Below are 249,552 nucleotides of genomic sequence, written 5' to 3'. Positions count from 1 at the left end.
GCGGTGGGTGGAATCGCGATTCACCTGCAGCTATTAACTACCGTAGTTAAATGCCGCTGTCAAACTCTGACAACGGCATTTGACTAGCACTTCCGGCCATCCGGCCGGAAATGCGTGCATCGCTGACCATTGTCACGTGATTTTGGGTCAGCGATGCATCAGCATGACAACCAGAGGTCTATTGAAGACCTCTATGGTTGTTGATGCTGGATTGCTGTGAGCACCATCCTGTGGTCAGCACTCATAGCAATGCAACAATTCTACTACATAGGAGCGATCTGAGCTTTGCTCCTATGTAGCAGAGGCGATCGAGTTGTGGCAGCTTCTAGCCTCCCATGGAGACTATTGAAGCATGGCAAAAGTTAAAAAAAAAGTTTTAAAAAATTAAAAAAAAAAATATAAAAGTATAAATCACCCACCTTTCAAAATAAAACAATAAAATAAAAAATATATACACATATTTGGTATTGCCGCTTTCAGACACACCTGATCTATCAATGAAAAAAAAAAGATTAACCTGATCGCATAAACGGCGTAGCGAGAAAACAATTTGAAACGCCAGAATTACGTGGGTTTTTTTGTCGCCGCAACATTGAATTAAATTGCAATAACGGGCGATCAAAAGAACATATCTGCTGTAAGGAGGCAACAATCCAGCAGCAAGACCACTTAGGACTGGCAAAATGTGAGGACCCTTGACGCGGGTTGCCAGCTTACGTATTGAGGCCCCAATATAAACTAATACCTTACATACGTTGATATGTGTTTTTTTGCACTTTATTTTGCAGGGTGCAGTCGGACCAAGATGGCTCTGTAAACTGTTGGCCTCTGTTTGCACAGCATGCATTTTGTACCACTGGGCGGCCCGCATATATGTGTGTTAGCAATAGGCCGTAAACCAGATGCTCTGCATTGCCTGTGTGAACAACGCCACATACAGAATATTATCTTTTTGTGCACTAATACGAAACAGCCAACACTGGATTGAAAGTGGTTGTTTCATCGGTATTTTTTGCACCTGTGTGTTTGCCATCATTAATCGGGTCCGCTGCACCCTGCTGGTGCATTCATTTGGAGGCTTCAGCAGGTAAACATCTCTGCTTTTTTCGCTTGTATGTACAAACAGCTGCGATGGCCACATTTAGTGTTGTCGTTATCTTACAATCATGTTGGTTTTTGATACCTGGTTCATTCAACGTATAGACATGGAGATAAGATATTGCCCAGAGCAGGCGCCATTTACCATACACGGATTATATCTCCTGTCAGCATGTCATTTATGGCTGATATTGTAATATGGATAGATTCACAATATGGAGAAAAGTATTGGGCCACCCGCATCAGTCATTGCATTCTGGCTTCCCCGTTGATCCACCTGGTGTATAACATTCAGCCCTGTTGCACCCCGGTGTATAACATCCAGCGCCACTGTCGCCCCCAACCCCCAGAGTATAACATCTAGTCCCATTGCCACCCCCTGGTGTATAATATCCACCATCCACGATGAAATTATTTTCTGACAAGAATTGTGTTACCAAAGAAAGAAACTCCTGCCCAGCTTCATGGTGAATCCTCCTAGATTTATGAATAACAAGATAACGGGGTGTTACCATTCTCCATGTATGCGTCCCCACACTTTGACTCTCAGCACTGATTGGACAATATAGGGGAGAGCACAGTTGTCAGTATTTTCTTGCATTTATAGATTGAATAGCAGAAGAACTGCACAGCTTAGTGAAAAATAACATTATTACTCTGGAAATGTGAGGATGGAAAACTAAAAAAAAATAATAATTAAAAATCAATAACAAAACTGGTTCTGTAAGGCCTATAATGGGGAAATATTTAAAAAAAAATCAACTAGTTGTACATGAAAGAAGTCACACCAGAGAGAAGCCGTACTCATGTTCAGAATATGGAAGGGGCTTTTCACGTAAAATGAATCTTGCAAGGCATGAAAACATTCACACAGGAGAGAATCCAAATTCATGTTCACAACATGGTAAATGCTTTACAGATAAATCCTAATGTACTGTTTTATAAACAAATTGCATCCTATTAATCTCTTAAAGGGGTGTTACAAAAAATTGACCAACGCCTCCATTTAGTGTGAAGAGCTGCAATGACTGCATGGTGTTCAAACAAAAGAGCACAGTAGCCTTTGTAAGGTCCAAAACATGCAAACACTGAATACATGAGATCTGTACTGCATTATTGCTAAATAAAATGTACTTACAAAAATGAAGGTTCTAAGCGCATAAATTGACCAATTCATGTGTGCCCATCAACCCTGGCAAGGTGACATTTCTACAATGAGTCCTATACTAATATTTATCCAACATGCCTTTCCTGGGTTACAAGCCTACATTTTAAATGTGCAGGTAAGAATCAGCACTAATTAAAAGCACCCTTCGGCTGATGGGAAGAGTGCACAGTCAAATCTCCTCCCATCAGCCCAAGGGTGCTTTTAATTAGTGCTGATTCCTACCTGCCCATTTAAAATATAGGCTTGTAGCCCGGGAGACGCATGTTGAATAAATATCGGGATAGGAGTAGTGATGAGTGAGCATGCTCGTCACTACTCGGTGCTCGCCCGACCATAGCTGTGCTCGCAATGCTCAGAGCTTACCGAGTATTTCTGGGGTTGCTCGGTGGGAGTACTGGCCCCCGCCCTGCATGTTTGGTGCTCTTTAGAGAGCCAATCAACATGCAGGGATTGTCTGCAAAACACACGGTAATGCTGCAGCCATGTTGGTTGTGGTATTACGGTGATTGGCTGGTCGCACAGCGTCATCAGGTCTATCTCAGACCTGGCGCTGCCCTGCTCGTCCCGCTCCGGACTCAGGCAGCGTAGGGAGAGCTGCTGCTGAGATAAATTTTATTAGTGTGGGTCTACCATCAGTAATACACAAATCCATCTCAACCAACAGTCCTATTGAGGACTAATCAAGGTGTATATAGATAAAAGTGCTAGGCAGGCAGACTTTGTGTGGGTATATAGGCAGGCAGTGTATGTGGTAGACTGCAGTGCATATAGCAAGAGGGTCCATTCCAGTTCTGTCTGCTGCTGCAGCTGCTATTGCAGATATTTCTATACATAGTCCCAGGTATCAGGGGCCAGGAATATTTTTGGGGGATCTTAATCCTGATTTTCTTTAAAAGCAATGCAGAGCACACCGTTTTTCTGCTCCATTTGCTTGTTGGCACTGCAGAATACAGCCAGATGCTTTCTATATTACATCGTAAAAAATCCAGCTATTTTAAAGAGGGAGTTGGCCGTCACACGGATCACATCCCAGTGAAAATTCTGCCATTTCTGGCCCACTGTTAAATTTTGTTTACAGGCCAGATATTTTACATTGGGTTTCGTCCGCCACGCGGATCACATATCAGTGCGCTCAAAATTGTGCCATTTCAGGCCTCCATTGAATTTTTTTGCTGTGTCTTATCCTAGTTATTGACACCAGTTTGCTGTAAAACAAAAAAATACAGGCCAGATATTTTACACTGGGTTTCGTCCGCCACGTGGATCACATATCAGTGCGCTCAAAATTGTGCCATTTCAGGCCGCCATTGAATTTTTTTGCTGTGTCTTATCCTAGTTATTGACACCAGTTTGCTGTAAAACAAAAAAATACAGGCCAGATATTTTTTTTTTTTTCATAAATCAGACTTTTATTATTTTACAGTCAAATTAGAGTAGTCACACAAAGATTTGTGAAACACAACAAAAACTTGACAATTCTTAAATTTTCTTAATCACATAACACAGCATTTTGGAAATAAACTGATATACAGGGTGGGCCATGTATATGGATACACCTAAATAAAATGGAAATGGTTGGTGATATCAACTTCCTGTTTGTGGCACATTAGTATATGGGAGGGGGGAAACTTTTCAAGATGGGTGGTGACCATGGCGGCCATTTTGAAGTCAGCCATTTTGGATCCTACTTTATTTTTTCCAATGGGAAGAGGGTCATGTGACTCATCAAACTTATTAAGAATTTCACAAGACAAACAAGGGTGTGCTTGGTTTTAATGTAACTTTATTCTTTCATGAGTTATTTACAAGTTTCTCTTGTTTTACAGCCATTGACATGTCGCAGAGGTTAACACGTGAGGAGTGGATAGAAATTGTGTTGATGTCTGGAGAGCGCAGTACCCGGGTCATTGCAAAAGATTTCAATGCAAGACACCCTACGCAAGAAAACTGTCACCATTCCCTTGTTATTCAGGTGTATCCATATAAATGGCCCACCCAAAAAAGGTTGCCTCATCACTGAACATAATGTTCTGTGGAAAGTGAGGGTCCTGTTCCAATTTTTGTTTTGCCCATTCTGCAAATTTAGCATGCCGATCTGGGTCATCCTCGTTGAGATGCTGCAGCAGCTGGATTTTGTAAGGGTGGCATTTGTGAGTAGCTAATATCCGCCGAAGGGATGTTGTAAATAACTCATGAAAGAATAAAGTTACACTAAAACCAAGCACACCATTGTTTTTCATGTGAAATTCTCAATAAGTTTGATGTCCCATGACCCTCTTCCCATTGGAAAATATGAAGTTGGATCCAAAATGGCTGACTTCAAAATGGCCACCATGTTCACCACCCATCTTGAAAAGTTTTCCTCCTCCCATATACTAATGTTCCACAAACAGGAAGTTGATATCACCAACCATTCCCATTTTATTTAGGTGTATCCATATAAATGGCCCACCCTGTAAATGAATACAGGCTAGAGGTAGCTAAGAAAAGGGTGGAGTAGATAGAGAAATTGGGTGATAGCAGAAGGGCATGGTGGGAAGGTGGAGGGGGATCTGGCTTCTCATCTAATATGGGTTGTTTCTGTTGATATGACTACAGGTCACAGTCGGATGGTACCACATTAGGAAGAGTTAGAAAATATGAATTAATTTGTGTCTGCTAAGCACTTTCATTTAACCAGATGGTCAGTTCCTCTCTATAGAGACCCATGGAAGCGCAGTGAGTGCGCGAAACGGCCATCGTCTCCACGCTGCTCACAGGAGCTCCTTGTTCACTCTCCCGGCCATGATGTTTTTATGAGCATTCAATAAAGTCAAGTCAAGCTTCAGATCAGTCAGTGCCCTCCTTCTTTTCTTATGCAATGCACTGACTCTTATGTGATTTCTGGAGGAGCACTCGGCAGCTTGTGGTGGAATTTGGACTGTTTTGCTGTATGGAAGCACTTGATGTGCACAAAGGCTGAGAATCTCCAAGTGGAAGGTAGTGCCGTCCCTCTTTTTTCTTTTGTTAAAGATGGAATGAACATTGGATGGGCATCTGTCCCACCGAGTTAACATCTTGTAACTTCTTTCCTCCGACACTGAGCAGAGCGAGGATCTGAATGTAAATAGGAGACTGCTGGAGTGGTCCCCAGATGTTAGGAGTTTTCTTAACACCTTAGTGACAGCCAATTTGCAGCTTTATGACCGGGCCAATATTCACAATTCTGACCACTGTCACTTTATGAGGTTATAACTCTGGAAAGCTTTAATGGATCCCGCTGATTCTGAGAATGTTTTTTTTTGTGACATCTTGTACTTCATGTTAGTGGCAACATTTCTTCAATATCACTTGCGTTTTATTTATGACAAAAACGGAAATATTACATTTTTTAAATTTTGCAATTTTCAAAATTTTAATTTTTATCCACTTAAATCAGAAATATGTCACACAAAATACTAAATAAATATTTCCCACATGTTAACTTTACATCAGCACAATTTCAGAAATCATTTTTTTTTATAGGAGGCTCTAAGGGTTAAAAGTTAACATGCGATTTCTCATTTTTTTTTTACAACAAAATTTACAAAAACATTTTTTTAGGGACCGCCTCAGATTTGATGTCACTCAGATTTGATGTCACTCAGAAAATACCCAAAAGTGACACCATTCTAAAAACTGCACCCCTCAAGCTGATCAAAACCACATTCAAGAAGTTTATTAACCTTTTACGTGCTTCACAGGAACTGAAGCAATGTGAAAGGAAAATATGAACATTTAACTTTTTTTTCACAAAAATGTTACTTCTGAACCAATTTTTTTTATTTTCACAAGTGTAAAAAGAGAAAATAAACCAGAAAATTTGTTGTGCAATTTCTCCTGAATACGCCAATATCCCATATGTGGTGGTGGGGGGGGAACCACTGTTTGGGCGCACGGGAGAGCTCGGAAGGGAAGGAGCGCCGTTTGACTTTTTCAACGCAGAATTGGCTGGAATTGAGATCAGACGCCATGTCACGTTTAGAGAGCCCCTGATGTGTCTAAAGAGTGGAAACCCCCCACAAGTGACACCATTTTGGAAACTAGACCCCCCCCAAGGAACTTATCTCAATGTGTGGTGAGCACTTTGAACCCCCAAGTGCTTCACAGAAGTTTATAACGTAGAGCCGTGAAAATGAAATATATATTTATATATTTTTTTTACACAAGTAGAATTAGATATACCGGTAATTCGGTTTCTAGGAACCCACCGCGACGGCATATGGAGGTTGCCTCATTGCCCTGATGGGGAACAGGAAACACAGAGGTTAAAAGGCCCTCTCACTTGCCAGTGATTTATAACTGAAAACCATAGCACCGGATTACCTTTTGAATCTCAGATTTTTATCCAGGAATATAGGGAGGGACGGCATACGGAGGAATACCAACTAATTTGGCACTAGGGTGGGACAACGGCCTGGAGTACTTTCCGGCCAAAGACTAGATCTTTATTGGACAATACATCGAATCTATAATGCTTGGAGAAAGTATGTAGTGAAGACCATGACGCTGCCCTGCAGATCTGGTCTGCGGATGCGCCTGCTCTTTCTGCCCAGGAGACTGATGTGGATCTGGTTGAGTGGGCGTGATTTATTTTGAGCGAGATATGCTTCTGCTTGGAGAAGTACCAAAGGATGGTTATCTTAGGGTGGGACTACTGCATGTAATAACTTTCTGCCAAAGGCTAATTGTTCTGAAACAACGTCTAGCTTATAATGTCTAGCAAAGGTACTAAGACTGGTCCAAGTCGCTGCCCTACAGATCTGTTCTGTTGAGGCCCCCCTTTCCCCTTTCTGCCCATAACGTAGCCATAACTCGGGTTGAATGGGCTCTATTAATGTTTGGGGGATCCTTCCGTTGAGATCTATATGCTAAGACTATTGTAGTTTTAATATATATATATATTTAGTCTGGCTGGGATAGCACGCGCCCGGGGTCGCGTGTGCAACAGATATTAAGAGCAACAGGATCAAGTGCTTGGCAGTTAGACAATGACAGTTGGACAGGGCAGGAGACAGGTAAGGTGCATAAGTTTTTCAAACAATCATGCTTCTGGGACAGTCATAATATATTATGCATTGATCATATCAATCTGCTTCTTATTTGTTTTTACTTCTGCTTTCTCACAACTCGCCCGCCCTTTAACACATTCTGGGCACTCTCTCTATTTTTATTATTTATTATTTATTTATATAGCACCATTGATTCCATGGTGCTGTACATGAGAATGGGTTACATACAAGTTACAGATATCACTTACAGGAAACAAACTAACAATGACAGACTGATACAGAGGGGCGAGGACCCTGCCCTTGCGGGCTTACATTCTATAGGATTATGTGGAAGGAGACAGTAGGTTGAGGGTTGCAGGAGCTCCGGTGTTGGTGAGGAGGTAGCTCCGGTGTTGGTGAGGCGGTAGCTCCGGTGTTGGTGAGGCGGTAGCTCCGGTGTTGGTGAGGCGGTAGCTCCGGTGTTGGTGAGACGGTAGCTCCGGTAATGGTGAGGAGGCAGCGGGGTCAGTGCAGGCTGTAGGCTTTCCTGAAGAGATGGGTTTTCAGGTTCTGTCTGAAGGATCTGAATGTGGTTGATAGTCGGACGTGTTGGGGCAGAGAATTCCAGAGGATGGGGATATTCGGGAGAAGTCTTGGAGGCGGTTGGATGAGGAGCGAATTAGTGTGGAGGAGAGAAGGAGGTCTTGGGAGGATCGGAGATATCTTTCCTCACGTAATCGGGAGATTAGTTCAGAGATATATGGAGGAGACAGGTTGTGGATGGCTTTGTAGGTCAGTATTAGTAATTTGAACCGGATACGCTGAGGGAATGGGAGCCAGTGAAGAGATTTGCAGAGGGGGGAAGCGGAGGAGTAGCGAGGAGAGAGATGAATTAGTCGGGCAGCAGAGTTAGGCTAGGTTCCCATTGCGTTAATGGGACCGCGCTAACGGACAGCGTTGCACGGCCAAATTAACGCCGTGCAACGCGTCCATTAGCGCGCCCATTAACAGCAATGGGGACGCGCATCTCTAGCGCATGCCATTTTCGGCACGCGCTAGCGATGTGCCGGTGTTTTGTGGTGCACCGCGGACGCTGCTTGCAGCATCCAAGGCGCGCCCGCGGTCCGTTCCCCGCTCTCGCAGATCAGAGATCTGCGAGAGCGGGGACGTTTAACGTGACCCCTTTACAACACATTGCGTTAGCGCAATCCACTAGCGCTAGGCGCTAAACGGATTGCACTAACGCAATCTGAACCTAGCCTTAAGGATGGACTGGAGAGGTGCAAGGGTGTTAGCAGGGAGGCAGCAGAAAAGGATGTTGCAGTAGTCAAGGCAGGAGATGAGGGCATGCACAAGCATTTTAGTAGATTGACGGTTGAGGAAAGGACGGATTCTGGAGGTATTTTTGAGCTGGAGGCGATAGGAGGTGGAAAGAGCTTGGATGTGCGGTTTGAAGGACAGGGCAGAGTCGAAGGTTAATCTGAGGCAGCGGACTTCCGGTACGGGGGAGAGCATAATGTAATTGATTGTGATAGATAGATCAGGTAAGGACGGTCTATGGGATGGAGGAAAGATGATGAGTTCAGATTTGTCCACATTGAGTTTGAGGAAGCGAGAGGAGAAGGAGGATATGGCCGATAGACACTCTGGGATTCTGGACAGCAGAGCGGTGATGTCTGGGCCAGAGAGGTAGATCTGAGTGTCATCGGCATATAGATGGTACTGGAATCCATAGGACTTTATGAGTTGTCCCAGGCCAAGTGTATAGATTGAGAAGAGTAGGGGTCCTAGAACAGAGCCCTGGGGGACTCCAACAGAGAGAGGGTGGGATGAGGAGGTAGTGTGGGAGTGGGAGACACTGAATGTGCGTAGTATACCACGAAGGTAGAACTACACATGATATGTTCCCTTATTTGGAAGTTTTTTCCATCCGATGACGTGAACGATGTGGACCTAACCAGATTTTTGCATGCCAGGCAACTTCCGCATGGAAAAAATCCATTTTTCTGTTGTCCTATTCCAAAAAGAGTAGGAGTTTTTGGGACATAGTGGCTATGTACCGCCATGTCTCTTATATTTGCACTTCTGCGTGCTGTCATTAGAGGGCGGTCAGACAAATGTTTCTGTAACAATGAATCGGTTAATGAAACCGACCAGTGTTTGTTGATAATGGATCTCATAAGATCCCATTTGTGGTTGTATGTAGATATAAATCTTGGTTGTCCGTCCCACTCTTTTTTCTCCTTACTATGACTCTTTTTCCCCTCAACCAATAACTCATTCCTCTTGGTTATTGGTTGAGGGGAAAAAGAGTCATAGTAAGGAGAAAAAAGAGTGGGACGGACAACCAAGATTTATATCTACATACAACCACAAATGGGATCTTATGAGATCCATTATCAACAAACACTGGTCGGTTTCATTAACCGATTCAGTGTTACGGAAACATTTGTCTGACCGCCCTCTAATGACAGCACGCAGAAGTGCGAATATAAGAGACATGGTGGTACATAGCCACTATGTTGCAAAAACTCCTAGTCTTTTTGGAATAGGACAACAGAAAAACGGATTTTTTCCATGCGGAAGTTGCCTGGCATGCAAAAATCTAGTTGTGTCCACATCATCGGATGGAAAAAACTTCCAAATAAGGGAACATATCACGTGTAGTTCTACCTTCGTGGTATACTATGCAGTCTGCACGTGTGGTTTAATTTACGTGGGACTGACCTCCCGCGAATTGCGAGTACGTGTCCGCGAACATGTGCGAGACATCATGGGAGCCCGTGACGTGGACGATGTGGACAATTTAAAACCAATACCCAGGCACTTCCGCCTATACCACCAATGTAACCCCAAACATCCTAAAATATGGGGGATTGATAGGGTGCGTGCTGGCATTAGAGGTGGTGACTTGAAGCGCAGACTGGCACAATGTGAGTGCCGATGGATAACTTTGCTAAACACCATCTCTCCATTAGGGCTTAACGAACATCTGAGCTTTAGTTCCTTTCTATAATGATTTGTCTCCAGACTTTTCTATTTGTTTTTTGTTTGTGTTGTGTGTTGTATTTTTACTAATTTTTCATGTTTATTTTATTTAGTATTTTCTATTCCTTCCATCACATATGTGCAAATGTGCTGAGTCCTCCGGATATACAAGTGAATCAATATGGCGCAGTATTTGATTGAAGCCTCGTCATTATATCTTTTCATCTTGACCACGTTCATGACTGATACCGTGTGGGGTGTTATAATATGTAGACGTCTTGTTACCCACTTATACATTGATTGTATATGTATTTTTATATAATTGTCATATTTTACATGTCATTGCTTATTTTTTGTAAGTGATATTTATTCTGTCATGGGATTGTAGGGCTATATACGCATTTTTTATGCTTACACTTGGACCACTGAGAGTATTATTATGACTTGATTGTATGTAATTATTACTAGTATTGCCTACATATTATGTTGTTTTTCTCTTTTTTCTTTTTCTTCCCATCACGCTCACTTTTGCGGTATTGAGCACTCCGCACGATTTTCTTCCACCTCATAATTCATTTTTTTATATATTATGCACTTATGGTATGTCACTGATCTCCATAGTGACGAGAGATACGTCTCTATGGCTGCGCCTATGTTATTTCTTGGCATTCCCTAGTGCGCATGTCCTCTGTGGTCTCTGGTCGGGGCATTGTGGGCGGCGCCCTGTAATGACGCTTGCGGTCCAGTGGCGTCATGTACGCGACTGTGAACCGCGGCACCATGTTGGATGCCGCGCGGGATGCAGTTCCTGGCGGGACTGACGGGAGACATGCGCCGCCATTAGGGACACCGGACTCCGGGCACTATATATTTGGCTCCAATACAATGCACTGCCCCGACGAAGCCGACGCGAAATGCGCGTTGGGGCCTTGGCGGTGACCCCTGTGCTCCTGTCCTATGGGTAAGAGATATTGAACCGGATCGAGTATGATAGCAGCCGAATATGGCGATCAGTATCCCACTATGGGAGGTATATGGATGGACTTCTAGTCATCCAGTTTACATAGCGTTTCTTACCTTTACATGCACTATTGGCACTTTATGATTGCTCAACTGACAGGGATTCACAGGGGCTGCCGCCTTGCAGTGACTTTTTCAGTGCTGTCCTTCGGTTCCTCTCTGTGTATATTATGTTTATAATGATTTATTGTCTACATGAATTTGCATTTGACGGTTTTGTTAATAAAGATATGTATTTATACTTTTTCTAAATGGGACTCATACTCCGTATTTTTCTCTGGTGTTTTCTATATACTGTTGGAGTGTCCTTTAATGAGTTTTGATCTTGGTTATTTTTCTAAACACAGTACTATTAGGATGTGTAAAAGACCAAGTACATTGGTGTCCATTGTGGGATGGTTTTATTATATACATATACAGTACAGACCAAAAGTTTGGACACACCTTCTCATTTAAAGATTTTTCTGTATTTTCATGACTATGAAAATTGTAAATTAACACTGAAGGCATCAAAACTATGAATTGACACATGTGGAATTATATACTTAACAAAAAAAGTGTGAAACAACTGAAATTATGTCTTATATTCTAGGTTCTTCAAAGTAGCCACCTTTTGCTTTGATGACTGCTTTGCACACTCCTGGCATTCTCTTGATGAGCTTCAAGAGGTAGTCACTGGGAATGGTTTTCACTTCACAGGTGTGCCCTGTCAGGTTTAATAAGTGGGATTTCTTGTCTTATAAATGGTGTTGGGACCATCAGTTGTGTTGAGCAGAAGTCTGGTGGATACACAGCTGATAATCCTACTGAATAGACTGTTAGAATTTGTATTATGGCAAGAAAAAGGCAGCTAAGTAAAGAAAAACGAGTGGCCATCATTACTTTAAGAAATGAAGGTCAGTCAGTCTGAAAAATTAAGAAAACCTTGAAAGTGTCCCCAAGTGCAGTGGCAAAAACCATCAAGCGCTACAAACAAACTGGCTCAAATGAGGACCGCCCCAGGAAAGGAAGACCAAGAGTCACCTCTGCTTCTGAGGATAAGTTTATCCGAGTCACCAGCCTCAGAAATCGCAGTTTAACAGCAGCTCAGATTAGAGACCAGGTCAATGCCACACAGAGTTCTAGCAGCAGACACATCTCTACAACAACTGTTAAGAAACTTTGTGCAGCAGGCATTCATGGTAATATAGCTGCTAGGAAACCACTGCTAAGGACAGGCAACAAGCAGAAGAGACTTGTTTGGGCTAAAGAACACAAGGAATGGACATTAGACCAGTGGAAATCTGTGCTTTGGTCTGATGAGTCCAAATTTGAGATCTTTGGTTCTAACCACCGTGTCTTTGTGCGACACAGAGAAGGTGAACGGATGGACTCTACATGCCTGGTTCCCACCGTGAAGCATGGAGGAGGAGGTGTGATGGTGTGGGAGGGCTTTGCTGATGACACTGTTGGGGATTTATTCAAAATTGAAGGCATACTGAACCAGCATGGCTACCACAACATCTTGCAGTGGCATGCTATTCCATCCGGTTTGCGTTTAGTTGGACCATCATTTATTTTTCAACAGGACAAAAACCCCAAACACACCTCCAGGCTGTGTAAGGGCTATTTGACCTAGGAGAGTGATGGGGTGCTACGCCATATCTGAACCCAATTGAGATGGTTTGGGGTGAGCTGGACCACAGAGTGAAGGCAAAAGAGCCAACAAGTGCTAAGCATCTCTGGGAACTCCTTCAAAATTGTTGGAAGACCATTTCCGGTGGCTACCTCTTGAAGCTCATCAAGAGAATGCCAAGGGTGTGCAAAGCAGTCATCAAAACAAAAGGTGGCTTTGAAGAACCTAGAACAGGGGTCCCCAACTCCAGGCCTCGAGGGCCGCCAACAGTGCAGGTTTTCAGGATTTCTTTAGTATTGCATCGGTGGTAATGTGATCATCTGCACAGGTGATGATTCCAACCCCTGTGCAATACTAAGGAAATCCTGAAAACCTGCACTGTTGGCGGCCCTCGAGGCCTGGAGTTGGGGACCACTGACCTAGAATATAAGACATATTTTCAGTTGTTTCACACTTTTTTGTTAAGTATATAATTCCACATGTTAATTCATAGTTTTGATGCCTTCAGTGTGAATGTACAATTTTCATAGTCATGAAAATACAGAAAAATCTTTAAATGAGGTGTCCAAACTTTTGGTCTGTACTGTATGTGTCTCACTGACATATATATATATAGAGAGAGAGAGACAGTATATATGTTTTAACGAATATTTGAGACCATGGATTCACTGTATGTCCGTTTTGCAAACCTGCGAGAAAATCTCGCAGTACGGATGCCATACGGAGGATGACATGCGCAAAATACGCTGACACACCCTGCCTACGGAACGGATGACATACGGATCACTATTTTGGGAACATTTCTGCGTATTATGGCTGTAAAAAACGGACCGTATTTTTATACGCTGAGTGTGACACCGGCCTAAATCTCCGTGCACTAAAGAAATACTCGGACACCCGAGCGTGCTCTGGAAAACCTGAGCAACGAGTATATTCGCTCATCACTAGATATGATAAAAATATTGTTCAATTTAGCGTGAGCTCTGCATTACTGCAGTACCTTTAATATCCCAATTCCTCACCTTTGCTGAGAAAATATCTTTGCAATCTCTCCGTCTTATGTAAATAACCCCGGTCCGATGGGCGGGGCCTATTCACCGTCTCTAACCCCCGCTCCTCGGCGTGCTGGACATAACAAGATCTGTGAATAGCACAGATCCCGTACAGTTTCTGTGCGTGCACATTGAATTGGCTTCTAGCGCCTGCGCAGTATGCTTTGACCAACTGTGGGCAAAGCATAAAATCGTTATTGCGCATGCGCCAGCTTTTTACCCTATACTCTGTGCCCCGGAAGTATTGCTGTGGAAATCTTGTGTTCCTGGACTTTGCATGGAAAGACTTTTGGGGCACAGAACGTCATGGAAAATGCCGGCGCATGCACAATGAGTTTTATGCTTTGCCCACTGTTGGGCAAAACATACTGCGCACGCGCAAGAGGACATGTCAATGCACAGGCGCAGGAAAACAACGCCAACACAGTAAATAAAAATTAATGCGTAGAGCAAGGCAGGAGGTGGGAAGAGATGGCGAATAGGCCCCGCCCATTGGACCGGACAGGGTAATTTACATAGGATGCCGGAGAGATTGCAAAGGTATTTTCATAGCAAAGGTGGGGAATCAGGGGATATGAAAGGTACTGTGGTAATGCAGACCTCACGCTAAATTGAACAATATTTTTATCTCATATCAAAATAAAGGGTGAGATTCCTTTTAATGGCATCTGATGTTTTCCTTTTATACATATCTGTAAACTCTCGACATAATGCTTGCACTCCTTGTGAGGGGCTCAAGACTTTTATTGATCACAAAGTCTTAGTTTGAAATATGCAAAATAGGCTTGCTTGACAAATGTGCTTTTTGTTCTTTGCCAGGAAATGGTGAAACTTCCAAAGACATACTGATAGGGAATTTAGATTGTGAGCGGTATGGAATTAATAGTGTAAGGGGGACGACGCACCGCGGGTACCTGCTCGCCGGGGCCAGAATGGTCGAGGCTGCATCTCCTGTTTTCGGAGGGAAGCAATAGCCAGCCAGACTTTCCATCTGACCGAGGGGGACGGGGAGATAAAAGTTGAAAGCGCACACAGCAGAGCAGTTTGGCGACAAACCAGGGCAGCGCGCTCTGCTTCCCGTTCCCTCACGAGTATCGGTGCTGTGGCAGCCCCCATCGACTGCAAAGGGACCGCACCAGAGAAAGAGAGAAGCCAGGAGTGCTGCAGCAAACCAGAGAGAGAAGGCTTTGCGCAGGGAAGACGTGTGTTCAGCAGCAGTCAGGAGGAGCACCAGCAGTGCGCAGGCCAGCATCCTACCAGAGAACAAGGCGCCGTATGGTCCCTGAGTACAGCGCACGCGCCACATAAGAGTGATCATAAACTAGACAGACACTTGCACCCTGACTTTACCAGTATTTATTTGCCGAGCCACGTTGGGCTCAACAGGACTGTGGCCCGTACCCCTGTCAGTCACTGCAGCAGGGACCAGTGAGTGCTCCGGTCCCAGAGCATTCGTATAGCATAGGCCTGCACCCAAGCACCGCTGACAGAGACTGTGAGGAGAGTCGTGTAGGGGCCACATCGGGCTCAGACAGTGCCATGGCCGACGCTTCTCCGGCCACAACATGGACTAGGGGCTCAGTGGAAGGTACCAGACACCGACCACTGCCGCCAGAAGACGGATCCTCGTTACCAGCAGGACCTTCTTGGACAAGCACCGCACCAGCTGTTGTCGGCGATACTGACTTTCAAGCAGCATCTGGAGTCGGTGAAACTTCTGGCACGATAAGTGGACAAAGGAACTGCCGTTACTGAATCTGTTTTTCAACCCTGCATATCCTTCGCCATTGAACTGTTCAATCTGCCATTTAACTGTTTATTTCCCCATTTAAACTGTTTGCCTCCCTGTGTGGAGTATCCCCAGTTAAAGTAAAATTATTAACCCTTGCTCTGCCTCCTGTCCATCACTGCATCCTGCTCACAATGGTGCTATATAAGTGAGTAAAATAGATAAACTGTCACAGATAACAAAAGGAATCAGAGGTGTTTACACACTTACGACGAGAAGCAGCAGAGACAGACATGATGTGCAAGAAAGGAAATAAGTGTGTAAATAAAATAAATTAATGTAAACCCTTGTTAACAGAGTTTGGGATACATTTCACTATTTAGAGTGGCACACAACATCTCGCCACACTACCTCAAGTGTAACTGGATAGCCTAGATAAATAACAACCTGTAACCGAGGTCGACCTCCACCCTCCCAAACTCAAAGGCAGTTTTCTCTTGTCCAATCGGAGAGCAGTAATGTTACCTGCTATCCAGTTTTGAGTAGTCAGATTAAGATAAAACGTAGAGAGAAACACTAACGTGATAGAAGAAAACTGACCGCAGTTTTGAAATCAGAATGCTTATTTTAGTCTAAATCAGCAGAAAAATCGAACACAACAAAAATTATGTTCAAAATTGTTCCTCAGTGAATTAGTACAACTTCAGTACCACTTTGGTCTATATACACTAAGTCCATGTACAGTGGGTACGAAAAGTATTCAGACCCCTTTAAATTTTTCACTCTTTCATTGCAGCCATTTGGTAAATTCAAAAACGTTCATTTTTTCTCACTAATGTACACTCTACATTCCATCTTGACAGAACCCCCCCCCCAAAAAAATGTCGAATTTTTTGCAAATTTATGAAAAAAAACCCTCAAATATCCCATGGTCATAAGTATTCAGACCCTTTGCTCAGTATTGAGGAGAAGCACTTTTTGAGCTAGTACAGCCATGAGTCTTCTTGGGAATGATACAAGTTTTTCACACCGGGATTTGGGGATCCTCTGCCATTCTTCCTTGCAGATCCTCTCCAGTTTCCGTCAGGTTGGATGGTGAACGTCGGTGGACGCCATTTTCAGGTCTCTCCAGAGATGCTCAGTTGGGTTTAGGTCAGGGCTTTGGCTGGGCCGGTCAAGAATGGTCACAGAGTTGTTCTGAAGCCACCCCTTTGTTATTTTAGCTGTGTGCTTAGGGTCATTGTCTTGTTGGAAGGTGAACCTTTGGCCAAGTCTGAGGTCCAGAGCACTCTGGAAGAGGTTTTCATCCAGGATATCTCTGTACTTGGCCGCATTCATGTTTCCTTCAAAGACAACCAGTCGTCCTGTCCCTGCAGCTGAGAAACACCCCCATAGCATGATGCTGCCACCACGTTTCACTGTTGGAATTGTATTGGGCAGGTGATAAGCAGTGCCTGGTTTTCTCCACACATACCGCTTAGAATTATCACCAAAAAGTTCTTTGTCTCATCAGACTAGAGAATCTTATTTCTCATAGTCTGGGAGTCATTCATGTGTTTTTTAGTAAACTCTATGCGGCTTTCATATGTCTTGCACTGAGAAGATTCCGTCGGGCCACTCTGCCATAAAGGCCTGACTAGTGGAGGGCTGCAGTGATAGGTGACTTTGTGGAACTTTCTCCCATCTCCCTACTGCATCTCTGAAGCTCCGCCACAGTGCTCTTGGGGTTCTTTACCTCTCTCACCAAGGCTCTTCTCCCACGATTGCTCAGTTTGGCTGGACGGCCAGGTCTAGGAAGACTTCTGGGGGTCCCAAACTTCTTCCATTTAAGGATTATGGAGGCCACTGTGCTCTTAGGAACCTTGAGTACTGCAGAAATTCTTTTGCAACCTTGGCCAGATCTGCGCCTTGCCACAATTCTGTCTCTGAGCTTCTTGGCCAGTTCCTTTGACCTCATGATTCTCATTTGGTCTGACATGCATTGTGAGCTGTTAGGTCTTATATAGACAGGTGTGCGCCGCTCCAAATCAAGTCCTATCAGTGTAATTACACACAGCTGGACTCCAATGAAGGAGAACCATCTGAAGGAGGATCACAAGGAAATGGACAGCATGTGACTTACATATGAGAGTCTGAGCAAAGGGTCTGCATACTTATGACCATGTGATATCTTAGCTTTTCTTTTTTAATAAATTTTCAAACATTTCTACATTTGTTTTTTTCAGTCAAGATGAGGTGCAGAGTGTACATTAATGTGAAAAAATGAATTTTTTTGAATTTGCCAAATGGTTGCAATAAAACAAAGATTGAAAAATGTAAAGGGGTCTGAATACTTTCCGTACCCACTGTATATTATGGTTTGTGCCTGCATCTGTCCAATTTGTTCATGTAGCTATATCTATAATAATTATGGTATACAATATCCCATATTGAGTTCTACAGGTTGTAAATGTAGAATTATCCAAGCACACACTCTGGAGGGTATGCATCTCATTCACTGATCACGCCTATATACTGACAGACATACAGTATACCTAGAATATCTAACAGTACAGTCTACTGTAATATATTTAAATACATAAAGAACGGGCAACTTATTTGTGTAAATTATGCGAGTCCAAGGATGGTAAAACTAAAGATAGAGCCCCAGTGCTTTCCACAACCTAAATGTCCCTATGAGTGGTCTCTGGCCACTTCATGACTCCGAAGACCCCCAAATACCTTAACGTGTGCAAAGGTAAAGAATGTTGGCCAGCTGGTTCTCCACCTGGTTTATAATGGTACACTCTCCACTGAGAAACAACTAATATGATACAATGGCCTAGTGGTCTTTGATATTCGGCAGTTGCGTTTCCACTCCAGTATGACCAATCAATCATACAAGTATAATATCCATTCACCAAATATATACCTGTGATCACAGGACAGAGTGTGTGTGTGTGTGTGTGTGTGTGTGTGTGTGTGTGTGTGTGTGTGTGTGTGTGTGTGTGTGTGTGTGTGTGTGTGTGTGTGTGTGTGTGTGTTTAGGGACATTCTCATTTAATACTATAATGCAAATGTATGTATTGTAGGAGTTTCATTCTTAGACCTTATCTCACATTGTCCACAGACATCCCCTGGTACAATGAAGATCTTACAGAGAATTCTATGATGAAATAACCAGATCCCGATACATTTAAGAACTCCCAGACCATAACATAGCCATCATACTTCCAAGTATTTTTCAAGGGTTTTTTGATTTTTAATATAAAATTTGATGATCAAAGCTTATTTTTTCACTTATAAATAGTGTAAACAAAAGAAAAGATTTAAGTCCTACAAGGGGACGTGAACATGCAATCCTGTTATTGCCCAGGTAGCACTGCTCTTCCTCTATAAAATTTCTTACATGGCAAATTCACAATTTCGCAAGGTATATAAGCAACTAAACGACAGGGATTGCACATAACTGGGATCCTAAGGCTGGGTTCACATTGTGTTTGATCCTCACATTAGTAGCTGCATTGGGGCTTATGTCTGAAGCCTTGGAAAACAGGACTTGGGCGTATATGCAAACAGGTCCATTGACTGATGATATTAAGTATGACAACAAAATGCAGTCAAACAAGTCTTGGAGTCCACCTCAAATTATGGGTGAAAAATAATGTGTAACAGAGCATGCAGGAAACCACGACAAAGCCAATGACGCGGTGACCAAACGCAATGTGAACCCAACCTATCTGTTCCAGATGTGCTCACTCCATCCCCTCATCTTATACTCTCTACTTAATCTGTGATGCAATATACATGACTTCACCCCAAAAGACATATACAACGTGATGTTATTTCATGGTCATTTCAACAAACTGAGTCGCAGCTTTCAGCAAATGTATTTTGCTTCCGTTCTAGATTCACAGCCATAAGGGCAGTACTGCTTTTTGCCACAGAAGAAGAGTGGGAATCCATTTGTCTGCACTGTATATAAAAACTTCATAGCTGCAAGTCTCCACCAACTAATTTAGAGATGACAACAAATTATATATAGAACCTGCAAAGGAAAAAAACTGTTGAAAAATGCAGGATGCAAAATAGTGTTATTTCTCATATACACACGACAAGGTTTTCAAGCAGTGATAAATACCATTTAGACATTTCTTTTTGAACAAAAAAAGTGTTTTCTGTTCAATTTCATTATATTTTTAGGATATTTTAATAAAAATACTGATATGTCCACATGTTAGAAAAACAAGTTCCCCAGAGTATCCTTACTTTTCCTTTATGCTACTTAAGATTTCCCTGCATTGTAGGTGAGATTCTGAATACATTAATAAGAAGCAAGGTTCATGGTAACAATTGAGCTGTACTGCTTTGAAAGTTATACATTTTTTTCTTTTTCATCTCCACAATTGTGTTCCTGTATGGATGACACTTATAGATAACCATGAGTAAATACAATTTGGCCATTTGGTAGATTCAGGCTAATTTCACCAATAAATGAAAACTCTCAATGTCCATAGATATCAAAGCAATAAGAAATCAAAACACCTTATCTCCCAAGTGACTTTTCTGATGATCCCGAAGTTTGGCTTTAGCAATAAAACATTTCCCACATTCTGAACACGAATACGGCTTTTCTCCTGTGTGTATTCTCTTATGTGTGACAAGATCAGATTTTTGTGTAAAACATTTTCCACATTCAGAACATGAATACGGCTTCTCTCCAGTGTGAATTCTTTGATGTTTAATAAGATCTGATTGAACTGTAAAGCATTTCCCACATTCTGTACATAAATAAGGCTTCTCTCCTGTGTGAAATCTCCGATGTTTAACAAGACTTTGCTTTTGTGCAAAACATTTCCCACATTCTGAACAAGAATACGGCTTCTCTCCTGTGTGACTTCTCTGATGTATGATAAGACTTGATTCACTAAGAAAACACTTCCCACATTCTGAACATGAATGCAGCTTCTCCCCTGTGTGCATTCTCTGGTGTCTAACACAATCTGATTTATGTGTAAAACGTTTTCCACATTCTGAACATGAATACGGCTTCTCTCCTGTGTGACTTCTCTCATGTGTAAAAAGACTGGATTTATAGGTAAAACACTTCCCACATGATGAGCATGAAAACGGCTTTGCTCCTTTGTGAATTAGCTCATGTTTAGCAACATCCGCTTTATCTAAAAAGCATTTCCCACATTCTGAACATGAATACGGCTTCTCTCCAGTGTGCCTTCTGTGATGTCTAAGTAGATTTGATTTATTTGTGAAGAACTTCCCACATAGTGAGCATGAAAATGGCTTCTCTCCCGTGTGAATTCTCTCGTGTATAACAAGATGTGATTTCTTTAAAAAACACTTCTCACATTGTGAGCAACAGTATGGCTTCTCCCCTGTGTAAATTCTTCTGTGAACGGCGCTTTTTGTGGAATGTTCAGCATGCCGAAATCTCTGACTTGCTTTTAGACTTGGACTTGTGGTAACAAACAGAGATTGATCAGAAGAAGTTTCCTCATTATCCAGGGAATTATATGATATATCTGTACTATGAAATCCTGGGAGGAAAATTAGTTTATCACTTGAAGAGCGTTGTTTCATATCTTCACCTTCCGCTTTATAATCAGGTAACATTGCATTTTCTTCAGAATTCTTACTATCATTTTCTGTTAGGAGTCAAAACAAATGGTGAAAATTTTTGAAGCACACAGTAGAAAAAAAGTTGCAACATTCCTTTTAGGCTGGAATCACACATTCTGTTTTTGAGGCATTTATTTTCAGGAAAAGCCAGAAGTGGATCTATCAGGAAGAAGTCAAAATCATTCCCGTTCAATCCATTTCAAGGTTTGGCTCAAATAATGCATTAAAATTACCACTAAAATTGGATCTATTCTACACCCAGTCACCACTTTTATTACATACACCTTGACTTGATAAAAGTTGTATGAGCTGTATGTGAGCTCTGTGTCTTTCAGTTATATAGGCTGGATATGATCAGTGTGTGTGTGTGTATATCCAAGTGATACAGACTGGGTGTGATCTCTGTGTTTCTCTCCCATTAATATATAAGATCCCCGAGACTGTAGATCTTTTATCCTCTTTCCACATTGTGGATTTCTGTGTACAACTAACGCACTATCCCTGCTGCGATCTCTTTCACTGAGAGAAGAGAGCAGAGAACCATCAGGCGCAGGAGCTCGAAGGATTTGTAACATTTTTGCAAAGCTTCCAGACTATTTGCACCAAAAAATGGTATAACATTTCTAATGAAGGCCATTTAGACTAGGCTATTCATACTATAACAATAGAGTATGCCAAGGTATACATAACGTTTAGAATGTTTAGGCGCATGTGTACAAGTAGCTGAATGTGCATGTCTTGAGAATTTTTCTGCAGATTTCACTTTTTGCATTTCCTAGGAACTATCAGACACAGAATGTCTCAATATATATATGGATACCGCTGTATGGAATGCTGGAGTTTTACCTGCTATTCTGCAATTTATTTTCTTGGAATGTACTGATATGTACAGTCATGGCCAAAAGTATTGACACCCCTGCAGTTCTGTCAGATAATACTCAGTTTCTTCCTGAAAATGATTGCAATCACAAATTCTTTGGTATTCTGATCTTCATTTAATTTGTCTTAAATGAAAAAACACAAAAATAATTGTCCTAAAGCCAAATTGGATATAATTCCACACCAAACATAAAAAGGGGGTGGACAAAAGTATTCACACTGTTCGAAAAATCCTGTGATGCTTCTGTAATTAGTGTAATTAACAGCACCTGTAACTTACCTGTGGCACCTAACAGGTGTTGGCAATAACTAAATCACACTTGCAGCCAGTTGACATGGATTAAAGTTGACTCAACCTCTGTCCTGTGTCCTTGTGTGTACCACATTGAGCATGGAGAAAAGAAAGAAGACCAAAGAACTGTCTGAGGACTTGAGAAACCAAATTGTGAGGAAGCATGAGCAATCTCAAGGCTACAAGTCCATCTCCAAAGACCTGAATGTTCCTGTGTCTACCGTGTGCAGTGTCATCAAGAAGTGTAAAGCCCATGGCACTGTGGCTAACCTCCCTAGATGTGGACGGAAAAGAAAAATTGACAAGAGATTTGAACGCAAGATTGTGCGGATGTTGGATAAAGAACCTCAACTAACATCCAAACAAGTTCAAGCTGCCCTGCAGTCCGAGGGTACAACAGTGTCAACCCGTACTATCCGTCGGCGTCTGAATGAAAAGGAACTGTATGGTAGGAGAACCAGGAAGACCCCACTTCTTACCCCGAGACATAAAAAAGCCAGGCTGGAGTTTGCCAAAACTTACCTGAAAAAGCCTAAAATGTTTTGGAAGAATGTTCTCTGGTCAGATGAGACAAAATTAGAGCTTTTTGGGCAAAGGCATCAACATAGAGTTTATAGGAGAAAAAAAGAGGCATTCAACGAAAAGAACACGGTCCCTACAGTCAAACATGGCGGAGGTTCCCTGATGTTTTGGGGTTGCTTTGCTGCCTCTGGCACTGGACTGCTTGACCATGTGCATGGCATTATGAAGTCTGAAGACTACCAACAAATTTTGCAGCACAATGTAGGGCCCAGTATGAGAAAGCTGGGTCTCCCTCAGAGGTCATGGGTCTTCCAGCAGGACAATGACCCAAAACACACTTCAAAAAGCACTAGAAAATGGTTTGAGAGAAAGCACTGGAGACTTCTAAAGTGGCCAGCAATGAGTCCAGACCTGAATCCCATAGAACACCTGTGGAGAGATCTAAAAATGGCAGTTTGGAGAAGGCAGCCTTCAAATATCAGGGACCTGGAGCAGTTTGCCAACGAAGAATGGTCTAAAATTCCAGCAGAGCATTGTAAGAAAGTCATTGATGGTTACCGGAAGGGGTTGGTCGCAGTTATTTTGGCTAAAGGTTGTGCAACCAAGTATTAGGTTGAGGGTGCCAACACTTTTGTCTGGCCCATTTTTGGAGTTTTGTGTGAAATGATAAATGTTTTGCTTTTTGCTTCATTCTCTTTTGTGTTTTTTTCATTTAAGACAAATTAACTGAAGATAATACCAAAGAATTTGTGATTGCAATCATTTTCAGGAAGAAACTGAGTATTATCTGACAGAATTGCAGGGGTGTTAATACTTTTGGCCATGATTGTAGTCTATTGACTGTCAAAGAAAAGCCCACATTAGCTTTGGGCTTGGTTGTTTAAGCCGTTAAAGTTAGTTTTGAATGGAGCCAGAACAGCACAGCTCAGTCTGCTGCATGGTGACCAGACTCTGGTACTGTAGCTCAGGACCTGGAAACATTCGGATGTTAGGTTCCCATCAATCTGATATTGAGAACTTATCCCAGGGATCCTAATGCTAAACTAGAGCACGACAAGGTTCAAGTAACACAGTGAAGAGAATTTCTCTGTGTGTTCACATCTCCTTCAGGTCCTACACCAGTGGTCCCCAACCTTTCTGACCTTGAGAGCCACATCCAGCTATGAGAGAGGTTCGGAAGCCACATTGAGGTCTAAGAGAGGATCATGGGCCACATCCAGCTCCTGTACCTCCCCCCTCACAAAAGCGACACAGAGCCCCCATTACTGGTATAATGACAGCCAAAGCTTGACCATAGAAATCAGTGAGGTAGTACATCAAGATCCACAGTTCCCACGATACCTCCATTCAATATTCTCGCATCAATTACTCCCGCCACATCCACACCACATGTTCCACTTAGCTTCACCTCCTGTCAGTTAGCATCATCCGGTCTCCATCTTACCATAGTTATCTCCAAACCCCAAGGCCAAAATAATCACATTTAGATCTGCTCTTCTGTGCAGGGCTACTCACAAAATTACCCATCTGTAGACCTGCTCTTCATAGTTGTTTGCTAGACCTGGTATTAATGCACCAAGCTGACCGGTAACCACACATCATGGGCTCCCGAGCCACATGTGGCTCCTAAGCCATAGGTCTGGGACCCCTGTCCTACATGATGTGTCACACAGTATCACTTTTTGTGGTCATTATTACATACCTGCGATAACAGCTAGTGGAAGTTCATCCTTTCCATCACTCAGACATGGTTGACCAGAGCTGGTCAGCTCTTCTTCGTCATCCTCCATTTTAATAATAATCAGATCTTCCCCCTGATATATCAGATAATATAATAAATAATAATAATCTTCATTTATATAGCGTCAACATATTCTGCAGCGCTTTACAGTTTAACAGTTTCAAACACAACAGTCATAAGTAACAACGTTAACAATACAATAATTAAAGCGAAATAAGACGACCCTGCTCGTGAGAGCTTACAATCTACAATGAGGTGGGGGAGATACAAAGCACAGGTGTGTATTTACAATGATGTATTTACAATGAGGGTCCAGCCATCTTCAGGGGGTGGGGGATAGATGGAGATAGTGAATGGGCTACACACACACAAACATAAAATAACTGATTAAGGAACGTGATAGGCCGCTCTGAACAAATGTGTTTTGAGCGAGCGCCTAAAACTATGCGAGTTGTGGATGGTCGTAATATCTTGGGGTAGAGCATTCCAGAGGATTGGCGCAGCACGGGAGAAGTGTTGGAGTCAGGAGTGGGAGGTACGGATTAGTGCAGAGGTTAGTCGAAAGTCATTTGCAGAGCGCAGCGGTCGGTTAGGCCAATAGACCGAAATGAGGGAGGAGATGTAAGGGGGTGCCGCACTGTGGAGAGCTTTGTGGGTGAGAACAAGTACTTTGAATTGTATCCTGTAATGAATGGGCAGCCAGTGTAACGACACGTCCGAGTAACGATTAGCTAGATAGATGACCCTGGCTACCGCATTAAGGATAGACTGGAGAGGGGAAAGTTGAGTGAGGGGGAGGCCAATTAATAGAGCGTTGCAGTAGTCCAGGTGGGAGTGGATCAGGGCGACAGTGAGGGTTTTTGTTGTTTCCATGGTGAGAAAAGGGTGGATTCTATAGATGTTCTTTAGGTGTAAATGGCACGAGCGGGCAAGAGATTGTATGTGGGAGGCGAAGGAGAGATCGGAGTCAAACATAACACCCAGACAGCGCGCCTGCTGCCGGGGTGTTATTATGGTGCCACCCACGGAGAGGGAAATGTCAGATTTAGGGAGGTTAGTAGATGGCGGGAGCAGAAGAAGTTCAGTTTTGGAGAGGTTGAGTTTCAGATAGAGAGCTGACATGATGTTGGAGACTGCAGACCGACAGTCAGTGGAGTTCTGTAGTACAGCGGGGGTAACGTCAGGGGATGATGTGTATAGTTGTGTGTCATCAGCATAAAGATGGTACTGAAAGCCAAATCTGCTGATGGTCTGTCCAATTGGGGCCGTGTAGAGGGAGAAGAGAAGGGGGCCAAGGACTGAATCCTGATGTAACCCGACAGTGAGAGGAAGAGGAGAGGAAGTGGAGCAAGAGAACAGAACACTGAAGGAGCGGTCAGAAAGGTAGGAGGAGAACCAGGAGAGAGCAGTGTCCTTAATGCCTAGTGACTGGAGCCTAAAGATTAGGAGAGGGTGGTCAACAGTGTTGATAGCTGCAGAGAGGTCGAGGAGAATGAGCAGAGAGTGGTCACCGTTACACTTGCTGTCAGAAGGTCATTGGTCACCTTGATGAGTGTAGTTTCTGTCGAATGTAGGGGGCGGAAACCGGACTGTGAAGGGTCTAGGAGGGAGTCAGTGGAGAGGTAACGGGTAAGGCGGGAGTAGACTAGGCGCTCCAGGAGTTTTGAGATGAAGGGGAGATTGGAGACCGGTCTGTAGTTGTTTGTGCAGGATAGGTCGAGGGTAGGTTTTTTTTAAGTAATGGAGTAATGATAGAGTGTTTGAAGGTGGAGGGGAAAATGCCAGAGGAGAGGGAGAGATAAAAAATTGTAGTTATGTGAGTTGTGACGACTGGAGAGAGAGACTGGAGGAGGTGTGAGGGAATGGGGTCGCTGGTGCATGTAGTCAAACGAGAAGAGGAGAGGAGCTTGGAGACTTCTTCTGTGATGGGATCGAATGTGGAGAGTGAGCCAGGTGAAATGCAGGGAGGGATGAAAGTCACTGCACTTGATGGCTGGGAGCGGATTTCCTGATGAATATTGTCTATTTTCTCTATAAAGTGGGAGGCCAGGTCATCAGCACAAATGTCTGTGATAGGGTCTTGTGCTTTTGGCCTGAAGAGGGAGTGAAAGGTGTCAAAAAGTTTCTTGGGGTTGTTGGATAGTGAGGAGATCAGGGTGGTGAAGTAGGTCTATTTGGCGAGGTGAAGGGCAGAGTTATAGGTCCTGTAGCGTTTCCATTACTTCAGGTCTTGGGGGACACTCGCTTTGCACGGGAATAACGCATATAGGCACGATTTCTCACACAAATTAAGTCCGTTCCGGTTTATTAAAGCATCATAAACCGCACCGTAAGCCAGGGTACACACAGTCTGTTACTTTAACACGTGTGGCTTTACAAAACATTCGGTAGTCACGTCTTTTCTCTTCATTACATTACATGCATCAACGGAACATATTACACCCCGACAGTCTGTTCCAATGGCAGATACATCTCTGCCATATATCACAGGTTTTATCCCATACCAGGGATTACCTCAGGAGCTTCGGCTCCACACACTGACTCTTGCCAGTGTTAGTTCACAGGGAAACTGCCTCACTGGGATCACCGTCCTTGTGACCAGGGCACTTCAGATAGTCCAGACCCACAGTAGGAACTGTAGCTTCCCCAACACAGAAACCGTCTCAGGCTCTGTAGATGCAGCCTCTCCATGCGCTTCCAGGAAGTCCAATCACAGGCACTTCCAACACACAGGCCATCAGTCCATGATCTTACCAGGTGCTTACAGGACTCCAGTCCATCCGTGGACAATCCAACACTCTGACCATTCCAGGACTCACACTCTTACCAGGTGCTTGCAGGACTCCAGCCCGTCTCAGGACAATCCAGCACCCTCGAGCATTCAGTCCATAGCCTCAGCAGTGCTTCCAGGACTCCAGCCCACTTCAGGACAATCCAACACTCTGACCATTCCAGGACTCACACTCTTACCAGGTGCTTGCAGGACTCCAGCCCGTCTCAGGACAATCCAGCACCCTCGAGCATTCAGTCCATAGCCTCAGCAGTGCTTCCAGGACTCCAGCCCACTTCAGGACAATCCAACACTCTGACCATTCCAGGACTCACACTCTTACCAGGTGCTTGCAGGACTCCAGCCCGTCTCAGGACAATCCAGCACCCTCGAGCATTCAGTCCATAGCCTCAGCAGTGCTTCCAGGACTCCAGCCCACTTCAGGACAATCCAACACTCTGACCATTCCAGGACTCACACTCTTACCAGGTGCTTGCAGGACTCCAGCCCATCCCAGGACAATCCAACACTCTCGAGCATTCAGTCCATAGCCTCAGCAGTGCTTCCAGGACTCCAGCCCACTTCAGGACAATCCAACACTCTGACCATTCCAGGACTCACACTCTTATCAGGTGCTTGCAGGACTCCAGCCCATCCCATGACAATCCAGCACCCTCGAGCATTCAGTCCATAGCCTCAGCAGTGCTTCCAGGACTCCAGCCCACTTCAGGACAATCCAACACTCTGACCATTCCAGGACTCACACTCTTACCAGGTGCTTGCAGGACTCCAGCCCATCCCAGGACAATCCAACACTCTCGAGCATTCAGTCCATAGCCTCAGCAGTGCTTCCAGGACTCCAGCCCACTTCAGGACAATCCAACACTCTGACCATTCCAGGACTCACACTCTTACCAGGTGCTTGCAGGACTCCAGCCCATCCCATGACAATCCAGCACCCTCGAGCATTCAGTCCATAGCCTCAGCAGTGCTTCCAGGACTCCAGCCCACTTCAGGACAATCCAACACTCTGACCATTCCAGGACTCACACTCTTACCAGGTGCTTGCAGGACTCCAGCCCATCCCAGGACAATCCAACACTCTCGAGCATTCAGTCCATAGCTTCAGCAGTGCTTCCAGGACTCCAGCCCACTTCAGGACAATCCAACACCCAGGCTATTGCAGGACTCACGGATCTCAGTATTGGAGAATACCAGGAGACTCCAACACCGCGACCCTCCAAGACCTTGCACATGGACCAAACGGATCCATACACAGGAACCCTGTGACCCACACCCTGGTCACATTATCTACCTGTAACCACTCCCCTGGGTGGGAGTGTGGGTGTGTGGCTAGTTTGACCCTCCTATCTCTCATAACTAGCCCTGCCAATCTCCCATTAGCATTACACAACTACTTGTGGGACTACAGGTCCCAGCACACCAACCAAACTTCAGACTGACAGCACAGAGTGTCTTCCTCTGCAACACACGTACCGGCCATTTACACTCCTGCCGGACTTTGCCTCATCACATTTATGCCTCCAAGCGCATCTTGAAGCGCACACACAGCGCCCCCTGGCTGTAACATGGGTCACCACACCACAGTCCTTAACATAAATTTGAAGTGTATGAAGTCTTCTGGTGTGCGAGTTTTCCTCCATAAGCGTTCAGCACTCCTAGAGCATCGCTGGAGAAATCGGGTTTGCGATGTGAGCCAGGGCTGTTTCACTCTGCGTTTGGAGGTTCTGAGGGTGAGGGGAGCTACTTGGTCAAGGGTGCTTCTAAGAGTGTCATAGTAGTGGTGTACAGCCAGATCAAGACAGGAAAAAGAAGAGATTGGGGACAATGATGAGTGTAGGGAGTCTGAAAGTGTATGAGGGTTAATGGCTTGTAGATTTGTGACTGAATGGTGTGTAGGAGGGTGCTGGGGTGGGCGAGGGATTGTGAGTGTGAAGGAGAGAATGTTGTGGTCAGAGAGGGGAAGCGGTGAGTTATCTAGGTAGGAGATTGATGTAACATTTCAGTACAATTCCAAACATGGGGAGAAGGCTGTATCATGGAACTTGATGGTGTCATTCGTTCACTAACTGACGTCCAACTCAGCAGTGAGACTTAAAAATTACGCTTTTTTTCCCATTGTTTGAATTTTATTTAGTCACTAAACGAACACAAAAAAAGAACACCCTTTATAAGTTTGGTATCGCCATAAGTGTAACCTGGAAAATCATGTTGTCAGGTCATTTTCAATGCACAATGAACGCCGTAAAAACAAGGCCCAAAAAATTGTGACGGAATTGCGTTTTTTAGCCCCCATTTCATAAGGGAATTTTTTTTCTCATTCAAAACTAATTGTTCTTCAAAAAATAAGGCTTCATATGTTTATACTTGTGAGGAGCTGACCACAGACTTTTTCCACAACAGAGCGCCAGTATGTTGATTTTGTTATTGTATTTATTAGATATTTGCTTGCTCGTCGGTTTAAGGTCCACAAATCTCTCGTGGAAAGTGTTGAGCCTCCCAAATCAATGTTTCCATTCAGTGACGGTAAGATCTGTGGGCTGGATCTCTTGTGTAAATAAGGCCTACATTAATTTTTCTGTCCGGCATCTGGTGGGGGCATGTGTGTCTTTTCTTCTCTCTGCAGGGGGCATCTCTAATACACAACCCTGCAGACAGGTCGGAAACTGGGCTTCTGGAATATTCTTCACTTTTTGGGCTGAAAGCAAATATATAAGTTGGTGGGTGTGAACACTTCTGATCCCAGGAAAGGGAGAACAATAAGCCACATGTTTAGTGAGGCAGTTGGTGCAGTGATGCTGAACGGCAAAGCTCTATTGGTGAGGTCCAGTTGACCCTGTATGGATGGCCTATGGAGATTGGAGATGGGTTGACGGCTGGAGCTTGATACACGTGCTACGATCAACTATCGCCTGGATATTAGGAACTATCTTACACGAAGACCACAAAAAGAGGAAAAAATCCTCCAATATTCAAGAAAAAAAAAAAACACGCAGAGAGGCTTACCTGTCTAAATGGTCTGCTGCACCCTGGTAGTGCAATTGTATTGAGGTCCATTTAGACAGGTAAGCCTCTCTGCCTGTGTTTTTTTTTTTTTTCATGTTAGGAACTATCTTAAGGACTGTTGTTGCCAACTGGAGAGAGAAACATGTGCTACGGTTGTGGTATGGAGCAGACTATATCGGCAAGAGATACAAAAGCTGTGGGCCAGCCAAGAGTTGGGAGAAGTGGGTATTGCCAGGTGCGGAGCCAGTGGAATTATTGGCCCCAGGATGGGATCATGAGGGCTGGTGACATTGCATTGTGACCATCTACCTGGAATTGCTGTAATACCATGGATAAATGGAATAAAAATAGTTGCGCTAACCTGTTCGCTAAGGGGTTAAGTATGTCCAGGTCTAATTTACCCCTCCTACAACTATGGCAGCAGTTTAGCTGCGACCAGAGGACAGCAACGACTGGAAGAACTGAAGTCTATTGGAAATTCAAGTCTGTCCACAAACTCATTGGAGCAACGCACTACCGCTGGACTCTGGAGGAGCGGTGTTCTGTGCAGTGAGGGATCACATTTCTCTATCTGCGTCTGATGGACGAGTCTGGGTTTCGTGAATGCTAGAAGAAATTTAACTGACTTCACTGTACTTGCTGTACAGTTTGGTGGAAGAGGATAATGCTATGGGTTCGTTTTTTAAGGGTTGACCTCTGCCCCTTTGATCTAGCGAAGGGAATTCTTAACGCTTCAGCATAAGACATTGTGGCCAATTATAGTCTCCAGGTTTGTTGGAAGAGTTTGGGGAAGGCCCGTTTCTGTTCCCTATGACTGGTCCAAGGACACAAAAGTCATAAAAGAAATGGGTGGGAGGAGTTTGGTGGAAGAACATGACTGGCGGCACAAAGCCCAGACCTCAGCTCCATCCAAAACAATTGGGATGAACTAGAACGGAGAAAACAAATGGTGCTCTGGATGAAAGGTCAAAAATCCCATCAGACGCCTCCAAAATCTTAAAGAAAGCACAGTGAGAGAAAGGTGATAAAGACACCTGATATGAAGCTTGTAGTCTTGGAGATTTTACAGTATTTATAACAGCAACTTGTCAGGAGCCGATAGCGAGGTGAGCGGACAACTGCTGTATAGGAATCAAAGTGCTTGAGACAAGGGGCCTGGAGATTAGGAGTTAGCCTCTCTCCTGGAAGGTAGATTCTGCGCACACTTGGCCAGGAACTCGGGAGATATTAGAGGCTGAGCTCTGTGAAAATGAGCTGTACACTATGTTAGATAAAAGCTCTCATTACAGGAAAATCAGAACAGATAAAAAAAAAACAAGTCAACTGCGGACTTGCCTATATTTATATTGTCTACCTAATAAAAGCAATTTTATAAATTGAGAACAACCTTTTAACGGTTTGTTCTCATCTGGACACTTATAGCATATTCACTGTAACATTTACTGAAAGTCAGAATTAAAAGTTATCATTTCATGTTTAACCACACAGTAAATAGGGAATTCAAAAATAATGGAGGAATTTCAATATTCAAGATTTTTTCCATTCCTCCCCAAAGTTTCAGTTTTCAAAACTATAAGATAAAATAATGGTGCCATAAAAAATTACAACTTATCCTACAAAAAATCCTGGAATGTGGGGATAAAAAATTAATTAGAAAAAAAATTGTTTTTAAAGGAAGATAGTGGCTTTCTCACCCTCTTTTTTTCATTTTTTGATTCCCATTTGCTATTTCCTATAAATTTCCCAGTGTATTCCACTAACAAGAATGTATGACATCTATGACCATGAGACCAGAAATGACACCTCTCCCATAGAGATGTTAGAGGGCTCAGCGCCGTCTACCTGATGATCCTCCGGGATGTTGTGATTCTCCTCCGGACAGTCCTGGAAAGACAGAGGACGGGGACATCTCTCTGGTGGATTTCCTTCTAAAAGTTCATCTGTAGGAAATATAGTGACAGTATAGATTGCATCAAGCAATGAGATGATGGGAGTAGTAGTCGGTGACCACAGAACAGACATGACAATCTCCCCTCCTCACCCTGCTGATCGGCCCACACATCCAGCATCTCTTCTACTTCATCGATAATTTCAACCTTAATATCAATCAGATCTTCACCCTAAGAAGTAAAATGTAAGATGAGCTCAGGTCCCATCACTTCATGGTCAGATGTTGTGGAGGCTTCAGTGTCATCTACCTGATGATCCTCCGGGATGTTGTGATTCTCCTTTGGACAGTCCTGGGAACACAGAGATCTCTCTAAGGAATTTTTCTTTCCGAGTCCATCTATGGAGACACAACCACAGAAAGACATGATTTAGCCTAAATCTTTTAAAAAGTGAAACGCAATGTTAAGAAAACGTAACTGGTGATCGGTTTCATGGGTTTTGATTTTTTTTAAGGTAATTGACAAATATCACCTAAATGGAGAATATTGTGATTTCTACCGTTGAAATAATAAGTTGATTGTCATTGCTCGGTTTCGGTACTCAATCTGTGACCTCTTGTGAGGTCGTTTTCCCTCTCTGCCGATTTACAGCCTGTTCAGTCTCTGTCCAACTGCTGAGAGATCTCTATTCCATGCTTTCCTTTCCATGGTTTGCTTCTAGTCAGGTGTCTCACACTTCCTCATTTGGTTCTGTCCTATCAAATCTTGGGAGGCGTCATTTATACTCACCTGGCATCTGCCATCTTTGCTCACTATACTTCAAGATTGATGGCACCCTTCCGTTTCTTTTAGGTATAGAGTCTGGGAAGATTCTACGTGTTCCGTTTGGTTCTTATTTTCTTCCATCTATCCTGTGTGACTGTGTGGACACATTTATAGGCCTCATCCTCGGGAGAAGAAATCAGAATCTGCGCATGCGCCGCCTCCGGCAGCCATTTTCCCGAAGCCCATTACAGGGAAGTTAATGGGAATGGGGACTCTGTACAGCGTCAACATCTTAGGAAAGCCCAGGGCCCTAAGCCTCGCAGCGCCTGGACATCCCCTCCTTCCAGCCCGAGGCCTGCAATATCCCCCTACTCTTGCTGCTCCAAGCCTCCTAAAGCAGCGGCCCTGCCTCCTATGACCCCGTTCCACCACCACAGACCCCCTCGATAAGCTGCCTTTTGATTATAAGATGCACCACCATTTTCATCCCAAATTTGGTGGAAAAAAAGTATGTTTTATTTTATAATCCTAAAATATGGTATGCCTCTTGGAAAAAGAGGAGAAATGACACAAAAGAGCAAAATAAATAAAATAAAAATACCAGTTCATAACTGGAATTAAAGGGGGTGTATCATCCGAAAAGTACCTATTGTTTAGGTTTTTATGTTAAACATTTTTAACCCCTTAACCCCTGAGTCGGTCTGCACCTTATTGACCAAGCCAAATTTGACAATTCTGACCAGTGTCACTTTGTGGAAATAATTCTGGAACGCTTTAATGAATCCCTTGATTCTGAGAATGTTTTTTCTTGACATATTGTACTTCATGTTAGTAGTAACATTTCTTTGATATGACTTGTGTTTATTTGTGAAACTAACAGAAATTTGGCTTCAATAGTGAACATTTTGCAATTTTTAAACTATTACATTATTACGTCCTTAAATCAGAGAGTCATATCGAACAAAATAATTAATAAATAACATTTCCCACATGTCTACTTTACATCAGCACAATTTTTGAAACATAATTTTTTTTGTTGGGAAGTTATAAGGGTTAAAATTTAACCAGCAATTTCTCATTTTTACAACAAAATTTTCAAAACCATTTTTTTTAGGAACCATCTCACATTTGAAGTCACTTTGAGGGGTTTATATGATAGAAAATACCCAAAAGTGACACCATTCTAAAAACTGCACCCCTCAAGGTGCTCAAAACCACATTCAAGAAGTTTATTAACCCTTCACGTACATCACAGAAACTAAAGCAATGTGGAAGGAAAAAAAATGAACATTTAACTCTTTCACAAAAATGTTACTATAGACCTATTTTTTTATTTTCACAAGGGTAACAGGAGAAAATAGACCACAAAATTTGTTGTGCAATTTTTCCTAAGTACGCCGGTACCCCATGTGAGGGAGAAAACCACTGTTTGGCGCATGGCAGAGCTCGGAAGGGAAGGAGCGCCATTTGACTTTTTGAATGCGAATTTTGCTGGAATCATTAGTTGACACCATCTTACATTTGGACAGCCCCTGATGTGCCTAAACAGTGGAAATCCCCCACAAGTTACCCCATTTTGGAAACTAGACCCATCATGAAATGTATAAAGGTGTGTGATGAGCACCTTGAACCCACAGGTGCTTCACAGACGTTTATGGCGTTTGGGCCGTGAAAAAAAAAAATCTAATTTTTCCCACAAAAATGTTTTTAGCCCCATTCTTTTATTTTGACAAGGGTAAAAGGAGAAACTGAATGCCAAAATGTGTTCTGCAAATTCTCCTGAATACGCAGGCACCCCATATGTGGAGGAAAACTACTGTTTGGGCGCACGGTGAGGCTCAGAACGTTTTGTAACACAGACTTTGATGGCATGGTCTGCGAGTGTCATGTTGCATTTGGAGAGCTCCTGATGTGCCTAAACAGTGGAAACCCCCCACAAGTGACACCATTTTGTAAACCAGACCCCTGAAGGAATTTAACTATGGTTTGGGAACACAGAAGGGAAAGAAAACCGTTTGACTTTTTGAATGCAAAACTGTCTGTAATCATTAGCAGACGCCATGTTGTGTTTGGAAAGCCCCTGATGTGCCACAGATTTTCATTCTTGTGCATTGAAGAACAAATAATTACATTTTTACCACCAACATTTTGTGTTAGCCCCCCAACTTTTACATTTTCACACAGGGAAATGGGTTAAAATGGCACCAAAATTTGTCCCACAATTTCTGCTGAATACAGAAATACCCCATATGTGGCTGTACAGCACTGCTTAGCCATAATATTATTATTTATTTTTACAGCGCCGTTGATTTCATGGCATTTTACATGATGGAGGCTCGGGAGGGACTGAGCGCTAATTGCCTCCTTGAGAGCAGATTTTCTTAGAATAGTTTGCGGACTCCTCATACAGAGCCCCTAAGTGCTAGCAAAGCAGAATCCCCCCTCAAATGACTTATGTAAAGGAGTAGTCATGATTTTGACTCCATGGTGTTTTCCAGAAACGAGCAGCAGTGGATGCTGCAGAGTGAAAATTGTAAACTTCCGTTGTAGTGACCGGTATGCTGTAGTGCTCGGTAGGTTATACCCAGTTGGCCTCTGTTCAGCGGTGTCCAATTTACAGAGATGCACAAAACTGTGGTGGACCGCACTTTTATGCACACTGTGGTGAAGCGCTACCTGAGTGGGTTGGGGAACACTCGCTTGGCACAGGATTTAAGCACTCAGGCACGATTTCTCCACTTAAACAGTCTATTCTGGTTTATTAAACGTCATAAACCACATAACATACAGTCTATTACATTTTATCCATGAACTTATCACGACCACCAGTCTGTTTATGCAGCAGATAAACTTCTCTGCCATATATTACAATCCCCTTGTCCGGGGTTACCTTTCAGGAGCTCCGGCTCCACACACTGACTCCTGCCAGTGCTGGTTCACAGGGGAAAGCTGCCTCACTGGGATCACCGTCCTTGTGACCAGGGCACCTCAGATCGTCCAGACCCACAGTAGGAACTGTAGCTTCCCCAAAACAGAAACCATCTCAGGCTCCGTAGATGCAGCCTCTCCATGTGCTTTCAGGAAGTCCAGTCACAGGCACTTCCAACACACACGCCATCAATCCATGGTCTCACCAGGTGCTTGCAGGACTCCAGTCCATCCCAGTACAATCCAACACCCTGAGCTTTCAGGTCTCACACTCTCACCAGGTGCTTGCAGGACTCCAGTCCAACCCAGGACAATCCAATACCCTGAGCTTTCAGGTCTCACACTCTCACCAGGTGCTTGCAGGACTCCAGTCCATCCCAGGACAATCCAACACCCTGAGCTTTCAGGTCCCACACTCTCACCAGGTGCTTGCAGGACTCCAGTCCATCCCAGGACAATCCAACACCCTGAGCTTTCAGGTCTCACACTCTCACCAGGTGCTTGCAGGACTCCAGTCCATCCCAGGACAATCCAACACCCTGAGCTTTCAGGTCCCACACTCTCACCAGGTGCTTGCAGGACTCCAGTCCATCCCAGGACAATCCAACATTCTGAGCATTCAGGTCCACGGTCTCTCTAGGTGCTACCAGGAAACCTCCACTCACAGGAGCTTCCAACACCGACTGTCCAGGACCTTGCACATGGACCAAACAGATCCATACACTCTGACCATGTGACGAGATCTCAGTCACATTATATGGTTGTAACAACTCCCCTAGATGGGAGTGTGTAAGGTTAGCTAGTCCCGCCCAGCTCACCAGCTAACCCTATAAGCCCACCCTTATAAGTAAACACAACAAACTCTTGTGGAACTATAAGTCCCAGCATAACCGTATCATTTTGGGCTTAAAGCGTAGAGCACCTCTGCGACACATACCGGCCATTTTGTCTCATCACCATAATTATGCCTCCAAGCGCATCCTGAAGCACACACACACCGCCCCCTGGCTGTAACATGGGTCACCGCACCACAACACCTAAAAAGACAGATACCGCCGGATTTCGGGTCAGTACGATTACAACGAAACCTCATTTATATCTTTTTTTATGTTTTGGGGCTTTTACGCAAACTTTTATAGAGAAAATAATTATTTTTGCATCACATTATTCTGAGGGCTATAACTTTTTCATTTTTCTGCTGATGGAGCTGTATGGGGGCTTGTTTTTTTGTGGGACAACATGACGTTTTCAGAGGTACCATTTTTATTTACATTAGTCTTTTTTATCGTGTTTTATTCCATTATTTGTTTGGCAGAATGATGATAAAGCATAGTGTTTTGCCTTGTGTATTTTTTTATGCTGATCACTGAATGGTTTATCTAATTTTATAGGTCGGGTCGTTCTGAACGCGGCGATCCCGAACGTGTACTTTTTATTTTTTATTCATAGAAATATTTATTAATGGATACAATATAGATTTTTTATTATTTTGTGATTTTTTTATGTTTTTCCATTTTTTTTTTTTTTTTTACTTATTCTCTCCATGGGACTTTCACTTTCAGCAGCCTGATTGCTTATGAAGCATAGCAATGCCCGAGCGCTGCCATGCTTTATAAACGGTCAGCGCTGCACTGACATACAAGGTAGATACATCATTCTCTGAACATGGTGTAACAAGTTTGCTAGCTCTGGTGACCCGGATGTTTTCATGACATCGGGTCACTGTGGAAACAATCGGGCTTCCCCCTCCCTCTGCAAACCTGCTAAATACAGGTCCTTCTCAAAAAATTTGCATATAGTGTTAAATTTCATTATTTCCCATAATGTAATGATTACAATTAAACTTTCATATATTATAGATTCATTATCCACCAACTGAAATTTGTCAGGTCTTTTATTGTTTTAATACTGATGATTTTGGCATACAACTCCTGATAACCCAAAAAACCTGTCTCAATAAATTAGCATATCAAGAAAAGGTTCTCTAAACGACCTATTACCCTAATCTTCTGAATCAACTAATTAACTCTAAACACATGCAAAAGATACCTGAGGCTTTTATAAACTCCCTGCCTGGTTCATTACTCAAAACCCCCATCATGGGTAAGACTAGCGACCTGACAGATGTCAAGAAGGCCATCATTGACACCCTCAAGCAAGAGGGTAAGACCCAGAAAGAAATTTCTCAACAAATAGGCTGTTCCCAGAGTGCTGTATCAAGGCACCTCAATGGTAAGTCTGTTGGAAGGAAACAATGTGGCAGAAAACGCTGTACAACGAGAAGAGGAGACCGGACCCTGAGGAAGATTGTGGAGAAGGACCGATTCCAGACCTTGGGGAACCTGAGGAAGCAGTGGACTGAGTCTGGTGTGGAAACATCCAGAGCCACCGTGCACAGGCGTGTGCAGGAAATGGGCTACAGGTGCCGCATTCCCCAGGTAAAGCCACTTTTGAACCATAAACAGCGGCAGAGGCGCCTGACCTGGGCTACAGAGAAGCAGCACTGGACTGTTGCTAAGTGGTCCCAAGTACTTTTTTCTGATGAAAGCAAATTTTGCATGTCATTCGGAAATCAAGGTGCCAGAGTCTGGAGGAAGACTGGGGAGAAGGAAATGCCAAAATGCCTGAAGTCCAGTGTCAAGTACCCACAGTCAGTGATGGTGTGGGGTGCCATGTCAGCTGCTGGTGTTGGTCCACTGTGTTTCATCAAGGGCAGGGTCAATGCAGCTAGCTATCAGGAGATTTTGGAGCACTTCATGCTTCCATCGGCTGAAATGCTTTATGGAGATGAAGATTTCATTTTTCAGCATGACCTGGCACCTGCTCACAGTGCCAAAACCACTGGTAAATGGTTTACTGACCATGGTATTACTGTGCTCAATTGGCCTGCCAACTCTCCTGACCTGAACCCCATAGAGAATCTGTGGGATATTGTGAAGAGAAAGTTGAGAGACGCAAGACCCAACACTCTGGATGAGCTTAAGGCCGCTATTGAAGCATCCTGGGCCTCCATAACATCTCAGCAGTGTCACAGGCTGATTGCCTCCATGCCACGCCGCATTGAAGCAGTCATTTCTGCCAAAGGATTCCCGACCAAGTATTGAGTGCATAACTGAACATTATTATTTGATGGTTTTTTTGTTTGTTATTAAAAAACACTTTTATTTGATTGGATGGGTGAAATATGCTAATTTATTGAGACAGGTTTTTTGGGTTATCAGGAGTTGTATGCCAAAATCATCAGTATTAAAACAATAAAAGACCTGACAAATTTCAGTTGGTGGATAATGAATCTATAATATATGAAAGTTTAATTGTAATCATTACATTATGGTGAATAATGAAATTTAACACTATATGCTAATTTTTTGAGAAGGACCTGTACTATCGATGGCAGCATTTAGCGGGTTAAATTGCTGGGAGCGGTATGGACACTGCTACCGCCAGAGGTGCCGGGTGTCAGCCGTCATATTATCCTGCAGCTTTCACCTGCGCTCCACCTTCTGTGTGTGGGCGATCGCCATGACATATATATACTGCATCGGTTAGAAAGGGATTAATATGATTTTGACAATATTTATTATTATTATTATACTCCCCCTATGTCAAATCAGACCTCCTGTTACTGTTTGTGGGTTGTAACAACATTGACCATTGTTATCGTACAGGCATCACTGCGACGGCCAATTGCTTTCCATGTATCTACTGTCTACCTACAGGGAATAAATATGCATTATCCCTGCTCACCTGGTGGTGTAAGAGGTCGGAGCTCCTCCATCACGTCCTGGTACCGATCCTGGTGTCCTTCTAGATACTCCCACTCCTCCATGGAGAGATAGACAGCGACGTCCTGACACCTTATAGGAACCTGACAACAGCGACACCGTCATCACCCAGAATCCTCCAGTGCTGTATAATGTCCCAGCAGTCACCTCTCCGCTTATCACCCAGAATCCTCCAGTCCTGTATAATGTCCCAGCAGTCACCTCTCCGCTCATCACCCAGAATCATCCAGTGCTGTATAATGTCCTAGCAGTCACCTCTCCGCTCATCACCCAGAATCCTCCAGTCCTGTATAATGTCCCAGCAGTCACCTCTCCGCTCATCACCCAGAATCCTCTAGTGCTGTATAATGTCCCAGCAGTCACCTCTCCACTAATCACCCAGAATCCTCCAGTGCCATCCTGTATAATGTCCCAGCAGTCATCTCCCCGGTCATCACCCAGAATCCTCCAGTGCTGTCCTGTATAATGTCCCAGCAGTCACCTCTCCGCTAATCACCCAGAATCCTCCAGTGCTGTCCTGTATAATGTCCCAGCAGTCACCTCTCCGCTTATCACCCAGAATCCTCCAGTCCTGTATAATGTCCCAGCAGTCACCTCTCCGCTCATCACCCAGAATCCTCCAGTGCTGTATAATGTCCCAGCAGTCACCTCCCCGCTCATCACCCAGAATCCTCCAGTGCTGTATAATGTCCCAGCAGTCACCTCTCCGCTCAGCAGTTCAATAATCTTGTTGCTGAGCTCCAGGATCTTCTTGTTCCTCTCATGTAGCAGGGAGTGCGGGGGAGGCTCTGTGATGGGGCCAGGGCTCCGCCCTCCTGACTCCTGGAGATGGATGATGGGAGTCACACCGTCCCCCGGTGTCTTCCTCACTATTGTGTAATCCTGTGTATGGAGAGAGACACTTAGGGAGAAGCAGAAAAACACTAAATCCCAGCTGTACAATGAAATACAGGTGCAAATCCTACTGATAGAAATGTAGAGGAGTTACCTCTCCGCTCAGCAGGGAGATGATCTCCAAGGCGAAGTGGAATAATCTTCTGGTGGTCTCATTCCTGTCCTCGTCCATCCTTGGGGTCATTCAGGAGGAGGGATGAACACTGGATCAGCTGGAGGGATCTAGTCGTACCAGCATCTTCACGATAAAGGAGAAGATGGAAATCACAGGGGACGATATAACGTGAGATACAGAAGCTCAGTCACTGAACAAGGTGGGATGCGGGTCCTCCGAGCTTTCACCACCTGGATTGTAGGAGGATCACAAGCACAGCAATTAATATAATGGCCACAGGATAAACTATAACTGTGTGATACACGGGGGCTTCCTCTGCAGGTATTGGGATGTTTCCATATCTGTTGTACAAGTGAGTGGAAACAACCAGACACTTAAGAATATGGACTTAATTGAAGATATACACAATGGATGCTTATATCAACATATAAGAATCAATACCTGTCAGCAGTTCTAGAACATTTATGTGGACTTTGATATGACAACGTGTCCACTTTCGCCAATACAGAATTAAATAATGCTTAGGAAAAGAACAGAATCATAAAAGCTAATGAATATTGATTAAACCCGTGCTGAGGGAGGAGAAATTAAGGGTTTACCAATAATCAATATGATAAGTGATAATCTGTATAAGGATGTAGTTTTTCCTCAAAAAGCAGGTTTTCTTCTAGTGACTGTGTAGTCAATCACAAGTAGTCTTTCACCGTGTACTTGTATATCTCTCTGATATATCATTTAGCCACACACAATTAAGATGATCACACGGCTTTAGTGTGACCTGAACAGTTGGCGCCCAACGTGGGGTCAGGACGAGGAGTCCAGATGACTGCAGCCACAGCAGACCTCTTCCAGGGACAAACCACACCTGAGGGTATGTCTAAAGGGGAAACCACAAAGGGGAAATTGTTTATGGGACACCTAATAGAGTGTGGACCATGTGCTGTATAATAACCATTCACTATTCTAACGCTGCACATTTTTAATCTCTATTCCTTTTATTACTGTGAATAAAGCTTATAGTAATAGTCTTTAGTTTGGGATTTTTTGCCTTAGGCTATGTGCACATGTCCGGAATTGCCGCAGAAATTTCTGCGGCAATTCCAGAACACCCTGCCGTGGGAAAAACGCATGCAGAATTAGCATGCATTTTCCTGCTAAACACTAGCGTTTTACAAGCGTAATTAGCCTGTAGAATGCCAACGTTCTCCAAGCGATCTGTAGCATCGCTTGGAAAACTGATTGACAGGTTGGTCACACAAACATAGTGTTTGACAAGTGTGACCAACTTTTTTACTATTGATGCTGCCTATGCTCGGCTAGTCATTTGGCTGTGGAACTGTGTGTGGGACTCTAAGGTAATATGAGGAGGATCTGATTACATGCACTTTACATCTTGTTAGTGGTAGAAGGAAACAGGCAGTATCAGACTGATGATGGGTGTCTGCTTGTTTTAGGTTAATTATAACCTCAGCTCCTGCTATAAATTTTGCTTCTGTGTTTTTTCCTTTCTACAAGATTGCATTATGTCAGGTGGCAGATTTATAATGCGTATGTCCCCATATATTGTATTATTTGTATATATATAAGTAAACTACTCCACTTTGCCTTCCTAGCCTCTGGTTTTGTTTGGTTTGAGGCACCTATTTTAATGTTATGTTGTTCTATTTTATATTTGAAATAAAGAAATTGCTATTTTGTAAATTGTGTTTGAAGGCACTTCTTGATCCTATAATAAGGATTGTTATGTTATACTTTATTTAATTAAATAGATAGTGGCAAACATTAATACTAACTAAAAGAGACATGTGCACGTATTTGGACCATTCCTCAAAAAAATGTGTATTATCCCCTTCATGAACTTGGGATTTTTCGTTTTTCCGTGTTCGTTTTTCACTCCCCTCCTTCCCAGAGCCATAACTTTTTTATTTTTCCGTCAATTTGGCCATGTAAGGGCTTATTTTTTGTGGGACGAGTTATACTTTTGAACGACATCATTGGTTTTAGCATGTCGTGTACTAGAAAACGGTAAAAAATTCCAAGTGCGGTGAAATTGCAAAAAAAGTGCAATCCCACACTTGTTTTTTGTTTAGCTTTTTTGCTAGGTTCACTAAATGCTAAAACTGACCTGCCATTATGATTCTCCAGGTCAGTACGAGTTCATAGACACCTAACATGTCTAGGTTATTTTTTATCTAAGTGGTGAAAAAAAATTCCAAACTTTGCTAAAAAACAAACAAAAAATTGCGCCATTTTCCGATACTCGTAGCGTCTCCATTTTTCGTGATCTGGGGTCGGTTGAGGGCTTATTTTTTGCGTACCGAGCTGGCGTTTTTAATGATAGCATTTTGGTGCAGATACGTTCTTTTGATCGCCCGTTATTGCATTTTAATGCAATGTCGCGGCGACCTAAAAAACGTAATTCTGCCGTTTCGAATTTTTTTCTAGCTACGCCATTTAGGGATCAGGTTAATGCTTTTTTTTAATTGATAGATCGGGCGATTCTGAGCGTGGCGATACCAAATATGTGTAGATTTGACTTTTTTTTTATTGATTTATTTTGATTGGGGCGAAAGGGGGGTGATTTAAACTTTTATATTTTTTTTATTCTTTTCACATTTTTTTTAACTTTTTTTTTTAACTTTTGCCATGCTTCAATAGCCTCCGTGGGAGGCTAGAAGCAGGCACAACGCGATCGGCTCTGCTACATAGCAGCGATCTGCTGATCGCTGCTATGTAGCAGAAATGGAGGTGTGCTGTGAGCGCCGACCACAGGGTGGCGCTCACAGCCACCGGTCATCAGTAACCATAGAGGTCTCTAGGACCTCTATGGTCACCATCCTGACGCATCGCTGACCCCCGATCATGTGACGGGGGTCGGCGATGACGTCATTTCCGGCCGCCCGGCCGGAAGCGGTATATAAAATAAATGCCGCAGTCTGCGATTGACAGCGGCATTTAACTAGTTAATAGGTGCGGGCAGATCGCGATTCTGCCCGCGCCTATTACGGGCACGTCAGCTGTTCAAAAGAGCTGACATGTCCCGGCTTTGATGCGGGCTCACCGCGGAGCCCTGCATCAAAGCAGGGGATCTGACCTCGGACGTACTATCCCGTCCGAGGTCAGATAGGGGTTATAGATAATGTATAATGTGATGACCATAAAAAAATTAAAACAGATGCCGGACCTCAAAGATCACACATATTTTATATATATATATATATATATATATATATATATATATATATATATATATATATATATATATATATATATATATACACATATATATATATATAAAAACACATTGGTGATCATATAGGGAGCCCCCCAAGAGGGTGAACACGGAAAAATATTTTATATAACAGTAACACAAGTGCCAAGGTTATTGAATAAAGTAGCCACAAGTGAATTACAAGTGCCAAAATGTGAGTATATTATAATAAAGATGGGCATAAACTGGTTATAAAAAACTCACTCTATTTAGAAAGCTGACCAAGTGTAACAAAAACAAAACTAATTAGTGCAGATCCATACCAGATCACTCACAGTGTAAAATGTGCAAAAAAGGGGGAAAAGATAGTGAAAAAGATTTGGAGGCAATATACCTTTAAGGTCCGGGATCACAGACACGCGCACACCACGACGCGCGTTTTTGAATTGATTCAGGCTGAATTACAATAATTTTGTAAAGATGAGTGTGCCAAAATTCCTCCAGAGCGTTGTAAAAGGCTAATTGCAAGTTATCCCCAACGCTTGATTGCAATTGTTGCTGCTAAGGGCGGCCCAACCAGTTATTAGGTTTAGGGGCAATTACTTTTTCACACAGGGCCCTGTAGGTTTGGATTTCTTTTTCCCTAATAAAAACCTTCATTTAAAAAACACATTTTGGGTTTACTTGTGTTACCTTTGTCTGATATTTAAATTTGTTTTGTGATCCGAAACAATTAAGTGTGACAAATATGCAAAAGAATAAGAAATCAGAAAGGGGCAAACACTTTTTCACACCACTATATATTTTCAAGTTCAGGACTGATCAAGGAAGAATATACACATTTTTTCATAACTGTGACACCTGCCTTTAAGCCCCAAATCAATAGTGGCCAGATTGCTAACAATAGCCATGCTTAAAATCTATGGAAAGGTAAAATTGCGATAAAAAATATGGCGGCGATCTCGAACTTCTGCTATCATCAGGACTGAAGATATTGTTAATGTTAGGAAATTCATAAAATCTTGAAATGCTAAGAACATCCCACAACCCGGCCCATGTGAGGTCATCAACGGGGGGTGTGGGTGTAACTTAGGTGCTGAAAAAAAGACAAGGCGAATTATGATCTGTGTTCCTGCAGAGATACATGTCGGTGTATGCATGATCCCATTCACTGGACGCTTCCAATCGAAGTGCTCCCCTTCACTAAGATGAATCATCTCTGTGATCAGTTTCTTTTGTTAACCCCTTTACCCCCAAGGGTGGTTTGCACGTTATGGACCGGGCCAATTTTTACAATTCTGACCACTGTCCCTTTATGAGGTTATAACTCTGGAACGCTTTCATGGACCCTGGTGATTCTGACAATGTTTTCTCGTGACACATTGTACTTCATGATAGTGGTAAAATTTCTTTGATATTACCTGCGTTTATTTGTGAAAAAAACGGAAATTTGGCGAAAATTTTGAAAATTTCACAATTTTCCAACTTTGAATTTTTATGCAATTAAATCACAGAGATATGTCACACAAAATACTTAATAAGTAACATTTCCCACATGTCTACTTTACATCAGCACAATTTTGGAACAAAAATTTTTTTTTTGTTAGGGAGTTATAAGGGTTAAAAGTTGACCAGCAATTTCTCATTTTTACAACACCATTTTTTTTTTTAGGGAACACATCTCATTTGAAGTAATTTTGAGGGGTCTATATGATAGAAAATACCCAAGTGTGACACCATTCTAAAAACTGCACCCCTCAAGGTGCTCAAAACCACATTCAAGAAGTTTATTAACCCTTCTGGTGCTTCACAGGAATTTTTAGAATGTTTAAATAAAAATGAACATTTAACTTTTTTTCACAAAAAATTTACTTCAGCTCCAATTTGTTTTATTTTACCAAGGGTAACAGGAGAAAATGGACCCCAAACATTGTTGTACAATTTGTCCTGAGTACGCTGATACCCCATATGTGGCAGTAAACCACTGTTTGGGCGCATGGGAGAGCTCGGAAGGGAAGGAGCGCCATTGGACTTTTCAATGCAAAATTGACTGGAATTGAGATGGGACGCCATGTTGCGTTTGGAGAGCCACTGATGTGCCTAAACATTGAAACCCCCCACAAGTGACACCATTTTGGAAAGTAGACCCCTTAAGGAACTTATCTAGATGTGTGGTGGGCACTTTGACCCACCAACTGCTTCACAGAAGTTTATAATGCAGAACCGTAAAAATAAAAAAATGTTTTTTTTTTTCACAAAAATTATCTTTTCGCCCCCAATTTTTTATTTTCCCAAGGGTAAGAGAAGAAATTGGACCCCAAATGTTGTTGTACAATTTGTCCTGAGTACGCTGATAGCCCATATGTGGGGGTAAACCACTGTTTGGGCGGATGGGAGAGCTCGGAAGGGAAGGAGCGCCGTTTGACTTTTCAATGCAAAATTGACAGGAATTGAGATGGGACGCCATGTTGCGTTTGGAGAGCCACTGATGTGCCTAAACATTGAAACACCCCACAAGTGACACCATTTTGGAAAGTAAACCCCCTAAGAAACTTATCTAGATGTGTGGTGAGCACTTTGACCCACCAAAGGCTTCACAGAAGTTTATAATGCAGAGCCGTAAAAATAAAACAAAATTTTTTTCCCACAAACTTTATTTTTTAGCCCCCAGTTTTGTATTTTCCCGAGGGTAACAGGAGAAATTGGACCCCAAAAGTTGTTGTCCAATTTGTCCTGAGTGCGCTGATACCCCATATGTGGGGGGAAACCACCGTTTGGGCGCATGGGAGGGCTCGGAAGGGAAGGAGCGCCATTTGGAACGCAGACTTAGATGGAATGGTCTGCAGGCGTCACATTGCATTTGCAGAGCCCCTAATGTACCTAAACAGTAGAAACCCCCCCACAAGTGTCACCATTTTGGAATTGAGATGGGACGCCATGTCGCGTTTGGAGAGCCCCTGATGTGCCTAAACAGTGGGAACCCCCCAATTATAACTGAAACCCTAGTGCAAACACACCCCTAACCCTAATCCCAACGGTAACCCTAACCACACCTCTAACCCAGACACACCCCTAACCCTAATCCCAACCCTATTCGCAACCGTAAATGTAATCCAAACCCTAACTTTAGCCCCAACCCTAACTGTAGCCTTAACCCTAGCCCTAACCCTAACACCAACCCTAACCTTAACCCTAGCCCTAACGGGAAAATAGAAATAAATACATTTTTTTAATTTTTTAATTTTTCCCTAATTAAGGGGGTGATGAAGGGGGGTTTGATTTACTTTTATAGCGGGTTTTTTAGTGGATTTTATGATTGGCAGCCGTCACACACTAAAAGACGCTTTTTATTGCAAAAAATTTTTTGCGTTACCACATTTTGAGAGCTATAATTTTTCCATATTTTGGTCCACAGGGTCATGTGAGGTCCTGTTTTTTGCGGGACGAGTTGACGTTTTTATTGGTAACATTTTCGGGCACGTGACATTTTTTTATCGCTTTTTATTCCGATTTTTGTGAGGCAGAATGACCAAAAAACAGCTATTCATGAATTTCTTTTGGGGGAGGCGTTTATACCGTTCTGCGTTTGGTAAAATTAATAAAGCAGTTTTATTCCTCGGGTCAGTACGATCACATCGCGTTGCTGCGGGGGTCTCAGGGAAGCCCGCAGGGAGCCCCCTCCCTGCGCAATGCTTCCCTGTACCGCCGGCACACCTGTTATGAACTGGTGATTCAGAACCACAATGGACCTAGTGGTTAAGAGCACACAAGGTGACCTGATAGTTACTAATAACATAGGACGAGCTCTGAGACGTGGGAACTCTGTTGACCGCAATCCCTAATCCTATCATACCACACTAGAGGTAGCCGTGGAGCGCTCCTGACTAGACCTAGGCGCCTCGGGCAGAGCCCGAGAAACTAGCTAGCCCTGAAGATAGAAAGATAAGCCTACCTTGCCTCAGAGAAATTTCCCAAAGGAAAAGGCAGCCACCCACATATAATGACTGTGAGTAAAGATGAAAATACAAACACAGAGATGAAATAGATTTTAGCAAAGTGAGGCCCGACTTACTGAATCGACCGAGGATAGGAAAGATAGCTTTGCGATCAGCACAAAAACCTACAAACAACCACGCAGAGGGCGCAAAAAGACCCTCTGCACCGACTAACGGTACGGAGGTGCTCCCTCTGCGTCTCAGAGCTTCCAGCAAGCAAGAAAAACCAATATAGCAAGCTGGACAGAAAAAATAGCAAACGAAAGTAACACCAGCAAAACTTAGCTTATGCAGGGTAGACAGGCCACAAGAACGATCCAGGAGAGAGCAAGGCCAACACTGGAACATTGACTGGAGGCCAGGAACAAAGAACTAGGTGGAGTTAAATAGAGCAGCACCTAACGACTTAACCTCGTCACCTGAGGAAGGAAACTCAGAAGCCGCAGCCCCACTCACATCCACCAGAGGAAGCTCATAGACAGAACCAGCCGAAGTACCACTCATGACCACAGGACGGAGCTTGACCACAGAATCCACAACACACACTGCGATCATGTTTTATCGCGGTGTGCCGGGGGTTAATGTGCCGGGAGCGGTCTGTGACCGCTCCTGGCACATAGTGCCGGATGTCAGCTGTGATAGGCAGCTGACACCCGGCCGCGCTCCCCCCGTGAGCGTGGCCGATCGCGCTGGACGTACTATTCCGTCCTTGGGAAGTAGGGCCCACCCCACACGGCGGAATAGTACGTCCAATGACAGAAAGGGGTTAATCCTATTTTATGTAATTGTATATTATTCACTATTATAGCGCCATGTATTCCATGGCGCTTTACATGTGAGGAGGGGTATACATAATAAAAACAAGTACAATAATCTTAAACAATACAAGTCACAACTGGTACAGGAGGAGAGAGGACCCTGCCCGCCAGGGCTCACAGTCTACGCTGTATTGCTTTTTCTCCTTTGTAAAATCTTTAGTATCTTTTTTTTTTATATAAACACTGCCTATTTTTCTGGATTAAATATAAATTATCTATATACATAATTGTCTAAGGCTCACTTCCGTCTGTCTGTCTGTCCTTCTGTCACGGTTATTCGTTCGCTGATTGGTCTCGGCAGCTGCCTGTCATGGCTGCCGCGACCAATCAGCGACGGGCACAGTCCAATTAGTCCTTCCCCTACTCCCCTGCACTCACTGCCCAGCGCCCGCTCCATAATCCCCTCCACTCACCGCTCACACAGGGTTAATGGCAGTGGTAACGGCCCGCGGTGTAACGCACTCTGTTACCGCTGCTATTAACCCTGTGTGTTCCCAACTATTTACTATTGATGCTGCCTATGCAGCATCAATAGTAAAAATAGGTTATGTTAAAATAATAAAAAAAACCTGCTATACTCACCCTCCGCTGCTTTTGCCGCTCCTCGCCACGCTCCCGGGACCGCTCCATTGCAAGCGGCAGCTTCCGCTCCCAGGGCTGGTGTGCGACAAAGACCTGCCGTGACGTCACGGTCATGTGACCGCGACGTCATCATAGGTCCTGCTCACACCAGCCCTGGGACCGGAAGCTGCCGCTTGCAATGGAGCGGTCCCGGGAGCGTGGCGAGGAGCGGGAAAGGCGGCGGATGGTGAGTATAGCAGGACTTCGGAAGGTGAGTATATGTTTATTTTTTTTTTTTAAGTCTCTATACTACGTGGCTCTGTGCTGGGCAATATACTACGTGGCTCTGCTATATACTATGTGGCTGGCCAATATACTACGTGACTGGGCAATATACCGTACTACGTGGCTCTGCTATATACTACGTGGCCACGCAATATACTACGTGACTGGGCAATATACTACGTGGCTGGGCAATATACTACGTGACTGGGCAATATACGACGTTGCTGGGCAATATACTACGTGACTGGGCAATATACTACGTGGCTGGGCAATATACTACGTGGCTGGGCAATATACGACGTGACTGGGCAATATACTACGTGGCTGGGCAATATACTACGTGGCTGTGCAATATACTACGTGACTGGTGCAATATACTACGTGACTGGTGCAATATACTACGTAGCTGGGCAATATACTACGTGGCTGGGCAATATACTACGTGGCTGGGCAATATACTACGTGGACATGCATATTCTAAAATACCCGATGCGTTAGAATCGGGCCACCATCTAGTATAATATAAATAACTATTTTATAAAAACTAAACATTTAATAGTTCTGTTCCTTTTGTTCTGGAAACCGCATCCCGAAGCCATATGCTACCAGAAATGAGGCGTCCAGTCAGCCTGTATAAACGACTGGTGGTGGCAGCGAGTAGTTTGTGGCTATGTGCACACGTAAGAAAAGAGGTGCAGAATTTTCTGCACAAAATCCGCATCTCCTGGCAGAATCCGCAGCTGCGGATTTGCTGCGGTTTTTGTACGGAATTGATGCGGATTTTGTGCAGTTTTTACCACTGCGGATTTCTATTAATGGAGGGGTGCAGAAACGCTGCAGTGACATGCACTTCTTTGAAATCTGCAGCGTTTCTGCGCGGATTTTTCTGCACAGCTTTTTTTTTTTCACATTGATTTACATTGTACTGTAAATCACAGTGCAGATCTGCAGTGTTTCTGTGCAGAAAAAAACGCAGCAGATCTGCACTAAATCTGCATCGTGTGCACACAGCCTGTGGGTTACCTTGGAGTTAGAAGTGTTATGGTAAATATTTATTATTATTTAGACAACTAAATCTACCTATATAGCTTTGTTCATTTAATATTTTTAGTATTCGCTTTAAAAGTATTATTCATAAAAGCAATATCACAGGGTGTTGTATTTTATATAGAGGTGTCTTTGTGTTAAGTTTTCTTTGTACCAGAGGGCATAGGAAACTGGTCAGAAATTCCAAGGATGTCCGTCTGGAGAATGCATCATTTATGACCTTGTTATTCCCAATGAAAATACTTTCTTTATGCAAGAAGCCATTCCCACGTTCCTTATCTCTGTGGTGTAATAAAGACTTATGACTGGGAATATGAGAACCAGACAAGGACTGTACAGGGAGAGACACTGGCCGTGTTATTTTCTTGCCTCCAATGCAATGTATTTATTTACTGAAATTTGAACTAATAATAGCAGATCTGGAGATAGTTTGTATCTCAACCCAAATTAGCTCCCCTTAGAAGGGGCTACTGCAACAGCAGTGACCGTACCAAGGTATATACACTGCTCAAAAAAATAAAGGGAACACTAAAATGCCACCTCCTAGATATCACTGAATGAAATATTCCAGTTGTAAATCTTTATTCATTATATAGTGGAATGTGCCGAGTACAATAAAACATAAAAATGATTAAAGTAAATCACAACTAATATGCCATGGAGGTCTGGAGTTGGAATGATGCTCAAAATCAAAGTGGAAAATCAAATTACAGGCTGATGCAACTTCAGTGGAAATGTCTCAAGACAAGGAAATGATGCTCAGTATTGTGTGTGGCCTCCACGTGTCTGTATGACCTCCCTACAACGCCTGGGCATGCTCCTGATGAGGCGGCGGATGGTCTCCTGAGGGATCTCCTCCCAGACCTGGATTAAAGCATCCGCCAAATCCTGGACAGTCTGTGGTGCAACGTGATGTTGGTGGATGGAGCGAGACATGATGTCCCAGATGTGCTCAATCGGATTCAGGTCTGGAGAACGGGCGGGCCAGTCCATAGCTTCAATGCCTTCATCTTGCAGGAACTGCTGACACACTCCAGCAACATGAGGTCTGGCATTGTCCTGCATTAGGAGGAACCCAGGGCCAACTGCACCAGCATATGGTCTCACAAGGGGTCTGAGGATCTCATCTCGGTACCTAATGGCAGTCAGGCTACCTCTGGCGAGCACATGGAGGGTTGTGTTGTTGTCCAAAGAAATGCCACTCCACACCGTTACTGACCCACTGCCAAACTCCACCGGTCATGCTGGAGGATGTTGCAGGCAGAACGTTCTCCCGAGCGTTTCCAATTTCTGCCACAAGTCCTCATTATGAACCTGCTCTTATCTGTGAAGAGCACAGGATGCCAATGTTGAATCTGCCCATCTTGGTGTTCTTTGGCAAATGTGAATCACCCTGCACACTGTGAGCTGTAAGGACAACACCCACTTGTGGATGTCGGACCCTTAAACCAGCCTTATGGAGTCTGTTTCTCACAGTTTGAGCAGACACATGGATGTTAGTGGCTGCTGGAGGTCATTTTGCCGGGATCTGGCACTGCTCCTCCTTGCATAAAGGAGGAAGTAGCGGTCCTGCTGCTTGGGTGTTGCCATCCTATCGCCCCTCCACATCTCCTGGTATTTGCTCCATGCTCTGGACATGATGCTGACAGACACAGCTACCATTCTTGCCGCAGCTCGCATTAATGTGTCATCCTGGATGAGCTGCACTACCTGCGAAACTTCTGTGGGTTGTAGACACCACCTCATGCTACTGTACTTCTAGGGGTGAGAGCAATGACAATAAGGAAAAGTGACTAAAACAACAGTCAAATGGGATGAGCACAGAGAAATGGTCTGTGGTCCCCCTCCTGCAGAACCACTCCTTTAAAGAGGTTGTCTTGCTAATTGCCGATCATTTCTACCTGTTGTCTGATCCATTTGCACAACAGCAGAAGAAAATGATTCACAATCGGTGTTGCTTCGTAACTGGACAGGGTGATTTCACAGAAGTGATTGACTTGGAGTTAGGCCGGCGTCACACTCAGCGTATAAAAATACGGTCCGTAATTTACGGCCGTAATAGGCAGAAAAGTCCCCAAAATAGTGGTCCGTATCTCCTCCGTAGGCAGGGTGTGGCAGCGTATTTTGCGCATGGCATTCTCCATATGTAATCCGTATGGCATCCGTACTGCGAGATTTTCTCGCAGGCTCGCAAAACCGACATACAATGGATCCATGGGCTCAAAAAATCGTAACATCATATATACTGTCTATTATTATTAAGGAGGCCGATATCTGATTTTACCACCTGATCTCCAAGGTTTTTGCTTCTCCGATATGAAATGAGTGGAGGTTCCCCAAATTCCTTGATATTTGGTAGGCATTTGCCCAACATACCCCAATGTTTTCTGATCACCTCTGCTATAGGCCCACTTTCTTCCGTATACGTCATTACACACGGTATTCTATTCAATGTTTTTTTCTCTATATTTTTCTTAAGTAACTCCCTGGTGGTGTGGAGCGGACATAGTATCTATGCGCAGGCGCAAGTAGAAGGCAGTGGTATCTCGATTCTCACTGGCTGGCTCACTAACACGTGGATATGTGACGTTTTGTCATGCGCAGTAGGTTGTAGGGAACGTTGAGTTCAGCGGTTATACAGTCCTCCATGTGGCTTCATCTGTCCGGCGGGGTAAGCGATATGATCCATTAACATCTTAAGATATGAATCATTATGTATATAAGAGAATAAAGAATATGAACTAAGGAGTTTAAAGCGGTAACATCAGAGGGAATGTGGAAGTAAGAGAAGTCTATTAGAGCACTTTAGCACAATGCACCTTATACATTAAAGAGACACACAGAGCGGTTTTTAGAAATATGATGTAATTTTATTATAATCACTGTAAACACGTGTATGGCTATTGAATATGTAAATGATTGTGGGCTGTATGTATAAAAGGACACAATTTGTTACCACCCACTGCTTGAGAAAGGCTCAGTGTGAGCCGAAACGTCGTATAGAGATGTGGGTCTGAAATAAACTTCACAGTTTTTTCACCTTTTCAAGAATTGGAGTGCTGCCTTTTTTTCTTTGTTTGGTATATATATATATATATATATATATATATATATATATATATATATAATTTTTTTTTTTTTTTCATACAGCGCTAGATAGCTTTAAAGCCGGTAATTCAATTACCTGGTTTACATACAGTAAACCATCTCATATCACCATTTTTTTTGCATATTCCTCACTACTAATGTTAGTAGTGTGTATGTGCAAAATTTCAGCGCTCTATTATATTTAAGGGTTAAATGGCGGAAAAAATTGGTGTGGGCTCCCGCGCAATTTTCTCCGCCAGAGTAGTAAAGCCAGTGACTGAGGGCAAATATTAATAGCCTGGAGAGGGTCCACGGTTATTGGCCCCCCCCCCCCCCCCCCCGGCTAAAAATATCTGTCCCCAGCCACCCCAGAAAAGGCATATCTGGAAGATGCGCCTATTCTGGCACTCGGCCACTCTCTTCCCATTCCCGTGTAGCGGTGGGATATGGGGTAATGAAGGGTTAATGTCATCTTGCTATTGTAAGGTGACACTAAGCCAGATTAATAATAGAGAGTCGTCAATTCTGACACCTATCCATTATTAATCCAATTGTATGAAAGGGTTAAAAAAACCACACATTATTAAAAAGTATTTTAATGAAATAAACACACAGGTTGTTGTAATATTTTATTGTTCTCGCAATCCACCTGAAGATCCTCGCTCTGCAACAAAGGAAAAATAAAAAAAACAACAATATACATACCTTCCGATGATCTGTCACGTCCCACGATGTAAATCCATCTGAAGGGGTTAATTTTTTTTTTTTTTACAGGCAGGAGCTCTGCTATAATGCAGCTGTGCTCCTGCCTGTAAAACCCCAGCGAATGAATAATGTAGGTCAATGACCTGTAGTTACCTTCAGTCGTGGTGATGCGCCCTCTGCTGGTTGTCCTCATATAACCTCGAGGCTGGGAAAATATTCTGAAAAGTCCCCAGGTCCCTACTAACATTAGTAGTGTGGAATATGCAAAAAAAATGGGGACATGAGATGGTTTACTGTATGTAACCAGGGCTCATATCATGTCGGGTTTAGGAAGGAGATAGCAAAAGCCGACAATTGAATTACCGGCTTTAAAGCTATCTAGCGCTGTATGAGATTTTATATATATATATATATATATATATATAATATATTATAACGCTGGGAGCGTCACTCTGTCCGAAGCCTCTATAGACTGCGCAGGCGCAAGCGCCGGCGCAGTCTGGGCCTCACAGAGTGACGCTCCCGGGAGATCACGGTGTGCGTTCACACTGAACGCACACCGCGATCTACAACAAAGAAGCAGGGACCGCCAGGAGGGTGAGTATGAGCTATATTCACCTGTCCCCATTCCATCGCTGAGCGCCGCCATCTTCCCGGTCTTCGGCCTGTGACCTTCAGTTCAGAGGGCGCGGTGACGCGCTTAATGCGCGCCGGCGCCGCCCTCTGACTGAACAGTCACGGCCAGGAGACCGGGAAGATGGCGGCGCCCAGCGCTGGAACGCAGGACAGGTGAATATAGTAAGTGCTGGGGGGCCTGAGCTGGCGGCGATACCAGCACCTGACCCCCACAGCGCGCCGGTGTCCCCGCCTGCTCAGGCCCCCCAGCACTCGGCGCCGAGCGGGTCAGAGGCAGTATGGGGACGCAGGATGGAGCAGCACATAAGGATGGGGACGCAGGATGGAGCAGCACATAAGGATGGGGACGCAGGATGCAGCAGCACATAAGGATGGGGACGCAGGATGGAGCAGCACATAAGGATGGGGACGCAGGATGCAGCAGCACATAAGGATGGGGACGCAGGATGCAGCAGCACATAAGGATGGGGACGCAGGATGGAGCAGCACATAAGGATGGGGACGCAGGATGGAGCAGCACATAAGGATGGGGACGCAGGATGCAGCAGCACATAACAGGATGGGGACGCAGGATGCAGCAGCACATAAGGATGGGGACGCAGGATGCAGCAGCACATAAGGATGGGGACGCAGGATGGAGCAGCACATAAGGATGGGGACGCAGGATGGAGCAGCACATAAGGATGGGGACGCAGGATGGGAGCAGCACATAACAGGATGGGGATGCAGGATGGGAGCAGCACATGAAAGGATGGGGACGCAGGACGGAGCAGCACATAAGGATGGGGACGCAGGACGGAGCAGCACATAAGGATGGGGACGCAGGATGCAGCAGCACATAAGGATGGGGACGCAGGATGCAGCAGCACATAAGGATGGGGACGCAGGATGCAGCAGCACATAAGGATGGGGACGCAGGATGCAGCAGCACATAACAGGATGGGGACGCAGGATGGGAGCAGCGCATGACAGGATGGGGACGCAGGATGGAGCAGCGCATGACAGGATGGGGACGCAGGATGGAGCAGCGCATGACAGGATGGGGACGCAGGATGGGAGCAGCGCATCACAGGATGGGAGCAGCACATCACAGGATGGGGACGCAGGATGGGAGCAGCGCATGACAGGATGGGGACACAGGATGGGAGCAGCGCATGACAGGATGGGGACGCAGGATGGAGCAGCACATGACAGGATGGGGACGCAGGATGGAGCAGCGCATGACAGGATGGGGACGCAGGATGGGAGCAGCGCATGACAGAATGGGGACGCAGGATGGGAGCAGCACATGACAGAATGGAGGCGCAGGATGGAGCAGCACATGACAGGATGGGGACGCAGGATGGAGCAGCGCATGACAGGATGGGGGCGCAGGATGGAGCAGCACATGACAGGATGGGGACGCAGGATGGAGCAGCACATCACAGGATGGGGACGCAGGATGGGAGCAGCGCATCACAGGATGGGAGCAGCGCATCACAGGATGGGGACGCAGGATGGGAGCAGCGCATGACAGGATGGGGACGCAGGATGGGAGCAGCGCATGACAGGATGGGGACGCAGGATGGAGCAGCGCATGACAGGATGGGGATGCAGGATGGGAGCAGCGCATGACAGGATGGGGACGCAGGATGGAGCAGCACATACCAGGATGGAGACCATATACCAATATACCGTATTTTCCGCTTTGTAAGACGCACTTTATTTCCCCCAAATTTGGGGGGGAAATGTGGGTGCGTCTAACAAAGCGGATATACCGCTTACCATTACAGGCTGGGAGGAGGGGGTGTCCGCCGCCGCTACCGCCTGCCGCCGCTGTCGTCCGCCGCCACTGCCGGGGTTGTCCGCTGCTGCCCCGGGTGATGCTGAAGGCTCCGGTGCTGCGGGGGGCTCTGGCGACATATTGTGAAAGACCAGAGCCCCCCGGCAGTTCTTCCATGCGTTCCAGTATGACTAATTCCGGGAAAATGGCCGCCGGAATCTCGGGAGATGAGATTTCAGCGCTGAGATCTCATCTCTCGAGATTCCGGCGGCCATTTTCCCGGAGTTAGTTCCAGTATGACTGACTCCGGGAAAATGGCCGCCGGAATCTCGGGAGATGAGATTTCAGCGCTGAGATCTCATCTCTCGAGATTCCGGCGGCCATTTTCCCGGAATTAGTCATACTGGAACGCATGGAAGAACTGCCGGGGGGCTCTGGTCTTTCACAAAATGTCGCCAGAGCCCCCCGCAGCACCGGAGACAGCCCTACAGCACAGGAGCCCCCTGCAGACCCCTCATCCCAGCCTGCAGCAAAGGAGCCCCCTGCAGACCCCTCATCCCAGCCTGCAGCAAAGGAGCCCCCTGCAGACCCCTCATCCCAGGCTGCAGCACAGGAGCCCCCCTGCAGCACAGGAGCCCCCTGCAGACCCCCTCATCCCAGCCTGCAGCAATGCTCCACTCCTGCCTCCGGCAACGAGCCTGGGACCCTGATCCACCACAACCACAACCCCTGGTAAGTAATAAGACGCATGGATTATAAGACGCCCCACCAATTTATTAAAAAATAGTTTTTTCCTATTTTTCTCCTCAAAATTTGGGGTGCGTCTTATAATCCGGAGCGTCTTACAAAGCGAAAAATACGGTAAATGCTCGCCACCCGGGCGTAGAACGGGTTCAATAGCTAGTGTATATATATATATATATATATCCCTATACTATGTGTACACATTTATATCTATTCTATTCTAACCTGTCAGTGTGATTTTACTGTACACCGCGCTGAATTGCCGGCTTTTCTCTCTAACACCGCTGCATATTTCTCGCAAGTCACACTGCTGCTCCATGTGTAATCCGTATTTTTCTGGCCCCCATAGACTTTCATTGGCGTATTTCTTGCGCAATACGGTGACAAACGCAGCATGCTGCGATTTTCTACGGCCGTAGAAAGCCGTATAATACGGATCAGTAAAATACGGCTGATAGGAGCTGGGGCATAGAGAAGCATTGTATCGTATGCAATCCGTATTTTCAGCACCTCTCTTACGTCCGTAAAACACGGTAGTGTGAGGCCGGCCTTACATTGTGTTGTTTAAGTGTTTCCTTTATTTTTTTGAGCAGTGTATATATTCCATGTATTTGCATCGCAAGTGTATACATCATACGCTCACTGTTAGTTTCCCAATAACCTGCTAATTAGTGAGCGGCCTCCTCCGATAATTGTCTGGAAGATTGGGGTCAGCAGAGGGCTGTGTGAGCTGTTATGGTAAATATTTATACTTATTATTAGACAGTTACATCTCCCTATAAATCTCTGATAATTCTGTATTTAGTATTCGCTCTATAAGTGTTATTGATAATCTCAGTAACATCGGGCGCTGTTTCTATATAGAGGGGTCTGTGTGTTACACAATGCTTTCTTTATAAAAGTCTAGTTAATTAGACAGAGCAAGTGTCAAGGACTTCTGCAGAATCCATAATTTACGACCTTGTTATTCCCAAGTAAAACACCTTCAATCCTAGGTAATGTACGTAGCCATTCCCTTTTTTCTGGGGGTGTAATAAAATACTCGTTGCTTGGAATCTGTGGGCAGACAAGAATTGTACACGGACAGACTCAGGCTGTGTGTATTTTATTATCTCCGATGCATCGAATTTAATTTGGACAAATAACGGCAGATCTGGAGATCGTTTGCATCTCTAATTAGCTCTTCTTGGAAGGCGCTGCCAAGACAGTGACCAAAAAACAAACAGTGGGTGGCTCTGCCCAACCTCTCTGGCTGTGATCTTTGACAATTTGTGGGATCTTACAGAACATCAGTGATCTGGATTAAACAATCATTATGTAATAGATAAACCATTATTTCTTATTTTTAGGGACTCCATAGCGACGGGGTCTGTTCCGCAGGATTGGCGCATAGCAAATGTGGTGCCAATATTCAAAAAGGGCTCTAAAAGTGAACCTGGAAATTATAGGCCAGTAAGTCTAACCTCTATTGTTGGTAAAATATTTGAAGGGTTTCTGAGGGATGTTATTCTGGATTATCTCAATGAGAATAACTGTTTAACTCCATATCAGCATGGGTTTATGAGAAATCGCTCCTGTCAAACCAATCTAATCAGTTTTTATGAAGAGGTAAGCTATAGGCTGGACCACGGTGAGTCATTGGACGTGGTATATCTCGATTTTTTCCAAAGCGTTTGATACCGTGCCGCACAAGAGGTTGGTACACAAAATGAGAATGCTTGGTCTGGGGGAAAATGTGTGTAAATGGGTTAGTAACTGGCTTAGTGATAGAAAGCAGAGGGTGGTTATAAATGGTATAGTCTCTAACTGGGTCGCTGTGACCAGTGGGGACCGCAGGGGTCAGTATTGGGACCTGTTCTCTTCAACATATTCATTAATGATCTGGTAGAAGGTTTACACAGTAAAATATCGATATTTGCAGATGATACAAAACTATGTAAAGCAGTTAATACAAGAGAAGATAGTATTCTGCTACAGATGGATCTGGATAAGTTGGAAACTTGGGCTGAAAGGTGGCAGATGAGGTTTAACAATGATAAATGTAAGGTTATACACATGGGAAGAGGGAATCAATATCACCATTACACACTGAATGGGAAACCACTGGGTAAATCTGACAGGGAGAAGGACTTGGGGATCCTAGTTAATGATAAACTTACCTGGAGCAGCCAGTGCCAGGCAGCAGCTGCCAAGGCAAACAGGATCATGGGGTGCATTAAAAGAGGTCTGGATACACATGATGAGAGCATTATACTGCCTCTGTACAAATCCCTAGTTAGACCGCACATGGAGTACTGTGTCCAGTTTTGGGCACCGGTGCTCAGGAAGGATATAATGGAACTAGAGAGAGTACAAAGGAGGGCAACAAAATTAATAAAGGGGATGGGAGAACTACAATACCCAGATAGATTAGCGAAATTAGGATTATTTAGTCTAGAAAAAAGACGACTGAGGGGCGATGTAATAACCATGTATAAGTATATAAGGGGACAATACAAATATCTCGCTGAGGATCTGTTTATACCAAGGAAGGTGACGGGCACAAGGGGGCATTCTTTGCGTCTGGAGGAGAGAAGGTTTTTCCACCAACATAGAAGAGGTTTCTTTACTGTTAGGGCAGTGAGAATCTGGAATTGCTTGCCTGAGGAGGTGGTGATGGCGAACTCAGTCGAGGGGATCAAGAGAGGCCTGGATGTCTTCCTGGAGCAGAACAATATTGTATCATACAATTATTAGGTTCTGTAGAAGGACGTAGATCTGGGGATTTATTATGATGGAATATAGGCTGAACTGGATGGACAAATGTCTTTTTTCGGCCTTACTAACTATGTTACTATGTTACTATGTTACTATTACAGACACTGAACACTCGCACGGTTCTTGCGAGAATTATGTGCAGTTTTGAGGAATCAGACTCAGTGTTTTTATTATTTTTCATCTGGGACTTTACAGTACGTAAAAGAGTTACATCCCTCCACATTCTCTTGTTTTTATGTCCTTTTTTTTTTGGCAATGATGGTTGCAGTTGGAGAGCGCTGGTATAACCAGCAGAAAAATGAGGTTCTTATTGTCCTCGGTACGATGAGACAGACTGACTCCACGGGCAAAACCAGGCACCAAATGATTGCGGAATTGTTCCAATGTGAAGCAGGGCATAACCAGAACCCTGATGCAGAGGGCGAGTCAGAGACAGAGCAGAGCAGAGCAGAGGGCGAGTCAGAGACAGAGCAGAGGGCGAGTCAGAGACAGAGCAGAGGGCGAGTCAGAGACAGAGCAGAGGGCGAGTCAGAGACAGAGCAGAGGGCGAGTCAGAGACAGAGCAGAGGGCGAGTCAGAGACAGAGCAGAGGGCGAGTCAGAGACAGAGCAGAGGGCGAGTCAGAGACAGAGCAGAGGGCGAGGCTGAGACAGAGCAGAGGGCGAGGCTGAGACAGAGCAGAGGGCGAGGCTGAGACAGAGCAGAGGGCGAGGCTGAGACAGAGCAGAGGGCGAGGCTGAGACAGAGCAGAGGGCGAGGCTGAGACAGAGCAGAGGGCGAGGCTGAGACAGAGCAGAGGGCGAGGCTGAGACAGAGCAGAGGGCGAGGCTGAGACAGAGCAGAGGGCGAGGCTGAGACAGAGCAGAGGGCGAGGCTGAGACAGAGCAGAGGGCGAGGCTGAGACAGAGCAGAGGGCGAGGCTGAGACAGAGCAGAGGGCGAGGCTGAGACAGAGCAGAGGGCGAGGCTGAGACAGAGCAGAGGGCGAGGCTGAGACAGAGCAGAGGGCGAGGCTGAGACAGCGCAGAGGGCGAGGCTGAGACAGCGCAGAGGGCGAGGCTGAGACAGCGCAGAGGGCGAGGCTGAGACAGAGCAGAGGGCGAGGCTGAGACAGAGCAGAGGGCGAGGCTGAGACAGAGCAGAGGGCGAGGCTGAGACAGAGCAGAGGGCGAGGCTGAGACAGAGCAGAGGGCGAGGCTGAGACAGAGCAGAGGGCGAGGCTGAGACAGAGCAGAGGGCGAGGCTGAGACAGAGCAGAGGGCGAGGCTGAGACAGAGCAGAGGGCGAGGCTGAGACAGAGCAGAGGGCGAGGCTGAGACAGAGCAGAGGGCGAGGCTGAGACAGAGCAGAGGGCGAGGCTGAGACAGAGCAGAGGGCGAGGCTGAGACAGAGCAGAGGGCGAGGCTGAGACAGAGCAGAGGGCGAGGCTGAGACAGAGCAGAGGGCGAGGCTGAGACAGAGCAGAGGGCGAGGCTGAGACAGAGCAGAGGGCGAGGCTGAGACAGAGCAGAGGGCGAGGCTGAGACAGAGCAGAGGGCGAGGCTGAGACAGAGCAGAGGGCGAGGCTGAGACAGAGCAGAGGGCGAGGCTGAGACAGAGCAGAGGGCGAGGCTGAGACAGAGCAGAGGGCGAGGCTGAGACAGAGCAGAGGGCGAGGCTGAGACAGAGCAGAGGGCGAGGCTGAGACAGAGCAGAGGGCGAGGCTGAGACAGAGCAGAGGGCGAGGCTGAGACAGAGCAGAGGGCGAGGCTGAGACAGAGCAGAGGGCGAGGCTGAGACAGAGCAGAGGGCGAGGCTGAGACAGAGCAGAGGGCGAGGCTGAGACAGAGCAGAGGGCGAGGCTGAGACAGAGCAGAGCGCGAGGCTGAGACAGAGCAGAGCGCGAGGCTGAGACAGAGCAGAGCGCGAGGCTGAGACAGAGCAGAGCGCGAGGCTGAGACAGAGCAGAGCGCGAGGCTGAGACAGAGCAGAGCGCGAGGCTGAGACAGAGCAGAGCGCGAGGCTGAGACAGAGCAGAGCGCGAGGCTGAGACAGAGCAGAGCGCGAGGCTGAGACAGAGCAGAGCGCGAGGCTGAGACAGAGCAGAGCGCGAGGCTGAGACAGAGCAGAGCGCGAGGCTGAGACAGAGCAGAGCGCGAGGCTGAGACAGAGCAGAGCGCGAGGCTGAGAGAGCAGAGCGCGAGGCTGAGACAGAGCAGAGCGCGAGGCTGAGACAGAGCAGAGCGCGAGGCTGAGACAGAGCAGAGCGCGAGGCTGAGACAGAGCAGAGCGCGAGGCTGAGACAGAGCAGAGCGCGAGGCTGAGACAGAGCAGAGCGCGAGGCTGAGACAGAGCAGAGCGCGAGGCTGAGACAGAGCAGAGCGCGAGGCTGAGACAGAGCAGAGCGCGAGGCTGAGACAGAGCAGAGCGCGAGGCTGAGACAGAGCAGAGCGCGAGGCTGAGACAGAGCAGAGCGCGAGGCTGAGAGAGAGCAGAGCGCGAGTGCAAACTGGGGTTAGCACGAATCCAGAAGGAGACACCCGCCCCACAAAACATTGAGTCCAGTAACGTCTCCACCTTTAAGCCCCATCCTAAGCATTTTCTCTCATGGACCAGGATGGGGCATTTGACATATTTCTGCGGCGGTTTGAAAAGGCCTGCCGGCAGTACTAGCTGTTTAACCTCAGGGCTCAGAGGAATTGCTCTGGATGTGGTTGCCTTTCTCCTTCGAGACAAAGATGGAGGCTATGAGGCCATCAAACTGGCCCCGATTTAAAAAAAAGCACCAGCTGACTCCAGAGGTGTACAAGAAAAAGTAGGAGCTAAACTCCCAGGAGCAGGTGTGCGAAGCGAGTCAGGGGTGGGTCCTACTCCCAATAACCCAGAACAAGCTTCAGGTGGCCTGGGAAGATCCACACCGCGTACATCAGTGCCTCAATGACGTAAATTACGTGGTCACCATCTGGGACTAAGGGTCTATTGAGGACGCAGAATTCAACACACCGCTATCCATATCTCGCAGCTGTGAGCGGGGTTCAGTCCTTACTTGACCATCTTCACAGGTGTCTCAGGAAGTACACAGATAGCCATCCACCAGGCGGACACAGGGAGTCACCCCCCAGTCCAGCAACCCGCATACCGTGTCTCCTTAGAGGTGCAAAAAGACAAAGTCGGAGATACACACAGGGTCAAAATTGTTGGTACCCTTCGTTTAATGCAAAAAACCCACAATGGTCACAGAAATAACTGGAATCTGACAAAAGTAATAATAAATAAAAGATCTATTAAAATGAAGAAATGAAAGTCAGACATTGCTTTTCAGCCATGAGTCCACAGAATTTTGAAAAATAAAACTCCTGAAATCGGCCTGGACAGAAATTATGAAACCCTTGAAAATAATCTGACAAAGGGGACAGGTTAGATCGTGGTGTGTCCACTAACTATCATCACAGGTGTCTACAATCTTAGAATCAGTGAGTGGCCTACTGACTGTGCTGTGTGGTGACATGGTGCGTATCACACTCAACATGGACCAGAGGAAGCAACAGAGAGATGTCTCAGGAGATTAGAAAGAAAATTATAGACAGACATGTTACAGGTAAAAGTTATAAGACATCTCCAAGCAGCTGGATGTTCCTGTGACTACAGCTGCACATATTATTCAGAAATGTAAGATCCATGGGACTGTAGCCGACCTCCCTGGACGTGGCCGTAGGAGGAACATTGATGACAAATCAAAGAGACAGATAATATGAATGGTAACAAAAGAGTCCAGAAAACTTCTAAACAGATCAAAGGTGAATTTCAAGCTGAAGGACCATCAGTGTCAGATCGCACCATCCGTCGTTGTATGAGCCAAAGTGGACTTCATGGGAGACGACCAAGGAGGACACCATTGTTGAAAAAAATCATAAAAAGACAGACTGGAATTTGCCAAACTACATGTTGACAAGCCCCAAAGCTTCTGGGAGAATGTCCTATGGACAAATGAGACAAAAATGGAACTTTTTGGTGAGGCACATCAGCTCTATGTTCACAGACAGAAAAATGAAGAATATCAAGAAAAGAACACTGTGCCTACTGTGAAATATGGAGGAGGCTCTGTTATGTTCTGGGGCTGCTTTGCTGCATCTGGCACAGGGTGTCTAGAATCTGTGCAGGGTACAATGAAATATCGAGACTATCAAGGGATTCTAGAGAGAAATGTGCTGCCCAGTGTCAGAAAGCTTGGTCTCAGTCGCAAGTCATTGGTCTTGCAACAGGATAATGACCAAAAACACACAGCTAAAAACAGCCAAGAATGGCTAAGAGGAAAACATGGACTATTCTGAAGTGTCCTTCTATCAGCCCTGACCGAAATCCTACTGAGCATCTTTGGAAAGAGCTGAAACATGCCGTCTGGAAGAGGCAACCTACAAACATGAGACAACTGGAGCAGTTTGCTCTTGAGGAGTGGGCAAAAGTACCTGTCGGGAGGTGCAGAAGTCTCATTGACAGTTACCGGAATCGTCTGATTGCGGTGATTGCCTCAAAAGGTTGTGCAACAAAATATTAAATTAAGGGAACCATCATTTCTGTCCAGGCCGATTTCATGAGGTTTATTCTTTTCTTAAATTCTGTGGAAGCATGGTGGAAAAGCGATGACTGACCTTCATTTGTTCATTTTCATTGGTCTTTTATTTCTTATTACTTTTGTCAGATTCCAGTTATTTCTGTGACCATTGTGGGTTTTTCTGTCATTAATCGACAGGGACCAACAATTTTGACCACGTGTGTAGATGAAATGCTGTGCCTGGGGGTGATCCAAAAGTGTGTGGGCCTCGTCTGTGGTCCTGGACCCAAAAAAGGACCAAACAACTAAATTCTGTGTGGGCTACAGGAGGCTAAATGCCATCACGGCTCCCGATACATACCCAATGCCGCGCATCGATGAGCTGCCGGATCGCTTAGCCCGTGCCCGGTACTGCACAATCATGGACCTGTGTTCACGTTACCAGCAGATTCCTATGTCTCGAGAAGCACAGGAAAGGTCCACATCCATCACCTCATCTGGGCTGTATGAATCCCTCGTCATGCCCTTTGGCATGGGAAATACACCTGCCACTTTACAGCGATGGGTCAACCAGCTGCTCGAGGGACTAGAGGGGTTTGCCGTTGCTTACCTGGATGACATTGCCGTCTTTAGCCCCGCCAGGAAGGAGCACTTCGGGCACCTGGTGCAGGTTCTCAGACGGGTCCAGGGTCCTGGTTTTACTATAAAGCCGGGAAAGTGTCTGTGATCTTTGAACAACCCCTTTCACATAGACCTTTTAGGGTACATTCCCATGGTCAGTAAACGCTGCGGGTTGGACATTGTGTACTTGTGCGGCGTCCAGATGTTACAGCATAGTGGATGGGATTTCAAGACACCCCATGCCCACTATGCGTGCACTGACACCCGCGGCTCACCCGCAGAGATGGACATGTGGCGCGTCTTTCCAGACTGCAGCATGTCAATTTATATTGTAGAGACGCTCTGTCTCCATAACATAAATCTCACCCGTACAATGTATTGGACGTGGTGATTCCGCACGGTTCAGTGATCACATGTGGATTCACCTGCGCTCAACAGCCGGCAGCAGAGGTGCTGCGTCCAGAGCGCTGCCAATTACATGTGCACACACCCTTAAAGCTGGCTAGGGCAGAGGCCAGGAACTTGGTTATTAAGTCGTTTTCTTTTAGTTGCCTCAAGTTTGTCAGGTGATTGCTGCTTCTTTTCTGTGACGGCTTCTGCCAGGCATCTGTCATCTCCTCAGTTTATTCTAACATCCATGCTACAAGCAGAGATATTTCCAAGTTCAGTCCGCCTTACTGAGACGTTGTCCACACTAACCTCTAAGCAAGTTACCAACTTCTCATGACTGTTCACATCTGACCTCTGCAATCAAGGTCTCGCATCTCTTCCAAGCAATCTATACTTTATTGCTTTCTTGCATTTCATCACTGCCCTGCTAGGACATACCAGACTGCAGTTACTTCTTTGTTACATTGCTCCTATTAACTATTACCCTGCAAGAAGATACTTTTGTTTTTAACATACGAGAAAAATGGTCCTAGTTTCATCAGTGAAAAAAAAAAAGTTTTCCTACCTTCTCCTATCTAGTGGTCCGTGCCAAACACACAGCACTCGGAGCTTTATCAGGATAGTCTGAGGCCTGGAGGCAACAGCAAAAGAAGGTCGTCAAGACGCTGATCCTGAGCGTGATCCAGAAGGATTGGAGGAGCGCAATTCACGAGTGTCTGGTGAAGTAAGGAGAAGCTCGGAGCTTTGGGGTGGAAGGTCCATGAGGGTCAATTAGCAGCCCACCCTCGCTATACTGCAAGGAGAGACCCCCGAGATACACACTGCTCCCTGTAACACTAGATCCCATCGTCACGTCTGCTGCACGTCGGTGTCTGCACTCGCTCTGGTCACATTGGAGGCCGTGCACAATTCTCCTAACGAAGAGTGGGACAATAAATGTGTGACAGCATCAGGCTGCGGAGAAGATGGCCGATCTCACAACAATTCTCCCTCCTGTGTCACCAGCGGACTGTAAAGGGTTAATCGGAGTCTCTCACCACAGACAGTACATAAAGCGCAGAACAGGGACGGATTTATCTCTGCTGCTCCACTCTACACAGGAATCACTGGGATAAGACACATAGATCCTCACAACCAGCAGATATTTGTGTAGGTTCTGTGCCGCCCTCTCCCGGGATCCCCCGCCACCTTCTCCCGGCATCACCCGCCACCTTCTCCCGGGATCACCCGCCGCCCTCTCCCAGCTTCCCCCGCCGCACTCTCCCGGGATCCCCCGCCGCACTCTCCTGGGATCCCCTGCCACCTTCTCCCGGGATCACCCGCCACCTTCTCCCGGGATCACCCGCCGCACTCTCCCAGCTTCCCCCGCCGCACTCTCCCGGGTTCCTTCGCCGCCTTCTCCCGTCGCTCTCTCCCTGGATCCCTGCCACACTCTCCTGGGATCACCCGCCACACTCTCCCGGGATCCCCCGCCGCACTCTCCCGGGTTCCTTCGCCGCCTTCTCCCAGCTTCTCCCGTCGCTCTCTCCCTGGATCCCTGCCACACTCTCCTGGGATCCCCCGCCACACTCTCCCGGGATCCCCCGCCGCACTCCCCCGGGTTCCTTCACCGCACTCTCCCTGGTTCCTTCCCAGCCTTCTCCAGAGATCCCCCGCCACACTCTCCCAGCTTCCCCCGCCGCACTCTCCTTGGTTCCTTCGCAGCCTTCTCCCGTCGCCCTCTCCCTGGATCCCTGCCACACTCTCCCGGGATCCCCCGCGGCACTCCCCCGGGTTCCTTCACCGCACTCTCCCTGGTTCCTTCACAGCCTTCTCCAGAGATCCCCCGCCACACTCTCTCGGGATCCCCCGCCACACTCTCCCAGCTTCCCCCACCGCACTCTCCCGGGTTCCTTCACCGCCTTCTCCCAGCTTCTCCCGTCGCTCTCTCCCTGGATCCCCGCCACACTCTCCAGGGATCCCCGCCACACTCTCCAGGGATCCCCACCACACTCTCCCGGGATCCCCCGCCGCACTCCCCCAGGTTCCTTCACCGCACTCTCCCTGGTTCCTTCGCCGCCCTCTCCCAGGATCCCCCGCCACACTCTCCCGGGGTCCCCCGCCACACTCTCCCGGGGTCCCCCGCCACACTCTCACAGGTTCCTTCGCCATCTTCTCCCAAGATCCCCCACCGCCCTCTCCCGGAACCCCCTGCCACACTCTCCTGGGATCCCCCGCCGCCCTCTCCCGGGATCCCCCACTGCCATTTCCTGGGATCCCCCGCCGCCTTCTCCCAGCTTCCCCCACCGCAATCTCCCGGGATCCCCCGCCACCCTCTTCCAGGATCCCCCACCATCCTCTCTTGGGTTTCCGCGCTTCCCTCTCCCGGGAGCACCTGCCGCCCTCTCCCAGCTTCCCCCGCCGCACTCTCCCAGCTTCTCCCGCCGCTCTCTCCCTGGATCCCTGCCACACTCTCCTGGGATCCCCCGCCACACTCTCCCGGGATCCCCCGCCACACTCTCCCGGGATCCCCACTACACTCTCCCGGGATCCCATGCCGCACTCCCCCGGGTTCCTTCGCCGCCTTCTCCCGAGATCCCCCGCCACACTCTCCCGGGGTCCCCCGCCATCTTTTCCCAAGATCCCCCACCGCCCTCTCCCGGGATCCCCCTCCACACTCTCCCAGGATCCCCCGCCGCACTCTCCCGGGTTCCCCCGCCGCCATTTCCTGGGATCCCCCGCCGCACTCTCCCGCCACCCTCTTCCAGGATCCCCCGCCATCCTCTCTTGGGTTTCCCCACTTCCCTCTCCCGGGATCCTCCGTCACCCTCTCCCAGGATCCCACGCTGCTCTCTCCCGGGATCCCCAATCACCTTCTCCCAGGATCCCCTGCCGCCCTCTCTTGGGTTTCTCCGCTGCCCTCTCCCAGGATCCCCCGCCGCCCTCTTGGGTTTCCCTGCTGCCTTCTCCCGGGATCTCCCATCGCCCTCTCCCGGGGATCCCCCGCCGCCCTCTCCCAGGATCCCACGCTGCTCTCTCCCGGGATCCCCCACCTCCTTCTTCCAGCTTCCCCCACCGCCCTCTCCCGGGATCCCTGGCCGCCCTCTCTTGGGTTTCCCCGCCGCCCTCTCTTGGGTTTCCCCGCCGCCCTCTCTTGGGTTTCCCCGCCGCCCTCTCCTTGGATCCCCCGCCGCCCTCTCTTGGGTTTCCCCGCCGCCCTCTCTTGGGTTTCCCCGCCGCCCTCTCCTTGGATCCCCCGCTGCCCTCTCTTGGGTTTCCCCGCTGCCCTCTCTTGGGTTTCCCCGCCGCCCTCTCTTGGGTTTCCCCGCCGCCCTCTCTTGGGTTTCCCCGCCGCCCTCTCCTTGGATCCCCCGCCGCCCTCTCTTGGGTTTCCCCGCCGCCCTCTCTTGGGTTTCCCCGCCGCCCTCTCCTTGGATCCCCCGCTGCCCTCTCTTGGGTTTCCCCGCTGCCCTCTCTTGGGTTTCCCCGCCGCCCTCTCTTGGGTTTCCCCGCCGCCCTCTCTTGGGTTTCCCCGCCGCCCTCTCCTTGGATCCCCCGCCGCCCTCTCTTGGGTTTCCCCGCCGCCCTCTCTTGGGTTTCCCCGCCGCCCTCTCTTGGGTTTCCCCGCCGCCCTCTCTTGGGTTTCCCCGCCGCCCTCTCTTGGGTTTCCCCGCCGCCCTCTCTTGGGTTTCCCCGCCGCCCTCTCTTGGGTTTCCCCGCCGCCCTCTCTTGGGTTTCCCCGCCGCCCTCTCTTGGGTTTCCCCGCCGCCCTCTCTTGGGTTTCCCCGCCGCCCTCTCTTGGGTTTCCCCGCCGCCCTCTCTTGGGTTTCCCCGCCACCCTCTCTTGGGTTTCCCCGCCGCCCTCTCTTGGGTTTCCCCGCCGCCCTCTCTTGGGTTTCCCCGCCGCCCTCTCTTGGGTTTCCCCGCCGCCCTCTCTTGGGTTTCCCCGCCGCCCTCTCTTGGGTTTCCCCGCCGCCCTCTCTTGGGTTTCCCCGCCGCCCTCTCCCAGGATCCCCAGTGATGAGCCCCAGTTCCCCGGTTCTGGTCGCACTCCCCGTCCGTTGTGTGTGGGATGGGCCGGACGTCACTGGATCAGACCCGTTCTCTGCTCTGCCCTCAGGCCGACGCTCTGACTCCAGATAACCGGAGAAACCACCGACCCCTGTATGACCCCGGCCAATCACAACCACAGGGGCCGCTGCCCTCACACCGACACCTGCAGTCACCGCGGCGACTACACAGGAAGTAACTACTGACCAAATACTGAACGTGTGAGCGCAGAGGAGCAGCGGACACTGAGGGGGCACAGGAATCTCACCGGAATGGCGGGAAATCTGCTGCTGGCTGACACCAGAGAACACGAGCTGCACACAACCAGGACGGAGCTGCTGCACTGAGAGCGGAAGGACCTGTGGTGACGTCACCGTCATGTGATCAGGTGAGGAGTTTAAATAGAGGTAAAGTCTTCCTCCTGCGTTGATCACATGACGCCCCTGAGCCCCGCCCCCCCCCCCCGATCACATGACAATGACGTTCCACAGGTCATTCCCCACTTATCTCCTGAGCTCCGCCCCCTGATCACATGACGGTGACGTCACCCCAGGTTCTTCAGCTCTCAGTGCAGCAGCTCCGTCCTGGTTGTGTGCAGCTCGTGTTCTCTGGTGTCAGCCAGCAGCAGATTTCCCGCCATTCCGGTGAGATTACAGGAGGGTTTGTGGTAAATCTGTGAGAGGAGAGTGTGGGGTGAGATCAGAGCTGTTCCTGTGGAGGCTCCTGCTCCCTGTGACTGCGGCTCCTCAGTGTTGGGGACGGGCAGCATTGTATGGGGGATGTGCAGCGTCTGCTCCTCATCTCACGGCCCCGCTGGAGGTGTAGTTACCACGGTGACCGTCCTCTGCTGGAGGTGTAGTTACCACGGTGACCATCCTCTGCTGGAGGTGTAGTTACCACGGTGACCGTCCTCTGCTGGCGGTGTAGTTACCACGGTGACCGTCCTCTGCTGGCGGTGTAGTTACCACGGTGACCGTCCTCTGCTGGCGGTGTAGTTACCACGGTGACCGTCCTCCTCTGGAGGTGTAGTTACCACGGTGACCGTCCTCCTCTGGCAGTGTAGTTACCACGGTGACCGTCCTCCTCTGGCGGTGTAGTTACCACGGTGACCGTCCTCCTCTGGCGGTGTAGTTACCACGGTGACCGTCCTCTGCTGGCGGTGTAGTTACCACGGCGACCGTCCTCTGCTGGCGGTGTGGTTACCACGGCGACCGTCCTCTGCTGGCGATGTGGTTACCACGGCGACCGTCCTCTGCTGGCGGTGTGGTTACCACGGCGACCGTCCTCTGCTGGCGGTGTGGTTACCACGGCGACCGTCCTCTGCTGGCGGTGTGGTTACCACGGCGACCGTCCTCTGCTGGCGGTGTGGTTACCACGGCGACCGTCCTCTGCTGGCGGTGTGGTTACCACGGCGACCGTCCTCTGCTGGCGGTGTGGTTACCACGGCAACCGTCCTCTGCTGGCGATGTGGTTACCACGGCGACCGTCCTCTGCTGGCGGTGTGGTTACCACGGCGACCGTCCTCTGCTGGCGGTGTGGTTACCACGGCGACCGTCCTCTGCTGGCGGTGTGGTTACCACGGCGACCGTCCTCTGCTGGCGGTGTGGTTACCACGGCGACCGTCCTCTGCTGGCGGTGTGGTTACCACGGCGACCGTCCTCTGCTGGCGGTGTGGTTACCACGGCGACCGTCCTCTGCTGGCGGTGTGGTTACCACGGCGACCGTCCTCTGCTGGCGGTGTGGTTACCACGGCGACCGTCCTCTGCTGGCGGTGTGGTTACCACGGCGACCGTCCTCTGCTGGCGGTGTGGTTACCACGGCGACCGTCCTCTGCTGGCGGTGTGGTTACCACGGCGACCGTCCTCTGCTGGCGGTGTGGTTACCACGGCGACCGTCCTCTGCTGGCGGTGTGGTTACCACGGCAACCGTCCTCTGCTGGCGATGTGGTTACCACGGCGACCGTCCTCTGCTGGCGATGTGGTTACCACGGCGACCGTCCTCTGCTGGCGGTGTGGTTACCACGGCGACCGTCCTCTGCTGTATCGGGGGACACTGAGGACACAGGACAGTTGCAGTGGCCCCCAGTGCACAGACATCCCGTGGGCAGTGAGGTAACCTGTTTTTTGGGGGAATCCTCACTTTGTTTCCATTTTAGGCCTAAAGTGTCCTGAGCTCTGGAGCCGTGAGGAATCTCCGGCGCTCGCCTGCTAGATAGAGGCGGGATGACTCCTGATGTTCCGGACCCGTCTGTGCTCAGCGCCGGCGCCCACATCACATACGTCCGCCCGATGTCGGAGGGTGCAGCACATGTCAGGCAGCGTTTACCTTTCCTGTGTGATTTCTCGTCATTACACATAACTTGGTGACTTCTTCCCTGGGTGGATTGGATGGATGTTACCGACATCTGGGGAGAATTTCGTGTCAATAGCATCTTTACTAATCGGTGCCGTGTCCAATGCTGCCCTCACCGCTGGGTATACATGTGCCTCCTATGTGTACGAGTTTAGATGATGTAACTATGGGGTTAATGGTAATTTATTTAGCAGTGTTATGTGGTGCATAGAAGTGATTCCAGGGTTCCGCCTGCACATTGTTTTCTTTTCGCAGGCGTCGTCCCTTTACTCCTGTGGCTCCAGCGCAGGCGTCGTCCCTTTACTCCTGTGGCTCCAGCGCAGGCGTCGTCCCTTTACTCCTGTGGCTCCAGCGCAGGCGTCGTCCCTTTACTCCTGTGGCTCCAGCGCAGGCGTCGTCCCTTTACTCCTGTGGCTCCAGCGCCGGCGTCGTCCCTTTACTCCTGTGGCTCCAGCGCAGGCGTCGTCCCTTTACTCCTGTGGCTCCAGCGCAGGCGTCGTCCCTTTACTCCTGTGGCTCCAGCGCCGGCGTCGTCCCTTTACTCCTGTGGCTCCAGCGCCGGCGTCGTCCCTTTACTCCTGTGGCTCCAGCGCCGGCGTCGTCCCTTTACTCCTGTGGCTCCAGCGCCGGCGTCGTCCCTTTACTCCTGTGGCTCCAGCGCCGGCGTCGTCCCTTTACTCCTGTGGCTCCAGCGCCGGCGTCGTCCCTTTACTCCTGTGGCTCCAGCGCAGGCGTCGTCCCTTTACTCCTGTGGCTCCAGCGCAGGCGTCGTCCCTTTACTCCTGTGGCTCCAGCGCAGGCGTCGTCCCTTTACTCCTGTGGCTCCAGCGCAGGCGTCGTCCCTTTACTCCTGTGGCTCCAGCGCCGGCGGCGTCCCTTTACTCCTGTGGCTCCAGCGCCGGCGGCGTCCCTTTACTCCTGTGGCTCCAGCGCCGGCGTCGTCCCTTTACTCCTGTGGCTCCAGCGCCGGCGTCGTCCCTTTACTCCTGTGGCTCCAGCGCAGGCGTCGTCCCTTTACTCCTGTGGCTCCAGCGCCGGCGTCGTCCCTTTACTCCTGTGGCTCCAGCGCAGGCGTCGTCCCTTTACTCCTGTGGCTCCAGCGCAGGCGTCGTCCCTTTACTCCTGTGGCTCCAGCGCAGGCGTCGTCCCTTTACTCCTGTGGCTCCAGCGCAGGCGTCGTCCCTTTACTCCTGTGGCTCCAGCGCAGGCGTCGTCCCTTTACTCCTGTGGCTCCAGCGCAGGCGTCGTCCCTTTACTCCTGTGGCTCCAGCGCAGGCCGCTCTCCATGTCTGCTGCAGTTCTAAGCAGAAGGGATTCATGGCGATGCTGGAGAATTTGAGCGACGTGCGATGAACTTTGTGCAAATCCCCCTCATTGGCTGATATTGTTTGACAAGATTTTATTGGTCAGAGAATAATCACATGACCTTGGGCGCGGCCAGGCGGGCTTGACTCTGATGACTTGCGCATATAATGTACTATAGGCAATCTGGAGGGACTGTGGAAGCCTTTATAAAAGCAGAAGCAGGAAATGCAGCAGCGGTTTTGTGAGATCACGGCATAGCCCAGCTTAGCCATAGAACACTGAAGAAGCTGCAGATAGTGTGTGACAGCAGTGAAGAAGACTGCATTTAATATAGGTGGTCCAAGGATTGGAGAAAGAGAGGAGTGTCACTGTCTTATGCCCCTCGCAAGAGTATGAATGTGGAGGAAGCTGAGGACATCATGGACGGACACCTCGCCCATCTCCGTCACAGCCAGATGTTTCACTTAGTATTCCGCACATTCCCTCTTCCTGCTCTGCTGCCATGACAGGCCATTTTTTTCCGATTGCCGACTTTCAGTTCCGCAATTGACATATCTTCTCTGACCCCTAGTGAGATGCCTCGTCCCTTAAGCCGCGGCTTTTCAGGTGCTAAGATATTGCACAATGTCTTTCAGTAATGTGTTATACTGCAGCGGGGTTGGTGCAGTGCGACAGATAGGCAGTGGCCACAGAAAGTTCATAAATGGAGTCTTTATGTTCAGAGCTCACACGTAGAAGTGATGTCCTTCGGATCACACAGGCCAGAACTCAAAACCACCATGCCTTTTGGGTGCGTCAGCCGTCTGGAAGTCCGTGGCTCTGTGTTAGCTCCACACAGACCTGGGTTGCACAGAGCCTCCTGCTCTGCAACTTGCAAACTCCAACACTGACACACCCAAGGCAAAAACTGACAGATTTAAATGGAATTATGGCCATAGAGCCTCTTTCAAAACCCGGAGTGGAGAGATGGCATCGCCCCACTACCAAACCTGCAAATCCCTCTAAAAATAAAATCCCTTAACAGATTTTCCTAAAAATCTGACCGAGTCGCTACTTGGACCCAATCAATTCTTTCTTTTCTTTTGCCTTGTGACTTAAAGGTGTCCTGCTGTGAACCCAAGGCACTCCAGTGGGGTTTAATAGTACTCTGTTCTCATCCTGGGGGACACACATCCGCCCTCGCATATGATCCCCCCTCACAGTGTTCAATAAGAACAGTCAAATTGTTCTTGGATGAGATGGGGCAGAGGAGTTGGAGGATATGACTGAAACGCCCAGCTTTGATGGAGGTCATAGCATTGGCAGCCACGGTGGTAGTGGCACTCGGCAAATCTAGAGGTGAGAATCAGGAGGCGAAACAAGAACATCAGGACATTTCCCACACTGAAGCAGAGTCTGGGATGATGATGATTGTGACAACACAGCATTTTATCTTAATTATCCAGACGTCTATTTTCAGTAAGCCAGGAACCATAGGCTGTTATCTATATGTTGACGTTTGAATTTATTTTGAATTGATTTTGAATTTCTTCACTTGGACAAGAGTCTGAAAATGTTGACTCTTCCTGTAGGTTAAATTGGTGAATGGTCGTGATTTAACTCTTAGATCAGCTCAAACAGATTATTGAACTGTTATCTTTGCATAACAAGGATGCAGGGTGATTGAACAATGTGTGTGCTGGCTTGTTGATTACACATTATGCCCAGGCCATGCCGTTTGTTGACTTGCAAACATTGAAGGATAAACTAAATAATTAAACATTGCGAGTTAATCTCATCACCCCTTCTCCTTGACCTGTGAATAATGACTTGAAGAACAGTTGTGAACTATAAAAAGGGGATATGCCTCTGTAACAAGACATCCAGAGATACAAAGATCCAGAGACGCTTTACAAAACAGCCAGGAACACTACAGGATAGCTGCCAGACCATGGCTCCATCACCAGGGATACAGATTTGACATTCTGAAAGATGTCCGCTAAGGGGACCACAGCCCCGGCTGAATGAATACAAGTTTGCTCCATTGAACCCATGGATATGTTTGGGGAAGTCAGGATTTGGACCCATTGGTGACCTGAGCCCCATTGATACATTTCGGAAAGCCAAGAGTGGGACCCACCGATCACCTGGCTCCATGGAGATGTTCGGAGAAGCCAGGTTGTGACCCTCCGGTCACCTGGCCTTGTACCTCAATGGACTGTCAGCTTCCTAAGCTTATCATTACCTCCTCTCTGTGTGTGCCACTGGTGGGGGTTGTTGGCCCTGGAAGCTCTGAATTCGTAGCTGCTCTTAACTTGGCGGGTCAAAGGAAGGATGAGATTCTGTAATTTTGCACCATCTGGTGTATTTTGCTGGGACTGTTCTATGTGTTATTTGCCTGTTTTGTGGTATAAAAAAATATTGCCACACTGTTTTACCCTCACCCTGTGGTATCTGAGCAGTATTATACACATGGTAAAAGGCGAGCAGGCGTTTGGTGGGATGAACCCTGGTCCATGTGGTTTTGGCAAGTGGACTAAGCACCTGTTGACCCCTGTGTCTCCAAATTTAACTATGTAAGGAGATTTTGACTCTGTTCCAAGTGACTCTACAGGATGTCAGCGTAGGAGTCCACAGCACCAACTGGAAGAACACATTTCTCCATTTTTTTTTAATTTTTTTTTTGGTGTTGTCAAAAGAAAAGAAAAAAGTAACCTCTTCCAGACATGCGCAATACATATACGGCTTTGTGAGAGCTGCGTAAGTACGGCAGCATGATTGCGCAGCCTCCCTCTAAGCGCCGCGGCGATCGTGTGCAGGTGTCAGCTGACAGCCCGCTGCCACGCCGATGATCGGATCTATCATTGTAAAGGAAACAACCTAGGGGATTTTGGCTCCGGTTGGAAGAATACAGATCTGCTCCATTGACCATCGCTGGACCATCTATACGTTTAGAGAAAGCCAGAATTGGGACCTGCTAGTCACCTGGCTCCATGGAGACTGTCACGTTAATATATAAAATGGAGTAGGATTTTTCATTTTCCCCCTGTTATCACACACACACACACACACACACACACACACACACACACACACACACACACACACACACACACACACACACACTGCATGTGGCCCCCGTCGCAGTCCACTGCACTAGGGATATCTGTCTCTGGCTCTTGAAACCTGAAACTCCCCACTGCTGTTCTCCCCCTACTCCTCCTCCTCCAAGCCAGAATTGTGTGCAAGTCTCTATTGTCTAAACTCCATGTGCTTGTTGAAAAGGGGGAAATATTATATAAGCAATAACGCGCCGTCAAGGTATGATAGAGAGATGCCAGAAACATATCCAGAACGTGCGTTAATAGAGCTTCCCAATGGGGCCTCTTGCTGGAGTCTGGTCCCAAGAGAACCAGAGAAATGGATTTCTCATAAACAGAGCGGAATAGCCAGACCACGTTTGGATTCAATAGAAAGCTCATTTCAATATAAGATGAGGGGTGTGTGTGCCGTGATTCTGCTAGGTTCGCAAGCACATCTAGGAGTTTTATACATTTCCGTATCAAAATGTGCACCCTGGCAGCTATGGGAGGGTGCAGGTAAACCAGCCCCTTTAGTGATGTCACAAGCCTGCAGGTATAAGTCACTGCACTCAACCCAGCCTTCTTTCTTGCTTGGGACCTTAATGCATGAAGACCCTTGGTCATGCATTGTGATGTCTGGATCCTTAACCAGCATGCTTAGCCTGCAATGACTTAAGCAAAATGTGAGTTTTTATCTTTCTTTAATCCATGTTTTTTTATAATTGCTGTACATACTTTGTCGCATATTGTAAAATCTATATACCTTTTATTAACACTGCCTAATCTTTTTGGAGTAAACTATAAAACTACTAGTTCGTCTTCATGTTCTGTGCGAATTTTTCACATGCCTGAAGTAACTACGCTACTAATTTGGGTTGGCTCGAACCCCTCTGAGGGGAAATCTGAGCTGGTGGCAGCGAAGTGTATTCTGGGCTAGGTGGGTACCGCTGGCATTGACGGAACTTGGTTTTATAAGCTATTGTCTGGCTGCGGCCGGAGCATTTATAATTCCCTCGCTGCAGCGTGCCTGCTAGTCAGTCCACAGTGAAGCGGCCGGTCCGGCGACTAATTATCCCAGGTATAGTTCCCTGACTGACCTGAGGGTAAGGGGGCGCCGGAGAGCTGCAAGTTCCGAAGCGGAACTGGCAAGCGGGATTTACATAAATCTCTGCAGTTCGTGATATTGTAGCAGCAGTGGGATAACTAAAATAAGCCCCTGCGGTAAATTGATAGGTCAATAACCTTGTTGGTGTTTTCATCACATTGTAGCAGTGTCGGGATAACTAAGATAAGCCCCCCTGCACATGTGATAGCCTTGTGCTGGCCAAAGGTCACCCCCGATCCGTGACATATTGGTGGCAGCACGGTGGGAATCGTTACAGAGACGTTTAGAGAAGTCAGGTTGTGATCTTCGGATCAACTGGCTTTGTACCTTGTATGGACTTAATGGACTGTCATCTTCTAACATTTGTCGTTACCACCTCTCTGTATATACACCGCAGGTGGGGTAGCGACCGGGATCTCTAAAGTAACATAATCTGCCATTATCCCAGGTCAGCGGAAGGGTGAGATCCTGTAATGTGCACCTTCTTGGGGTATTTTGCTGGGACTGTTCGATGTGTTATCTGCCTGTTTTGTGGTTCAATAAAGCATTGCCACCCTGTTTTACCCTCACCCTGTGTTGTCTGGGTAGCATTACACCCCGATTGTTCGGTGGGACGATCCCTGGTTCATGCGGTTTCGGCTAGCGGACCTGGCCGCCCACCGAATCCCTGTGTCTCCACACCTGTGATCCGGCCGAGTCCGTTTTTTAGGATTTCATAAAAGTGCCGTCGGCCGTTTTGTGCGCTTCTGAAAAGAATGATACTCCTGAAATTAGACCAGAGGGAGTCCACAGTAACTCTGCTGCCTCATTATAGTGAATGGATCCATCGGTGGTTCCATCTGAATCACGTCACTCAGAGATTTAGATGGAAACCCCAAAGTAAGTGCTCAGTGTAGAGCGCAGGATAAATGTGATCATAAATGTTATGTAAAATGTTCCCAATGAAATCTTCAACTCAATCCACAAAAAGCAAGTCTCCACTCAGGTCCATCATCTGTTAACGGAAATTTAGGTGGGCTTCCACGTTACTGGTAAAACGAAGGCTCTGGAAAAGCAAAATGGCTCCTCACTCTCCAAAAGAAATTAAGCAAATTCTCCGCTCCCAAATCCAAATGCCCCCCTCCCTTCTGAGCCCCAGTGTGCCTAAACCACATATAGCGCCCACATGTTTGGCATTTCTGTAGTGATGAGAGCCCACCTGAATATACAGGAACGTGTCTCCAGAAGCATGAGCGGGGCATAATGTACTGGTCACTACAACGTACTGGTCAGTGACCACTACAACTTACTGGTCACTACAACCAGGGCCGTATTTAGAGTTTCTGCTGCCCTAGGCACTTTTCGTCCTGCCTCCCCCATTGGTGAGTATAACTCTATCGGCAGTGACTTGGGCTACTTTCACATCAGCGATTTTTGACATTTTGTGGCAGATCCGGCAGTTTTTCCACATCCGTAACGGATCACTTACGGCAACAGTGCGTTCGGCCTCATTCATTCCCTATGGGACTTGCGGAAAAGTGCGGCACTTTTGGTTTTGCCGCATTCCGACAAATGCGGTACTCGCAGCAACAGGAAAAAAAAATGCTGCTAGCAGTGTTTTTTTTGTCTCGCCTCAAGTGCAAAACCTCAAGTGCCGTACATGTCTGCAAGTCCCATAGGGAAAGAATGAGGCCGAACGCAGTGTTGCCGGCCCGTAAGTGATACGTTACGCGGCAGATGCGGAAAAACTGCAGTATCTCTTGTCAGGATTCCCTGACCGCTGCCACCAATTTGTCACGATTTACACCGTGACCGTCACCCCTACGTCACGGATCGGGGTGACTTTAGGCCAATAGACGGCTATCACATGTGCAGGGGGGCTTATCTTAGTTATCCCTCCACTTCACAATGTGATGAAAAAACACACACAAGGCTATTGACCTCTTAATTTACAGCAGGGGCTTATCTTAGGTATCCCACTGCTTTTCAATATACCACGAACTGCAGAGATTTATGTATATCCCGCTTACAGTTCCACTTAACACTTGCAGCTCTCTGGCGCCCCCCTTACTCTCAGGTCAAATTTGGTACTGCACCTGGAGTAATTAGTCGCCAGACAGGCTGCCTGCTATGTACTGGCTATTGGGCACGCTGCAGCGACGCGATACACTACTCCCACTCAGGCAGGAACAATAATTATCATCGCCGCAGTCGCTACAACATCACCCCAAAAGCCTGCCACCAGCTTCGATTAAACGGGTCCGAAGCTAACCCAACACAACAGTAGCGTAATTCCCTTCAGGAGACTTAGGGTACGGTTTAGAACAGGAGAATGAACTAGTATTAAATAATATACCCCATCAAAAGTTTCAGGCAGTGTTTTATCAAAATATTTTACAAAGATGTTACAAATGAGACAATTGCAAATATGTACAAGGTAATTATAACATAAAGGGGATTAAAGGAGAAAAGATAACACTCACATGTTCTCAGTTCATTGCATTGCAGGCAACCATATGTTCCAGTTCATTGGACGTGCTCAGGGCTCTCCAAGAGAAGACAAGAAATCAAGAAGACTGAGCTGGGGATCTTGGCATACAGTTATAGCTTCAGCCTGTGACATCCCAGAAAGGGGTTGGATCACCTCGTCCCTCCTACCTCTTCAGTCTAACTAAACTTTAAACTATTTTCTCTAATTTCTATAACTTCGCTACAAAACATGTCATAGTCATAACAAACCCAGCATTCATCTCGGATTAACGTGGGCATTCTAATGAGATCAAATATGTCCTATCTGGGATACATATTTACAGAGAAATCCCTACTTCTTTACCAGATGGAGTTCAAAGCCTGTGTTTAGAGGGATGGGCAGATCCACCGAGGGAGAGTAAGAATATATATTTTCGTGTTCTTAACGTAAACGGTTTGCATAATATCTTACAAAAACAGAACAAAGAACTTCCATGGATTTCTGGAAACTTCTAGGCACTTCTAAACAGTTCTCTGCTGGAGGAAGATTTGAGCCTAGTCGTAAATACCTTTCGGCCATAAAACTCCCCCCAGTACATTGACATGGCAGCTCTTGGCTGAGTGAAAGGGAAGGGGGGCTTTTTAGCCCACAGCCTGCTAGCAAGAGAAACTACTTATATGATATTTCATACCATATCGTGACACTTGTTCCTACCTGTCCGCAGAGGTTGGCACCCTTTTAAAACGCAATTGGCGCCGCCGCTCCTTGTCCTCTAGCCATGGTCATCATCGCTGCCCCCCTCTTCAGCCTCACCCTGTTGGATGCAGGACGCAGACTTCCCTCAGCAGCCTCTCCTCACTCCCGTAAGCAGCCTCCACCTGCCAGATGCAGCCTCCCCCTGCCAGATGCAGCCACCTCAGCAGCCTCCCCTCTCCTCACCAGCCTCTCATATCCTCCCCTTAGCAGCCTCTCATCTCATCACCAGCCTCGCCTCTCATCTCCTCTCCTCAGCAGCCTCCCCTCTCCTCAGCAGCCTCTCATAACCTCCCCTTATCAGCCTCTCATCTCATCACCAGCCTCGCCTCTCATCTCCTCTCCTCAGCAGCCTCCCCTCTCCTCAGCAGCCTCTCATCTTCTCACCTCAGCAGCCTCCCTTCTCACCAGCCTCCCCTCTCCTCACCAGCCTCTCATCTCCTCAGCAGCCTCCCCGCCTCTCCTCACCAGCCTCTCCTCACCAGTCTCTCCTCACCAGCCTCTTTTCACCAGCCTCTCATCTCCTCTCCTCAGCAGCCTCCCTTCTCCTCAGCAGCCTCCCTTCTCCTCAGCAGCCTCCCTTCTCCTCAGCAACCTCTACTGTCCTCAGCAGCCTCTCCTCACCAGCCTCCCCTCTCCTCACCAGCCTCCCCTCATCTCCTCTCCTCACCAGCCTCTCATCTCCTCACCAGCCTCCCCTCTCCTCACCAGCCTCTCCTCTCATATCCTCTCCTCAGCAGCCTCCCCTCTCCTCAGAAGCCTCCCCTCTCCTCAGCAGCCTCTCATCTCTCCTCTGCAGCCTCTCATATCCTCTCCTCACTCACATCAGTAGACTCCCCTCTCAGCAGCCTCTCCTCAGCAGCCTCTCCTCAGCAGCCTCTCCTCTCCTCAGCAGCCTTTCCTCAGCAGCCTCCCATCTCCTCAGCAGTCTCCCATCTCCTCAGCAGTCTCCCATCTCCTCAGCAGCCTCCCATCTCCTCAGCAGCCTCTCATCTCCTCAGCAGCCTCTCATCTCCTTTCCTCAGCAGCCTCTCATCTCCTCAGCAGCCTCACCTCTCAGCAGCCTCTCATCTACCCACCAGCCTCCCCTCTCATCACCAGCCTCCCCTCTCCTCACCAGCCTCCCCTCTCCTCTCCTCACCAGCCTCTCATCTCCTTTCCTCAGCAGCCTCGCCTTTCCTCAGCAGCCTCTCATCTCAGCAGCCTCCTCTTTCCTCACCAGCCTCCCCTCTCCTCACCAGCCTCCCCTCTCATCTCCTCTCCTCAGCAGCCTCTCATCTGCTCTCCTCACCAGCCTCCTCCTCAGCAGCCTCCCCTCTCATCTCTCAGCAGCTTCCCCTCTCCTCTCCTCAGCAGCCTCTCCTCTCCACAGCAGCCTCCCCTCTCCTCTCCTCAGCAGCCTCCCCTCTCCTGAGCAATCTCTCCTCAGCAGCCTCTCCTCAGCAGCCTCCCTTCTCCTCAGCAGCCTCCCTTCTCCTCAGCAGCCTCCCTTCTCCTCAGCAGCCTCTCCTGTCCTCAGCAGCCTCTCCTCTCCACAGCAGCCTCCCCTCTCCTCTCCTCAGCAGCCTCCCCTCTCCTGAGCAATCTCTCCTCAGCAGCCTCTCCTCAGCAGCCTCTCATCTCCCCTTAGCAGCCTCTCCTCACTCACATCAGTAGACTCCCCTCTCCTCAGCAGCCTCCTCTCTCCTCAGCAGCCAATCATCCCTCTCCTCAGCAGCCTCCCCTCCTCAGCAGCCTCCCCTCTCCTCACCAGCCCCTCCTCACCAGCCTCTTCTCACCAGCCTCTCATCTCCTCTCACCAGCCTCTCATCTCCTCTCCTCACCAGCCTCCCCTTTCCTCACCAGCCTCCCCTCTCTTCACCAGCCTCCCCTCTCATCTCCTCTCCTCAGCAGCCTCTCATCTGCTCTCCTCAGCAGCCTTCCCTCTCCTCAGCAGCTTCTCATCTCCTTCCTCAGCAGCCTCTCATATCCTCCCCTTAGCAGCCTCTCCTCACTCACATCAGTAGACTCCCCTCTCCTCAGCAGCCTCCTCTCTCAGCATCCTCTCATCTCCTCTCCTCAGCAGCCTCTCATATCTCCTCAGCAGCCTCTCATCTCCTCAGCAGCCTCTCATCTCCTCTCCTCACCAGCCTCTCCTCAGCAGCCTCTCCTCTCCTCAGCAACTTCTCCTTAGCAGCCTCTCCTCTCCTCAGCAGCCTCTCCTCTCCTCAGCAGCCTCGCCTCTCCTCAGCAGCCTCGCCTCTAGTCAACAGCCTCGCCTCTCCTCAGCAGCCTCTCCTCACCAGTCTCCCCTCTCATCTCCTCTCCTCACCAGCCTCTCCTCACCAGCCTCCCCTCTCATCTCCCCTCTCCTCAGCAGCCTCCCCTCTCCTCAGCAGCCTCCCCTCTCCTCAGCAGCCTCTCATATCCTCCCCTTAGCAGCCTCTCCTCACTCACATCAGTAGACTCTCCTCTCAGCAGCCTCCCCTCTCCTCAGCAGCCTCCCATCTCCTCAGCAGCCTACCCTCTCCTCCTCACCAGCCTCTCATCTAATCTCCTCAGCAGCCTCTCCTCACTAGCCTCCCCTCTCATTTCCTCTCCTCACCAGCCTCCCATCTCCTCAGCAGCCTCTCATATCCTCCCCTTAGCAGCCTCTCCTCACTCACATCAGTAGGCTCCCCTCTCCTCAGCAGCCTCCTCTCTCCTCAGCAGCCTCTCATCTCCTCTCCTCAGCAGCCTCCCCTCTCACCAGCCTCCCCTCTGATATCCTCTCCTCAGCAGCCTCTCATCTGATCTCCTCACCAGCGTCTCATCTCAGCAGCCTCCCCTCTTCTCAGCAGCCTCTCATCTCCTCTCCTCAGCAGCCTCCCATCTCCTCAGCAACCTCCCCTCTCAGCAGCCTCTCATATCCTCCCCTTAGCAGCCTCTCCTCACTCACATCAGTAGACTCCCGTGTCTCCTCTCTCACCTCACTCCTCTCTGCAGCTTCCCACATATGGGGTATCGGTGAACTCAGGAGAATTTGGAGCTAAAAATGATTTTTGTGGGAAATTTTTTTTTTAATTTTTTTATGTTATAAACTTCTGTGAAGCACCTGGGTGTTCAAGGTACTCAATACACATCTAGATAAGTTCCCTGAGGGGTCTAGTTTCCAAAATGGGGTCACTTGTGGGGGTTTCCACTGTTTAGGCACATCAGGGGCTCTTCAAACGTGAAGTAGTGACCACTAATTATTCCAGCAAATTTCACATTCAAAAAGTCAAATGACGCTCCTTCCCTTCCAAGCCTTGCTGTGCGCCCAAACAGTAGTTTTCCTCCTCATTTTGGGTATTGGCATGCTCAGGAGAAATGGCACAACAAATTGTATGGTCCATAATTAGAAACACCGTGCTACAAGTCCCTAGACAGAATTGCCTCCTACCTCAATTAACCATTGCCTTACGTAACCGCAAACTAATAATAAATCCACATTCATCAGTGCATGTGCAGTATAAATTCCCTATCCATGCTATGCTGAGTGGATAATATAACAAATAATTATTTGATGCTGTTCACGGGATAATCCCTGTATATGTTCTGCACATTTCTGGGTTAACGTACCTTATATATCCCGGAATGTAATTCTGTGTACCTTATTCTAGTAGACCGAATAGATACCAGGCCGGGCCCACTTGATGACCGTACGATTGGCAAAAAGGTGTCTCGTCTTTCCTTGCGGAGCAGGAATAAGTAGTATTCCGAACGGTCCTGGTAATGGACCTGCACCGTTCGGTGCTGGACACAGAGGCAGGAAAGTGTTGCTGTTCCGTGCAGAGTCAGCGACGTCCTGGCTTGTGGCGTCCCTGGTTACACGGAAAAAAGATGGCCGACACAGGTAGGCAGCGTGTGACGTCACGGGCCTACGGAGCCTCACTGAGACTCACTTTTGGTCGTGCGGTCATCAAGTTACATTCCGGGATATATAAGGTACGTTAACCCAGAAATCTTTTTGACGGAACAGGCACAGTCTGTCTGAAATACCAGCAGCACTTGCCCCCTCTCAGGTGTAGCGCCAGTGTGTTTTGAATCGTTAAATTGTATGGTCCATTTTCTCTTGTTCCCCTTGCGAAAGCTAAAAAAAAATAGGTCTAAAGTAAAATATTTGTAAAAGAAACGTAAATGTTTATTTACTTAATAAAAGTTTTTTTATTCGGACTCCCATGACAGCACACGAGAGAGGGGATCCGCCCTTAAGGAACAGGAAACCTACAGATACAAAAGGGCGGCACCTCTCCCCATGCATCAGTTGGTTTCCTGTTCCTGAAGGGACTGGATGCCTATAGAAACTACAGGAGTCCAGGCCGGCCGGGCCGATTCTGGTGGCGAGAGGGTCTCCCACTTCGGCCGGTGCGGGTACCTGAAGTAGTCACGGTGGCCCTGGCAGGGCGGCACGGCGGTGACTAGGCAGCGAGGAGCGGTCGCCAGGGGGTGTCCGGTCTCCGGGGCCAGCGTCTGGTAAGTCGCCCTTCCCGTGGGCTGTGGGTCTCTCTGGAGCAGGGGGGAGCGCGGCGGCATCTGGGGGGCGCCGATCGGATCGTAGCTGGCCGGCCTCGGCGTTCCACGAGAGCTGCAGCGCTGACAGGAAGCGCTGTAAGCTGTGGTGACGTCGGGGGGCGGAGCCGGCGACGTCTTCCGGATCGGTGAGCTCCTGCGCATGCGCGGGGGCTCCAAGATGGCGGCGCCCACCGGAGATCATGCCGCAATCCCTCCGGAGCGACGATTGATTCCCCACAGCTGCGGGGGGGCGGGAAAATTAAACAAACAAGCTGGGCAAGGTGCGCTGACCGAAGGAGGGGCCTTATAAGGCGGCTCCAGCAGCATGTTCCCGGGTTCTGGCTCCAATTTACTGAAAATGGATTCAGATCAGGATCAGCAGGTTGTGCTGCTGGAACAAGCATCCCAGAAACCCAAGGAGAAGGAACATGAAAAAAGGAGCGATGGTTCGGGCCGCAGAAGCTCCTCCAGACAGGGGTCTGGAGGGTCAGCCAAAAAGGATCCCCCTCGTGCTTCGGTATTTCTGGGTGTGAGCAGCCACTGGTAAGTGATCTTCGAGAAAGTTCACTTAGTGACTAGTCTCCCCTCATGTGTTTTATGCAGGGAAGGAAAAACGTCAGTAAGGCGAAGCATAGGGAATGTGCCATCTGCGGGGTTCCCTTGCCTGACTCACACCCTAAAAAACTATGTGACCCCTGTATCCAGCAGACGGTGAGGTTCTGGAAGGAGGGGAGGGGGTATAGCATGTAGATTTTACACTCTAGTCTACCTTACTTATCCCCGTAGGTAGCCGAAGAATCCTCCTCTATTACGGCCAGTCTCAAGGAGATGATTAGAATGGAGGTTAAAGAGTCTTTTAAAAACCTTTCACAGTCAGGAGGTTCTAGGCAGAGAACTGAGTGGGCATCTGATTCGTCTGTGGAAAAGGACAAGTCCGAAGAATCAGACAATTCAGCAGCATCATCCTCCTCTTCGGAAGAAGACGCTGCTCGGTTTTGCCTACCCCTAGAAAGGATAGACAAATTGGTAAAGGCGGTCAGAGGCACAATGGGTATATCGGAACCCAAGCCTCAACTATCCAAAGAACAAATGATGTTCAGTGGATTGGAGCAAAAGAAGCGCAGAGTGTTTCCTTTAAATGAGAAAATACAAGATCTTATTAATAGGGAATGGAGGAAACCTGAGAGAAAAGGCTCCTTACCACCTGCGCAAAAACGCCGATACCCTTTTGATGACCCAGCAGTAGGTAACTGGGAGAAAGCACCCAAGCTGGATGCAGCAATTGCCAAGGTAGCTAAACGATCTTCTCTCCCATTTGAAGATATGGGAACACTTAAAGACCCCCTGGATAGGAAAGTGGATACCTTCCTGAAGGGAACCTGGGAGATGGCAGCTGGCTCCTTAAGACCTGCGGTAGCTTCAACCTGCACGGCAAGGTCAATGATGGTCTGGCTGGACCAGTTGGAGACCCAATTAAAACAAGGGGCCTCTAGAGAGTCCATTCTCTCAGCATTACCTGTAATCCAGGAGGGGGCGGCTTTTTTATCAGACGCCTCAATTGACTCCGTAAAGTTGGCAGCTAGAGCAGCAGGACTTTCTAATGCTGCAAGGAGAGCCCTATGGCTGAAATGCTGGCCGGGGGATATGCAGGCAAAAGCGAAGCTCTGCGCTATCCCTTGTAAAGGCGAATATTTATTTGGGCCTACCCTGGATGAACTCCTGGAGAAAGCAGGAGATGATAAGAAAAAGTTTCCCAACCTGTTCAATCCATACCGTCGTCCCTTCAACAAAAGAAGGTTCAACCGGGGAGGAAAGCGAGCCTTTTCACCAGGGAGAGATCGTCCTAGATGGGAGGATAGGCGAAAGCGAGGTACAGGTCTCATGTTTCGCCGTAACCAGACGGAAAATAAAAAACAAGACCAATGACTGGCAATTCCAGTGGGAGGGAGACTATTGCATTTCTCGGCAGAGTGGTCGAAAATCACAAACAGCGTTTGGATAAAAGACACTGTTTCCCATGGTCTCAAGCTGGAATTTGTTCATATTCCACAGGACAAATTTAGGTTAACACCCTGGCGCTCATCTCCCACTGAACAATTCGCCCTAGAAGAGGAAGTGAGGACTCTCTGTTCCAAAAATGTTTTGGTAGAAGTGCCGTATTCTCAGGCAGGGGAAGGGTTTTACTCTCCCCTGTTCCTAACCCAGAAGCCTGATAAATCTTACAGGACCATTATAAATCTTAAGGGTCTCAATAAGTTTTTGGTGAAACATACTTTCAAAATGGAGTCCATCAATTCGGCAATAAAAATGCTTTTCAACAACTGTTTCATGGTAGTAGTGGATTTGAAAGATGCCTACTATCATGTACCCATTCATGCTGATTTCCAACGATACCTGAGGGTAGCGATACTAATGGGGGGTAGGATTCGACATTTTCAATTCAGAGCGCTCCCCTTTGGGATCACCTCGGCACCTAGGGTGTTTACTAAAATAATTGCGGAAGTTATGGTGCATTTAAGAGAGTCAAATATCCTTATAGTCCCCTACTTAGACGATTTCCTCATTGTAGGTAACTCGGTAGATCATTGTCTGTCACAATGGGAGATTGCTAAAACCAAACTAGAACGGTTGGGTTGGATCATAAACTTTGAAAAATCTAAATTACAGCCCCTAAATGTTCAAAAATTCCTGGGGTTAATGTTGAATTCAGTGACACAGCAGTGTCTCCTCCCTATAGAGAAAATGGACCAAATTCAGAGTTTTGTATTAAGAGCAATCAATACACCTTCCATGACACTTAGGCAAGCAATGTCTCTACTTGGGTCACTCACATCTTGCATCCCAGCAGTTAAGTGGGCTCAGTTCCACACCAGGTCCTTACAAAATGAAGTCCTGTTCCATGACAGAGCCTTAGGAGGCGCATTGAATGGAAAATTGACATTGAGGCCGATAACATTGAATTCCCTTAGATGGTGGCTAGATAAACAAAATTTATCAGCAGGGGTTCCCTGGATGATAGATGTCACCCACGTGATAACCACGGATGCCAGCTCTTCAGGGTGGGAGCCTATATGGGGGACATGGTGGTCCAGGGACAGTGGGAACCCTTCACAACATTTTCATCAAATCAAAGAGAGTTGTTGGCGGTTGAACTCGCTGTTAAAAAATTCCTCGTATATCTGCAGGGCCAGCACGTCAGAATTCTGTCGGACAACAGAGTGGCGGTCGCTTACATAAACCGGCAAGGGGGAACTCGTTCCGAAACTTTAATGCAGATCACGGATCGGTTGTTCCAGGTGGCAGAGCTCAATTTTCTATCTTTGACAGCTCTTCACATCAAAGGAAAAGAAAATGTGGCAGCAGATTTCCTCAGCCGAAATGTGTTAAAACAGGGAGAGTGGTCTCTCAACGAGGACATTTTCAATCTTGTCGTCCGCAGATGGGGTCAACCAGTGGTGGATCTATTCGCCACCAGAAACAACAGAAAAGTAAAACTTTTTTGCTCCCTAAATCCCAGGGAGAATCCCCTGGCGGTAGACGCGTTTCTCATGAAATGGGATTTTCCACTAGCCTATGCTTTCCCACCACTGAACCTGATACCTCTAGTGGTGAGGAAAATCAGGGAGGATCGAGCGAAAGTCATCCTTATCGCCCCCTTTTGGCCCAGAAGAACCTGGTTTGCCTGGCTCAAGACAATGTCTGTAGCGGTCCCCTGGGTACTGCCAGAGATCCCGAACTTGCTTTCGCAGGGACCGATCTCCCATCCACAAGTGACGGGGCTCCATTTGACGGCATGGTGTTTGAACGGTCACTATTAGTGGGAAAAGGCTTCTCTCCAAACTTGGTGGAGACGCTCCTAAAGAGTAGAAAGCAAGTAACTACGAAAATCTACTCTAGGACTTGGAGAAAGTTCTTGTCTTGTTCAAAGTTTAATATCCAAGACGGGGTGCCAGTACAACAAATCCTAGAGTTCCTACAGAAGGGGTTCGAGTTGAAACTCTCTCCTAGTACCCTTAGGGTACAGGTCTCAGCTTTAGGTGCCCTGTTTTCCTGTAATATAGCGAATAACTACTGGATAGCGAGGTTTATGAAGGCAGTTAGTAGATCTACACCACTGCATAAAGACAGAACAGTTCCATGGGATTTAAATTTAGTTCTGTCCTCTCTAACTAAACCCCCCTTTGAACCTCTGCAGGAGGCCTCGATCAAAATGTTGACACTTAAGACAGCCTTCCTGATCGCCATAACCTCAGCTCGCAGGATAGGGGATATACAGGCACTTTCCAGAGCTCCTCCATACACTGAAATCTTGTCAGACAGAGTAGTCCTTAGACCAGACCCAGCATATCTGCCAAAGGTGGCGACACGGTTCCATAGATCACAGGAGATAGTTTTGCCGTCCTTTATTCCTAATCCCTCTAATCCTAAAGAGCAGGAGCTTCATACGTTAGACGTCAGGAGATCTCTTCTTCAGTATATTTCAGCTACTGATAATTGGAAGAAGGATGGGGCACTGCTTCTTTCCTTCCAAGGTCCAAAGAAAGGATTTAGAGTATCGAAATATTTACTGGCTAAATGGATTAGGGAAACTATCTCTCTAGCTTATACAGCAGGTGGGGGGCCAGCTCCGCAGAACCTAAAGGCACATTCCACCCGGGCCATGGCGTCATCCTGGGCAGAAAGATCTGGAGTGTCAGTGGAGCAGATATGTAAGGCGGCCACATGGTCATCCCCTTCCACTTTCTTTAAACACTATCGGTTGGATTTGGGGTCCTCCTCTGATCTTTCCTTTGGGTTAAGGGTGCTACAATCTATAGTCCCTCCCTAAGGTAGCTTACATCTCTGTAAATCTCTCGTGTGCTGTCATGGGAGTCCGAATAAAGCATTAAGCTACTTACTGGTAGCGGCGTTTTTCGGAGGCCCATGACAGCACCCTTAGTTCCCTCCCTATTCACGTGGGGGTAGCACTTCCTGATATGTATATAGCGTAATATGTAAATCTCACGTATGGTGTCTTATTACAATAATGGGTTATTTTGTTTCAAATGTATATAATGTATATATTGTATATTTGTGTACCACTAACCGCGGCAGTCCTCTCAGGCTCTGAAATACAACTGATGCATGGGGAGAGGTGCCGCCCTTTTGTATCTGTAGGTTTCCTGTTCCTTAAGGGCGGATCCCCTCTCTCGTGTGCTGTCATGGGCCTCCGAAAAACGCCGCTACCAGTAAGTAGCTTAATGCTTTTCTCCATCATACATGACGGCACCACGAGAGAGGGGATCCGCCCTTCAAGGATAGGAAACCTTCAACATAAAAGGGGCGGCTCCTCTCTCCACATCAGTTGGTTTCCTGTCCTTGATGGGGAACCCTCAAGATGAAGACTTCTGAAGACAGAAGAGGATGCCTGCGTTGGGTGGCTTTGGGCAGACATTTGTTTGCTGCACCCGTCACCAGGTACCGGTAGTCGCCTCGGGGGCCATGTATATCCATGCCCCCCCTGAGCGAAGCATGGCCACAGCCCGTGAGGCAGTGCCCGGGTGAAGATGGAGCATCGGAGGCCACGACAGTGTATCCTCCCTGATGCTGCAGAACCTGTCACTTTTAAGTCCTCGGGGGCCACAGTCTTTGTACCCTCGCTGTTGACCCATAGTGGCCATGCAGCCTGTAAGGCACATTGGTGCCCGGGCAAGATAGAGACTCCTTGGAGGTACTGATGCCCTCCCTGTTGAGCACATGGTACAGTCACCCCCCTCCCCTCACAGCTTGGACGACATGTGGGGTACCTGCAGATAGCGTGGTGTTTCCTTCAGAGGAATGGATGGAGGTGGCGGTATTGCGGGGGTCATGGCACTGGTGAATACTCGTGAGGCACGCCGGGGGCAGCTGGAGCCGGCGCCACGGTGACCTTCCCCGTTCTCCATGTGGGGGACCAAAAGCCTCCTTGGCCGGCGCTGTATACCGCGCGGGCAGAAGAAGGAAGCGCACGCATGCGCCCAGCACCTGTCGGCACACGGAACCTTAGTGTGTGCAAAGGGGGACATAAAGCATCAGCGCGCACCGGAAGTAGTGGCCGGGTGCGCGCTTAGATGCGTTGACCAGCGGAGGCAGGATCAACCAGGTGATCAGCGAATTAGAACGCGCATCGGATGTGGTTGCCGGGCGCGTGCTCAGGCATGATTGTATTACGCAAGCGTCGCGCTGAGCGGCCAGAGATCAACCAGGTGAATAGTTGATTAAGTGGCGCGCACCGGACGTGACTACCGGCGGCGCGCATAGAAAAAAGCGCAGATGCATTTATCAGCCAACGGAGGCTGGACCACTACAAAGGCAGGATCAGCCAGGTGATTGATTGCATATAACATGCAGGTGCGCACATACACCTGACTGTAGCACAAAGTGATCCATAAAAAAAAAGGGGAGGGGGGGAGGAAGTGAGTCTATTTAAATGAACCAGAAGTGCTGCCCTGTGTCACTAACCAAGCCAGGTTGAGAGTGACTACTCTTGTTACGTGGTGGTGTGTAAGATGGAGAGTTTTTCGCCAGAACATTTAATGCCACATCAAGAGGTGCAGGAGAGGCGGTCTCTCTCAAGTGAGAAGAGCCAGATCCGCCATGGCAGCAGCAGAAGCCGCTCTGACAGCGTACGGACAGATCGCCATACCAAGGAGGGATCCTTGGTCTCATTGGGAGACACGGAGAAAACCAATCAACCTCCGGATCCGGTACCCGTACTTTGAAAGCGTCCGAGTGGTGAGTGAACTGCGAGAAAGTCCAGCACGCTAATGTCTGTTCTCTGTTATCTCCGTCTCTCCCCTCTTTTTTTACATACATTGGGGGGTGGAGTATAGGAGGTCCCCAAAAAGTGTGAATCAAAGGCTAAAAACAAGGAATGTCCCTTATGCAAAAAAGCGTTAAAACCATCCTGGAATAAAAATCTGTGTCAGGATTGCATTAACAAGACGGTAGTGGTGGAAGCACCCTCCTTTACGGAGAGCCTAAGGGTACCGTCACACTATACGATTTACCTACGATCACGACCAGCGATATGACCTGGCCGTGATCGTAGGTAAATCGTAGTGTGGTCGCTGGGGAGCTGTCACACAGACAGCTCTCCAGCGACCAACGATGCCGAGGTCCCTGGGTAACCAGGGTAAACATCGGGTAACTAAGCGCAGGACCGCGCTTAGTTACCCGATGTTTACCCTGGTTACAAGCGTTAAACTAAAAAAAAACAAACAGCACATACTTACATTCTGGTGTCCGTCAGGTCCCTTGCAGTCTGCTTCCCGCACTCACTGACTGCCGGCCGTAAAGTGAAAGTGAAAGCACAGCCGCTGTGCTCTGCTTTCACTTTACGGCCGGCAGTCACAGTGCGGGAAGCAGAGACGGCAAGGGACCTGACGGACACCAGAATGTAAGTATGTGCTGTTTGTTTTTTTTTAGTTTAACGCTTGTAACCAGGGTAAACATCGGGTAACTAAGCGCGGTCCTGCGCTTAGTTACCCGATGTTTACACTGGTTACAAGCGAACGCATCGCTGGATCGCATCGCTAGATCGGTGTCACACACACCGATCTAGCGATGACAGCGGGAGATCCAGCGATGAAAGAAAGTTCCATACGATCTGCTACGACGTACGATTCTCAGCAGGATCCCTGATCGCTGCTGCGTGTCAGACACAGCGATATCGTAACGATATCGCTGGAACGTCACGAATCGTACCGTCGTAGCAATCGAAATGTTATAGTGTGACGGTACCCTAAGATCACTGATCCAATCAGAGGTTTGTAGGTCTGTAAAAGCATTACAGACAGCCGACACAGATGCCAGATCTAGGGTCAGATCCAGCCCCTCAGTAGCATCTCAAAGGGATTCCTCTGAGTCAGAGGAGGACTCAGATACAGCCCGCCGCTCAGATAGTAGGTCAGAGGAGGATTCTTTTCCAGCGGAGGCTACGGATGAGCTTATAAAAGCTGTTCGCTCTACCATGGGGCTGGTAGACGAGAAAGCAAAAAAGACAGCCCAAGAACTTATGTTCAGTGGTCTGCAGAAGAAAAAACGGAGGTCATTCCCTATTAATGAACAGCTACAAGAACTGATTAAAAGGGAATGGCAAAAACCGGAAAAAAGTCCCAGATAATTAACTCTCTAAGGAGAAGATATCCTTTTGAGGAGGAGGCGTCCTCATCTTGGGACAGGGCTCCAAAGATTGATGTGGCAATTTCAAAGGTTGCCAGGAAATCCTCCAAGCCATTCGAGGATTTAGGTTCTCTAAAAGAACCTCTAGACAGTTGCCTAAAAACCGCATGGGAAGCCTCGGCTGGGGCACTAAGGCCAGCTATCGCGGCCACTTGTGTAGCCAGATCCCTTAAAATATGGATAGATAACCTGGAGGATCAGGTAGAACAAAAAGTTCCCAGAGAGACTATCCTAGAGGCAATACCGGCTATGAGAGTAGCGGCAGTATTTCTAGCCGAGGCGTCAGCAGACTCCGCTAGACTGGCAGCAAAGTCAGCAGCTTTAGCCGTGCGGTATGGCTTAAATGCTGGCCAGGAGATACACAGGCAAAGATGAAACTTTACTCTTTGCCATGTGAGGGGAACTTCCTGTTTGGACTGGCATTAGACGAGGTGTTGGAAAAAGCCGGTGGCAAAAAGAAAAACTTTCCAAAGCAGCCATTTCAGCCCTTTCGGCGCTCCTTTCAGAGAGGCCGAAAATTCCGAAGGCAGCAGTTTAGAGACCGAGACAGGAGCAACTTTGACAAGCGATCCAGGGGAGGAAAAGGTTTCTATTTTGGCAAGTCCCCCAGAGACACCAAAAAACCCTCCCAGTGACGGTCCTTCTCAGGTATGAGGGAGGCTCTCTCACTTCCTTCCAGCCTGGGAGAGGATCTCCTCCAGCGCATGGATCGATCCGACAGATTATAGGATCAGGCCTAAAAGTCTCCAAGAAGATATATGCAGACCCCGGTACAGTCCTCCCAAGAGAAACAAGACATTCTGGAAGGGGAAATAATATCACTCCTAGACAAGCACGTCTTGGAAGAAGTTCCAAAGGAGGGAAGGGTTTTACTCCTCCCTTTTTCTCATAAAAAAACGGATAATTCTTGGAGGACAATAATAAATTTTAAAAGGCCTCAGCAAATATCTTATAATTCCATCTTTCAAAATGGAAACCATAAAATCAGCGGTGAAACTTCTGTATCCTCAGTGTAACATGTCAGTCCTAGACCTAAAGGACGCTTACTATCACGTCCCGATCAGACAACAAGATCGTCAGTTCCTGAGGGTGGCGGTTCAGATGGGGTCCCAGTTGCGTCACTTTCAGTACAAGGCTCTGCCCTTTGGGATAGCAACAGCCCCACTGGTATTTAGAAAACTGATTGCAGAGGTCACCGCACATCTCAGAGAAAAAGACACTCTGATAATACCTTACTTAGACGACTTCCTGAGGCCGGCTTCACATTCAGCGTATGAAAATACGGTCCGTATATTACGGCCGTAATACGCTGAAAAGTCCCGAAAATAGTGGTCCGTAGCTCCTCCGTAGGCAGGGTGTGTCAGCGTGTTTTGCGCATGGCATCCTCCGTATGTAATCCGTATGTCATCTGTACTGCGTGTTTTTATCGCAGGCTTGCAAAACCGACATACGGATATACAAGGGATCCATGTGTAAAAAAAAAAAAAAAAAAAAACAACACATATATACTGTGTATATATATATATATATATATATATATATATATATATATATATATATATATATATATATATAATCAGTAGACACATATATGTATATATATTAATATTTCATCCAGCGCGATGTAGCAGAAAGCCGGTAATTCAATTACCGGCTTTTTCTTTCTCCTTCCTAAAACCCGACATGATATGAGACATGGTTACATACAGTAAACCATCTCATATCACCATTTTTTTTTTTTGCATATTCCACACTATTAATGTCAGTAGTGTGTCTATGCAAAATTTGGCCGTTCTAGCTAGTAAATTAAGGGGTTAAATGGCGGAAAAAATTGGCGTGGGCTCCCGCACAATTTTCTCCGCCAGAGTAGTAAAGCCAGTGACTGAGGGCAGATATTAATAGCCTGGAGAGGGTCCACGGTTATTGGCCCTCCCCTGGCTAAAAACATCTGCCCACAGCCACCCCAGAAAAGGCACATCTGGAAGATGCGCCTATTCTGGCACTTGGCCACTCTCTTCCCATTCCCGTGTAGCGGTGGGATATGGGGTAATGAAGGGTTAATGTCACCTTGCTATTGTAAGGTGACATTAAGCCAGATTAATAATGGAGAGGCGTCAATTATGACACCTATCCATTATTAATCCAATACTAGTAAAGGGTTAAAAAAAAATACACAAACACATTATTAAAAATTATTTTTTATTATACGGCCGTAGAAAGCCGTATAATACTGATTAGTTTAATACGGCAGATAGGAGCAGGGGCATAGAGAATAATTGTGCCGTTTGTTTTGCGAGTTTTACGGACATAGTTTCTGCGCTCTTACGTCCGTAAAACTCGCAAGTGTGAAGCCGGCCTGATAGTGGGGAACAACTTTTCTCACTGTCAGGAGCAGGTCAGAATAGTGATGGACACTCTACAGACACTAGGATGGCAACTGAACCTCAAGAAATCCAAACTAGCAATGGTCCAGAATTTCCTGGGGATAACGGTAGACTCCGTGACGCAGGAGTGTCGCCTCCCAGAGGAAAAAGAGGAAAAAATCAAACAGATGATTGTAACAACATTAAAAAAACCGAGATGACTTTAAGAAGAGCCATGTCGGTGTTGGGGTCCCTAACCTCCTGCATACAAGCAGTAAAATGTGCCCAGTTCCATGCAAGAGAACTGCAATGGTGTGTGCTGCAGAATGACCTGGAACTTCAGGGGCAGCTAGAGCAGAAGCTCATCCTCCCGGTCTCTGTACTCCAATCTCTCAGATGGTGGTTACAGATAGTCCTCTCCGAGAGGAGTTCCCTGGACATACACAGCCTCCAAAGTAATCACAACGGACGCCAGTCCATGGGGATGGGGAGCTCACTCAGACACACTATTGGTCCAAGACCCCTGGGCTCAAGAGGAGAAAAATCTATTCTCAAACAAGTGGGAACTCCTAGCAATCGAAAGAGCGCTAAGGAGGTTACTTCCACACTTGACAGGGCATCATGTGAGAGTCCTATCAGACAACCAAACAGCGGTCGCTTACGTGAACCACCAGGGGGGCACCCGTTATCGGTCACTGATGCACATAACCAAAAGACTCATGACTCTAGCCGAGAGGCATTTCCTCTCATTATTGGCCCTGCATATTTGTGGTGTGGACAATATAAAGACAGACTTTTTAAGCAGGAACCACTTAAGGCAAGAAGAATGGTCCCTAAAAAAGTCCATTTTTCAACGGATAGTGCACATGTGGGGAAGACCCAGTGTAGACCTCTCTGCCTCAAAAGCCAACAAAAAAGTTCAGACGTTCTGCTCCCTGAACCCAGCAGACAGACCGTTGGCAGTAGACACCTTCAGTATAGAATGGACGTCAGGTCTCTTGTATGCCTTCACACCGATATGTCTAATCCCAGCAGTTCTGAAGAAGATCAGGGTGGACAAGGCCAGGGTAATTGTAATAGCTCCCTTCTGGCCAAAAAGACCATGGTTTTACTGGCTGAGAGTGATGTCAGTGACGGACCCGTGGGTACTCCCGGAAGACCAGGACCTTCTAACACAGGGTTCCTTCAACCACCCGCAGAATTCCGGGCTTCATTTGACAGCCTGGCATTTGAACGGTCGTTGTTAGAGAAAGGAGGGTTCTCAGCTGGTTTAATATCCACCTTGCTTAGTAGCAGAAAACCAGTAACGACAAAGATCTATGGGAGTATATGGAAGAAACTCCTCTCCAGCTCAGGGCCAATACGGGAAGGGGAGGTCCCGGCAATACTGGAGTTCCTGCAAAAGGGCTTAGATCTGGGATTAGCTGTTAGTACCCTCAAAGTGCACATTTCAGCTTTAGCAGCCTTATTCAACAGTGACCTGGCAAGCAATAGGTGGGTGGTGAGGTTTATCCGAGCCTGTGGTAGAGCTGACTCTGTCCCATCCCCTACTCCTCCACCATGGGATCTAAATTTAGCGTTGACAGCTTTGACAGCCCCTTTGAGCCGTTAAATACAACTTCGGATAAAGTACTAACATTAAAGACCGCTTTGTTAGTGGCACTTACATCGGCCCGTAGGGTGGGGGATTTACACGCGTTGTCAGCTGACCCCCCCCCCCCTTACACACAAATTATGGACGATAGGGTTGTATTAAAATTAGATCCGGCATATCTCCCCAAAGTGGTATCGAGATTCCATAGGGCTCACGATATAACCCTACCCTCTTTCTGTCCTAATCCTAGCAGCAAGAAACAGGAGAGATTCCATTGCCTAGACGTCAGGAGATGTATCCTACAGTATTTAGAGATGACAAAATCCTGGAGGAAACAGAGGGCTTTATTTGTTTCATTCCAGGGGTCAAGGAAGGGCCTTAAAGCTTCAAAACAGACTATAGCTAGATGGGTGAGAGAGGCCATTATTCTAGCATATAGTAGTGCAGGCAGGGTTGTTCCACAGGGTCTGAAAGCCCAGTCCACGAGGGCCATGGCGACGTCGTGGGCGGAGAGAGCAGATGCTACCATCGACCAAATCTGTAAGGCGGCCACTTGGTCCTCTCCGTCTACTTTCTTTAAACATTATAGGCTAGACCTATCTGCTACCTGTAATCTCACATTTGGGAGAAGAGTGTTTACAAGCAGTGATCCCTCCCTAGAAGAGAATACAAATCTCTGTAACTCTCTCGTGGTGCCGTCATGTATGATGGAAAAACACGGGTATTACATACCTGGTAATGTGTTTTTTCATGAGACATGACGGCACCCTTATATTCCCACCCTGTTGATCACGTCATTAGTTGGGTGCATTATTTGTATTGTACACTCCCTCGGGTGTCGGTGATTAGAACCGTATAGGATGTATTATTTATGTGTACACTAACCGGCGGAAAACCTCTCGTACTCCTGTAAAACAACTGATGTGGAGAGAGGAGCCGCCCCTTTTATCTTGAAGGTTTCCTGTCCTTGATGGGCGGATCCCCTCTCTCGTGGTGCCGTCATGTCTCATTAAAAAACACATTACCAGGCATGTAATACCCGTGTTTTCCTTCCACAGTCCAAAAATTCCTGTGAAGAACCTGAAGGGTTAATAAACTTCTTGAATGTGGTATTGAGCACCTTGAGGGGTGCAGTTTTTAGAATGTGGTCACACTTGGGTATTCTCTGTCATATAAGCCCCTCAAAGTGACTTCAAGCGTGAGGTGGTCCCTAAAAACAAAATGGTGTTGTAAAAATCAGAAATTGCTGTTTACCGTTTTTTAAGTTCTAAGGGTTAAAAGTGAATTATTTTTTAGGATGTTATAAGAAGCCAGGCCATTGCGTCTTCAGTTTCTAAACACCAAAGTTGATACTTTCCTAAGAAGAGATCTAGTTTTGTCCGTTTTCTAGGACTTGGTAGATTGTTGGTTTCCATGTATCCACTTATAGCCGTATGGGTGGACACCACTTTGACATTACCGCGCCTGACTTTGCTTCAGAAAGCTTGAAAGTGGATCCCGCAGTGAGTCCTCAGTCACACACGTCTGCTCCGAGCATTTTCCAGGAGTTTTCGTTGCTCAGCATAGCTAGCGAGTTCTGGTTTCAGACTTCGCAGTGCATCATGTGATCTGTCACCCAGGCGTCAATGTTCTCGTGACTTCGCTTCCAGATCTGGAGCCGTCATCAAGGATCGGTCACATTTTGGGGTCATTACGTCTCCTTCACTACTAAATCCATCTAAGTGATCCCGTCTTACCATGTTCTTAACTCAATTTTTTTTTTTTCCAATCTGAATAACCCACCAAGGATGGAGGAGGACAGGGATGAGACCACCAGAAGATTATTCCACTTCGCCCTGGAGATCATCTCCCTGCTGAGCGGAGAGGTAACTCCTCTACATTTCTATCAGCTTTATTGTGTTCTGTGACAAGTCCGACATCCAGAATAGAGAGAAGGATTCTTTACTGTAAGAGCAGTGATTGTGTGGAGCTCTCTGCCCGGAGGAGTTGTCATGGGGATTCCCTATAAGAGCTGTAGAGGGGCCGGGATGTCTGTCCGGAGGGGAATAATATTCCCGGTTATGGCCCCAGATTACTGGAGACTGTTATTGATCCCGGGATTTCTACTGATTGTCAGATCTGAAGTCGGGAAGGAATTCTTCTCCCTAAATGTCTCTCTCCATACACAGGATTACACAATAGTGAGGAAGACACCGGGGGACGGTGTGACTCCCATCATCCATCTCCAGGAGTCAGGAGGGCGGAGCCCGGGCCCCATCACAGAGCCTCCCCCGCACTCCCTGCTACATGAGAGGAACAAGAAGATCCTGGAGCTCAGCAACAAGATGATTGAGCTGCTGAGCGGAGAGGTGACTGCTGGGAGATTATACAGGACTGGAGGATTCTGGGTGATGAGCGGAGAGGTGACTGCTGGGACATTATACAGCACTGGAGGATTCTGGGTGATGAGCGGAGAGGTGACTGCTGGGACATTATACAGCACTGGAGGATTCTGGGTGATGAGCGGAGAGGTGACTGCTGGGACATTATACAGGACTGGAGGATTCTGGGTGATGAGCGGAGAGGTGACTGCTGGGACATTATACAGGACTGGAGGATTCTGGGTGATGAGCGGAGAGGTGACTGCTGGGAGATTATACAGCACTGGAGGATTCTGGGTGATGAGCGGAGAGGTGACTGCTGGGACATTATACAGCACTGGAGGATTCTGGGTGATGAGCGGAGAGGTGACTGCTGGGACATTATACAGCACTGGAGGATTCTGGGTGATGAGCGGAGAGGTGACTGCTGGGACATTATACAGCACTGGAGGATTCTGGGTGATGAGCGGAGAGGTGACTGCTGGGACATTATACAGGACTGGAGGATTCTGGGTGATGAGCGGAGAGGTGACTGCTGGGACATTATACAGGACTGGAGGATTCTGAGTGATGAGCGGAGAGGTGACTGCTGGGACATTATACAGGACTGGAGGATTCTGGGGGATGAGCGGAGAGGTGGCTGCTGGGAGATTATACAGCACTGGAGGATTCTGGGTGATGAGCGGAGAGGTGACTGCTGGGACATTATACAGCACTGGAGGATTCTGGGTGATGAGCGGAGAGGTGACTGCTGGGAGATTATACAGCACTGGAGGATTCTGGGTGATGAGCGGAGAGGTGACTGCTGGGACATTATACAGCACTGGAGGATTCTGGGTGATGAGCGGAGAGGTGACTGCTGGGACATTATACAGCACTGGAGGATTCTGGGTGATGAGCGGAGAGGTGACTGCTGGGACATTATACAGCACTGGAGGATTCTGGGTGATGAGCGGAGAGGTGACTGCTGGGAGATTATACAGCACTGGAGGATTCTGGGTGATGAGCGGAGAGGTGACTGCTGGGACATTATACAGCACTGGAGGATTCTGGGTGATGAGCGGAGAGGTGGCTGCTGGGAGATTATACAGGACTGGAGGATTCTGGGTGATGAGCGGAGAGGAGACTGCTGGGACATTATACAGCACTGGAGGATTCTGGGTGATGAGCGGAGAGGTGACTGCTGGGACATTATACAGCACTGGAGGATTCTGGGTGATGAGCGGAGAGGTGACTGCTGGGACATTACACAGGACTGGAGGATTCTGGGTGATGAGCGGAGAGGTGACTGCTGGGACATTATACAGCACTGGAGGATTCTGGGTGATGAGCGGAGAGGTGACTGCTGGGACATTATACAGGACTGGGGGATTCTGGGTTATGAGCGGAGAGGTGACTGCTGGGACATTATACAGCACTGGAGGATTCTGGGTGATGAGCGGAGAGGTGACTGCTGGGACATTATACAGGACTGGGGGATTCTGGGTTATGAGCGGAGAGGTGACTGCTGGGAGATTATACAGGACTGGAGGATTCTGGGTGATGAGCGGAGAGGTGACTGCTGGGACATTATACAGGACTGGGGGATTCTGGGTTATGAGCGGAGAGGTGACTGCTGGGACATTATACAGCACTGGAGGATTCTGGGTGATGAGCGGAGAGGTGACTGCTGGGACATTATACAGGACTGGAGGATTCTGGGTGATGAGCGGAGAGGTGACTGCTGGGACATTATAGAGGACTGGAGGATTCTGGGTGATGAGCGGAGAGGTGACTGCTGGGACATTATACAGCACTGGAGGATTCTGGGTGATGAGCGGAGAGGTGACTGCTGGGAGATTATACAGCACTGGAGGATTCTGGGTGATGAGCGGAGAGGTGACTGCTGGGACATTATACAGGACTGGAGGATTCTGGGTGATGAGCGGAGAGGTGACTGCTGGGACATTATACAGCACTGGAGGATTCTGGGTGATGAGCGGAGAGGTGACTGCTGGGAGATTATACAGGACTGGAGGATTCTGGGTGATGAGCGGAGAGGTGACTGCTGGGACATTATACAGGACTGGAGGATTCTGGGTGATGAGTGGAGAGGTGACTGCTGGGACATTATACCGCACTGAAGCATTCTGGGTGATGAGCGGAGAGGTGACTGCTGGGAGATTATACAGCACTGGAGGATTCTGGGTGATGAGCGGAGTGGTGACTGCTGGGACATTATACAGCACTGGAGGATTCTGGGTGATGAGCGGAGAGGTGACTGCTGGGACATTATACAGCACTGGAGGATTCTGGGTGATGAGCGGAGAGGAGACTGCTGGGACATTATACAGCACTGGAGGATTCTGGGTGATGAGCGGAGAGGTGACTGCTGGGACATTACACAGGACTGGAGGATTCTGGGTGATGAGCGGAGAGGTGACTGCTGGGAGATTATACAGCACTGGAGGATTCTGGGTGATGAGCGGAGAGGTGACTGCTGGGAGATTATACAGCACTGGAGGATTCTGGGTGATGAGCGGAGAGGTGACTGCTGGGACATTATACAGGACTGGAGGATTCTGGGTGATGAGCGGAGAGGTGACTGCTGGGACATTACACAGCACTGGAGGATTCTGGGTGATGAGCGGAGAGGTGACTGCTGGGACATTATACAGCACTGGAGGATTCTGGGGGATGAGCGGAGAGGTGACTGCTGGGACATTATACAGGACGGCACTGGAGGATTCTGGGTGATGAGCGGAGAGGTGACTGCTGGGAGATTATACAGCACTGGAGGATTCTGGGTGATGAGCAGAGAGGTGACTGCTGGGACATTATACAGGACTGGAGGATTCTGGGTGATGAGCGGAGAGGTGACTGCTGGGAGATTATACAGGACTGGAGGATTCTGGGTGATGGGCGGAGAGGTGACTGCTGGGACATTATACAGCACTGGAGGATTCTGGGTGATGAGCGGAGAGGTGACTGCTGGGACATTATACAGCACTGGAGGATTCTGGGTGATGAGCGGAGAGGTGACTGCTGGGACATTATACAGCACTGGAGGATTCTGGGTGATGAGCGGAGAGGTGACTGCTGGGAGATTATACAGGACTGGAGGATTCTGGGTGATGAGCGGAGAGGTGACTGCTGGGACATTATACAGCACTGGAGGATTCTGGGTGATGAGCGGAGTGGTGACTGCTGGGACATTATACAGCACTGGAGGATCCTGGGTGATGAGCGGAGAGGTGACTGCTGGGACATTATACAGCACTGGAGGATTCTGGGTGATGAGCGGAGAGGAGACTGCTGGGACATTATACAGGACTGGAGGATTCTGGGTGATGAGCGGAGAGGTGACTGCTGGGACATTACACAGGACTGGAGGATTCTGGGTGATGAGCGGAGAGGTGACTGCTGGGAGATTATACAGCACTGGAGGATTCTGGGTGATGAGCGGAGAGGTGACTGCTGGGAGATTATACAGCACTGGAGGATTCTGGGTGATGAGCGGAGAGGTGACTGCTGGGACATTATACAGGACTGGAGGATTCTGGGTGATGAGCGGAGAGGTGACTGCTGGGACATTACACAGGACTGGAGGATTCTGGGTGATGAGCGGAGAGGTGACTGCTGGGAGATTATACAGCACTGGAGGATTCTGGGTGATGAGCGGAGAGGTGACTGCTGGGAGATTATACAGCACTGGAGGATTCTGGGTGATGAGCGGAGAGGTGACTGCTGGGACATTATACAGGACTGGAGGATTCTGGGTGATGAGCGGAGAGGTGACTGCTGGGACATTATACAGCACTGGAGGATTCTGGGGGATGAGCGGAGAGGTGACTGCTGGGACATTATACAGGACGGCACTGGAGGATTCTGGGTGATGAGCGGAGAGGTGACTGCTGGGAGATTATACAGCACTGGAGGATTCTGGGTGATGAGCAGAGAGGTGACTGCTGGGACATTATACAGGACTGGAGGATTCTGGGTGATGAGCGGAGAGGTGACTGCTGGGATATTATACAGGACTGGAGGATTCTGGGTGATGAGAGGAGAGGTGACTGCTGGGAGATTATACAGGACTGGAGGATTCTGGGTGATGAGCAGAGAGGTGACTGCTGGGACATTATACAGGACTGGAGGATTCTGGGTGATGAGAGGAGAGGTGACTGCTGGGAGATTATACAGGACTGGAGGATTCTGGGTGATGGGCGGAGAGGTGACTGCTGGGACATTATACAGCACTGGAGGATTCTGGGTGATGAGCGGAGAGGTGACTGCTGGGACATTATACAGCACTGGAGGATTCTGGGTGATGAGCGGAGAGGTGACTGCTGGGACATTATACAGCACTGGAGGATTCTGGGTGATGAGCGGAGAGGTGACTGCTGGGACATTATACAGCACTGGAGGATTCTGGGTGATGAGCGGAGAGGTGACTGCTGGGACATTATACAGCACTGGAGGATTCTGGGTGATGAGTGGAGAGGTGACTGCTGGGACATTATACAGCACTGGAGGATTCTGGGTGATGAGCGGAGAGGTGACTGCTGGGACATTATACAGGACTGGAGGATTCTGGGTGATGAGTGGAGAGGTGACTGCTGGGACATTATACAGCACTGGAGGATTCTGGGTGATGAGCGGAGAGGTGACTGCTGGGACATTATACAGGACTGGAGGATTCTGGGTGATGAGCGGAGAGGTGACTGCTGGGAGATTATACAGCACTGGAGGATTCTGGGTGATGAGCGGAGAGGTGACTGCTGGGACATTATACAGCACTGGAGGATTCTGGGTGATGAGCGGAGAGGTGGCTGCTGGGACATTATACAGGACAGCACTGGTGGATTCTGGGTGATGAGCGTAGAGGTGACTGCTGGGATATTATACACCACTGGAGGATTCTGGGTAATGAGCGGAGAGGTGACTGCTGGGACATTATACAGCACTGGAGGATTCTGGGTGATGAGCGGAGAGGTGACTGCTGGGACATTATACAGCACTGGTGGATTCTGGGTGATGAGCGGAGAGGTGACTGCTGGGACATTATACAGCACTGGAGGATTCTGGGTGATGAGCGGAGAGGTGACTGCTGGGACATTATACAGCACTGGAGGATTCTGTGTGATGAGCGGAGAGGTGACTGCTGGGACATTATACAGCACTGGAGGATTCTGGGTGATGAGCGGAGAGGTGACTGCTGGGACATTATACAGCACTGGAGGATTCTGTGTGATGAGCGGAGAGGTGACTGCTGGGACATTATACAGCACTGGAGGATTCTGGGTGATGACGGTGTGGCTGTTGTCAGGTTCCTATAAGGTGTCAGGACGTCGCTGTCTATCTCTCCATGGAGGAGTGGGAGTATCTAGAAGGACACCAGGATCGGTACCAGGATGTGATGATGGAGGAGCGCCGGCCTCTTACACCACGAGGTAAGCGATTTTAGTGTGTGTTGTGGGCACAGGCTGCCTTCAATAACTCTTTTCATTTGATACCAAATGTATTGGCAGCATGAATATACCAATCAGTTTGCACCTCCTTCACATTCCACCCCAAAACTTTTTTGACCTTTTGTTACGGTTCACGGGGAGGATACCGTTCTCATCCCCTCCACTCACACCAATTTGTCATGAACCGGGGTTGTTTGGTTGCCCCGGTTCTTTCTGAAGGGGATTTACCTATATCCCTCTTCCCAGTTTCCGGTTTGGAACTGGCAGCTCTCTGGCACCCCCTTACCCTCAGGTCAGAAAGAGTACTACACCTAGGATAATTAGTCGCCAGAAAGGCTGCCTTACTTTGTACTGGCTAATCCGCACACTGCAGTGAGGGCGATCTAACTACTCCCACTCAGGTGGGGACAATAATTATCAACGCCACCTTCAATACAAAGCCTCCTAAGCGCACAGGACAAATCCGCTGCCACCAGCTTCAATTTCTTAATTATCCAACACTGATTAGCGTAATTCACTTCAGAGGACGTGATAGTTAATTATAGAGCAAGGAGAGACAAATCTAGTAATTTTATATTTTACTCCAAAAAAGATAGGCAGTGTTTACAGAAGTATAAAAATATATTATAAAGGAGACAATTATGGTATGTACAGTACAATTACAAATAAAATGGGTTTTAAAGATGAAAAAACACTTACATTTCATTATGTCATCTTCTCATGGCTGACCGTGTGCTGTGCAGGAGGGGACACATCAAGATGCATCACACATCTGTATAGCAGCTAGACCCCGGACAAAAGACACGTGAAGACTGCTGCTTCTCTCACTTATTTCCTAGCCTAAAATCAAGCCACTCCCCCTGTGGTGACCTCACTTAGAGGCTGAATTCGCCCCTTTTTCTTGGAGTTATAGCAAGCATTTTTATGCCTAGCTCGCTATATGAACCTTGTATACGAAAGACACAACGATCAGGATGTGCACCACAGGGGGATTCTTTTAAGTGTAAACACGGCGTAATTACACTACCCGCTTACGGAGAAACTCGCTCCTTGCACTCGTCGGGTTTAGCTTCTATTGGTTTCATTGAGTTATAGATCTCTCGATGGACATCCGGAATATGTAATCCTTATATCTCTAGCCCTGATTTGTGCCAATATATTGACTCTTAAATGAACAATAGAAGCCCATGCTTTTTGTACCAGTTTTAACCAGTATCAGGTGGGAGGGGGGAATGAGTAGTGTAAGGAGACCTGTCTGACGCAGCACGGAGCCATATTAATTCTTAAGGAAGAGGAGAAATGAGGGCTTTAGGATTACACAACCAGGCAGAGGGAGAAAGAGTGGCTCAGAATTCCAACCTTGTGTTGGCAGGCAGAGGAAACTGCAGCTGAGAGCTCTGTATGTGTAAGTGAAGTAATCACAACTTGCCTTTTTCCTGACACCTTCTCCTTTTGGACTGCGCTACGGAGGCAGTACCTCGCGGTACTCCTCCATGAGCACCTTGGTAGGTTGACCCCGGCTGGACAACCTGTCTGCATTGCCATGCTCGCTGCCCTTTTTGGGACACAAATTTCTCGCAAGTTAGCCGCTCAAGCAGCTCCTCGATGCGCGGCATTTGGTGGGCATCAGAGGCTGTGATGGCGTTGAGCCCTCTGTAGTCCACGCTGAACCAGGTGGTCTGATCCTTCTTTCGCATGAGAACTACAGGTGAGGCTCACGCGCTCTTTGGCCGTTCACCCCCAGCTGTAACATCTCGTCGATCTCCTGGCGCATAACCTGCTGCACCTCGTCGGAGATACGATAGGGTGTTTGCCGTAGTGGGGCATGATTCCCAGTGTCCACCTCGAGGACTGCTAACTTAGTCCTTCCAGGTCGGTTGGAGAACACGGCCCGGAAGGGTTCCAGCGTGGTCCGCAACTGCGACCGCTGGGGTTCGGTTAACAAAAGCGCTTACCTCCACGTCCTCGATGGACCCCCCGGCCTTGGCCTGGGCCAGCATGTCCAGGAGGGGGTCTTCCTCCCCATCTTCGGGCAGGCTGCAGATCGGTAGGATGCAGGATTCACGTTCGTGATGAGCCTTCATCATATTGACGTGGAAGGCCTTTCACCTACCCCGAGCGTGGTCAAGCGTGACCACGTAGGTGACTGGGTTGAGCTGTTGGTGGATGACGTACGGGCCTTCCCAGGCTGCCTGAAGCTTATCATTTGGTAGGGGGACCAGAACCCACACCTTTTAACTCACCTGGTAGGTCCGCTCCCGGGCGTTCTGGTTGTACCAGTACTTCTGATCAGCCTGACCCTGCGTCATGTTGTGATGCACCAACTACGCCATGGTCTGCATTTTGTCACCGAAGTGCATGACATACTCCACTATAGACACTTCAGAAGGGTTCGGCTCCTCTTCCCAGGATTTTTTCTTACCAAACCAAGGTGTCCCCAGACTCGCCTGCCGTACGGGAGCTCGAATGGGGAGAACCCCGTCGAGGCCTGCGGAACCTCTCGGTAAGCGAACAGCAGGTGTGGGAGGTACCGCTCCCAGTCGCGCCCTTGGGCCTCAACCAGCATGCGTAGCATCTGTTTGAGGGTACCATTGAAGCGTTCACACAAGCCATTGGTCTGTGGGTGATACGCGCTCGATACCAGGTGCTTCACCTGCATTCTCTTACAAAGAGCCTCCATTAGGCGAGACATAAATTGGGTCCCTTGATTAGTAAGCATCTCCCTGGGAAATCCTACACGTGAAAAGATAGCCAACAGGGCATCCGCCACCTTATCTGCCCTAGTTGACGACAGAGCTACTGCCTCTGGATACCGGGTAGCGTAGTCTACCACAGTAAGGTTATATCGCATTCCAGAGCTGCTGGGGACGGCCAGCGGGCCTACAATGTCCACCGCGATCCTCTGGAAAGGCTCCTCTATCACTGGTAAAGGGATCAGGGGAGCCTTAATAGCAGGCCCTGCCTTCCCCACTCTCTGACAAGTGATACAGGAACGGCAGTAGTTTGACACATCTGTCCCCATCTTAGGCCAATAGAAGTGTTGAGACAGCCGGGCCTTAGTTTTGCTGATCCCCAAGTGTCCAGCGAGTGGGATCTCATGGGCAATCCGTAACAACTCACCCCGGAATTGCTGCGGGACGACCAGCTGTCTTTCCCTCAACCACTCCTTTTGCAATTTTTGCCGGTACAACCTCTCTCGTTCCCAGAAAACCCTCTCCTTATCAGTCACGGAGGTGGGTGTCTCAGCGAGGTGTCTCAAATTTTCCAGGCTCGCATCTCAGTGCAGAGTAGCCTGGAACTCCTGGCTAGGGGCAGCCAGAAGCGACGTCAGGGTCCCTTCCCGACGGAAACCCTCTTGGACCTTCTCTGGGTCCACCTCTGGTTCAGACACAGTGATGACTGAGGAGGGTCCGGAAGGCAGACAGTTATCTGCGTTCCGGGCACTCTGACTGCGGGTGACAGCAGCTACGTAGGCTGTCTCCCCGGGGATTTCTACAGACCCATCAGCCGGCGCTGCTATGGGCTCTACCTCCCCATCCATCCCCAACACTCCAGGGGCTGTGCTACTTATGGGCCAGTTACCTTCCTCGGTGGCACTGGTCAATTTCATGGCATCACCTTCCTCATGGTTCCCATGCATCTCCCCATTTCCCTCAGCACCATCGCTCGCTCCTGTTAGGCTTCTTTCACACTTCAGTTGTGTGGCGTCAGTTAGGTCCGACATCGTGGCGGATCGACGGATCCGTCAAATTTGGTTGAAAAACGGTTCTAACGGATCCGTTTTTTTGACGGATCAGCTGCCCCGATCCGTTTAAAAAACGGATCCGTTAGAACCGTTGCGACCGTTTTTACATCCGTTGTAACCGTTTTTTGACGGATCCGTTTTTTAAAAGGGGAGGATTTCAATGTGATTGGCTACTGGATACTACTGCAAAACTATATATAGCGTGTATTTACACCACATCTTTGAAAGGTTGTAGAGAAAGTGGCAGAAATGGAAGGAGTCCTGGCGAACATTGCAAAGATCTATGCGGATTTTACTTTTGAGGCAAATCAGTTGGCAGTCAGCGTTCGAGAGAGGGAGGAACAAAGACTGCGCATCCTACGGCAGCGGCGGAAGAGAAGGCTGTGGATCCATCCCATCACAGCACAACGTATGACCCGTGGTGTTTATTCCACGCTTTACATGGAACTAAGCGAAAACCCTCAAAAGTTCTTCAATTATGTGAGGATGAGAGCTGAAAATTTTGAGTTTTTATTGGGCTATGTGGAAGACTGTATACGTAGACGAGACACCCAGATGCGATTCTCAATATCACCAGCAGAGCGTCTCATGGTGACTATTCAGTAAGTAATTTTTTTTTTTTAAATGATTCTCATTCATCAGACTTATAACTGTAATGTTGTTTTTTGAATTTTTTTATTAATTATTGTCTTTTCGTTTTGTTAACAGATTCCTTGCAACTGGAGAGTCGTTCTCATCCCTCCATTTTCAGTATCGACTTGGGATATCCACCATCTCGGGGATCATCAGAGATACCTGCCGGGCATTGTGGGAGTGCCTACAAGCGGAATACATCCCAGAGCCATCACAGGAGAGGTGGCTGGAGATCGCCCAAAATTTTCAGCAAATTTGCCAGTTTCCAAATTGTGTTGGAGCAGTTGATGGAAAGCACATACGGATCGTCAAACCTTCAGGCTCTGGATCACAGTTTTATAACTATAAGAAGTACTTCTCTATTGTGTTGATGGCCATAGCCGATGCACAATGCAAGTTCATCGCTGTTGATATCGGTGCGTATGGACGCGCAAATGATTCACAAATCTTTAAAAATTCACCAATGGGGCGCCGTTTATATGGAGAGACATTTGATTTTCCGCCCCCTAGACCTCTCCCTGGAACCACTAGTCCACCATTACCATTTGTTTGTGTTGGAGATGATGCCTTCCAGCTTTCCCCACACTTGCTGAAACCCTTTGGAAGTAGTGGACTGACCCAGAGGAAAAAAATTTACAATTACCGCTTAACCAGAGCACGAAGAGTAGTGGAATGTGCTTTTGGCATCTTAACTGCCAAATGGAGAGTCCTGCTAACTGCAATTAAACTGCAGACTGAAACTGTCGATGATGTGGTCAAAGCGTGCGTTGTCCTGCACAATTTTGTTTTATCAAAAGAACAAGTTTCCCTGGAGGATAATGTTTCTGAAAGCACCTTACGGGATTACCAAAACCCCACTTTTCGCAGTCCAGTAGCAGTCTCCAGAATGCGGGACAGTTTTGCAGACTACTTCATGTCTCCTGCAGGATCAGTTGACTGGCAGTATGAAATGGTGTAAAAAATTTTTTCTTTTTACACTTGTAAAAATACCATTTTTTGTTTGCTTACAAAATCTTTGTACTTTAATGCAGCATTGTATGTTTTGCAACGGTACCCTTTAAACACTGTTATTGTTACTATTGCCATAACCTTGGTGATTTAAAAACTTTACAAAAAAAAAAAGAGAAAGACAATAAAATTGTTTTTAAACCAAAAAACTGTTTATTTATTTACAGATTCTCATAGTTTGGGGTGGAGATAGTAGCGGAGGGGCTGACAGGGCGGACCACGTCGAGAGTGGGGGACAGGACATCACGGGGAGGAACAGAAGTAGAATGGGTGGTGAAAACATGAGTTTGGGCAGAGAGTTGAGGTGCTGATGTGGTGTGTGGGAGGTATGAAGGTGTTGGTGGGATTGGGAACGGAGAAGTTAAAGGGGAAGAATGGAAGGGGGACGGTAAAAACTGGGAAAGACTAAGGGGGGAAGGAACAAATGACGAAGGAGTAGAATGGACGGGAGGAGGACGGACAGGAGGAGGACGGACGGGAGGATAGACGGTGGATTGAGAGGGGAAAGGTGTTGACACATGAAGGGTAGGTGGAGGGGCATGGGACATCGCCTGCGCTAGAGCAGTGTGGCAGCCTTGCATCACATGCATCTGCAGGTCAGGAGTTAGATTTTCCATGTGCCTGAGGACTGACTGAAAAAAACAGTGCCTTGGTGACTGATTTGCATCTGATTGCATCCTATCCAGACGACTGCTGAGTTCAAGTTTGCTTTTGTTAAGCATATTGTACCCAGCAGACGTTTGCTCACTCAAAAGCTTGATGGCACTGTGAAAGGATGCATTCAGCTGCAAAAAGTCAGGCGCATAGCTCCTTTCCTGACCTCTCTGGCGCTGCCGTCCTGACCACAAAGTTGGTCTAGATGTTGCGGCAGTGGCAGAGGGGTAGGGTAAAGGGAACTCTAACTCATCACCTGCAGCTTCAAGTGACGAAGTCCGCCCTGCTGCTCCAGCGCTGGTGGATGAGGCTGAGGGATCAAACGAAAGGGAAGGTGCAGAAACAGAGGGGTCGACGTGGTCCCCGGTGGCGGACTCTTGAGGGATCGCTCCAGAGGGGTGCAACTCTGATGCAGGCTCCCGAGTGCTGCAGAAAGTGCTGTTAAAGAAGAAGAAAAAAAAAAGTAGTATCTTGATATTACAATTGCCCTTGCTGCCAAAAAAATTGAAGGTTACACATTTTTACAGTTTGACTGAAAATATGTGGTGTTGAATATTTACCTTCTGCTCAGCAGCGTCGACCGGAGGAACGACAGGGCTCTGGCATGTTTGTACCTCTAGATCCACTCGGGGCCCGCATCTCCTTATTAAACTCCCTCTTGAAGCGATCCCTGAGTGACCGCCACCGCACGATAATCCTGTTACCTGGAAAGAGAAAGCAAAAATTGGTTACTATACACCACATTAAATCATGCTAACATAAGGTAATGAAGTGTGAATACTTACGCGCTAGATCCTGGGCCCCAGCATCGAGTTCCTCCCAGTTATCCATAACAGCACTGCACACTTCCTCCCATAGCCGTCGGGTGATTAACTGGTCAGCATGGCGGCGGTCCGACATGTTCCACAGCGGCTCCCGACTTTGTACTGCTTCGATGAGGGTGTTCACATCGATGCCCTCCTCTTCATCATCTTGTTCGGGAGCACGCTGTGAAGCCTAACAAAAAGATAAGAATAAAAAGGGAAAGATTACAACACATGAATTTTACATTTTACTAAACACCAAACCAAAAAGGAACTTACTCTTCGGCGACCGCCGCGATTATCATTCCGACGACTATGGGAGGTGCTTTGAGGAACTCTACGTCGAGCCCCGGATTGTGAAGACTAATTTAAAAAAAAAAAATAAAATTAATAATGTTCTTTGATCGAGGCATATGTATTGTGTGCTGTGCTGAATGTTTGTGTTGGGTGTAGTGCATTGTATGTGAGGATCGGTCTGTTCAAAACTTACACTATGCGCTCCCGCTCCTTGTATTTCTCCACCCTGTCCGTCTCCTTCTGTTAGCCCCTCTGCTTCATATTCCTGTGAATACAGAATAAACACATAAAGGCTTAAAATACAATTGCCATTGTTGCACCAAAATAAAAAATTTATGAAGAAAAAAAATTAACACCTCAGTTTGCTGACGATGTGCTGGGGGGCTCTCAGAAGAAGACATTATGATCCTGCGTCTATCTTGGGTTGGCCGGTCCCTTGCTTGGGTCCTCTTGGTCCCTAGAATCTGTAAGCATAAAGGGAGTTCTAAGCTACTATACAAAAGGATAGATAGATAGATGCAGCTTTCAGGACTTTACACTTACATCTGTTTCCAAAACTTGGGGCTTGCGTATAGCTTGGGTCGGTCGGTCCCTTGCTTGGGTCCTCTTGGTCCCTAGAATCTGCAAGCATAAAGAGAGTTCTAAGCTACTATACAAAAGGATAGATGCAGCTTTCAGGACTTTACACTTACAACTTTTAAAAAAAAATGGGGAGCCTGCTTGTGTACGTCTTGGGTCAGTACCTACTACAGTACCTACAGTGCCAACTTATTTTTGATTTCCCCCACCACAAAAGAAAAAAAAAAATTCTACCGTCAAACTTGATGCACAAGCTGCCAAACCCTCTACCTCCTGTTTCCCCACAAAAAAACCCCCCAAAAAATCCCTTTAAAACAACACCAAAACTACTTAGAACTTGATATGCGCAATGCACATGCTGGTAAAACCCACCTAAACAAAGTTTAACCTTATAAAAAATGTTCCTCATTCGAAATTAAAATACCAATCCCCAAAATTGTTAATTATGATTACCCTACAGTTTGTATTTTCTAAAACCAGATAACATATTCTATAGCAAAGATTTGCATTACACATTTGTATATATAACCTTTACTGCATGTTTACCCAATATTACATTTATCTTGAAATGAGACTACTGACAGTTTTGTGAAATTTTTATTACTATATTTTTTTAAATTTTCTTTTTTTTAGGGTACAGTAGGAGCTACACTGCTCTTTATTTGAAATACAAGTACATTATGGAAAACCACAAAGATGCAGAACACATCACACATCATTTATACACACACACAAAACAAATTTTACACCACAGCTATTCAAAATACCAGCATAGTATGAAAAACATATAAACAGGGCAGGCAGGCACACGCACGCACGCACACACAGCCACCTTCTGTCTGTCCCTCGGCACTCTGCTTCTCTGCCCTGTGTAAGCACAGCGGCCGGAAAGCAGAGTGGTGACGTCACCGCTGTGCTCTGCTTTACGGCTGGCTGGCGCTCACAATGCAGAGAAGCACAGCACGGGGACAGACAGCGGAATTTACCTTTTTTTTTTTACTTTTACACTGGTAACCAGGGTAAACATCGGGTTACTAAGCGCGGCTCTGCAGTTAGTTACCCGATGTTTACCCTGGTTACCGGCATCGTTGGTCGCTGGAGAGCGGTCTGTGTGACAGCTCTCCAGCAACCAAACAGCGACGCTGCAGCGATCCGGATCGTTGTCGGTATCGCTGCAGCGTGTGACGGTACCTTTAGTAAATACATCAAAAATCAACATTAACCAATATGGCATTGACAAATGCACATGCAACCAACAAGATGCACACAAACATACCTGCAAGCAGAGTCATAACGCAAGCATAACACATGAACAGGCGTAATATTGACGAAGGCATAATAAGGTGCAGGCACATGAACACATACATACAAAAGCACACAGCAGTACAAAAATACACACACACACCCACACACACACACACACACACGGCCATCAGTCCTCCGGCTGGAGCTTGATGTCTTCACAGTGGCAGGCCTCGGGGTGGATCTGGACTGTAGCAGGGCACTGGCTGTTGCAGGACGACGGCAGGCCTCAGGTTGGATTCAGGTTTTAAAAGCTCTTGCTGTACTCAGTACGTCATACACAAATACACACACACACACACACACACACACACACACACACACACACACACACGCTGGATGTCAGTACTCACATGGCTGTCTCAGGCAGGGTCTGGCTGGCACGGCCTCTCTGGCTGGCTGGCAGGGCCTCTCTGGCTGGCTGGCAGGGCCTGGCTGGCAAGGTCTTGCTTGCAGGGTCTGGCAGTGTGTCTCTGGCTGGCAGGGCCTCTCTGGCTGGCAGGGCCTCTCTGGCTGGCTGGCAAGGTCTTGCTGGCAGGGTCTGGCTGGGTCTCTCTTGCATTGAAGGGTCTGTCTTGCTGGCTGGTACATTTGGGAATGACCTGTCCTTATATAGTTTTTGGGTTGTCTGGGCAAAGTATCCACTTTTTGGAGCATGCTCAATCAAAAAAAGCGGATTGAGGCGACGGATCCGCCAAAAAGCGGATCGCGACGGATCCGTCGCCCATAGGCGCCCATTCTAAAAAAAAAGGCGGACACGACGGATCCGCCGCGGTCCGCCTTTTCGGCGGCGCCAAAAAACGTTACAAAGTCCGTCAATGTCTAGACAACGTCCGCCAAATATCGACGGATCCGTCGCATGGCGGATGGAACGGACGGCCATCCGCCACAATCCGTCTCTAATGCAAGTCAATGGGAAAATAGCGGATCCGCCAAAAAAAAAAGGCGGATCCGCCATTTCACGAAAATGGCGGTTTTTGACTGACGCCGAAAGACTGAAGTGTGAAAGAGGCCTTAGGGGTTCCTTAGCCATCTCACCCCACTGAGTGACATGGCGTTGTTCCGAGGTTCTCCCTGCCTGCAGACTCCTGGATCAGGGTCATAGGGTCCTGCAGGGAAGTGGCTTGTCAGTGCCTGCTGAGAGCAGGTGCTGAGAAGCCTCCTGCACTGTCTGTCAGATCTCTGATATGATACGGTGCTATGCAAAGTGTCAGATCAGCGATCTGACTTTATACAGTGATGTCCCACTCTGGGACAAAGTAAGAAAGAAAAAAAATATATACTGTGTAAAAATATTTTTTTTTAATTCCTAAATAAAAAAAATAAATATTGTTTCAATAAATACATTTCTTTATGTAAATAAAAAACAATAAATGTACACATTTAGTATCGCTGCGTCCGTAATGACCCGACCTATAAAACTGTCCCACTAGTTAACCCCTTCAGTGAACATTGTAAAAAAATTAAAAATAAGAGGCAAAAAACAACGCTTTATCATCATAAATAGTGGAATAACATGCAATCAAAAAGGCGGATATAAATAACCATGGTACCGCTGAAAACACCAACTTGTCCCGCAAAAAAACGAGCCGCCATACAGCATCATCAGCGAAAAAATAAAAAAGTTATAGCCCTCAGAATAAAGCGATGCAAAAAAATTTTTTTTTAGATAAAATAGATTTTATTGTATAAAAGCGCCAAAATATAAAAAAATGATATAAATGAGGTATCGCTGTAATCGTACTGACCCGAAGAATAAAACTGCTTTATCCATTTTACCAAACATAGAACGGTATAAACGCCCTCACCCCAAAAATTTCATGAATAGCTGTTTTTTGTTCATTCTGCCTCCCAAAAATCGTAATAAAAAGCGATCAAAAAATGTCACATGCCCGAAAATGGTACCAATAAAAATGACAACTCGTGCCGCAAAAAACAAGACTTCACATGACTCTGTGGGCCAAAATATGGAAAAATTATAGCTCCCAAAAAGTGGTGATGCCAAAACTATTTTTTGCAATAAAAAGCGTCTTTTAGGCTAGTTTCACATTTGCGTTAGAATCCGAAGCGTTTAATCCGCATCCGCAAGTGCAGGAAAAACGTATATAAACACGTACAAACGCGGCGTTTTTTTAACGCCTGCGGTTAAAAAAAAGCCGCGTTTGTACGCTTTTCTATGCGTTTTTGCCTGCGTTTGCGTTTTTGGTGCACATGGTGACAAATTTTACATGAGAAAAATCTAGACAACCAGACTCCGCCAATGTGACTACAGAGGGCGTGTATTATGGGATTTCTTTATATAGACCCTTGAACAGCTGTAATCTTCATATTTTGCTCCTGTGTCATGATGGATCTTCGCATGGAGAGCTTTTATTTCAACCTGGATTTAAGCATCAAGCTGTTTCTTGCCTGTGCGTTTACTTGGGAGCAAGACCGAAATCACGAAAGATTGAGAAGGAGACGGCGTAGGTGTTTTTGGAGACACCCCATTATTGAATTACGTGAGAGACGTGGAGCCTATCACACATTGTATGGCGAGCTTAATGCCAACCCGGAGAAAATCCAAGAATATACAAGGATGTCGCAAGACTCAATCCGGGATTTGCTTGCTTGTGTCCAAGGAGCCATACGGAGACAGGAGACCCAGCTCCGTAGAGCGATTCCACCCGAGGAACGTCTGCTGGTTACATTAAGGTACGTTACAAATCTAAACCAATGGCAGTGCAAATTTTGGGTGTACTGACATGTATTTTTTGATATTTCCCTTTGTCTTTAGCATAACAACACCATAAATAGAATTGATTGTAATTTCTTTTTATTTATTTTCTTCCAGATTTCTGGCAACCGGAGAGAGTTTATCATCTCTCCACTTCCAATACCGGCTTGGAATATCCACCCTGTCCGGAATAGTTGCGGACACCTGCCGGGCTTTGTGGAATGTACTCCGGGATGAGTTTATACCTCTACCCACCTGGGACATGTGGCTTGAAATTGCAGAAAAATTCTGGAGTGTGTGTGATTTCCCCAACTGTTTAGGAGCGGTGGATGGAAAGCACATCCGCATTATCAAACCAGCCAGAACAGGATCGGAGTATTTCAATTGCAAAAAATATTTTTCTGTTGTGCTCATGGTAATAGCTGATGTGGACTGTCGCTTCATCGCCGTGGACATTGGAGCTTTTGGCCGTGGCAACGATTCCCAGACTTTCAAGAACTCGGATATGGGCCACCGTGTATGGCAAACATTTTAATTTTCCACGGCCACAACCTCTCCCCAACACTCAAGGTCCACCGATGCCTTTTGTTATGGTTGGGGATGAGGCCTTTCAGATGTGTGAAAATGTACTGAAGCCATATTCCAGTCGGGAAGGATCTTTAACTACAGACTGACCAGGGCCCGAAGAACTGTAGAGTGTACCTTTGGGATTCTAGTCTCAAAATGGCGCATTCTTGCATCAGCCATAAATCTAAAAATGGAGACAGTCGATGAGGTGATCAAAGCCTGTGTGGTTCTCCACAATTACATAATGGCTAAGGAGTGACCCAACATTGAACTGGATGAACCAGTTGCACACCCACTGCCCGATTACCAGCATCACCCGCTGCGGTCAACAGCTGAAGTTGGCCACACGCGGGACCAATTTGCCGCCTTTTTTGATTCGGATATTGGACGTGTGTCATGGCAGGACAATGTTGTGTAAATGTCCTGTTGAGATTTTATCTGTACCAGTTATTTTCTTACTTGTTACTAATGTTTCTCGTTAATAAACTTTATATTTTGGTGTCTTGACCGTGTCTCATATGTATTTCCTCTACAAACCGAGGTTGTCCTCACACTAGCAGTATTTGGATCTGTATTTAATATCAGTATTTGTAATCCTAAACCAGGAGTGGGTGATAAAAGCTGAGGTGCTAGATATGCTAATATTATAATTTTCCTCTAATTGTTCCACTCATGGTTTTGGCTTACAAATACTGATATTAAATACAGACCAAATACTGCTAGTGTGAGGACAGCCATGTTGCCTTAAGCTTGGTGACGTCATTGCGTCCTGATTCTGTTCTGCTATGCAGTATCCATTGGACACAGACTGAAGAGACAATGACTGTCATACAAAACAGATCTATACTCATCAAGTCAGGTGTCAGAAATAATGAATTCATGATGCACATATAACAGCCTCATGAATTCACTATTTCTGACACCTGTGCAGGTGAGCATAGATATGCCGTGTGACCACCATCGTCCCTTCACTTTGTGTGTAATAGATTATGTACACAGAAGAGAAAATGGAGGTTATACACGGCAGTTCTCTACTCACCAGGTCAGGTTTTGGACACCTGACCTGTTGAGTATAGTTCTGCATTGTATTTCCACCATTTTCTCTTCAGTCTGCAACACTAGTCACAGACTAAGCAGAAGGAAGAGATTATGGAGAAAATACATGTATAAATGTTTTGGTTCACCTCATAGCTCTATTCTAAAGACACAAAAAGTGTTGTACTTGCTAACTACTGGAGCTATGATGTGGCCAAAAAATAAAGTGTGCGGCGCAGTGTTTTATTTGGCGCACGGTGTGTGTTGCCAGCGGCGAAAGACACAATTAACCAAACATAATTGGGGCAAAAACTTGTATTTATTTTAGAACAACAAAAATATTTATTTAACTGCGCCTGCTTGGGGTAGAGTGATGGAAACAGGGGGTGTGAAGCTGTGAGGGCTGGCTAAGTGTGGACGACGCAGGGGTGGCAGGAGAAAGGGCAATGAAACTTGTGGGGTCTGGTAGTTCGGGGATGGGGCTTGACACATGAGAGGGCTGAGACACACTGGAAGGGTGAGACCCGACATTACAGACACACTGAGAGGTGAGGGGGGAGGAATACTAAGTGTACGCTGTTTTTTATTTTTTCTCCCTTTCTGGGATTGCCGGGTTCTGGTAAGCCTCGGTGGGCTCATATGTCGTGGCATGGTCGTGGTTGATGACCCGTCAGGGTCCGGCTGCACTGTGCCAGAGTCCATAGTGCTCGTAGAACGTGCAGCCATGCCAGAGTCCATAGTGCTCGTAGAGCGTGCAGCCGTGCCAGAGTCCATAGTGCTCGTAGAGCGTGCAGCCGTGCCAGAGTCCATAGTGCTAGTAGAGCGTGCAGCCGTGCCAGAGTCCATAGTGCTCGTAGAGCGTGCAGCCGTGCCAGAGTCCATAGTGCTCGTAGAGCATGCAGCCGTGCCACAGTCCATAGTGCTCGTAGAGCGTGCAGCCGTGCCAGAGTCCATAGTGCTCGTAGAGCGTGCAGCCATGCCAGAGTCCATAGTGCTCGTAGAGCGTGCAGGCGTGCCAGAGTCCATAGTGCTCGTAGAGCATGCAGCCGTGCCAGAGTCCATAGTGCTCGTAGAGCGTGCAGCCGTGCCAGAGTCCATAGTGCTCGTAGAGGGTGCAGCCGTGCCAGAGTCCATAGTGCTCGTAGAGCGTGCAGGCGTGCCAGAGTCCATAGTGCTCGTAGAGCATGCAGCCGTGCCAGAGTCCATAGTGCTCGTAGAGCGTGCAGCCGTGCCAGAGTCCATAGTGCTCGTAGAGGGTGCAGCCATGCCAGAGTCCATAGTGCTCGTAGAGCGTGCAGCTGTGCCAGAGTCCATAGTGCTCGTAGAGCGTGCAGCCGTGCCAGAGTCCATAGTGCTCGTAGAGCGTGCAGCTGTGCCAGAGTCCATAGTGCTCGTAGAGTGTGCAGCCGTGCCAGAGTCCATAGTGCTTGTAGAGCGTGCAGCCATGCCAGAGTCCATAGTGCTCATAGAGGGTGCAGCCGTGCCAGAGTCCATAGTGCTCGTAGAGCGTGCAGCCGTGCCAGAGTCCATAGTGCTCGTAGAGCGGAAGGCCATGCCAGAGTCCATAGCGCTTGTAGAGAGGAAGGCCATGCCTGGGTCCTGCTGCATCGTGGTGGCGGTACGGAAGGCCATGCCAGGGTCCTGCTGCATCGTGGTGGTGGCGGTATGGAAGGCCATGCCAGGGTCCTGCTGCATTGTGGTGGAGGCGGTACAGAAGGCCATGCCAGGGTCCTGCTGCATCGTGGTGGTGGCGGTACAGAAGGCCATGCCAGGGTCCTGCTGCATTGTGGTGGAGGCGGTACGGAAGGTCATGCCAGGGTCCAGCTGCATCGTGGTGGTGGTGGTGGTACGGAAGGCCATGCCAGAGTCCTGCTGGATCGTGGTGGTGGTGGTACAGAAGGCCATGCCAGGGTCCTGCTGCTGCATCGTGGTGGTGGCGGTACGGAAGTCCATGCCAGGGTCCTGCTGCTGCATCGTGGTGTCAGTGAAGGAGGTCCAAGCAGGAGCAGCGGTTGTCACGGTGGTGGCGGTGGGCTGTCCTACAGCATTCGGCATGGTGGTGGTGCTGTACTGGTGTCCGGCAGTGCTAGGAATAGAGGTAGCCGTGCAGTGGGATGCAGCAGAGGTCAGTATTGAGGTTAATCGTGACAGTGAAGGCACAGGTGGATATGCCGCCACTGTCTGCTGAAAATACCGATACTGCTGCATAGCCTGCACGTAAGCTGCATTGCAGGCCTGCATGACGCTAAGCTGGAGATCAGGAGTAACGTGTTCCGACCTGCCCTGTTCAGTTTGGTTAAAGAAATGATGTGCTGACCTCTGGAGGTCGGCTTTTACTTGGTCAAGGCTTTTGGTGACTTCCTGGATACGTGTATTCATGTGGCTAAGGGAAATATGCATTCGGTCACCCAAAGCCTTGAGTCCTTCGTGAAAAACCAAGCTCAAGTGCAAAAACTCAGGCATGAGGGACCTGCTGCTGCCGGGAGGAGCCCAAAAAAAAAGAGGCAGAGGACTGGGAAAGGGGAACACCTGATGGACCAGCTTCCTGGTCTCCAGTTAGTGTGGCAGGCCCACTTGCTGCAGCGCTGCTGGAAGGCTTGGACGGGTCCGTGGCTCTCTGATGAAGGACCACTCCAGAACCTGGGCCAACAGTGCTGCTCCATGTGCTGTGAAAAAAGGAAAAAAAAATTAATACTAAACATTTACTAAACGCCAACTCCTGTGGAATAGAAACATACAGATTATGGCAATACAATACAACCTAATACACCAAAAAAATACTTACGTTCTCTGGGCAAGGACCGGTCTTAAAAATGCCAGAACGCGATGGTATTTGTTCTTTCGAATCCTTGCTCCTGAACCACTGGGAACACGGCTCTCTTGACGCAGGTCTTTGTTGAAGTGGTCCTTCATCGAAAGCCAACGTGTTTTGACTTTCTGCACTGTTGAAAAAACAAAAAGTGATGGTTACACGATGTACTTTTGGCCGTGCTCACACATCTGTGTGTGATGAGAGAAACTCCTGAGAGTTTCTCTCATCACACACAGTTGTGTGATCCCAGCCAAGGTCTCTGCTGATTCACGCTGCATTCTAATACTTACAAAATGCATTTCGGACCCGAGGCGGGGCGTTGTCCCAGCCATCCCACATCTCTTTGGCCACCTCATTCCATAGGCGCCGGATCGTCACGTCCGAGTGCTGTGGAACACACTCCCGTTGTGGGACACCCGGGTCCACCACAACGGGACTCGCTCCTGGACCAGGGAGATGAGGAGGTAATTTTCTATGAGGTCTTCATCCCGTTCTGGAACCTAAAAATTAAATAAAGACATTAATGTTGGATACATTAACATAAGGAAAAGAAAGAAAACAGATGATGAGAAATGGCATGAATAAGGAAAGTCAAGATACAAAAGGAGTGCAGAAGACAAATGTAAAGAAAGGAAGATTCAAGAGTACTAAAGTGAGGATACAGTAAACGGTCAGCCAGGTATACTTACACGCTGCCGCCTTGCCACCCGACCGTGACCCCGCTGCTCCTGCCCAGCCTCTGCCGCAGTAGAAGTGCTCTAAAAAAATGAAAAAAAAATTGTCATATGTGTAGATGTGACAGTGAATACTCACCAATCTGACGAGGTGAGTATTCACTTCACTGACATGTGCGACTTCAGAAGGTCGCGTGACCCCGTTGCTCCTCATCAGAAGAAGAAGACATTCTGATGCATGCAGAAAGAAAGAAATGTCAGAAATCCGGACCTGTAGAGACAGAAAATAGAAAATAAAGGCATTGGCTTTGATATACTCACATTGTTCTGAGTGTAGATTCCTCCAAGTTGCTTTCCTCTGTGTGGTCTGCTTCCCAGTCTGCTGTGTAGTGACCTGGCAATGCCCACTCCCTCCCTTTATCCCCTTGTATGTGGGGGGTGGCTAATCAGTGTCTAGACATGTTTTTCTCTGGTGCAACGCATGCGTTCACGAATGCAAGCAAACGCATGTGCTTGCTGCCACATGCGTTCACATCGACAGCAATGCATTTTTTTGGCGCATTTGTGCCGCTAACAACCGCATACGTTTCTAGGCGGCTAATTGACGCCTACAAAATTACTACATGTAGCGTTTACCGCGCCAAACAGCAGACGACGAAACGACGCATGCGTCGTCAAACGCGGCCAAACGCAACCGATCGCAGACGCACGCGTCCCTAATGTTAAGTATAGGAATACACAACGCATGCGGATTACTGCGGATGGAACGCTGCGGACACAACGGCAAATGTGAAACCGGCCTTAGTGTGTGACGGCTGCCAATCATAAAACCCGCTATAAATAGTAAGTCAAACCCCCCTTCATCACCCCCTTAGTTAGTGAAAAATAATAAAACAATAAAAAATGTATTTATTTCCATTTTCCTGTTAGGGTTGGGGCTAAAGTTAGGGTTAAGGACAAATTGGTCAACAACTTTTGGGGTCCAATTTCTCCTGTTACGCTAGGTTCAGATTGCCTTAGGGCAGTCCGTTTAGCGCTAAGCGCTAGCAGATTGCGCTAATGCAATGACTTTTTCAGGGTCGCGTTTAACGTCCCCGCTAGCACAGATCCCCGATCTGCGAGCGCGGGGAACGGACCCGGGGCGCGCCGTGGACACTGCAAGCAGCGTCTGAGGCGCGCCACAAAACACCGGCACATTGCTAGCGCGTGCCGAAAATGGCACACGCTAGCGATGCGCGTTCCCATTGCTGGCAATGGGCGCGCTAACAGACACGTTGCACGGCGTTTATTTCGCCATGCAACGCTGTTCGTTAGCGCGGTCCCATTAATGCAATCTGAACCTAGCCGGGTAAGGGTAATTGTGAAAATAAAAAATTGGGGGCGAAAAGATCATTTTGTGAACAAAATATGATTTTTTTACTTTTACGGCTCTACATTAGAAACTTCTGTTCCTTAGGGGGTCTACTTTCCAAAATGGTGTCACTTGTGGGGGGTTTCAATGTTTAGGCACATCAGGGGCTCTGCAAACGCAACATGGCGTCCCATCTCAATTCCTCCAAGTCTGCATTGAAAAGTCAAACAGTGCTTCTTCCCTTCCGAGCTCTGCCATGCGCCCAAACAGTGGTTTACCCCCACATATGGGGTATCAGCGTACTCAGGACAAATTGCACAACAACTTTTGGGGTCCATTTTTTTCCTGTTACCCTTGGGGAAAATAAAACAAATTGTATCTGAAGTAAATTTTTTGTGAAAAAAAAAAAAAGTTAAAAATTCCTGTGAAACACCTGAAGGGTTAATAAACTTCTTGAATGTGGTTTTGAGCACCTTGAGGGGTGCAGTTTTTAGAATGGTGTCACTTTTTGGTATATTCTATCATATAGACCCTTCAAAGTGACTTCAAATGTGACGTGGTCCCTAAAAAAAAAAAAATGGTGTTGTAAAAATGAGAAATCGCTGGTCAATATTTGACCCTTATGACTTGTATCCAAAAGGACATTCTTCTAGAAGCTTTGTGGTTTGTCAATATTCCTTTTTGCAAATTCCAGTCCGCCATGTTGTCAGTCACTACGTGGTTGTGTCTCCACAGATGGATCCAGGAGGAGGAATCCCCCAGAGAGATGTCCCCGTCCTCTGTATCCCCAGGACTGTCCGGCGGAGAATCACAACATCCCGGAGGATCATCAGGTAGCCGGCGCTGAGCCCTGTACACGATCTGTATAGGAGGGGTGTGGACGTTTTGTGTGCTTTCAGTCATATATGTGGCAATTTGCTGATTTCTCTTGTGGATTTGTCCACTATTTTGTACTGAGTTGTTGTGTCTGATACATCAGGGGGACGATCTGAGCGATGTAAAAGCAGAGGTTGACGTAGAAGAGAGGCTGCGGCTTGGTCCGCCATGTAGGAGTGAAGCGGAGAGCATTTTATCAGCTGTCGCCACAGGTATGTAGCACTGAATTTATAAGGTGAGTCCGGAGGTTTCTACAATATGGAGGACTTCTCTCTTTGGAGATTTCTCCCTGCACAGTCCCTGGAGCCTGTTGTGAAAGTTCTCTGTGCGCTCCACCATGATGGGGCCGACTTCAGCTCCAAATCAGCTCCCTTCTTAATGTAACCAAGCACTGGCTTTGTTCCTTTTTTTTCTGCGTTTTTTTCACTGTAAAAACGCAAAAAAACGCATACATTAAGCATGCTATTATTAGAATGCAATCTGCAATTTTTGTGCACATGTTGCGTTTTTTTCCGCAGCGGAATCGCATTCCGGATTAAACGCAGCATGTTCATTCTTTGTGTTGCTTATTCGCGGGGATTTCGCACACATAGGAGTGGATTGATCCGCTGTGCCCACCATGCGGGAAGTAAGCGGATCATGTGCGGTTGGTACCCAGGGTGGAGGAGAGGAGACTCCTCCAGGCTTTAGGAACCATATAATTGTTAAAATAAAGAATTAAAATAATAAATCGTGATCTTCTCACCTTCCGGCGTCCCCCGCAGTCTTCCCGCTCCTCGTGATGCTCCCGTTCCTAGCGATGCTTTGCGGTAATAACCTGTGATGACGTTGTGGTCTCGCGTGATGCTACGTCATCTGGGCTCATTGTCGCGAGGCACTACTGGGACCAGAGCGTCACGAGGAGCGGGAAGACTGCGGGGGACGCCGGAAGGTGAGAAGATCACAATTTTTTTTAATTATTTTTAACATTAGATCTGATTCTATTGATTCTGCGTAGGAAGCATCAATAGTAAAAAGTTGCTCACACTTGTCAAACACTATGATTGTGTGACCAACCTGTCAATCAGTTTTCCAAGTGATTCTAAGATCGCTAGGAAAACGCTAGTGTTTAACGGGAAAACGCATGCTAATTCCGCATGTGGTTTTCCCGCGGCATGGAGTTCCGGAATTGGTGCGGAAATTTCCGCAGCAATTCCGGACGGAGGGGAGGCGAAAAAGAAATGTTTGTAAAAAATACATACAGGTGCATCTCACAAAATTAGAATATCATCAAAAAGTGAATCTCATATATAGAGTCATTACACACAGTGATCTATTTCACCTGTTTATTTCTGTTAATGTTGATGATTATGGCTTACAGCCAATGAAAACCCAGAAGGCATTATCTCAGTAAATTAGAATACTTTATAACACCGGCTTGAAAAATGATTGTAAAATCTGAAATGTCTGTTCAGTAAATGCATGCTTGAAATATCATCTTTTTCCCAATTCCAAAACTCTGCAATAAAAAAAAAGTAAATGTATTATTATTCACAGTTCTTCCAACTTTAATAGAATATTAATTAATATTATAACTTTCTTTAATCAATATATGTGTGTGTGTATGTATGTATATGTATGTATATATATATATATATATATATATATATATATATATATATATATATATATATATATATATATATATATATATATATATATATATATATATAACCAGGCAGAAAAAGAAGGCAGCACTCCAATAATTTGTAAAGGTGAAAAAGCTGTGACGTTTATTTCAGACCCACATCTCTCGACGTTTCGGCTCACACTGAGCCTTTCTCGAGGCCTGGCTTATTGGAGTGCTGCCTTCTTTTTCTGCTTGGCATATTATTTGGATGGACATGTGGATGGTCTTATCCAGGAGGCTTGGCACCCACCGGTGAGCATTGTGCTGCTCTCATCTTTTTCCTACCTAGATATATAGATAGATATATAGATAGATAGATAGATAGATAGATAGATAGATATATATAGATATATATTAGTAAAGATCACCTTGAGGTACAGCCTGCCGTGATGCCTTTATGGAACCTAACAATTTATCCTAAATGGACACCAGCTACATCCATTTAAATGCCACTGTTAGAGAGTTAAAGGGAAGGTGCCGCAATTTTGTTTTTGTATTAAAAATAATTGTTTATATAAACAATTATTTTTAATACAAAATTATTTTTTTTACCTTTAATATCTTTTTTATTATAAATTATTTTTGCAGCCACTGGGCACCGCCATTTTGCTTTGCAGCAGTGTAAGAGTCCCAGCGCGACACTTAGGCCGGCTTCACACTCAGCGTATGAAAATACGGTCCGTATATTACGGCCGTAATACGCTGAAAAGTCCCGAAAATAGTGGTCCGTAGCTCCTCCGTAGGCAGGGTGTGTCAGCGTTTTTTGCGCATGGCATCCTCCGTATGTAATCCGTATGGCATCCGTACTGCGTGGTTTTCTCGCAGGCTTGCAAAACCAACATACCGCTATAGAAATGATCCATGTGTCCCAAAAAGAAAAAAAAAATATATATATACTGTCTATATATATATATATATATATATATATATATATATATATATATAATCAGTAGACACATATATGTATATATATTACTATTTTTTCCAGCGCGATATAGTAGAAAGCCGGTAATTCAATTACCGGCTTTTTCTTTCTCCTTCCTAAACCCGACATGATTTGAGACATGGTTTACATACAGTAAACCATGTCTTCTCTCCATTTTTTTTGCAGATTCCACACTACTAATGTCAGTAGTGTGTATCTGCAAAATTTGGCCGTTCTAGCTCTTAAAATAAAGGGTTAAATGGCGGAAAAAATTGGCGTGGGCTCCCGCGCAATTTTCTCCGCCAGAGTAGTAAAGCCAGTGACTGAGGGCAGATATTAATAGCCTGGAGAGGGTCCACGGTTATTGGCCCCCCCCCTGGCTAAAAACATCTGCCCCCAGCCACCCCAGAACAGGCACATCTGGAAGATGCGCCTATTCTGGCACTTGGCCACTCTCTTCCCATTCCCGTGTACCGGTGGGATATGGGGTAATGAAGGGTTAATGCCACCTTGCTATTGTAAGGTGACATTAAGCCTAATTAATAATGGAGAGGCGTCAATTATGACACCTATCCATTATTAATCCAATTGTAGTAAAGGGTTAAATAAAACACAAACACATTATTTAAAATTATTTTAATGAAATAAAAACAATGGTTGTTGGAGTATTTTATTCTACGCCCAATCCAGTCACTGAAGACCCTCGTTCTGTAAGTAAAAAAACATAATAAACCAACAATATACTTACCCTCCGCAGATCTGTAACGTCCAACGATGTAAATCCTTCTGAAGGGGTTAAAACATTTTGCAGCAAGGAGTTCCGCTAATGCAGGCTGCTCCTTGCTGCAAAACCCCGGGGAATGAGTCTAAATATAGATCAATGATCTATATTTAGCTTCATTTGCGGTGAGGCGCCCTCTGCTGGATGTTCATAGATCGTGAGAACTTACCTAGAAAGCCTGGGAGCTTTAACCCTTCATTACCCCATATCCCACCGCTACACGGGAGTGGGAAGAGAGTGGCCAAGTGCCAGAATAGGCGCATCTTCCTGGGGGCAGACCCTCTCCAGGCTATTAATATCTGCCCTCAGTCACTGGCTTTACTACTCTGGCGAAGAAAATTGCGCGGGAGCCCACGCCAATTTTTTCCGCCATTTAACCCTTTATTTTAAGAGCTAGAACGGCCAAATTTTGCAGAAACACACTACTGACATTAGTAGTGTGGAATCTGCAAAAAAAATGGAGAGAAGACATGGTTTACTGTATGTAAACCATGTCTCAAATCATGTCGGGTTTTAGGAAGGAGAAAGAAAAAGCCGGTAATTGAATTACCGGCTTTCAAGCTGTATAGCGCTGGAAAAAATAGTAATATATATACATATATGTGTCTCACTGACATATATATATATATATATATATATATATATACCTATTCTATGTGTACACATTTATTCTACCTATTCTACTGGAAGCTGTCAGTGTGATTTTTTTTTTTTTAAATTCGTTTATTAATTCCAGAATAAACTGCACAATACACACGTTTGCATTTGTCATTATTAGTAACAGTATGAAATACAGATAGGGGTCATGCATTATTATATCTAAAAGTATTACAAAAGTGACAAACTGTGTATGTTAAATCACTGACGTCTTACAAATCACCTAATATACAACATTTAACTACATTAACTTAACAATAGCAATAATGCGCCGCCAAAGGAAAATTAATACAGATTTCACCCCGTAAGTGATGCCCCCCAAACCACGAGCCCAACCTCCACATAGTAGCCAAGCTAATGAGGATTATAAAGTATTATAAGAGGAGTTCCATCTACCCCAAATCTTTTCAAACTTGCCTGGGCATCCTCTATTTTGATATAGTGTACGCTCATACGGGATAATCGAATTCACCAGATCAACCCAGGCTCTGAGAGACGGGCAAGAACCACCCATCCATCGTAATGCTAACACCTTTCGTGCCATAAAAAGTGACTCTCGTAGAAATATTCCGGTGCAATGATCCCAAGCTTCCGCATCCCACACCCCAAATAAGCAGATCAGTGGTTCAAGTGGGACAGGGATCAGTAATAAGGATGTTAAAAAAGACGTCACCTCACTCCAATACTGACGAATAACAGGGCATTTCCAAATCATGTGGATGAAATCCGCATCACCCGAATGGCACCTCAAGCAATCCGACGAGTGGAAGCGGCCCATTTTAAAAAGCCGTACCGGGGTCAAATAAGACTGATGCAGAATATATAATTGAGTCATTTTATTATTAATTGAGGGAGAGACTTTAGTTGGGGACTCCAAAATATCCTCCCATTCTTCTCCCGATACATCAGGAAGAAGTCCCTCCCACTTCCCTTTGACGGAATTTATAGTAGACCCATCTCCCATGGACAACAAATAAGTATATAAGGAGGAAATAAGTCCTTGAGGGCCCTGTGAGTTGAGAATACCTATCAAAGGTAAGGATGAAATAGCTCGATCCCCACCCATACTCCGCATATGTGATTGAAAGGCTGATCTTAGCTGTAAATAACGGAAGAACTGAGACCTCGGAACACTGTGGGTATTCTGTAATTGTACAAAGGATGCAAAGACCCCCTGGTTATATACATCTCCCACCGAGAGAACACCATGCGAGATCCAAAAATTAGTGGATGGATGGTTCAACAGTCCCGGAAAGTAACTATTATTCCATAGAGGCATTTCAGCCACTACATCTACAAATCCAGTAACTTTTTTAATTTGTCTCCATATTGATCGTGCCAGCCGGTGCAACTGTAGCAAACAGGGGGCATTAACTTTCTCTAGTTCTAGAAACCCCAGTGGACAATCAGCCCGGGCACCATGGAGCAAATGACTCTCCGAGTTAGGCAGGGAATTATTAGGCATCCATTTATTTATCGCCTTGGCCTGGCCGGCGAGATAATATAAGTAGAAATCTGGCAAAGCCGCCCCACCCCCCTGCTTCGGCCTCTGTAATGTCGACAATTTAAGTTTGGGCCTAGTTTTCCCCCATATAAAGGATGTAACCAGGGAGTTTAACCTTGCGAAGAAGTGTTTGGGTATGGGCACGGCACTATGTTGAAGGCAATAGTTAAGCTTAGGGAGCAGTATCATTTTAATTAGATTAATTCGGCCGGCAACCGAGAGCGGGAGTTTGTTCCAGGTTGAAAATTTAATTCTAACCAAATCTAATAGTGGGTAGATATTAAGTTGTAGATCTAATTGGCTGTATTTGGACATGTGAATACCTAAATATTTGAAACTGGATACAATGGGGAGCGGCGAGAGAGTTTCGAGGCAGGGTGCCTGGGTATGTGAGAGAGGGAACAAGGCAGATTTATCCCAGTTTATATATAGCCCTGAAAATTTACTGAACTTATCTATAGTCGCAATCACCTGTGGTAACGTTTCCTCTACTTTGTCCATAAATATCACCATATCGTCAGCATAGAGACCGATGGTATCCACTCGATCCGCAATATTTATTCCCTTAATACCATCAGAGGTTCTTATGCGTATTGCCAAGGCCTCTATTGCCAAGGCGAAGAGGGCCGGGGATAAAGGACATCCCTGGCGAGTTCCCCTATAAAGGGAAAAGGGCTCAGAAATGGTATTATTCACAACTATACGTGCCCTGGGCTTGTCAGTGTGATTTTACTGTACACCGCACTGAATTACCGGCTTTTCTCTCTAACAGCGCTGCGTATTTCTCGCAAGTCACACTGCGCTCTTACGTCCGTAAAACTCGCAAGTGTGAAGCCGGCCTTACACTCTGCAAATACGGCAGCCCTGGGCATAGGAGGCTGCGGTCGGGAGGCAACCCCATAGCTACCATTATAAGCTGCTCTCTGCTCTGGTCTGGCCACGCCACCTGGGCTGTCTCCACAGCAGAGGCAGGAGATCGGCGCCATCTTGCTTCAGCCCACAGTGGAGTGTACCTGTGAGCTCCACTGTGACTGAGAGCTGCGCTGTTGGAGGGGCAGCTCCATCTGTCTCCCCTCACACTGTCAGCGGCCGTTCCCTGTCCTCTGCTGCCTGGTGTGTGGCTGTAATCTCTAAAGAGGGTGAAGGAATGCTGGGGTCTGATGTCCTCTATCAGGAGCTGCAGAGAGGTAACAGAGGGGGATGGGGGAGGCTCTGTGCTGCTCCGACCTCTCACTGCAGCTCCTCACAGGACATCAGACCGTGCATCTCTCACTATACTGTGCTGAGCCGTGTATCTAATCCTCTCCTGTGTGATACTGACTGCTGAGCTGTGGATCTAATCCTCTCCTGTGTGATACTGATTATTGAGCGGTGTATCTAATCCTCTCCTGTGTGATACTGTCTGCTGAGCCGTGTATCTAATCCTATCCTGTGTGATACTGTCTGCTGAGCTGTGGATCTAATCCTCTCCTGTGTGATACGGTCTGCTGAGCCGTGGATCTAATCCTCTCCTGTGTGATACTGTCTGCTGAGTTGTGTATCTAATCCTCTCCTGTGTGATACTGCCTGCTGAGCTGTGTATCTAATCCTCCTGTGTGATACTGACTGCTGAGCTGTGGATCTAATCCTCTCCTGTGTGATACTGACTGCTGAGCCGTGTATCTAATCCTCCTGTGTGATACTGACTGCTGAGCCGTGGATCTAATCCTCTCCTGTGTGATACGGTCTGCTGAGCCGTGTATCTAATCCTATCCTGTGTGATACTGTCTGCTGAGCCGTGTATCTAATCCTCTCCTGTGTGATACTGACTGCTGAGCCGTGTATCTAATCCTCTCCTGTGTGATACTGTCTGCTGAGCTGTGGATCTAATCCTCTCCTGTGTGATACTGTCTGCTGAGCCGTGTATCTAATCCTCCTGTGTGATACTGACTGCTGAGCCAAGTATCTAATCCTCTCCTGTGTGATACAGTCTGCTGAGCCGTGTATCTAATCCTCCTGTGTGATACTGACTGCTGAGCCAAGTATCTAATCCTCTCCTGTGTGATACAGTCTGCTGAGCTGTGTATCTAATCCTCTCCTGTGTGATACTGACTGCTGAGCCAAGTATCTAATCCTCTCCTGTGTGATACTGTCTGCTGAGCCGTGTATCTAATCCTCTCCTGTGTGATACTGTCTGCTGGCCCGTGTATCTAATCCTATCCTGTGTGATACTGACTGCTGAGCCGTGTATCTAATCCTCTCCTGTGTGATAGTGTCTGCTGAGCCGTGTATCTAATCCTCTCCTGTGTGATACTGTCTGCTGAGCTGTGTATCTAATCCTATCCTGTGTGATACTGTCTGCTGAGCCGTGTATCTAATCCTCTCCTGTGTGATAGTCTGCTGAACCGTGTATCTAATCCTCTCCTGTGTGATACTGTCTGCTGGCCCATGTATCTAATCCTATCCTGTGTGATACTGTCTGCTGAGCCGTGTATCTAATCCTAGCCTGTGTGATACTGTCTCCTGAGCTGTGTATCTAATCCTCTCCTGTGTGATACTGCCTGCTGAGCCGTGTATCTAATCCTCTCCTGTGTGATACTGCCTGCTGAGCCGTGTATCTAATCCTCTCCTGTGTGATACTGTCTGCTGAGCCGTGTATCTAATCCTCTCCTGTGTGATACTGACTGCTGAGCCGTGTATCTAATCCTATCCTGTGTGATACTGACTGCTGATCCGTGTATCTAATCCTCTCCTGTGTGATACTGTCTGCTGAGCCGTGTATCTAATCCTATCCTGTGTGATACTGTCTGCTGAGCCGTGTATCTAATCCTCTCCTGTGTGATACTGACTGCTGAGCCGTGTATCTAATCCTCTCCTGTGTGATACTGTCTGCTGAGTCGTGTATCTAATCCTATCCTGTGTGATACTGACTGCTGAGCCGTCTATCTAATCCTCTCCTGTGTGATACTGTCTGCTGAGCCGTGTATCTAATCCTCTACTGTGTGATACTGCCTGCTGAGCCGTGTATCTAATCCTCTCCTGTGTGATTCTGCCTGCTGAGCAGTGTATCTAATCCTATCCTGTGTGATACTGACTGCTGAGCCATGTATCTAATCCTCTCCTGTGTGATACTATCTGCTGAGCCGTGTATCTAATCCTCTCCTGTGTGATACTGTCTGCTGAGCCGTGTATCTAATCCTATCCTGTGTGATACTGACTGCTGAGCCGTGTATCTAATCCTCTCCCCCCTGCATATCTTTCCCCATTGCACACACAACTCAATGCGTGCGATAACAGGAGCTGCGGGCGTCATGCTGTATTATGGCATTATGTGACATCTATATGGCGGTATTATGTGATCTGTATGGTGGTATTATGCTTGATCAGTATTGTGAGAATTATATTGTGGTATTGTGTGTGATCTATATGGCGGTATTATGTGAGAACACTGGCAGCATTATGTGTGATCTATATGGCGGTATTATGTGAGAACACTGGCAGCATTATGTGTGATCTATATGGCGGTATTATGTGAGAACACTGGCAGCATTATGTGTGATCTATATGGCGGTATTATGTGAGAACACTGGCAGCATTATGTGTGATCTATATGGCGGTATTATGTGATAACACTGGCAGTATTATGTGTGATCTATATGGCGGTATTATGTGTGATCTATATGGCGGTATTATGTGAGAACACTGGCAGTATTTGTGTGATCTATATGGCGGTATGTGAGAACACTCGGTATTATGTGTGATCTATATGGCGGTATTATGTGAAAACACTGGCGGTATTATGTGTGATCTATATGGCGGTATGTGAGAACACTGGCAGTATTATGTGTGATCTATATGGCGGTATTATGTGAGAACACTGGCAGCATTATGTGTGATCTATATGGCGGTATTATGTGAGAACACTATGGCAGTATTATGTGTGATCTATATGGCGGTATTATGTGAGAACACTGGCAGTATTATGTGTGATCTATATGGCGGTATTATGTGTGATCTATATGGCGGTATTATGTGAGAACACTGGCGGTATTATGTGTGATCTATATGGCGGTATTATGTGAGAACACTGGCAGCATTATGTGTGATCTATATGGCGGTATGTGAAAACACTGGCGGTATTGTGTGTCATCTATATGGCGGTATGTGAGAACACTGGCGGTATTATGTGTGATCTATATGGCGGTATTATGTGAGAACACTGGCAGCATTATGTGTGGTCTATATGGCGGTATTATATGAGAACACTGGCAGCATGTGTGATCTATATGGCGGTATTATATGAGAACACTGGCAGTATTATGTGAGAACAATGGCAGTATTATGTGTGAACTATATGACGGTATTATGTGAGAACACTGGCAGCATTATGTGTGATCTATATGGCGGTATTATGTGAGAACACTATGGCAGTATTATGTGTGATCTATATGGCGGTATTATGTGAGAACACTGGCAGTATTATGTGTGATCTATATGGCGGTATTATGTGAGTACACTATGGCAGTATTATGTGTGATCTATATGGCGGTATTATGTGATCTGTATGGTGGTATTATGCTTGATCAGTATTGTGAGAATTATATTGTGGTATTGTGTGTGATCTATATGGCGGTATTATGTGAGAACACTGGCAGCATTATGTGTGATCTATATGGCGGTATTATGTGAGAACACTGGCAGCATTATGTGTGATCTATATGGCGGTATTATGTGAGAACACTGGCAGCATTATGTGTGATCTATATGGCGGTATTATGTGATAACACTGGCAGTATTATGTGTGATCTATATGGCGGTATTATGTGTGATCTATATGGCGGTATTATGTGAGAACACTGGCAGTATTTGTGTGATCTATATGGCGGTATGTGAGAACACTCGGTATTATGTGTGATCTATATGGCGGTATTATGTGAAAACACTGGCGGTATTATGTGTGATCTATATGGCGGTATGTGAGAACACTGGCAGTATTATGTGTGATCTATATGGCGGTATTATGTGAGAACACTGGCAGCATTATGTGTGATCTATATGGCGGTATTATGTGAGAACACTATGGCAGTATTATGTGTGATCTATATGGCGGTATTATGTGAGAACACTGGCAGTATTATGTGTGATCTATATGGCGGTATTATGTGTGATCTATATGGCGGTATTATGTGAGAACACTGGCGGTATTATGTGTGATCTATATGGCGGTATTATGTGAGAACACTGGCAGCATTATGTGTGATCTATATGGCGGTATGTGAAAACACTGGCGGTATTGTGTGTCATCTATATGGCGGTATGTGAGAACACTGGCGGTATTATGTGTGATCTATATGGCGGTATTATGTGAGAACACTGGCTGCATTATGTGTGGTCTATATGGCGGTATTATATGAGAACACTGGCAGCATGTGTGATCTATATGGCGGTATTATATGAGAACACTGGCAGCATTATGTGTGATCTATATGGCGGTATTATATGAGAACACTGGCAGTATTATGTGAGAACAATGGCAGTATTATGTGTGAACTATATGACGGTATTATGTGAGAACACTGGCAGCATTATGTGTGATCTATATGGCGGTATTATGTGAGAACACTATGGCAGTATTATGTGTGATCTATATGGCGGTATTATGTGAGAACACTGGCAGTATTATGTGTGATCTATATGGCGGTATTATGTGAGTACACTATGGCAGTATTATGTGTGATCTATATGGCGGTATTATGTGATCTGTATGGTGGTATTATGCTTGATCAGTATTGTGAGAATTATATTGTGGTATTGTGTGTGATCTATATGGCGGTATTATGTGAGAACACTGGCAGCATTATGTGTGATCTATATGGCGGTATTATGTGAGAACACTGGCAGCATTATGTGTGATCTATATGGCGGTATTATGTGAGAACACTGGCAGTATTATGTGTGATCTATATGGCGGTATTATGTGTGATCTATATGGCGGTATTATGTGAAAACACTGGCGGTATTATGTGTGATCTGTATGGCGGTATGTGAGAACACTGGCAGTATTATGTGTGATCTATATGGCGGTATTATGTGAGAACACTGGCAGCATTATGTGTGATCTATATGGCGGTATTATGTGAGAACACTATGGCGGTATTATGTGTGATCTATATGGCGGTATTATGTGAGAACACTGGCAGTATTATGTGTGATCTATATGGCGGTATTATGTGTGATCTATATGGCGGTATGTGAGAACACTGGCGGTATTATGTGTGATCTATATGGCGGTATTATGTGAGAACACTGGCAGCATTATGTGTGATCTATATGGCGGTATTATGTGAGAACACTGGCAGCATTATGTGTGATCTATATGGCGGTATTATGTGAGAACACTGGCAGTATTATGTGTGATCTATATGGCGGTATGTGAGAACACTGGCGGTATTGTGTGTCATCTATATGGCGGTATGTGAGAACACTGGCAGCATTATGTGTGGTCTATATGGCGGTATTATATGAGAACACTGGCAGCATTATGTGTGATCTATATGGCGGTATTATATGAGAACACTGGCAGTAGTATGTGAGAACAATGGCAGTATTATGTGTGAACTATATGACGGTATTATGTGAGAACAGTGGCAGCATTATGTGTGATCTATATGGCGGTATTATGTGAGAACACTGGCAGTATTATGTGTGATCTATATGGCGGTATTATGTGTGATCTATATGGCGGTATTATGTGAGAACACTGGCGGTATTATGTGTGATCTATATGGCGGTATTATGTGATCTGTATGGTGGTATTATGCTTGATCAGTATTGTGAGAATTATATTGTGGTATTGTGTGTGATCTATATGGCGGTATTATGTGAGAACACTGGCAGTATTATGTGTGATCTATATGGCGGTATTATGTGTGATCTATATGGCGGTATTATGTGAGAACACTGGCGGTATTATGTGTGATCTATATGGCGGTATTATGTGATCTGTATGGTGGTATTATGCTTGATCAGTATTGTGAGAATTATATTGTGGTATTGTGTGTGATCTATATGGCGGTATTATGTGAGAACACTGGCAGCATTATGTGTGATCTATATGGCGGTATTATGTGAGAACACTGGCAGCATTATGTGTGATCTATATGGCGGTATTATGTGAGAACACTGGCAGTATTATGTGTGATCTATATGGCGGTATTATGTGAGAACACTGGCAGCATTATGTGTGGTCTATATGGCGGTATTATATGAGAACACTGGCAGCATGTGTGATCTATATGGCGGTATTATATGAGAACACTGGCAGCATTATGTGTGATCTATATGGCGGTATTATATGAGAACACTGGCAGTATTATGTGAGAACAATGGCAGTATTATGTGTGAACTATATGACGGTATTATGTGAGAACACTGGCAGCATTATGTGTGATCTATATGGCGGTATTATGTGTGATCTATATGGCGGTATTATGTGAACACTGGCAGTATTTGTGTGATCTATATGGCGGTATGTGAGAACACTCGGTATTATGTGTGATCTATATGGCGGTATTATGTGAAAACACTGGCGGTATTATGTGTGATCTATATGGCGGTATGTGAGAACACTGGCAGTATTATGTGTGATCTATATGGCGGTATTATGTGAGAACACTGGCAGCATTATGTGTGATCTATATGGCGGTATTATGTGAGAACACTATGGCAGTATTATGTGTGATCTATATGGCGGTATTATGTGAGAACACTGGCAGTATTATGTGTGATCTATATGGCGGTATTATGTGTGATCTATATGGCGGTATTATGTGAGAACACTGGCAGCATTATGTGTGATCTATATGGCGGTATTATGTGAGAACACTGGCAGCATTATGTGTGATCTATATGGCGGTATTATATGAGAACACTGGCAGTATTATGTGTGATCTATATGGCGGTATTATGTGAGAACACTGGCAGTATTATGTGTGATCTATATGGCGGTATTGTGTGTCATCTTTATGGCGGTATGTGAGAACACTGGCGGTATTATGTGTGATCTATATGGCGGTATTATGTGAGAACACTGGCAGCATGTGTGATCTATATGGCGGTATTATATGAGAACACTGGCAGCATTATGTGTGATCTATATGGCGGTATTATATGAGAACACTGGCAGTATTATGTGAGAACAATGGCAGTATTATGTGTGAACTATATGACGGTATTATGTGAGAACACTGGCAGCATTATGTGTGATCTATATAGCGGTATTATGTGAGTACACTATGGCAGTATTATGTGTGATCTATATGGCGGTATTATGTGTGATCTATTTGGCGGTATGTGAGAACACTGGCGGTATTATGTGTGATCTATATGGCGGTATTATGTGAGAACACTATGGCAGTATTATGTGTGATCTATATGGCGGTATTATGTGAGAACACTATGGCAGTATTATCTTCAGAAAGCGGACCCATTCTATGGTGGTTCTGGCTGAGCACCTGCACGCGGGTCTGGGGTAAGGCTACTTTCACACTGGCGTTTTTTTTAATACGTCGCAAAGCGTCGTTTAGGGGAAAAAACCGCATCCTGCAAAGTTGTTTGCAGGATGCGTTTTTGCCCCATAGAGTTACATTACCGATGCATTGCAACGTATTGACACATGTCGCAACCGTTGTGCGACGGTTGCGCCGTGTTGTGGCGGACCGCCGGGAGCAAAAAACGTTAAATGTAACGTTTTTTGCTGCCAACGGACTTCTTTTTCCAACCGCGCATGCACGTCCGGAACTCCGCCCCCACCTCCCCGCACCTCACAATGGGGCAGCGGATGCGCCGGAGAAATGCATCCGCTGCACCCGTTGTGCGGCGCAACAAACGCTAGCGTTGGAATCTCGGCCCGAAGCATTGCGACAGGCCGAATTTGACGCTAGTGTGAAAGTAGCCTTATAGAGGGGGCAGCGTGACCTCCAGTTAGGTGCAGTCAGGGGAAGGCTGGTGAGGCAGCTGAAGAGAGGGGTCTCATTTTTATCGTTACTATATGGCTACATTTCCTTCCCAGCGTCACCCCGGACTGCGCCTCTCGCCTCGCTTTCACACATCGCCAGGACAGGATGGAGAAGACAGGATCTGAGGAGGGAATGGGGTCTGCATGCAAAGTCTGGATCAGAACAGGCCATCGAGCAGACGGTCCATCCATGTGTATAAAAGACAGCGCCCTATGTACAATCCCTGGCTGCTCCGTGCACCAAACAGGGGGCCCCTATAGACCAGCACACTGCTCTCCTGAAATACTCTGTGCTGCTGTCACCCTGCTCCCTCCACCACCTATCTCCCAGAATCCTTGCTGCCTGCCATCCTTGGTGACCGTCTACTTGTCAGTATAAGGCTGCTTTCACACTAGCGTCGGTACGGGCCCGTCGGGCTGACGCATGCTGTGAAAGAAATGTCCGACGTGGGCAGCGGTGGCAGTCTTACGACGCTTCCGCTGCCCCATTGTATGGTCTGGGGAGGATGGGGCGGAGTTTCGGCCGTGCATGCGTGGTCGAAAATGGCGGACTCGACGCACAAACGTTACATGTAACTTTATTTGTGGCGGCGGTCCACCAAAACATGACGCAACCGTCGCACGACAGTTACGACGTGTGGCAATACGTCGCAATGCGTCGGTAATGTTGGTGTATGGGGAAAAAACGCATCCTGCAGACAACTTTCTCCTGAAGGACGCATTGCAACGTACAGCCAACAACGCTAGTGTGGAAGTAGCCTAAGGCTGCCGTCCACTATCAGTATCTGGTCAGTATTTTACCTCAGTATTTGTAGCCAAAACCAGGAGTGGGTGATAAATGCAGAAGTGGTGCAGATGTTTCTATTAGACTTTTCCTCTAATTGTTCCACTCCTGGTTTTGGCTACAAATACTGAGGTAAAATACTGACCGAATACTGATAGTGTGACGGCAGCCATACTCTGCAGTCACCAACAAAATGGCTGCTCACTGGGTCCCTGAATCTCATCCTCTCTAAACCCTTAGCAAACACCCAGAAGGGGAGGAGACATCACACAGGTCAGCAGACTCCGCCCATAATTACAGCAGTGCAGTAATGTGAGCTAGTTCTACACTAGGTTTTTCTGAAATTTCAGCAGCTGCTCCCCCTAGTGTTTAAAAGTGGAAATTCCAAAACTTTTCAAATTTTTTTTCATATTTTACTAAATTATAAACAAATGATAATATTTTTTAAGAAAATGTAATCATTAATTCTTTACATTTTTACAATTTCTGAAAAAAAAATTTTTTTTGATGGCACCTTCCCTTTAACCGTTAAAGTGCCACTGCCAATAACCGCAAGCACAGCTAGCCTTCATCACCTCTGTTTCAGGTAGGTGCCGGCTGTATAAAGCAGCTGGAAATCTAACACGTGTAGAGCAGGCTCAGCTCCTGAGCCTGCTCCATATGCCCACGCCTGATATGAGATGCCTATATACAACCCCTGGCAAAAATTCTGGAATCACCGGCCTTGGAGGATGTTCATTCAATTGTTTAATTCTGTAGAAAAAAAGCCGATCACAGACATGGCACAAAACTAAAGTCATTTCAAATGGCAACTTTCTGGCTTTAACCCCTTCATGACCCAGCCTATTTTGACCTTAAAGACCTTGCCGTTTTTTGCAATTCTGACCAGTGTCCCTTTATGAGGTAATAACTCAGGAACGCTTCAACGGATCCTAGCGGTTCTGAGTTTATTTTTTCGTGACATATTGGGCTTCATGTTAGTGGTAAATTTAGGTCAATAAATTCTGCGTTTATTTGTGATAAAGATGGAAATTTGGGGAAAATTTTGAAAACTTCGCAATTTTCACATTTTGAATTTTTATTCTGTTAAACCAGAGAGTTATGTGACACAAAATAGTTAATAAATAACATTTCCCACACATCTACTTTACATCAGCACAATTTTGGAAACAACATTTTTTTTTGTTAGGAAGTTATAAGGGTTAAAATTTGACCAGCGATTTCTCATTTTTACAACGAAATTTACAAAACCATTTTTTTTAGGGACCACCTCACATTTGAAGTCAGTTTGAGGGGTCTATATGGCTGAAAATACCCAAAAGTGACACCATTCTAAAAACTGCACCCCTCAAGGTGCTCAAAACCACATTCAAGAAGTTTATTAACCCTTCAGGTGCTTCACAGCAGCAGAAGCAACATGGAAGGAAAAAATGAACATTTAAGTTTTTAGTCACAAAAATGATCTTTTAGCAACAATTTTTTTATTTTCCCAAGAATAAAAGGAGAAACTGGACCTCAAATATGTTGTCCAATTTATCCTGAGTACGCTGATACCTCATATGTGGGGGTAAACCACTGTTTGGGCACATGGTAAGGCTCGGAAGGGAAGGAGCGCCATTTGACTTTTTAAATGAAAAATTAGCTCCAATCGTTGGCGGACACCATGTCGCGTTTGGAGAGCCCCTGTGTGCCTAAACATTGGAGCTCCCCCACAAGTGACCCCATTTTGGAAACTAGACCCCCCAAGGAACTTATCTAGATGCATATTGAGCACCTTAAACCCCCAGGTGCTTCACAAATTGATCTGTAAAAATGAAAAAGTACTTTTTTTTTTCACAAAATTTCTTTTAGCCTCAATTTGTTCATTTCCACATGGGCAACAGGATAAAATGGATCCTAAAATTTGTTGGGCAATTTCTCCTGAGTACACCAATACCTCACATGTGGAGGTAAACCACTGTTTGGGCGCACGGCAGGGCTCAGAAGGGAAGGAGCGCCATTTGACTTTTTGAATGAAAAATTAGCTCCCAATTGTTAGCGGACACCATGTGGCGTTTGGAGAGCCCCTGTGTGCCTAAACATTGGAGCTCCCTCACAAGTGACCCCATTTTTGAAACTAGACCTCCCATGGAACTAATCTAGATGTGCGGTGACCACTTTAAACCCCCAAATGCTTCACAGAAGTTTATAACACAGAGCCGTGAAAATAAAAAATCATTTTTCTTTTCTCAAAAATTAATTTTTAGCAAGCTATTTTTTATTTTCACAAGAGTAACAGGAGAAATTGGACCCCAAAAGTTATTGTCTAGTTTGTCCTGAGTATGCCGATACCCCATATGTGGGGGGGAACCACTGTTTGGGCGCACGTCGGGGCTCAGAAGGGAAGGAGCGCCATTTCGAATGCAGACTTTGATGGAATGGTCTGTGGGCGTCACATTGCATTTGCAGAGCCCCTGATGTGCCTAAACAGTAGAAACCCCCCACAAATGACCACATTTTGGAAACTAGACCCCCCAAGGAACTTATCTAGATGTGTGGTGAGCACTTTTTACCCCCAAATGCTTCACAGAAGTTTATAACGCAGAGCCGTGAAAATAAAAAAAATCTTTTTTTTTTCTTCAAAAATGATTTTTAGCCCGCAATTTTTTACTTTCACAAGGGTAACAGGAGAAATTGGTTTCCAAAAGTTGTTGTCCAATTTGTCCTGAGTGCGCTGATACCCCATATGTGGGGGGGAACCACCGTTTGGGCGCATGGCAGAGCTCGGAAGGGAAGGAGCGCCATTTGGAATGCAGAGTTAGATGGAATGGTCTGCAGGCGTCACATTGCATTTGCAGAGCCCCTAATGTACCTAAACAGTAGAAGCCCCCCACAAGTGACCCCATATTGGAAACTAGACCCCCAAGGAACTTATCTAGATGTGTTGAGAGAACTTTGAACCCCTAAGTGTTTCACTACAGTTTATAACGCAGAGCCGTGAAAACAAAAAATCATTTTTTTCCCACAAAAAGGGTTTTTTAGCCCCCAAATTTTTATTTTGCCAAGGGTAACAAGAGAAGTTGGACAAAAAAGTTGTTGTCCAATTTGTTCTGAGTACGCTGATACCCCATATGTTGGGGTAAACCCCTGTTTAGGCGCACGGGAGAGCTCGGAAGGAGCTCTGTTTTACTTTTTCAATGCAGAATTGGCTGGAATTGCGATCGGACGCCTAAACAGTGGAAACCCCCAATTCTATCTCCAACCCTAACCCCAACACACCCCTACCCCTAATCCCAACCCTAACCCTAATCCCAATCCTAACCCTACCCCTAATCCCAACCCTAATTTTAGCCCCAACCCTAACCCTGGGATAAACTGGGGCTGGGGGGTGATCAGCGGGGCAGGGGAGGACATCAGCAGGGCAGGGGGGCGATCCACAAGGCAGGGGGGAGATCCGCCGGGCAGGGGGGAGATCTGCCGGGCAGGGGGGAGATCTGCGGTGCAGGGGGGACATCAGCGGGGCAGGGGAGAACATCAGTAGGGCAGGGGGGAGATCTGCGGGGCAGGGGAGGACATCAGCGGGGCAGGGGGTGATCCACAGGGCAGGGGGGAGATCTGCGGGGCAGGGGGGACATCAGCGGGGCAGGGGGACAATCCACAGGGCAGGGGGAGATCTGTGGAGCAGGGGGGACATCAGCGGGGCAGGGGAGAACATCAGTAGGGCAGGGGGGAGATCTGCGGGGCAGGGGAGGACATCAGCGGGGCAGGGGGCAATCCACAGGGCAGGGGGGAGATCTGCGGGGCAGGGGAGAACATCTGCGGGGCAGGGGGGAGATCTGCAGGGCAGGGGAGGACATCAGCAGGGCAGGGGGGAGATCTGCGGGGCAGGGGAGAACATCAGCGGGGCAGGGGGCGATCCACAGGGCAGGGGGACATCAGCGGGGCAGGGGAGGACATCAGCGGGGCAGGGGGCGATCCACAGGGCACGGAGGAGATCTGCGGGGCAGGGGAGGACATCAGCGGGGCAGGGGGCGATCCACAGGGCAGGGGGGAGATCTGCGGGGCAGGGGAGGACATCAGCGGGGCAGGGGGCGATCCACAGGGCAGGGGGGAGATCTGCGGGGCAGGGGAGGACATCAATGGGGCAGGGGAGGACATCAGCGGGGCAGGGGGTGATCCACAGGGCAGGGGGGAGATCTGCGGGGCAGGGGAGGACATCAATGGGGCAGGGGAGGACATCAGCGGGGCAGGGGGTGATCCACAGGGCAGGGGGGAGATCTGCAGGGCAGGGGAGGACATCAATGGGGCAGGGGAGGACATCAGCGGGGCAGGGGGTGATCCACAGGGCAGGGGGGAGATCAGGGGGATCACTGGGGCGGGGGTTGTCAGGTGCGATGCAGCAGAAGGAGGAAATGGAGCCGGCAGCAGCAGGGGGGTGATCTCCGGGGCAGGGGGAATGGGGCGATCACCGGGGGCAGGGAGCGAAGGTCAGGGGCATGAGCAGGAGAAGGTCGGAAGCAGAGGGGAGCACCTGGCCGTGGCGGCAATGACTGCAGCGGCGGCGATCGCTGTATGTGGCAGGGCAGTATACAGGCACCTCGCTGTTCAGCTTCCATGGAAGGCATGAAGCTGGACAGCGAGGCAGCCATGATTTTCTGATGGGTGGTGACAAAGTGGTCACCAGGGCGATCGTAGCCAAGTGGGGGCTAAGCCACCCCCCCTGGGCTAAAGTACAAGTTCCCCTGTCCCTGCAGGTCGGGTGAAATTTCAGTTAACCCTTTCACCCGGCCTGCAGGAATGCGATTCTGCCATGACGCATACGCTGCGTCACAGGTCGGATTGGCACCGACTTTCATGACGCAGCGTATGCGTCATAGGTCAGGAAGGGGTTAAGAAACACTAAAATAAATCAAGAACAAAAAATGTGGTCGTCAGTAATGGTTACTTTTTTTTAGCTGAGCATAGGGACAAAATTATGGAATCACTCAATTCTGAGGAAACAATTATGGAATCACCCTGTAAATTTTCATTCCCCAAACTAACACCTGCATCAAATTAGATCTGCCCGTTGGTCTGCATCTAAATAGGAGTGATCACACCTCGGAGAGCTGCTGCACCAAGTGGACTGACAGGGATCACGGCTCCAACACAAGAGATGTCAATTGAAACAAAGGAGAGGATTATCAAACTCTTAAAAAGAGGGTAAATCATCACACAATGGTGCAAAAGATGTTGGTTGTTCACAGTGAGCTGTGTCTAAAATCTGGACCAAATACAAACAACATGGGAAGGTTGTTAAAGGCAAACATACTGGTAGACCAAGGAAGACATCAAAGCATCAAGATCGGAAACTTCAAGCAATATGTCTCCAAAACAGGAAATGCACAACAAAACAAATGAGGAACGAATGGGAGGAAACTGGATTCAACGTCTGTGACCGAACTGTAAGAAACCGCCTAAAGGAAATGGGATTTACATACAGAAAAGCTAAACAAAAGCCATCATTAATACCTAGAGAGTTATAGAAGGCTAGCACTCGACAGTTCTGAAGGTGACGGTGCAAATGAATGGAACCCGTGGTCCTCTCAGTCATAGAATATAAAATCACTGCACTCGTACGATGAAGATATTCAATTCATGTGAATGCTTTTATTAGATAAATGTTCAGGTGAAGCGATAAGTACAAAACGTTTCGGCCAGCCCGTGGCCTTGATCACTAAATCGCTGAAACAAATAGAACAAAACAGTAGTAAATAACTATGTACAGGACAAAGACAAGATTACATATATACATATATACAGTTCAGAAAACATGTCAATGCTTGTATTGAGGGAATAGAAGCCATCTAGGCTCGAACCATCCATCATTAACAAGGAACAAAAGCAAAGGAACAAGAGAGATGCACAATACATAATTAGATACAGAAGGGACGATAGGGAAAGATAGTCCAGCGTACCCTTAGGTAGTAGATTCTTCCTTTGAATGCGTAAATATTGCTGCTGGGGTGTCAGCCAAGAGAAAAAGGTAAACAACCTGTAACGGGTAATAGGAAAAATGAGCGGGGGTGCTGCATAACAGGTGCTTGTATGACCTCAGGTACAGCCATAGACAGGTGTAGCGTGGCCACCATTGGATGTATGCACCTCATCTTAGTATTGATGCCGTGGTGCAGGGCAGACAGGTATATGTACCAATCGCTGTATGGATAGAAATAAATATAATAAAGATCTCAGTGTGTAGGTAGCCAGTAAATGATCGATGATGATGATAGAAAAAATAGAAAAAAAATATATCTAGCTACCGGTGCGCTATAAGAGACCAGCCAGAGCAACACTTGGATACCTTTGAGGAGTACAGCCAGTACTGTGGGAGAATTTGTGTAGCTGCAGAGAGGGGCAGTGGAGAGTACGTAAGTATCTAAAATGCTACTAGTAACGTGTATGCAGCAGAAAGAAGAGAACACTACCTGCTGGATTGTGGAGCCAGTCAAAGCCAATGTATAGTGAGCTAAACCACCAGAATAGGGGAACCAATGTCACTAGAAAGAGAAAGGGGGGGGGGCATGAATATGGCGCTTGGCTGGTGTTTGTTTAGCACAAAAAACTTATCTGTTGGTAGTCGCTCACATCCGTCCTCAAATGTCCGTGGAGACAGGTGGCCAGGACCAGCGTTGGTGGGCAAGTGGGAAGGGCAGACACTCACAGTGTCACTGCGTGGAGTAGCGCTTGTCTGAAGGAGCCCAAAAGGCACCTATTTATGGCCCTGGGTGGAGATGCGTCCGGAACGAGTGCAGGGACGCCGGCGCATGCGCAATGGCGATTCCAGCCGCTCGCGCGTGCGCAGTAGAAGCGGAGTACATCGGTCAGCCACAGAAAGCCTGGGCCTGCGCAGTGTATGCAAGCCCAGGCCAGCCGATGACCGAACGGAAAACAACGCCCGTCCTGTAGGGACTATAGGGGAAGGGGGGCGCAATAAGCGTTGTAAATAGAACGCCATTGTAGAAGGGCAGAGGACTCACAGGCGCTAGTGTGGTGCCATGAATGTGGGCACTATTTATGAAACGCCGTAGAGATGTCTTTTCCTTTTCTTTTAGTGGGTTCATTTCTTTTCATTTTATTTTATTTAATTTATTTTATTTAGTTTGGACTCCTACCATGCATCTGTATGTTTAATCATGTAACTGCATTTTTTCTGTGTTGTACTGCCCTGTAAACACTGGAATATTTAATGTATCTATATCTACCCATACAGCCATTGATATACACCAGTCTGCCCTGCACCACGGCGACTACGGCATCAATACTAAGATGAGGTGCATACATCCAATGGTGGCCACGCTACACCTGTCTATGGCTGTACCTGAGGTCATACAAGCACCTGTTATGCAGCACCCCCGCTCATTTTTCCTATTACCCGTTACAGGTTGTTTACCTTTTTCTCTTGGCTGACACCCCAGCAGCAATATTTACGCATTCAAAGGAAGAATCTACTACCTAAGGGTACGCTGGACTATCTTTCCCTATCGTCCCTTCTGTATCTAATTATGTATTGTGCATCTCTCTTGTTCCTTTGCTTTTGTTCCTTGTTAATGATGGATGGTTCGAGCCTAGATGGCTTCTATTCCCTCAATACAAGCATTGACATGTTTTCTGAACTGTATATATGTATATATGTAATCTTGTCTTTGTCCTGTACATAGTTATTTACTACTGTTTTGTTCTATTTGTTTCAGCGATTTAGTGATCAAGGCCACGGGTGTTATGAACTGGTGGTTTAGAACAACAATGGACCTGGTGGTTAAGAGCACACAAAATGACCTGATAGTTACTAATAACATAGGACGAGCTCTGAGACGTGGGAACTCTGCTGACCGCAATCCCTAATCCTATCACACAACACTAGAAATAGCCGTGGAGCGCTCCTGACCAGACCTAGGCGCCTCGGCACAGCCTAAGAAACTAGCTAGCCCTGAAGATAGAAAAATAAGCCTACCTTGCCTCAGAGAAATTCCCCAAAGGAAAAGGCAGCCCCCCACATATAATGACTGTGAGTAAAGATGAAAATACAAACACAGAGATGAAATAGATTTTAGCAAAGTGAGGCCCGACTTACTGAATAGACCGAGGATAGGAAAGATAGCTTTGCGGTCAGCACAAAAACCTACAAAAGACCACGCAGAGGGAGCAAAAAGACCCTCCGTACCGGCTAACGGCACGGAGGTGCTCCCTCTGCGTCTCAGAGCTTCCAGCAAGCAAGACAAACCAAAATAGCAAGCTGGACAGAAAAAATTGCAAACAAAAGAAACACAAGCAGAACTTAGCTTATGCAGGGAAGACAGGTCACAAGAACGATCCAGGAGAGAGCAAGACCAACACTGGAACATTGACTGGAGGCCAGGAGCAAGGCACTAGGTGGAGTTAAATAGAGCAGCACCTAACGACTTAACCTCGTCACCTGTGGAAGGAAACTCAGAAGCCGCAGCCCCACTCACATCCACCAGAGGAAGCTCATAGACAGAACCAGCCGAAGTACCACTCATGACCACAGGAGGGAGCTTGACCACAGAATTCACAACACACGGGCTGGCCGAAACGTTTTGTACTTATCGCTTCACCTGAACATTTATCTAATAAAAGCATTCACATGAATTGAATATCTTCATCGTACGAGTGCAGTGATTTTACGTTCTATCATTAACACCTAAACCGAAAAAAACAAGGTTACAATGGGCTAAGGAAAAGCAATGGTGGACTGTGGATGACTGGATGAAAGTCATATTCAGTGATGAATCATGAATCTGCATTGGGCAAGGTGATGATGATGGAACTTTTGTTTGGTGCCGTTCCAATGAGATTTATAAAGATGACTGCCTGAAGAGAACATGCAAATTCCCACAGCCATTGATGATATGGGGCTGCATGTCAGGTAAAGGCACTGGGGAGATGGCGTCATTTCTTATCCCATAAATTGAAAGGATGTTTGGGGATGATGATACAATTTTTCAAGATGATAATGCATCCTGTCATAGAGCAAAAACTGTGCAAACATTCCTGGAAAAAAGACACATAAGGTCAATGTCATGGGCTGCCAATAGTCCGGATCTCAATCCAACTGAAAGTCTTTGATGGAAGTTGAAGAAAATGGTCGATGACAAGAATCCAACCTGCAAAGCTGATCTGGGGACAGCAACCAGAGAAAGATGGAGGCAGATTGGTGAAGAGTCCTGTGTGCCCCTCATTAAGTCCATGTAGAAAAGCCGCGGCGACACCATCACGTGTTTCTCAACGCAAGCAATAAATAGCCAGGTCTTTCACTGGGAAGGAACAACCACGGGAAGTGCAGCATCCAAAAAGGAAAACCACCTATGCCAAAACATGGTATCCATCCACAGACAGCTGTTTTGGGGTATTTGCCCCTCATTAAGTCCATGCGTCACAGCGTTTATAAAAGCCAGAGGTGGGGCAACAAAATACTAGAGATGTGTTGGAGGGTTTTTTTATTTTTCATGATTCCATAATTTTTCCCTCAGAATTGAGTGATTCCATAATTTTTCCCCTCTGCTTGGTTAAAAAAAGTAATCATTACTGACGACCACATTTTTTGTTCTTGATTTCTTTTAGGGTAAGTTCAAACGGACTTTTTTGCTGTGTATTTTTTTGCTGTTTTTTTATGCTAATTTTTATGCAGTGCTCTCAGACAGATCGGTGATCTGACAGTGCTGTGCAAACTGTCAGATCAGCGATCTGTGATGTCCCCCCCTGGGACAAAGTCTAAAAGTTAAAAAAAAAAAAAAAAACCTAAATAAAGAAAAAAAATTATATTATTCCCATAAATACATTTCTTTATCTAAATAAAAAACAAACAAACAATAAAAGTACACATATTTAGTATTGCGGCGTTCGTAACGACCCAACCTATAAAACTGTCCCACTAGTTAACCCCTTCAGTAAACACCGTAAGAAAAAAAAAGGCAAAAACAACGCTTTAATATCATACCGCCGAACAAAAAGTGGAAGAACACGCGACCAAAAAGACAGATATAAATAACCATGGTACCGCTGAAAGCGTCATCTTGTCCCGCAAAAAACAAGCCGCCAAACAGCATCATCAGGAAAAAAAATAAAAAAAGTTATAGTCCTCAGAATAAAGCGATGCAAAAATTATTATTTTTTCTATAAAATAGTTTTTATCGTATGAAAGCGCCAAAACATAAAAAAAATGATATAAATGAGGTATTGCTGTAATCGTACTGACCCGAAGAATAAAACTGCTTTATCAATTTTACCAAACGCGGAACGGTATAAACGCCTCCCCCAAAAGTTCATGAATGACTGGTTTTTGGTCATTCTGCCTCACAAAAATCGGAATAAAAAGCAATAAAAAAAGTCTTGTGCCCAAAAATGTAGCTCTCAAAATGTGGTAACGCCAAAAATATTTTTTGCAATAAAAAGCGTCTTTCAGTGTGTGACGGCTGCCAATCATAAAAATCCGCTAAAAAACCGCTATAAAAGTAAATCAAACCCCCCTTCATCACCCCCTTAGTTAGGGAAAAATTAAAAAAATGTATTTACTTCCATTTGCCCGTTAGGGTTAGGGCTAGGGTTACATTTACGGTTGGGAATAGGGTTGGAATTAGGGTTAAGGGCGTGTCAGGGTTTGAGGGGTGGTTAGGGTTACCGTTGGAATTAGGGTTAGGGGTGTGTTTGGATTAGGGTTTCAGTTATAATTGGGGGGTTTCCACTGTTCAGGCACATCAGGGCTCTCCAAACGCGACATGGCGTCCGATCTCAATTCCAGCCAATTCTGCGTTGAAAAAGTAAAACGGTGCTCCTTCCCTTCCGAGCTCTCCCATGCGCCCAAACAGGAGTTTACCACAACATATGGGGTATCAGCGTACTCAGGACAAATTGTACAACAACTTTTGGGGTCCATTTTCTCCTGTTACCCTTGGTAAAATAAAACAAATTGGAGCTGAAGTAAATTTTTTGTGAAAAAAAGTTAAATGTTCATTTTTATTTAAACCGGGAGCGCACGTGCGCGACCTAAGCACTCTACCCGAGGACCTACTTGACGCCCGCCAAGAAGCAGGGGGAAGAGAGGAAGCAGGTTCTGCAGCAGGACAGTGCGGGGCCGACACAGAGCGGGAGTCCCGCCAGGGACCCCGCAAAGGTCGGGTGTAACACATGAATGTCAAAGTTCTTCAGAGTCACGGGACTAATGTTAGTTGTAGATCTAAAATTACAATTATTATGCAATGTCACCTATATTCCACACCTGAATAAAAATGAAAAATAAAATATCAATGATAAAATGAGTTAAAAAGCATTGGAATGAATAGGTTGTGAATGTATATTTGTCTGTATATCGGGGGATACGAACTCAAAAAGCAGCACATACGGGCTGTAGAGCCCGAATCATGACATGGACCACTGTGCTGCTTTTTGAGGTTGTATCCCCCCATTATACAGACACATATACATTCACAATCTATCTATTCCAATGCTTTTAACTTTGTTATAATACATTTTATCATTGATATTTTATTTTTCATTGTTATTCAGGTGTGGTATAAACGTTATGTTACATAATAATTAATTGTCATTTTAGATCTACAACTAACATTCGTCCCATGACTGCTGAACTTTGACACTGTCATGTACCCGGTTTTGCATTTTTTCCCCCCAAAAGAATACAGTATAAAAGTACAGCCATTCCTGACAGTCACACCAGGTTTCTGTCCTGATGAAGAGGTCCTGCGCGGCCTCGAACTGCGTTGACCCTGTAATCCTGTTTTATGAATACATTAGCAGCACAGGAGTGACCTCTCCCTCCTGATTGTTTCCTTCTCGATGGATCCTCTTCTGATTTAAACTTGTAAAAATGCACTTTTAACTGCATCTGAAACTGAGTGTGTGGTTTCAGCCTAAACAGAATGTTATAAACTTGCCTACTTTTTAATTGGGAAATAATCACTTAATCTATTTTTCATCTTTTCAGAAAATCTCTGTGAGAAAAACTTCATTTTCTCACTGACTGATACAGTAGAAGATGAAAGCATCACACAGCACACCTCTGAAGATAACCTCATTACTCTTAATTTGTATTCAGGACTCCACAATATGGATCTATTAAATAATACTCCTAATCATGTGGAATTTACTCTTGATCAATCAGCGATTATGACCAGTACAGGTGTGAAACGGTGTGGAAAACAGTTCATACAAAGAAGCAGTTACACAGGGGAGAAGCCATACTCCTGTTCAGAATGTGGGAAGCGGTTTAGAGATAAATCAAGTCTTCTTATCCATGTAAGAATTCATACAGGAGAGAAACCATTCTCATGTTCACTCTGCGCAAAGTCTTTCACGGATAAATCAAGTCTTGTTATACATGAAAGAATTCACAAAGGGGAAAAGCCATTTTCATGTTTGCTATGTGGGAAATGCTTTACAGATAAATCAAGTCTTGTTAGACATAGGAGAATACATACAGGAGAGAAGCCATATTCATGTTCAGAATGTGAGAAGTGTTTTACAAATAAATCGCAGCTTGTTAAACATGAGAGAATTCACACAGGAGAGAAACCATATCCATGTTCACTATGTGAAAGGTGCTTTGCAGATAAATCACATCTTGTTAAACATGAGAGAATGCACACAGGGGAGAAGCCATTTTCATGTTCAATATGTGGAAAGTACTTTACAGATAAATCAAGTCTTGTTAGACATGAGAGTAGTCACACAGGAGAGAAGCAGTATTCATGTCAACTATGTGGGAAATGTTTTGCACAAAAATCAAATCTTGTTACACATGAGCGAAGTCACACAGGAGAGAAGCCATTTTCATGTCCAGAATGCGGGAAATGTTTTATAAATAAATCAAGTCTTGTTCGACATGAGAGAAGTCACACAGGAGAGAAGCCATATTCATGTTCAGAATGTGGAAAGGGCTTTACAGATAAATCAAACCTTGTAAAACATGAGCGAATTCACACAGGAGACAGGCCATATTCATGTCCAGAATGTGGAAAGTCTTTTATTACCAAAGCCAGACTTAGGGGCCATCACAGAAGCCACACAGGAGAGAAGCCATACTCATGTTCAGAATGTTGGAAATGTTTTACAAATAAATCCAATCTTGTTAAACATCAGAGACGTCACACAGGAGGAAAGCAGTTTTGATGTTCTTTCTATGGGAAATGATTTACAAGAAATTCAAAATTAAAACGCCCCAAGATTGCGTATTCAAAAACAAAACATTCTTGTTTGAAACACGGAAAATGCTCTAAAAGTAAAGTGTTTGAAAACATCAGGTTATTCACAGACACTAAACATCATTATTTTTTTAGTAAACTTGGGCTGAGGCCACATTATGTGTGTGCACTAGGTTAAACGTACGGTATATGCTGGGGAAAAAGCTCCTGGTGTACACATTTACTTTTTCTTAGGCCATGTTTACCAAACAGAGATTAAAAAAGTCCTTTTGGCCTCAGTTTGGCAATATGTGCCTGCAGAAAATTTATGCCACCAAAAGTGATGAGTGAATATACTCGTTGCTCGGGTGTCCTCCGAGCATTTCAGCGTGCTCGGAGATTTAGTTTTTGTTGATGCAGCTGCATGATTTGTGGCTGCTTAGACAGCTTGAATACATGTGAGGATTCCCTAACAAACAGGCAACCCCCACATGTATTCAGGCTGTCTAGCAGCTGCAAATCATGCAGGTGCGTCGACAAAAACTAAATCTCCGAGCATGCTGATATACTCTGAGGACACCCGAGCATGCTCGCTCATCACTTTCCACCAAGACTGTGACTGTTGATTGATGTATACCTCATGAACTTATTTGTCATACAGTAATCAGCCTAAGCTGGGATCTGCGAAACACCCAAATTATATTTACCTCAGGAAGAAAGAAAGGGCCTCCTCAGCTTTCAAAGCAGCAAAACTGAATTGTCATCATGAACTGGGCTTCCCATTGCTATATTCATAAACCCAGTGTGGAAGAATCTTAGAGAGAAAGTTAGGACACTTAATGTTACTTGAAATTAAAGCACAGTGTCTGCATACTGAGATTCTGGTTTGGCTTTTATCCTAAGTCGCATAACAAGGCTCGTTAAAGGGTCGACATTCACTGTTAGGATCGCTACTTCCAATAGGTGGCACTAGAGTTCTAGTAATCATCTTCTGTGAAGAGACTATTTGCATATATCCCAGAGGAGCATTGCGGCTTTACGTCTCCTCATCTCGGCATGCTTGACATGTCACTCTCCACAAGGAGAAACATTACAACTTGGATCATCTCCACAGAAAGAAATGTCATGTATAATTCTGACCACCTTAACCCCTTTTCTGACCTCGGACGGGATAGTACGTCTGAGGTCAGAAGCCCCGCTTTGATGCGGGCTCCGGCGGTGAGCCCGCATCAAAGCTGCGACATGTCAGCTGTTTTGAACAGCTGACATGTGCCTGTAATAGGCGCGGGCAGAACCGCGATGTGCCCGCACCTATTAACTAGTTAAATGCCGCTGTCAAACACTGACAGCGGCATTTAACTATCGCATCCGGGCGGCCGGAAATGACGGCATCGCCGACCCCCGTCACATGATCGGAGGTCGGCGATGCTTGTACCTTGTAACCATAGAGGTCCTTGAGACCTCTATGGTTACTGATCGCCGGTAGCTGTGAGCGCCACCCTGTGGACGGCGCTCACAGCACACCTGATTTTCTGCTACATAGCAGCGAACATAAGATCGCTGCTATGTAGCAGAGGCGATCGTGCTGTGCCTGCTTCTAGGCTGCTATGGAGGCTATTGAAGCATGGCAAAAGTGGAAAATAAAAGTGAAAGAAATAAAAAAAATATAAAAGTTTAAATCACCCCCCTTTCGCCCCAATCAAAATAAATCAATAAAAAAAATCAAATCTACACATATTTGGTATCGCCGCGTTCAGAATCGCCCGATCTATCAATTTAAAAAAAAGCATTAACCTGATCGCTAAACGGCGTAGCGAGAAAAAAAATTAGAAATGCCAGAATTACGCTTTTTTGGTCGCAGCGACATTGCATAAAAATGCAATAACGGGCGATCAAAAGAACGTAATTGCACCAAAATGCTATCATTAAAAACATCATCTCAGCACGCAAAAAATAAGCCCTCACCCGACCCCAGATCAAGAAAAATGGAGACGCCATGAGTATCGGAAAATGGCGCTTTTTTTTTTTTTTTTTTTTTTTTTGCAAAGTTTGGAATTTTTTTTCACCACTTAGATAAAAAATAACCTAGTCATGCTAGGTGTCTATGAACTCGTAATGACCTGGAGAATCATAATGTCAGGTCAGTTTTAGCATTTAGTGAACCTAGCAAAAAAGCCAAAAAAAAAAACAAGTGTGGGACTGCACTTTTTTTGCAATTTCACCGCACTTGGAATTTTTTTCCTGTTTTCTAGTACACGACATGCTACAACCAATGATGTTGTTCAAAAGTACAACTCGTCCCGCAAAAAATAAGCCCTCACATGGCCAAATTGACGGAAAAGTAAAAAAGTTATGGCTCTGGGAAGGAGGGGAGCGAAAAACGAACACGGAAAAATGAAAAATCCCAAGGTCATGAAGGGGTTAAATCCTAAAGTTAGAATCCGATGCTCCAGATTTGGAACAAATAGAACATTGTTAGATTTCATTCACACATTGCGGTTCTGTTGTAGAATTTTTGGCTACAAGTCCACAATGAGTGACGGCTCCTAAGCATGTTCTAATCATTTGTACCAAAGCTAAAGCATCTGATTCGATTTCCTTCTGTGGATTCTTTAAGTTATTGGAAAATAGGTGTATTTATTGTTTCCAACCTTTCTGTGTTTTCCTTTATTTGTCTCTCTCTGTGAATGTATGACTAGAGTTAATGTGAATGATCGTGCCTTAGATATTACCGAAAGTTACAGCATCATATTCTCTTATGTACACGGTAATAGCCCTGAGTCCTGGCCTTATTACATTTATATGATTAACCCCTAAAAGTAAGCAAAGTTAATGGCGATAATTCAGTTTCACAGCTTTGAAAATAACATGGCTGTTCTTGTTTTTTTGCTTATATCAACAATATTTTCCTCCATTGATCCTGGTCAAGGTTATCCACAGGTATTTATAATTTGGACATCTGGCAAATCCAAGCTGATGCCACCCAAAATATACTCTGTTAATGGATATTTGTATCGATCAAATTTCTCCAACTCAGAATGTGCTGTAATTATCTGGGTTTTGTTTTTGTTGCTTTCCTCTAGCATTCAAATGTATCCCCCATTGTGATGTGTGAATCCATTATTTCATAAGTCCATTTATATTTCCTTTTTCTTTTCAAATTCATTTCTAATTTTGGCTCAAAAAATGAATCCGCAAACTTTGTCACTATAACTGCGAAGTTCTAAAAATAAGACGTCTTAACCTTATCAAAGATATTTGGTCTTTCTTATTAAAATATGAGGTCTAATCCTGCCTAGATTCAGAACTCTCTAAGGTTTTCCAAAGATTAATGGATGTCTCTAAGGCTTTCCGAAGATTAATGGATGTCTCTAAGGCTTTCCGAAGAATTATGGATGGTTATGATACTGAAAAGTTAAGTTCGACAACCAGTTGAATATTCATTATTTTACTATCAGCAAACATCTACATATACACTCACTTAAACCATCAACAAGTAGAGTTTTCAAGAAGCTGCCACTTGACCGAGGACTAAGTAACAAAGATCAACTTGAGGACACAAAACAAAATGTTGAACTTTCTAAGTGTTCCAGAATTTATTTGAGAACTACAGGCAGCATTTATCACTTTGTGATCCTCACCAGTTCAAAAAAGCTGGAAAAATTAAAAAATACATAGGAGGTGTGTCAGAAGAAAACCACTCTTGAAAAATAGGAAAATTTCTTCAGAAAAACTTAGGTCTTCAGAACAATCCTCTAGCAAAGGAAGAAGCAAGCAGTCATTTTTAACACATGACATGAAGACGTTTGGCAAAAAAAATAATTTCAGTTGAAAAGCATGATACTGTTATGGGTGTGGTGCTGAACATTTTTTTTTTAAGACCACTTTAAATGTAATGTACAATTTTATATTTTTTTTTACTATTAAAATTCAATATTGATTCATATTTTGGTCGTCAATTTTCTTCTTATATATGCAATTAATGTTTAAGTTACCTTGATTTAGCCAGAAATTGTAACTTTAATATGCGCATTAAACTTCCCTTTTGATTCATCTACATTTTCTTTTTTTCTGTTTTTTTCCCCTACACCCTGACCTCACTGTAGAGAGATGATCTGCCCACAGTAACACGAAACCTACAGAGTAAAAAAGGAAAACTTCTAAGTGTTGTTATCTCTTCATAAGAGAGACCTACCTCATTTCTACATGTTTTCTTACCTGGGGAAGTTTCTCTAGGGGTTTGGCAAGAGGCATCGCCGGGGAATGCAGCAGGCAGGCCAGGAGTATCATGGTGACGAATCCGGCTCTTCTAGTGCATCTTCATTCTACGGCCGGGATCACACTTGCGAGTGCAATGCGAAAAACTCACACGAGTCTCTCGCATCAATACCCAGCACTGCCGCCGGCACTCGGGACCGGATTGTGTGGCTGCATGTATTTCTATTCAGCTGAACGCTCTGTTCCTGAGAGCCAGCGGCTGTGCCGGGTATTGATGCGAGAGACTCGTGTGAGTTTCTCATATTGTACTTGCAAGTGTGACCCCGGCCTAACACTGTTTTTTATGAAATTGAATGGAATAGAGGGGGTGCCGCTCTGCTTCCGGCTGACTGCCCCCATGTTCTTAAGTTAGGACCAGATGAGATGCAGCATGTGCTGTCAATGGCCATTCTAAGCAGAATGTACTTGTCCTCATCAGATTGCAGGTGCTGGATCGCTTGAGGCTTGACAAACACAAGCATGGGAGACTGGCTCGGAATCCTTGGTCCATTGACGCTAAAAAGGAAAATGTAATTGTGGTTGTTCGCTTCTTGGTCAGAGGTTAGGACCGGATATGGTGCTCCAGCACATGCGTCTGTAATCGTGGCCTTCCACTTCCGTGATTGTGAGTTGGGGCTGGATTTGACATGACATACCAGGGTCACCTGGTGTGATGTCGCGAGGGTGTCACATTCCCCTACAAGACCTGGAGTTAGTCACGTCGGGTAATGAATTGCAGGTCTTCTTTACAGATGGTGGGATTTGTCCCATACTAAATGGATTTAGTTTCTTCTGGTGCTGAAGACGTTAATTGTTAGATAAGGGTAACAACAGTTTATATTCTCTCACTGGACAATTGACCATGTGGCTGAACAAGTTTCAATAACCTTCTGCTATACTCTTTGAAAGTACAGATATACTGTATATTATATCATAAACTGATTGAAAGCATATCAATATCTCAATAATTGGTATTAATTAAAGATCTAACATGCTACACAAATGGCCACGACTCATGTAAATACTTTGTTTTTGGAAAGATATTTCATTTGAGCAATTCATTTCTATTATATGTCAAATTATTCTTACAATGTAAAGACAATCTTCTTATAGTATGGCATGGTGATCCACAGGAATTTACTGAACTTGTAAACTTCTTACACCATAATGAAGTTCATATCAGATTTACAAGCAAAATGGGAGAGAACTAAACAAAATGGCTGAATGTTGAAATTAAAATAATGGATTGTCAGATACACAAATAAGGATATCGAAGAACAATGGCAACAAATTCACTCACATTCTGATAGATATCAGCCACATTACATTAAATATTCTCACCATACAGTCAATGATTGTGATTATTCTGCATCAACAGAAGTGAGAATTTTTTTTAAACCAATCTCAGGAATTAATTGCAAGATTAAGGTTATCTAAAATCAATTCTTCCAGATGGTAATAGTATAGGAGATATACCAGTTCATGGAGGAATCACACCAGAATCGCTGGAAAAAGAATACATGGGCTTGTCAGTTAAATTATGTCTTATGATGACTTGTGAATTTAACAGGAGGACATAGAAGTGCAATGTTAGGGCCAGATGAAGAGAAATTATACGGAAATCATCTGTAGCACACTTTGTGCATCTTCACTCTTTTTCCCATAATACATTGGGATATAAAAAATCACACAATAATGCAGCAGTGGTGCGCGCCACTTATTTTCTTCCAATTCTCGTAAATGTTGGATATTCTCCCATTACATCAAAAATAAATGAGCAGAAACAAGTGCACAAACCAAACACATAGTGGTGTCTTTTACTTGTTGGAAAAAATGCAATAAAAAATAAAATCATTATGAGTCAACACAAATTCTAATAATTTAAAAACAAAAAGTGTTATGTGACTGAATATGATTGCCGTTTGTGCTCAGAAATATTTTACTCCTGAGTTCCCAATTCAGATTCTGATATAAAATGTCTCAATGTAAAGTCTCACTATCATTGTCGTTGGTGGCCAGGACCTCCGGCATCACCAGACCTCTGACCTCACTGTTCTTTGTAGAGTAAAAACTTCTCACTCATTGTAAGATCAGAGACGACTTTTATATTTGAATTTATTTAATGTGCAGGGAATCCAAAAAGTGAAGCCGTTTCTGTCCGGTGACCTTCGTCAGTGTAGCAGATGGCCAGTGGCAGAACGTATCTGCTAACGCTGCAGAAGAGCAGTGAGCACTGCAATGGCCGGAAGCCCCGTGACCCCGGTACTGCCCCTCCGACATGCCTATCTGACATTTTACTGGATTTATAGCAAACCAGCTCCCTGGATCCGCCTGAGCACCGGCCCCAAGTGACAATGAAGACGGCAATGTCATCCCGGGAACAATAGCAAACACATCTAGTTCCTGGAGCAACCAGGTCACCAATTGCTGGAAAATTGTCAGGAGCAGCTCTCACTGTGTGACCGTAGAATTATATGGTTTGTGTAAAAGTGGAGAATATGAGTGAAGTGCCAGAAAAGCGATAAGAAAAAGATGTCTGCATGTTACAATTTCCAGAGACGAGTCATGGGGAGAACACGTGGACATAGTAGTCTGCGACAACAGGAAAATAAAAGGGACAGATAAAGACTAATTGATCAGTATGGTGATATCATCATTATGGTTTACTGGATTGCACTTAGTTATATTCGCTCATCTCCAGTCGATATAAACATGCTGCCCCAATACATGTTTGTTTGTTTGTTTTCTAACATCTTACATTTATCATGCTCCGGCATCTGGAGAGTCGCCAGGACATAATAAGCGACACTCAATTCATGGACAATAACTTCCCTGAAAATCAAATTCATTGGGAAATCCAAACCGGTAAGAGATGTTGAATTTTGCCCGATCTGACCCGTGCTATAAAACAATCCTATCATTTATTGTGCACGATGAATGCCGCATAAAGGGAAAAGTTACAACCTGCTAACTTGCTGTTCTTCATCATCTAACCTCACTAAAATTGAAAAAAATAATCATGTGTCCCAATGCTTCACCAAAACAACTAGTCTGTTACACAAAAAACCATGTCCTCATATAGATCTGTATTCAGAAAAATAAAAAGCAATGACTCTCACAATATGACAACTATGAAAAAAATAGTAATTTTCTTAGGTATGAACATAATGGTATCAGCACACTGAATCCAGTAAACATGTCCATTATTCTGATGGATAAACTCCATAAAAATAACAAAACTATTTCACATTTGTAGATTTTTGTTTATGCCTCCTAACAAAAAAAAGAAATAAAAGGTGACTATAAATTCATATATAAACAAAAAAACAAAGCCTCAATCAGCGTTATCAACAATAAAGAGAAAAATAAAGAAGTTAAAGTTATCAGAACATGAGTGACCGAAAATAAAGATTTTTTTAATTTTTATTTTGCAAAAATAACAAAACATGTAAATATGGTATGAATATGATTACATCGTCCACCAAATAAAGATAACATGACGGTTATACCCAACAGTGACTGGTGTTTAAAGAAAATATTAAAACAAATTCAGAATTTATGTCTTTAATTCATTTTGCCTCCTATAGAATGTAAATGTGATCGAAAAGTTGTACGTACAATAAACTGTTACCAGCAAAAGCTACAGATTTTCATGCAAAAATAAATCTTCATACAACTCCACTAACAGAAAATTGTAAAACTGTATAAAAAGGTGTTTTTTAAGTGCATATTGTACAAAACATAAAACACTTTTAAGATTATACAAATTTACAATCTACATATTAGTACTGACCTACTCAATACAGTTACTGTGTTATTTTTCCAGCACAGCAGATAAGGTCATCTATAAAATGCAAAAAATTACTGTTTTCTTTGCTTCCCTTCCAACAAAGTTCTAATAAAATCGTGCTATAAGTTACATGTAAAAAAGTGATACAATTAACAAATACATCTGACACTTAAAAAGACCCTTTTACAGCTATATTGCCCCAAAAATAAGAAAGGTATGACAAATATAACGTAACAAGTATCAAATAGTCTTCAATATAGGTCAAAACTGGCTCCAGTATATAATGCTAAAAATGTAAAAAGCATTTTTCCACTAACTCACAAAACTAAATTAATAAACCATCCCCAAAATATAATGAGATAAATATACAAAATCAGCTCATCAAATATGGAAATTCTCCCATTGCGCTAAAAACAAATTAGCAGAACCCGGTACATGACTTGCGCCCATAGCGGTGCCGTTTACTGGGTGGAAGACGTAATAAAAAATAAAATAATTTGAGTCATCAAAAATTCCAATAATATTTAAAAAGCAAACCTGTTTTGTGACTAAAAAACAGATCTGCTCATCTCTAATCAGTATATGGGTGGGAGAGGGTAACAGTGATACAAAAGAAATGTATTTAGATGTATTTACATTGTTACATGATATGCATAGGTTTATATTAGATCTCTTGTGACTACAGGTAAATGTTCTTTACCCAATTTAATAAAAAAATCTACTTACCTCCGTATCTTCATTTCATTTTACCAATTAGTGAGATGCTGATGCAATTATCCTTTAAAGAAACTTCTTGAATGTGTCTTCTACTGACATACACACACCAATTAAAGAAATGTCTTTCTCTAATATTTGCTCATTCTTTATTCTCAGTCTAATGTCACTGGATGCTTCTGTAATTAAATGTAAAAAAGAAAAGAACATCAATCAGCAATAAAAAGCTAACACATAATTTAAAATTTTCCATATTTTGTGAACTTGGATGGGATGGCCATGGGGGTGGCATTCACGCCAAATAATGATCATCCCAATAGCGCAATGCAATTTTGTACACCTTTAATATTGTTTAAAATATAAAGAGCCACTGCTTCCAGATGTCTAATACAGTAGCATGTAAATGGAGGTTGTTATAACCCCCATCAAATAATGAATTACACAGGCATATACAAGATGTACAAACCATGGAATGCTTTACAGCATTATTAAATAACACAGTTGAGCACTTTGAAGCAAACACTGCACTTAACAGCCATTAACCAGGTAAACATGGCCATGGCACTAATAGATTTAATAATGTGATAATTGAGTAAATTAGAAGATTTGTCTTTTGACTTCATGAAACTCTCATGAAATGATAAATTGAAAACCTTTCATTCTTTAGTTTACCTCATTACCAGCACAATGGTAGATGGTATCATTGGGCAGGACAGGAAGTTTCCATCCCTTATTGTTGTCTCAGCCCAGCATTACAAAGAGGACTCTATGGTTCTCATTCACCATTCATATGCAAATTAAGTCAACAATAAAGCTAGCATGCCATCTTGGAGACTTTTCTCAGACATTTCTCTCACATGTGATACGTTTACTATTAAGATAGGATCTGAGGGACATTTTCAGGTGTTTCTCATAGACATTGGTTGAGCCGCACCCACAGGCCCCATTCATATGGGGTCTGAGGTCCCAGCATTCTCCCTCCAGAGACTTATGGAGGTCAGTTCATATGTAAATCGAGACAGTAAGTCTCAGCCAATGACAATGTCCGTCTCATTAACAACCCCCTGCTCTTCCCAGATATAACCGGTCTCCTCCTCTCAGTGACATCTACTCCACTCTGGAATTAGTGGTGATCAGTATTGGCCTCTGAGGAGCATCGAGCTGTAGACTTGTTGGTGGACAGGAGGAGCTCAGCATTGACTATCATCTCTTTCCATAGCAGCAGACATCTTCTATCTCCATCTATAAAGGTGAATATATGATAAGTATTGCACAGGATGTAGTAGACGGTATTACTGCAGATCTCTGGGGAATTATACAATGCCGGAACATCATTACAGTGACTGCACACTATTATACAACTGTGTATTTATAGCCAAAGTTTACATGTGGTGATCACAGTATGTTATTATGGGTCTGTACGAAGATTCATTCTATATTCAATACCATATCTCATTTCATTTTATTCAGAATGGCCGCCAACATCAAGGAAGCAAACAAGAACATGGCAAAACACCTTCTTCATCGTATATCAGAGACTTCCAAGGACCTGAAGATGATGGAAGTGACCGACCACTTTGAACTTTTGCTAGAACTTGGCACTGGATCCTTTGGAAATGTACACATGGGAAAGCACAAACATTCAGGTGAGATGATGATGATGGATGATGACTATGAAGATGTTTGAGCCAACAGGGCGGTTTTAGATAAATGTGAAAGATGAAAGTGAAAGCTTCTTGTATCCTGACAAACTGTACTTGTTAACAGTAGTGATGAGCGAGAATACTCGTTACTAGAGACTTCCTGAGCATGCTCTGGTGGTCTGCGAGTATTTCGGCTTGCTCGTAGATTTAGTTTATGATGACGCAGCTGCATGATTTGCGACTGCTAGACAGCTTGAATACATGTGGGGGTTGCTTAACAAACAGAGAATCCCCCACATGTATTGAAGCTGTCTAGCAGCCGCAAATCAAGCAGCTATGTCGATATAAACTAAATCTTTGAACATGCTGAAATACTTGGAGACCACCCGAGCATGCTCAGTAATTCTAGAGTAGCAAGTATACTCGATCATCACTAGTTAACAGTCTTTAAGTATGACCCTAGTTGTATCCTATCCACCACACGTGATGAGAATTCTGCACCTCTACCTTCTAATCTTGTGAATGTTCCTGTGAAAAGTGATTGATCAGGTTTTTGTATCATTTTGACAGTATTATGGAGTACGAGGGTCATACATAGTAATAATTATAATGTTAATTCAACAGGACAGACCGTGGCAATAAAAATGATGTCATAGTAACATACATAGTAACATAGTTAGTAAGGCCGAAAAAAGACATTTGTCCATTAGGTTCAGCCTAGGTCAAAGAAGAAGACTCCAGAATACAACTTCTTCCTGGAATATTGCATTTCACAAACCCTCAGTGGCCACCGGAACATCATCCTTACTCACGACATCTTCTTCCAGACCAGTAGGGATTTTGTGTTTGTTCAGGAAGTGGCACCGGTAGGAAATCTTCAGTCCATCATTAAACCTAAAGTAAGATCTTATGCTGCTGTTTTCCACTTTTACACATTCTAAACATTATTCATACTATCTTAGAACAAATAGTGGTCTTATTGTAGATCTGATGTCTAACATCCCCCTATTTCTACAGAGATATAAACCTCATATTACGGGATGTAGAAGTATGGGACCCCATAGTTAGGCAGGTTTAGGGTGGAGGAGAATGTGTGAGCTGGTAACATCCTCTATGTGAGAGATATTTAATTATTAGTGGAAATCTCACATAATTGAATATAACTAATGAAGAGCAGAGAAGAACTGATGGCAGGAATTATATCTATTAGTAGAAGATATCTACAAGTCCTCTGTCCCCTTATATCAGATACGTTTTCCTGTTCAGCTGTGTGATCTCCTCTGTTGTCTTTCTTAGGTCGGCATGCAGGAGGACATGTTGAAGCGCTGTGTTCCTCAGATCGCCAGTGCTCTGGACTTTATGCACAACAGAGGAATGGTTCATCGGGATATCAAGCCGAATAATATTCTTTTGATGGACACAGAATGTCACTGGATAAAGCTGGCAGACTTTGGCCTCACCAGGCTCCAGGGCACATATGTTCCTTTTGTGCCCTGGTATAAACCCTACTATGCCCCAGAGCACTGCTGCTTAAGACCAGGAGATCAGTTGTTGCTACATCCTAGTCTTGATGTCTGGGCTTTTGGTGTAGTTCTCCATGTTGCTCTTTTTCGACTCTTCCCTTGGCGTGGAGCAGTACGTGGGGATCAATATTATAAAGGGTTTGCCTGGTGGCAGGTGGGAGGGGATCTGTCAAAGGCTCCACAGAAATGGAAGAAAATTTCAGTGGAGGCCAGAGAAATGTTCTGGGAGCTGCTGGAAATAAATGCCGGGCAGAGAGGCTCGGCCATTGACATTCTGAAGTATATGCACCTGCCGTGGAAAGACGAGGTATCTTCAGAGACCAAAGCACCTGATATGTTGTATCTATGACATAAAAACTGAAATATATTTATTTTTTTAATCATTAATGTCTACTAAGCAGACTGTGAAATATTGTAAATTTATAAATAAATGAATAAAACAGACTTGTATCTTAGTAATGAAGAGCGTTTGTCTCGAGTAAAACAGAAAATTATATGTTATGGGTATAAGAATATGGGACGCTCCCAAAATATTTTTACGTCAGTTTTTTCATAAAAGTAACAAAACATAAAAAGCAATATAGAAAATGGATTGTTATGGTCATAATGACTCACGGAATAAAGATAACATGAAAATTAACTCACAGTGAATAATGTTTTAATAAATTAACAAAGTAAATTTGAAGTTTTTTGGTTCATTTTGACCCCTAAAGGTTGTGAAAGGGATCAAAAATCTGCTATTACAAATTGTTACCAATAAAAATTAAAGTTTTATCCTGAACCCCAAATCACATGTTACTATTAATGTTTAGAGGATAATTATTTTGGGGCTTCACAGCCCATTTCTTTCATGGTCACTATTGCTTTGTTTTGGCCTCTGGGTCTGGGTGATATTAGATACTGACTCTGGTGCTGTTTGGTGCCTCTTTCTTTACCAGTACACGGCTTTAAGGAGACTCTTTACGGGGATATAATTCACATGCAGTCTTATTTCTGAGCCGGATTTCCAGGAGCTATGTACATGGAATTTGGTCCAATATATTTAATAATATATATCTTCTTGGGTATTACATATTGTGTAGGCTCTTTGGTATATGAATTTCATTACTGGTAAGTTGATGTAATATCTCCTCCTTGTTTTTTCCGCTCCGTGTCCCAGGACGGTATTTTTCTTTTTTATATGGCACTTTAATTATATTGAATAAAGATTAATTTTAATATTTATTGGTCTTGGATCTCTTCATATCTTACAAGTATTAAACATGTGTGGGAGTTTTTTGTTGTTGGGACTTTGTTGAAATGCCTTCTTTGATTTTGGACAAATTATTTTGACACTTTCTTAGACATGAGGTAGAAAACATTTTGGGTGTGCCTGTAAAAATGGCGCAAGACTGTGACAACATTGCTCAAAGCTGTGACCTGGGAGTCAGAAATGCTTCCAGGGGCGATCCCCGTGATGTCCCTGTGTGGTTTGAGCAGTGTTTTCATCATTTTCAGACGTTTTTAGACCTTAAAGGGACCCCCGGGGGATTGCGGTAAAAATGCTCGGGTTTCCCATAGACTTACATTGGGCTCGTTGTTCTGGCCGAGTATCCGAGTATTACAAATTGCTCGACCCAAGCAACGAGCATTTTAGTGCTCGCTCATTACTAACAGTGTCAAAAACAACATGAAGGACAAATAAGTCATCTATTTCTTTAGTCAACCCCCAGTATATCCCCAGTCATCTCACACTAGTCTTGAATTCGTTGTCTGTAATTTCACCCCCTCTTTTCCTTGTCTGCTTCTCTCACACGGCCCCAACATACAGAATCATCTTGCATCTGTTGTGGTCTTTCGCCATTTAACATCATCAAGGTCTAGCACCAAGTGACAGCGGTCTGCCAGCTGGAAGGTATTACAAACCCTCAAATGAGAAGTGCACATTTATGTATCACCGAGACCAAACCCAATTTATCACATAACTCAGCCAGGGCATACATCATAGTATGCTCACAGGAATATTTCTCTTCTTAAAAACTCTAGAACGAAAACAAACATCAATAGACAACATCAAAAATGGCAAAACTGTTCAAGCACAATTCTCAGGGGATGTTCCTCAACTTTTATCTAAAATCTACAATTAAATTAGTCCATGAGAGAATCAGGGCAGGGGGTACAGTATGCCTTGGTATTGGAGGAGTGTAAGGGGAGGTTACAGTAGGGGCTTCATATGTCTCCATCAGGTGTCCCACCTCTATCTTTCCAACCCCCTATCTTATTTGTCAACACCTTCCTGGGCCTGGTGACTTGCAATTTACTTTTTTCTCCTCAGATCTTTTACTTTATATTACTGTTGGCATTGCAGCTTCTGGTCCCTTCCAATCCTCTACAACAGCAAAGTGATCGTTCAAATCTGGCAAAGGATTGCGAGTTATACCACCTATGCATGCGATTTCTCTCAATCTCTGAACTCCATCTGCAAGAGATTCCCATCGACTTTGTGGTATTAATTCAATAGAAGAGTCATACACTTGTGACACAGATTCTCTCACAAAGTGCGACACAGAGAAGTTCTCCACAGTGTCCCTTGCATGTCTCATTTTTAGACGTACCATGGGATCAGTACAAATACTACATAGTCCTATAGCTTCTCGATTGTCCAGAATTATAGTATCTGCCCCATGATCCCATAATCTGAGACCCCATGCTAACAAATGTTCTCCAGCTTGCTGCCGGCACCTGGTAGCTGACTCTGTTAGCTCCCCTGCTGTTTACCCCTAACATCTTCTGTCATTGCAGCCTCTGCTCCAGGAGCTGCCTGTCCTGCCTGCATTGCATCTTCAGTACGCTGTGTGACTTCTCTCCTGGTTTTTGTTATTACAATTAGTCTGGCATGCCTTTCTACCTCATCTGTCTCTAGTATTTGCTCATTCACTAGTGTCAGTCTAATGTCACTGGATGCTTCTATAATTAAATGTAAATAAAAAGAAGATAAGGAGGTACCAGCTATGGAGATACTATGCTGATGTGACGGTAACATTGCAGATTCATTTCCACTAGATATAAAAACCATAAATTAATGAAGATCATAAAATAAACATCAATCAGCTATAAAAAGCTAACACATGATTTACATTCCTCAATATTTTGTGAACTTGGATGGGATGGCCATGGGAGTGGCATTCACGCCAAATAATGATCTACCCAATAGACCAAAGCAATTTTGTAGATTTTTAATATTGCTTAAATATAGAAAACCACAGCTTGTAGATGTCTAATAGCATGTAAATGGAGGTGGTTATAACCCCCATCAAATAATGAATTACACACGCATATACAAGATGTACAAAGCTGTTGGAGGTATTTTGCCATCCTGAATATATTTAGTATATAATCAATAACTCAAGTTTGGGAAAATGATAAAGATATTTAATGACAAGTAAGATAAGATAGTAATATGACAATTCAAATAATAATATAACAATAAAACCTTTTCTTCAATGTCCTATAGTTAGAGAAAATACCAATACACATATCTATGATTCTTCATGGCAATAATGAGAGAGAGAGAGATGGTCTTGATTCTTTCTCCATTTACACCAAGATTTCACCTCCACTCCCACATACAACCCACAACTCCGTCCCTCTCTTCCGGTATCTTCTGTGGCAAACGTTCAATCATCTTCCGGTAGTGTGAACACTGACATTGGCTGCAGTAATCATCACCTTCCTGCAGATGGCATCCTCCTGCTTGGAAAGAAAGTTCTTGTGTAGGACAGGTCCAACTCCATTTGGGCTGGCTCCAAAATGTCCATTTAATGAACAATGGTTTATCGTTCAAACACCACAGGCATTGTGTATCAATATACATATCCATAGGTCGAAGACAGGATGTCTATCTCATGAGCAGTGGTTTATAATGGAAACCCCCAGGAGCTGTGTACATATGTAGATAATGATGGGTCACACACAGGATAGAGGCTATTCATTCCAGATTTCCACAGTGTACACCTGTATCTCCTATTAGGCTGGAGGCCAATAGTCATTTCATATGTAGATGCACCTTTGCCTCATCACTAAAACAAAGGACATCACACAAAAGAACACAGGCCTGACCGCCTAATAGGTTCACAGTCTGTATCTGGTTTATCTCATCAATAGAGTCCTATTCCGCACTCAGAAATTCAAATTCACTACTGAGAGGCACCGAAGCAGCCATCTGCAGACCGGACATAACTGCAAGAGAAGTATGCTGCCTTCCAGGTGCGATGATCAAGGATGTGACCGATAGGATACCAAAGCTCTTCAGCTCCAAGGACGTCCACCCATTTCTTCTGATACATGTTGGCACCAATGACACGGCAAGGAAGGACCTACCGACAATCTGCAAGGACTTTGAAGAGTTGGGGAAGAAAGTAAAGGAACTGGATGCACAGGTAGTTTTTTCTTCTATCCTTCCAGTAGACGGGCATGGCACCAGGAGATGGAACAGGATCCTTGATGCAAACAACTGGCTAAGACGATGGTGCAGACAACAAGGATTTGGATTCCTGGACCACGGTGTGAATTACTGGTATGATGGACTCCTCGCCAGAGACGGACTACACCTCAACAAACCTGGGAAACACACATTCGCCAGAAGACTCGCTACACTCATCAGGAGGGCGTTAAACTAGAAGAAGAGGGGACGGGAAGAAAAACATTAGACTCGAACAAAGACGACCCAGGAAAACATACTCAGAAGGGAGGTAAGAACATTTCTAAAACAATTCACAGTGAGGTGATTGGAACAAAACAAAATCCTCTAAACTGCATGCTCGCAAACGCCAGAAGCCTGACAAACAAGATGGAAGAACTAGAAGCAGAAATATCTACAGGTAACTTTGACATAGTGGGAATAACCGAGACATGGTTAGATGAAAGCTATGACTGGGCAGTTAACTTACAGGGTTACAGTCTGTTTAGAAAGGATCGTAAAAATCGGAGAGGAGGAGGGGTTTGTCTCTATGTAAAGTCTTGTCTAAAGTCCACTTTAAGGGAGGATATTAGCGAAGGGAATGAGGATGTCGAGTCCATATGGGTTGAAATTCATGGAGGGAAAAATGGTAACAAAATTCTCATTGGGGTCTGTTACAAACCCCCAAATATAACAGAAAGCATGGAAAGTCTACTTCTAAAGCAGATAGATGAAGCTGCAACCCATAATGAGGTCCTGGTTATGGGGGACTTTAACTACCCGGATATTAACTGGGAAACAGAAACCTGTGAAACCCATAAAGGCAACAGGTTTCTGCTAATAACCAAGAAAAATTATCTTTCACAATTGGTGCAGAATCCAACCAGAGGAGCAGCACTTTTAGACCTAATACTATCTAATAGACCTGACAGAATTACAAATCTGCAGGTGGTTGGGCATTTAGGAAATAGCGACCACAATATTGTGCAGTTTCACCTGTCTTTCACTAGGGGGACTTGTCAGGGAGTCACAAAAACATTGAACTTTAGGAAGGCAAAGTTTGAACAGCTTAGAGATGCCCTTAATCTGGTAGACTGGGACAATATCCTCAGAAATGAGAATACAGATAATAAATGGGAAATGTTTAAGAACATCCTAAATAGGCAGTGTAAGCGGTTTATACCTTGTGGGAATAAAAGGACTAGAAATAGGAAAAACCCAATGTGGCTAAACAAAGAAGTAAGACAGGCAATTAACAGTAAAAAGAAAGCATTTGCACTACTAAAGCAGGATGGCACCATTGAAGCTCTAAAAAACTATAGGGAGAAAAATACTTTATCTAAAAAACTAATTAAAGCTGCCAAAAAGGAAACAGAGAAGCACATTGCTAAGGAGAGTAAAACTAATCCCAAACTGTTCTTCAACTATATCAATAGTAAAAGAATAAAAACTGAAAATGTAGGCCCCTTAAAAAATAGTGAGGAAAGAATGGTTGTAGATGACGAGGAAAAAGCTAACATATTAAACACCTTCTTCTCCACGGTATTCACGGTGGAAAATGAAATGCTAGGTGAAATCCCAAGAAACAATGAAAACCCTATATTAAGGGTCACCAATCTAACCCAAGAAGAGGTGCGAAACCGGCTAAATAAGATTAAAATAGATAAATCTCCGGGTCCGGATGGCATACACCCACGAGTACTAAGAGAACTAAGTAATGTAATAGATAAACCATTATTTCTTATTTTTAGTGACTCTATAGCGACAGGGTCTGTTCCGCAGGACTGGCGCATAGCAAATGTGGTGCCAATATTCAAAAAGGGCTCTAAAAGTGAACCTGGAAATTATAGGCCAGTAAGTCTAACCTCTATTGTTGGTAAAATATTTGAAGGGTTTCTGAGGGATGTTATTCTGGATTATCTCAATGAGAATAACTGTTTAACTCCATATCAGCATGGGTTTATGAGAAATCGCTCCTGTCAAACCAATCTAATCAGTTTTTATGAAGAGGTAAGCTATAGACTGGACCACGGTGAGTCATTGGACGTGGTATATCTCGATTTTTCCAAAGCGTTTGATACCGTGCCACACAAGAGGTTGGTACACAAAATGAGAATGCTTGGTCTGGGGGAAAATGTGTGTAAATGGGTTAGTAACTGGCTTAGTGATAGAAAGCAGAGGGTGGTTATAAATGGTATAGTCTCTAACTGGGTCGCTGTGACCAGTGGGGTACCGCAGGGGTCAGTATTGGGACCTGTTCTCTTCAACATATTCATTAATGATCTGGTAGAAGGTTTACACAGTAAAATATCGATATTTGCAGATGATACAAAACTATGTAAAGCAGTTAATACAAGAGAAGATAGTATTCTGCTACAGATGGATCTGGATAAGTTGGAAACTTGGGCTGAAAGGTGGCAGATGAGGTTTAACAATGATAAATGTAAGGTTATACACATGGGAAGAGAGAATCAATATCACCATTACACACTGAACGGGAAACCACTGGGTAAATCTGACAGGGAGAAGGACTTGGGGATCCTAGTTAATGATAAACTTACCTGGAGCAGCCAGTGCCAGGCAGCAGCTGCCAAGACAAACAGGATCATGGGGTGCATTAAAAGAGGTCTGGATACACATGATGAGAGCATTATACTGCCTCTGTACAAATCCCTAGTTAGACCGCACATGGAGTACTGTGTCCAGTTTTGGGCACCGGTGCTCAGGAAGGATATAATGGAACTAGAGAGAGTACAAAGGAGGGCAACAAAATTAATAAAGGGGATGGGAGAACTACAATACCCAGATAGATTAGCGAAATTAGGATTATTTAGTCTAGAAAAAAGACGACTGAGGGGCGATCTAATAACCATGTATAAGTATATAAGGGGACAATACAAATATCTCGCTGAGGATCTGTTTATACCAAGGAAGGTGACGGGCACAAGGGGGCATTCTTTGCGTCTGGAGGAGAGAAGGTTCTTCCACCAACATAGAAGAGGATTCTTTACTGTTAGGGCAGTGAGAATCTGGAATTGCTTGCCTGAGGAGGTGGTGATGGCGAACTCAGTCGAGGGGTTCAAGAGAGGCCTGGATGTCTTCCTGGAGCAGAACAATATTGTATCATACAATTATTAGGTTCTGTAGAAGGACGTAGATCTGGGTATTTATTATGATGGAATATAGGCTGAACTGGATGGACAAATGTCTTTTTTCGGCCTTACTAACTATGTTACTATGTTACTATGTTAATATAGAGTTCAGTGACTTCTATGATACATACATTGTCCATGTTGTCTTCCAACAGAAGCATGGAACACCGCACAGTATTATTACATAACACCGTTGAGCACTTTGAAGCAAACACTGCACTTAACAGCCAATAACCAGGTAAACATGGCCGTGGCCCTAATTGATTTAATAATGCGATTATTGCATAATTTAGAAGATTTGTCTTTTGACTTCATGAACCTCTCATGAAATAATACATTGAAAACAACTCATTCCCGACCTGTGACACAGCGTATGCGTCATGAAAGTCGGTGCCAATCCGACCTGTGACGCATATGGTGTGTCACAGAATGATTGCATCCCTGCAGATCGGGTGAAAGGGTTAACTCCCATTTCACCCGATCTGCAGGGACAGGGGGAGTGGTACTTCAGCCCGGGGGGGGGGTGGCTTCACCACCCCATGGCTATGATCGCTCTGATTGGCAGTTGAAAGTGAAACAGCCAATCAGAGCGATTTGTAATATTTCACCTATGACAACTGGTGAAATATTACAATCCAGCCATGGCCAATGCTACCCTGTGCTCCGATCCCACCACCCCATGCTCCCCCACCCCCTCATACTTACCGAGCCTCCCGCTGTCCGTCTGTCTGCTCCATTGGCGCCGTCTTCTTCCAAAATGGCGGGCGCATACACAGTGCGCCCTCCGAACCCCCCCTTTATCACCCCCATAGGTAGGGACATCAATAAAATAAAGAAAACATATTTACATTTATTTTTCCACTAGGGTTAGGGTTAGAACTAGGGTAAGGGTTAGGACTGGGGTTAGGGCTAGGGTTAGGGTTAGAACTATGGTTAGGGTTAGGGCTGGGGTTAGGGCTAGGGTTAGGGCTAGGGTTAGGGTTAGGGCTAGGGTTAGGGTTAGAACTAGGGTTAGGGTTAGGGCTAGGGTTAGGGTTAGAACTATGGTTAGGGTTAGGGTTAGAACTAGGGTTAGGGTTAGATTGGCCGCTGCGGATTCATAGTAGTTTTCCATCAGGTTTACAGTAGCATGGAAAACCATGGAAAACCAAATCTGCTGTGCCCATGGTGCAGAAAATACAGCGTGGCAAAGATTGTAAGGGCAGGAGCTTTGGGGATAGCTTACCGGTAGCCCCATAGGGATTGACATAGGGATTGTCATCTCCTTTTGATCCGGATGTACATCTGATTAAAGAAACACCTGGTGCTTCTGTGTCCACCTGATGGAATTGGTGAGACCGTTCCTGTTTTTTTGTCTTAAAGCTACAGTTAGCACTTTATGCAGTACCTGTTGTTAACTGTCTATTGTTGATATACATATCTGAGTGCATGGGGATTGCTGTTGTCTCTTAGATGTTTTGACACAGCTTTCATGAACCCAGACTCAGAAATATAGGTTCCGAAATTACGGTCGGTAACTTTTTTACCCTGTCTGGGGCTTATCAGTCTCTGATATCCATTATATATGGTGGAGACGTGGCCCATGTGTCTTATTTGTTCACTTGGGTGACTATTTTTAACTAACTTTATAGTATTAAAAGTTATGTTTTAACTTCCACTTTTTTTGCTTTGTTATGATTTATTATTAGTGGGATCATCTGTATGATTCACACTTAAATACAGATTTTTGCTTTGTTACTAGAGCTATGCATGGACTCTGGGGCAGAGGGTAATTTTATGTCATCCGCTTTTGCCCAGCGTCACGCAATACCCCTGGTGATGCTCACCAAACCAGTAATTGTTAGAGTGGTATATGGGTCAACACTACTACTGGTCACAGAAGGTGAAAAAAGTGTCAGAGAACCTCCAAAAGCAGATGAGTGGAAGCATGTGACCAAAAGAAGCAAGAAGACCATGGAGAAATCACCAACCACACAACTGAAGAACCGATATCAAATCTTTGTAGAGGATGAAGATGGCACACCTAAGAATGAAGCAATACCAGCAAGCAAAAAAGAAAAGGGCACACAGCAACAAGTGACAGCAAAAAGTACAGCCAAGAAGCAACGAAGAGTGGTGGTGGTGGGAGACTCACTACTGAGAGGCACAGAAGCAGCCATCTGCAGACCGGACATAACTGCAAGAGAAGTATGCTGCCTTCCAGGTGCGATGATCAAGGATGTGACCGATAGGATACCAAAGCTCTTCAGCTCCAAGGACGTCCACCCATTTCTTCTGATACATGTTGGCACCAATGACACGGCAAGGAAAGACCTACCGACAATCTGCAAGGACTTTGAAGAGTTGGGGAAGAAAGTAAAGGAACTGGATGCACAGGTAGTTTTTTCTTCTATCCTTCCAGTAGACGGGCATGGCACCAGGAGATGGAACAGGATCCTTGATGCAAACAACTGGCTAAGACGATGGTGCAGACAACAAGGATTTGGATTCCTGGACCATGGTGTGAATTACTGGTATGATGGACTCCTCGCCAGAGACGGACTACACCTCAACAAACCTGGGAAACACACATTCGCCAGAAGACTCGCTACACTCATCAGGAGGGCGTTAAACTAGAAGAAGAGGGGACGGGAAGAAAAACATTAGACTCGAACAAAGACGACCCAGGAAAACATACTCAGAAGGGAGGTAAGAACATTTCTAAAACAATCCACAGTGAGGAGATTGGAACAAAACAAAATCCTCTAAACTGCATGCTCGCAAACGCCAGAAGCCTGACAAACAAGATGGAAGAACTAGAAGCAGAAATATCTACAGGTAACTTTGACATAGTGGGAATAACCGAGACATGGTTAGATGAAAGCTATGACTGGGCAGTTAACTTACAGGGTTACAGTCTGTTTAGAAAGGATCGTAAAAATCGGAGAGGAGGAGGGGTTTGTCTCTATGTAAAGTCTTGTCTAAAGTCCACTTTAAGGGAGGATATTAGCGAAGGGAATGAGGATGTCGAGTCCATATGGGTTGAAATTTATGGAGGGAAAAATGGTAACAAAATTCTCATTGGGGTCTGTTACAAACCCCCAAATATAACAGAAAGCATGGAAAGTCTACTTCTAAAGCAGATAGATGAAGCTGCAACCCATCATGAGGTCCTGGTTATGGGGGACTTTAACTACCCGGATATTAACTGGGAAACAGAAACCTGTGAAACCCATAAAGGCAACAGGTTTCTGCTAATAACCAAGAAAAATTATCTTTCACAATTGGTGCAGAATCCAACCAGAGGAGTAGCACTTTTAGACCTAATACTATCTAATAGACCTGACAGAATAACAAATCTGCAGGTGGTTGGGCATTTAGGAAATAGCGACCACAATATTGTGCAGTTTCACCTGTCTTTCACTAGGGGGACTTGTCAGGGAGTCACAAAAACATTGAACTTTAGGAAGGCAAAGTTTGAACAGCTTAGAGATGCCCTTAATCTGGTAGACTGGGACAATATCCTCAGAAATGAGAATACAGATAATAAATGGGAAATGTTTAAGAACATCCTAAATAGGCAGTGTAAGCGGTTTATACCTTGTGGGAATAAAAGGACTAGAAATAGGAAAAACCCAATGTGGCTAAACAAAGAAGTAAGACAGGCAATTAACAGTAAAAAGAAAGCATTTGCACTACTAAAGCAGGATGGCACCATTGAAGCTCTAAAAAACTATAGGGAGAAAAATACTTTATCTAAAAAACTAATTAAAGCTGCCAAAAAGGAAACAGAGAAGCACATTGCTAAGGAGAGTAAAACTAATCCCAAACTGTTCTTCAACTATATCAATAGTAATAGAATAAAAACTGAAAATGTAGGCCCTTTAAAAAATAGTGAGGAAAGAATGGTTGTAGATGACGAGGAAAAAGCTAACATATTAAACACCTTCTTCTCCACGGTATTCACGGTGGAAAATGAAATGCTAGGTGAAATCCCAAGAAACAATGAAAACCCTATATTAAGGGTCACCAATCTAACCCAAGAAGAGGTGCGAAACCGGCTAAATAAGATTAAAATAGATAAATCTCCGGGTCCGGATGGCATACACCCACGAGTACTAAGAGAACTAAGTAATGTAATAGATAAACCATTATTTCTTATTTTTAGGGACTCTATAGCGACAGGGTCTGTTCCGCAGGATTGGCGCATAGCAAATGTGGTGCCAATATTCAAAAAGGGCTCTAAAAGTGAACCTGGAAATTATAGGCCAGTAAGTCTAACCTCTATTGTTGGTAAAATATTTGAAGGGTTTCTGAGGGATGTTATTCTGGATTATCTCAATGAGAATAACTGTTTAACTCCATATCAGCATGGGTTTATGAGAAATCGCTCCTGTCAAACCAATCTAATCAGTTTTTATGAAGAGGTAAGCTATAGGCTGGACCACGGTGAGTCATTGGACGTGGTATATCTCGATTTTTCCAAAGCGTTTGATACCGTGCCGCACAAGAGGTTGGTACACAAAATGAGAATGCTTGGTCTGGGGGAAAATGTGTGTAAATGGGTTAGTAACTGGCTTAGTGATAGAAAGCAGAGGGTGGTTATAAATGGTATAGTCTCTAACTGGGTCGCTGTGACCAGTGGGGTACCGCAGGGGTCAGTATTGGGACCTGTTCTCTTCAACATATTCATTAATGATCTGGTAGAAGGTTTACACAGTAAAATATCGATATTTGCAGATGATACAAAACTATGTAAAGCAGTTAATACAAGAGAAGATAGTATTCTGCTACAGATGGATCTGGATAAGTTGGAAACTTGGGCTGAAAGGTGGCAGATGAGGTTTAACAATGATAAATGTAAGGTTATACACATGGGAAGAGGGAATCAATATCACCATTACACACTGAACGGGAAACCACTGGGTAAATCTGACAGGGAGAAGGACTTGGGGATCCTAGTTAATGATAAACTTACCTGGAGCAGCCAGTGCCAGGCAGCAGCTGCCAAGGCAAACAGGATCATGGGGTGCATTAAAAGAGGTCTGGATACACATGATGAGAGCATTATACTGCCTCTGTACAAATCCCTAGTTAGACCGCACATGGAGTACTGTGTCCAGTTTTGGGCACCGGTGCTCAGGAAGGATATAATGGAACTAGAGAGAGTACAAAGGAGGGCAACAAAATTAATAAAGGGGATGGGAGAACTACAATACCCAGATAGATTAGCGAAATTAGGATTATTTAATCTAGAAAAAAGACGACTGAGGGGCGATCTAATAACCATGTATAAGTATATAAGGGGACAATACAAATATCTCGCTGAGGATCTGTTTATACCAAGGAAGGTGACGGGCACAAGGGGGCATTCTTTGCGTCTGGAGGAGAGAAGGTTTTTCCACCAACATAGAAGAGGATTCTTTACTGTTAGGGCAGTGAGAATCTGGAATTGCTTGCCTGAGGAGGTGGTGATGGCGAACTCAGTCGAGGGGTTCAAGAGAGGCCTGGATGTCTTCCTGGAGCAGAACAATATTGTATCATACAATTATTAGGTTCTGTAGAAGGACGTAGATCTGGGTATTTATTATGATGGAATATAGGCTGAACTGGATGGACAAATGTCTTTTTTCGGCCTTACTAACTATGTTACCCTCACAGATTACTCACCAAACCATTCCTTTCACTCTTTCTGTGTCTCCATCAAATCAGGAGATAATCTCCCTATTAGTCATTCCTTGGAGAATTGATGAGGTCCTGTTGGGGATACCATGGCTATGCTATCATTCTCCTCATATAGAGTAGTCCTCAGGGAGAATTTTGGGATGGAGTAAATCCTGTGAGGGTAGATGTCAGAGGGAGTGCGTTCAGGTTGCTACAACAGAGGTACCCGCAGATCTTTCCTCTCGGCCCAACCACTATTGGCCCTATGCGGACGTGTTATCCAAAAGGGCTGTGGAGACCCTGTCGCCTCACCACCCCTATGACTGTCCTATTGACTTCTTGCCTGGTGCTGAGTCTCCCCGGGGTTGAGTCTATCCGTTATCTCTCCCGGAGATGGAGGCAATGTCTCAGTACATCCAAGAGAATCTGGCAAGAGGATTCATTAGGAAGTCAGTGTCACCTGCAGGGGCTGGGTTCTTCTTCATGCAGAAGAAGAGTGGAGACTTACGTCCATGCATAGACTACAGGGGTCTTAACGCCATCACCCTTAAGAACAAGTACCCACTACCCCTGATATCTGAGCTTTTTGATAGTCTACGGGGAGCAAGGGTATTTACTAAATTAGATCTGTGGGGTGCTTATAACCTGATTCGCATTCGTGACGGGGATGAATGGAAGATGGCTTTTAACACCAGGGATGGGCACTATGAGTATCTGGTGATGCCCTTCGGGCTCTGTAATGCCCCAGCCATTTTCCAAGACTTTTTGAACGACATCTTCCGGGATATGCTCACCACCTCGGTCATAATCTATCTGGATGATATTCTCATCTACTCTCCAGATATTGACTCCCATCAGAGAGATGTTCGCAAGGTCTTCGACCTCTTACAGGCAAACTCCCTCTACACCAAGTTGGAGAAGTGTGTGTTTGAGTAGGAGTCCTTGCCTTTCCTTGGTTACATCATCTCTGCCCAGGGTTTGGCTATGGATCCTGCCAAGCTACAGGCTGTGATGGACTGGCAGAAACCCCATCCACTTAAAGTGGTGCAGCGCTTTATGGGGTTCATTAATTACTATCGTCAGTTCATCCCACACTTCTCAACTTTGGTTGCTCCCTTGGTTGCCCTCACCAAGAAGGGAGCAAATCCCAAGTTGTGGTCTGAGGATGTCTCCAAGGCTTTCCTCTCGGTTAAGTCACACTTCTCTACTGCTCCCATTCTCCATCGCCCCGATGTAGATAAACCATTTATCATGGAGGTGGATGCCTCGTCCATTGGTGCTGGAGCAGTCCTTTTCCAAAAGGATGCTCAAGGTCGGAAGCATCCTTGCTTCTTCTTCTCCAAGACCTTCACACTGGCAGAGAGGAATTATTCCATCGGGGACAGGGAGTTGCTAGCCATGAAGTTGGCTTTCTCAGAGTGGAGACACCTCTTGGAGGGAGCTCGCTTTCCCTTCCAGGTTTTCACTGACCACAAGAACTTGGTATAGCTACAGTCGGCCCATTGGCTGAATTCTCGCCAGGCTAGATGGTCCCTGTTCTTCTCCTGCTTTCATTTTACTCTTCATTTTCTCTCTGTGGAAAAGAACATTCGCGCCGATGCTCTCTCCTGCTCCGTAGTGTCATCTGAGGAGGAGGAGGAGGAGCCTCGGCTTATTGTTCCTTCTAAGAGCCTGAGAACTGTAGCTTCGGTTTCGCTAGAGTCTGTGCCCCCGGGCAAGACTTTCGTGCCAGTGAATCTGCGATTGGAAGTTCTCGCTTGGGCTCACTCGTCCAGAGTGGGTGGGCATTTTGGGACCAAAAGGACATCTGAGCTTTTGGTGAGAACGTACTGGTGGCCGCATATGGCCCGTGATGTCGGGGACTTTATTCGGGCGTGCGCTTCCTGCACCCAGAATCGGTCTCCTTGGCAACAGCCTGCTGGGTTGCCTTACTCCCTACTGGTGGCAGACAGACCCTGGGAAATGGTTGGGATGGACTTCGTGGTGGGCTTACCCAAGTCTCATAGCTGCACCGTTATCTGGGTTGTCACCGATCATTTTTCTAAAATGGTGCACTTGGTGCCGCTTCCACAGTTACCTTCTGCACGGGCCTTGGCGGCATTGTTCATAAAGCCCATTTTCAGTTTACATGGAATGCCCGATAAAAAGTTTGGACACACCTTCTCATTTAAATATTTTTCTGTATTTTCATGACTATGAAAATTGTACATTCACACTGAAGGCATCAAAACTATGAATTAACATGTGGAATTATATACTTAACAAAAAAGTGTGAAACAACTGAAATTATGTCTTATATTCTAGGTTCTTCAAAGTAGCCACCTTTTGCTTTGATGATTGCTTTGAACACTCTTGGCATTCTCTTGATGAGCTTCAAGAGGTAGTCACCGGGAATGGTCTCCCAACAATCTTGAAGGAGTTCCCAGAGATGCTTAGCACTTGTTGGCCCTTTTGCCTTCACTCTGTGGTCCAGCTCACTCCAAGGAAGCAAACAAGAACATGGCAAAACACCTCCTTCATCATAAGGCTTTCCGAAGATTAATGGATGTCTCTAAGGCTTTCCGAAGAATTATGGATGGTTATGATACTGAAAAGTTAAGTTGGACAACCAGTTGAATATTCATTATTACATATGCACTCACTTAAACCATCAACAAGTAGAGATTTCAAGAAGCTGCCACTTGACCGAGGACTAAGTAACAAAGATCAACTTGAGGACACAAAACAAAATGTTGAACTTTCTAAGTGTTCCAGAATTTATTTGAGAACTACAGGCAGCATTTATCACTTTGTGATCCTCACCAGTTCAAAAAAGCTGGAAAAGTTAAAAAAATACTTTGGAGGTGTGTCAGAAGAAAACCACTCTTGAAAAATAGGAAAATTTCTTCAGAAAAACTTAGGTCTTCAGAACAATCCTCTAGCAAAGGAAGAAGCAAGCAGTCATTTTTAACACATGACATGAAGACGTTTGGCAAAAAAAAATAATTTCAGTTGAAAAGCATGATACTGTTATGGGTGTGGTGCTCAACATATTTTTTTTTAAGACCACTTTAAATGTAATGTACAATTTTATATTTTTTTTACTATTAAAATTCAATATTGATTCATATTTTGGTAGTAAATTTTCTTCTTATATATGAAATTAATATTTAAGTTACCTTGATTTAGCCAGAAATTATAACTTTAACATGCGCGTTAAACTTCCCTTTTGATTCATCTACATTTTCTTTTTTTCTGTTTTTTTCCCCTACACCCTGACCTCACTGTAGAGAGAGATGATCTGCCCACAGTAACACGAAACCTATAGAGTAAAAAAGTAAAACTTTAAAGTGTTATTATCTCTTCATAAGAGAGACCTACCTCATTTGTGCATGTTTTCTTACCTGGGGAAGTTTCTCTAGGGGTTTGGCAAGAGGCATCGCCGGGGAATGCAGCAGGCAGGCCAGGAGTATCATGGTGAAGAATCCGGCTCTTCTAGTGCATCTACATTCTAACGCCGGGATCACACTGGCGAGTGCAATGCGAGAAACTCACACGAGTCTGTCGCATCAATACCCAGCACTGCCGCCGGCACTCGGGCCCGGAATGTGCGGTTGCATGTATTTCAATGAAGACGGAAATGTCATCCCGGGAACAATAGCAAACACTAGGGTTGAGCGACTTTTACTTTTATAGGATCAGGTCGGGTTTCACGAAACCTGACTTTTTCAAAAGTCGGGTCGAGTGAAATCGGCCGATCCTATAAAAAAGTCAGGGTCGGGGTCGGCCGAAACTCGAAACCCAATGCAGTGCATTGGGTTTCCAATGGTTCCCAGGGTCTGAAGGAGAGGAAACTCTCCTTCAGGCCCTGCGATCCATATTTAAGTGTAAAATAAAGAATTAAAATAAAAAATATTGCTATACTCACCCTCGGACGCGCCCTGGTACTAACCGGGAACCTTCCTTCCTTCGAATCAGCGCTTGCAGGACCTTGCGGTGACGTCGCGGCTTGTGATTGATCGCGCGACCGCCCATGTGACCGCTCACGCGACCAATCACAAGCGACGTCACCGCAAGGTCCTGCAAGCGCTGATTCTTAGGAAGGAAGGCTGCCGGAAAGAAGCAGGGCGCGTCCGAGTGTGAGTATATTCCTGGCAGCTTTCCTGGCAGCTTTCCTTCCTAAGAATCAGCGCTTGCAGGACCTTGCGGTGATGTCGCGGCTTGTGATTGGTCGCGGGAGCGGTCACATGGGTGGTCGCGCGACCAATCACAAGCCGCGACGTCACCGCAAGGTCCTGCGAGCACTGATTCGAAGGAAGAAAGGCTGCCGGTTAGTACCAGGGCGCGTCAGAGGGTAAGTATAGCGATATTTTTTATTTCAATTCTTTATTTTACACTTATATATGGATTCCGATACCGATTTCCGATATTGCAAACATATCAGAACTCGGGATCGGAATTCCGATACCAGATTCAGAAGATCGCCGACTTCATGGCCGACCCCACACAGAGGTCGAGTCGGGTTTCATGAAACCCGACTTTGCCAAAAGTCGGTGACTTCTGAAACTGGCCGACCCGTTTCGCTCAACCCTAGCAAACACATCTAGTTCCTGGAGCAACCAGGTCACCAATTGCTGGAAAATTGGCAGGAGCAGCTCTCACTCTGTGACCGTAGAATTATATGGTTTGTGTAAAGGTGGAGAATATGACCGAAGTGCCGGAAAAGTGATAAGAAAAAGATGTCTGTATGTTACAATTTCTAGAGAAATTGCACGGCAAGGAAGGACCTACCGACAATCTGCAAAGACTTTGAAGAGTTGGGGAAGAAAGTAAAGGAACTGGATGCACAGGTAGTTTTTTCTTCTATCCTTCCAGGAGACGGGCTTGGCACCAGGAGATGGAACAGGATCCTTGATGCAAACAACTGGCTAAGACGATGGTGCAGACAACAAGGATTCGGATTCCTGGACCACGGTGTGAATTACTTGTACGATGGACTCCTCGCCAGAGACGGATTACACCTCAACAAACCTGGGAAACACACATTCGCCAGAAGACTCGCTACACTCATCAGGAGGGCGTTAAACTAGAAGAAGAGGGGACGGGAAGAAAAACATTAGACTTGAACAAAGAAGATCCAGGAAAACATACTCAGAAGGGAGGTAAGAACATTTCTAAAACAATCCACAGCGAGGAGATTGGAACAAAACAAAATCCTCTAAACTGCATGCTCGCAAACGCCAGAAGCCTGACAAACAAGATGGAAGAACTAGAAGCAGAAATATCTACAGGTAACTTTGACATAGTGGGAATAACCGAGACATGGTTAGATGAAAGCTATGACTGGGCAGTTAACTTACAGGGTTACAGTCTGTTTAGAAAGGATCGTAAAAATCGGAGAGGAGGAGGGGTTTGTCTCTATGTAAAGTCTTGTCTAAAGTCCACTTTAAGGGAGGATATTAGCGAAGGAAATGAGGATGTCGAGTCCATATGGGTCGAAATTCATGGAGGGAAAAATGGTAACAAAATTCTCATTGGGGTCTGTTACAAACCCCCAAATATAACAGAAACCATGGAAAGTCTACTTCTAAAGCAGATAGATGAAGCTGCAACCCATAATGAGGTCCTGGTTATGGGGGACTTTAACTACCCGGATATTAACTGGGAAACAGAAACCTGTGAAACCCATAAAGGCAACAGGTTTCTGCTAATAACCAAGAAAAATTATCTTTCACAATTGGTGCAGAATCCAACCAGAGGAGCAGCACTTTTAGACCTAATACTATCTAATAGACCTGACAGAATAACAAATCTGCAGGTGGTCGGGCATCTAGGAAATAGCGACCACAATATTGTACAGTTTCACCTGTCTTTCACTAGGGGGACTTGTCAGGGAGTCACAAAAACACTGAACTTTAGGAAGGCAAAGTTTGAACAGCTTAGAGATGCCCTTAATCTGGTAGACTGGGACAATATCCTCAGAAATGAGAATACAGATAATAAATGGGAAATGTTTAAGAACATCCTAAATAGGCAGTGTAAGCGGTTTATACCTTGTGGGAATAAAAGGACTAGAAATAGGAAAAACCCAATGTGGCTAAACAAAGAAGTAAGACAGGCAATTAACAGTAAAAAGAAAGCATTTGCACTACTAAAGCAGGATGGCACCATTGAAGCTCTAAAAAACTATAGGGAGAAAAATACTTTATCTAAAAAACGAATTAAAGCTGCCAAAAAGGAAACAGAGAAGCACATTGCTAAGGAGAGTAAAACTAATCCCAAACTGTTCTTCAACTATATCAATAGTAAAAGAATAAAAACTGAAAATGTAGGCCCCTTAAAAAATAGTGAGGAAAGAATGGTTGTAGATGACGAGGAAAAAGCTAACATATTAAACACCTTCTTCTCCACGGTATTCACGGTGGAAAATGAAATGCTAGGTGAAATCCCAAGAAACAATGAAAACCCTATATTAAGGGTCACCAATCTAACCCAAGAAGAGGTGCGAAACCGGCTAAATAAGATTAAAATAGATAAATCTCCGGGTCCGGATGGCATACACCCACGAGTACTAAGAGAACTAAGTAATGTAATAGATAAACCATTATTTCTTATTTTTAGGGACTCTATAGCGACAGGGTCTGTTCCGCAGGATTGGCGCATAGCAAATGTGGTGCCAATATTCAAAAAGGGCTCTAAAAGTGAACCTGGAAATTATAGGCCAGTAAGTCTAACCTCTATTGTTGGTAAAATATTTGAAGGGTTTCTGAGGGATGTTATTCTGGATTATCTCAATGAGAATAACTGTTTAACTCCATATCAGCATGGGTTTATGAGAAATCGCTCCTGTCAAACCAATCTAATCAGTTTTTATGAAGAGGTAAGCTATAGGCTGGACCACGGTGAGTCATTGGACGTGGTATATCTCGATTTTTCCAAAGCGTTTGATACCGTGCCGCACAAGAGGTTGGTACACAAAATGAGAATGCTTGGTCTGGGGGAAAATGTGTGTAAATGGGTTAGTAACTGGCTTAGTGATAGAAAGCAGAGGGTGGTTATAAATGGTATAGTCTCTAACTGGGTCGCTGTGACCAGTGGGGTACCGCAGGGGTCAGTATTGGGACCTGTTCTCTTCAACATATTCATTAATGATCTGGTAGAAGGTTTACACAGTAAAATATCGATATTTGCAGATGATACAAAACTATGTAAAGCAGTTAATACAAGAGAAGATAGTATTCTGCTACAGATGGATCTGGATAAGTTGGAAACTTGGGCTGAAAGGTGGCAGATGAGGTTTAACAATGATAAATGTAAGGTTATACACATGGGAAGAAGGAATCAATGTCACCATTACACACTGAATGGGAAACCACTGGGTAAATCTGACAGGGAGAAGGACTTGGGGATCCTAGTTAATGATAAACTTACCTGGAGCAGCCAGTGCCAGGCAGCAGCTGCCAAGGCAAACAGGATCATGGGGTGCATTAAAAGAGGTCTGGATACACATGATGAGAGCATTATACTGCCTCTGTACAAATCCCTAGTTAGACCGCACATGGAGTACTGTGTCCAGTTTTGGGCACCGGTGCTCAGGAAGGATATAATGGAACTAGAGAGAGTACAAAGGAGGGCAACAAAATTACTAAAGGGGATGGGAGAACTACAATACCCAGATAGATTAGCGAAATTAGGATTATTTAGTCTAGAAAAAAGACGACTGAGAGGCGATCTAATAACCATGTATAAGTATATAAGGGGACAATACAAATATCTCGCTGAGGATCTGTTTATACCAAGGAAGGTGACGGGCACAAGGGGGCATTCTTTGCGTCTGGAGGAGAGAAGGTTTTTCCACCAACATAGAAGAGGATTCTTTACTGTTAGGGCAGTGAGAATCTGGAATTGCTTGCCTGAGGAGGTGGTGATGGCGAACTCAGTCGAGGGGTTCAAGAGAGGCCTGGATGTCTTCCTGGAGCAGAACAATATTGTATCATACAATTATTAGGTTCTGTAGAAGGACGTAGATCTGGGGATTTATTATGATGGAATATAGGCTGAACTGGATGGACAAATGTCTTTTTTCGGCCTTACTAACTATGTTACTATGTTACTATGTTAGAGATGAGTCATGGGTAGAACACGTGGACATAGTAGTCTGCGACAACAGGAAAATAAAAGGGACAGATAAAGACTAATTGATCAATATGGTGATATTATCATTATGGTTTACTGGATTGCACTTAGTTATATTCGCTCATCTCCAGTCGATATAAACATGCTGCCCCAATACATGTTTGTTTGTTTTGTAACATCTCACATTCATCATGCTCCGGCATCTGGAGAGTCACCAGGACATAATAAGCGACACTCAATTCATGGACAATAACTTCCCTGAAAATCAAATTCATGGGGAAATCCAAACCGGTAAGAGATGTTGAATTTTGCCCGATCTGACCCGTGCTATAAAACAATCCTATCATTTATTGTGCACGATGAATGCCGTATAAAGGGATAAGTTACAACCTGCTAACTTGCTGTTCTTCATCATCTTACCGCACTAAAATTGAAAAAATAATCATGTATCCCAATGCTTCACCAAAACAACTAGTCTGTTACACAAAAAACATGTCCTCATATAGATCTGTATTCAGTAAAATAAAAAGCAATGACTCTCACAATACGACTATAAAAAATAGTAATTTTTAGGTATGAACATAATGGTATCAGCACACTGAATCCAGTAAACATGTCCATTATTCTGCTGGATAAACTCCATAAAAATAACAAAACTATTTCACATTTGTAGATTTTTGTTTATGCCTCCTAACAAAAAAAAAACTAAAAGGTGACTATAAATTCATATATAAACAAAAAACAAAGTCTCAATCAGCGTTATCAGCAATAAAGAGAAAAATAAAGAAGATAAAGTTATCAGAACATGAGTGACCGAAAATAAAGATTTTTTTAATTTTTATTTTGCAAAAATAACAAAACATGTAAATATGGTGTGAATATGATTATATCGTCCACCAAATAAAGATAACACGACAGTTATACCCAACAGTGACTGGTGTTTAAAGAAAATATTAAAACAAATTCAGAATTTATGTCTTTAATTCATTTTGCCTCCTATAGAATGTAAATGTGATCAAAAAGTTGTACGTACAATAAACTGTTACCAGCAAAAGCTACAGATTTTCATGCAAAAATAAATCTTCATACAACTCCACTAACAGAAAATTGTAAAACTGTATAAAAAAGTGTTTAAGTGTATATTATAGAAAACATAAAAAACTTTTAAGATTACACAAATTTACAATCTCCATATTAGTACTGACCTACTCAATACAGTTACTGTTATTTTTGCAGCACAGCAGATAAGGTCGAGTATAAAATGCAAAAAATTAATGTTTTTTTTGTTTCCCTTCCAACAAAGTTATAATAAAATTGTGCTATAAGTTACATGTAAAAAAGTGATACAATTAACAAATACATCTGACACTTAAAAAAACCCTTTTACAGCTATATTGCCCCAAAAATAAGAAAGGTATGACAAATTTATCGTAACAAGTATCAAATAGTCTTCAATATAGGTCAAAACTGGCTCCAGTATATAATGCTTAAATGAAATAATGTAAAAAGCATTTTTCCACTAACTCACAAAACTAAATTAATAAACCATCCCCAAAATATAATGTGATAAATATACAAAATCAGCTCATCAAATATGGAAATTCTCCCATTGCACTAAAAACAAATTAGCAGAACCCGGTACATGACTTGCGCCCATAGCGGTGCCGTTTACTGGGTGGAAGACATGTAATAAAAAATAAAATGATTTGAGTCATAAAAAATTCCAATAATATTTAAAAAACAAACCTGTTTTGTGACTAAAAAACAGATCTGCTCATCTCTAGTCACGATATGGGTGGGAGAGGGTAACAGTGATACAAAATAAATGTATTTAGATGTATTTACATTGTTACATGATATGCATAGGTTTATATTAGATCTCTTGTGACTACAGGTAAATTTTCTTTACCCAAGTTAATAAAAATTCTACTTACCTCCGTATCTTCATGTCATTTTTCCAATTAGTGAGATGCTGATGCAATTATCCTTTATAGAAACTTCTTGATTGTGTCTTCTGTGACATACACACACCTTTTAAAGAAATGTCTTTCTCTAATATTTGCTCATTCACCAGTGTCAGTCTAATGTCACTGGATGCTTCTGTAATTAAATGTAAAAAAAGAAAAGAAGAAAAGGAGGTACCAGCTATGGAGATACTATGCTGATGTGACAGTAACATGGCAGATTCATTTCCAATAGATATAAAAACCATAAATTACTGAAGATCATAAAGAAAATTAACATCAATCAGCAATAAAAAGCTAACACATAATTTAAAATTTTCAATATTTTGTGAACTTGGATGGGATGGCCATGGGGGTGGCATTCACGCCAAATAATGATCAACCCAATACACCACTGTAATTTTGTACACCTTTAATATTGTTTAAAATATAGAGAGACACTGCTTCTAGATGTCTAATAGCATGTAAATGGAGATTGTTATAACCTCCATCAAATAATGAATTACACAGGCATATACAAGATGTACGAAGTATGGAACGCCTTACAGCATTATTAAATAACACAGTTGAGCACTTTGAAGCAAACACTGCACTTAACAGCCATTAACCAGGTAAACATGGCCGTGGCCCTAATAGATTTAATAATGCGATAATTGAGTAATTTAGAAGATTTGTCTTTTGACTTCATGAACCTCTCATGAAATAATACATTGAAAACCTTTCATTCTTTAGGTTACCTCATTACCAGCACAATGGTGGATGGTATCACTGGGCAGGACAGGTAGTTTCCATCCCTTATTGTTGTCTCAGCATTACAAAGAGGACTCTATGGTTCTCATTCACCATTCATATGCAAATTAAGTCCACAATAAAGCTAGCATGCCATCTTGGAGACTTTTCTCAGACATTTCTCTCACATGTGATACGTTTACTATTAAGATAGGATCTGAGGGACATTTTCAGGTTGGTTGAGCCGCACCCACAGGCCCCATTCATATGTAATCTCCCAGCATTCTCCCTCCAGAGACTTATGGAGGTCAGTTCATATGTAAATTGAGACAGTAAGTCTTGGCCAATGACAATGTCCGTCTCATTAACAACCCCCTGCTCTTCCCAGATATAACCGGTCTCCTCCTCTCAGTGACATCTACTCCACTCTGGAATTAGTGGTGATCAGTATTGGCCTCTGAGGAGCATCGAGCTGTAGACTTGTTGGTGGACAGGAGGAGCTCAGCATTGACTATCATCTCTTTCCATAGCAGCAGACATCTTCTATCTCCATCTATAAAGGTGAATATATGATAAGTATTGCACAGGATGTAGTAGACGGTATTACTGCAGATCTCTGGGGAATTATACAATGCCGGAACATCATTACAGTGACTGCACACTATTATACAACTGTGTATTTATAGCCAAAGTTTACACGTGGTGATCACAGTATGTTATTATGGGTCTGTACGAAGATTCATTCTATATTCAATACCATATCTCATTTCATTTTATTCAGAATGGCCGCCAACATCAAGGAAGCAAACAAGAACATGGCAAAACACCTTCTTCATCGTATATCAGAGACTTCCAAGGACCTGAAGATGATGGAAGTGACCGACCACTTTGAGCTTTTGCTAGAACTTGGCACTGGATCCTTTGGAAATGTACACATGGGAAAGCACAAACATTCAGGTGAGATGATGATGATGGATGATGACGATGAAGATGTTTGAGCCATCAGGGCGGTTTTAGATAAATGTGAAAGATGAAAGTGAAGGCTTCTTGTATCCTGACAAACTGTACTTGTTAACAGTAGTGATGAGCGAGAATACTCATTACTAGAGATTTCCTGAGCATGCTCTGGTGGTCTGCGAGTATTTCGGCTTGCTCGTAGATTTAGTTTATGATGACGCAGCTGCATGATTTGCGGCTGCTAGACAGCTTGAATACATGTGGGGGTTGCTTAACAAAGAGAGAATCCCCCACATGTATTAAAGCTGTCTAGCAGCCGCAAATCAAGCAGCTATGTCGATATAAACTAAATCTTTGAACATGCTGAAATACTTGGAGACCACCCGAGCATGCTCAGTAATTCTCGAGTAGCGAGTATACTTGGCCATCACTAGTTAACAGTATTTAGGTATGACTCTAGTTGTATCCTATCCACCACACGTGATGAGAATTCTGCACCTCTACCTTCTAATCTTGTGAATGTTCCTGTGAAAAGTGATTGATCAGGTTTTTGTATAGTTTTGACAGTATTATGGAGTATGATGGTCATACATATTAATAATTATAATGTTAATTCAACAGGACAGACCGTGGCAATAAAAATGATGTCAAAGAAGAAGACTCCAGAAGACAACTTCTTCCTGGAATATTGCATTTCACAAACCCTCAGTGGCCACCGGAACATCATCCTTACTCACGACATCTTCTTCCAGACCAGTAGGGATTTTGTGTTTGTTCAGGAAGTGGCACCGGCAGGAAATCTCCAGTCCATCATTAAACCTAAAGTAAGATCTTATGCTGCTGTTTTCCACTTTTACACATTCTAAACATTATTCATACTATCTTAGAAGAAATAGTGGTCTTATTGTAGATCTGATGTCTAACATCCCCCTATTTCTACAGAGATATAAACCTCATATTACGGGATGTAGAAGTATGGGACCCCATAATTAGGCAGGTTTAGGGTGGAGGAGAATGTGTGAGCTGGTAACATCCTCTATGTGAGAGACATTTACTTATTAGTGGAAATCTCACATAATTGAATATCACTAATGAAGAGCAGAGGAGAACTGATGATGGCAGGAATTATATCTATTAGTAGAAGATATCTACAAGTCCTCTGTCCCTTTATATCAGATACGTTTTCCTGTTCAGCTGTGTGATCTCCTCTGTTGTCTTTCTTAGGTCGGCATGCAGGAGGACATGTTGAAGCGCTGTGTTCCTCAGATCGCCAGTGCTCTGGACTTTATGCACAACAGAGGAATGGTTCATCGGGATATCAAGCCGAATAATATCCTTCTGATGGACACAGAATGTCACTGGATAAAGCTGGCAGACTTTGGCCTCACCAGGCTCCAGGGCACATATGTTCCTTTTGTGCCCTGGTATAAACCCTACTATGCCCCAGAGCACTGCTGCTTAAGACCAGGAGATCAGTTGTTGCTACATCCTAGTCTTGATGTCTGGGCTTTTGGTGTAGTTCTCTATGTTGCTCTTTTTGGACTCTTCCCTTGGCGTGGGGCAGTACGCGGTGATCAATATTATAAAGGGTTTGCCTGGTGGCAGGTGGGAAGGGATCTGTCAAAGGCTCCACAGAAATGGCAGAAAATTTCAGTGGAGGCCAGAGAAATGTTCTGGGAGCTGCTGGAAATAAATGCCGGGCAGAGAGGCTCGGCCATTGACATTCTGAAGTATATGCACCTGCCGTGGAGAGACGAGGCATCTTCAGAGACCAAAACAACCTGATATGACGAATTTATGACATAAAAACTGAAATATGATATTTATTTTTTTAATCATTAATGTCTACCAAGCAGACTGTGAAATATTGTAAATATATAAATAAATGAATAAAGCTGACTTGCATCTTAGTAATGAAGAATGTTTGTCTCGAGTAAAACAGAAAATTATATGTTATGGGTATAAGAATATGGGACGCTCCCAAAATATTTTAAGTCAGTTTTTACATAAAAGTAACATAGTAACATAGTAACATAGTTAGTAAGGCCGAAAAAAGACATTTGTCCATCCAGTTCAGCCTATATTCCATCATAATAAATACCCAGATCTACGTCCTTCTACAGAACCTAATAATTGTATGATACAATATTGTTCTGCTCCAGGAAGACATCCAGGCCTCTCTTGAACCCCTCGACTGAGTTCGCCATCACCACCTCCTCAGGCAAGCAATTCCAGATTCTCACTGCCCTAACAGTAAAGAATCCTCTTCTATGTTGGTGGAAAAACCTTCTCTCCTCCAGACGCAAAGAATGCCCCCTTGTGCCCGTCACCTTCCTTGGTATAAACAGATCCTCAGCGAGATATTTGTATTGTCCCCTTATATACTTATACATGGTTATTAGATCGCCCCTCAGTCGTCTTTTTTCTAGACTAAATAATCCTAATTTCGCTAATCTATCTGGGTATTGTAGTTCTCCCATCCCCTTTATTAATTTTGTTGCCCTCCTTTGTACTCTCTCTAGTTCCATTATATCCTTCCTGAGCACCGGTGCCCAAAACTGGACACAGTACTCCATGTGCGGTCTAACTAGGGATTTGTACAGAGGCAGTATAATGCTCTCATCATGTGTATCCAGACCTCTTTTAATGCACCCCATGATCCTGTTTGCCTTGGCAGCTGCTGCCTGGCACTGGCTGCTCCAGGTAAGTTTATCATTAACTAGGATCCCCAAGTCCTTCTCCCTGTCAGATTTACCCAGTGGTTTCCCGTTCAGTGTGTAATGGTGATATTGATTCCTTCTTCCCATGTGTATAACCTTACATTTATCATTGTTAAACCTCATCTGCCACCTTTCAGCCCAAGTTTCCAACTTATCCAGATCCATCTGTAGCAGAATACTATCTTCTCTTGTATTAACTGCTTTACATAGTTTTGTATCATCTGCAAATATCGATATTTTACTGTGTAAACCTTCTACCAGATCATTAATGAATATGTTGAAGAGAACAGGTCCCAATACTGACCCCTGCGGTACCCCACTGGTCACAGCGACCCAGTTAGAGACTATACCATTTATAACCACCCTCTGCTTTCTATCACTAAGCCAGTTACTAACCCATTTACACACATTTTCCCCCAGACCAAGCATTCTCATTTTGTGTACCAACCTCTTGTGCGGCACGGTATCAAACGCTTTGGAAAAATCGAGATATACCACGTCCAATGACTCACCGTGGTCCAGTCTATAGCTTACCTCTTCATAAAAACTGATTAGATTGGTTTGACAGGAGCGATTTCTCATAAACCCATGCTGATATGGAGTTAAACAGTTATTCTCATTGAGATAATCCAGAATAACATCCCTCAGAAACCCTTCAAATATTTTACCAACAATAGAGGTTAGACTTACTGGCCTATAATTTCCAGGTTCACTTTTAGAGCCCTTTTTGAATATTGGCACCACATTTGCTATGCGCCAATCCTGCGGAACAGACCCTGTCTCTATAGAGTCCCTAAAAATAAGAAATAATGGTTTATCTATTACATTACTTAGTTCTCTTAGTACTCGTGGGTGTATGCCATCCGGACCCGGAGATTTATCTATTTTAATCTTATTTAGCCGGTTTCGCACCTCTTCTTGGGTTAGATTGGTGACCCTTAATATAGGGTTTTCATTGTTTCTTGGGATTTCACCTAGCATTTCATTTTCCACCGTGAATACCGTGGAGAAGAAGGTGTTTAATATGTTAGCTTTTTCCTCGTCATCTACAACCATTCTTTCCTCACTATTTTTTAAGGGGCCTACATTTTCAGTTTTTATTCTTTTACTATTGATATAGTTGAAGAACAGTTTGGGATTAGTTTTACTCTCCTTAGCAATGTGCTTCTCTGTTTCCTTTTTGGCAGCTTTAATTAGTTTTTTAGATAAAGTATTTTTCTCCCTATAGTTTTTTAGAGCTTCAATGGTGCCATCCTGCTTTAGTAGTGCAAATGCTTTCTTTTTACTGTTAATTGCCTGTCTTACTTCTTTGTTTAGCCACATTGGGTTTTTCCTATTTCTAGTCCTTTTATTCCCACAAGGTATAAACCGCTTACACTGCCTATTTAGGATGTTCTTAAACATTTCCCATTTATTATCTGTATTCTCATTTCTGAGGATATTGTCCCAGTCTACCAGATTAAGGGCATCTCTAAGCTGTTCAAACTTTGCCTTCCTAAAGTTCAATGTTTTTGTGACTCCCTGACAAGTCCCCCTAGTGAAAGACAGGTGAAACTGCACAATATTGTGGTCGCTATTTCCTAAATGCCCAACCACCTGCAGATTTGTTATTCTGTCAGGTCTATTAGATAGTATTAGGTCTAAAAGTGCTGCTCCTCTGGTTGGATTCTGCACCAATTGTGAAAGATAATTTTTCTTGGTTATTAGCAGAAACCTGTTGCCTTTATGGGTTTCACAGGTTTCTGTTTCCCAGTTAATATCCGGGTAGTTAAAGTCCCCCATAACCAGGACCTCATTATGGGTTGCAGCTTCATCTATCTGCTTTAGAAGTAGACTTTCCATGCTTTCTGTTATATTTGGGGGTTTGTAACAGACCCCAATGAGAATTTTGTTACCATTTTTCCCTCCATGAATTTCAACCCATATGGACTCGACATCCTCATTCCCTTCGCTAATATCCTCCCTTAAAGTGGACTTTAGACAAGACTTTACATAGAGACAAACCCCTCCTCCTCTCTGATTTTTACGATCCTTTCTAAACAGACTGTAACCCTGTAAGTTAACTGCCCAGTCATAGCTTTCATCTAACCATGTCTCGGTTATTCCCACTATGTCAAAGTTACCTGTAGATATTTCTGCTTCTAGTTCTTCCATCTTGTTTGTCAGGCTTCTGGCGTTTGCGAGCATGCAGTTTAGAGGATTTTGTTTTGTTCCAATCTCCTCACTGTGGATTGTTTTAGAAATGTTCTTACCTCCCTTCTGAGTATGTTTTCCTGGGTCGTCTTTGTTCGAGTCTAATGTTTTTCTTCCCGTCCCCTCTTCTTCTAGTTTAACGCCCTCCTGATGAGTGTAGCGAGTCTTCTGGCGAATGTGTGTTTCCCAGGTTTGTTGAGGTGTAGTCCGTCTCTGGCGAGGAGTCCATCATACCAGTAATTCACACCGTGGTCCAGGAATCCAAATCCTTGTTGTCTGCACCATCGTCTTAGCCAGTTGTTTGCATCAAGGATCCTGTTCCATCTCCTGGTGCCATGCCCGTCTACTGGAAGGATAGAAGAAAAAACTACCTGTGCATCCAGTTCCTTTACTTTCTTCCCCAACTCTTCAAAGTCTTTGCAGATTGTCGGTAGGTCCTTCCTTGCCGTGTCATTGGTGCCAACATGTATCAGAAGAAATGGGTGGACGTCCTTGGAGCTGAAGAGCTTTGGTATCCTATCGGTCACATCCTTGATCATCGCACCTGGAAGGCAGCATACTTCTCTTGCAGTTATGTCCGGTCTGCAGATGGCTGCTTCTGTGCCTCTCAGTAGTGAGTCTCCCACCACCACCACTCTTCGTTGCTTCTTGGCTGTACTTTTTGCTGTCACTTGTTGCTGTGTGCCCTTTTCTTTTTTGCTTGCTGGTATTGCTTCATTCTTAGGTGTGCCATCTTCATCCTCTACAACGATTTGATATCGGTTCTTCAGTTGTGTGGTTGGTGATTTCTCCATGGTCTTCTTGCTTCTTTTGGTCACATGCTTCCACTCATCTGCTTTTGGAGGTTCTCTGACACTTTTTGCACCTTCTGTGACCAGTAGAGATGCTTCTGTTCTGTCTAGAAAGTCTTCATTCTCTTTGATGAGTTTCAAAGTTGCTATTCTTTCTTCCAGACCCCGCACCTTTTCTTCTAAAAGGGCCACTAGTCTACACTTCTGACAGGTGAAATTGGATTCTTCTTCTGGTCGATCTGTGAACATGTAGCACATGCTGCAGCTCACCATGTAGGTTGTCACATCTGCCATGTTGCTCCTAGATCCTGCTGACTTGCTGTGTGTTTTCCTTCTTGTGTAATCTACTCAGCCAAGCTCTCTTGCAATAATGTCCTACAGGCAAAAATTCGCACTTTGAAGTGCCTGAGCACACACCCATCCAACGACTGCAGCAACTTTCTGTTCCTTTGCGTCTTACCTTGAGAGATAAAATTTGGCAGCCACATCCTGGGGATTTGGTAAGAGCTGTCCCTCCATATACTTGTTACATTCCTATGCCATTGGGGTCCACGTTCCTGATAACACCCATTCTGGCAAGGATCTGACACTGCTCTCAACTGCTTTTCTATTCTTAACAAACTTATTCAATTTTGCAAATATTTTTATTCAAAACAATCCCACTTCTGACACCACTTTGTTTTTTAATGGGTTCAAATGATTGTAATGAATAAGAAAATGTTCACACATGAATTGAATAAACTAAAATGAATTTACTTTATAAATGATAAGATTAAACAATAAAGTAAAATAAATACATGTGCACCATAACAAGCAGCATTCATACATTACATTATTATGGTAGAAGTCCATTAGTCTGTATTCATTTCCATCTCTCTCCTCATCTCTCTGTGTCTGTCTCCCTCCCCAAGTCTTCAGTCTTCTCTCTTATATGTTAAAACTCTCCATTGAATCTTCTCTAAAGGCTTTGATCCTCCATGGTATGTCTATTAGAAACTTAACATATGTGTAAGGAAACTATTAAAATAGTATATAATGGCACAAGAGTGCATGCAGTGCCGCACTGACGGACGCCACTAACCACCCAGGCTTGGGTAAGGAAAGCGCAGAGGAAGCGCACGGCGCTGTACAGGCGGTCACAGCAACTAGACGCTGTTATGTGTGTAACGTGCTGTTGGATAAGTCGGGCGCTAGATAGCAAACATACACCTTCCGCGAACAGTCATCCAATAGGGAGGGTATTTAAAGAGCGACTTTCACTCACAACACACACACATATTATCAAGACAATACTAGCGCATGGCCGTGCGGTCATGCGCAGTTTATATAGTTGCAGCACAGGAAGCTGCTACCGAAGTTTTGCCCTTTCAGGACCTTCCTGGAGGACCAATGGAATGTGCTGCAGTACCTGAGCATGTGACCCTCGATCTCCAACGGGAGATCTTGCCCTGGGCATGCTCAGTGTTAGGACTGGCGGAACGCACCAAGACAGATGATATAGATGCGTTCGCAGTCCGGGGTCCACCGTGCAGGTGAAAACCTGCTGCTAGCAATTTGCAGACTATATGGCGGTACACTAAAGTATACACGCGTGGGTTAACCTCACCCAGCGTGAAAGAAGCAATCCTGTTAAGTCACAGGACCGCGGTACCGCACCTAAAGCGTGAGCAAGTAGTCAGCGAACTCAACCCCAACTAGGATTGAAGTCCGATTAGACCCTTGCTGGCACAACGCCGCAACTGGTTGTGTAAGGAAACTGAAAAACAATATTAAGGCAGAAGAGTGCATGCGGTGCCGCACTGACGAACGCCACTAACCACCCAGGCTTGGGTAAGGAAAGCACAGAGGAAGTGCACGGCGCCGTACTGGCGGTCACAGCAACTGGACGCTGTAATGTGTGATTAGTGCTGTAGGATAAGTCGGGCGCTAGATAGCAACCATACACCTTCCGCGAACAGACATTCAATAGGGTAGGGGTATCCAAGGACGACTTGCACTCACAACATACACACATTAACAATTGTAAGACAATACTAGCGCATGGCCGTGCGGTCATGCGCAGTTTATATAGTTGCAGCACAGGAAGTGGCTACAGCACTTTTGCCCTTCCAAGACCTGCCAAGAGGACCAATGGAATGTGCTGCAGAGCCTGAGCACATGACCCTCGATCTCCAACGGGAGATCTTACCCTGGGCATGCTCAGTACGTGCAGACAAGGACTTAGTCCCAGAGAAGTCCGCTCGCTGCTGACCAGCACTGACTTTAATGGCAGAGACTGGAGAAGCAGCAGTAACTCTCAGAGCAGAGTGAGAATGAGCAAGACGCTGGGACCGACGTCTTTGCTGAGCAGACTCCACTGCGGCTGGACAAGAATGGGAGACCGCAGCGGAGGTGGCTCGAGATTCCCCCTGTGCAGAAGCGGGAACTCGACCCCTAACACTCAGTGTGTGAAAATAAGGACTTAGTCCCAGAGAAGCCTGCTCGCCGCAGATCAGTGCAGAGTACAACAGGAGAGCCAGAAAAGGCAGTAGTAACCCTCTGCACAGAATCAGTCCCAGCAAGACGCTGGGAGCGACGCCTCCACTGAGCAGAGCCAACTGCGGCCGAAGCAGAATGGGAGACTGCAGCAGACACGGATCGAGATTCCCCCTGTGCAGGATAAGGAAAGGATAAGGAATGCAGCAGAGGAAACTCGACTCCTAACATACTGGACATACACTATGGAGCATCTTATGGGGCTATCAACCATAATGGAGCAGTGTACGGGGGCATATAATACTATGGAGCAATCGGAGAGGAGGAGGGGTTTGTCTCTATGTAAAGTCTTGTCTAAAGTCCACTTTAAGGGAGGATATTAGCGAAGGGAATGAGGATGTCGAGCACATATGGGTCGAAATTCATGGAGGGAAAAATGGTAACAAAATTCTCATTGGGGTCTGTTACAAACCCCCAAATATAACAGAAAGCATGGAAAGTCTACTTCTGAAGCAGATAGATGAAGCTGCAACCCATAATGAGGTCCTGGTTATGGGGGACTTTAACTACCCGGATATTAACTGGGAAACAGAAACCTGTGAAACCCATAAAGGCAACAGGTTTCTGCTAATAACCAAGAAAAATTGTCTTTCACAATTGGTGCAGAATCCAACCAGAGGAGCAGCACTTTTAGACCTAATACTATCTAATAGACCTGACAGAATAACAAATCTGCAGGTGGTCGGGCATCTAGGAAATAGCGACCACAATATTGTACAGTGTCACCTGTCTTTCACTAAGGGGACTTGTCAGGGAGTTCCAAAAACACTGAACTTTAGGAAGGCAAAGTTTGAACAGCTTAGAGATGCCCTTAATCTGGTAGACTGGGACAATATCCTCAGAAATAAGAATACAGATAATAAATGGAAAATGTTTAAGAACATCCTAAATAGGCAGTGTAAGCGGTTTATACCTTGTGGGAATAAAAGGACTAGAAATAGGAAAAACCCAATATGGCTAAACAAAGAAGTAAGACAGGCAATTAACAGTAAAAAGAAAGCATTTGCACTACTAAAGCAGGATGGCACCATTGAAGCTCTAAAAAACTATAGGGAGAAAAATACTTTATCTAAAAAACGAATTAAAGCTGCCAAAAAGGAAACAGAGAAGCACATTGCTAAGGAGAGTAAAACTAATCCCAAACTGTTCTTCAACTATATCAATAGTAAAAGAATAAAAACTGAAAATGTAGGCCCCTTAAAAAATAGTGAGGAAAGAATGGTTGTAGATGACGAGGAAAAAGCTAACATATTAAACACCTTCTTCTCCACGGTATTCACGGTGGAAAATGAAATGCTAGGTGAAATCCCAAGAAACAATGAAAACCCTATATTAAGGGTCACCAATAGTGTTGAGCGATACCTTCCGATATCGGAAAGTATCGGTATCGGATTGGATCGGCCGATATTCAAAAAATATCGGATATCGCCGATACCGATACCCGATCCCAATGCAAGTCAATGAGACCAAAATATCGGAATTAAAATAAACCCTTTCTTTCCTTGTAGGTTCATTCTACATGAAGGAAAACAACAAAGAATAATGCCGGATGTATTTGGGGAGGTGGCGGAGACATTAAAGTCATAGAGGTTTAGCGCAATCAAATAGAATAGCCTTTTTTTTTTTTTTTTAAAGACGTTCGTAGTGACAAAGATATTGACTATGTAATTTTTTTTTTATTTTGTCAGATCTTGATGTTTCACTATTCCACGCCCTTCCCCTTTTTTGTTTTTACTTTTCCCACACTTTCATCTTCATCATCATCAGCATCTTTGACATCAACTTTCTTCACCTTATTCATCTTCTTCTTCATCTTCTACCTATTTTTTTTTATTACATTCTTCATATTCATTTTATTCAACTATTATTATTCTTCCTATTCTACATATTCATTTTCTTCAACTATTATTATTCTTCCTATTCTACTTCTTCATCATATTCTCATTTGTGACAGGCATTCCCGTAGTTGTTATCTATAAAAGTTTGAAGATTACACCTTCCGTTCTGCCAGTCACAAAAGTTACATTTGTCCGCGTTCAGTTTGGCCTGCAGCATCAGGCTTTATCCAGGGGCACCACGAGGAGGAACGGACTCACCCCCATACACTACTTAGTCTTCTTCTGCATATAATTTAGATAATATCTTTTGCTCTGATATTAAGTGTTATGCTTAATGTTCTTCTGCTCTTTGTTCTGCAGCCTCTTGTTCTTCTGCTTCTCGGTCTTCCATGTCGTCATCTCCAGGGTCGTCGTCTCCAGGGTCGTCGTCTCCGCCGTCGTCGTCTCCGCCGTCGTCGTCGTCATCGGGGAGGTCTTCCGGGTCGTCGACTTTAGGGTCTTCAACTTGGAAATGTAGCAGAAGGTACAAGAAGGCTGAGAAAATGCCAAGAACCAGCTGATGGAACTGGAACTCGGATGGCTATCCGAAGGTTCAAGAGCCTATGGAACTACCGAGGACCAGCTGACGTTACTGGAACCCGGTTACTAAGCAGGAGGTACCCGTGCTAAAAAGCACTACCAAGGACCGCCTGATGTTGGCGGAACTCGGATACCCAGAAGGAGGACATAAGCCAAAGGCTCTGCACGGAACCAGCTGACGTTACTGGAACCAGGATGGGGAGCAGAAGGTACAAGAGCAAAAGACACTGCCGAGAACCAGCTGACGGTACTGGAACCAGGATGGGGAGCAGAAGGTACAAGAGCAAAAGACACTGCCGAGAACCCGCTGACGGTACTGGAACCGGGATGGGTAGCCGAAGGTCCAAGAGCCAATGGAACTACCGAGGACCAGCTGACGTTACTGGAACCCGGTTACTAAGCAGGAGGTACCCGTGCTAAAAAGCACTACCAAGGACCACCTGACGTTGGTGGAACTTGGATACCAGAAGGAGGCACCTAAGCCAAAGGCTCTGCCCGGAACCAGCTGACGGTACTGGAACCAGGATGGGGAGCAGAAGGTACAAGAGCAAAAGACACTGCCGAGAACCAGCTGACGGTGCTGGAACCAGGATGTGGACAAGAAGGTCCACAGGAGAGGAGAGAACAGCTAGGCCTCGAGGCAGCCGCAGTTACCGAACCCCAACAGTCCTACAGGGGGAGCTTGGCCTACTGGCACTACAGAACCAGCCTTGACTACCAATTCACGCAGCCCACATAGGAAGCTCCTAAACTGGAGGCACCCTGGAGTTGGCTAACTCGACCGCAACACGACGGGGCAACGCATAGGTGTCTCAGTGAGTTTGATAGTACCCGGAAACAGCTGACGGTGCTGGAACCAGGCTGGGCACGAGGGAGTACCCGTGACAAAAACACTGCCGAGAACCAGCTGGCGGTGCTGGAACCCGGATGCGTGGCCCCAGTGTGCAATAGCCAATGGCACGACCGAGGACCAGCTGACGGTGCTGGAACCCGGTTACTAAGCTGTAGGTGCCCGCGCTTAAAAGCACTACCAAGGACCGCCTGGCGTTGGCGGAACTCGGATACCCAGGAGGAGGCACCTAAGCCAAAGGCTCGGCCCGGAACCAGCTGACGGTGCTGGAACCAGGTGGTGGACCACAAGGTCCACAGGAGAGGGGAGAACAGCTAGGCCGCGAGGCAGCCGCAGTTACCGAACCCCAACAGTCCTACAGGGGGAGCTTGGCCTACTGGCACTACAGAACCAGCCTTGACTACCAATTCACGCAGCCCACATAGGAAGCTCCTAAACTGGAGGCACCCTGGAGTTGGCTAACTCGACCGCAACACGACGGGGCAACGCATAGGTGTCTCAGTGAGTTTGACAGTACCCGGAAACAGCTGATGGTGCTGGAACCAGGCTGGGCACGAGGGAGTACCCATGACAAAAACACTGCCGAGAACCAGCTGGCGGTGTTGGAACCCGGATGCGTGGCCCCAGTGTGCAAGAGCCAATGGCATGACCGAGGACCAGCTGACGGTGCTGGAACCCGGTTACTAAGCTGTAGGTGCCTGCGCTTAAAAGCACTACCAAGGACCGCCTGGCGTTGGCGGAACTCGGATACCCAGGAGGAGGCACCTAAGCCAAAGGCTCAGCCCGGAACCAGCTGACGGTGCTGGAACCAGGTGGTGGACCACAAGGTCCACAGGAGAGGGGAGAACAGCTAGGCCGCGAGGCAGCCACAGTTACCGAACCCCAACAGTCCTACAGGGGGAGCTTGGCCTACTGGCACTACAGAACCAGCCTTGACTACCAATTCACGCAGCCCACATAGGAAGCTCCTAAACTGGAGGCACCCTGGAGTTGGCTAACTCGACCGCAACACGACGGGGCAACGCATAGGTGTCTCAGTGAGTTTGACAGTACCCGGAAACAGCTGACGGTGCTGGAACCAGGCTGGGCACGAGGGAGTACCCATGACAAAAACACTGCCGAGAACCAGCTGGCGGTGCTGGAACCCGGATGCGTGGCCCCAGTGTGCAAGAGCCAATGGCACGACCGAGGACCAGCTGACGGTGCTGGAACCCGGTTACTAAGCTGTAGGTGCCCGCGCTTAAAAGCACTACCAAGGACCGCCTGGCGTTGGCGGAACTCGGATACCCAGGAGGAGGCACCTAAGCCAAAGGCTCGGCCCGGAACCAGCTGACAGTGCTGGAACCAGGTGGTGGACCCGAAGGTCCACAGTAGAGGGGAGAACAGCTAGGCCGCGAGGCAGCCGCAGTTACCGAACCCCAACAGTCCTACAGGGGGAGCTTGGCCTACTGGCACTACAGAACCAGCCTTGACTACCAATTCAAGCAGCCCACATAGGAAGCTCCTAAACTGGAGGCACCATGGAGTTGGCTAACTCGACCGCAACACGACGGGGCAACACATAGGTGTCTCAGTGAGTTTGACAGTACCCGGAAACAGCTGACGGTGCTGGAACCAGGCTGGGCACGAGGGAGTACCCGTGACAAAAACACTGCCGAGAACCAGCTGGCGGTGCTGGAACCCGGATGCGTGGCCCCAGTGTGCAAGAGCCAATGGCATGACCGAGGACCAGCTGACGGTGCTGGAACCCGGTTACTAAGCTGTAGGTGCCTGCGCTTAAAAGCACTACCAAGGACCGCCTGGCGTTGGCGGAACTCGGATACCCAGGAGGAGGCACCTAAGCCAAAGGCTCAGCCCGGAACCAGCTGACGGTGCTGGAACCAGGTGGTGGACCACAAGGTCCACAGGAGAGGGGAGAACAGCTAGGCCGCGAGGCAGCCACAGTTACCGAACCCCAACAGTCCTACAGGGGGAGCTTGGCCTACTGGCACTACAGAACCAGCCTTGACTACCAATTCACGCAGCCCACATAGGAAGCTCCTAAACTGGAGGCACCCTGGAGTTGGCTAACTCGACCGCAACACGACGGGGCAACGCATAAGTGTCTCAGTGAGTTTGACAGTACCCGGAAACAACTGACGGTGCTGGAACCAGGCTGGGCACGTGGGAGTACCCGTGTCAAAAACACTGCCGAGAACCAGCTGGCGGTGCTGGAACCCGGATGCGTGGCCCCAGTGTGCAAGAGCCAATGGCACGACCGAGGACCAGCTGACGGTGCTGGAACCCGGTTACTAAGCTGTAGGTGCCCGCGCTTAAAAGCACTACCAAGGACCGCCTGGCGTTGGCGGAACTCGGATACCCAGGAGGAGGCACCTAAGCTAAAGGCTCGGCCCGGAACCAGCTGACGGTGCTGGAACCAGGTGGTGGACCACAAGGTCCACAGGAGAGGGGAGAACAACTAGGCCGCGAGGCAGCCGCAGTTACCGAACCCCAACAGTCCTACAGGGGGAGCTTGGCCTACTGGCACTACAGAACCAGCCTTGACTACCAATTCACGCAGCCCACATAGGAAGCTCCTAAACTGGAGGCACCCTGGAGTTGGCTAACTCGACCGCAACACGACGGGGCAACGCATAAGTGTCTCAGTGAGTTTGACAGTACCCGGAAACAACTGACGGTGCTGGAACCAGGCTGGGCACGTGGGAGTACCCGTGTCAAAAACACTGCCGAGAACCAGCTGGCGGTGCTGGAACCCGGATGCGTGGCCCCAGTGTGCAAGAACCAATGGCACAACCGAGGACCAGCTGACGGTGCTGGAACCCGGTTACTAAGCTGTAGGTGCCCGCGCTTAAAAGCACTACCAAGGACCGCCTGGCGTTGGCGGAACTCGGATACACAGGAGGAGGCACCTAAGCTAAAGGCTCGGCCCGGAACCAGCTGACGGTGCTGGAACCAGGTGGTGGACCACAAGGTCCACAGGAGAGGGGAGAACAGCTAGGCCGCGAGGCAGCCGCAGTTACCGAACCCCAACAGTCCTACAGGGGGAGCTTGGCCTACTGGCACTACAGAACCAGTCTTGACTACCAATTCACGCAGCCCACATAGGAAGCTCCTAAACTGGAGGCACCCTGGAGTTGGCTAACTCGACCGCAACACGACAGGGCAACACATAGGTGTCTCAGTGAGTTTGACAGTACCCGGAAACAGCTGACGGTGCTGGAACCAGGCTGGGCACGAGGGAGTACCCGTGACAAAAACACTGCCGAGAACCAGCTGGCGGTGCTGGAACCCGGATGCGTGGCCCCAGTGTGCAAGAGCCAATGGCATGACCGAGGACCAGCTGACGGTGCTGGAACCCGGTTACTAAGCTGTAGGTGCCCGCGCTTAAAAGCACTACCAAGGACCGCCTGGCGTTGGCGGAACTCGGATACCCAGGAGGAGGCACCTAAGCCAAAGGCTCAGCCCGGAACCAGCTGACGGTGCTGGAACCAGGTGGTGGACCACAAGGTCCACAGGAGAGGGGAGAACAGCTAGGCCGCGAGGCAGCCACAGTTACCGAACCCCAACAGTCCTACAGGGGGAGCTTGGCCTACTGGCACTACAGAACCAGCCTTGACTACCAATTCACGCAGCCCACATAGGAAGCTCCTAAACTGGAGGCACCCTGGAGTTGGCTAACTCGACCGCAACACGACGGGGCAACGCATAGGTGTCTCAGTGAGTTTGACAGTACCCGGAAACAGCTGACGGTGCTGGAACCAGGCTGGGCACGAGGGAGTACCCATGACAAAAACACTGCCGAGAACCAGCTGGCGGTGCTGGAACCCGGATGCGTCGCCCCAGTGTGCAAGAGCCAATGGCACGACCGAGGACCAGCTGACGGTGCTGGAACCCGGTTACTAAGCTGTAGGTGCCTGCGCTTAAAAGCACTACCAAGGACCGCCTGGCGTTGGCGGAACTCGGATACCCAGGAGGAGGCACCTAAGCCAAAGGCTCAGCCCGGAACCAGCTGACGGTGCTGGAACCAGGTGGTGGACCACAAGGTCCACAGGAGAGGGGAGAACAGCTAGGCCGCGAGGCAGCCACAGTTACCGAACCCCAACAGTCCTACAGGGGGAGCTTGGCCTACTGGCACTACAGAACCAGCCTTGACTACCAATTCACGCAGCCCACATAGGAAGCTCCTAAACTGGAGGCACCCTGGAGTTGGCTAACTCGACCGCAACAGGACGGGGCAACGCATAGGTGTCTCAGTGAGTTTGACAGTACCCGGAAACAACTGACGGTGCTGGAACCAGGCTGGGCACGTGGGAGTACCCGTGTCAAAAACACTGCCGAGAACCAGCTGGCGGTGCTGGAACCCGGATGCGTGGCCCCAGTGTGCAAGAGCCAATGGCACGACCGAGGACCAGCTGACGGTGCTGGAACCCGGTTACTAAGCTGTAGGTGCCCGCGCTTAAAAGCACTACCAAGGACCGCCTGGCGTTGGCGGAACTCGGATACCCAGGAGGAGGCACCTAAGCCAAAGGCTCGGCCCGGAACCAGCTGACAGTGCTGGAACCAGGTGGTGGACCACAAGGTCCACAGGAGAGGGGAGAACAGCTAGGCCGCGAGGCAGCCGCAGTTACCGAACCCCAACAGTCCTACAGGGGGAGCTTGGCCTACTGGCACTACAGAACCAGCCTTGACTACCAATTCAAGCAGCCCACATAGGAAGCTCCTAAACTGGAGGCACCATGGAGTTGGCTAACTCGACCGCAACACGACGGGGCAACGCATAGGTGTCTCAGTGAGTTTGACAGTACCCGGAAACAGCTGACGGTGCTGGAACCAGGCTGGGCACGAGGGAGTACCCATGACAAAAACACTGCCGAGAACCAGCTGGCGGTGCTGGAACCCGGATGCGTGGCCCCAGTGTGCAAGAGCCAATGGCACGACCGAGGACCAGCTGACGGTGCTGGAACCCGGTTACTAAGCTGTAGGTGCCCGCGCTTAAAATCACTACCAAGGACCGCCTGGCGTTGGCGGAACTCGGATACCCAGGAGGAGGCACCTAAGCCAAAGGCTCGGCCCGGAACCAGCTGACAGTGCTGGAACCAGGTGGTGGACCTGAAGGTCCACAGGAGAGGGGAGAACAGCTAGGCCGCGAGGCAGCCGCAGTTACCGAACCCCAACAGTCCTACAGGGGGAGCTTGGCCTACTGGCACTACAGAACCAGCCTTGACTACCAATTCAAGCAGCCCACATAGGAAGCTCCTAAACTGGAGGCACCATGGAGTTGGCTAACTCGACCGCAACACGACAGGGCAACACATAGGTGTCTCAGTGAGTTTGACAGTACCCGGAAACAGCTGACGGTGCTGGAACCAGGCTGGGCACGAGGGAGTACCCGTGACAAAAACACTGCCGAGAACCAGCTGGCGGTGCTGGAACCCGGATGCGTGGCCCCAGTGTGCAAGAGCCAATGGCATGACCGAGGACCAGCTGACGGTGCTGGAACCCGGTTACTAAGCTGTAGGTGCTGCGCTTAAAAGCACTACCAAGGACCGCCTGGCGTTGGCGGAACTCGGATACCCAGGAGGAGGCACCTAAGCCAAAGGCTCAGCCCGGAACCAGCTGACGGTGCTGGAACCAGGTGGTGGACCACAAGGTCCACAGGAGAGGAGAGAACAGCTAGGCCGCGAGGCAGCCGCAGTTACCGAACCCCAACAGTCCTACAGGGGAAGCTTGGCCTACTGGCACTACAGAACCAGCCTTAACTACCAATTCATGCAGCCCACATAGGAAGCTCCTAAACTGGAGGCACCCTGGAGTTGGCTAACTCGACCGCAACACGACGGGGCAACGCATAAGTGTCTCAGTGAGTTTGACAGTACCCGGAAACAACTGACGGTGCTGGAACCAGGCTGGGCACGTGGGAGTACCCGTGTCAAAAACACTGCCGAGAACCAGCTGGCGGTGCTGGAACCCGGATGCGTGGCCCCAGTGTGCAAGAGCCAATGGCACGACCGAGGACCAGCTGACGGTGCTGGAACCCGGTTACTAAGCTGTAGGTGCCCGCGCTTAAAAGCACTACCAAGGACCGCCTGGCGTTGGCGGAACTCGGATACCCAGGAGGAGGCACCTAAGCCAAAGGCTCGGCCCGGAACCAGCTGACAGTGCTGGAACCAGGTGGTGGACCTGAAGGTCCACAGGAGAGGGGAGAACAGCTAGGCCGCGAGGCAGCCACAGTTACCGAACCCCAACAGTCCTACAGGGGGAGCTTGGCCTACTGGCACTACAGAACCAGCCTTGACTACCAATTCACGCAGCCCACATAGGAAGCTCCTAAACTGGAGGCACCCTGGAGTTGGCTAACTCGACCGCAACACGACGGGGCAACGCATAGGTGTCTCAGTGAGTTTGACAGTACCCGGAAACAGCTGACGGTGCTGGAACCAGGCTGGGCACGAGGGATTACCCATGATAAAAACACTGCCGAGAACCAGCTGGCGGTGCTGGAACCCGGATGCGTCGCCCCAGTGTGCAAGAGCCAATGGCACGACCGAGGACCAGCTGACGGTGCTGGAACCCGGTTACTAAGCTGTAGGTGCCTGCGCTTAAAAGCACTACCAAGGATCGCCTGGCGTTGGCGGAACTCGGATACCCAGGAGGAGGCACCTAAGCCAAAGGCTCGGCCCGGAACCAGCTGACGGTGCTGGAACCAGGTGGTGGACCACAAGGTCCACAGGAGAGGAGAGAACAGCTAGGCCGCGAGGCAGCCGCAGTTACCGAACCCCAACAGTCCTACAGGGGAAGCTTGGCCTACTGGCACTACAGAACCAGCCTTAACTACCAATTCATGCAGCCCACATAGGAAGCTCCTAAACTGGAGGCACCCTGGAGTTGGCTAACTCGACCGCAACACGACGGGGCAACACATAGGTGTCTCAGTGAGTTTGACAGTACCCGGAAACAGCTGACGGTGCTGGAACCAGGCTGGGCACGAGGGAGTACCCGTGACAAAAACACTGCCGAGAACCAGCTGGCGGTGCTGGAACCCGGATGCGTCGCCCCAATGTGCAAGAGCCAATGGCACGACCGAGGACCAGCTGACGGTGCTGGAACCCGGTTACTAAGCTGTAGGTGCCCACGCTTAAAAGCACTACCAAGGACCGCCTGGCGTTGGCGGAACTCGGATACCCAGGAGGAGGCACCTAAGCCAAAGGCTCAGCCCGGAACCAGCTGACGGTGCTGGAACCAGGTGGTGGACCACAAGGTCCACAGGAGAGGGGAGAACAGCTAGGCCGCGAGGCAGCCACAGTTACCGAACCCCAACAGTCCTACAGGGGGAGCTTGGCCTACTGGCACTACAGAACCAGCCTTGACTACCAATTCACGCAGCCCACATAGGAAGCTCCTAAACTGGAGGCACCCTGGAGTTGGCTAACTCGACCGCAACACGACGGGGCAACGCATAGGTGTCTCAGTGAGTTTGACAGTACCCGGAAACAGCTGACGGTGCTGGAACCAGGCTGGGCACGAGGGATTACCCATGATAAAAACACTGCCGAGAACCAGCTGGCGGTGCTGGAACCCGGATGCGTCGCCCCAGTGTGCAAGAGCCAATGGCACGACCGAGGACCAGCTGACGGTGCTGGAACCCGGTTACTAAGCTGTAGGTGCCCGCGCTTAAAAGCACTACCAAGGACCGCCTGGCGTTGGCGGAACTCGGATACCCAGGAGGAGGCACCTAAGCCAAAGGCTCGGCCCGGAACCAGCTGACAGTGCTGGAACCAGGTGGTGGACCTGAAGGTCCACAGGAGAGGGGAGAACAGCTAGGCCGCGAGGCAGCCGCAGTTACCGAACCCCAACAGTCCTACAGGGGGAGCTTGGCCTACTGGCACTACAGAACCAGCCTTGACTACCAATTCAAGCAGCCCACATAGGAAGCTCCTAAACTGGAGGCACCCTGGAGTTGGCTAACTCGACCGCAACACGACGGGGCAACACATAGGTGTCTCAGTGAGTTTGACAGTACCCGGAAACAGCTGACGGTGCTGGAACCAGGCTGGGCACGAGGGAGTACCCGTGACAAAAACACTGCCGAGAACCAGCTGGCGGTGCTGGAACCCGGATGCGTCGCCCCAATGTGCAAGAGCCAATGGCACGACCGAGGACCAGCTGACGGTGCTGGAACCCGGTTACTAAGCTGTAGGTGCCCACGCTTAAAAGTACTACCAAGGACCGCCTGGCGTTGGCGGAACTCGGATACCCAGGAGGAGGCACCTAAGCCAAAGGCTCAGCCCGGAACCAGCTGACGGTGCTGGAACCAGGTGGTGGACCACAAGGTCCACAGGAGAGGGGAGAACAGCTAGGCCGCGAGGCAGCCACAGTTACCGAACCCCAACAGTCCTACAGGGGGAGCTTGGCCTACTGGCACTACAGAACCAGCCTTGACTACCAATTCACGCAGCCCACATAGGAAGCTCCTAAACTGGAGGCACCCTGGAGTTGGCTAACTCGACCGCAACACGACGGGGCAACGCATAGGTGTCTCAGTGAGTTTGACAGTACCCGGAAACAGCTGACGGTGCTGGAACCAGGCTGGGCACGAGGGATTACCCATGATAAAAACACTGCCGAGAACCAGCTGGCGGTGCTGGAACCCGGATGCGTGGCCCCAGTGTGCAAGAGCCAATGGCATGACCGAGGACCAGCTGACGGTGCTGGAACCCGGTTACTAAGCTGTAGGTGCCCGCGCTTAAAAGCACTACCAAGGACCGCCTGGCGTTGGCGGAACTCGGATACCCAGGAGGAGGCACCTAAGCCAAAGGCTCAGCCCGGAACCAGCTGACGGTGCTGGAACCAGGTGGTGGACCACAAGGTCCACAGGAGAGGGGAGAACAGCTAGGCCGCGAGGCAGCCACAGTTACCGAACCCCAACAGTCCTACAGGGGGAGCTTGGCCTACTGGCACTACAGAACCAGCCTTGACTACCAATTCACGCAGCCCACATAGGAAGCTCCTAAACTGGAGGCACCCTGGAGTTGGCTAACTCGACCGCAACACGACGGGGCAACGCATAGGTGTCTCAGTGAGTTTGACAGTACCCGGAAACAGCTGACGGTGCTGGAACCAGGCTGGGCACGAGGGATTACCCATGACAAAAACACTGCCGAGAACCAGCTGGCGGTGCTGGAACCCGGATGCGTCGCCCCAGTGTGCAAGAGCCAATGGCACGACCGAGGACCAGCTGACGGTGCTGGAACCCGGTTACTAAGCTGTAGGTGCCTGCGCTTAAAAGCACTACCAAGGACCGCCTGGCGTTGGCGGAACTCGGATACCCAGGAGGAGGCACCTAAGCCAAAGGCTCAGCCCGGAACCAGCTGACGGTGCTGGAACCAGGTGGTGGACCACAAGGTCCACAGGAGAGGGGAGAACAGCTAGGCCGCGAGGCAGCCACAGTTACCGAACCCCAACAGTCCTACAGGGGGAGCTTGGCCTACTGGCACTACAGAACCAGCCTTGACTACCAATTCACGCAGCCCACATAGGAAGCTCCTAAACTGGAGGCACCCTGGAGTTGGCTAACTCGACCGCAACACGACGGGGCAATGCATAAGTGTCTCAGTGAGTTTGACAGTACCCGGAAACAACTGACGGTGCTGGAACCAGGCTGGGCACGTGGGAGTACCCGTGTCAAAAACACTGCCGAGAACCAGATGGCGGTGCTGGAACCCGGATGCGTGGCCCCAGTGTGCAAGAGCCAATGGCACGACCGAGGACCAGCTGACGGTGCTGGAACCCGGTTACTAAGCTGTAGGTGCCCGCGCTTAAAAGCACTACCAAGGACCGCCTGGCGTTGGCGGAACTCGGATACCCAGGAGGAGGCACCTAAGCCAAAGGCTCGGCCCGGAACCAGCTGACAGTGCTGGAACCAGGTGGTGGACCTGAAGGTCCACAGGAGAGGGGAGAACAGCTAGGCCGCGAGGCAGCCGCAGTTACCGAACCCCAACAGTCCTACAGGGGGAGCTTGGCCTACTGGCACTACAGAACCAGCCTTGACTACCAATTCAAGCAGCCCACATAGGAAGCTCCTAAACTGGAGGCACCATGGAGTTGGCTAACTCGACCGCAACACGACAGGGCAACACATAGGTGTCTCAGTGAGTTTGACAGTACCCGGAAACAGCTGACGGTGCTGGAACCAGGCTGGGCACGAGGGAGTACCCGTGACAAAAACACTGCCGAGAACCAGCTGGCGGTGCTGGAACCCGGATGCGTGGCCCCAGTGTGCAAGAGCCAATGGCATGACCGAGGACCAGCTGACGGTGCTGGAACCCGGTTACTAAGCTGTAGGTGCCCACGCTTAAAAGCACTACCAAGGACCGCCTGGCGTTGGCGGAACTCGGATACCCAGGAGGAGGCACCTAAGCCAAAGGCTCAGCCCGGAACCAGCTGACGGTGCTGGAACCAGGTGGTGGACCACAAGGTCCACAGGAGAGGGGAGAACAGCTAGGCCGCGAGGCAGCCACAGTTACCGAACCCCAACAGTCCTACAGGGGGAGCTTGGCCTACTGGCACTACAGAACCAGCCTTGACTACCAATTCACGCAGCCCACATAGGAAGCTCCTAAACTGGAGGCACCCTGGAGTTGGCTAACTCGACCGCAACACGACGGGGCAACGCATAGGTGTCTCAGTGAGTTTGACAGTACCCGGAAACAGCTGACGGTGCTGGAACCAGGCTGGGCACGAGGGATTACCCATGATAAAAACACTGCCGAGAACCAGCTGGCGGTGCTGGAACCCGGATGCGTCGCCCCAGTGTGCAAGAGCCAATGGCACGACCGAGGACCAGCTGACGGTGCTGGAACCCGGTTACTAAGCTGTAGGTGCCTGCGCTTAAAAGCACTACCAAGGATCGCCTGGCGTTGGCGGAACTCGGATACCCAGGAGGAGGCACCTAAGCCAAAGGCTCGGCCCGGAACCAGCTGACGGTGCTGGAACCAGGTGGTGGACCACAAGGTCCACAGGAGAGGAGAGAACAGCTAGGCCGCGAGGCAGCCGCAGTTACCGAACCCCAACAGTCCTACAGGGGAAGCTTGGCCTACTGGCACTACAGAACCAGCCTTAACTACCAATTCATGCAGCCCACATAGGAAGCTCCTAAACTGGAGGCACCCTGGAGTTGGCTAACTCGACCGCAACACGACGGGGCAACACATAGGTGTCTCAGTGAGTTTGACAGTACCCGGAAACAGCTGACGGTGCTGGAACCAGGCTGGGCACGAGGGAGTACCCGTGACAAAAACACTGCCGAGAACCAGCTGGCGGTGCTGGAACCCGGATGCGTCGTCCCAATGTGCAAGAGCCAATGGCACGACCGAGGACCAGCTGACGGTGCTGGAACCCGGTTACTAAGCTGTAGGTGCCCACGCTTAAAAGCACTACCAAGGACCGCCTGGCGTTGGCGGAACTCGGATACCCAGGAGGAGGCACCTAAGCCAAAGGCTCAGCCCGGAACCAGCTGACGGTGCTGGAACCAGGTGGTGGACCACAAGGTCCACAGGAGAGGGGAGAACAGCTAGGCCGCGAGGCAGCCACAGTTACCGAACCCCAACAGTCCTACAGGGGGAGCTTGGCCTACTGGCACTACAGAACCAGCCTTGACTACCAATTCACGCAGCCCACATAGGAAGCTCCTAAACTGGAGGCACCCTGGAGTTGGCTAACTCGACCGCAACACGACGGGGCAACGCATAGGTGTCTCAGTGAGTTTGACAGTACCCGGAAATAGCTGACGGTGCTGGAACCAGGCTGGGCACGAGGGATTACCCATGATAAAAACACTGCCGAGAACCAGCTGGCGGTGCTGGAACCCGGATGCGTCGCCCCAGTGTGCAAGAGCCAATGGCACGACCGAGGACCAGCTGACGGTGCTGGAACCCGGTTACTAAGCTGTAGGTGCCCGCGCTTAAAAGCACTACCAAGGACCGCCTGGCGTTGGCGGAACTCGGATACCCAGGAGGAGGCACCTAAGCCAAAGGCTCAGCCCGGAACCAGCTGACGGTGCTGGAACCAGGTGGTGGACCACAAGGTCCACAGGAGAGGGGAGAACAGCTAGGCCGCGAGGCAGCCACAGTTACCGAACAGCAACAGTCCTACAGGGGGAGCTTGGCCTACTGGCACTACAGAACCAGCCTTGACTACCAATTCACGCAGCCCACATAGGAAGCTCCTAAACTGGAGGCACCCTGGAGTTGGCTAACTCGACCGCAACACGACGGGGCAATGCATAAGTGTCTCAGTGAGTTTGACAGTACCCGGAAACAACTGACGGTGCTGGAACCAGGCTGGGCACGTGGGAGTACCCGTGTCAAAAACACTGCCGAGAACCAGATGGCGGTGCTGGAACCCGGATGCGTGGCCCCAGTGTGCAAGAGCCAATGGCACGACCGAGGACCAGCTGACGGTGCTGGAACCCGGTTACTAAGCTGTAGGTGCCCGCGCTTAAAAGCACTACCAAGGACCGCCTGGCGTTGGCGGAACTCGGATACCCAGGAGGAGGCACCTAAGCCAAAGGCTCGGCCCGGAACCAGCTGACAGTGCTGGAACCAGGTGGTGGACCTGAAGGTCCACAGGAGAGGGGAGAACAGCTAGGCCGCGAGGCAGCCGCAGTTACCGAACCCCAACAGTCCTACAGGGGGAGCTTGGCCTACTGGCACTACAGAACCAGCCTTGACTACCAATTCAAGCAGCCCACATAGGAAGCTCCTAAACTGGAGGCACCATGGAGTTGGCTAACTCGACCGCAACACGACAGGGCAACACATAGGTGTCTCAGTGAGTTTGACAGTACCCGGAAACAGCTGACGGTGCTGGAACCAGGCTGGGCACGAGGGAGTACCCGTGACAAAAACACTGCCAAGAACCAGCTGGCGGTGCTGGAACCCGGATGCGTGGCCCCAGTGTGCAAGAGCCAATGGCATGACCGAGGACCAGCTGACGGTGCTGGAACCCGGTTACTAAGCTGTAGGTGCCCACGCTTAAAAGCACTACCAAGGACCGCCTGGCGTTGGCGGAACTCGGATACCCAGGAGGAGGCACCTAAGCCAAAGGCTCAGCCCGGAACCAGCTGACGGTGCTGGAACCAGGTGGTGGACCACAAGGTCCACAGGAGAGGGGAGAACAGCTAGGCCGCGAGGCAGCCACAGTTACCGAACCCCAACAGTCCTACAGGGGGAGCTTGGCCTACTGGCACTACAGAACCAGCCTTGACTACCAATTCACGCAGCCCACATAGGAAGCTCCTAAACTGGAGGCACCCTGGAGTTGGCTAACTCGACCGCAACACGACGGGGCAACGCATAGGTGTCTCAGTGAGTTTGACAGTACCCGGAAACAGCTGACGGTGCTGGAACCAGGCTGGGCACGAGGGATTACCCATGATAAAAACACTGCCGAGAACCAGCTGGCGGTGCTGGAACCCGGATGCGTCGCCCCAGTGTGCAAGAGCCAATGGCACGACCGAGGACCAGCTGACGGTGCTGGAACCCGGTTACTAAGCTGTAGGTGCCTGCGCTTAAAAGCACTACCAAGGATCGCCTGGCGTTGGCGGAACTCGGATACCCAGGAGGAGGCACCTAAGCCAAAGGCTCGGCCCGGAACCAGCTGACGGTGCTGGAACCAGGTGGTGGACCACAAGGTCCACAGGAGAGGAGAGAACAGCTAGGCCGCGAGGCAGCCGCAGTTACCGAACCCCAACAGTCCTACAGGGGAAGCTTGGCCTACTGGCACTACAGAACCAGCCTTAACTACCAATTCATGCAGCCCACATAGGAAGCTCCTAAACTGGAGGCACCCTGGAGTTGGCTAACTCGACCGCAACACGACGGGGCAACACATAGGTGTCTCAGTGAGTTTGACAGTACCCGGAAACAGCTGACGGTGCTGGAACCAGGCTGGGCACGAGGGAGTACCCGTGACAAAAACACTGCCGAGAACCAGCTGGCGGTCCTGGAACCCGGATGCGTCGCCCCAATGTGCAAGAGCCAATGGCACGACCGAGGACCAGCTGACGGTGCTGGAACCCGGTTACTAAGCTGTAGGTGCCCACGCTTAAAAGCACTACCAAGGACCGCCTGGCGTTGGCGGAACTCGGATACCCAGGAGGAGGCACCTAAGCCAAAGGCTCAGCCCGGAACCAGCTGACGGTGCTGGAACCAGGTGGTGGACCACAAGGTCCACAGGAGAGGGGAGAACAGCTAGGCCGCGAGGCAGCCACAGTTACCGAACCCCAACAGTCCTACAGGGGGAGCTTGGCCTACTGGCACTACAGAACCAGCCTTGACTACCAATTCACGCAGCCCACATAGGAAGCTCCTAAACTGGAGGCACCCTGGAGTTGGCTAACTCGACCGCAACACGACGGGGCAACGCATAGGTGTCTCAGTGAGTTTGACAGTACCCGGAAACAGCTGACGGTGCTGGAACCAGGCTGGGCACGAGGGATTACCCATGATAAAAACACTGCCGAGAACCAGCTGGCGGTGCTGGAACCCGGATGCGTCGCCCCAGTGTGCAAGAGCCAATGGCACGACCGAGGACCAGCTGACGGTGCTGGAACCCGGTTACTAAGCTGTAGGTGCCCGCGCTTAAAAGCACTACCAAGGACCGCCTGGCGTTGGCGGAACTCGGATACCCAGGAGGAGGCACCTAAGCCAAAGGCTCGGCCCGGAACCAGCTGACAGTGCTGGAACCAGGTGGTGGACCTGAAGGTCCACAGGAGAGGGGAGAACAGCTAGGCCGCGAGGCAGCCGCAGTTACCGAACCCCAACAGTCCTACAGGGGGAGCTTGGCCTACTGGCACTACAGAACCAGCCTTGACTACCAATTCAAGCAGCCCACATAGGAAGCTCCTAAACTGGAGGCACCATGGAGTTGGCTAACTCGACCGCAACACGACAGGGCAACACATAGGTGTCTCAGTGAGTTTGACAGTACCCGGAAACAGCTGACGGTGCTGGAACCAGGCTGGGCACGAGGGAGTACCCGTGACAAAAACACTGCCGAGAACCAGCTGGCGGTGCTGGAACCCGGATGCGTGGCCCCAGTGTGCAAGAGCCAATGGCATGACCGAGGACCAGCTGACGGTGCTGGAACCCGGTTACTAAGCTGTAGGTGCCCGCGCTTAAAAGCACTACCAAGGACCGCCTGGCGTTGGCGGAACTCGGATACCCAGGAGGAGGCACCTAAGCCAAAGGCTCAGCCCGGAACCAGCTGACGGTGCTGGAACCAGGTGGTGGACCACAAGGTCCACAGGAGAGGGGAGAACAGCTAGGCCGCGAGGCAGCCACAGTTACCGAACCCCAACAGTCCTACAGGGGGAGCTTGGCCTACTGGCACTACAGAACCAGCCTTGACTACCAATTCACGCAGCCCACATAGGAAGCTCCTAAACTGGAGGCACCCTGGAGTTGGCTAACTCGACCGCAACACGACGGGGCAACGCATAGGTGTCTCAGTGAGTTTGACAGTACCCGGAAACAGCTGACGGTGCTGGAACCAGGCTGGGCACGAGGGATTACCCATGACAAAAACACTGCCGAGAACCAGCTGGCGGTGCTGGAACCCGGATGCGTCGCCCCAGTGTGCAAGAGCCAATGGCATGACCGAGGACCAGCTGACGGTGCTGGAACCCGGTTACTAAGCTGTAGGTGCCTGCGCTTAAAAGCACTACCAAGGACCGCCTGGCGTTGGCGGAACTCGGATACCCAGGAGGAGGCACCTAAGCCAAAGGCTCAGCCCGGAACCAGCTGACGGTGCTGGAACCAGGTGGTGGACCACAAGGTCCACAGGAGAGGGGAGAACAGCTAGGCCGCGAGGCAGCCACAGTTACCGAACCCCAACAGTCCTACAGGGGGAGCTTGGCCTACTGGCACTACAGAACCAGCCTTGACTACCAATTCACGCAGCCCACATAGGAAGCTCCTAAACTGGAGGCACCCTGGAGTTGGCTAACTCGACCGCAACACGACGGGGCAACGCATAAGTGTCTCAGTGAGTTTGACAGTACCCGGAAACAACTGACGGTGCTGGAACCAGGCTGGGCACGTGGGAGTACCCGTGTCAAAAACACTGCCGAGAACCAGATGGCGGTGCTGGAACCCGGATGCGTGGCCCCAGTGTGCAAGAGCCAATGGCACGACCGAGGACCAGCTGACGGTGCTGGAACCCGGTTACTAAGCTGTAGGTGCCCGCGCTTAAAAGCACTACCAAGGACCGCCTGGCGTTGGCGGAACTCGGATACCCAGGAGGAGGCACCTAAGCCAAAGGCTCGGCCCGGAACCAGCTGACAGTGCTGGAACCAGGTGGTGGACCTGAAGGTCCACAGGAGAGGGGAGAACAGCTAGGCCGCGAGGCAGCCGCAGTTACCGAACCCCAACAGTCCTACAGGGGGAGCTTGGCCTACTGGCACTACAGAACCAGCCTTGACTACCAATTCAAGCAGCCCACATAGGAAGCTCCTAAACTGGAGGCACCATGGAGTTGGCTAACTCGACCGCAACACGACAGGGCAACACATAGGTGTCTCAGTGAGTTTGACAGTACCCGGAAACAGCTGACGGTGCTGGAACCAGGCTGGGCACGAGGGAGTACCCGTGACAAAAACACTGCCGAGAACCAGCTGGCGGTGCTGGAACCCGGATGCGTGGCCCCAGTGTGCAAGAGCCAATGGCATGACCGAGGACCAGCTGACGGTGCTGGAACCCGGTTACTAAGCTGTAGGTGCCCACGCTTAAAAGCACTACCAAGGACCGCCTGGCGTTGGCGGAACTCGGATACCCAGGAGGAGGCACCTAAGCCAAAGGCTCAGCCCGGAACCAGCTGACGGTGCTGGAACCAGGTGGTGGACCACAAGGTCCACAGGAGAGGGGAGAACAGCTAGGCCGCGAGGCAGCCACAGTTACCGAACCCCAACAGTCCTACAGGGGGAGCTTGGCCTACTGGCACTACAGAACCAGCCTTGACTACCAATTCACGCAGCCCACATAGGAAGCTCCTAGACTGGAGGCACCCTGGAGTTGGCTAACTCGACCGCAACACGACGGGGCAACGCATAGGTGTCTCAGTGAGTTTGACAGTACCCGGAAACAGCTGACGGTGCTGGAACCAGGCTGGGCACGAGGGATTACCCATGATAAAAACACTGCCGAGAACCAGCTGGCGGTGCTGGAACCCGGATGCGTCGCCCCAGTGTGCAAGAGCCAATGGCACGACCGAGGACCAGCTGACGGTGCTGGAACCCGGTTACTAAGCTGTAGGTGCCTGCGCTTAAAAGCACTACCAAGGATCGCCTGGCGTTGGCGGAACTCGGATACCCAGGAGGAGGCACCTAAGCCAAAGGCTCGGCCCGGAACCAGCTGACGGTGCTGGAACCAGGTGGTGGACCACAAGGTCCACAGGAGAGGAGAGAACAGCTAGGCCGCGAGGCAGCCGCAGTTACCGAACCCCAACAGTCCTACAGGGGAAGCTTGGCCTACTGGCACTACAGAACCAGCCTTAACTACCAATTCATGCAGCCCACATAGGAAGCTCCTAAACTGGAGGCACCCTGGAGTTGGCTAACTCGACCGCAACACGACGGGGCAACACATAGGTGTCTCAGTGAGTTTGACAGTACCCGGAAACAGCTGACGGTGCTGGAACCAGGCTGGGCACGAGGGAGTACCCGTGACAAAAACACTGCCGAGAACCAGCTGGCGGTGCTGGAACCCGGATGCGTCGCCCCAATGTGCAAGAGCCAATGGCACGACCGAGGACCAGCTGACGGTGCTGGAACCCGGTTACTAAGCTGTAGGTGCCTGCGCTTAAAAGCACTACCAAGGACCGCCTGGCGTTGGCGGAACTCGGATACCCAGGAGGAGGCACCTAAGCCAAAGGCTCGGCCCGGAACCAGCTGACGGTGCTGGAACCAGGTGGTGGACCACAAGGTCCACAGGAGAGGAGAGAACAGCTAGGCCGCGAGGCAGCCGCAGTTACCGAACCCCAACAGTCCTACAGGGGGAGCTTGGCCTACTGGCACTACAGAACCAGCCTTGACTACCAATTCATGCAGCCCACATAGGAAGCTCCTAAACTGGAGGCACCCTGGAGTTGGCTAACTCGACCGCAACACGACGGGGCAACGCATAGGTGTCTCAGTGAGTTTGACAGTACCCGGAAACAGCTGACGGTGCTGGAACCAGGCTGGGCATGAGGGAGTACCCGTGACAAAAACACTGCCGGGAACCAGCTGGCGGTGCTGGAACCCGGATGCGTGGCCCCAGTGTGCAATTGCCAATGGCACGACCGAGGACCAGCTGACGGTGCTGGAACCCGGTTACTAAGCTGGTGGTGCCTGCGCTTAAAAGCACTACCTAGGACCGTCTGGCGTTGGCGGAACTCGGATACCCATGAGGAGGCACCTAAGCCAAAGGCTCAGCCCGGAACCAGCTGACGGTGCTGGAACCAGGTGGTGGACCCGAAAGTCCACAGGAGAGGAGAGAACAGCTAGGCCGCGAGGCAGCCGCAGTTACCGAACCCCAGCAGTCCTACAGGGGGAGCTTGGCCTACTGGCACTACAGAACCAGCCTTGACTACCAATTCACGCAGCCCACATAGGAAGCTCCTAAACTGGAGGCACCCTGGAGTTGGCTAACTCGACCGCAACACGACGGGGCAACACATAGGTGTCTCAGTGAGTTTGACAGTACCCGGAAACAGCTGACGGTGCTGGAACCAGGCTGGGCATGAGGGAGTACCCGTGACAAAAACACTGCCGGGAACCAGCTTGCGGTGCTGGAACCCAGATGCGTGGCCCCAGTGTGCAAGAGCCAATGGCACGACCAAGGACCAGCTGACGGTGCTGGAACCCGGTTACTAAGCTGTAGGTGCCCGCGCTTAAAAGCACTACCAAGGACCGCCTGGCGTTGGCGGAACTCGGATACCCAGGAGGAGGCACCTAAGCCAAAGGCTCGGCCCGGAACCAGCTGACGGTGCTGGAACCAGGTGGTGGACCAAAAGGTCCACAGGAGAAGGGAGAACAGCTAGGCCGCGAGGCAGCCGCAGTTACCGAACCCCAACAGTCCTACAGGGGGAGCTTGGCCTACTGGCACTACAGAACCAGCCTTGACTACCAATTCACGCAGCCCACATAGGAAGCTCCTAAACTGGAGGCACCCTGGAGTTGGCTAACTCGACCGCAATACGACGGGGCAACACCTAGGTGTCTCAGTGAGTTTGACAGTACCCGGAAACAGCTGACGGTGCTGGAACCAGGCTGGGCACGAGGGAGTACCCGTGACAAAAACACTGCCGTGAACCAGCTGGCGGTGCTGGAACCCGGATGCGTTGCCTATTAAAGATTGTCTTCCTAGAGCCCCAACTAGCGGTGTTGGAGCTAAGGGTAAGCAGGGGGAGCAGAGTGTAGGCCGAAGCCTGCACTGGAGGCAGCTTTGTGTCTGTGTTGCATTTGTAGGACACTTTGCCGGCTACACAGTGGGGGAACAGTTGGCGTTGCTGAACCCCACTGACACAATGGCGGGTGTTTTTCTCTGTGCAGCTAGCACTTCTGGGCAAAAACTAGCGGTGTTACAGCCCAGGGGCAGCAGGAGGAGGAGAGGAGCAGAGTGTAGGCCGAAGCCCAGTTGAACCAATTTCAAAGGAAACCTTTAACCCTCCCTCAGGTGTTACAAAGTACAAGAGACACACCTTCTGCAGTATTAATGCTGCACAAGTCAAAGGTTGCTCTATTAATTTGTCTACTTGCACACGCTGAATGAAAGACGTACACAATTTAGCCCATTCTACAGTCAAACTGTAGTGGAGGCGTGACTTGTCTTTTTAAGGAGACGCAGCACAGGTGTCCCAAATAACGCCTTGGTGCTTGGCGCTGCTTCCTAAGCGTTGTTATTTGCTGTACAGGAGTCTGCGCTCTTGTGTTATCCCTTGTCAATGCCCTGTTAGCGCTGCCCGTCTTATGACCTCATTTCATGTTGGCCGGTGCGGTTATCGATGGCCATTAATCCCAGACCCACAGTGCCTTTTCATAAAGTCACACTGCGGTGCTGGGATTCGTGGCCTTGAGCAGTAAATATTTTTGCCGCTCACACACGTCCTTACACCTGCTTCAGACTGGGCGGCCTCTGCTGATCCCTTCTCGCATGCCGCGGCCATGAGGCTGCACAGTCTGAAGAAGGCGGAAGGAGATGAGTGACGACAGGCGAACATATGCACTGCTCGTGCCCATAAACCACACCCTCGCTGACAAAATAAATAAGAAACCGAGGGGCGTTGTTTCGAGCAGGGCGGACGCACAGGCGCAGCCAGCTAAAGAATGATGTCAAAAGACGCGAAGCGCTACCAAAGGGGGGTGCTGCATATCATTAGAAAGGAAAGTCACACCTCAGGGACAGTGGAATGGTCTCAATGATACACATTTTGTACGTGTTGAGTTCCACGTGGGCAAGTAGAAAAAGTCAGCCACCTTGTACAAATGCAGCATTACTGCTGTACAAGGTGGCTGTTATACATAGAAACACCTGGGGGTGGGGGGCAGGCTCCCTTCAATTTCAGTTCATGTGCCTGCGTGGCGTTTGCAGGTCACGTTGCCGGCTACACAGCAGGGGAACAGCTGGCGGTGCTGAACCCCACTAACACATTGGCTGGTGTTTTTCTCTGTGCAGCTAGCACTTCCGGGCAAAAACTAGCGGTGTTTGAGCCCAGGGGCAGCAGGAGGAGGAGAGGAGCAGAGTGTAGGCCGAGGCCTGCACTGGTGGCAGCTTTTGGTCGGTCGTGCCAGCGTGGCTTGTGCTGGACACGATGCCGGCTACACAGCAGGGGAACAGCTGGCGGTGCTGAACCCCACTAACACATTGGCGGGTGTTTTTCTCTGTGCAGCTAGCACTTCCGGGCAAAAACTAGTGGTGTTTGAGCCCAGGGGCAGCAGGATGAGGAGAGGAGCAGAGTGTAGGCCGAAGCCTCCACTGGTGGCAGCTTTTGGTCAGTTGTGCCAGCGTGGCTTGTGCTGGACACGATGCCGGCTACACAGCAGGGGAACAGCTGGCGGTGCTGAACCCCACTAACACATTGGCTGGTGTTTTTCTCTGTGCAGCTCGCATTTCCGGGCAAAAACTAGCGGTGTTAGAGCCCAGGGTCAGCAGGAGGAGGAGAGGAGCAGAGTGTAGGCCGAAGCCTAGTTGAACCAATTTCAAAAGTTACCTTTAACCCCCCCTCAGGTGTTGCAAGGTACAAGAGCCACACCTTGTGCAGCATTAATGCTGCACAAGTCAAAGGTTGCTCTATTAATTTTGCTCCTTGCACACGCTGAATAAAACACGTACACTATTTAGCCCATTATACTGTCAAACAGTAGTGGAGGCGTGACTTGTCTTTTTAAGGAGACGCAGCACAGGTGTCAAAATTTACACCTAGGTGCTGGGCGCAGATTCCTGAGCGTTGTTATTTGCTGTACAGGAGTCTGCGCTATTGTGATCCCTTGGCCATGCGCTGTGAGCGCTGCCTGTCTTCTCACCTCATTTCATGTTGGCCGGTGCGGTTAGCAATGGACATGAATCCCAGGCCCGCAGTGTGTTTTCAAAAAATCACACTGCGTGGCTGGGATTCGTGGCCTTGTGCAGTAAATATGTTTGCCGCTCACACATGTCCTTACACCTGCTTCAGACTGGGCGGCCTCAGCTGATCCCTTATCGCCTACCACGGCCATGAGGCCGCACAGTCTGAAGAAGGCGGAAGGAGATGAGTTAAGACAGGCGAACATATGCACTGCACATGCCCATCAATCACACCCTCGCAGCCAAAATATATGAGACAACGAGGGGGGTTGTGTCGGGCAGGGCGGACGCACAGGCACAGGCAGCCAACCAATGATGTCAGAAGATGGGCAGCGCTACCAAGGGGGGTGGTGCGTGTCATTAAAAAGGAAAGTCACACCTCAGGGACATTGTAATGGTCTGTAATGAGACACATATTTTACGTGTTAAATTCAACGTGGGCAAGGAGAAAAAACCAGCCACCTTGTACAAATGCAGCAGTACTGCTGTACTAGGTGGCTGTTATACATAGAAACACCTGGGGGGGTGGGGCCAGGTTCCCTTTAATTTCAGTTCAGGTGCCTGCATGGCGTTTGCAGGACACGTTGCCAGCTACACAGCAGGGGAACAGCTGGCGGTGCTGAACCCCACTGACACATTGACTGGTGTTTTTCTCTGTGCAGCTAGCACGTCCGGGCAAAAACTGGCGGTGTTATAGCCCAGGGTCAGCAGGAGGAGGAGAGGAGCAAAGTGTAGGCCGAAACCTGCACTGGTGGCAGCTTTAGTCTGTTGTGCCAGCGTGGCTTGTGCTGGACACGATGCCGGCTACACAGCAGGGGAACAGCTGGCGGTGCTGTACCCAACTAACACATTGGCGGGTGTTTTTCTCTGTGCAGCTAGCACTTCCAGGCTACAACTGGCGGTGTTATAGCCCAGGGTCAGCAGGAGGAGGAGAGGAGCAGAGTGTAGGCCGAAGCCTGCACTGGTGGCAGCTTTTGGTCTGTTGTGCCAGCGTGGCTTGTGCTGGACACGATGCCAGCTACACAGCAGGGGAACAGCTGGCGGTGCTGAACCCCACTGACACAATGGTGGGTGTTTTTCTCTGTGCAGCCAGCACTTCCGGGCCCCAACTGGCGTAGTTAGAGCCCAGGGTCTGCAGGAGGAGCAGAGTGTAGGCGGAAGCCTACTTGAACCAATTTCAAAGGTAACCTTTAACCCACCCTCAGGTGTTACAATTTTGAAGAGCCACACCTTGTGCAGCAGTAAAGCTCCACAAGTTAAAGGTTGCTCTTTAAGTTTTGCTCATTGCACACGCAGAATGAAAGACGTACACAATTTAGCCCATTGAACAGTAGTTCAGTTCTGTATTGGAGGCGTGACTTGTCTTTTTAAGGAGACGCAACACAGGTGCACATAAATAACGCCTTGGTGCTGGGCGCAGCCTCCTGAGCGTTGTTATTTGCTGTACAGGAGTCTGCGCTATTGTGATCCCTTGGCCATGCGCTGTGAGCGCTGCCTGTCTTCTCACCTCATTTCATGTTGGCCGGTGCGGTTAGCAATGGCCATGAATCCCAGACCCGCAGTGTGTTTTCAAAAAACCACACTGCGTGGCTGGGATTCGTGCCCTTGTGCAGTAAATATGTTTGCCGCTCACACATGTCCTTACACCTGCTTCAGACTGGGCGGCCTCAGCTGATCCCTTATCGCCTACCACGGCCATGAGGCCGCACAGTCTGAAGAAGGCGGAAGGAGATGAGTTAAGACAGGCGAACATATGCACTGCACATGCCCATCAATCACACCCTCGCAGCCAAAATATATGAGACAACGAGGGGGGTTGTGTTGGGCAGGGCGGACGCACAGGCACAGGCAGCCAACCAATGATGTCAGAAGACGGGCAGCGCTACCAAGGGTGGTGCTGCGTACCATTAGAAAGGAAAGTCACACCTCAGGGACAGTAGAATGGTCTCAATGAGACACATTTTGTACGTGTTGAGTTCCACGTTGGCAAGGAGAAAAAGTCAGCCACCTTGTACAAATGCAGCATTACTGCTGTACAAGGTAGCTGTTATACATAGAAACACCTTGGGGTGGGTGGCAGGGTCCCTTTAATTTCAGTTCATGTGCCTGCGTGGCGTTTGCAGGTCACGTTGCCGGCTACACAGCAGGGGAACAGCTGGCGGTGCTGAACCCCACTAACACATTGGCTGGTGTTTTTCTCTGTGCAGCTAGCACTTCCGGGCAAAAACTAGCGGTGTTTGAGCCCAGGGGCAGCAGGAGGAGGAGAGGAGCAGAGTGTAGGCCGAAGCCTGCACTGGTGGCAGCTTTTGTTCTGTTGTGCCAGCGTGGCTTGTGCTGGACACATTGCCGACTACACAGCAGGGGAACAGCTGGCGGTGCTGAACCCCACTGACACATCAGCTAGTGTTTTTTCTGTGTAGACAACACTTCCAGGTGGCAACTGACAGTTTTGAAACCCAGGGAATCAAAGAGGAGCAGAGTGTAGGCCGAAGCCTGCAGTGGAGCAAGTTGAAAGGGAACCTTTAACCCCCCCCCCAGGCATTTGTTGCTGAAAGAGCCATCTTGTACAGCTGTAATACTGCACATGGAAAATGGTGGCTCCTAAAATTATGCTCCTTGCAAACGCTGAAGTACACACTCATATAATGTGTCCCCTCACACCGTCAAACCGTCCCGGAAGTGGGACTTTCCTTTGTAATGTGACACAGCACAGCCGTCATTCCAACCCCCTTGGTGCCGTGCGCCACCTCCTCAACGTTGTTTGGTTCTATCACGGAGCCCGCGCTGTAATGTTATCCCTTGGCCATGCACAGTTAACGGTGCCCGTCTTCTGACATCATTTAGGTGTCAGGCTGGCAGTGCCTGTGCGTCCAAGCTGCCCGAGATCCAACCTCGCAGTGTCATCTAATGTAATCCCACTGCGGGCCAGGGATCCATGGGCATGCGCAGTGCATATCATCGCCTCTCACTCACCTCCTTCCTGCTTCTTCAGACTGTGCGGCGTCACGGCCGTGGCATGCTATTAGGGATCAGCTGACGCCGCCTAGTCTGAAGAAGCGTGAAGAAGGGGAGTGAGAGGCTAGTATATGCACTGCGCATGGCCATGGATACCAGGCCCACTGTGGGATCACATTAGACGACACTGCGAGGTGGGATTTCGGGCAGCGTGGACGCACAGGCGCAGCCAGGACGACAACAAATGATGTCAGAGGACGGGCAGCGCAAACTGTGCATGGCCAAGGGATAACATAACAGCGCAGGGTCCATGACGGAATCAAACAACGCTAAGGAGGCAGCGCACGGTGTCAAGGGGGTAGCAATGACGGCTGTGCTGCGTCACATTACAAAGGAAAGTCCCACCTCCGGGACGGTTGGACGGTGTGAGGGGACACATTACATGAGTGTGTAGTTCAGCGTTTGCAAGGAGCATAATTTCAAGAGCGACCTTTTCCTTGTGCAGTATTAGTGCTGCACAAGGTGGCTCTTTCAGTAACAAACGCCTAGGGGGGGGACAGGTCCCCTTACATTTTAGTTGTGCTAGTGTGGCGGTCGCATGACACGTTGCCGGATACACAGCTGGGGATCAGCTGACGTTACTGAACCCCAATAACAGAGGAGCGACTGTTGACTGTGCAGACAGCGCTTCCAGGCACCAACTGGCGGTGTTAGAGCCCAGGGACAGCAGGAGGAGCAGATTGGAGGTATTGCCACACACACAGCTGGGGATCAGCTGACGTTACTGAACCCCAATAACAGAGGAGTGACTGTTGACTGTGCAGACAGCACTTCCAGGCACCAACTGGCGGTGTTAGAGCCCAGGGACAGCAGGAGGAGCAGATTGGAGGTATTGCCGCACACACAGCTGGGGATCAGCTGACGTTACTGAACCCCAATAACAGAGGAGCGACTGTTGACTGTGCAGACAGCACTTCCAGGCACCAACTGGCGGTGTTAGAGCCCAGGGACAGCAGGAGGAGCAGAGGAACAGAGTGTAGGCCGAAGCCTGATTGGAGCAAGTTGAAAGGGAACCTTTAACCCCCCCCAAGACGTTTGTAGCTGAAAGAGCCATCTTGTGCAGCACTAAGGATGCAAAAGGAAAAGGTTGCTCTTTTAATTATGCTCCTTGCAAACACAGAAGTAAACACTAAAAATGTGTCTCCTTATACCGTAAAACAGTCCCGGAGGTGGGAATTTCCTTCGTAATGGGACGCAGCACAGCTGTCATTCCTATCCCCTTGGTGCCGTGCGCTGCCTCCTCAACGTTATTTTAAGCTGTCACGGAGCCTGCGCTGTTCTGTTATCCCTTGGCCATGCCCAATTAGCGCTGCCTGTCTTCTGACATAATTTGGTGTCAGGCTGTCAGTGCCTGTGCGTCCACGCTGCTCCAGATCTCACCTCGCAGTGTCGTCTATTGTAATCCCACTGCGGGCCTTGGATCCATGGACTTGCACAGTGCATATCCTCGACTCTCACTCCCCTCCTTCCCTCTTCTTCAGACTGTGCGGCGTCACGGCCGTGGCATGCTATTAGGGATCAGCTGACGGCGCACAGTCTAAAGAAGGCGGAGGGAGATGGGCGAGAGCCCGAGGTGAAGATATGCACTGCGCATACCCATGGATCCCAGGCTCGCAGTGTGATTCAATCAGAAGACACTGCGCGGCGGGTTCTCGGGCAGCGCGGGCGCACAGGCGCAGCCATCCTGACACCAAATTATGTCAGAAGACAGGCAGCGCAAACTGGCCATGGCCAAGGGATAACAGAACAGCGCAGGCTCCGTGACAGCTTAAAACAACGCTGAGGAGGCAGCGCATGGCACCAAGGGGGTAGGAATGACGGCTGTGCTGCGTCACATTATGAAGGAAAGTCCCAGCTCTGGGACGGTATAACGGTATCAGTGAACACATTTTATAAGTGTTAAGTTCTGCGTGTGCAAGGAGCTAAAATAAAAGAGCTACCTTTTCCTTGTGCAACATTACTGCTGCACAAGATGGCTCTTTCAGTAACAAACGCCGAGGGGGGGGGGGTACAGGTTCCCTTACATTTAGGTTGTTGTGCCAGCGTGGCGGTCGCAGGACACATTGCCGGCTACACAGTTGGGGATCAGCTGACGTTACTGAAACCCAATAACACTGGGTCGTATGTTTAGACTGTGCAGCCTGCACTTCTGAGCCGCTACTGGCGGTGTTGGAGCCCAAGAATAGCAGTTCAGGTGGTAGAAAGATGAACACATCAGGAGACCTGGATGACACCCAATTACTTAATCAGGCAGAGGAGTGGCAAATTCCTGCGAGATCCAGGCCTGGTTCATTTTCAGGAAAGTAAGCCGGTCAACGTTATCGGAGGATAGTCGCATGCAACGGTCTGTTAGTACACCACCTGCGGCACTAAAGACACGTTCCAATAAGACACTAGCCGCAGGGCAAGCCAGCACCTCCAATGCATACTGGCTTAGCTCTGGCCATGTATCCAGCTTAGAGACCCAAAACTTGAACGGGGAAGAGCCGTCTGGGAGTACACTAAGAGGGCAAGCCATGTAGTCTGTCACCATCTGACGGAACCATTGCCTCCTGCTGACTGGAGCCGCCGGTGATGGTGTAGACATTTGGGGCGGGCACACAAAAGTTTGCCACAGTTGTGCCATACTTGGCTTGCCTTGGGCAGAGGCACTGCTTCTGCTCCCTCTTTGTGCAGAGCCTCCTCCTCCACTGCCTCGACGCACTGAGCTGCTTTGTAAAACACTAGCAGCACTCCTCTCAGTTGGACTGGAGAAGATGATGGAATTCACCAGTGTGTCGTGGTACTCCCGCATTTTATGCTCCCGTGTCAACGCCGGGATGAGGTTTTGGACATTGTCACGGTAGCGAGGATCGAGGAGGGCGTACACCCAATAATCGGGCACGTTGAGAATGTGGTCGATGCGGCGGTCGTCTCTCAGGCACTGCAACATGAACTCAACCATGTGCTGCAGACTGCCAACTGGCCCAGAAACGCTGTCCCCTGCTTGAGACATGATCTCTGCCCGCTCTTCATCACCCCACCCTCGCTGTACACACTGACCACTGGACAATGGTGGAACTCCCTCCTCTGGACGTAGCTCTTCCTCGTCCATTGACTCCTCATCCTCCTCACAAAGGGTCCCCTGCCGACCCCTTTGTGAGGAACCTCGTGGTGCTGACTGTCCAGAACCTGATGGAAAAGGTGACTCCTCATCCTCCACCTCTTCCACATCATCCCTTATCCCTTGCAGGGTTTCTTGAAGCAAGCAGATAAGGGGGACAGTCATGCTGACTAGTGCATCATCTGCACTTGCCATCCGCGTGGAATAATCAAAAGGACGCAAAACCTGGCAGACGTCCTTCATAGTGGCCCACTCTGTGGTTGTGAAGTCTGAGCGGTGCTGACTGCGACTTTTTTGCGCCTGATGCAGCTGGTACTCCATTACTGCTTGCTGCTGCTCACACAACCGCTCCAACATATGTAACGTGGAATTCCACCTGGTAGGTAGGTCACATATGATGCGATGTTCAGGAAGGCGAAACCGACGCTGCAGAGCAGCAATGCGGGATCTTGCCAAGCTGGAACGCCGCAAATGAGCACACTCTAGGCGGGCCTTGTGCAGAAGTGCATCAAGAAACCAGGGATTCAAGCTAAAACCAGGGATTCAAGCTTGAGGAGGCTAATTTGCATATTCCAAGTTCCTTCTGGGAAAAGCGAAGAGTCTCCCTAAGCTAGAAGATCGTTGGGTACAGCCGGGACCAGCTGCTTGGAAAGAATCACCAAACCAGGGATTCAAGCTTGAGGAGGCTTATTTGCATATTCCAGGTGCCTTCTGGGAAAAGCGAAGAGTCTCCCTAAGCTAGAAGATCGTTGGGTACAGCCGGGACCAGCTGCTTGGAAAGAATCACCAAACCAGGGATTCAAGCTTGAGGAGGCTAATTTGCATATTCTAGGTGCCTTCTGGGAAAAGCGAAGAGTCTCCCTAAGCTAAAAGATCGTTGGGTACAGCCGGGACCAGCTGCTTGGAAAGAATCACCAAACCAGGGATTCAAGCTTGAGGAGGCTAATTTGCATATTCCAGGTGCCTTCTGGGAAAAGCGAAGAGTCTCCCTAAGCTAGAAGATCGTTGGGTACAGCCGGGACCAGCTGCTTGGAAAGAATCACCAAACCGCGCGCTGTAAGGCCTGTTTGCCTGTAGGACATTATTGCAAGAGAGCTTGGCTGAGTAGATTACACAAGAAGGAAAACACACAGCAAGTCAGCAGGATCTAGGAGCAACATGGCAGATGTGACAACCTACATGGTGAGCTGCAGCATGTGCTACATGTTCACAGATCGACCAGAAGAAGAATTAAATTTCACCTGTCAGAAGTGTAGACTAGTGGCCCTTTTAGAAGAAAAGGTGCGGGGTCTGGAAGAAAGAATAGCAACTTTGAAACTCATCAAAGAGAATGAAGACTTTCTAGACAGAACAGAAGCATCTCTACTGGTCACAGAAGGTGAAAAAAGTGTCAGAGAACCTCCAAAAGCAGATGAGTGGAAGCATGTGACCAAAAGAAGCAAGAAGACCATGGAGAAATCACCAACCACACAACTGAAGAACCGATATCAAATCTTTGTAGAGGATGAAGATGGCACACCTAAGGATGAAGCAATACCAGCAAGCAAAAAAGAAAAGGGCACACAGCAACAAGTGACAGCAAAAAGTACAGCCAAGAAGCAACGAAGAGTGGTGGTGGTGGGAGACTCACTACTGAGAGGCACCGAAGCAGCCATCTGCAGACCGGACATAACTGCAAGAGAAGTATGCTGCCTTCCAGGTGCGATGATCAAGGATGTGACCGATAGGATACCAAAGCTCTTCAACTCCAAGGACGTCCACCCATTTCTTCTGATACATGTTGGCACCAATGACACGGCAAGGAAGGACCTACCGACAATCTGCAAAGACTTTGAAGAGTTGAGGAAGAAAGTAAAGGAACTGGATGCACAGGTAGTTTTTTCTTCTATCCTTCCAGTAGACGGGCATGGCACCAGGAGATGGAACAGGATCCTTGATGCAAACAACTGGCTAAGACGATGGTGCAGACAACAAGGATTCGGATTCCTGGACCACGGTGTGAATTACTTGTACGATGGACTCCTCGCCAGAGACGGACTACACCTCAACAAACCTGGGAAACACACATTCGCCAGAAGACTCGCTACACTCATCAGGAGGGCGTTAAACTAGAAGAAGAGGGGACGGGAAGAAAAACATTAGACTTGAACAAAGAAGATCCAGGAAAACATACTCAGAAGGGAGGTAAGAACATTTCTAAAACAATCCACAGCGAGGAGATTGGAACAAAACAAAATCCTCTAAACTGCATGCTCGCAAACGCCAGAAGCCTGACAAACAAGATGGAAGAACTAGAAGCAGAAATATCTACAGGTAACTTTGACATAGTGGGAATAACCGAGACATGGTTAGATGAAAGCTATGACTGGGCAGTTAACTTACAGGGTTACAGTCTGTTTAGAAAGGATCGTAAAAATCGGAGAGGAGGAGGGGTTTGTCTCTATGTAAAGCCTTGTCTAAAGTCCACTTTAAGGGAGGATATTAGCGAAGGAAATGAGGATGTCGAGTCCATATGGGTCGAAATTCATGGAGGGAAAAATGGTAACAAAATTCTCATTGGGGTCTGTTACAAACCCCCAAATATAACAGAAACCATGGAAAGTCTACTTCTAAAGCAGATAGATGAAGCTGCAACCCATAATGAGGTCCTGGTTATGGGGGACTTTAACTACCCGGATATTAACTGGGAAACAGAAACCTGTGAAACCCATAAAGGCAACAGGTTTCTGCTAATAACCAAGAAAAATTATCTTTCACAATTGGTGCAGAATCCAACCAGAGGAGCAGCACTTTTAGACCTAATACTATCTAATAGACCTGACAGAATAACAAATCTGCAGGTGGTCGGGCATCTAGGAAATAGCGACCACAATATTGTGCAGTTTCACCTGTCTTTCACTAGGGGGACTTGTCAGGGAGTCACAAAAACACTGAACTTTAGGAAGGCAAAGTTTGAACAGCTTAGAGATGCCCTTAATCTGGTAGACTGGGACAATATCCTCAGAAATAAGAATACAGATAATAAATGGGAAATGTTTAAGAACATCCTAAATAGGCAGTGTAAGCGGTTTATACCTTGTGGGAATAAAAGGACTAGAAATAGGAAAAACCCAATGTGGCTAAACAAAGAAGTAAGACAGGCAATTAACAGTAAAAAGAAAGCATTTGCACTACTAAAGCAGGATGGCACCATTGAAGCTCTAAAAAACTATAGGGAGAAAAATACTTTATCTAAAAAACTAATTAAAGCTGCCAAAAAGGAAACAGAGAAGCACATTGCTAAGGAGAGTAAAACTAATCCCAAACTGTTCTTCAACTATATCAATAGTAACATAGTAACATAGTAACATAGTTAGTAAGGCCGAAAAAAGACATTTGTCCATCCAGTTCAGCCTATATTCCATCATAGTAAATACCCAGATCTACGTCCTTCTACAGAACCTAATAATTGTATGATACAATATTGTTCTGCTCCAGGAAGACATCCAGGCCTCTCTTGAACCCCTCGACTGAGTTCGCCATCACCACCTCCTCAGGCAAGCAATTCCAGATTCTCACTGCCCTAACAGTAAAGAATCCTCTTCTATGTTGGTGGAAAAACCTTCTCTCCTCCAGACGCAAAGAATGCCCCCTTGTGCCCGTCACCTTCCTTGGTATAAACAGATCCTCAGCGAGATATTTGTATTGTCCCCTTATATACTTATACATGGTTATTAGATCGCCCCTCAGTCGTCTTTTTTCTAGACTAAATAATCCTAATTTCGCTAATCTATCTGAGTATTGTAGTTCTCCCATCCCCTTTATTAATTTTGTTGCCCTCCTTTGTACTCTCTCTAGTTCCATTATATCCTTCCTGAGCACCGGTGCCCAAAACTGGACACAGTACTCCATGTGCGGTCTAACTAGGGATTTGTACAGAGGCAGTATAATGCTCTCATCATGTGTATCCAGACCTCTTTTAATGCACCCCATGATCCTGTTTGCCTTGGCAGCTGCTGCCTGGCACTGGCTGCTCCAGGTAAGTTTATCATTAACTAGGATCCCCAAGTCCTTCTCCCTGTCAGATTTACCCAGTGGTTTCCCTTTTAGTAAAAGAATAAAAACTGAAAATGTAGGCCCCTTAAAAAATAGTGAGGAAAGAATGGTTGTAGATGACGAGGAAAAAGCTAACATATTAAACACCTTCTTCTCCACGGTATTCACGGTGGAAAATGAAATGCTAGGTGAAATCCCAAGAAACAATGAAAACCCTATATTAAGGGTCACCAATCTAACCCAAGAAGAGGTGCGAAACCGGCTAAATAAGATTAAAATAGATAAATCTCCGGGTCCGGATGGCATACACCCACGAGTACTAAGAGAACTAAGTAATGTAATAGATAAACCATTATTTCTTATTTTTAGGGACTCTATAGCGACAGGATCTGTTCCGCAGGATTGGCGCATAGCAAATGTGGTGCCAATATTCAAAAAGGGCTCTAAAAGTGAACCTGGAAATTATAGGCCAGTAAGTCTAACCTCTATTGTTGGTAAAATATTTGAAGGGTTTCTGAGGGATGTTATTCTGGATTATCTCAATGAGAATAACTGTTTAACTCCATATCAGCATGGGTTTATGAGAAATCGCTCCTGTCAAACCAATCTAATCAGTTTTTATGAAGAGGTAAGCTATAGGCTGGACCACGGTGAGTCATTGGACGTGGTATATCTCGATTTTTCCAAAGCGTTTGATACCGTGCCGCACAAGAGGTTGGTACACAAAATGAGAATGCTTGGTCTGGGGGAAATTGTGTGTAAATGGGTCAGTAACTGGCTTAGTGATAGAAAGCAGAGGGTGGTTATAAATGGTATAGTCTCTAACTGGGTCGCTGTGACCAGTGGGGTACCGCAGGGGTCAGTATTGGGACCTGTTCTCTTCAACATATTCATTAATGATCTGGTAGAAGGTTTACACAGTAAAATATCGATATTTGCAGATGATACAAAACTATGTAAAGCAGTTAATACAAGAGAAGATAGTATTCTGCTACAGATGGATCTGGATAAGTTGGAAACTTGGGCTGAAAGGTGGCAGATGAGGTTTAACAATGATAAATGTAAGGTTATACACATGGGAAGAAGGAATCAATGTCACCATTACACACTGAATGGTAAACCACTGGGTAAATCTGACAGGGAGAAGGACTTGGGGATCCTAGTTAATGATAAACTTACCTGGAGCAGCCAGTGCCAGGCAGCAGCTGCCAAGGCAAACAGGATCATGGGGTGCATTAAAAGAGGTCTGGATACACATGATGAGAGCATTATACTGCCTCTGTACAAATCCCTAGTTAGACCGCACATGGAGTACTGTGTCCAGTTTTGGGCACCGGTGCTCAGGAAGGATATAATGGAACTAGAGAGAGTACAAAGGAGGGCAACAAAATTAATAAAGGGGATGGGAGAACTACAGTACCCAGATAGATTAGCGAAATTAGGATTATTTAGTCTAGAAAAAAGACGACTGAGGGGCGATCTAATAACCATGTATAAGTATATAAGGGGACAATACAAATATCTCTCTGAGGATCTGTTTATACCAAGGAAGGTGACGGGCACAAGGGGGCATTCTTTGCGTCTGGAGGAGAGAAGGTTTTTCCACCAACATAGAAGAGGATTCTTTACTGTTAGGGCAGTGAGAATCTGGAATTGCTTGCCTGAGGAGGTGGTGATGGCGAACTCAGTCGAGGGGTTCAAGAGAGGCCTGGATGTCTTCCTGGAGCAGAACAATATTGTATCATACAATTAGGTTCTGTAGAAGGACGTAGATCTGGGGATTTATTATGATGGAATATAGGCTGAACTGGATGGACAAATGTCTTTTTTCGGCCTTACTAACTATGTTACTATGTTACTATGGATAGTCCCTCAGAAAACTCTGCACAACCAAATTGAGCACATGTGCCAGACATGGGATGTGAGTGAGGTTGCCAAAGCCTAAAGCTGCCACCAGATTTCGGCCATTGTCACACACTACCATGCCTGGCTGGAGATTCGCTGGCACAAACCACACATCGCTCTCCTGCTTTAGGGCATTCCAGAGCTCCTGCGCTGTGTGGCTTCGATTCCCCAAAGAAACTAATTTCAAGACGGCCTGCTGACGTTTGGCCACGGCTGTGCTCATGTCAGTCGTAACAGGTAAACGTTCACGGGTCCATGTGGAGGTGGACTGTGACGGATCCTGCAGCGAGGAATCTGAGGAACTGGTGTAAGAGGAGGAGTCAATGCGTACAGACTGGATTCCTGCAATCCTTGGAGTGGGCAGGACACGTCCTGCGCCACTTGCACGGTCTGTACCCGGCTCAACAACATTAACCCAATGGGCAGTGACGGAAAGGTATCGCCCCTGTCCATGTTGACTGGTTCCCGCATCGGTGGTGAGGTGGACCTTGCTACTGACGGCGTTCAGTAGCGCATGTTTTATTTGTCCCTCCACATGCTTGTGCAGGGCAGGGACAGCTTGCCTGCTGAAGTAAAAGCGGCTGGGCACCTGGTACTGTGGGACTGCCAATGCCATCAAGTCACGGAAGCTGTCAGTCTCCACCAGCCTGAATGAGAGCATTTCCAGAGACAGAAGTTTGGCAATGCCTGCATTCAGAGCCTGTGCTCGGGGGTGGTTTGCCGAGAATGCCCGCCTTTTCTCCCATGCCTGTACTACCGATGGCTGTAGACTAGGCTGGGAGTGTGAGGATGACTGGGAACGTGGTGCTGTGGGTGGAATTACACTAGGTCTCTGGACAACAGTGCCAGAGGTTCTTCCATGGCGTTCCAAGGAGGAAGCCGAACCAGCTGTGCGTGAGCTGGAGGAAGAAGCAACACGAGCTGAAGAGGTGGTAGCTGCCGCTGTTGGTTGGCCTAGGTCTTCAGTGTGTTTTTGGTACTCCACCGCGTGCCTGGTCCGCACATGTTTCCACATATTTGTGGTATTGAGGTTGCTGACACTTTTACCTCTTTTTACTTTCTGATGACACAGCTTGCATTTGACAAAACAAATGTCATCTGCAACTGTGTCAAAAAAGGACCAGGCACTGCAAGTCTTGGGAGCGCCCTTTTTGGCTTTTGAAAGAGACAGGCTCCTAACTGGTGCCAAAGTGGAGGCTACAGGCTCCGCAGCCTTCCCCCTCCCTCTCCCTCTTTGGCCCGTTAGGGGAATCTCTTCCTCTGAGCTGCTCCCACCACCTTCCTGTTCCTCACGCCACGATGGGTCAAGGACCTCATCATCTCCACTACCCTCTGCCACCAACTGCTCCTCCTGGGTAGTCTCGGCAGCACAGTATGCACCAGAAAGCGGCACCTGAGTTTCATCATCAGATGTGTACTGCGCTGTGGTCACCGCAGGCACTGACCCACCCGCCTCAGAGTCAGAGAGACAAAGCTGTTGGGCATCACTGCACACTGCCTCTTCTTCCATTTCTCCAATACTGCTTGGCTGGCCCCCTGTTTCCAAGCCAAGAGATTCAGAGAACAGAAGTAGAGACTGCTCCTGTCCTGGGCTCTCTGACTGCCTGGCCAATTTGGCAGGTGGTGAAGAGACAGATGGCTGCTCTCCAGTGCTCTGTGCCTGAGAGGATGTGGCACTAATTGAAGTCGATGCGTTAGCTGCCATCCATCCGACAACGGCTTCAATTTGATCTTCACGCAGCAGCGGTGCACGGCGCTCTCCGACAAAGCTGCGCATGAAGGACTGTTCCCTGCTGAAACTGGGTGATGGTGAGTCACCGGTGCCCGCAGCAGGCACAGAATCACCACGTCCTCTCCCTGCTCCTCTCCCTGCTCCACGCCCACGCCCACGACCCTTACTCCCTACCCTCTTCATCTTGGTTGACAGATAAAGATAAGCAGAAAAGTACTAAGGCCTTAGTGTGCTTATTCCTGAAATGCTCCTCCTAACAGGTGTAAGAAACACTAATGTTGTAAAGTGTGGACTAGACTTTATTATTGATAAAATGTGGCCTACACAAGTGTTAAGTGGTGTTTGGTGAACTTTACTTTTTTTTTTTGTGCAGATCGGGCTACAGAGCAAGTTTAACTCACACGGAGACCGTGCAGACAGCCGTAAACGGCGCTGCAAGGCCCAAAAACCCTCCTCTAGGTTATCCCATCTAGTGTTTTTCCACTATTTTGCTGGAGACGGGTGGAAAGACACTAATAGGAAATTGTTTACAAAATTTTCAACAGGCTGCACTAGTTGAAAAAAAATGAAAAGTTATTTAACGGTATGAGGCAGTGACAAACCCTGAGCTGAATACAACGGGCTGTCGCTGCACACAGACTACAGGGCGAGCTGCGCTCACACGGAGACCGTGCAGACAGCCGTAAATGGCGCTGCAAGGCCCAAAAACCCTCCTCTAGGTTATCCTATCTAGTGTTTTTCCACTATTTAGCTGGAGACAGGTGGAAAGACACTAATAGGAATTTTTTAAATAATTTTTAAACAGGCTGCACTAGTTGAAAAAAAGGAAAATTTTTTTAATGGTATGAGGCAGTGACAAACCCTGAGCTGAATACAACGGGCTGTGGCTGCACACAGACTACAGGGTGAGCTGCGCTCACACGGAGACCGTGCAGACAGCCGTAAACGGCACTGCAAGGCCCAAAAACCCTCCTCTAGGTTATCCTATCTAGTGTTTTTCCACTATTTAGCTGGAGACGGGTGGAAAGACACTAATAGGAATTTTTTAAATAATTTTTAAACAGGCTGCACTAGTTGAAAAAAATTAAAAGTTATTGAACGGTATGAGGCAGTGACAAACCCTGAGCTGAATACAACGGGCTGTGGCTGCACACAGACTACAGGGCGAGCTGCGCTCACACAGAGACCGTGCAGACAGCCGTAAACGGCGCTGCAAGGCCCAAAAACCCCCCTCTAGGTTATCCTATCTAGTGTTTTTCCACTATTTGGGTGGAGACGGGTGGAAAGACACTAATAGGAAATTTTAGAAAAAATGTGCAGCAGGCTGCACTATGAGCAAAAAAGGACAATGGATAGAACTGTGTGAGGCAGTGTGAACCCCCCCCTGAGCTGAATACAACCGGGTATATGGCTGCACACAGACTACAGAGTGAGCTGCACACACACACACACTGAGAGAGACCTTGCAGAACGCTGTTAAAACAGCGCTGCAAGGCAAGAGCAAAGTGAACTGAACAGTGAACACAGCGTTTGCTAAATTAGCCTTGGAAAAGCAAAATAAAGCAATTAGCTATCTCAACTGTCTCCGGGTCCGGATGGCATACACCCACGAGTACTAAGAGAACTAAGTAATGTAATAGATAAACCATTATTTCTTATTTTTAGGGACTCTATAGCGACAGGGTCTGTTCCGCAGGACTGGCGCATAGCAAATGTGGTGCCAATATTCAAAAAGGGCTCTAAAAGTGAACCTGGAAATTATAGGCCAGTAAGTCTAACCTCTATTGTTGGTAAAATATTTGAATGGTTTCTGAGGGATGTTATTCTGGATTATCTCAATCAGAATATCTGTTTAACTCCATATCAGCATGGAACCTCTGCCTACACTGGGCTCGCTCCAACCTTCGCTCGTGAAAACGAAGGTCTATGCAAGTTGATACAGCTATGAGCTCCTCCAGTGTGTTTACATGGTCAGCCAGCCCCCTCCAAAATACAGGAATGAGGATTTTATCTGGCCACTCCAACTCAGACGCTAATGTCCGGAAGTGGACGGCAAAATGGCTGACCATGGTTGAACCCTAAGTCAAAGCGAGCAGTTGGAGTGCTTTATCATGGGTGACTTGAGGTCCCACTAAGACCTGTTTCAGAGTGTCCAGAAACCGAGAAACACTCCGCACCACATGATCGTTGCGCTCCCACAGTGGCGTAGCCCACTCCAAAGCTCTGTCCGATAGGAGAGAAATTATGAATCCCACCTTTCCCCGCTCTGTGGGAAAACGTGCAGCCAGGAGCTCGAGGTGTATACCACACTGGCTCACGAAATCCCTACAGGACTTACTGTCCCCAGAGTATTTCTCAGGCAATGGGAGGTGAGATAAAGTCGGAACAGAGGTGGCAGTGGGTAAAGCTGCTGCAGCCATGCTAGCAGCCCGAACAGCTATTGTGGCAACATCCACTGCCGAGGTTGCACGCTCGAGAGATGCCAACCGGCCCTCCATCAGCTGGATGTACCCCTGCAATCACTGTTCATCTGCCATTACTTAGCCAGATCCTGGCGCTAGTATACTGTTAGGGTTGGCGGAACGCACCGAATATATTTATTAGATGTGATTGGTGCGTTCGCAACCCGGGATCCACCGTGCAGGAAAGAACCTGCTGCTAAGCAAGGCAGCGAAGCAAATTAGTACAAACGAACTCTGTTACTTCACAGAGCCTGTAGTACAGAGAACGCTGTGCCCTGTTTAGCTCACAGGGGACACAGCTACTGTGTAGCACAGACAGTGGTCATGCAGTCCAACCAACAAGCAGTTCCTCTCTGGTGGAGCCGGAATTATAATGGCTATTAGCCAGCCCTGAATTCAAACACAAACACCTCGCCGGAGGTGCCAGCATTCTAGGGGCTTATTTCAGCTGGGTCCCTGACCACACACACACGACCACACTGGCGCTGAGCTCATACATATTTGATATTAGCACATGGCCGTGCGGTCATGAAAACCTTATATAGCTGTAGCACCTACAGGACCTTCCAAGAAGGACCAATGGAAGACTGCCACAGAACTTGATCAGGTGCAGGACCTTCCTGGAGGACCAATGGAAGTTGCTGCAGTACCTGAGCATGTGACCCTTGATCTCCACTGAGAGAGCTTTCCCTGGGCATGCTCAGTGTGTGCAAAGCAGGACCTAGTCCCAGGTAAGCCTGCTCGCCGCAGACCAGTGCAGGGTACAATAGCAGAGCCTGGAGAGGCAGCAGTAACCCTTTGCACAGTTTCAGATTCAGTGAGAAGCTGGGACTGACGTCTCCGTTGAGCAGGCTCCACTGTAGCCGATGCAGAATGGGGAACCGCAGCAGACATGGCTCGAGATTCCCCCTGTGCTACGGCGGGAACTCGACTCCTAACACAAACCATACATAAAGTGGTGTCTTTTACTTGTTGTAAAACATGCAATAAAAAATAAAATCATTATGAGTCAACACAAATTCTAATAATTTAAAAACAAAAGTGTTATGTGCCTGATTATGATTGCCCTTTGTGCTCAAAAATATTTTACTGCCTGAGTTCCCAATTCATATCAGATTCTGGTATAAAATGTCTCAATGTAAAGTCTCATTATCATTGTCGTGGGTGGCCAGGACCTCCAGCATCACCAGACCTCTGACCTCACTGTGCCTTTGTAGCGGAAAAACTTCTCACTCATTGTAAGATCAGAGACGACTTTTATATTTGAATTTATTTAATGTGCAGGGAATCCAAAAAGTGAAGAAGTTTCTGTCCGGTGACCTTCGTCAGTGTAGCAGATGGCCAGTGGCAGAACGTATATGCTAACGCTGCAGAAGAGCAGTGAGCACTGCAATGGCCGGAAGCCCCGTGACCCCGGTCCTGCCCCTCCGACATGCCTGTCTGACATTTTACTGGATTTATAGCAAACCAGCTCCCTGGATCCTCCTGAGCACCTGCCCCAAGTGACAATGAAGATGGCAATGTCATCCCGGGAACAATAGCAACACATCTAGTTACTGGAGCAACCAGGTCACCAATTGCTGAAAAATTGTCAGGAGCAGCTCTCACTGTGTGACAGTAGAATTATATGGTTTGTGTAAAGGTGGAGAATATGTGCGAAGTGCCGGAAAAGCGATAAGACAAAGATGTCTGTATGTTACAGTCTCCAGAGATAAGTCATGGGTAGAACATGTGGTCATAGTAGTCTGAGACAACAGGAAAATAAAAGGGACAGATAAAGACTAATTGATCAGTATGGTGATATCATCATTATGGTTTACTGGATTGCACTTAGTTATATTCGCTCATCTCCAGTCGATATAAACATGCTGCCCCAATACCTGTTTGTTTGTTTGTTTTGTAACATCTCACATTCATCATGCTCCGGCATCTGGAGAGACCTCAAGAAATAATAAGCAACACTCAATTCATGGACAATAACTTCCCTGAAAATCAAATTCATTGGGAAATCCAAACCGGTAAGAGATGTTGAATTTTGCCCGATCTGACCCGTGCTATAAAACAATCCTATCATTTATTGTGCACGATGAATGCTGTATAAAGGGAAAAGTGGAAACTGCTGAACTTGCTGTTCATCATCATCTAACCTCACTAAAATTGAAAAAAATAATCATGTGTCCCAATGCTTCACCAAAACAACTAGTCTGTTACACAAAAAACATGTCCTCATATAGATCTGTATTCAGAAAAATAAAAAGCAATGACTCTCACAATATGGCTTTAAAAAATAGTAATTTTCTTAGGTATGAACATAATGGTATCAGCACTGAATCCAGTAAACATGTCCATTATTCTGATGGATAAACTCCATAAAAATAACAAAACTATTTCAAATTTGTAGATTTTTGTTTATGCCTCCTAACATAAAAAAGAAATAAAAGGTGACTATAAATTCATATATAAACAAAAAACCAAGCCTCAATCAGCGTTATCTACAATAAAGAGAAAAATAAAGAAGATAAAGTTATCAGAACATGAATGACCAAAATAAAGACTTTTTAAATTTTTATTTTGCAAAAATAACAAAACATGTAAATATGATATCAATATGATTATATCATCCACCTAATAAAGATAACATGACGGTTATACCCAACAGTGACTGGTGTTTAAAGAAAATATTAAAACAAATTCAGAATTTATGTCTTTAATTCATTTTGCCTCCTATAGAATGTAAACGTGATCAAAAAGTTGTACGTACAATAAACTGTTACCAGCAAAAGCTACAGATTTTCATGCAAAAAATAAATCTTCATACAACTCCACTAACAGAAAATTGTAAAACTGTATAAAAAGGTGTTTTTTAAGTACATATTGTACAAAACATAAAAAACTTTTAAGATTATACAAATTTACAATCACCATATTAGTACTGACCTACTGAAAACTGTTACTGTTATTTTTGCAGCACAGCAGATAAGGTCATCTATAAAATTCAAAAAAATTACTGTTTTCTTTGTTTCCCTTCCAACAAAGTTCTAATAAAATCGTGCTATAAGTTACATGTAAAAAACTGATACAATTAACAAATACATCTGACACTTAAAAAAACCCTTTTACAGCTATATTGCCCCAAAAATAAGAAAGGTATGACAAATATAACGTAACAAGTATCAAATAGTCTTCAATATAGGTCAAAACTGGCTCCAGTCTATAATGCTAAAAGTGAAATAATGTAAAAAACATTTTTCCACTAACTCACAAAACTAAATTAATAAACCATCCCCAAAATATAATGAGATTAGTGTACAAAATCAGCTCATCAAATATGGAAATTCTCCCATTGCACTAAAAACAAATTAGCAGAAGGCGGTACATGACTTGCGCCCATAGCGGTGCCATTTACTTGGTGGAAGACATGTAATAAAAAATAAAATAATTTGAGTCATCAAAAATTCCAATAATATTTAAAAAACAAACCTGTTTTGTGACTAAAAAACAGATCTGCTCATCTCTAGTCACTATATGGGTGGGAGAGGGTAACAGTGATACAAAAGAAATGTATTTAGATGTATTTACATTGTTACATGATATGCATACGTATATATTAGATCTCTTGTGACTACAGGTAAATTTTCTTTACCCAAGTTAATAAAAAAATCTACTTACCTCCGTATCTTCACGTCATTTTACCAATTAGTGAGATGTTGATGCAATTATCCTTTATAGAAGCTTTTTGATTGTGTCTTCTGTGACATACACACAACTTTTAAAGAAATGTCTTTCTCTAATATTTGCTCATTCACTAGTGTCAGTCTAATGTCACTGGATGCTTCTGTAATTAAATGTAAAAAAGAAAAGAAGAAAAGGAGGTACCAGCTATGGAGATGCTATGCTGATGTGACGGTAACATGGCAGATTCATTTCCACTAGATATAAAAACCATAAATTACTGAAGATCATAAAGAAAATTAACATCAATCAGCAATAAAAAGCTAACACATAATTTAAAATTTTCAATATTTTGTGAACTTGGATGGGATGGCCATGGGGGTGGCATTCACGCCAAATAATGATCAACCCAATACACCACTGTAATTTTGTACACCTTTAATATTGTTTAAAATATAGAAAGCCACTGGTTCCAGATGTCTAATAGCATGTAAATGGAGGTTGTTATAACCCCCATCAAATAATGAATTACACAGGCATATACAAGATGTACAAAGCATGGAACACCTTACAGCATTATTAAATAACACAGTTGAGCACTTTGAAGCAAACACTGCACTTAACAGCCATTAACCAGGTAAACATGGCCGTGGCACTAATAGATTTAATAATGCGATAATTGAGTAATTTAGAAGATTTGTCTTTTGACTTCATGAAACTCTCATGAAATAGCTCATTAGCAGCACAATGGTGGATGGTATCACTGGGCAGGACAGGTAGTTTCCATCCCTTATTGTTGTCTCAGCCCAGCATTACAAAGAGGACTCTATGGTTCTCATTCACCATTCATATGCAAATGTAGCCAAAGTCCACAATAAAGCTAGCATGCCATCTTGGGGACTTTTCTCAGACATTTCTCTCGCATGTGATACGTTTACTAGTAAGATAGGATCTGAGGGACATTTTCAGGTGTTTCTCATAGACATTGGTTGAGCCGCACCCACAGGCCCCATTCATATGTAATCTCCCAGCATTCTCCCTCCAGAGACTTATGGAAGTCAGTTCATATGTAAATGGAGACAGTAAGTCTCGGCCAATGACAATGTCCGTCTCATTAACAACCCCCTGCTCTTCCCAGATATAACCGGTCTCCTCCTCTCAGTGACATCTACTCCACTCTGGAATTAGTGGTGATCAGTATTGGCCTCTGAGGAGCATCGAGCTGTAGACTTGTTGGTGGACAGGAGGAGCTCAGCATTGACTATCATCTCTTTCCATAGCAGCAGACATCTTCTATCTCCATCTATAAAGGTGAATATATGATAAGTATTGCACAGGATGTAGTAGACGGTATTACTGCAGATCTCTGGGGAATTATACAATGCTGGAACATCATTACAGTGACTGCACACTATTATACAACTGTGTATTTATAGCCAAAGTTTACATGTGGTGATCACAGTATGTTATTATGGGTCTGTAAGAAGTTTCCTTCTATATTCAATACCATATCTCATTTCATTTTATTCAGAATGGCCGCCAACATCAAGGAAGCAAACAAGAACATGGCGAAACACCTTCTTCATCGTATATCAGAGACTTCCAAGGACCTGAAGATGATGGAAGTGACCGACCACTTTGACCTTTTGCTAGAACTTGGCACTGGATCCTTTGGAAATGTACACATGGGAAAACACAAACATTCAGGTGAGATGATGATGATGGATGATGACGATGAAGATGGTAACAAAATTGGTAAAAGATGGAAAAATGGTAACAAAATTCTCATTGGGGTCTGTTACAAATCCCCAAATATAACAGAAACCATGGAAAGTCTACTTCTAAAGCAGATAGATGAAGCTGCAACCCATAAAGAGGTCCTGGTTATGGGGGACTTTAACTACCCGGATATTAACTGGGAAACAGAAACCTGTGAAACCCATAAAGGCAACAGGTTTCTGCTAATAACCAAGAAAAATTATCTTTCACAATTGGTGCAGAATCCAACCAGAGGAGCAGCACTTTTAGACCTAATACTATCTAATAGACCTGACAGAATAACAAATCTGCAGGTGGTCGGGCATCTAGGAAATAGCGACCACAATATTGTACAGTTTCACCTGTCTTTCACTAGGGGGACTTGTCAGGGAGTCACAAAAACACTGAACTTTAGGAAGGCAAAGTTTGACCAGCTTAGAGATGCCCTTAATCTGGTAGACTGGGACAATATCCTCAGAAATAAGAATACAGATAATAAATGGGAAATGTTTAAGAACATCCTAAATAGGCAGTGTAAGCGGTTTATACCTTGTGGGAATAAAAGGACTAGAAATAGGAAAAACCCAATGTGGCTAAACAAAGAAGTAAGACAGGCAATTAACAGTAAAAAGAAAGCATTTGCACTACTAAAGCAGGATGGCACCATTGAAGCTCTAAAAAACTATAGGGAGAAAAATACTTTATCTAAAAAACTAATTAAAGCTGCCAAAAAGGAAACAGAGAAGCACATTGCTAAGGAGAGTAAAACTAATCCCAAACTGTTCTTCAACTATATCAATAGTAAAAGAATAAAAACTGAAAATGTAGGCCCCTTAAAAAATAGTGAGGAAAGAATGGTTGTAGATGACGAGGAAAAAGCTAACATATTAAACACCTTCTTCTCCATGGTATTCACGGTGGAAAATGAAATGCTAGGTGAAATCCCAAGAAACAATGAAAACCCTATATTAAGGGTCACCAATCTAGCCCAAGAAGAGGTGCGAAACCGGCTAAATAAGATTAAAATAGATAAATCTCCGGGTCCGGATGGCATACACCCACGAGTACTAAGAGAACTAAGTAATGTAATAGATAAACCATTATTCCTTATTTTTAGGGACTCTATAGCGACAGGGTCTGTTCCGCAGGATTGGCGCATAGCAAATGTGGTGCCAATATTCAAAAAGGGCTCTAAAAGTGAACCTGGAAATTATAGGCCAGTAAGTCTAACCTCTATTGTTGGTAAAATATTTGAAGGGTTTCTGAGGGATGTTATTCTGGATTATCTCAATGAGAATAACTGTGTAACTCCATATCAGCATGGGTTTATGAGACATCGCTCCTGTCAAACCAATCTAATCAGTTTTTATGAAGAGGTAAGCTATAGGCTGGACCACAGTGAGTCATTGGACGTGGTATATCTCGATTTTTCCAAAGCGTTTGATACCGTGCCGCACAAGAGGTTGGTACACAAAATGAGAATGCTTGGTCTGGGGGAAAATGTGTGTAAATGGGTTAGTAACTGGCTTAGTGATAGAAAGCAGAGGGTGGTTATAAATGGTATAGTCTCTAACTGGGTCGAAGTGACCAGTGGGGTACCGCAGGGGTCAGTATTGGGACCTGTTCTCTTCAACATATTCATTAATGATCTGGTAGAAGGTTTACACAGTAAAATATCGATATTTGCAGATGATACAAAACTATGTAAAGCAGTTAATACAAGAGAAGATAGTATTCTGCTACAGATGGATCTGGATAAGTTGGAAACTTGGGCTGAAAGGTGGCAGATGAGGTTTAACAATGATAAATGTAAGGTTATACACATGGGAAGAGGGAATCAATATCACCATTACACACTGAACGGGAAACCACTGGGTAAATCTGACAGGGAGAAGGACTTGGGGATCCTAGTTAATGATAAACTTACCTGGAGCAGCCAGTGCCAGGCAGCAGCTGCCAAGGCAAACAGGATCATGGGGTGCATTAAAAGAGGTCTGGATACACATGATGAGAGCATTATACTGCCTCTGTACAAATCCCTAGTTAGACCGCACATGGAGTACTGTGTCCAGTTTTGGGCACCGGTGCTCATGAAGGATATAATGGAACTAGAGAGAGTACAAAGGAGGGCAACAAAATTAATAAAGGGGATGGGAGAACTACAATACCCAGATAGATTAGCGAAATTAGGATTATTTAGTCTAGAAAAAAGACGACTGAGGGGCGATCTAATAACCATGTATAAGTATATAAGGGGACAATACAAATATCTCGCTGAGGATCTGTTTATACCAAGGAAGGTGACGGGCACAAGGGGGCATTCTTTGCGTCTGGAGGAGAGAAGGTTTTTCCACCAACATAGAAGATGATTCTTTACTGTTAGGGCAGTGAGAATCTGGAATTGCTTGCCTGAGGAGGTGGTGATGGCGAACTCAGTCGAGGGGTTCAAGAGAGGCCTGGATGTCTTCCTGGAGCAGAACAATATTGTATCATACAATTATTAGGTTCTGTAGAAGGACGTAGATCTGGGGATTTATTATGATGGAATATAGGTTGAACTGGATGGACAAATGTCTTTTTTCGGCCTTACTAACTATGTTACTATGTTACTATGTTTGAGCCATCAGGGTGGTTTTAGATAAATGTGAAAGATGAAAATGAAAGCTTCTTGTATCCTGACAAACTGTACTTGTTAACAGTAGTGATGAGCGAGAATACTCGTTACTAGAGAATTACTGAGCATGCTCTGGTGGTCTCCAAGTATTTCGGCTTGCTCATAGATTTAGTTTATGTCGACGTAGCTGCTTGATTTGCAGCTGCTAGACAGCTTGAATACATGTGGGGGTTGCTTAACAAACAGGGAATCCCCCACATGTATTAAAGCTGTCTAGCAGCCGCAAATCAAGCAGCTACGTCGACATAAACTAAATCTTTGAACATGCTGAAATACTCAGATACCCCCCGAGCATGCTCAGTAATTCTCGAGTAGCGAGTATACTTGGTCATCACTAGTATTTCAGTATGACCCTAGTTGTATCCTATCCACCACACGTGATTAGAATTCTGCACCTCTACCTTCTAATCTTGTGAATGTTCCTGTGAAAAGTGATTGATCAGGTTTGTGTATAGTCTTGGACAGTATTATGGAGTACGAGGGTCATACATATTAATAATTATAATGTTAATTCAACAGGACAGACCGTGGCAATAAAAATGATGTCAAAGAAGAAGACTCCAGAAGACAACTTCTTCTTGGAATATTGCATTTCACAAACCCTCAGTGGCCACCGGAACATCATCCTTACTCACGACATCTTCTTCCAGACCAGTAGGGATTTTGTGTTTGTTCAGGAAGTGGCACCGGCAGGAAATCTCCAGTCCATCATTAAACCTAAAGTAAGATCTTATGCTGCTGTTTTCCACTTTTACACATTCTAAACATTATTCATACTATCTTAGAAGAAATAGTGGTCTTATTGTAGATCTGATGTCTAACATCCCCCTATTTCTACAGAGATATTAACCTCATATTACGGGATGTAGAAGTATGGGACCCCATAATTAGGCAGGTTTAGGGTGGAGGAGAATGTGTGAGCTGGTAACATCCTCTATGTGAGAGATATTTAATTATTAGTGGAAATCTCACATAATGGAATATAACTAATGAAGAGCAGAGGAGAACTGATGATGGCAGGAATTATATCTATTAGTAGAAGATATCTACAAGTCCTCTGTCCCTTTATATCAGATACGTTTTCCTGTTCAGCTGTGTGATCTCCTCTGTTGTCTTTCTTAGGTCGGCATGCAGGAGGACATGTTGAAGCGCTGTGTTCCTCAGATCGCCAGTGCTCTGGACTTTATGCACAACAGAGGAATGGTTCATCGGGATATCAAGCCGAATAATATCCTTCTGATGGACACAGAATGTCACTGGATAAAGCTGGCAGACTTTGGCCTCACCAGGCTCCAGGGCACATATGTTCCTTTTGTGCCCTGGTATAAACCCTACTATGCCCCAGAGCACTGCTGCTTAAGACCAGGAGATCAGTTGTTGCTACATCCTAGTCTTGATGTCTGGGCTATTGGTGTAGTTCTCTATGTTGCTCTTTTTGGACTCTTCCCTTGGCGTGGAGCAGTACGCGGGGATCAATATTATAAAGGGTTTGCCTGGTGGCAGGTGGGAAGGGATCTGTCAAAGGCTCCACAGAAATGGCAGAAAATTTCAGTGGGGGCCAGAGAAATGTTCTGGGAGCTGCTGGAAATAAATGCCGGGCAGAGAGGCTCGGCCATTGACATTCTGAAGTATATGCACCTGCCGTGGAAAGACGAGGTATCTTCAGAGACCAAAAATCCTGATATGATGGATTTATGACATAAAACTGCTATATGATATTTATTTTTTTAATCATGAATGTCTACCAAGCAGACTGTGAAATATTGTAAATATATAAATAAATTAATAAAACAGACTTGTATCTTAGTAATGAAGAGTGTTTGTCTCGAGTAAAACAGAAAATTATATGTTATGGGTATAAGAATATGGGACGCTCCCAAAATATTTTAAGTCAGTTTTTTCATAAAAGTAACAAAACATAAAAAGCAATATAGAAAATGGATTGTTATGGTCATAATGACTCACGGAATAAAGATAACATGAAAATTAACTCACAATGAATAATGTTTTAATACATTAACAAAGTAAATTTGAAGTTTTTTG

General features: G+C 46.6%; 6 protein-coding genes across 7 annotated transcripts; 4 read left to right on the top strand and 2 right to left on the bottom strand.

Annotated features, from left to right (window-relative positions):
• Positions 1 to 18,896: 18,896 nt before the first annotated feature.
• LOC138657449 (zinc finger protein ZFP2-like) lies at positions 18,897 to 70,525 on the bottom strand. Of its 2 annotated transcripts, none has more exons than XM_069745243.1 (9): positions 70,349 to 70,525; positions 40,882 to 41,132; positions 40,596 to 40,775; positions 39,856 to 39,976; positions 32,725 to 32,813; positions 32,568 to 32,646; positions 32,369 to 32,466; positions 24,691 to 24,802; positions 18,897 to 21,321 (listed from the first exon to the last, which is right to left on the bottom strand). In XM_069745243.1, exons 2-9 carry the CDS (start codon positions 40,969 to 40,971, stop codon positions 20,195 to 20,197), a joined length of 1,896 nt encoding a protein of 631 aa, XP_069601344.1. In that variant the 5' UTR covers positions 40,972 to 41,132; positions 70,349 to 70,525; the 3' UTR covers positions 18,897 to 20,194. The 2 variants fall into 2 exon arrangements, with proteins under 2 accessions (XP_069601344.1, XP_069601345.1); XM_069745244.1 differs by having other exon boundaries at positions 40,882 to 41,025; positions 70,349 to 70,458.
• Positions 68,565 to 70,460, bottom strand: LOC138657904 (spidroin-1-like). The gene has a single exon (XM_069745508.1). The coding sequence runs from the start codon at positions 70,458 to 70,460 to the stop codon at positions 68,565 to 68,567; it is 1,896 nt and encodes a 631-aa protein (XP_069601609.1).
• A 91-nt stretch (positions 70,526 to 70,616) lies between the features above and the next one.
• On the top strand, positions 70,617 to 157,149 carry LOC138657451 (oocyte zinc finger protein XlCOF22-like). Its single transcript, XM_069745246.1, has 7 exons — positions 70,617 to 70,724; positions 99,564 to 99,642; positions 99,946 to 100,125; positions 105,443 to 105,566; positions 124,496 to 124,593; positions 124,740 to 124,848; positions 151,929 to 157,149. Exons 2-7 carry the CDS (start codon positions 99,565 to 99,567, stop codon positions 153,110 to 153,112), a joined length of 1,773 nt encoding a protein of 590 aa, XP_069601347.1. The 5' UTR covers positions 70,617 to 70,724; position 99,564; the 3' UTR covers positions 153,113 to 157,149.
• Positions 157,150 to 163,355: 6,206 nt separating this feature from the next.
• On the top strand, positions 163,356 to 165,399 carry LOC138657894 (serine/threonine-protein kinase SBK1-like). Its single transcript, XM_069745502.1, has 3 exons — positions 163,356 to 163,565; positions 164,238 to 164,426; positions 164,824 to 165,399. The coding sequence occupies exons 1-3, from the start codon at positions 163,356 to 163,358 to the stop codon at positions 165,397 to 165,399; spliced, it is 975 nt and encodes a 324-aa protein (XP_069601603.1).
• A 21,190-nt stretch (positions 165,400 to 186,589) lies between these two features.
• Positions 186,590 to 191,833, top strand: LOC138657885 (serine/threonine-protein kinase SBK1-like). Its single transcript, XM_069745498.1, has 5 exons — positions 186,590 to 186,689; positions 189,095 to 189,143; positions 189,873 to 190,048; positions 190,670 to 190,872; positions 191,273 to 191,833. The coding sequence occupies exons 1-5, from the start codon at positions 186,590 to 186,592 to the stop codon at positions 191,831 to 191,833; spliced, it is 1,089 nt and encodes a 362-aa protein (XP_069601599.1).
• A 52,776-nt stretch (positions 191,834 to 244,609) lies between these two features.
• Positions 244,610 to 249,207, top strand: LOC138657875 (serine/threonine-protein kinase SBK1-like). Its single transcript, XM_069745493.1, has 3 exons — positions 244,610 to 244,784; positions 248,029 to 248,231; positions 248,632 to 249,207. The coding sequence occupies exons 1-3, from the start codon at positions 244,610 to 244,612 to the stop codon at positions 249,205 to 249,207; spliced, it is 954 nt and encodes a 317-aa protein (XP_069601594.1).
• Positions 249,208 to 249,552: the final 345 nt, after the last annotated feature.

This window comes from Ranitomeya imitator, chromosome 1 (assembly GCF_032444005.1).
Source record: "Ranitomeya imitator isolate aRanImi1 chromosome 1, aRanImi1.pri, whole genome shotgun sequence".
In the NCBI taxonomy this organism is placed as follows: domain Eukaryota; kingdom Metazoa; phylum Chordata; class Amphibia; order Anura; family Dendrobatidae; genus Ranitomeya; species Ranitomeya imitator.
The sequence above is the reverse complement of the archived record's forward strand: the minus strand, read 5'-3'. Positions and strand labels throughout refer to the sequence as shown.

Excerpts from the sequence above, each read along its gene's own strand:
- LOC138657449 (XM_069745243.1), bottom strand. The coding sequence starts at position 40,971 with ATGACCCCAAGGATGGACGAGGACAGGAATGAGACCACCAGAAGATTA. Across the intron at positions 39,977-40,595 it reads TTGAACTGCTGAGCGGAGAG|GTTCCTATAAGGTGTCAGGA; the intron begins GTGACTGCTGGG and ends CGCTGTTGTCAG. Across the intron at positions 24,803-32,368 it reads ACATCCCGGAGGATCATCAG|GGGGAAGATCTGATTATTAT; the intron begins GTAGACGGCGCT and ends CTGATATATCAG.
- LOC138657904 (XM_069745508.1), bottom strand. The coding sequence starts at position 70,460 with ATGACGGTGACGTCACCACAGGTCCTTCCGCTCTCAGTGCAGCAGCTC.
- LOC138657451 (XM_069745246.1), top strand. The coding sequence starts at position 99,565 with ATGGAGGAGGACAGGGATGAGACCACCAGAAGATTATTCCACTTCGCC. Across the intron at positions 99,643-99,945 it reads TCTCCCTGCTGAGCGGAGAG|GATTACACAATAGTGAGGAA; the intron begins GTAACTCCTCTA and ends CTCCATACACAG. Across the intron at positions 105,567-124,495 it reads CCGGCCTCTTACACCACGAG|ATGGATCCAGGAGGAGGAAT; the intron begins GTAAGCGATTTT and ends GTGTCTCCACAG.
- LOC138657894 (XM_069745502.1), top strand. The coding sequence starts at position 163,356 with ATGGCCGCCAACATCAAGGAAGCAAACAAGAACATGGCAAAACACCTT. Across the intron at positions 163,566-164,237 it reads TGGATGATGACTATGAAGAT|GTTCAGCCTAGGTCAAAGAA; the intron begins GTTTGAGCCAAC and ends TTTGTCCATTAG. Across the intron at positions 164,427-164,823 it reads AGTCCATCATTAAACCTAAA|GTCGGCATGCAGGAGGACAT; the intron begins GTAAGATCTTAT and ends TGTCTTTCTTAG.
- LOC138657885 (XM_069745498.1), top strand. The coding sequence starts at position 186,590 with ATGCTCCGGCATCTGGAGAGTCACCAGGACATAATAAGCGACACTCAA. Across the intron at positions 189,144-189,872 it reads GGTATCACTGGGCAGGACAG|AATGGCCGCCAACATCAAGG; the intron begins GTAGTTTCCATC and ends CATTTTATTCAG. Across the intron at positions 190,873-191,272 it reads AGTCCATCATTAAACCTAAA|GTCGGCATGCAGGAGGACAT; the intron begins GTAAGATCTTAT and ends TGTCTTTCTTAG.
- LOC138657875 (XM_069745493.1), top strand. The coding sequence starts at position 244,610 with ATGGCCGCCAACATCAAGGAAGCAAACAAGAACATGGCGAAACACCTT. Across the intron at positions 244,785-248,028 it reads GGGAAAACACAAACATTCAG|GACAGACCGTGGCAATAAAA; the intron begins GTGAGATGATGA and ends TTAATTCAACAG. Across the intron at positions 248,232-248,631 it reads AGTCCATCATTAAACCTAAA|GTCGGCATGCAGGAGGACAT; the intron begins GTAAGATCTTAT and ends TGTCTTTCTTAG.